Below are 217,688 nucleotides of genomic sequence, written 5' to 3'. Positions count from 1 at the left end.
ACATCGGTCGTTCATATTGAAAATTAACTTTGAAAATCCGAAAAAATGCTGCGTCGCAATATTTTGCACTTTTGCAGGCGACATGTCATGAATTGAACAAACGTAAGATTATTATGCCATAACCAAGAACGCATTATTTATTTAAAGGGCCTAAACACACCCCAAATGTACTTCGCTTAAATAGATAGAGTGTGTTTTTCTAATTCCAACGACACCTTACTTGTTTTAATCGGTTCTGTATAACCAAAGATATTCCAGCTCAAACACCGTGAAATTCAAAAAACTGATTTGAAAGTTGCGTGGCGAAAAAAATTGAGAAGTGTACTACACACGTCCGGCGCCGTGGTATAGTGGTTAGCGCGCTTGCTTGTAACCCAGAGGTAATGGGTTCAAGGCTCGATGCTGCTACCATTGTGGGCGTATGTGTCCTTGGGCAAGACACTTAACGGCAATTGCTCCAACCCAGTGGTTACTAATGGGTTGTCTAAATTATCAGAAATACATAAAAAAGAGAAAAAATCCAAAAAAAAATAATTACCCGCAAAGTAACATACATGGTAACTCGTAAGCTGGCACGAGGTGTTAAACCCGTGTGATAACGACTGTCGTTTTCCGGCCACGCGAGGGTAAAGTAAGTTACATTCATTCATTCATTCATTCATTCATTCATTCACACGTGACAAATACGTCACAAAATTGTTGAAGCGTGGCCGCTCTCATTCAGAAAGGCGAGAGGCAGTGTTTTCAGCGAAAAACGAGAGAACAAAAAAAAACGCAAAAAAGCACAAAAAAACGCAGGTTTCGCTTTTACGAATAAATCAGTCACGTGACTAGTACGTTCCTACGTCACAATCACGGAGCTCGTAGTAAAAAAAAGATAGCGCTAGAGATCACTGTTTGAGGACGAATATCTCCGCCTATACTGGACCAATTTTAATAAGCAAAGTATTTTTTGAATCAATAAAACGGTCGCTTTATGAATTTACCATAAAAAATAAAAGTGACGTGGGGGTGTGTTTAGGCTCTTTAAAAACAAAGTACGATGGTTACGTCATAGTTATTGAGCACAATAGTGGTCACATAGATCCTTTTGAGCACGTCAGTGGACATAAAGATCCTTTTTCGTCGAGCAGTTGTTCTTGTTGTTGTTTTTAGACGACTTTTTTCCGCACTTACCTCAATTTTTAATTCTAGCATTTATTGTTTAATCTCTTGATTGCAATAAAAACATAATATATATTTGAATGAATGAATGAATGAAATTTATTTCGTCTCTTCGGTCACGATAACGAAGAACAAGAGAGTTGACAAAAGCGAAAAGACGGGTAGTAACGGTAAAACAACAGTTGTTAAAACACGCTTATTGATAAAAAAGAAAGAAATATTGTTTTGAATAAAAGGCGTGACCGTTACACCCTACAGACCAAAGAGATTAAAACCAGATAGATTGGTTTTAATCTCTTTGCTACAGACGATACAATGTAAAAACTTTGTTAAGAACATTTAATTAAACATATTAAGGTTCTAATTGGAAGAAAAGTGTGCGTAAGGACACAACCCGTACAATGGGGGGAGTCAGCCTTAAAGGAAATTGATCCAAAGATTGGAGCATGATGGAAAAATAAAACCCCCGAAAATAAATTCCACAAAAGTTAACAGTAAACAGTTTCGAGTGCGCACTTATGTAAGATTTAGAACGAGTGCATTACACTAATACACATCACAGTTTAAAAGAACTTAGAATAAAAAAAAGGGAGAGAATAGTGGGCAGCAAGTTTAATGTCGGGTTAGTTGCGAGTTGTTGCTTGAATGATGACCATGACCATATTTATAATTTTTAGACTAAATTTTCAGAATCGAAACCGCATAATTAGCGATTAATTAACGATTACTTTACTGTTTGATCAAATGCGCCAAATTCATTTAAAGAGATGCAAATGCACCTTAAACTTTAGTTAAATGATTGTACCCCATAAAGTATTTTTTTACTAAGCATAGTTTTATAAACCATATTGCATATGATCGCCTAATTAGCGAGTAATTAACGATTACATTTCTGTTTGTTTAAGCGCTAATTCGTATTTAAAATGTAATTTTACATTGATTAATCGCGGCTGTATTCGATACAATACTTTTAACTAAGCCTATAGCCTTATAAACCATAGTGTATAAAATCGCCCAATTAATGAGTAATTAATGATTGTAACGCTTGCGAGTAAACTCCCATGCATCGGGAAGTCGCTGGTAACGCAGTAATCGGTAACTTTTGGCTTTGTTTACGTTAGTATGCAATAATAAATAAAAAGTATATATATAGTATCAGTCTCACATACTTCTTATTAAAAGAAAACAAATCCAAAATAATTGTTACGGCAGCCGAGGATCGAACCCGGGACATGACGTTAGTAAAGCGCGCGCTATAACCGTTAGGCCAATAATCTAGTAGTCAGCACTGTCGAGACAGCGGTTGTCTGGGAGTTTGGGAGGGCACGTGTTGGTGAGATGACGAATCCTTCGATTCACGCCTGAATCAAACTATTGTCATTTAAGTGGGGACGCATTAAAAGTTTTTGATCCAGCTTAGTCGACCGTTGTAGTAAAAGGGTTAATTAATTATATGCTAATTAGTTTAATTAACGTGCGCACGCATTAGATTTTTGATCTCTTGTATGTTATAGATATATGCATATTCCTTGCGTTGCGAATCTTTATTTCTTCTTTAATTCGTCTTCTTATTCAAGTTTAACATAAAAAAAAAATTAGGCCTATATACGTTACCGAGTCATACGTAAAAAAATATGGGTATTCGAAAGGCATATAACGAACATTTAGGACACATTTAACAATGCTTATTGTGCAACTTTTTTTATCCCGCTTCCCACGGCCAAACAAATCAATTAAGCATTGTTAATACATATATTAATGTTAAAATACATATACAATATCAATCTTATTCCATGTACTCCCTTTCCTTAGCACCATAACAGGTTACCACAATATTTCACGCTTGACCTAGCATTTAAATCACATGACAGGGCGGCTTCGGGTCTTGCTTTCTACGGCCATTGTGACGTCAGCAAGCTACGTATTTTACCGGCGAGGTTCTTGGGATTGGCGATAATTTGAGGAACTTAACTTCCTTAGTTTTCTCACCTTAAACGTGAGAATATTCGTTAGTTCAGGGTATTTATTTAAAGATTACCGGTTGATAATATTAATGGCCTAGGCTATATTTTAGTTTTCATGGTAAAACTCGCATGTTTTAGATGTTTACACTGTGTAACACATGATGGTATCTAGTATGTCTGTACCAAGGTTTAGTTTTATAAACCCCAGGATTGTCAACTTCACCATAAATTAATGTTATTGTTAGTTATAGTAGGTTTCTCCCGGTTTTAGTTTCATTTTTTTGGTTAAATTGTTTATGATACACACACTTTTCTTCCAATTAGAACTTTAATATGTTTAATTAAATGTTATTTATTTAATTTTGAAATTGTATCGTCTGTAGGGTGTAACGGTCACGCCTTTTATCCAAAACATTATTTCTTTTTTTTATCAACAAGCGTGTTTTAACAACTGTTGTTTTACCGTTACTACCCGTCTTTTCGCTTTTTATCAACTCTCTTGTTCTTCTTATCGTGACCAAAGAGACAAAATAAATTTCATTTATTCATTCATACTGTGCAAATTGTAATGCCATGAATAATCTGTCTGTAAATAATTTAATTGTTAATGATGATATTTGAAAATCGAACTCTATCTAGCCAGCAGTATAAGGAGACAATGATTTTGGATTGCGACAAACTGCTAGCATGATTTTTTAATAAACTGTATATATATACAATTTGTTCTGTATGTGCAAATTACATACGATTTTGAAACAGTAGATTTAGCTTGCTTGCTAATGCGCTACCTTAACATGTCGATTTGTTTCTATCATTTGAGAAATACCTGCCTTACACTTCAAAGTTAATATAAGAGTTTGTCTTCGATTTAAGTCACCAACTACATGTTATGATAACCTTGTTTTACCTATTGCTCTTCTTATTTATAGGCGTAAGAGCTAAACCAGCCCTTGCATAGATACATTAATAAGTTGTGTCACTGTTCTGACTTCTGTCACTCAGTGTGTGTGCGAGTAAACATATAAAGTTCCATCGATTTTGATCTAAACATCAATCATGGCTCAAAATCTCCCTATTAAATTTCAAGAACATCTTCAGGTAACAGCTTGTTACATCAATAACTCTCCAGATTGAATGTTAAATTTTTGCAACAAGGAATGGTATATTTTTCTTTTGTGTATATTTATTAGGGCTTTATAGGGAAATTAACTTAATACATGCTTTTTTGTCTTCTTATTTAACTTTGCACAGCTAAAAATGTTATGAGAAAATGGAAGGTTATGTACAATATATAGCCTATTATATTTATGCTAAAAAACTTTTGTTAAAGTAGACATATAATTTAGATTTTTTAAATTTTCAGCTTCAAAATGTTGGCATCAACGCAGCAAATATCGGGTTCTCCACTCTTACAATGGAATCAGATAAATTTATTTGTGTGCGAGAAAAAGTGGCTGATCAGGCTCAGGTTGTCATTATTGATCTTGCTGACTCAGCAAATCCGATTCGACGACCTATTTCTGCTGAGTCAGCAATCATGAACCCTGCAAGCAAAGTAATTGCCTTGAAGGGTATGTGTTGTGTTTGTTTATAGGTCCAATTTTATATTCTAGCAGTAAATATATATATATATAATAAATATATATTTAAAAAAAAATTATTTGCCCTACTGAAATATCCTAAAAATCTGGTCAGCTGAAATTCAAAAGAAAATATGTGCGAACTTGCTTAAAATCAATAAATAACAGAGATAGGTCAATATCATTGATTTGAATATCAATCTACATTTATATTTTAACTGAAAATGAACTGACTATCAACTGACCATATACAGAAAAAGCATGTACTCATCTACATTTATATTTTAACTGAAAATGAACTGACTATCAACTGACCATATACAGAAAAAGCATGTACTGTACAATGTCATCCACCCATTTAACATTTGAATTTTATAGCGGGTCGCACACTTCAGATTTTTAACATGGAAATGAAATCAAAACTTAAAGCTCACACCATGACAGAAGATGTGGTGTTTTGGAAGTGGATATCAACCAACATGGTTGGTTTGGTCACTGAAACCTCTGTATATCACTGGAGCATGGAAGGTAATCATATCAACATCTGTGTGCAGTTTTATGTATTGGTACAATATTTTAATCTTAAATATTATCTTTTATTTTATATAGGCCCAATAAGTTTCCTTAGATTTGTTTCATGATAAAGGTAATCTAAACTAAATATTAAAACTTAAGGACACAAATTATTTTTTATAAAAATATACAGTCAACCCCACTTAATCGGACCACATTTGGACCAAGCCAAACTTGTCCGAATATGCACGCACTCCACGCAGCACCCTGAAGACATTTCTTTTTAGACAGTAGACACTGATAAAGAATAAAAAATGTTCTCTTTTGCTCAATAAATAGTGCAAATGTCTGCGTCTGATTGATAAAAAAGCACATTAAAGAAACTCTTTTTTGTCAATATGTAGTCCGTTTAAGTGAGGTAGATTGCACGAAAAATGGGTTTAGATTCAGACCAGCAAAAAACGATTTGATTGAGCAGGGTGTGCTCTTCACTTTATGTATAATATATATATATACCAAATTAACTTTATTCAAGGAAACAATAAACATACTGTCAACATATTATTCATTAAAACTGTTTTATATTTTCTTAACAAAAAAGGTTGCTATTTCTTGCGAATAATATAACAAAAAATCTCAAATCACTTTTACTTTCCAGGAGATTCCCAACAACCGGTAAAAATGTTTGACAAACATCCAAGTCTTGCCAAATGCCAGATCATTAACTACAGGTGAATAAATATTATTTCAATCTTTTAAAATAAAGTATTAAAGTTTCAGTTAAAACAATAAAAAATGTGTTATTAACGAACCTAGAAAATCTGAGTTTGGTTAGACTGCAGTCTAAGTGTATTTATTTATATACTCAGATTCTTAGATTTATATGTTTATTATATGTATTATTTTTAGGACGGACGCTAAACAAAAGTGGTTGCTACTGATTGGGATTTCCGCACAAGCCAATCGAGTGGTGGGTGCAATGCAACTCTACTCGGTTGAACGCAGAGTCAGTCAGCCAATTGAAGGACATGCTGCATCTTTTGCTCAAATTAAACTTGAAGGAAATAAGGTAACACATTTCTTAAATCGCTTAAATCACCTGATAAATGGGATGTTTGTAATCTTGTCCCAATAGATTCTTTTTAATTATTTATTTTAAACTTCTTCACATAAAACATGTCACACAATACAGTAACATATTTGTAGGAGATTTATTTATGAACTTGATTTGACATTTCTAAACCCTAACCTCTGGTTTACACCATCTAAACCCAACCCTATTCACTGACCTTAAACCCTTAGCTTGTTTATTTTCTTGGTTTTGAAATGATGGCTGACACACACCAATAAACCACACCACTATCATTCATGTTACAGGAAGAATCGACCCTCTTCTGTTTTGCTGTAAGAGGACCACAAGGAGGCAAACTTCATATCATCGAGGTTGGATCCCCAGCTGCAGGCAACCAACCATTCACCAAGAAAGCTGTCGACGTTTTCTTTCCACCGGAGGCCGCTAATGATTTCCCTGTTGCAATGCAGGTAAGAAACAAAATTTTATAATAAATATATATTGATTTTGTGGATTTGTTTAAAGATTTTGTAATTTATTTTAAATAGCCTATATTGTGAAAACAACTTTTGGTGATTTTGTTATATTTCTGTGGTTTCTTATATTTCCGATATAAATGAGATTTTTGGTCTCCAGTAAGTAGCAAATACAAAAGTTGATCCAATAATGCTGGTACATACATTAACATACAGTTCTAGTAATTTCTTTCCAGCCACATAAGCGTATTTCCTGTTTGCTGGTACCACTGTACAGCACAGTGTGTTAGATTGATTGCCCATCATGCTTTACTCAAATTAGTTGAAACAATACGCACCATGGTAAGAGTGCCACATACTTTAATTAGTATTCACTTTTTTAGCAGCAGAAACAGTTTAATAAGCTAATGTATGATTGGTATAATGTGTTAATGAAAAAAACAAACAATTACATGTATAGGCTAATAGTAATACATATATTTTGTTAGTGTTGTTGTAACCTTAACCTTATATGTTGAATTAATTTGGTATAATGATGTAATGCTAATGTTTCCACTGGGAACTAGTTCCAAACGCCCAATCGGGTTTAGTCGTCCTTGAAGTAATTAGGAAAAACGTTTGATTAGTTCAACATTCATTGTAGTTGTGTTTGTGTTCCTTGGGGATGAAGGTTTAAAGGAAATCGTATTGATTTCTATTTACTTGAACAGGCATTTGAAATATAAAATGCATTGTAAAAATACATAACTCTAATTTGTTTGTGTAACATTGGCATAGTCCTTAGACCGTAGTGTTTTGCAATTGTGCTGTAGTGGGGATACCGATACACGTAAACATAATTTATTTTAGATGTTTCATAACGCAGAAGTTGAACTGTCTTGCTGAACGTCTGAAAAACTTGTATTATTGTGAAATATCTTATGAGTGTCGCAATATTGCTTGTGACTTCATTTATATCACTATGTTTTACATTTAAATAACACACAGTATTGGTCTTCACTGTTATTCTAGTTGTTATGTGAAGCATTGACAATTATTAACCAACTTGGCATTGCGCAATACTTTAATTTCTCTGTTACAATCTGTAATTCATGCAATAAAGCTGATTGTTACTTTTTATTTTATAAGGTTTCTCCAAACCAGAATGTGGTGTTTGTGGTGACTAAATACGGATACATTCATATGTATGATCTTGAAACTGCTGTATGCATCTTTATGAACCGAATCAGTGCCGATACCATCTTCGTCACTGCTCCTCATGAAGCTACTGGAGGACTTATTGGAGTCAACAGAAAGGGACAGGTGATTGACATTTTTATCTCTTTACTTATAGGTGTAAACATTTTTTGATATGGACCTAAAAATATCAATAAGCAGCAAAACAAGTAACTGCACAAAACCTTTTAATTCATCTTTAACCCACAATAGGTTATGCTGCACAGTTAGAATTGTCAATTCGTAAATTGTGTTATGTTAATACTCAAAATTCTGAGCTTCACTTTTATTGCACGCAGTAGTGTGGGCTTGTAGCAATCTTGGCCCACATACGGAAAAAACAACTAAAATATATACAGAAATGATATAGAGCAGTGTCTGCAGTGATTACAAACCCTTTCCGGTTGACCACCCTTTTATGTCATTATTCTTGTGCAATTTGCTCCTTGTTGTTATTAGTGCCCGGTACTCTGACCAAGCTTGACTATAAAGCAAGGGGGTTCGGCAAACGAGAGCTTTTTTTGGCACATCCCTAATGTTTCTATATATGTGCATTTTATATTGGTGTCACACCTGTTGTCTCCATGCAGGTTCTATCAGTTTCTGTAGATGAGGAAAATGTGGTGCCGTACATAACCAACACTTTACAAAACCCTGACTTAGCTCTTCGTTTTGCTGTTCGTAACAATCTTGGTGGTGCAGATGAACTCTTCTCTAGAAAATTCAACACATTATTTGCCCAAGGCAACTACACTGAGGCGGCCAAAGTTGCTGCAAATGCTCCAAAAGTAAGTTTAACGTCTGACTTGTGGTTGATACACAAGGCTGTTCAATTTTGCATTTCGAATGTTGCATGTACAAAACAAACACACACAGTTGAACAAAAATAGGACACAGAAATATGGGTTGGGTTAATGGGATGGTTATATTTAAATTTGGCAGGAGTGAAAAAACTTTAATAAGTTTTAAAAACTACCTATTGTTGTACGTACTTATGGAAATGTGTTACATAAGCACTAAGACATGCGGTAATACAACACAGACTAATTTTTATTCAATAAGACTTTAACGTTTGTAGTTGAGGCAGTTTGAAACGAAAGTTTGCATGTACCTAACATTACTTGTTGCTGGCCTCAGCATTACATCATAACTTGTTATGAACTTTGTAGTTTATCCTGCATACACCTGACACATTCGTTGCTCGAGTAGGCTATTGTGTTTTTATTAGCTCAGTTAATTATTCACTATATTTGTTGAGAGTTCTGTGCCACTCTTTTTGACTTGTATGTTAGCATACCATTTCATGATATGCCAACATTAATTTACCAATACATGCATTAGGGTTTACAAATCATATACAAATTATGTGGCCCACCTGGAAGGTCTTTACTCTTTACATCACATTTTAGAAATCTCTTTACTAGCAAAATATTTAAGTTTAAGTTGAAGGATTGTCCCTATTTCCTCTGCTTTATGGCCATAGCATTTCAAAGTGACCAATATAAGGAAAAAAGTATTCTTTAAAACTCGTACAATATTTAAATGACCATTTCTTCATCCAGGGTATCCTGAGGACTTCCCAAACCATCCAGAAGTTTCTCTCCGTGCCTGCCCAACCAGGCCAAAACTCTCCACCATTGTTGCAATACTTTGGCATTCTATTGGACCAGGTAAACTAGCCATACTTACTAACTTGTTTACTGATTTATTGTTCAAAGCACCAAATGCATAAAACCGTTATCACTTTTTAAATATTTAACCTACCTATCATTACTGCTACTTCTGGTATTACAATTCAAACATCCAATCTTCTGGTCAACTTGTAAAAAAATATAAATTGTTAGTTTGCAAAATAAATTTGTTAAAAGCTATGATAATTCTGGCTTTATAGGTTTGGTAAATCTCAATTGCTTAAAACATAAATTATTAAATCGTTTTCTACTTTAAAAACAAATGACATTTTGTTTAAAAAACAGGGCAAACTGAACAAATTTGAGTCACTGGAGTTATGTAGACCGGTGCTTCAACAAGGAAGGAAACATCTGATGGAGAAATGGTTGAAGGATGAGAAACTTGAATGTTCTGAAGAGCTTGGAGATCTCGTGAAACCTGTTGATTCAACTCTTGCCCTGTCTATCTACCTCAGGGCAACTATTCCTAATAAGGTAAATAGTTCAGATTACTGGATTACAAACACAAATAGCGACTTATTGAGTAATTAATTTTTGAAAAGCTTGGTATTGACTAATTCAAAATTAGATACAAATTTAATTCAGACTTCCAAGAGTTAACTCCAATAGTGCTTAAATATTTATTACTAACCCCAAAAAGTAATTTGGAACACCTTTTATTATCGTAAGAAGCATTTTATGTCCTGTTTAACACCAGTTTACTTTCCACAGGTGATCATGTGTTTTGCGGAGACGGGGCAATTCCAGAAGATTGTGATGTATGCAAAGAAGGTCGGTTACACTCCCGATTATGTCTTCCTCCTCCGTAATGTGATGCGGGTTAATCCGGAGACGGGAAAACAGTTTGCGATGATGTTGGTACAAGATGATGAACCACTCGCGGATGTTGCTCAGGTTTGTTTTAGGTTTAAAAAAAAAATTATTTTTATTATAAATTATATGTGTTGGTGCTATTGTTGGCCTGTTCAGCATTGGACAAGACATAAAGGGTAAATTTTGCAATTGAACGTTCAGAAATAGCTCATCCCAATTAAATGTTGTGCCAAAAAACACAAATGAAACAATTACTAACAAAGTTACTGCATATGTTTCATAACACACCACATGTTATTACTTAAGTTATCCTTTCATGGGAAAATATTCAAGTGATCATCATACTTTCATATTGATCTATTTTTTGGTACACAAGAATAAAATAATGTTGATGATGAAATATATTCACAGATTGTGGATGTTTTCATGGAACAAAACCTCATCCAACAATGCACTGCGTTCCTCCTTGATGCATTGAAAAATAATAGACCAGCAGAAGGAGCTCTGCAGACACGCCTGCTTGAGATGAACCTCATGCACGCCCCACAGGTTCGACAGTCGAAAACTCTGGATATGTTTTAGATAAAAGGATTCTATAAAAAAATGGAGAGATTGATTTAGAAACTTATATAAAAAAATTGAAGACCATACTTTTTAAGTTTCCCTGTCAAAATTTTGTCAATTTTATAAAATTATTTAACATGTTATATGTCTGGAACAATATTTTATTAAACGATCTGTCACGAAAATTGTTAAACTAGTTTTCTTACACTACACATACAGGTTGCGGATGCCATTCTTGGCAACCAGATGTTCACCCATTACGATCGTGCCCATGTTGCGCAACTATGTGAGAAAGCCGGTCTGTTGCAACGAGCACTTGAACATTTTGTGGACCTCTATGATATTAAACGTGCCATCATCCACACACATCTGCTTAACCCTGAATGGTTGGTCAACTACTTCGGCAGCTTGTCAGTTGAAGATTCCTTGGAATGCTTGAAGGTTGTTTTTGCTTATTTTAAAATTTGAAATGTTTAGTTAAATATTAACAATATGAAAAGTTAATAGATAAGAATAATTAATTACACAAGAGAAGCAGCATTGGTTTCCACACTCAATGTCAAAATAATGACCTTTTAAATCTGACAATTTAAGCCCAACATTTAAAGTAAAAACTCCACAACCCAAAGCTGAAAGATTCTAATTTTACAGTTTGAATATGAATACAGACAAAATACACAAACTTATGTTTAAGGATAATTAAGCCGAATGTTGCATCTTTAATTTGCATGTAACAGCATATGCAGCAACAAAATTATGATGGTACTTATATTTGATAAACCTAAAGGGTCACCACACAGAAAGTCTAGGCATACACTTACATCTGGGTCTATTTAACAATGTTATATCTTTCTTCACAGGCGATGTTGACAGCTAACATTCGACAGAATCTACAGATTTGTGTTCAAGTGGCAACAAAATACCATGAGCAACTTACAACTGAAAAGCTAATTGAGGTTTTTGAATCCTTTAAAAGCTTCGAAGGTGAGTTATGAAGACATAATGAAATGATAAGCTAAACTATTTTATATGGTCATCTATTAGTTTTTTTGTTTAAGTCTGTTCTGTTTTGTGGTTAAAAAGTTTAAAAACAACTTAATGTTATAATATATATGCTAATGTCCAGTTTTCCCCAAAAAGTTTTTGATATGCAGTTGTTAGGTTTTATATTAAAATATTCAGAATTTTCAAAAGCATTGTTATGTGTTAACATTTTATTACTGTTAACAAAGTTAATTGTACATGGCGATGGTTTTTCATTAGAACTCTGCATTTTTGTTAATATGCTGCTATTTTTTCCTAGGTTTATTTTACTTCCTTGGATCGATTGTGAACTTCAGTCAAGATCCTGATGTTCACTTCAAATACATACAAGCAGCTTGTAAGACAGGTCAGATCAAGGAAGTCGAGAGGATTTGTCGTGAAAGCAACTGCTATGATGCGGATAAGGTGTGTGTGATAGTGTGGCAATATTCTAGTTTAAATGCACAGTGCTTTTATGTGCAAAAATAAATCAGTTTTGAGTGCTTGCCTTGCATATTATTGTTCTAAAAAATAGGGTAACCAAGTGAATTTATTCAATCTGCCATATTTACTACCTGTCTTTAGTGTCTATATCTGTTTACCTTGTCATATTTTATTCTATCCTTGAATAATGACTGTGTTGTATTAAGATGACAAAATAACAATTATTTAAAATTTTTAATTCATTTTCTCCAGGTGAAAAACTTCTTAAAAGAAGCCAAGTTGACGGATCAACTTCCATTGATCATCGTGTGCGATCGATTTGACTTCGTTCACGATCTCGTCCTCTATTTGTATCGCAACAATATACCAAAGTATATTGAGATCTATGTGCAGAAGGTTAGATCTAGTTTAAGAATTTTGAAAAAAAAGTCTTTGTTGTTATAATAATAATAAAATGTTGCAATAAGGGTAGACCTATTATAGTAAGCTTGAAAAGTTGAAACAGTATTTTTCAGAACAAAAGACAGAACCCTTTATATGCTGTATTGTATAAATGTAGATTAAGTAGTTTTCCGTTATTTTGCTGAAATTTATAAAAAATCACTTTTTTTTAAACAACATTCTTGTATAAAACCCCAAAACATCTACAAAAAGTTATTCCAGAATTGTTGTAGGCTACCATTCAATAGAATGTGTTATGTGTATTTACAAAAGACTTCTATTAAAAATTGAATGTATTAAATACTTTTTGTATATGATTAATGCTAAATGTGATGGAAAAAAAACGTTGCATAGTGGTTGTTTCCCAGTAATACATTAACATGTAATTTGTTCAAGATTTTTCTTAAGATCATCTTTTCCTCTCAATCTTCAGGTGAATCCTTCTCGTCTCCCAGTTGTTGTCGGAGGATTGTTGGATGTTGATTGTCAGGAGGACACCATCAAGAACCTGATCATGGTCGTCAGAGGACAATTTTCTACAGATGAGCTTGTGGAAGAAGTTGAGAAGAGAAACAGGTGATGCCGGGATTTTGATGCAGGATGTTCATTTTGTTTTTCCATTATTTACTTTTGTAGGTTTCAAATCTGTTTTTTTATAGTTGCAAAGTAATGGACTCGTGTAATATTTTTAACGTTTTCCTAATTTAAATTTGATGTTTGCAATTTATTTTCAATTTTCCTTATTACTTACATCCAAACATTTTTTAATTTTTATTCCCAAATGTTACCGACAAAAATTCTAATTTCAGGCTGAAACTTCTTCTTCCATGGTTGGAGTCGCGTGTGCATGAAGGATCCGAGGAACCAGCTACCCACAATGCACTTGCTAAGATCTACATCGATTCAAACAATAACCCTGAACGATTCTTGCGTGAGAATCCATTCTATGATAGTCGAGTGGTTGGTAAATATTGCGAGAAGCGAGATCCACATATGGCTTGCGTTTGCTACGAACGTGGCCAGTGTGATGATGAACTTATCAGGGTAAGAATTCGATTTCTTTGCATATTCCAAAAACAAACTTATGTTATGTTACTACTTATTTATAATCTAACCTAACTCGTTTTATAGTTTTATGCCTTTCAATTAGGGAAAATGTTAAATTTTCCTATTGTTTGCACCATGCATGGTGTGCAATCAGACATCCATGTTCTAACTCTTGGAAGGTTTTAATATGGGAAAATGAACTCAATAATTTCTGACGGTTGTTTTTGTATTCCCAATGTGGCTGAATTGTTTATTTTCATTAAAAAAAATACACAGTATACCGCTAGCAAAGACATATTTGTGACCAGTGTTCTAATTGTGTTTCATCTAACCATTGTTTGTATTCCAGCTTTGCAATGAAAACTCCTTGTTCAAATCTGAAGCTCGATATTTGGTGAGAAGAAAGGACGTTGAGTTGTGGGGAAAAGTTTTGGAAGATACAAACCAATACAGGAGGCAACTTATTGATCAGGTAAATTGAGACTTCTTTATTATTTAATGCCTGTTTATATCTTAATCTAATTTAAATTAAATCTTAAATCTTAAATCTTAAGAGTTTTTTTAAAAGTTGCCAAACTGGCCTTAAGATTTAGAGAAACTTTATTTTTAAAATTATCCAGGTGGTGCAGACAGCACTTGGTGAAGCACAAGACCCAGATGAAATCTCGGTTGCCGTGAAAGCTTTCATGGCAGCGGATCTTCCAAATGAACTCATTGAGTTGTTGGAGAAGATCGTGCTGGATAATTCAATGTTTTCCGATCACAGGTATCAGTTTTGTATTATCAACATTACAGTCACCATTTATTTTTAGATGCAAAGCAATTAAAAGACATTATGCAACAAATGTATTGTTGCACACAATATATGTCAACTTAAGCACCTCCTGCTTACCATGTATGCAACTTTGTGACTGTTCCTTTATGAAAAGCATTGATTGTAAAATATATAAAATATTCATATGATATGCCGCATATACAACCTGTGCGGTTTTTGAAGTGTTACATTTATTGTTCAATTTAAAACAGGCAATAATAATGCTTCTTTGTTTAATAATATGTTGTTTCATCTTTGTATTTAGGAACCTCCAGAACCTCTTGATTCTCACTGCGATCAAAGCTGACAGCTCTCGTGTGATGGATTACATCACTCAACTTGATAATTATGATGCTCCAGATATCGCAAATATTTGCATTGAAAACGAACTCTTCGAGGAAGCATTCGCGATATTTAACAAGTTTGACGTCAACACTTCTGCAATCTCTGTGAGTTGATATTGTTAATTATGGAAGTAATTCTGGTTTATACAGTGTAGTTAAAATATGGTTTTCAAAAATCTGCATTACTGTCAAGCAGAAAACTTTTCCAAATATTTTAAAACAAGTCCATGATACCCCATATAAAACATGTTTATGAAGATTAGTAACTTAATTTTTTAAACAGTGACGCAAATATAAAACCTGAAGTAGCATTTACAATAAAACATTTTGTTTCTAAACTTTTTCCAGTTTTGTTACAAAAAAAAATTCTTATAAAACCAATTTACAATTATTCAATAAAACAGGTAATACTTTTAAAATAACCGTTAAAGTGTTTAGTGAACCACCACTACTAAGTAACCCAACAAACTGTATACAGACTCTGGTGACACCTTGTGTTACAGGGTTTAGAGACAAGTAAAATATTTATCATTGATTAATTTTCAGGTTTTGATCGAGCATGTGAAAAACCTCGACCGTGCGTATGAGTTTGCGGAACGTTGCAACGAGCCCACCGTGTGGTCACAACTGGCACGAGCTCAGTTGAACTCCGGAATGATAAAGGAAGCGATTGATTCTTACATCAAAGCTGATGATCCAAGCTCTTACATGGAGGTGGTGGAAGCTTCAAATAAATCCGGTAATTTTTGTAAAATATTAAAATGTTTTTATATCATTTTGTCAGCTTGTAATTTGCTTGTTGTTCAATTTCATTTTTTTATGGGGTATTTCATAGTTATACAGTACTTGATAATATGTATGTATTGATAATTTGTATGCTTAGACAATTTTAAAGACAGAGATAAAGGGCTCCTTTTAAAGAAGCCCTTTATCTCCTTTTAAAGAAGCCCTTTATCAACTGGACTACTTTAAAAGTATTACTATATTTTAATATTTTCTTGTCCAAACCATATAATCCAAGATAGGTAATGTTGTGTGAGAAACTTAGTTTTACATTTAGAAAATATATATATTTTTATTCTGTGTTTTTATATTTGCAGAGAATTGGGAGGATTTGGTTCGTTACTTGCAGATGGCTCGTAAGAAGGCACGAGAATCTTATGTTGAGACGGAACTTGTTTTCGCTTTCGCTAAAACCAACAGACTCGCAGATCTTGAAGAGTTTATTAGTGGCCCAAACAATGCCAACATACAACAGGTGACGTGTGTTTCTTCTGTTTAAATAAAACAAAAAACTATTTAAGCAATTTCAATGAATAGCTGTTGAATGTAAGCGACTCTTACTTAACATGCATTTCATAGTTTTAACCAAAATCATATGCCATTATATATGTAATTATTACAGATTTTTTGTTAAGTTTAAATTTATTTTTGAAAACACATTACCTTAAAAGTTTTGTTGAAGTCTGTAAAATTAATGTATCGCTTTCTTCAGGTTGGAGACAGATGTTATGATCAAAAGATGTACGAGGCAGCCAAGGTTCTCTTCAACAACATCTCCAACTTTGCTCGGCTCGCATCCACGGTCGTCCACCTCGGTGAATATCAAACTGCTGTTGATTCCGCACGTAAAGCCAACTCCACACGAACATGGAAGGAGGTAAATGTTTTAATATTTTTATTATATAAATTCAAAGCAACCATTTTTTATGGAAAATTTATTTTTTGTTGCTAAACCTCGGCACGAAAACTAAATTTTGTAGAATAGCTTTGTTAGAATATATTTTGCATGACAACAACTTAGTAAAAACACTTAGGGAGTAAAAATAATATAACTTTAAAATAGGTGTTTAGCTATGAAGCTATCATTCTATGCTTCTACATAAATTCAACATTTTTTTCCACAAGGCAAAGATGATATATATAAAGTGGTCAAGCATAAACATTTTCCTAAAATTTAATTCCAGGTTTGCTTTGCTTGTGTTGATGGTGAAGAGTTTCGTCTCGCACAAATATGTGGCCTTCACATTGTTGTTCATGCTGATGAATTGGAAGAACTTATTAATTACTACCAGGTATTAGGAGTATTTTGTTAGTTGTTACAACAACGGCAGTGTATTTATATGAATGGTTCCAAGTTTTTGTGAACCTTTTTACTATAGGAATTTTATAAAATGTTTGATATTTTTATCAGATCCATTTGTCCACCTCCTTTAATTTTTACTTCACTTCGTTTATTCTTTTGCAACTTATATTTAAATAACACTGTATATCTAGTATTGTGCCACTTAGTTTACTCTTATTTTGTTTGTTTTTAGCAAATCTAAATAAATTACTAATTTTGAAACAATAGGTTTGCGACTACTATTTCATATTTTCAACATTTCTTTTTTTTTAATTTTCTGTTAATGACCTCCATCTTGTCTTTCATTTCATTAAAATGATTGTCTTCAATAGGACCGCGGATACTTTGAAGAGTTGATCACGATGTTGGAGGCTGCTCTTGGACTTGAGCGTGCTCACATGGGGATGTTCACGGAGCTTGCCATCCTTTACTCCAAGTATAAACCAGGGAAGATGAGAGAACATCTTGAACTTTTCTGGTCAAGAGTCAACATCCCCAAGGTAAATGAGGACATTGATAGATATTAAATTGTATTCATATTAAAACCAACTATAGTGAAGTTTTACCACATAGCAGAAGAAATATTGGTTTCAATAAAGTCAGTGTCATTTCCTATGCTAAAACCATTGTTTTGTTATATTGAAAAATATAATTTGTCAAAATATAAAAAAAAAAGTACCAAAAAATTGAAAAATATAATTTGTCAAGAAACTATTTATTTCCACCATAATTTTAGGTCTAAATTATAAGATGTAATAACATCAGTGTTTGGCTGAAGTTTGAAAGTAGTTAAGTAACCAAACATGCGTGTTTCATTAAAAGCTGACAAATAAGTTGATATAAATACATTGGTTTAGAGTTCATGGAGATATTGTTGAGGTAAAGCATCTCTATCATTTAAAATTATGAGGTTTAATATATTTGCAATTTTTTGGTGCTTTTATGTTTCTGATTAATATATATAATATTTTTTTCAATTAAACCAGGTATGTTTCTGGAGTTTCTTGCGAATTAATTTCATAATTATGTCTTACCAAGTAAAAACAGTTGATATTAAACCCAGGTTCTTCGAGCTGCAGAACAAGCACACTTGTGGGCAGAGTTGGTGTTCCTGTATGACAAATATGAGGAATATGATAACGCCATTGTTACCATGATGGCTCATCCCACCGATGCATGGAAAGAAGGACAGTATAAAGATATTATAACCAAGGTAATAAACTTTATTAAACAATGTATCTTGGCACTCTGTTGAGTGATAAAACTGCTTCAAGTTTGTCTCGAAATTTTAACTTAATAAACAATAATGTTTTAGTAAAAAGTTGTAGAATGTAGTATGCAAAATATAACTTTTAAAAAGCTGAAAACATATCCAGGCGATTAATAATTCTTATTAAGTTTATTTATTATATATATAATCCAAATCATCTTTTTTTACTCAGGTTGCCAACATTGAGCTCTACTACAAATCCCTGCAGTTTTATCTGGACTACAAACCCATGCTTATAAACGACTTACTCAACGTATTGTCACCACGTATGGACCACACAAGAGCTGTTGCTTTCTTCAGGAAAGTTCAACATTTGCCACTTGTCAAACCATATCTGCGTACCGTGCAGACACACAACAACAAGGTGCTGTTAACATATTTAAATAAAATCCTTTTAAAGACAAGATAAAAAAAGTTTTGCAACTTCTGAACTGCTAATTCGAAAATTTATCATCATATTGTTTTAGGCAATGCTACGTGTTTTGTTGCATTTTTTCCTAACTTTTTGTGTCGATTTTGGTAGAACAGTCTTACCAAATACATGGGAAAATTGCTTATACCTTGGAAACCACACAGTGTAACTGCCATAGCAGTTTTTCTATTTAAAGTTTATTTGCAGAATATAATTTTATTATATTTATACAAAAGATTACCTATATAAAGCAGCTCTTCGGAAAAAAATTAAATCAGGTTTTTATTAAGTTACTATTTTGATAAATGTGATACAGAAAAAACAAAATGGCCAGGAGAGCTGTAATAATAGATTTATATTTTGCTGGCAGCATCAGCTTATGTTGAACAATACATAAATTTAGACAACATTGTTATAATAATAAACTTAACATTAACAGGCGATAAATGAGGCATTGAATGATCTTCTTATTGAAGAAGAGGATTACTCTGGTCTTCGTAACTCCATTGATGCGTATGATAACTTTGACACCATTGCTCTTGCACAAGTATGATAAATCTTATTTCAAAGTTTTATCATTGTCAATATTCTTTATTTCATTATGATTTTATAAAACAGATTTTTTTAAATTAAAATAAAACTTTGTTACAAAATATGTTTCTGTAGACTGAGCCAATTACAAAAATGCGAATAGAATTTTATTTTCCCGGATGGATCAGCAAACTTTAGCAGCCCAATGCAAATAAGTTTGCCAAAAGTGTTTTAAATCGTTTTAGTTCTGTTTTAAAATTTATTCTTAATTCCTTTGCAGCGTTTAGAGAAACACGAGTTGATTGAGTTCCGTCGTATTGCAGCATACTTATACAAAGGAAACAACAGATGGAAGCAATCTGTTGAGTTGTGCAAAAAAGATCTGCTCTACAAGGTAACACCTACATGGACGCTTGTAATGTTTTACCTTTTTAACAAATGGTTTTCAACCTACTGTATTAGCTTACGAACTAGTAAAATTTCAAAACAAATTTTCCGGACCAGTAGTAGACTTTTAAAAAATCGAAATCTCAAAATGAAAACTTCAATTTAATAAGAAACTTGGCTGCTGTCTTTTTGATATTTTTTTTCTATTTTAGAAAATATACGTTGTATAACAAAACAAGGACTTGTGTATTTTGTTAAGCATATTTTTGTTTCTATTAGAAAACTAACTTGATATAATTAAACTAAAATGGCTTGTTTGTCTGCTAGGTGTAGTGACCTTGCCTATTTTCTTCCAACTAAATGTAAATATGTTTTAACCAAAACATAAGCATGTTTTAACAACTGTTGTTTTGTCACTATACCCTGTCTTTTAGTTTAACTTTAAAACAATTATAAATTTTAATCTTCACTACTGTAATCAAAGAAACAGATAAAGTTATTATTATTATTTGACAAGTGCACACAATGCGCACTTACAGATTAAGAAAATTACTTAACCAAGAGACATTCATTTTTAATCAGACATTTACTTTTCCATTAGGATGCAATGACATATGCAGGGGAATCCCGGGACACAGAGTTGGCAGAGGAATTGTTGGAGTGGTTCCTTGAAAGACAGAGATACGAATGTTTCTCTGCTGGACTTTATTCCTGTTATGACTTGCTTCGACCTGATGTTGTATTGGAACAAGCATGGAGACATGGAATCAGTGATTATGCAATGCCATATCTTATTCAAGTCATGAGAGAGTACACAATAAGGGTATGTATATATTAATATACGGGTTTTAATTTAAACATTTTAGGTTTTTGATTAAAATTTATTAAAATTTTTGCATTTGCAGATTGACAAACTTGAAACATCGGAAAATGTGAGAAAACAAGAAGAAGAACAAACAGAAAATAAGCCGATCGTATACGGTGCGTGATAGTTGTTTATCGTTTGTAAAGAATCCGAGTTTATAAATTTTTTGCTCCAAGTTATGTTTTTAAATGACTGTAAAGTCTTGAGGTGTATAAAGTCACTATATGGTATAACTCTTGAAATACAACTTCCCCTGTGTGTAAGATTTAACAATTAATGTGCATATCAATTATCCTATCCATTAATGGGAATATATGTGAAATGAAGAAACTTAAAACTTAACTTTACAAAACATATGTTGAAAAACGTATTGGTTTTTATGCTATTTATTTTTGATTTTAGATAACCCCACCCTAATGATCACCGCTGGACCCTCCTATCCACAACCTGGCTATGCTGCTCCTCAGATGCCAGGGATGCCTGGAGGAATGCCTCCTGCTGGTATGCAGGGACCTCCTGGCATGATGGGTGGTGGCTATAACTTCGGGATGTAAGAAATCTATTCAAATATATTATATTATTTCCATATATTTTTGACATACAACGTCACCCTACCATGCAAGGTGAAAAAAAACGAAGAAAATTCACTTTTTGGAAAAATGCAAAACGTGGCCAAACAGTTATCCGCCATATTTAAATCATCATATCTTCTTTCCATTGTAATTATACCTTGTATCTGCGTGTCGTGATCACACTACTTATATTATATGCGTTTACCGTAGTAACTAATAGATATTCATGCTTATGTGTTATTGGTGGTCTCCCACAGAATCAACCAAAACGAATTTTTAATGTAATTCAGTAGTGATTGATTATGAACTAAACAGCACACGTGATGCTCCTGAATGCGCACAAAAGTGCTATATAGTTCGTGCTATTTCAAAATTAAAAAAAAACGTAAGCAAAATAGATGTTAAGATTGCGACAGAATTATTTTGTTTAACAACTGCTCGCTTGGTATCTGTTTAGTATTTAGTATCGGTGTCCCTATTAAAATTATCGGCTAACTAATGAATAGCTTCAATTTTCCTTATCCAGTAGTCGGTTGATTTCTTACACAGGTCGTAACTTAGATTACAACTGCTTAAGTAATTCATTCTGATCTCCTGTCGTAAAAAAGTAAATTATTACTGTATAATACACCATCACCCAAACAACAACTGTCTCGTATTTATGGATTGAGCAACTGTTATGTAAGAAGCTTGCCGATTCTCGCACTACAGTCAACTTGAGGAAATCGGTAGTCCGACATTTTATGGTCGGGTCTCGCATTTGGTCCGCGTGCCATTCGCCGTGCGTATTAAATAGGACAATATGTTATGAAAATCGCAACACATTTTATGCAATTTGTCGTTTTAAAGCCAGCAAGAATGCGAGCCGAATATCATAGTTGTCGATGTAAGCAGCAATCTTCAATAAGTTTTAAAATATAACAATTTTGTCTTTTAAGTGTAAGGGCGCAAGTGATTTAGCTGTTTATTTATTTATTTACTACTAATTCTTCACACACGACGACGTAATCCGCTAAAGCGTCGAAAACAGTGTTGATGTAAATTTGTTTTGTTTCGTTGAAAATAAAGACAATGGTCCTACGGGCAAGTAAGCTATTTGGTTCCGAGCAGGTACAACATGAGTGTAATCTTCCATTGCGCGACCGCTTTAGTTCCACTTGTTAAAGTATGGCCCAGTGTCACCCACCATACTATGGTCAAATACAAATCAACAATAAATACTATGGTCAAATACAAATCAACAATAAAGATATACTCAGATACGAGGGTTGCGTTTCACCTACTTCGTCAAGAGACCCGCGACGCACGCCGTAGTAAATCGAAAAAGAACTCCCGAGCAACACCTAGTGAGGACAACCAACATCAACCACTCAAGCTAAACGTATCAGCATAATTGCTTCAGTAACGCCTGAACATTGTTTAGTTTTATAGACCAGTGCTCTTCAACCGGTGCGCACGGTGCGCACCAAAATATGCCAGGGGTGCACCAGTGAAAAGGGGTATACAAAGGTGCATTACAAACAAAAAAAATTTTTTAGCCGCTTTTCTACAGTTTTTTCCTCAGTTTTTGGTGCTATCTTTGCGAAACTGGTCTTCTCTTTAACCGCAAACCACCTGTTTCTAATGATTTTGATAAGCGGTGCTTTTGGACTAAGCATGAACTTATTCTCGCACGCATTTCTCCTTGATGACGTCATTACTTTTACAATAAAGCAATCAGGGGTGCATAAGTTCTTCGCTACAACTTTAGGACTTCACCAACCCAAAAAAGGTTGAAGAGCACTGATATAGACTATATGTGTTTTTTATACCAATACAAATTGAGTGATGGTGGTTTCAAATGCTATGCAGCATTCAAACAATAAGAATAATGAATATTAACTAATGTGACTTTGCAAAACAACCCTTCGATCACAGACTGCAAACTCAATAGAGGAAACCAAAGCCAATATTTCCTGCCAAATTATCTGCGAAAACATTTCAGAGTTAAAACACGTTTAATATCACCACGTCTGTAATAACCAAGTAATAAGATGTGGCGAGTTAGTGTATGAAATTATCTTTTGATAGGTGGTCGGAGACACTGTTCGTATTTAAAACCAAACCGGGCAATATTTTAACCAGTGGAACCAAAGTGGTCGCGTAATGTAAGATTACTAGTCCGGCGCCGTGGTATAGTGGTTAGCGCGCCTACCTGTAACCCAGAGGTAATGGGTTCAAGGCTCGACGCTGCTACTATTATTGGCGTATGTGTCCTTGGGCAAGACACTTAACGGCAATTGCTCCAACCCAGTGGTCACTAATGGGTTGCCTAAATTATCAGCCATACATAAAATAAAAAAAAAATCCCCTCAAAAATTATCACCCACAAAGTAACATACATGGTAACTCGTAAGCTGGCACGAGGTGTTAAACACGAGGTGTTAAACTCGTGTGATAACGACTGTCGTTTTCCGGCTACTCGAGGATAAAGTAAGTTACATTCATTCATTCATTCACTCATGTTGTACCTGCTCGGAACCAAATAGCTTACTTGCTCGTAAGACCGTTGTCTACATTTTCTACGAAACAAAACAAATTTACATTAACACTGATTTCGACGCTTTAGCGGATTACGTCGTCGTGTGTGAAGAATTAGTAGTAAATAAATAAATAAACAGCTAAATCACTTGCGCCCTTACACCTAAAAGACAAAATTTAAATTTTAAAATGTATTGAAGATTGTTTCTTACATCGACAACTATGATATTCGGCTCGCATTCTTGCTGGCCTTAGACGAAAACTTGTATAAAATGTCTTTCGATTTTCATAACATATTGTCCTATCTAATACGCACGGCCAATGGCACACGGACCAAATGTGAGACCCGACTATTAAATGTCGGACTACCGATTTCCTCAAGTTGACTGTAGTGCGAGAATCGGCAAGCTTCTTACATAACAGTTGCTTAATCCATAAATACGAGACAGTTGTTGTTTGGGTGATGGTGTATTATACAGTGTACGAGCTGTCTTCTTGTTACCGCGTTTTTTGTGTCAACAATAAAATATCACGCAAGTATATATTAATGATGGTTTATTGCCGTGGTTCCCAACACGTGGGGCGCGACCCAAAGTTGGGTCGCCTGATAATTTTTTTGGGTCGTTTGGTTTTGTCAGTTTGTCATAGTTGCGTTTAAATTAAATGTAACTTGCCTATTAAACATTGCAACAGGCGGTGGTGAACAACCTAAAAATGTTACAGAAGTAGAACTGATTCATATTTACGATGTTTTCCTCAACCAAGCAGCATGTTTATTACGTAATAGGAGGGATTCACACGTGGATTCATTGCATCATAATAGCGATTGTTTGACCTGGCAATTAATTACGACATAATAACAATTCACACGTTGATTGTTTGCGTCATAATAGCGATTGTCCCCTTGATTATTTAGCCTGCAGGTGCTTGAAAACAGTTTGGATATTTGTTTTTTAAGTAAAGTATACAAATGTTTGCAAAAAATGCTTTGTACGCGCGTAAAGCAACGCCAAAACTCACCGATAGCCAGCGAGCACAGCTATAGCTCATTAGTGATTTGATAAACATATTATTTTCTGAAAAAGTTAATGCTTTTGCAGTGCTGCTTGTTAGGAGTTAGTGGTTGGGAGTTAGGGGTTAAGAGTTAGGGCTGGATTAAGCAGGGCTTTAACTAACATAAAACACTGCGAAAACAGGATTATAACGTACTGTAACGTACGTAATATATCACTATTGTGACGTAACATACCGCTAATGTGACGTAATAAAGCGTTAACCTTACGCAGGTCAGGCAAATTACGGTGACGAAGCATGTTTTCGTGCATTTTTAAAGTTAATTTTAGACACGACCACCCGAATTTTTTGCAAAAATAATTAAACAGTGGGTATCAGTAAGGTCTATAAGACATTTAGAAACCAAAATTGTCACTGACCACCAGCTAAAGGATTACCCGTTTGCAATGCAATCTTGTACGGCTTTTAAAATTTTACGACAATATGCTTGGGTCGCAAGATTTTACCGAACTGAATTTATTTTTAAAATGGGTCGGCTTAAAAACGAGTTGGGAACCACTGGTTTATTGAAACCAGCCAACTGTATTTATAACATCGGTTTGTTTATTGACGATCTTCAGCTAGCTCTAGACTTTCACTCAGGTCTTCAACTGAAACGGTAAGCACAATATAATAGGGTGCTGGGGTGAGATTTGCGTAAAACGGTACTATGATACACACTCAACGACAATTGCTCCAACATATAGTCGTACCCTGTCGTATCTTATGTTGTTTAAATTGTCAGCCATGTCCAATGAGATGAATAAACAATTATGTTTATGAAATGTAATAACCCCGACGTAATTTCTGTATTTAATTTTACCACCAAAACAGTTTTAATTTTAGCTCTTACTGTTTACTGATTTTATTTGGTTCCATTGCCATCGACGACGTGGTCCGGTGGGAGGGTAATGGCGGCGGCGTGGTCCGGAAATCGGCGGATTCGTTTCGGCGAGGACGAAGAGACCTATGAGAAGCAAAAGAAAAAGCGCTGACTTGTTCATCTGCAGAAACGAACATTAGTTACAGTGCACAAGTAATACAAAGCAACCACTCACTTTGTTGACTTCTGAATGAAAAGCTAATTTCGTACCATAGCTCGCCGCTTTTTATTACAGACGTGGTGATATTAAACGCGTAATTGTTTCCGAAACCCTTTGTCTTTAGTAGAAGAAGTTGCTTTGTTTCAAGAACTCTGAAATGTTTTCGCAGATAATTTGGCAGGAAATATTGGCTTTGGTTTCCTTATTTAGTTTGCAATCTGTGATCGAAGGGTTGTTTTGCAAAGTCACATTAGTTAATATTCATTATTCTTATTGTTTGAATGCTGCATGGCATTTGAAACCAGCACTATATCACTCAACTTGTATTGGTATAAACGGTTCTAGGCTATATCCCCCCCAGGCGTTTTCCCACCGGCGATTAGGGCTATCTCCCCGTAACTATCCCCCCCCCCTCCGTGACCATTCCCCTCCCTGACTATTTCCTCCCGGATATTTCCCCCCGTGACTATTTCCCCCCCGGCTACTTCCCCCTAACCCCTAACCCCTGCAACCCTCAGTCTCGAAGGGTTTAATTCAAATTTTGGAATATCTAGCCGGATTATGAGGACGAATTGGCCAATGTTAAGCCTGTGTTGAACATGACTCGTAACTACCTCAGTATATCTTTATTGTTGATTTGTATTTGACCATAGTATACTGAAGTGACTTCAGTATATATGATTTGACGGTATATATAGATTGCAGCAGGTGACATGACTATACTTATTCAATGTATTGTGCATACCTTATTCATATAAAATATAAACAACACGGGTAATTTGTACAAGTAAAAACGATTTCTCAAAAAGGATGGTGTGTTTATACCAATACAAATTGAGTGATGGTGGTTTCAAATGCCATGCAGCATTCAAACAATAAGAATAATGAATATTAACTAATGTGACTTTGCAAAACAACCCTTCGATCACAGATTGCAAACTAAATAAGGAAACCAAAGCCAATATTTCCTGCCAAATTATCTGCGAAAACATTTCAGAGTTCTTGAAACAAAGCAACTTCTTCTACTAAAGACAACGGGTTTCGGAAACAATTACGCGTTTAATATCACCACGTCTGTAATAAAAAGCGGCGAGCTATGGTACGAAATTAGCTTTTCATTCAGAAGTCAACAAAGTGAGTGGTTGCTTTGTATTACTTGTGCACTGTAACTAATGTTCGTTTCTGCAGATGAACAAGTCAGCGCTTTTTCTTTTGCTTCTCATCGGACTCCTCGTCCTCGCCGAAACAAAAGCGGATTCCGAACGACGTCGCCGCCATTACCCTCACAAAGGACCACGTCGTCGATGGCATTGGAACCAAGGGAAATCAGTAAACAGTAAGAGCTAAAATTAAAACTGTTTTGGTGGTAAAATTAAATACAGGGGGGAGGTTATTACATTTCATAAACATAATTGTTTATTCATCTCATTGGACATGGCTGACAATTTAAACAACATAAGATACGACAGGGTACGACTATATGTTGGAGCAATTGTCGTTGAGTGCTGTGTATCGTAGTACCGTTTAACGCGAATCCCACACAGCACCATATTACATTGCGTTTACCATTTCAGTTGAAGACCTGAGTGAAAGTCTTGAGCAAGCTGAAGATCTTCAATAAACCAACCGATGTTATAAATACAGTTCGCTGGTTTCAATAAACCATCGTCAATATATACTTGTGTGATATTTATCGTTGATGCCATCATAGAGAACTAGTTTAAAACTTATATATTAGTTGATATAAAAAGTATAAGCGTCAATATGTCTTAAATTAGGAAAGAAATCAGAAAATAATAATGTTTTTAAATATATATTTATAGTTTTCGTAGCAAAGAAACTATAGCTCCCTACTTCGTAATTGTTTAGGTTTTTATTGCCAAACTTCGAAGAGTTTGGATTTAATTTAACCTTTTTATTTTCCTTGGTGATTATCCAAATACGGTATACTGATATAAAAACAAATAAGATAGTTTATGAGAGGTGGCTTGTGCGAAACATATGATAGGAATACCCAGTTTGTGGCAAAAACATAAACTTTATTTGGAGTTATTAACAACTTTCTGTTGTTACGTTCATATTGCAGAGTAAATGGAGACGGGGACGATTGCAAATAATATCCAAATATTTGTTGTGTGTTTGTTATGTGTTTCTTTAAAGTGTTTTTAATTAATAAATCATGATTTTTGGCAATCTGTATTTTGCCAATGTCCCATCTTACCCCACCCTATTATTTATGATTTGGTTTAAATGATATACGCAAGATATTTAATGTATAAGAATTTTAAATTAATATATCAAGTTAAAAAGGATCTAAAAGGCCACTAATTTGCCAAGCAAAAGTAAACAAAGTTTAGAAACTTGTAGCAACTTCGCTTAAATAACCAGAAACGCGGTAACATGATGACAGCGTGCACTGTCTTTTCAATTAAAATCATTACGACACGAAAGTAAACACAACGAGCGTTGCAAATTATTAATAGAGATGTTAAGTGCGCAGACACCAAAGCTTTGCAAGGCAGCAAATTGAAGATATAAGTTATTTTGTTTGATCGCTTTTATTCAGGAATTAAGACAAGTATGAAAAACCCGAACGTTAAAGGTTTAATCGCAGCACCGTTTACCCCAATGAAAGAAAATGGGTAGGCAAATGTTTTAATTTAATACTATTTGATACTTGAAATTTTACAATTAAATTTCTTAAAAGTTGTTATTTAGTGATCTGAATCTTTCTGTTTTGAACGACTACGTGGATCTGTTGGTTAAACAAGGTGTATACAATGTGTACGGTAAGCTACGAACTCAACTTATTTCATTAAAGATTAAATTGCAGTAAACTTAAATTTTGAATTCAGTAAACGGTACAACCGGTGAAGGCTTGAGCATAAATAAAGAAGAAAGAAAACTTGCTGCAGAAAAATGGATTCAGGCTGGAAAGGGAAAGTAAGCTATCGATGTACATTTATAAATAGGGTTCATGTTGTATGTTTTTCTATATATTACCAATGTCAAAGTTAAGAAAGCAGTGCAATAAGGGATGTTTAAACACTGGTGCCTTAATTCTGCAGATTAAGATGCATTATTGTACAAGTTGGGACTTGCAATCTCTCTGATACAAAAGAATTGGTAAGTTTTTTTTACATACATGTTTACACCATTTTATTTTAAAACTACGTCACACATTTGGCTTTGTGCTAGTCACTTTCCGGTGTGTACAAATAAAATGATTGGTTGGCACAATAGTTAACACAAAGTTGCATAGAAACTTTCATTCCTTGTTGATTTACCTAGACACCTGTTGGATTTGGTTAAAAAAAGCGTTTGCAATATAACGTGCTGTTTTCATCTACAGTTAGGTAGAAAAGTAACTTGAATATGAACATGATACAGTCGTATTGACTTTGTTAGGACTTTTAATTGTTTCGTCTTTTTGATATATACTGAACTACGGCGTACTATAGAAATATCTCTAGTTGGCCGTAATCAAACCTATATATCATATCGTTTTTTTCACGATGCTTGAATTGTTGTACAGCGTTTAGTCCGTTCTCCGTAATATGTATGCGCCTTGGGCAGTTTTCTGTTTTACCAAGGCGCTTGCTTATTGCCGTATTGTTTGTGCGAGCCACTTCTCATAAACTATCTCCAATTAGCAGTACCTGTGTGATTAAATTCCGAATAGATCTTCCATACACTACATTAAATTTTCTTGTTTTTATGTCAATATATTATAAGCCTACATTACCCCTGAGGTACGAACTATTTAGTCATAAACAACAAGTTCGGCCAAAAACGAATGATTTATGTTATTAGCACTCTACAACTAATTGCAGTTAACCTACCGGCTGTGGCAGCATTGTCTTTACCACGTGAAATTAATCTACGATATTGGATTGGTGATTTAAACTCGAAAGCTACAACATTTTGGTAGTTTTAGTATAATTTAGCGAGCATTTCAAATTAGCATCTTATTATTATGATTCTATATAAAAAATTTTATTCGTTCAACACCGAATTTTATTACTTTTACCAACAATGACCGCCTTTGCCGAGCACTTTGTTAGACCGTGAGAATACTGAGACAATTGCATCGTCATTCTTACTTATAATAACTTTATTTTGTCTTCTACTGTGCAGGCAAAACATGCTGCATCAGCCGGAGCTGACGTCATAGCAACCTTGCCACCCTTTTTCTTTGTACCAAAAACCTTGGATGTGTTGGTGGATTATCTTGCAGAGGTGGCCAACCAAATTGCGGACGTGCCGCTGATGTATTATCATATACCTGAAATTACTGGTGTTAACTGTGAGTAACTTGAATATAATCACACACTGTTTGTGCTTTTTACTGGGACTAAAAAGGAAATCTTAACAAGACTTATATATTTACCCTGGCTGCAACAGGCGCGTAAACTTTTAAAGTTGTATCCTATCGCGATTGCGTATTTGCGATCACCTAAACTAAATGCAACCCAGCGATATACCCTTACACACATTGTGACACATATATATATCTAAACTACCTTTTATGTTTATCTGTGTTGTAGTGGATATGGAAAAGCTGATTCAATTGGCTGAAAAAAGGATTCCAAATTTCGGAGGAATAAAGTTTAGTTCTGGTAAGCTTCCTGAGTTTGGAAGATGTTGCGCAAAATATGGAGATCAACTTGCTCTATGCTATGGAAAGGATGAGGTTCGTTGGTTATGGTAGTGTATATGCTTGTATATATTATGACTGAGATACCCACACCGAATTTCGAAGATGTCGCGCTAATCAGACACAACATGAGAATTTCCAGCTTGATAAGTGGTATTCTTAAAACCCCAATATATTCGCCAACGGGAAATAATAAAAGTTGATTTAAATATCGTTGTGTGTATGAGTATACATGACGTAACGTAAGTTGGTACAAAACTACATATGAACGATAAAGTTGTTTACTTGCAAACTTAATTGCAAGCGGTCATGAGGATTGCAAATGTCAGTTACGTGACTCGCCAGCAAATGAGAATAATCAGAAGTGCTGGCGTAACACAATATACCATTTCAGCAAGTTGCGGCAGCTTACATGCTTGGTTGTAAAGCAGCGGTCGGCAGTACATACAATTACTGTGGAATACTGAACAACAAAATATATAATGCTTGCATGAATGGTGATTACAATGCTGCTGGAAAACTGCAGAACAAAGTCGCGCAGTTTATTGGTGTTCTGATTGATCATGGTAACTATTATATTATATTTATTTTATCAGATTATACGATATGTATTTTTAAACTCTATATTTTAAACCATTAAACAAGAAAGAAAAGCTGTGACAGATGCCAACGAAGAATAAAACTTGATTGGCAGAATAGCGATTCCAAACAAAATGCTTGTTTTTAAAACAAGTTTTATGCTTTTTGATTTTATGATTTAAGCAACATTTCGTGTCTCTTTTTCTACTTTTATTTTCTATACACACAAATATATAGCAAGGTGGGGTAAGTTGGGACAACCAGCAAGTTGGCACTCTTGTTTTAAATGTTCCTTTGATATTAAACAGACGAAACAGATGTTACAGTATTATTGGACAGCGGACGGGATGTTTAAAATCCTTGTTTATTCTGATTAATAAGTGAATTTATTATTAAGAAAATAATACGGAATAATATTAAACGCTTCAAAGTTCAATTTTTAAAATTCAGTATTTTGCCCCACTGCTACAGTTTTAACAGCTGTTGCCTAGGCTAAAGTATTTTATTCTAACAAGCATTGGTTTTGTTCGAACAATAATGGAAATGATCATCTTATTATTATGTAGACAAATACAAATTTTTGCCCGAGAATAACTTATTGAACCCACATCATGCAGGTAGACGTAATATTTATTTTGAAATGGCAGGTTTAGATGTCGCAGTTAACAAAGCTCTTATGACAAAATTGACTGGCCTTGAAATGGGACCCGCTCGATTACCACTCGGTGCGGTCTCCAAAGAGTCCATGGAAATAATAATTGAAGATTTGAAGAAAATCGACTTTTTCGAATGGGGGCAGTAATATTCCACATTGCGCAATGTTGTTAAATATGAAATATAAACACCGATGTTTAAACTGTTTTTCCCGAACTGTTGGCATTTTAACTTTTATGTTAACCATTGCCACTATTATACCATACCTAAACCAATTTAATTTGTTTATTTTCCCATGAAGAGCAACACAAACTGTTTTGGAACTCTTGTTGATACAAGCCCTTACTAATTAAACCATTTTTTTCTAATTATTGTAATTACATGACAATTTAAACAAGTATTGGATTTATTCATTCTTTATGTATTCGGAATTTCCACACAACATTTATAATCGTCTTAAAATTTAAAGAAAGAAACTAAATACAAGGACGGTTAAACAAACTTCACTGCTACTTTTTCACCAACACAAAATTCCAACATATGATACAAACAAATCAAATATGTTACGGCATGTAGGTGATTTGTACATAAATCGGAAATTTTAACTCCATTTACTTAACAACAGATCATAATTACTTTACAACCAGATTACATTGCCTCTTATCAAAATTATGATATATTTAAAGCCATTAGTGGAATAAGGTAAGGATCAAGCATCACCAGTGTAAGAATAAGGTCTTAAGACTGTTAGAATTACAGTGGGCCGTTTTTTAGATTGCAAGAACAGGATTTATAAGAAATACCTCAAAATATTTTACAAAATGCTGCACATTCTTCCTCTTTTATCAGTGGTCATCCATCTGATCTAAAAGGACATAAACAAGTAAAAATATTAGACTGGCACCATAGCACAGTTGGTTAGCGCGCCTGCCTCCAAACGGGTTCAAGGCTCGTCATTGCTACCAGAGTGCGTGTATGTGTCTTTTGGCAAACACTTAACAGCAATTGCTCCAATCCAGTGGTCACTAATGGGTTGTCTAAATTATCAGCCAAAAATAACAAAAAAGAAAAATCTCCCAAAAATGATTGAAATCATTTAAAACAAGGTGATACAATCTGCTAAAATGTTGTTTCTGAAATATTAATATTTGAAATATGTAACTTTATATTGGGCAGCAAATCTTGAAACTCACCAAAAAAATTACAAAATCTAGTTTTTTGGGATACTACGGCATGTTGCATGGCACCTACTTCCAATTCAAATCAAATTTACTTTAATATTAATTTAAATCTGTACCTAAAAAAGTTGGATTTTTTTAATTTTCAAAGGTATATAAAACATGTGAGTGATATGACTTACCATTGAAAGATTTTTCTCTGTATATGGAGGATACCTTGCAGCCACAAGCGACTCCAAGTTCTGACCACGATAGCTTATTGAGCGCTCATGTGTTAGAGCATCAAAGCTGTACTTTCCATGGTAAGCACCCATTCCACTGTTGCCTGCATGAAAGAACTTAACTCACTTAATTCTCAACAGCAGTTTCATTAGCTCAAAAGCTTGAAATCCTATTCAAAAATAAGCCTGACGTGTCCTCATAAAGTTTTGGTACTTACTATGATGAACAAAATGCTGTTTAATAAAAGCTTTTTTAATTTTAAGATTCTGTGTGAATATCAGCCAATTCAGTGTGTGGTGTAATTCTTTAAATACGATTTTGGTAGTTGCAAATATGAAAAAAAATATAATATGTCTTACCCACTCCACCAAAGGGTAGATTATACGCAGCTGCGTGCATTAATACATCATTTACTGTAGCACCACCACTTGAAGTGTTGGAGAGCAGTTTTTGAACAACCTGAAGAAAAATTGAATATACTTAACACATTTGAAATGATCGGTTTAACACTTAGGGAAAAAAAAGATTTAAAAAAAATCTGTTGACCGACTGCCACCTATTGGTCTCTAGCAACACAGGTTCTTGTGCTAGCGAAAAAAACAATCATTTAGACATTTGTTGTTTGGGAAAGTTGCTACAAAACTGTATTTCCACTAGAAAACTTTAATTTGTTTGCAATTAATGTTCTTACACAAAATATACCCAAAGGATTTAATAAAAAATGATTCCTGGGTAAATTACTACCTAACTAATTTTTTTTTTTAATTATTGACTTCAAAAAACAATTATGTCACATAAAACCAGATGGCGTCATATGTTGAAAGTTGTACAAGGCGATTTTACATTTGTGTGTGAACCCTTGTTGGACGATAATCACTTTCTGCCATTGGCAGTGTTTTATCGGCGGTGGTGTAAGTATTAAAATAAAGAGGTTTCAATTTGTTAACTTAGAAATTTAATAAATATTTCAGTCCTGACTTACACAAAGTAAAAACTCATTTTAAATCACCTTATCTGATTTTGCAAAGATGTAGAAGGCAAGTGGTTTATCGCTACCATTAATGATTTCTATTGCTTCGTCCTCTCCATTAACTGCAAGCACTGGTAGGATAGGACCAAAAATTTCTGAATCCATTATTGGGTCACCAATGTGTACATCTTTGTAAACTGTAGGTGCTGTAATAAATATGACATTAATGGGTTATAATAATAATTATAATTGTAAAACAAATCACAAAGCTGCAAATGAGGTAACTGGTTACTTACAACTTACACGAAATGCATGATGCTGCGAAAATGAATGTCGTGTAAGTTGGGGAAATAAGTCAATGACACGAGGGGTTGCTAATGGAGTTAGCGAGTGTGTGTTGCGGATCCAGGACAAACTCACACTGATCCCATGAACGACGTATAATGTAAAGTGTAACACCTTGTCTTGGAAATTTAATTGCTTGCGGATGTTTCAAGAGTGTATTATATTTTATTACACAATACAGTTTGCATTCTCTATTTTGCTGACACTAATGCTTTTAAAAACACACCCACAGCTTTCATGCTTCTGCGTTTTTTTCTCGAAGCCACTAGCGATAGTAATTGGTGGTGTGTCCTTTGGCAATACTTGAATACACTTACCAGACATTGCTCTAACTCAGTGGACACTGATAGGTTGTACAAATTGTTAGTCATACCAAGTAAAAATCACAGACAAAGACAGTTGCACATGGTATAACTCCTAAGCATGCAATGATAAAAAAGTAATAGAACTGAACACATTCTTATGCCCTCGCATGTTCTTTTCCTTAGCAACATCATTTTCTTAACAACATTAAAAATAAGCAGAAATGACACCCCAATGTTATGCCTATGCTGCGTTGTGAAGTGTCCTGGTGTTGTCACTCTGAATTGCTCAATGATCACAATATACATATACTGTATGTTTTTTTTTAATGTTACATTTTAAGATGATTAAACTTACCAATATAACGAGTTTTCTCATTCATGTCTCCCCCTACAACCAACTTTTCCTTAGACATCCCAAGAATAAGTTTTTCAATTCGTTGAAAGTTTCTTGCGTTTACAATTCGTGCCAAGTCGGGAGATTTCTGTGAATCCTCTCCATACATTTCTTTAATTGTGCTTCTGTAATTTTAAAAAATTTGAAATTATAAATGCTTTTCTCATTTTCTCTATTTTGTTTCCTAATTGTTTCAGACAACAAGTGCCTTTGAATATACAAAAGTTTTGCACTTACTTCAATTTATTAAGAAACTCTTCAAGCACATGTCCATGGCAGAGAACATAATCTGGTGCTGTACATGTTTGGCCCAAGTTCATGTACTTACCCCACGCCACTCTCTTTGCAACTGTATAAAAAGTGCTTTAGAAAGAAACATTTTTTAACAAAAATAACGGAATTTTCTTACTTAAAATCAGCTATAATTGTCTGCTCATATTTGTAATTTATTGTGTAACAATTGTTATCTATACTGCACGAATTGAAACACGAGCATTTAGTTGATTTGACCATGGCAAGCAACTTTCTGGTAATTCATGATCATTGAGATTAAGTTTCAAGGGTTGCAAGGAAACAAGAATTCATCCCAGACAGGACAATCTTTAGTAATTGCAAATGTGTTTTATGATATATATTTATAGAACTAATCCCCTAGACCCCACTTGCTTTCGGGGAGTTATGCTGCTCATTTAATGACCAAAATGGGAAAATAAAGTCCTTTTAGAATTATCGAACTCCAGTTAAATATAGGTATCCGGGTATGGCTAATTAAGAATGTAAGATATATATAATTAAAAAAGGATAAAAAAGGAAAGATAAAATAAGTTCATTTCATACGATACCCAGATCAAGGTTTGAATCTTTGTGAACATAAACAGGGGATTTTCCACCAAGTTCCAGTAAAACAGGCGTCAAATGTTCAGCAGCCGCCTTCATTATGATTTTACCAACCTGTTTGAGAACAGAGCTAAGAATTTAGCTTAAGTAGTAAAAAAATATCTTGAAGAGACTTGTTTGACCTTTACACACAGTGACAATAACATGCCACAAAGCTATCATTAAAGAAATACAAACAAACCACTCTATTTTTAATAGTTTTGGACTAACATAGTTTATTTTAAAATGAATACTAAAATCAATAAAAATTAAAGTATAATTATTGCCATTAGGAGTAGTGTTAGTGTAGGTCTGTAGGACTATAGAGAATGTGTTTTGTGCATATTAACTACTCTGCACTCACGTTAAAATGTTCTGTCAGTGTATGTTTCGTTGTAAATCCATTTTTTAATTAGGAAAAAACAACTGACGGGTAAGTTATATTGTAATTCCAGTAAACTATGTCTATTACTCTATTTTGATGTAAATTTTCCAAAAATGAAATTTTAAACAAATTACAGAAAAAATAAAACCATTTTATGAGTAACTCTGCTTCTTTGTTTCAAAACTTAGTTCTTACTCGCAAACGCTTTGCACCCTGATAAGTTCAGGGGTGAAAACGAAATTTAATCGTTGCGACATTGCTCCCTTGTTTGATGCAAAAACAGAGCTATGTTTGTATGTTGCGTAACATGATGTTGCACGTTTAGTCCGGGAATTTCGCGAAGCTTGAAACTAAAGCTACCAAAAGTAAAAGCCAGGTAGCAGGTACCTATTGGTTACAATTACAAGGCATGTTCATTACTGTAACTCAATCCTTATTATACATTATTCAGCGTGTAAATTGGTAGTATGTCGTAACAGACAATATGTTATTCAATTTGGCGAACAAACATAACTAAGATGCTAGCAGTAAACCTGTTGCGCAATCAGAGCTAAAATCCAAAATTTGTTCAAACACACATTCACGCCGATTTCCTAAATTTCTTGAGTATGCAGAGCGCACCTGCGTGCGTTGACTATGACGTCATTGGATATGTGCTGTGCCATAGGTATTTTTTTCTGCAAAATTCGCAACATAAACTTGACACTGCCTTTCTTACAGTGGCCTGTAAAATAAATGTAATTTGCCTGTCAACTTAAATATGTTCCAGAAGTAAAACTGTTTAATTTAACGATGTTTTCTTCAGCCAAGCAGAATGCTTGTTATGAAATAGCAGGGAGCCGCACATGGATTCATTGCATTGTAACAGCGAACGTTTGACATGTCATTTTTTTGACATAATAGTAATTTACATGTCCATTATTTATCCTACAAGTGCTTGAAAACAGATATTTGCCCTTTTACGTATACGATCAAGTAAAGTATGAATAGGTTTGCAATAAATAGTTTACTGTATGCGCGTGAAAGAAACATAATACTCTCCTGCTTTGGTGCTTGGTATGTGACCACTGGACAACTTAGGTGTTGGAAACTGGGTATGCTGCATACCATGTAAATACTTTAAAGTATGCGCTGAATTTGCGCATGCATGCACCACTGTTTACCACATAAGCGTTGTGTGTTTAAAGCAATGCTTCCTTGGTTTGGTAACATGTTGGTAGCCATTTTTAAAAATAAATGCTAATTAAAGTAACAATACACTACTTTAATTAGCATTTATTTACTACAATATTCACTGAATCCTTGTATAATATAAAATAGTTAAATGCACAGAAGACAAAAATACTCGTTTATAAAGTTATTATCAAACCACTCACCATGGACGAACCAGTGTATATTATCTTGTCAAACTTTTGTTGGAGCAAAAGCGTTGTTTCAGGAATTCCTCCAAGATATACTTTGAAGCATTCCTACAGAAAAGCAAAAATATCCAACAAAGGAAATTCTTAATTCTGTGGTTCTTGGGCAAGATATTCCTTTTCCTACTGACCATTAGCCTTACCAACTAGGCCAGTCTATTTTCAAGTTGTATAAATATTCTTTTTTAGAACAGCATTAATATATTGGAAACAGGAGTATAATTGCTGTACTTTTTATATTTTTAGAAGTTTTCACTTATAGGTATAAATGATTACTTTAAATATGTATGCCTCAATGCCCTTCATTATTTTGTGTGGCTTAAATTTTGTAGCTGATCAGAATGCGTTCCACCTACTCAGTCAATATTTTGTTGCACCTACTCATTCAATATTTACCCATTTTCAACATAAATTAAGTAAACATAATGTTCAAACAAAAACAAACAAGATGCAAGTGCTGGTTACAGGCACAGCAAAACAATAAACTTTCTCAACTTACAAGCAGTGGCACAGCAAGAAAAAAACAAGGGAGGGGGGTTGGAGGTTTTACTCAAAAACTTTTGTTTCAAAACCCAGGCGAACCTGGGTCCTAAACCCTAATACCCTGTCCAGTATTGATGTATTTGTATTGCTCAGACCTATGTAGTATTGTAGTTACCCGACAACAAGTAACATTTTGTACCTTATCTAAGTATTGTGGAATAAGTTTGGCAATCAAGTCAGCTGTAACAGGAGAAAGCTCCGATGGTTTGATGATTCCACAATTTCCTATTAAAATTAAATCACTTTTATAAATCTTATGAAAGGCTGTGTGCATCGGCCCAAAAATATTTTTATTTAAAACAAAAAAGCATGAAAAATAGAAAAAAACTACAATAATTATGGTAATGCAGCGAATTAATATTTGTACAGTCCGATAAAAAAATGATTTAAATTTAAAGGCATACTTGAGTTACGTAGGTACATAGTCCCCTACTGATTCACCTGAAACTATCACTGCAACCAGCTGATTGAAAAGAAGTTGAATAGGATAATTCCAAGCACCGATTAACAACACAACACCAAGTGGCTGTTTTTGTATATACACCGTGTCCATAAGTTGGGGGAATGTTTTAGATGGATAAGTTGGCTTGGACCAAGCATGAACATTGTTTATAGCATAAGTTGCTTCATTTTTTGCCACAATCACCTCCGTCATAAGTGTCTCAAACTTTGGCTGAGTTTTATAAATTTATTTTAAACCAACAATTTTTCCATGGCTAATTATTATTATGTATGAAAAAATGCGTTTATTACCAACGTTATGTCTGCCATGTAGCAAGACTTCAGCAGGGAATGTAAAGCAACAGTAAACACGGGAAAAAACATAAAGGGAAAGGAGAAAAAGCCAGTGTTTCTTTATCCAATAAGAGATGACTAAACCTCATAAAACAAAGAACTAGTCAAGATAATCGAGTAAAAAATAAATATTTAAAATAATAGAAAACAAATACGTATCCTATATATTAGCTGAATCAAACAAACATATTCCAGATAATTGAGTAAGCATACAGTATACTGTAAAAAAAATAATAAATTCATTTACACACCTTTCTAAGATCCTGTTGCAAGGCATCAACAATTGCATCTTCCTGTTCGTTTAATAAATCTATAAGCCGGTTCAGCTGCGCAATCCTCCATTCTATTGGCTGCGTTATACCAGTCTGGAATGCATGTCTGAAATAAAAAGTTGGTTTGACAAATAGGATACATTTGGTCTATTACTTTAGTTTCTGTACTATCCTGCTTGAAAGAGGCCCTGCTACCTCAAGGCAATATTCTATGGCCCAAAACGTGTTTGAGATTAAAAAAATGTATATATATATATAATATATATATACATTATATATATTAGTATCTGAAAAAAACACATTAATGTCAACCCCCTTTAGCATTTAGAGAACTATAAAATAATGCATTTTAAAAAATTATTTACACCTTAATACGTATATATATAAATGAATATATATATATATTTTTTTTTTGTTTAAAATATTATATATCATAAACCTAGGTTACAACAAAATACTAAACTCAAACATCACTATTGTGTTTCCTGACAAAACAAAAAGTATTTAGTATGATCATTGTTTCTAGGGGTTTATTACAAGGGAATGTATACTCATTGTACTCGTAATGTAAATAAAGACTGGGTTCGTTGGGTTGTACAACTAAGATTGCGATTACAATGTGCAAGAAGAAAAAACCTTGAAGAACACAGTATTTCAAGAAAAGTGGGAAAGCGTATTTTGTTTGTGAGTGTTATAAAATGGCCCAGTGTCTCATTTTTTGTGCAAATATTGCTGTCTGAAAGAAATACAACAACCATTGTAATAATCTATCCGTTTTCTATAAACAGTAGTTTTACACATTAAAACAACTCAATAAATAAACGGGAAATTATACCAAATGTGAAAAGGCATTTCTTACTGTGTGTAACTTTGTAGGTGATAAAATGCGAATTACTACGTTTGATTTCTACGTTACAGATTGTTGGGGGGTTAAAAGTAGGGGTTAGGGTTGGGGCTTGGGGTTTTCCCTAGCATAAAACAGAGCAAAAAACAAGATTATAAGGTGCTGTAACGTTCGTAATATGTCACTACTGTGACGTAACAAATGGCTATTGTGACGTAATATATTGTCAACCTTACGCAAGTCAGACGAATTACGGTGACGCAGCACATTTTTGCGCATTTTGAAAGTTAATTTTCGACACGAACCCCCGTTATTTTTTTGAAAAATTATACAGCGGGTATCAGGGAGACATAGGGAATATTTTAAGACCAAAATTTTCACTGGTCACCAGCGGCAGTATTACTGTAGACTTCAAATGTCGGTAATACACAACTATGACGTAATAATCTAGCTTTATTTCATGACGACTCACACGGAAAAATTAGGTGACGCAGCACGTTTTTGCAGATTTTTAATGCTAACTTTCTCTACGAACGCCCACAAATATACACTTGGTACTACAGAGCCCCAAGGAATCTTTTAAAACCTAAACATTCATTGGCCACCACATAAATTGGTAAAGAATCACCAAACATTTGGTAACATACGCAGATAGGCAAATGCATTTGTCTAATAATCTGATACATTTGTCAACACATGTTTACCTCGTGTTTGATACCAACGCTTTGGCAGGATCCATTCCTTTCTTTGTGTTATAAAATTACTCTACTAAAATAAACGATGCGGACTTGCTAAATATTTAGCTGCGATGACGGGATCGAAACGACTAACGTTGTGGAACTGGCTGCCTTTTTCTTACGCACTGTCATGCGATAATGACAATTATGACATGCAATTTTTAGATTTCTTTGAATTGCAGATTTAGATTTCTATAAATTGTAAATCAGTTTTCAAGCGCTGTTAAGCAAGTATGCGTTCAGAACCGAATTTTAATACAGTATTTAACAACAGTAACCGCCTTTGCCATACAGCAGTGTTTCTTTACCAAACATAAAAAAACAGACTCTTTGTTTATTATCATAAAAATTATCGATAGCAATAATAAACCTGGCTTTAAAGCACTTTCGCCCAGTTTTTATCATGAGAGGCAGTAGCACTATAAGACTAACAATAAAACAACTAATAGTTGAATACTGTAAATTGTTAATTTAAATTGAATAATTTTTTTATCACGTTGTTCCAATTCTCCAACGTTTTTCCTCCATCTCCACAAGTTGTCTTCGCTGTAAAATTGCCTTATTTTGTTGATTTATTCTTCGGATGCGAGCATCAACTTCTTGCTCATCGCGAAAAGAGCTTTTTCTCTTTTTATTTTCGAAAGTAGTCCGATTTTTGTGCGCTACATTACCAAGGCGTGATTTCATTGAAGTCGATTTCAGTAATGGGGGCGAACTTTCTTCTGAAGACTTCACTATAACTGAACTTCTTTGATTCTTTATTGAATCATCATCTGTTTTACCCTTTTCTCTATCCCAACCCACATGCGACATAATTATCATCTTTCCTTCACTGAAATGTTCTCGGTTGGCAGCATCCATGGTGTTGTGGTCTCCTTTCCTCTTTTTAGAATTGGATTTTTTTGTAAATGTGTTGTTTGCATCAGTTTTGACAGAATAAAGATCAGGCAATGTATTTGTTTCAAAAGATTGTTCTGGCATTGGTAACCCAAGACGGTCTTTAACAGGTCCTTTTGATCTCAAAACGTTTTTACTAATTTTTAGACCATTGTGTGTAGATTTGATGGTTGTAACAAAGCGGCGAGGTTCCGGTTGTGTTACCTCTGAAAAGAAATAAACTTTAAAAAACCCTGCATGTTAACAAAATATTTGTTAAGAATTCAAGATATTTACTACCTGGGTCCAATTTTTCATTTTCTTCTTTTATACTTTCCATATCACTGACTTCTTCAGCAATTTCAAAATCATTGAAATCTTGATCACTCATGTCTGAAAACGCTGTCTCTTCCATACAATCATCATTGGTGGTGGAAGATTTTTGAGACAAATTCTCGATAATCTGTCTTTTCTCTGTAATTGTTGAGTTTGGAGCAAATTGGACAACACTCCGGTTAGTTCGGCTTTTGTTTCTGTGAATGTTTTAATTTTAATTGGTAACTTATTTTTGTTGGGTTTATTTCAAAAAACAAATTGTAATTCTATGCTTGCAAATGGTTTTATGAGAAGTTGCTTTAGCAAATGATTTTCTAACTTAAACAATTTAAGCCTAATATCCAAATGTGGTCGACCAAATACAAATAGTAACCACTGTGTTAGACAAAACACAGTTAAATATATACTTACATTTTGTTATAAGGAATGCTTACTATTCACTACACTACATACCTCTTCGATGATACGCTGCTTCGTATCTTTCCTTGTGTGGCTGGTTTTTTAACAAACCCTTCACGTTCTTTTTTCTTTAGATGAACTGAAGATGAACAACCAAGAACATCTCTGCAATTAATAAGAGGAAGCTCAATAATAAGTTATTTAAATTTAATAATTTGAAATAATAAGCTGCAAAAGTAAACACTGATAATAAGTAAAACAGTGGAGCATAGCTCTTTTCATAGTTCTAATAAATAAGCACATTCTATTTAAAATGACTGACTAATCACCAATCATGCAGTGCAAATATATTAAAGCTTATGCTTAGTTTAAAACGCTTTGTCGGGACACATCTGAAATTATCTGAATTAATTAAACTAATCCGTAACTATATGGTTTTGAGTCAAAACATTTATTCTTAAAAAGTAGGCAAATATTATACATTGATTTGAGTCAAAATATAAAACAATAAAAAACATAGAATCTTTGATCCTTATGGCCACTAGGTGGATAACACTTTAATATAAAGTATCAGATTCATGGCAGTTATGGCACAAAAGTTCCAACCACAGCATACAATGTTCAAGCTCTGTGCTGCCACACATACTGAGGAGTCAGTTGTTGGGTTGTTTAGGCATGACACTTAAATGTTAATTGATCTAACCTATTGGTCACTAATCTGGCGTCCAGTCAGGGAGTCAGCTATACATACTAACTTACACATAGAAAAAATTCAGAATCACCAATGGTACGTGGCCTTTATTAATCTAATAAAAACCAAATGTTTACCTTGTAACAATAATCCTTCCAGGTGTATCCTTATTAAGTTGAACACCCAACGATGGTTGTGTGTTTGAAATGCTTGTAGATGATTCTTCTAATAAACTTGCTTTTACATAAATGTTTCCATTACCAACACGATCATTTGAATGTTTGTTACGACCTCGCCTTTTTAACTTTTCTCTCAGATCAGGAAACTTTTCAGGAGTGTTTCTCTTTTTATGCAAGTTCCTATGCTTCTGTGGTGAGCATGATCTGGGTCTTGTGAGGTGACATACTTTGTTTGTAGGACTGGTGAATAAAAAAAACAACTTTAGAATGTGTTAGACAATGGCCTACTTAATCTTAAGTAGGCCATGGTTAGACTATTTACATCAAATTACATGGAACTTTATGCTGTGAGATTATTGACATTAGTAAGCAAATAAAAGAAAATTATAAACTGCAAATTATAAACTTTTATTTCAGTTGAACCAACCTGGATGTGACTTCTGGTCGATTTGTCTCAAAATCTTTTCCAGAAGTTGATGTTGAAGTTCTTTCCTATTTAACAAAATCAAGTAACTTACTAAATATATTAGCTGTGGCTGTCTGCCTGTCGCAAATAACATATTGTAGAAAATGTTAAAAAAAACAGGTATTAATAAATGTTAACAATTTAAAACTACCTCATTATCGGAATCTGTAAGGAAACTGAGATCTGATGAATGAACACTGTCCTTGTCATCTTCAACATTAGCTAACAAAACAATGATTGGTGAAATTTTGTGCTTTATAAATATGGACTTACAGCATTTTTTTTATAATTATTTGCAACTGTTTGTATTATCATCAGAATTAAATTTGCCAAAAGGTAGTTTAGACCAAAAAATAAAAGAAAATAGTTTTTAAATGTTGATGTTACAGTTTTGTTGCAATCAGTATTCAACGGTCAACCCATCATTTTTATTTTTTTGCAAAATACTAAAATACTCAAGTTTGTATATCTTAACCAGGCTGATTATTAGAGGTAGAACTATATATGCAGCCCACGTAAAAAAGAATACATTTAATAAATAAATATTCTCAAAAATGTATTTTGAAAACCTTATCAATTAAAAAAAAACAGCATATTTCAGCACAGCAGTAAGCACAATTTATCAATAATTATTTAAAACATTGAAACATACCTGTCTGCTTATACTTTGAGCAGTTCTCTTTTCTCGGTTTTATATTATTGTTCTCGATTGTACTGAAAATATAAAATTTTATTAATTTTCGTAAAACCTGTTCGAAACAATTTGACATCAATCAAAAAAATTTTTTTCATGTTTTAAACCTAAACCTTGACTGTTTAATTTTACCCAGACTTTATAGTTTTCATTGCAATAACTCTTTAAAAAAACAGATCTATACAAGAATTAAAAATCAATTGGTAAAAGAATATTTGGACTGGAAAAAAACAAGTATATAAAAAGTATAATATATATAGGATAATATGTATGTACATGAATTTTATATTAATTTAATTGACAGTTAATGTATTACCAACAATACCAACATGATTGTTCACCCACTAACAATAAACAAGAATGCCAAAAAAATTACCTTTCCAATTTTTTTTCTCTTTGAAATGAATCTTTCTCTTCTATGTTACCATCGCATTTGGGATTTGTTGAGTCTAATTTCTATTAATGGTGATAGTAACATAATCATATAAAATTATGCTAAATGACTTGTACCATGATTTGATTTACAATTTTTTAGTGAAACTGAGTAGAGTTCAGGAAAGTCAAAAAACAGCAAAATAAAACATTTATATGCAGTGTTAGTGTATACTGTATTCTGTATAACATATAACAAGCATAAAGTAAACACAATTCACAAAAAATAATTCTCTGAAACAATTTTGTTTACATTAAAAAGGGTATTTATGTACCTTCTTGTTTTGCAACTCTTCTCTGACTTTAACTTTATCCTTTTTTTTCCTTTGTTTAATAGTTTTCTTTGTTTTATTCTTATTTTGTAGCTTTTTATTCGAAGTTTCATTACCACCATCCAGAAATTGATCAATGGCATTTAAAATATCATCTTCCTCAGTTTTAGAAACTTCTTCATAAGATCTTAAAAAATTTAAAAAAAAAGTTTAATATACACATTACACAATACTTAATTGCTTAACCTTACTGTTTAAAAACATATTACGTTAAAAGCAAGGATTCACAACATCAATTTCTTTCTGCACACGCTTTTTAAATTGGACAACATTTTGTGTCAAATTGTTTCGAGTAACATTGTTTTGATTGTAAATGCCCTTTATGTCGAAACAATGCTTCTCTTTACTTATACATATCGCGGATGGACATCATGCGTACATTTTAGAGAGAAAAGACAAGTGTTTCTTTATCAACGATCATGAGCAGACAAAAGTTTATTCCTACAAAATTGTATATGAATACATGGATTTTAACAAAGAATAAACAATAAAAATTTATGTGTGTGTGGTTTGACACTAATCAATTAAACAAACATGCAATTATTAAAAATACCTTCTGCTGTTACTACTGGAGCTGGAACAGTCACTCCCAGATTCTTCACTGTTTGAATCTTGGTCATCATTACTCTCATTCGAACATATTATATTTTGAATTTCTTCTTCAGCAGCTGAAATAAAAATGTTCAGAAAATAAACCATTTAAAATGTTACTACTTAAGTTTTGGTTGGTAATTAAATACACTTTGCTACTCACACATCCTAAGGTGGGCCACAGAAAATTGTGAAAATAATTTTTTTAGTCAACTTATTATCTAGATTTTGGCTCTTATGTTTTTGACCAATCAACTTCATAGCGCAAAATTTTTAAAAAGGCAATATGGTTTGGGGTAAATGATTATATAATTATATATTATTTTAAACTTTAAAATTATATTTTCTAAACTATAAGATCATATTTTTTTAATTAACTTGTTATAAAAAAGAAAACGTTGTGGGAGGAATGAGAGGAAATATCGAGACATGTTAAAAAAACTCTTGAGTGCCAGTTTTATTAACATATTATTTGATTGTTGAAAATGAAATAAAAATTAACAAAACAATTTATTGAAATGTTGTACCAGTATTAGGATCTGGAGTTAAATTAATAAGGTTGCTGCTTTTGGGTGGCTGTAGTTTGTTGAACAATTCATCACCTTCAACTTTCTGTACAAGAAACAAAAATAACATTAACTTCTACTTAATCCACGATAAACCATTCCTCATATATCAAATATTTTGAATAAAAAAACTTGAAAGCGTTTATAAAATGAGACAATAAGTAAATTTAAAAAAAACTTTTTTAATCCTTAATATTAAAAATTTAAATTGACTGATAATCTCCCTAGAAATACTTCTTACCGATTTTTTAATCCCAATAGTAGCAAGAGCAGCCTGACGCAGTGCTAACAACTCTGAATCCTGCAAGCATTGAACATGCAAGGGCAAAAATTATAAATTGATCATTAGAAATATGCTTGGTAATCCAGCCATAATACGCTTGGGTGCTATTAAATAAGGCATAAAAAATTACATTTATACAACATGAAAAATATATATTCATACAATTTCATCTTGTAATTTTTAAACATTGTATATATACCATGTGGTTTAAACATTATATTTAAAATCCCTAACTTTGATGAGTATATGTAAATAATATGTATGTGTTTTTTTTTATTTTAAGGCATTAAAAAGCAGCGAGCAATGTGTGCATACAGTGTTTTACACAATGTAAAAAAAATAACAAATATACAATGTGGTTGCAGGGTCCAGCCCCCCCTGTAATCCTCCAACAAACTGAATATAATTAAACAAGACTAGTTTAAGTAATATTATGTTCATAGAACTTTATGCATTCATATGGTTTGTGAGAGTTTTAAATATTTATAGGCGTATGTAATTCAAATCAAAGTTCAGGCTGAAAACCTGTTGTGTTTAATATTAACTTATGTGCGTTGTTCAGACTGCAGAGTATGGCAGGTGCACGCGCGATTTTTTTACAGACTTTCGGGTATGCACGCCACAATTTGTCCTACGCACGCCAATTAATTAAACAAAGAAAAAAATACGTATTAAATTAGGTAAGATTTCCTAACGTGGCTTGAAAATGTACATGCTGTGCACGCAGATTTTTAATGATAGCACGCGCGAACGCGAAAAATAACCGTCTTGCACGCGCGAGATCTCGTCAGGAACTGCCATACTTTGCAGACTGGTGCGTTGTTCAATCTGGGCAAGTATTGTAAACTTGGACTTTTACTTTAAAATACAAACGTAGAAACACAAGTTTACGTTTTAAACGTTATTTTTTAACCGACAAATACAAAATATATGCAGTATAATGAAACACAAGAATCATGTGTAATTTACCCCTATATCATCCATCGTTGCATCAGTTATAACCAATATGTGTTTGTGTATCAAAAATTCGGAAAGGATAAAGAAATGCTGCACTGCAGTACACCGACTATAGTTGTACTGTTTCTGAAGATCTTATTCTTTCCTATTTATCGCACAATTTACTTTTGGCTTCAACAATTTTTATTGAGTGACGCAGATTTCAGCACGAAGTTGTTATTCAAATTTAACAAGAGAGCTAAGGACTAGGTTGATTAATGCAGAGTCGTAAAAACACCGAGTAGTCCAACTGCCGTCTGTGTGTTTTCAAAATAGAGCAAAAGCGGTGACTTTCGCAATAAATTTAAACGAACTTGTTGAGTTTTATTTGCTATTTCTTTTTGTGGAAAGGCGTAAAACAGCTTCTATTTACATTACCAAACATTTTTTTGAAAAAACATATAAATTTACCCCCATTAAATGACTAAAATGTCACAAATCAACCGCTTCTAATTCCATTTTTTGACTTTTTTTGATACAGAAAACAAATAACACTTGTTTTTTACACTTTTTAACCTTTAAATTTGTTTTTGGACTCAAGTTTTTCTCTAATTTACCGAAAAACATGCATTTTCCCTATACCTACTGTGTTATTTTGGACCCAAATTGCCGTTCAATTCGTCTTTTACGTAACAATGGGTTGGACTACTCGGTATTTCCATGGCTCTGGATTAATGCAGAGCCACATGCCCCGCCGGGCGTGTTTTAGTAGGACCCAGAGCCATAGAAATACCGAGTAGTTAAAGGTTGAAAAATGTAAAAATCATGTGTTATTTGTTTTCTGTGTCAAAAAAAGTCAAAAAATAGAATTAGAAGCGGTTGATTTGCGACATTTTAGTCATTTAATGCGGCTAAATTTATATATTTTTTCCAAAAAATGTTTGGTAAGGTGAATAGAAGCTGTTTTACACCTTCCCACAGAAGGAAAACACAAACAAAACGTAACAAGTTTGCTTAAACCCATTGCCAAAGTCACTACTTTTGCTCTATTTTGGACACACAAAGACGGCAGTTGGACTACTCGGTGTTTATACGACTCTGGATTAATGGCCCGCCTGGCGCATTGTGCTTATAAACCTAGCTTTTTCGTCGAACGTTTGTTCTCGTTGTTGTATATTGCTACGCTTCTTTTGTACACATCTTATTTTAAATTCTCCCACTTACTTGTAGCGGTTGAGTGTGCTTCAAGCATAGATCACAGATATAGTACAGTGGGGGAAGATGGGACGCACACAGGCTATTGCTCAGTATTTCCCAAATGATGACATATTTGTGTGATATACTTTTTGGCGCCATTGCGCATGCGCAGTAGATAGGAACAAATACAATATGAGCTCTAATATATACCTACCAGCTGAAAAACGTTAAAAAATATTACTAAACAAATTTTGCAGCGTTTCAAGTTATATTATTTCTACCATCTGTACTGTTGGTCTTGCTATATGCTGTGCCGATAAAGGTAATGAAACAAACAAATCACTTTATTGTTACACTTGTCTCTTTTAGTATTGACCATTTTTTAGTGGGAAAGCGTAAAACAGCTTCTACTTACCTTACCAATCATTTTATGGAAAAAATATATGGATTTACCAGCCCTAAATGACTAAAATATCACAAATCAACCGCTTCAAATTGTTCTTTTAGACTTTTTTGATACAGAAAACAAATAACACATGTTTTTTTTACAATTTTTAACCTTTAAATTTGTTTTTACTTGTCTCTTTTAGTATTGACCATTTTTTAGTGGGAAAGCGTAAAACAGCTTCTACTTACCTTACCAATCATTTTATGGAAAAAATATATGGATCTACCAGCCCTAAATGACTAAAATATCACAAATCAACCGCTTCAAATTGTTCTTTTAGACTTTTTTGATACAGAAAACAAATAACACATGTTTTTTTTACAATTTTTAACCTTTAAATTTGTTTTTAGGTCAAAGTTTTCCTGTAATTTACTGAAAAACATGCATTTTTCATATACCCACTGCGTTATTTTGGACACAGATTGCCGTTCAATTTATCTTTTATATTGCAATGAGTTGGACTACTAGAGAAAATCGTGTGACGTAATAAGCATTATGACGTCAAACGTTTAGAGCAGCGCTTTGCATGCAACACGGTAAAATATTGTTCAATGCGAGAATAAGCAATCTGATATAATATAGTAGGATGGGGGAAGATAGCAGGGACTAGCCTTAATCCCATTCCTTCTGGGTTAAAGGCAGGCGCACTAACCTCTTTGCTACGGCATCGGTGTCGTAATCTATTTGTTCCCATTGATATATTTTTACCGGGCGCATGCGCAGCAGGTCAGAACAAACACATTGACCAGCACCCGGTCCAAATTTATTACGACTCTCTGCTAAAAACGTTCCAGACCTGACTTTTACACGTTAAAACTTCAGTTTTTGATTTGAAGTCATCAAAACTGTGACTTGGTATGTTATTTGTAGCCACTAGCATGTTATTTTTATTGTTATTTGTATTCACTAGCATGTTATTCTAATCGAAATCAAAAATATTTTTTGAGTGACGCAGATTTCGGCACGAAGTTGTTATTCAAATTTAGAGCTGAGGACTAACAAAAATAATTTCAAAAAAATATAAAGTAATATTTTTCCCGGAACTTTTTTCAGTCCGTACGTGTTCATTAGAGCTTTATTGTATTTGTTCCGACCGACTACGCATACGCAGAATCGTCTCAGCGCATGCGCAATAGCGCCCGGTACAAATATATCAATCGGAACAAATATATCACGACAACGGTCTAGTACCTACCAATATTTATATGTTTAAGTACGTAATAACATCACGGCAACATCTGTATTTACAACACTCTCTACAAACACTAACTTGAATACTTACTAATGTATTCACTATATTACCCCATGTTAACCTTTCCGGCCTAACACACACTTTTATTCTTTCTTTTTAACCCAAAACCCTCTAGCTATCTTTTCTATGTCTAACCACATAATATTGTGCTTTGAAGTTTTCCTTTATAAATAACTAGAATGTCACACAGCACTATTTTTCCATTGTTGCACTTTATACTTTGATTTATTTGAAATTGACCACTGTGAAACACCATAACTCCTAATTTTTTACTTTTGTATCATTTGCATGTTCCGACCTTTACTTTATTGCAGCATGTACATTCACTTTCACCATAATTTGTTGCACATTATTTCAGTGTTCAACACAGACATGAGTACTATTACTTGGCAAGCCGTTGGCACACTTGTGTGTTTTGTTTGTTTAATTTTCCAATTATCCTTGTGTCGGCCCTAATAGAACTCTGTCCATCAAGCTACTATTGTAGCTCACATCATTATTGTTATATAACACATATATGCATGTCACTCAGTTCTGTTCATATTTTATTTTTTTCGTTTATTCAATCCTGTTGATTGTCTCTTCTTTTTAATATTTGTTTATATATTTTTTCCTTACTTTTTCATCTTATTTTTCCTAACTTTTCAATTCCCAAACAAACCTTAAACAGATTTACTGCCCACACGTACTTTAAATTGCAGGTGTAAACCATACCCGAAGGAACCCTTCATGAACCCGAGCTCCAGGCATCACAAGTATTGATCTACAACAGGGGTTCTTAAACTTTTTGAAGCACGCCCCCCAATGAAGATCTCAACAAACTTAAAGGTTTGCTATTTTAATTTAACTTTTGCGTGCGTCGTATTTAAGCCTTTTGAACACCACTGTAATAAGACATATAACACTGTATTTTATAGTTTTTCGCGCCCCCCTTCCAAGTGTTACACGCCCCTCTAGGGGGGCGCGTCCCGCAGTTTAAGAACCACTGATCTACAACGACAAAGGACAAATTTCAAACAATTCGTAACAAACCCGAAATTATACTTGAATGAATGTAACTTACTTTATCCTCGCGTGAATGAATGAATGAATGAATGAATGAATGTAACTTACTTTATCCTCGCGTGGCCGGAAAACGACAGTCGTTATCACACGGGTTTAACACCTCGTGCCAGCTTCCATGTATGTTCCTTTGTGGGTAATTATTTTTTTGGGAATTTTTCTTTTTTTGTGTATGTCTGATAATTTTAGACAACCCATTAGTAACCACTGGGTTGGAGCAATTGCCGTTAAGTGTCTTGCCCAAGGACACATATACGCCCACAATGGTAGCAGCGTCGAGCTGTGTATACCCATCACCCCTGGGTTGTAGGCAGGCGCGCTAACCACTATATCACGGCGGTATTACCCTTTTTGCATGGTCACTTTTATGCGCGTAAGTACTCGCATATTCACTCGCAAACTCGCAAACGCTTATGACGTTATGCGTGTTAAATTTGTTTTTATATCGCATAAAAGTGACCATGCAAAAAGGGTATATGTTACTTTGTGGGTGATTTTTTCATTTTTTATGTATGGGTGATAATTTGGACAACCCATTAGTGACCACTGGGTTGGAGCAATTTTCGTTAAATGTCTTGCCTAAGGACACATACGCCCGCAATGGTAGCAGCGACAGGCCTTGAACCCATTACCTAATGGTTACAGGCAGGTGCGCTAACCACTACGCCACAGCGCCGGACTTGCTGTTCAATTTCCATTTTGTTTTTTATTTATATGTTATTATGATTGTTTTATGTTTTATTCCAATGTTTATTTATACTGTGATGTGTATTAATGTAATGCACTTGTTTCTAAATCCTACATAAGTGTGCACTCGAAACTGTTTATTGTAAACTTTGGTGGAATTTCTTTTTGGGGGTTTTGTTTTTTCATCATGCTCCGGGCGCCATGTCATGCTCCAATCTTTGGATAAATCTTCTTTAAGGTCGACTCCCCCCATTGTACGGGTTTACGCACACTTTTCTTCCAATTAGAACTTTAATATGTTTAATTAAATGTTACTTATTTAATTCACATTGTATCGTCTGTAGGGTGTAACGGTCACGCCTTTTATCCAAATCAATATTTCTTTCTTTTTTATCAATAAGCGTGTTTTAACAACTGTTGTTTTACCGTTACTACCTGTCTTTTCGCTTTTTGTCGACTCTTTTGTTCTTCCCTATCGTGACCGAAGAGACGAAATAAAAATTTATTGTGACCGAAGAGACGAAAAAAATAAATTTCATTCTTTCATTCAATTCGCACGTGATAAAACATGTGACATAGACCTGTATAGTTAAGTGTGACCGTTAGAAGGAGCTCCAGGTTAATAACAATATGAATGACGTCATAGACAACTATGTTTCCTCTATGCTACGCATAGGGTTGAGCGTAAAAGCATAGTTTTCATCTGACTGTGTGGTAACACAGAGATGCCGTTTAAGTTCTTTCCCCAGAAAGTGAAAATAATGTCCTAGACCTATAGAGAAAGCAAATATAGTGTATACCAAGATTCCTTTTTTAGGTCCGGACTGCAGATCGGTGCTGAAGCCTGTTGTGTAAAGAAAGAATCAAAGAATGGATTACACTGTGACAGCACGAATGAAATATTCTTTTGGAGTCGGACATGTTCTTAATGATTTGTGTGCTTCAATGTGGTTTAGCTATTTGCTGATCTTTTTCCACAAGGTTAGTAGGGTTTGTGTTTGCAAAAGTGATATAGTTTGAGGTGTCTCACTGTTTACATATACAGTAACGGGTGATGGTGTAATTGTGTGTATTGACTATTATTGCTAAATAAACAGGTCCAACACTGGCAAATGATCTGGTGCTGCGAAAACACAACGGCAAAATTTAATGAATTTAAACATTTCGTACGTTGATTAAACAATGAACCAAACTCTAATATGGCTTAGAAATACATGTCATGAGCCTGCTGATGTTAATGGTTACCTGCATGTTGGAGAGATGTTGTTAGTAATAACTTGTAATTAAGAATGTATAGTGACGAAACGCCCGTGTAATAATGACTGCTGTTGTCACTTGCCAGTACTACATGACATACAAAAAGTTGTATTCATTATTTCATTCATATGAACATTGTTTTCCCAAAAATGAGTCTTTTTTTCCTTTAGATTTTACAATTTAGCAACAGTATGGCTGGAAATATATTATTAGTCGGACAAATAGCTGATGGTATTGCCACTCCGTTTGTTGGCTATGAGTCAGATAAATCCTACTTCGCATGCAAGTATGGAAAAAGAAAATCCTGGCACTTAGTAGGTTCGTCCTTTTGCATATATAGTAACATAATTATTAAATGAATGCATGGATTGGCGTATGCATGGATGGGTAGATATATGGATAGATGAATGTATGAATGGTTTAATGCAACCACTTAAATCGATAGATTGGCATTAACCCTTTGAATGATCCCCTCATCAGATGGCGCGATCTTATCACAATTTACATAAAAAATGACAGTAGTGGCAGTGGGGCTATTTTCAACCCATGGTCCCAAATTTAATCTCATTTGAAAAAGAAGCAATTTTCTGTCGTTTTCAGTGATAACATATTAAATATAATATATATACATATATGTAGCACACTTTGTTGGCTGTATATGCTAATACCTATTCTGTTTGCAGCGAAAAAAAAAGATTTAACAGATTATCAAATCAGTATTAACAAATGAAACTTTGGCATAGGTTTTAAAGTTTTACACATTATCATTGTAGATACTAGATAATGTAGTGATTGTTTACGTCATAATAATTTTTATAAACCATCCTGATTGTTTTTTAACAATTGGTTTGTATGCGCTTCCATGTTCGATCCAATATATTAATTTTTCGCTATTTCATGTTTATAGGCTATAGATAGTATTTTTTACCAGGTTAGATATATAATTGCTAAAAATATACAAGCGAGGGGAGCAGCTATCATGTCCAAATCGGTAACACTGGATGCTTATTACTTTGACACGGCATTTAGTCAGTTTCCCCAAAAACAAAAGTTACAAAGATTGCTTCTCTTAATGAGCGTTTAATATATGCTGTTACACGTGTCTTCTTGTATTTCTTCGTGTGACATTGTAAAGGAAAGCTAATACAAGATATTTGATTCTGTTGTTGATTATGCATTGAACACATTTCTCCCCATAGTTACATAAGACCAGGCATTTTCAAAATCCCATAATCAATTTTTTTTAATTTAAATATTGCATAAAGATATCATATCATTAAAGTTGGAGTTTTTAACAGTGCTCAGATGGTTGATCTAATGTTTAATCATCATTCGAGTGCAAAACATTTAAATTATTAATAGTTGGTTTGCCTATCCTATAACTATAACATTCAATTTAATTTTTTTTTTATCACAGGGACAGTATGTGTGGCAATGACATTTCCTCTTTTGTTTTTGCACTGCATTGGATGTAATGAAAGTTCACCCGAATATGCACAGTTTATATATTATGCTCCATTGGTGGTGATTTTTCAGTTTGGTTGGGCTGCAACTCAGATAAACCACCTTGCACTAATACCTGACTTAACCAATAATGATGAAGACAGAGTCAGCTTAAATGCAATTAGGTAAGTGGTATTGCAATGATCGTATTAATGTTTTGAGTCAAAACTTTTGACACTACTTTACATTACATTCAATTGTACTAGAAGCCTGTTAGGCATAAACTAATTGTAAACAGAACTGCAGAGTAAGACAGGTCCTGTAGAGGTATCTAACATGGACAGACCAGGTTAGACCAAAGTTAGTATGGACCAAGTTAGGAAACGGATTGTAAAACAATGAGTTTTGTTTTCCATTATCGCGCGTCTGTGACGTCATAGTCGCAGCCATTACGGAGACTACGGCCAACACCCACGGCATAGCATTTTATCATTGCCGAGTGCTGTTTTTCATCCAAATGTTGCATATTTTTAAGAACTAAGCACTTCTGTGCGTGAAAATGTCTTTCTACTAACGTTATATCGTATTACAATAATAAACCTCACATAAATAATCAACTTTTATTAAACACTCAATCAATTAAAGAGAAAAAAAACAGAAAATATCAAGTATACCAACCAAAAACATAAAAGAACATGTTTAAAATATAAAAATACAAACAAAAACGCATAACATTAGTCATTAACATATACTGGTGTTGGTGTATCTAGCTGCAGTTTTGCATGTAATTGCCATGACTTTACTTTTTGGCCCACAAACTTAACACCTATTATACCCGGCAACGAAACTTAAGTTATCTTTGTAAAATTTTCCTAATATCGAAGTGACATTAAGGATAACAATACTGAGTTACTATTTTTGGTCTTCTCCTTAAATTGATAATAATAAACCACCCTTTCTAAGTTTATAAAATCGGTAACCGCGAACACCTTATCTGCTTGTACTTAAGCAGTTTGGAGCTGCATAGTCACTTTAGGGATGCACATTACAGAATAATTAGGTATTCTAGGATATCCTAGAATACTTAATTTCGAATCTAGAATTCCGAATCTAGAATTTCGAATCTTTTTATATAGGAAAAAATAATTTTACCCACAAAAGTCAGTTTATTGACTCTTTTATACCCGCCTTGTTGGAACATGAGCTGTAAAATGATCAAAAATTGTACTATTGTGTAGTTTTTGCGTCACGAAACGTATAGCAGGTTATAAAAAGACGTTAGAAACGTTTATTCTCGAAAGTCCCACAAACACAAAAAATTTTTTTTTAAATTAATAAGTTTCAAAAATTGTTAATATAGTATATGAGATGACGTGTGATTACGTCATTAAACAGAATACCGAATCCCAGAATTAGATTCGAATACAAAAGGATTCGAATCTCACGGATTCGAAATTCTGTAATGTGCATCTCTAAGTCACTTATGTTGGATTATAAATGTAGTATATAATGGTTCTGTGGATTCATAGGTATGATTATATACTATTATGTAAACTAAGCTGATTGCTGCTAGTATTAATCGCCAACGTAAAGTACCCTGTTAAACCACACTGTACACTGAAAGCCAGTCAAAGTTCTAATTTACTAGAAATTAATTCTTGGATTTAATTTTATATAACAAGATTTATATTAAAACTTATATTTTAAATGTTAAAACAACCACTATAAGTGTTATCTAGTTTTGTATCGCTTACAAGAACCAAATAAACACACGCCGACCATTTGTATTGGCGATTCACGCTCTGTGGGCTCCATAATGGCAGACACAAGCGGCGTTCTCTGACGTGACATTTGGTTAGACAAATGCGTACACTGAAATCCTCAAAAATTGACTATTATTTGTTCCATTATGTAATAAACAAAAACACATCATTGACCCATTTATGTGATTTTCCTGTCATTATACTTAATAAGTATGTCTATAGCTTAATTAAGAAACCTATTTATACCTTGTTGATTTTACATTATTAAAAATAGAAATTTTCAATTACATAGACTAAAACAGATAAAGTGAATCTCATCAATCTGTTTTTCAATATTTTTTATTTAAAGAGGCGCATTAACATAAAATAAAATTTGTATGGGATTTGCAATAAAAAAGTGTCACTCAACTTTGTTTGTTTACACTTTCTAAACTTTTTTAGCTTTAATGGCAAATACCATGGATGTTACATTAGCACAGCACACTTTCTCACATCTTCAAACTTTATTTCAGTAGAGACTGTTTTTAAAAAGAAAGTTAAACAGTGGTTATCAGGGACAGTTTAATACAAAAAGCATTTTAATATAAAAAGTCAACAGTCATCAAAGTTTAAAAATGGGTGAAAAAGTGTTCTGTCAGTGTAAGGATGTATTTCAACTTGAAATCCGGCTCCTTGTATGTCCTAAAGCAAGTCACTTAATAGCAATTGCTCCAACCAAGTGGTCACTAATGGGCTTTCCAAATTATCAGCCATACATAAAAAATGAACCCCCCACCCCAAAGTTAAATATAATAAAATATAATGAACTGTGTAATTTATATATATATATATTAGAATATGTATACTTTTTATGTGTTCATAAAAAGTAAGGAGTTATTTTAATTAATCCCCTCTCCTCTTCTAAATTTTTCTTCTGTAGTTTACAAATAAAAAAAAACTTCACATTTTCTGATTTTCATAGACAGTTTGTCATTCTTGCATGTTCCTGCAGAAACAAAAGTTGACAATCCTATTTCAAATCCAGGTATGCATTCACAGTGTTCAGTGGTATCATTGTATATGGTGTAGCATGGGGAATTCTTGGAATGCAAGACAGCAGTTCAGATATGCTTTCTCCAGCTGATGCGCCAGCTTTTCGGGTGAGCACCTGGTATAATTAAATGCAACAACTAACGAGCCTATCTTCTGACTAACACCCGTAAATTGGCATAATGCATAGTAATGTGATGAAGGCAATGATGGATTAAGGATTTGTTTATAGAGTACAACTATACTATTAATTCTATTAATTATTATCTGCTTGTGCATATCAGCATATGACATCACAATTGGACTGCAACCACCAACTGATAACATTATATCAACATAAACGCCACTTATTTCTTGGCTGGCAGGGCAACTCAGAGTAAGTGCAGTCATTTTGTTATGCACTGTAGGTGTACATTGCTCCAAACACCTAGTGCCCTCTTGGGGGTTTTGTTCATTGACCATTAAATTAGCAATAAAAACGTCTAACCAAATACAATTTTTAAAACCGTTTTAATCTGATTTCTTGTTTCAGAATTTGGTATTATCTGTTGTTGGAATTGGTATTTTGTTCTCCATCATATTTCATGTTGGGTTAAAAGAAAGGAAGAGACAATCAACATCTGTTGTTATCAATGAGTCAACTGGTATGTGAGATTTGTTTAAAGCATTCGCTTAAGTCACTTAAACACAAAAACAAACAATTCCTTCCTTTCGAAGTTTCAAACATATTACCAGCTAAATATTTGTCCTATAAAAAAACCATTTAATTAAAAATTTGAATACTTTGGGGAAGTGTGGCAGCTGAATTAATAGAAAGCAAAAAATATTAAAAATAAAAGTTAATAAAAGATATTAAGACAAGTTAGAATGCTTTCTCTTTAATTGTTTTTTCTTTTGTTTGGCTTTTTTCTATTTGAAAAGTACAATTTTTTTTTCTGATTTGTGTGTCCACCATTTGTCCCTATCAGGTTTAAATATTTTGTTACATGTGATTTCACGATAGCCTTTTTTCACACAGACGACGATGATGTATCGCAAGATCATATGATAACCTCAAAAAGAAAATCACTATCTGAAAATTCTCCGTTGTTGCATGGAACAAAAAGACAATCATCAGGCATTGGATGTTAAATTGTCATTAGTATTACTTACTAGCATCACATAGTGGTTATACTTATTAGAACGTTTGCCTCATAACAAGAAGTTCCATTAATTCCTTTATCACTATTTTACTGTACTCATGATCTTATTTAAGAATATGCCAACAAAGAGGAACCTAAATATAGAATTTCTGTTATTTAATTGGATTGGGTTTCATATCTATTTTGGCAGGAAAATTATAGTACTGTCTTAACTTGTGTTAATTTTATATATTGACTGATTGTTAATTTTATATATTGACTGATTGTTAATTTTATATATTGACTGAAGTTATTTTAATGGTAAAAAATCTTTTGTAAAACTATGCGGAAAGGATTCAGATATAAAATTTATTTTGAGAGCCTACTTTAGCTAGGAAAAGTCTAACTTTGAATTGTCATTATCTTTAGCTAGGAAAAGTCTAACTTTGAATTGCCTGTTTTTAGAATACCAAAGCACTGCAGTAGTATGTACAGAAACACCAGCTCTCTCCTGGTTTGACTGGTTCAAAAAAACAATATTTTATCAGGTGTGTTATGAAAATATAAAAACAATGCAAAGTTAATCATTTTTACTTTGCTTTTAAGCATCTGTGCTTGTACCTTGCTTTATAGAAATATAATTATTCACCATGCTTAGGTAACTCTGCGGTGTGAAATTACAAAAAAATAATAATCGGTCATTTAGACTTTCTAGTGTTTGTATATTCATTGCTTTACTCAAAGCCTTGGTTAATGTATCACTATTTGCAGTGGCTCAGCTGGGGGGTTTACAATTTTTTATTTATTAGTTTATTGTTGCTTACCAACAAAGTTAAATATGTGGTAACTTATAAGCGGGCACTATGTGTATGAACATATCGGTTTTTGTTGCACAACACAACACACAATGATAAATAAGTTATACAGTCAATCCCGCTTAATCGGACCACATTAGGACCAAGCCAAACTGGTCTGATTGAGCGGGTGGTCCGATTAAACGTGGGCCGATTAAACGGGGTTGACTGTAATTTATATATTCATACATTCAATTAGAATGGTTAAATTGAAAAGTCTGTATTTTCTTTACCTTTAATTCCTTTATCTTTTTAATTAAAAGTATTCTTTATTTCACAGATGGCGTTGTTGTACATGTGTACTAGGTTGGTTGTTAACTTATCTCAGGTAAACATTTTGGTTTGTTTGTTGTTTAAATATTTTTTGTTTAATTTTAATAACTTTTATCCCAGTCTCATTTTCTTGATTTATTTCAACATTGTGTTTCAAGGAGTCAGCCATTTTCTTGTATGATTCTAAATTTATGTTCAATATTTGGTTGACCCTACAACAGTTGAAAAACACTGTTTCAACCAAGTAAGCTTACAAGAGATTTGAGTTACTCCAACCCTATTTAAATAGACGTAGCCAGTTATACATGTACACACATTACCCAGTAATTATGTTGATGATTGATATACAATGATGATGTGTCAAGCTCAATATACATAACAATTACCTATTTATTCTCGAGAGTGTCAAGCAAGTTAGTGTCGTATAGCATGGTTTTCCTGATTCTATCTCACGTCTGTTTTGTGGGTGATTTTTTTTTTGTATAACTGCCTATTTTGAACAACTTACTGATGGCTGATTGATTGTAGCTTCAAGCCTTAAACTTATGGGGTAAATGCCCGAATTACTATGAACATTTTACATTATGTGAGTAATATATATGAAGACTAAATTTAAACTCTTTTTTTTAAAAAAAACAGGTTTACTTGACAATGTACTTGACTGACTCACTATTTCTTAACAAGACATTCATAGCCATTGTACCGCTTGTTGTCTATGTTTCCAGCTTTTTAGCAGCTGTGTGTGTTAGGCCTGTGGCACTGTTTCTTAAACAAGAGGTATGTAAAAGCTCAATTTTCTACATCATATTGAAACATAAGAACATAGTGTCTAATGGAACCTAAACCACCTTATGATGACACACCATTTTTGTTTAGTTGAAAAAAAATACTGTATATATAAATGTCTTTATTTTGAATATTTTCATACATATATAAAGCAGAAAAATTGTAACAAATGTGAAAACAGTTTTTGGCCTTTTCTTATCTCTTACTTTATGATAAACCCCATCCATTGTTGCGAGGCAGAACTTCTAATATTTTAGGCTGTTTTGTTCATTGAATTTTTGATGGAACCTTTAGATCACATTTAAGCATTTCTATCCTTTTACAAATTTTGATTTTTCTTTAGTCCACCTATTTAAGAATGTATATTGTTTCAATGATTGTAGCTGATTCTGATATCCCAATAATGCCTTTACACCTACCAAGAACCATAGATTTTTCTGCCATTGAACTTTAAATATATTACCATCGTTGCATAGCAAATCTACCTTTGTGGGAGCTTATGTGTGATTGGTGCGTGTACATGGGCTCATTTCTTACCTGAAAATTCAATGCAAATATTTGGTCTTGCTGTTGTTCTTGGGATTGGAACATCCACAATACTTGTTATGTCTCTATCAATGACCGCTCGTTTAATTGGAAAAGAAACGGTTTGTATATCATTGTAACTTGCTAACACGCTTGGTACCAACCAGAATTTTTACCTATGTGAACTGCCATACCGAAATTGAAATTTTGTTAAAAGCTGCCAAGCTTTATATAAGTCTTAGTTATTTTCCCTGAAAGTCACGGTCAACTTAATCACTGTGACATGGCATTGTTAAGGTGTGATAATTGTAAATGTTAAGCATGCAGCATTTTAAAAAACGTGATTGCAACCATGTTCATCATATAAAATATTAGATAATAATAGTGTTGTATATAATTAACTGTTGTTGCTAGGCAACCCATACAGTATCATAAAAATGTTCTTTTACGAAGGGTAGATTTACTGGAAAAAGCTATTTAGAAATGTAGTTATAGTTTTTCACAGTTTCGGTATATTATTTTAGAGAACTGGTGCATTTGTGTATGGTGCAATGAGCCTCACTGATAAACTATCTAATGGAGCTGCTGTCGTTATTATTCAAAACCTCAATCCGTGCAAGTAAGCTATTTAATTATAATCACTACTTAGAGTGGTGGAAAAAGTTGAATGTTTTGTTGGAAATTTAAACAACTGACTCATAACCACTGATTTTTCCTTCACCCGACATACCACTGTCACCAGCTATGATAACATTGTTAAGCTTCCAACCATGTTGTGAAACTAGGCGAGTGCCTTAACCACTGTGGTATGGCTAGAAGTATTTGGTATACCAACAGTAAATCTAAACTTTTATATAAAGAGTAGATTGAAATAGTTAAATGTAAACTAAAAGTACCAGCAAAGCTTAAAGTGCCATTTTAATATTTTAGATACGTTGTTTTAATTTTCCTGAATTATTATGAACTTGTAGTTTGTGGAATAAAAGAACTTCAGTATAAATATTTAATCAGATTACATACAGCAGTAGTGTTGTATAATATGTTTACACTAGTTCAGGCTTGTCATTAATTTATATTGAGTTCTAAATGTATGTAAAGGTGCAATTGTCCGTTGTGTGCTGAATACTTTCGTGCCATTATGTCTTATGTTATTGGAGGTATTACCATTATTGCCATGATGACAATAATAAGTATCATCACCACGAAAAGGTGTCATACATCATCAGGTAGAAGCTGAAAAAGAAGGTGACATTTTGTTAAAATTCATAACTAAGTTAGTAAATTAGAACCCTAAGGAAAAAACATGCGTCCAATTTATGTAGCTGTTGTTACCAGACATAATGTAACAAACATAACAATCCTTCCACAAAACCTACTTTGCATTGTAAACTTCTATCCAGGTTGCCTTTATAGGAGTAAATGAAAATAACATCTGTTATAATTGTGCAGTAACTGACGCAAACTGATAAGAGTTACTAACAGTTGCTTTAAATTGTTGGTTTTAAAATGAGGGGTCAATATTTTATGTTTTCTAATTAGGCTATGATAGATATATATCTGAAACATAAGTTCTCATAAAACCCTATCTTTCAGTGCAATCTTTCTGTGTTGAAACAGATCACATTCTCTGCCTTATATGTCAGTGGGAATATTGCGATGTTGTTTTTTTTCATACACATTCATTATATCTTCATAGCTTATTCAGTATTCTGTTAATAACCTAATATATTCTCATTCAGTGTTAAGTTGAAATGTATTAATCTCTTATTAATGTTTGTTCTACTTTAAAATTCATATCTGCGGTTTCATGGTCAACCCTATTATTTAGTTTAAAAAAAGTTGGATGGAATGTACTATTGTATTGGTGTTGCTAACAAACATAACGTAATACTTAAAATTTCTCTTCTGATTAAAAAAAACTTAAAATTTCTCATTTTGAAAAAAACAACTAAATTTTACTGTACAAACATTCTATCTTCATCTGTATATGGTGCAACAAATTAAACATAGAAGAACAGTAAAAATTCGTTTTTACCAGAAAAGTATTTCACAATTAATGTTTTTTTCTAACTTTTGGGTGACTGTGAAATGTTAAAACCAACTGCTTTAAATAATTAGTTTACCTATTTTTCATGATTTCTTATTGTATTACTTTGTAATCACCGCTGTCAACATTTGTATTTATTCAGTAACTTCAAAATCTTTATTACATCTTTTTCTGTATTTCTTGGTGCAAAACATCTTCCAATGATTATTAATCAATTCACTTGTTGATGTAACTCATTTTTTTACATTTTTGAATTTCATAAAATTTTGACACATGAATAACAATCCATTTTATTGTAACAGTAGCATAAAAGTTCAGACACATAAGTTTCCCGGGTAAATTCCTAATTTTAAATTAGAAAAATTGCAATTTTGCAAATTGATGTTAGGAGAGAATCATTCCTTGCTGTATCATTGTGATTTTTATACTTTAATAAAATACAACTTGTGCCTGATTTTCCAACGATTGTAACACGATGTTATTAAAAGAAAAAAGCTTCAATAATTGCACACGTATCCGTGTGTCCGGCGCCGTTGCAAAGTGGTTAGCGCGCCTGCCTGTAACCCAGAGATATGGGTTCAAGGCTAGCGTTGTGGGCGTATGTGGGCAAGACACTTAACGGTAACTGCTCAACCTAGTGGTCACAGTGGCTGGCACAAGGTGCATATAAGCCACGCATATAAAACCCATACATATTAAACCACGATGATCATATTTCTAAACTAAATGCATGGTATTGTGACTAAGGTGATCCTATAGAATGCAAAAATTAGCGGCCCGGCGGAATAGCGCCCGGTACAAATATGTCATTCGGAAACGCGTATATTACGACGCCAGGCGCTATTGAATATGCACAGTAAGTCGGAACAAATACAATACGAGCTCCAATAAATACGTACCGGTGGAAAATCGTTCCGGGGCAAAATATTACTTAACACCTTTAGCAGCGTTTCAAGATACATTTTTTTACCATCTGTACTGTTGGCGTTGCTATGTCTAATTACGTCAGACACCATGCTGTGCCAATAATCACCATTAATGAAATAAACACCCAAATCACTTCATTGTTACACTTAACTCTGTTAGTATTGTTGTATTTTGTAAAGCAAAGACAAAGAATGGAGTTTTTTAGCGTTCTTTATTATTGATAATCTTATGCAAATATTCAGTCTGTATTATACACAGAATATTTTCCGAGTGATTTTACAATGAATGAGAAAATTATTGGTATAGTGGGGCGGGGGAAGACGGGACACCTTTAGCACATAACATCTAAATATCCTGATCGTGGTTTAAACAATTAAAAGCGGTCTTTATTGGGGTCGTGAAGATATGATTTTATAAGTCTTTGGTGTTCTTTGTTTATGAGACGAGAAAATAGAATTAAAAAGTGTTCCATCTTCCCCCACCCTACTATATGTTAGCCATGGGGAAAAGTGTCAGTATATTAAAATATATATGCTTATTAAACTAATCTAAAATAAGTTTGTCGGTAATATATACTTGCTTATTCAAGGTAACAAATAACATACTCAACTCAGTTCTGCTTTTAAATCAAAAACTAAAGTTTTAACGTGTAAACGCCGTGTCTGGAACGTATTTAACAGATGGTTTTTAAAAATTTGGACCGGAGGTCATTATATTTGTTCCGACCTAGTGCGCATGCGCAGTAACGTCTTGGCAAATGCGCAATAACGCTCGGTACAAGTATATTCGTCGGAATAAATATATCACGACACCGAAAGATGTTTTAGCCGGTCCGTATTTAATAGTCCTCGTATTGTATTTGTTCCCACCTACTGCGCCTACGAACGCAGTAGCGTCGCGGCGCATTCTCAATAGGGCTCCGCATAAAACGTGTAAAAATATATCATGACAACGTTGGCAGCTAAATACGCCAAAATGGTTTAGAAGAATTTTTTATGAATCCTACTATATACTAAGAGTAACTAGGAGTCTAGGACAATCATTTATGCCCGAGTTGTTCCTGTTGCCTATGGGGTAAAGTCTTAATCCAGTTTTCGTCACTTCATAGAAATCCTATAAATATAAGGGCAATGTCGGTCAATAGTGGCCGAATTCGACGTTTGTAGTTTGTTTGGTTTGGGAGGTTGTTGGTACGGTTTTAATGATTTGACCAAAACCGAAACTTAGTAAGAAAGTGGATTCGATACAATTTAGGAGACATTCATACAATAGCAAGGTTTGCCATACTGCAGTAAACAAAATGGTTTTAAAAACAAGTTTCATTACTCTGTGCAGTTCGGAAAATTATATTATAAAAGAGACCTTTTAATTATATATATTTTTTTGTTTTTACATTTAAACATCGCTGTGTATGAATACTATTTTTTGATAATACTAAATAATAACGTTGCTGTACCAGTACAACGCCAATAAAAGAGAGGTGTAAGTTCTGGCTTGGTAAACAACATCCAGTTTTCTTTCCTGGCTTGGTAAACAACATCCAGTCTTACTAATTACCTATAAAGCCTACCTAGGATTTCATATTTAAATTTAAATATTTACTGTAAAACAGCTTTATACCAAGAAAAGGTTTTACAACTAGTTTTGTTTTTTCGCTATTAGGCGGGGAGTATTAAAATAGTAGTTTGTTAAAGTTTATTTTTATTTACATGTTTGTTTTGCTATGGATTTGCAGATCATTATATTCGTAACTGGTTAGTTCTAGAATAGCTTTTGCAAAAGCTGTTAACAATAATGGCTTCAGCAAATTTCAATTCAGCGGATGAAGATTCGTGGTATTTTGGGATGGTAAGCAGGAAAGATTCGCAAAACAAGCTACTCCACCAAAAGCATGGATCTTTTTTGGTGCGAGACAGTACTACATGTCCCGGTGACTATGTTCTCTCTGTTAGTGAAAATAGCAAAGTGAGCCACTACATTATCAACAAACAGGAAAATAGACTTAAAATTGGAGACCAGATGTTTGACTCAATGCCAGAGTTGCTCGACTTTTACAAAGTTCATTATTTGGACACAACTACTCTGATTGAGCCAATTCCTAAACCTATTAAACCACAGCAAACAGTCAATCCGATTGGATCCGGAATGGTTAACATGTCATCCATTACCTCGCCAATCAAAGAGCCAGAAGTTGCAAAAAAGAGAGAAGGACTTCCTATGATGGTGCGTGCGCTCTTCGATTTCAAGAGTGATGATGTAGATGACCTTCCTTTCTCAAAACACGAGATTCTGGAGGTAATAGAGAAGCCAGAAGAAAATTGGTGGAATGCGAGGAATGCACAAGGCCGTATAGGACAGATCCCTGTTCCATATGTTGAGCCCTATGTTATGAATCGTAATTCAACCCCTGGAACATATCAAATGCCTGGTGCACAGGTATTAAATAATGATAATTTGCTAAATATTACTCAATCAATAGCTTAGTCCACAAACAAAAAAAATGTGAAAAATAATATCATACATAGCTTCATACAAAGTATAAACTATTTAAATCGGATATAAATTACTTAAACAGTTATATTTTTCAGTTTTACGATATGTTGAATGAAAATCCATCTCATAATGCAATAAACAATTCGTAAAATTAACTTCTAAAGTTTGTCAATACAATAGATGTACAATGTGTCAATACAATAGATGTACAATGATTGTGAAATTTTATATTAGAAAGAAATAATGCACCAGCAGAAAAGTGGTTGGTGGGAATGCCTCCTGCTTCGATTTAATGATTCAGGGCCTAAACATGGTTATTTTCACCCAACAGTTGGTTCTTCAGCCACGACCAACTTCTATGCCTTCTAGAACAGGACCTGTGTTTGCTGAAGTAATCACAAGAAGAGTTCCTAATGCATACGATCCAACTGCATTGGCTTTGGAGGTTTGTTGATACATATTCCATCTCCACACCGTGATTCAATCATGTACCAATTTCAGGTTGGAGACAGAATTCAAGTGACACAGATGAATAAGAGTGGACAGTGGGAGGGCATATGCAACAACAAACAAGGCAAATTCCCATTCACCCACGTTAAACTTATTGACTTCAATGATAGTGGTAAATCTTGATGTACCCAATTCATGTTTTTTTTCTTTTTAAAGAGCAACTATTTGCAAATAAGAGGTCGTGTTTACCGGGCCAAATAATACTCATTGGTAATTACAATATTTTAAGCCATTGTGTTGCAAATTGAAATCATTGCAAATGAAGGTAACATCGTAACATCCTGGTCCTGATGTCGACTTTTACTGTAGCATATCAACACTTAATACCTGTATAAGGTATTGACTTAACCAAATCCTATTAACACTAATACTGCTTGCAGATATGTTTTATTTTAACCAATTCTTTGTTTTGGTTACAAAACGATTTTAGAAGAACTAGCATAAAAGATTCATGCATAGGCCTATAGTTAAAAATTTTACAGTATTAATACAATTCAAAACTAATGCGTATACAAATGTGTAAACATACAGTAATAATTATTTAAAGTTGTACCTACAACTGGGCAATAATGGTTTTATGACACATTTTTTGACCATTCACACATTAATTCAACGGCAGTTTCCCAATTTTCATAATTGCTGTCACTGAGCATTTTGTTGCATCGACTGTTTGCAAATATCCAATATTACTCGATTTTATATTTTTGTTGGACGTTTTAACAAACTCTTTAACAACTGTAGATATTCTAGTTATATTTATCTAATATATCGATCAGTTAAAACGCTTTTTGCTATGTTAAATTTACGGAACAGCTAATATATTGACCTACTGTATCAAGACAGCTGTCAATTGATGCAAAATGTTCAGTTTTTTTTAATTAATTTTCCTTTCTTGTCTAATATGTGTATATATACATTTCTACAAAACGTTTCTTGTAATTTAACAATCAACAGTTTCAACTTTAGGTTTTTATGTTTTCAAATCACCCTCAGCATGCACTCACTATGTGTGGTTTGTGCTTGTGTGTGTTCGTGTGGCACACTCGCCAGTTGAACTATGTGCCTTTCACGCATTGTTCAAACCCATTGAACGTTCTTGTACAATACCATCTCAATAGCATAAACTTTGGTTTTATCGCTTATAGTTTATTATCGCTAAATTAAGCCATCGTGGAAATTTCCTATCTGTTGTTAACTACAATAACAAGACATCGAACATTACCGTTTTAATCAAAAGGATTTTGTTATTAAATCAGATTTTGCTACTAATCGTTTTTTAGTGTTTAACGTAGTTGCGCGTTAACTTATTGACTCAAACCACGCGATCGGATTCAGAATCATGCTTTTGTGTACGTTATCAATACGTTTTTTTCGCGGATACTAAATTAGTAATTTATGCGCTATGTTGTTTGTGCTGCGTGAATGATAAACGGCAATTGATATGTAACGTTCACCAACTAAGAGTAACGTTTTATACTTGCTGGTTACAAGTAAAATCCGATGTAATTATTCTGTCTGGTTCCCGGTGCTTCTCATATTCACACGTCAGAGTTGACGCTCATAGTATTTGGTATTCGATTTCCAGTTAGTAAACGGACAGTGTTCTGTGTTAACGATTCCAAAAACTGAACTCATTTTGTTAAACCTTTTGCATGTTATTACGTCATGCCATTGTCGTATAGACTGGCGGGCAGCTCATTTTAACCATTGTGTATAATGTTTAGTGTTTTAGAAAACCACGTCGTATTTTTTAATTTCTTTGTATTGTCTCCGCAACCACTGGAACTTATTTTTAGCCTTTTAAAGTGTCCGCAGTTTCAGCGTGATCTGTTTTTGGAATCCGCGGCTTTTTGTTTCCTTAGTGAGTAAGTGTAAAGTATCGTTGTTATAACTGCAAAATATAATGATTTAAACAAAAACGAAGTCATTGAGAAGAATACAATTAAAAATATTAAAAAAGGTTTGCCTAATTCTACAATGAAGAAACTTTTTAGTTGAAAGCTTTAACCTATATTTGGTCCGACGTCTGGTGGAATTTATGTGCATGTAAACATCTTCACACACCAGTTTTATAATATAATGGAGTGGGGTAAGACCGCATCCTTGAGCACATATTGAAAAATATTTTTAAACTCAAAATATATAACGATTTTTGGTGAGATATCACGAAACAGTACTATCATAATTAATACTTTTATAATTGACAACACTCTAAAGAAATATATTAAAACACACAAGAAGTGATGTAACCCACCAGGTGTAATTTTATCATTTTTAAATCAGGCGAGGTAAGACGGGACAGATTGATATCCTTTTTAATTTAAACTAATAAATGAATGTAACTTGCTTTCCCTTCGCGTGGTCGGAAATCGACAGTCATTATAATAGATGTTGTCCAGCGCCGTGGCATGGTGGTTAGCGCGCCTGCATGTAACCCAGGGGTAATGGGTTCAAGGCTCGACGCTGCTACCATTGTGGGCGTATGTGTCCTTGGGCAAGACACTTAACAGAAATTGCTCCAACCCAGTGGTCACTAATGGGTTGTCTAAATTATCAGCCATACATAAAAAAATGAAAAAATCCAAAAAAAATAATCACCCACAAAGTAACATACATGGTAAATCGTAAGCTGACACGAGGTGTTAAACCCGTGTGATAACGACTGTCGTTTTCCGGCCACGCGAGGATAAAGTAAGTTACATTCATTCATTCATGTTCTGTTTCATACACCTCGTGCAGCTTACGAGCTACCACGTATGCTACTTTAAAGATTTTTTTATGTATGGCTGGCAATTTGGACAACCCATTAGTGACCGCTATAGGTTGGAGCATTTGCGCTAAGTATCTTGCCCAAGGACACATTCGGTAATAAGGGCCCAGAAAAAGTAAGTGCCACTAACAAACTTATTTTATGCTAGGGTTATAAGCACATTTTACTTATAATTTATACATGCTGATGGACCAAGGTGATTCTAAAATATATAAGTTATAGCGGCCACTTTCAATACCTTCTACTCGTGCTTTAACATTATGTTCGTCACATAAATAATTTGGGCACTGTATACATCCTAGCGGTACCGATTCTAAAATAAAAATTTAACAAATCTAAAAACATCAACTATAAATACTAACATTTGTCATGAAAAACATTTTCTACCGATCCAGCTTTGAATATGTCATAGCGCTGTAATGCCTAAACATTAAAACATTATTTCCTATAAAAAGTGCGGGGATGGGTATTAAATATAAACAAGTATGGCCATGGCTGGAATCATATATAGTAGAGTGGGGGAAGATGGGACACCTTTAACACCTAATATCTAATTAGCCTGATCGTGTTTTAAACAATTCTGTGGAACGGTCTGTGGAAGTCGTGAAGATGCGGTTTTATAATTCGTTGAATGTTCTTTGTTTACTACCAAATGAAAAGAGAAAACTGAACGAAAAGGTGTCCCATCTTCCCCCACCCTACTATAAATATTAACTTTTCAAATATTTTCCCGAAAATATTACTTATACGCAAACATTTATGTAAGAAGGTGACTTAAATAATATAACTTTAAAAAAAAGTAGTATTTTTCCCCGTAACTTTTTTTAGTTGGTACGTATTTATTAGAGTTCGTATTGTATTTGTTCCGACCGATTGCGCATGCGCAGTAGCGTCTCTGCGTATGCGCAATGGCGCCCGGTACAAATAAATCAATCGGAACGACTGTAGCACGGCACCAGACAAAAACTATACAAATTGGGCAAGATAAAGAATGTTTATCTTGATTTTCGAATGCTACAACAGTATTGCATGCTGTTTATGTGTATTTCTATAATAATAAATTGATTTAGTAATCAAAATGAACAAGAGTTTTAAAGTATTCCACTTTCCTCGCATGTTTGCAAATCTCTAAAGTTGCACCTTGTGTCCAAATCGGTAACTAACCATTTTTGTGTTTTAAACAAGTTTGTTTTGTTAATTGATGGCATGATACTGTTACACATGGTATATATAGTAGGGTGGGGGAAGATGGGACACCTTTTCATTTTGTTTTTCCTTTCCATTTGGTAGTAAACAAAGAACATTCAAAGAAATATAAAACCGTTTCCTTACGATTTCCACAGACTGTTGTTAATTCTTTAAAACACGATCAGGCAATTTTGTATTTAACTGTTTAAGGTTGGTTCTATATACAAAGAAAAGTATTACCAATTAATAGGCTATATTTATTTGTAGAATTAAAAGCTTCATTCTGTTACTTCTGCTACCAGGCATAGTACAAACAATATATCAGTGGCTCATCTGGTATAAAAACGTATAGTGTATTTCCAACGTTTCGTCTGCCATACGGCGAGACTTCATCAGGGAATGAAACGCAACAGTTACAACAAGCGAAAAGCAGGAAAAGGTGAGAAAAAGGCGATATTAACGTGATAAGGGCACTGTAAGGAAGAAACGGTGAGAGGGCAAAAACGCACAACGGCAGTCACGTGAAAAATCAAAAACTGAAAAAAAAATTATATTAGGTTGTTGTAAGTTGTGGGGAAATAGGTGCATTGTTCTTTGTTGTTGACACATTCTCGGTGTCAGAGTCTCTAAAAACAAACGTTTGGTCAAGTCGGTCTCCCGTTCGAGAATTCGAACGTTCTCAAACCCCACTCGGTGATTACATACAGCTGAGTGCTTGGACAGAGCCGTCTTGCTCGCGCCTTTGTCGCAGCAAAGGACGCGAGCAAGACGGCTCTGTCGAATTCTCGAACGGGAGAATTTTTTTTTTCAGTTTTCGATTTTTCACGTGACTGCCGTTGTGCGTTTTTGCCCTCTCACCGTTTCTTCCTTACAGTGCCCTTATCGCGTTAATATTGCCTTTTTCTCACCCTTTCCTGCTTTTCGCTTGTTGTAACTGTTGCGTTTCATTCCCTGATGAAGTCTCGCGTATGGCAGACGAAACGTTGGAAATACACTATACGTTTTTATACCAGATGAGCCACTGATATATTAAAAGGTTCACTTTAGAATTGATCGTTGTGGCAATAGTTTTCGTTCCAAAAATCAGAAAAAATGGTAGCTAGGTGACATCAGCCGATGGTTGAAATCAGACGCCAACGATACCTTTTTGAGCACGTTAGTGGTCATATAGATCCTTTTTCGTCGAACAGTTGTTCTTGTTGTTGTTGTTGTTTTTGGACTATTTTTTCCGCACTTACCTCAATTTTCAATTCTAGCATTTATTCTTTATTCTCTTGATTGAAATCAAATCATAATATATATTTATAATTTTTATACTGAATTTTCAGATTTAAAACCGCACAATGAGCGATTAATTAACGATTGCTTTCCTCATGCACTTTACATAGCGGAAACACTGTCTGGCAGTTTTGCGGGAAAGGACGGGAAGCATTAAATGCACTACTCTTATACCGTATTATCATTAATCGTAATTGAAACATTATTTTTAATTCAACATTATATGAATAATATTAACTTCTAACATACCTAATTACTGCGTGATTACAAAATTCAGGAATACAAACGTTTTTAAGCGACGACAACGTTAACTAGTGTAAGTTTACAATAAACACATGGTACAGGAGTTGTACAAAGCGTATTTACACATATTCTTTATCAATCACAAAATCCTCATACGTCATAAGTTTCATTAGTTATAATACATGTATAAATACATTCTAGAACCCGTTTTGTTGGTTACTTTAGATTTGTTTTTGATCAAGCCTAGTCGACCGTTATAGTAAAAATATTAATTAATATAGCACCTGTGGGGGTAGATGGGACACCTTTTCATTTTGTTTTCTCTTTTCATTTGGTAGTAAACAAAGAACATTTAATGAATTATAAAACCGTATCTTCACGACTTCCACAGACCGTTGTTAATTTTTAAAACACGATCAGGCTATTTGGATATTATGTGTTAAAGGTGTCTCATCTTCCTCGACTCTACTATCTTATGCTAATTAGTTTCAAACGTGCTCATTCATTAGATCTGTGATCTCTTGTTGAGCTTGTAGCTTGTAAACTTCTGGTGGCTATTTTGTTGTTGTTTATACTGTTCGTCTTGGTTTTTACAAGAAAATGGAATGAAAAGTTGTCCCATCTAATACATCTAGATTTTTTCACAAAAATAAAACTGATTTTATGAGACAACACAAAACATACGAAACAGTTCACCACATTTTATTCAACTACGATCATAGATAAATTATTCAAACTCGCAAACTACAAAATTTTGGGAGTTTTAATCTACCGTTTTTTCAGCGAGGATTAAAAATGAACATCTTATTGGTCTGCCTTATTTAGCCAATAAAAATATGTTGTATTCGTTTAACAGCGAAATTTTTATACTTAAGAACGGCAGTCGTCTTTGTCGCATACTGTGCTGGACCGTCAGAATACTGGCGCATAATAACTATAACATAAATTTTCATCTATTATTAAAAGGGTTCCTTACTTTGTTTTGTAACTTACTTCTCGCGTGGCCGGACAACGGAAGTCGTTATAACACGGGTGTTCATATACACCCAGTGCCAGATTACGAGTTACCATGTATGATACTTTGTAAGTTATTATTTTTTTACCTATGGATGATAATTTGAACAAGCCATTAGTGAGCATTAGGTCGGAGCAATTGCCGTTAAGTGTCTTGCCAAAGACATATCCGTCACAATGGTAGCATCAGCGACGGGCACTGAAATCATCACCTCAGGGTTACAGGCAGGCGCGCTAACCAACTTTTCCACGGCACCGGACAGTTATAACATAACATTGTTATTGTTATATTCAGATATCGAATGTTGAGTTGCAAAAACATTTTCTGCTGCAGTTTATTCTCAGGGAATAATTATTTTAAATTTACAAAGCATCATATCAAATATAAAAACACATGGGAAAAAGTAGCTTATATATAACGTACATGTGCGTGTGCATGAGTAAACAGCAAACTAAAAGAACAATTAATTTATTCTAAAGAAAAATTTCGTAAAACGTTCAAATAAAATAATTAAACCGAAGATGGTAAACGTGTGGCTAATATATTTGGCTTATATTATATATTATATATATATATATATCGTGTGCTTCTGCTAATCCAGAGAGTTATTAGCGGTTCATAAAAATGAGTAGACATTTATAAAAAAAATATTATTACTTTCAAAGTTGTACAACAGACCTCTGCATGTCATGCAGGGTCGACGTATAAATCCTTATTAACCCACGCGAGAATAAACAATAGGTGATAACGCCTGTTATTCCTTTTTTCATTTTAATATTATGAACTCTCTTCCTCACTCTCCTCGATAGGTTCTTCGATGACTTTAACATGACCTGCTGGGAACTTTCCCTGCTTTGTGTTAACGATTCCTTCCATGATATTGTTCGGATAAATTTTAATGATGGTCACAATGTCTCCAACCTGAGAAATAAAATCAAATCTATCAAATGCTGAAAAAATTAGGCTTTTAACTTAAAGATTTTAAACAGTATATCTATCTTGCTTCGTTTCATCTTTTACCATGCTCTACTGTACGTTTTATTTCATATATTGACTGTATTTATCGATAGATTTTTACACGTAAACTTTAATTACACAAATTTACCTTTAGTTGTAGACTAATTCTATCGTTCGGTTTAGGCTTCAACTTCTTCACCACTTTAGCATAGATCGGTTGTCGAATACTTGGATTTCCATACTTATTGTGCGGTTGCATTGTTTCGTTCGCCGTATTTAATGACTATTTAACGAAAAAAGATAGATTATTTGATATAGTAGGGTGGGGGAAGATGGGACACCTTTAGCACGTAATATCCAAATATCCTAATCGTGTTTAAATTTATTAACAACAGTCTTTGGAAGTCGTTGCGATATAGTTTTATAATTCTTTGAATGTTTTTTGTTTACTACTAAATGGGACGAGAAAATGAAGTTAAAATGTGTCCCATCTTCCCCCACCCTACTATATGTCTTGAACTTTTTGTCTTTATTTGAGCTCGATCAAGAACGTACCGTGAATGAGTATTTATACAAACATCAGATAGTGGACTTGCATATGATAGCGTGAATCACGTAAATATATATAGGCAAAGACAAGGAGTGTTGAAATATTAATTTATCCTGATACGATGAGTCATTATATATATAGTTGACTCATGCTGTGTATACGTAGTTGTGTTACGTCATATGCGATATATGGTTCTTCGGGTCAGTCCCGGAAAGGTTATTTTGTTAAGAATCGTTCAAACTGTCTGTTTTATTGCTCTTGATATAAAATTGTAAACATATATGAAAACTTATAATCGAAGTTATGATGTAAGAGACCTACTTTAAACTTCTTTGATATAAAATTTGATATTTTCCGCTTTTTGCCTTTCTCTTCGTGTTCCATCACAACTTTTGACGTTAAAAACTCCACGCATTTTGAAGGCACTCTTCCCATCTTTCCCAAACCATTTCTCGCTCGCCACCAATGTTTGTCAATAATTTCAAACACCTCTAGTTCCTCGTTGCAAACACAAGAGAGTTGATTGCCACCTTTTGCGACGAAATCTGCGGAGACACGAACCAGGAACGGTAGACGCATCGTCGCCATGTCCCGCCGTGGTAACGGAGGAGGCAACGATGGTTTTGTTGGATCTGCAAACAAACTCCAATCTGTCGAACTGCCCTCAGTATTCTGCGTTTCAATCCATAATTGGCAATTGAATTTGTTCACTGGTTTTATTAAACGTCCTTCGCCTACGAAGTGGGTCTTGTAATGTTCAAGTAATGTCACCATTGATAAAAATACGTGGTTTTTAAGCACTAGTTTGCTGTGCTCTCGTCGTATTATGTAATGAATAACTTCCTCTTTCTGTTTTACTGAAAGCACGAAATCTCCAAGAATACTTTTACTGTTTCGGACTAAAAACGTTCCTTCAGACGTTGGTTGCAGAATTTGTTCAGCCACTATTCGCTCAAGGCTTCCGAAATACCATATTTGTTGCTGCATTGAAGAGCTTCTCAAAACTGACATGATTTGCTACATGTGTAGATTGTTTAAATCAATTATAAACTTAACAGAATGTTAACTGCTAAGTAATGCACCACTTTTTAATACTGCATTACAACCAAGTATACGTTAGTTACAAACACACATACATCACTGTTAGGTTTGTAGATATAACCGAGTATAAGGCGTGGGTCGTTATTGTGGTTGCAACGTTAGGTATTTACGTCATCTGGATTAGTTACTGAATCATTGCGTCACGTGCTATGTGTGGTTTAAAGTTTCACGGAGGCGAAAGATAATCTAATTCAAGCTCTAACAAAAAGACCAATGACCAAGCGAAATACGTTAGTGACTTAAAATGTATGCCATATAGTAGGGTGGGGAAGAATGGGACACCTTTTTATTCTATTTTCTCGGCCCATTTGGTAGTAAACAACAAACTTTCCAAAAATTATAAAACCGTATCTTCACGGCTTTCATATGCCGTTGTTGATTGTTTAAAACACAATCAGGATATTTGAATAAACCGTGAGTACAACTGCTTTATCTGTGCTTCTAAAATACAAGCATCAGCAACGAGTTTCGATAATAATTTGTATTTGAGCAAACTAGAGTGACCAACAGCAATTGATTTAAATAGTTTTTGTTTGTAACTTACTATGAAATATGCTCTGCTTGTACGCACGTCATATACTTACGCTTCAGGTATTTCCGCAAATGTTTCGAAAACATGCCCGACATACGTACCGCGCCATTCTCTACTACGCAATGCTAAATCTTAATTAAGAACATTTTTACGAATTTATAAGGAAGATGTTTCATCTCGTTGTGAAAAAATGAACAGCGTTAAATTAACTGACTCCGAAGATACCCAGACCGTGTAAGAATCTCAATAGCCGAGAAGCAGTAGACCAAAAGGTAATGTTGGCTTCTGAAATGTTGAAAACCCAAGATGATTATAAAAGAAGTTCGTGGTTCTTTGGAAAGTTGAATTTGGAAGTCAGCCACGACATTCTTATTAACAAGAAGTTGGGTTCTTTTCTAGTGAGGGAAAGTTCAATTTGTCCTGGAAATTTCGTCCTCAGCGTAAGCTTGGAAGAGAAGGTCAACCATTATAATATTAACTTCACTTCGGGATGCTTTTGGCTTGAGCAGAACTTTGTGTTTCAAGAGCTGGACAGTCTTGTCGAGTTTTATAAAACACGATCATTACCATACGAGGAAGCAACTTTGTCGGTTTCTTTAAAACATAGAAAAAAAACTATAAACAGCGGAAGTAAGCAAGTTTGATGATGAATTTATGTTTGGTTCTTGATATCGTATCACCAATTAAGCTAATATTTTACTCTTTTTTCGTATACGATTCCACCACCAATAAAGTTACTTTGATTACATAAGTTCTATAAAGTTTATAATAATAAATGTTTTATCCCCTTACTTTGGCTACAGTAAATGGTTCCTAATATTTTCCCTACATTTTTTAATAACTTGTTCTTTTTTCCAGAAATGTCCTTATTTAAATTTATGTATTAAAACTTTTATTGCGCTTTTGATTATGGCGTAAATAATAAACATTCATGGATTTGTTTTATTTTTATTTTAAAAATAGTTAAGCAACAACAAAAATGTGGGATATGTGCTTTCTGTGAAACAAGTGTGCAGAGTACGCAAACCTACTGACGGGGTATCGTGGTCAAATTTATGTCAAGAGTAGCTTAATTCCAAATGTTAGACACACTATAGCCTGCTGTCCCCTTGCACAGATATAGTAGGGTGGGGGAAGATGGGTTTTCTTTTACGGACCCCCATTGAATGATAATCAGGAAAATAAGGTTAAAGAATTATTTGACAGTATTATCATAACTTTATAAAACGCCCGTCAAAGCTGATTACTGTTTTTAAAAAATATATTATTGTGGAAATAGTGGACATTATAGCGGACATAGTGGACATGGCGGACATAGTGGACATAGCGGACATATAGTGGACATACCGGACATAGCGGACATAGTGGACATAGCGGACATGCAATAATTAAAGGAACCCGTATTCTTTGAGTTATATGACGTAGAAATCGCTAATCACGCGTTAAATCTGAAAAATTAGTTCAAAAATTATAAATATATATTACGATGTGTTTCAATTAAGAGAAAAAAGAAGTGCGAAAAAACGTCTTGCGATAAACAACAACAGCAAGAGACCAAAAACCTAATGCGTGAGCACGTCATACGCTGATTAGGATAGTATTAATTAACCCTTTTACCACAGCGGCCGATCAAGCTCGATCAAAAGCTTTTATTGCGTCTCCTCTTAAATAGAAATAGTTTGATTCAGGCGTGAACCGATGTGAGGATTCCTTATCTCACCAACACGTACACTCCCAAATTTCCAGACTATATAAGCGCTGCCTCGACAAATCTGAATACTGGCTCTATTGGCCTAATTCCTAATGGTTATGGCGCCCGCTTTAGTAACATACACTCCCGGGTTCGATTTCGCCTCGATCGGTAACCAATATTTTGGATATTTTTCTTTTAATAAGAGATACATATTAATATCATATACATTTTTTTTATATTTGCACACTAACGTAGACAGAGCCAAAAGTTACCGATTACTGTGTTACCAAGGAGTTCCCGATGCATGGCAGTTTACTTGACTCGCAAGCGTTTTAATCATTAATTACTCATTAATTGGACGATTTTATACAGTATGGTTATAAAACGAAGCTTAGTTAAAGTTAATGTATCGAATACACTCGATTAATCGATGTTAAAGTACGTTTTAAGTCCGAATTAGCGCCTTAAACAAATAGAAATGTAATCGTTAATTACTAGCTAGTTAGGCGATCATATGCAGTAGCGTTTATAAAACTCTATGCTTAGTTCAAAATATTTTTTAGAGTACAAACATATAATTAAAGTCTAAGGTGCATTTTGTATTTGGCGCATTTAATCAAACAGTAAAGTAATCGTTAATTAATCACTAATTATATATTATGATTCGATTTTAATCAAGAGATTAAAGAATAAATGCTAGAATTAGGAAATGAGATAAGTGCGAAAAAAGTCACTCAAAAAACAAGAACAACAACAAGAACAACTGTTCGACGAAAAAGGATCTATATGACCATTAACGTGCTCAACAAGAACAACTGTTCGATGAAAAAGGATCTATATAGTCACTACGTGCCCAATAAAACGCGAGCACAAGCAAAACAAACGGGATGCGGGGTCCGGTGGGGCCCGGTGAGGACCCGGTGGAACCGGTCATAATAAAACACGTCCGTTGAATGGGGGGGGGGGGGGGGGAATAAAATGTGTGAAATAAAACTTGTAAAAAATGGAAGATATTGTCTGTCTTTAAAGCATAAAGTGGGCAATATTCGTTGATAGAAACTACAATTTTGCTCCGCACGTCATCGCAGTAACAAAATGTGCATAGGAAAAAAACATGATGATAAAATGGACACGAAATTCCCAAGTTCTGTAATTATCGCTCTGCTAAAACGGAAACAAACGTGGGATCGCGCGACTGAGGACTTATATAATTCTACTCAAAGCTCGACAACGTGTCCGAATATGGAAAAAATATTTACATTTTTCGTTTTAAAAGTTACATTGTTCGTTTTTAAAAGTTCTTATTATAACTTCGATTTTAATATTAAAACTTTGATCAAGTATAAGTGTATGTATAGTAATGTGGCTTAAGGTAGGACACTTTTAGCACATATAGTGGGGTGGGGGAAGATGGGACAACTTTTCATTCTGTTTTCTCGTCCGATTTGGTAGTAAATATGAACAGAAAATTTGGATATTATATGGTAAAGGTGTCCCGTCCTACTATAATACTTAAATATCCTGATCGTGTTTTAAACAATTAACAACAGTCTTTGGAAGTCGTGAGGACATGGTTTTATTCTTTAAATGTTCGTTGTTTACTACCAAATGGGACGAGAAATAAAAACTTCGTACATCAATAATTAAAGTTCATTTTCAAAAACTTCAACTCGGGGTCTCATTAGGCTATAATTTCTGTATACACGCATGACATTTTGGTGGGCCTTGCACAGGGAAAGCTCCCTTTGCACGAATTACTCACCGGGCCCCAACGAGCGTGTTTTAGTATGACTCGTACCACCGGGTCCTGCAGATGGAGTCCTATATATACGGGTCAAGAATCGGGATAGAAAACGGAACTTGGTCGTAACACTGAGTCGGAACATGATAAAAGAACTTTACTACCGCGAGCACGTCACTTCCAGACGTACAAGGGTGTTGGGGTAATGGGCCAAGTCTGGCCTAAATCCCAGGTTCTCACGGACCTCGCCCATACAGACTAAAAATAGTACAATGGGGAAAGATAGGACACTTAAGCACATGTTGCCAAATATTTCCAAAATCAAAATAGATGACGGTTTTTGGGTAATACCACGAATTAGTACTATCATTTTTTATTAATTGACAGCAATTTAATAAAATATAATAAAACACACGAGGAGTTATTTAGCGATCCGCACAACAAGTGAAAAATTTACAAATTCGAAAACACATAGGATAAGATGGGACAGTTTAAAATCATTGGTATTTTTATTATTAAGTGTATTTATAAATAGGAATATACGTAAATAACACGAAATAATATTGTACACTTTGAAAATTAAGTCTAAACGTTCTTTTTCTTGCCCTACTGCTATAGTTTTTAACATGTTACCTATACATTATATTATTGCATAACAATTGGTATTGTATGAACGACAATGGGTAATGTTCGAACATCAATGGATAAATATTGTATCCTACAAATGTATATAAAGTCGTGATAACACTGTCGAATAATTCTGTAACCTTATTTTCCTGATTATCATTAAATAGGAGTCCGTAAAAAGAAAATTAAAAAATGTCTCGTTTGACAGAGTGTCACATCTCCCCCCAACCTACTATATATATTTTTTTTCATCGGGCCCCACCATGCCCCGCCGGGCGTGTTTTAGTAGGACCGAGCCGGACCAAGCGCGTGAGGCGCACGTGGTTGGTTCGTAAAGTCTGTTCGATTGTTATAGCTGTGGTTGTTGGTAAAGGGTATTGTGTAGGAAAAAATGCAGCTACCAGGTATCTGTAAGCTAGTAAACTTGGAACTTAGTGATATACCCTATCGGTAAAATGTAGAATTATAAAATGCAAGAAAATAAAAGTGATTTAGGACTTTCTGTGGCTAAAAAGCTGTCATATTTAAAGGGAATCAAATTAGCAAGTGCAGTTGCACTTATTCGGTCGAAGCCGTCTCATCTCTCCGGTCAGCAATATGCGGAATATGTTGTCCACCAAACTAGCAAGCAGTTCAGTGCTACCGATAATACAACGACAGGAACGAACAAACTGCAATCTCCAAATTTCCTAACGTTCTTTAATAATGAACTACAGAGATTGACTCCGCCAGTCACTTCTAGTCGTGAATTAAAAGATCATTGTAAGTTTTTGAATTCGTTGTTAATCTCCAAAGGTTTATCGAAGCAGAACCTGGGTAGTGAATTGTTGCAAAGAGGTAAGCACACTGAAGAAATTTCCAGGATAAAAATTTTAACTAGCATAAGATTTGTGGTGAGTTTCATCCAAGATGCTGTGACAAAGAATTCAGTGTTTCTAAGCCCTTTGCTCATAGTGGAAGCAGCAGATAGTTTAAAGTCATGTCTACAATACCTTGACAAACATACACTAGGCAAAAGGTCCTCAATTAATGACCTGGATAACGTGCTAGAGTCAGCTGTTGAAGAATGCTCTCATTTTTCTAAATTTATTCAAAATCAGCTTTTACATTCATGTCATTATCAAGAAAAACAGTTTCGAGTGCTTAGCTTGTGTGTTCTGAGGAGGTTGAGTAGTTGTTCATTATTATTTGTTATCATCGTGCAACAGCTGATCAACTGCATATTCAGTGTAAGTTCACAGTTAAGGAAGACAGTGGAAGATTCAAGCAATGTTTCTTTAGACACGCAGATTATTTATAACGCTGGTTATATATTTCAAATTCTTGAAGCAATATTAGAGGATTTGTTTGAAATGGATGAAATGTCATCACAAACCAATACTAGTTTTATGAACAATGAAAGTGTTTGTTTTGCTTCATCACCTTCATTTTGTGAAGTTTCTGCTACAGATACATCAACAAACAATACAATAAATACAAGTTCAATACATTTAAAGTACAACTTTGTTACAAGCAAAAAAAACCTTTCCGTTATCAAGCAACAAATGGAGGAATGTTTTGTGCATATTTCACAAGATTTTCCTCTGTTTTGTGCATATGTATGGAAAATAAATCACGTTTTTCTGAAGTTAGCTAATCGAATAAATAACTCCAGTGATAAATGTTTGTGACAAGTATTTTATAACAGCTCGTTGTGTCTGAAAATGTGACAATGTTATGTTATAGTCTAATCAACTACTTTCTTATGAAAAAAACAATATGAAAACATTTATTTTATTGTTCTACAAGATATATGTTTAGTGTTGGCGCAAGTTTGTAATGCAATGAACAGAAAAATGCTAAACCTTATTTAAGGCATGAATTATTGTAATATATATCAATATATAGTTGCTCAATATATAATTCAATGTATTGGTAAAACAAAATGAAACTTTAATGTGTAGATTTGTTAAATAATGTAGACTTGTTAAATTATTTTTACAGAATATCCCAAATTAAAAAAATGAAATATATTCTTGTATCCGGTGGTGTGATTAGTGGGATTGGGAAAGGTAAGTTAAGTTTATCTTTTTTGAACCTATTGTAATTTTAAAGAAACTTAGTTCAATTATCTAACTTAAAATTTGAAAAACTTAGTTAATTTGTCTTAAACCTTTTTCTAAATTTTAAAACATAGTTTTCGAGTCACCAAAGAAAGTTTAGATGTTTTTGTTGTATATATGTTTAAATGTGTTTATGTAAAAGAATAGCTGTTCTGCATTGGTCATTATTTGTTATATGGTGCAATATAGACACCCGAGTTTTGAAATTTAATGCAAGAGGCGAATTATAATATGACCTAATACTATTGTGACGTCTTTTGCGTGCGCATACACTAGGTCAAAACACAGATACACATAATGGTGTGGTAACGTCACTGCAAAAGTTGAAATTATTTCATCACATTTCATGGTAATACAACAAGACAGCAGCTTATACTTAGTATTTAAACAGTAATTTTCCAACAAATTATGTCAGACATTACAACTACACTTATTTCATAATGATTTTGCGTAACGGCCAGTTACAATCAAGCAAAAAACACAGAAATGTTGCTGTAATAAATAAATTTCTCCGCACAATAATGACACAATTCTTTTTTGTTTCCGCTCTTGTACACAAAATCTAATTTAATTTCTCAAGAATGTTTTTCTTTATGAAGGGGTGATATCAAGTAGTATTGGCACCATACTGAAATCTTATGGACACCGCGTTACAGCAATTAAAATTGATCCTTATCTAAACATTGATGCTGGTACATTTTCCCCCTATGAGCATGGTGAGTATGCCGTTGTTTGTATTGAAACTCAATGTTTGTTTATTTTACTACACATGGCTTACTATATAGTTTTTTTATATTTTTAATTTACCAATATTTAAATAATATTCATGTTCCAGCTCTAAATTTTTTTTATTAATATTGCCCATCACTGGCGTAGAGTACGGGCGTGCGGGAGTGCGACGCACTCCTGCCAATTTAGGAATTCACTATTCTTGTTTAATGCACGACTACTGCACGCTCGTATAATGTTTCGACGATAACATTAATTCCTAAAGAAATGTGTTAAAATTTGACTTATATTTGCGCAAACACGATTATTACAACATAACATCGTATTGTTTGTAAAGATGCCGCAAATCACGCCCATTTTACACCTCCCTGATTGACCAATCAGAAACAAAGGAATCGTGGATTAACTAGCATTATTACGTGTGCTAGACCAGACAATCGCATAACATGTATGGCATATGGGAGTATTTAGAATAGCAATGTTTAGTTTACTTGATTGAGAGTTGCGCATGTGCGTCAGGCATGTAAAAAAACAAAAGTACGACCGATACTGATTCGTATTTAAATTTATGTGGCAGTTTCCTAAATCGTAGACGCATGCGTTCTGCTTACGCCAATGTTTTTTACGAATGCTAAAATCGTGTTAAAAATACTTAATTCGCACAGTGGTATTTTAGTTTTTTACTTATATTTTAACGAATTTTCTTCTGCTGCACCACTGACGGTGTTTTTTAGCTATAAGCCAACGATTCCTCGTGCGGTCTTGATAATTAAAAAAGTTCAATTTAGTTTTGTTTTTTCCGATTTAAGCCAGATTACCGCGACGATTTCAACTTGCAACACACACAAAACGTTTTTTTGCTCATAAAAAAAACAGCTTTCCTGATGCAAATACGGCGCAGTTTCATGTACCATACTTCTCAAACTGTATTCGGTCAGCATACAAATTTTTAACGAAAGCTAGTTTAAAATACTATAAAACTTATCGGCGATCACCGAGACACCGACCGCAGTTTATGGCAACCGAGGCAACCAACTTCCTCTTTTGAAATTACTGGGAATTTAGTGGCGGTTTAAGAATGCCTGTGTTTGCAAGTAATTCCCGAACATACACGTGTCAAAATACTGGTTTATATTTCTCACGTTATACGCATTCGTCACAATTCCTATTATTGAGAAATAGCTAGTTATGTTACGTCACAATTGCGAATGTCTCTTGGCTGTATAAATGCGGGATTTATGATAAAATAAAGCTGTTTGTTACGTCAGAACTGCACGAATAGGTAACTTACTTTAACATTATACGATTTGTTACGCAGCCGACCAAGTAAATAAAGTCCAGGCTACTAAAATATCGAGCGGTATTACACTTGCAAATTAAACCACGTTACGTTGCGATAAGTGTTCCTGTCGCGTAGAAGGTCTAACTATTGCGTTAAGATACATCCGAATTAAATTGTGTTTGCGTGTTTGCCGCACTCCCACGCAATTGCAAAACTCTACGCCCATTTAAAGATTAAGATCCAATTCATGCTCTTTTAATAAATCAAGTACTGGGTATTGAGTTTAAATAAAATTTCGCAAGTTTGTTTTAACAACTGTGTAGGACTTCATATGGGGGCCAAACTTGGTGAAAATACAACACGAATAAACTGCATTTAACATTATAAGTTGTATTATTTTATAATTATATCACAAATTACATTATTTGTATGTTAGAATCTAAATTAATTTTACATCACAATTTGAATTTATTTGATGTCACATTTACCAAGTGAACTAATTTTCTATCATAACTCTATATTGCACAAGATTAAAGCAAATGGATTTAACTGTGTGTTAGTACAGTTGTTTAACCCATGTTGTGCAACAACAATTTCAGGTGAAGTGTTTGTCCTTGATGATGGAGGGGAGGTTGATTTAGATCTTGGCAACTACGAACGATTCCTTAACGTCAAGTTACATAAAGATAATAACATTACAACAGGTTGGTGTTGGTAATAAAAGTGTTCAAATTAATTTGTTTTTATGGAGCATTTATGTGCTCCTATCGGTCCCTTTTTCATCCAACAGGTTTTGTAAGTTTCTCCATCAAAACACAAATCATTTCCCTCTTTGTGTGGAATTCAATTTTCAATATTTTTAATTTTTCAATTTTAAATTTCCCACTTGATCTAATAGATCCGTATTTTAACAGGAAAAATATATCAACATGTTATTAGCAAGGAAAGACGAGGAGATTATCTTGGCAAAACTGTGCAAGGTTTGTATGACTAAAATACTGTTGGACGCACATTTGATACAATCTATTATATTCTATAGCAGTAGCAGGGGTTCTTAAACTTTGTGAGACAAACCTGCATGGACGGTACCAACATGAAATTGTATTGATTTTTTATCACACAGTTTTAAGAACCCCATTATCTTTATCTATAGTTGGTAGCTTTGTTTTATTTTTATTTGTTGGGTAATATGCTGGTTAGCTAAAGCAAATTTATCTGTTAAAAAGATAATGCAACCCCGTTTTATGATATCTTGTTTGTAATCAATACCCTTTTTATCACATGGATCATTAAGTTTTTCCTTACATACAAAGTTGTTCCCCATGTGACCGATGCAATAATGGAATGGGTGGAACGAGTTGCAAAAATCCCAGTTAATGGAGATTCTGCTGAACCTGAAGTCTGTATTATTGAGGTAATGGGTTTGTACGATGTAAAAGATTTTAAAAGTTTGTTAAAGTGTAAATGTGAGCATCAGTTTGAAATCAAACCCGTTATTGGTATATATGTACACAAGTAAGTCAACACAACAAGTGTGGATGTAACTTGTTTTTGGTAACATTCTTATCTTGCCCAATATTGTTGAATGAGAATATGAGATAGTTGGTTAAGTATTTGCTAGTGGTCGGGCTAGCACTTTGTCGAGCAAAGAAAATAAATAATAGAAAGAGTTATGAAGTTTCAGATTGTGAAGCCTTGTTCTTCTTAACTGTTGATCAGTGTTTATAGGTTGTAGATAAATACTCGTTTTTTCTGTAATTCGGATCAATTGTATATTTGACTATTTTCTATTCTTTTTTTGCATTTATGATTGTACATTTTAATATTTGACCCAGTTTATCTATTGCATGATCAGCTTGGTGGAACCATCGGTGATATCGAAGGAATGCCGTTTGTTGAAGCTTTTCGTCAGTTTCAATTTCGTGTAAAACCAGAAAATTTCTGCAACATTCATGTCAGCCTTTTACCTCAGGTATTTGCTAACTTCTGTTTAAAAGTGCCCCACCATGAATATGTATAGTTGTGTATGTTGTATATATTCTACACATCTACATAAAAGGTGCAGCCTCTTTATATTACATCCCATTTAGCCAAGCACGACTGGTGAACAGAAGACAAAACCGACTCAACACAGTGTACGAGCTTTGCGTGGACTTGGATTGTCTCCCGATCTCATCTGTTGTCGCAGTCAAAGTCCAATTGAAATGTCGGTGAAAGAAAAAATTTCAAATTTTTGCCACGTGGCGCCAGAACAGGTAGGTCTGGTTTATACACAGGCTCAAAGATTCAGGAAGACTTGAACGTAAATCTTCTTTGCATTAAATGACTTCTGTACTTAGAGCCTCATGTAGATATTACTAATTGTGTGATGTCTGGTCAAATCCAAAGCTAATGGCTGCCTTTACAGCACAACTTTTATGAGCTTCTTCAGCATTCCCTGTTTCAAAGTACATTGTACTTTACACTTTTCATAGCAAACACAGAGTCTAAAAGGTCAAGGTCCAGTGTTATATAATACGTTTACAGGTTATTACCGTACATGATGTGTCATCACTTTACCACGTGCCGATGCTGCTTGAAAAGCAAAACTTATCCGCTTACTTTAACAAACGACTTGGTTTGACAAAACGGCCCAAAAAGTCCATGCTCTCCCAGTGGCAAAATCTAGCTGAAAAGTAAGTTGTTCATAAACTTAGTAAGTTGTAAAAACTGCTTGTATATTTTGCCAAACCACCTATTTTGACTTTCATAAAGACCATTTATGGCTTTTGCAATGCTTTCGGTTTAGCTTAGCATTTTCTCTCTTTGTATAACAATTATATGTTTATTTACAGGTTTTAGAATAAGTTGTATAGTTCAGTATACTTGGACTTCACCTGGTATAGAAAGTTAATCAAGTTTGTTTGATATATACATACATCGTTTTTTTTTCTTGCAGGTATGATAGAATACAGAGCACTTGCAATATAGCTTTAGTTGGTAAATACACAAGATTAGAAGATTCCTATGCATCTGTAATTAAAGCTTTACGCCATGCAGCACTGGCTATTAACAGGAAACTCGTGTTAACTGTGAGTTGGTTCAATGATTTTGTTGCATGTTATGCTTATGCTACAACATATGATGATGTTTTATTGTTTTTGTTTATATTGTGATTCATGATAGCTGTCTCATTGTTGCTGTATACTTGTTTATGAACAGATACTGAGATACCTAACATTAATAAAGCACTTATGATGTCGTTAAATAAAAAAGACATACGGATATACGTTTCTGTTTCGTCGTAAAGTGACACTGATCAAAATATTACAAAATTGTTTGCGGTTAAAGAGAGCGCTTGTTATCCTCAGTGTTGTGCAAGACGTACAACTCTTATAAAAACATTTGATCAAAAACTATTTATAAATGTTGCAGCTGTTTTTATTATTTCTATGTCAGAATTTTTTGAAATTTAATAAAAATCAAATACAAAAACACTGGGCACTTCTGCAGTTTGAGCTGAGTTGTAATTTGCTTCAAAACTTTACAGAGAAAGCTATGCTGAATAGTCTTGTTATGTTTTTTTCATTTTTTTTTTACTCTTAAGTGCAACATTATAGTAATAGTATGTGGGCTCTACGGTCACCCCAATCGTTAGCCAACATCAAAAAAAGGAGGCGCTGTTCCACGAGCGTTGCGTTTCTATCATGTTGAAGCGAACCTTGCTTCAAGATTATGTTTCTGTTATACAAAAGTATTGATGTACCAATCACAATACACCAAGAATGTTTCACGATTATTTTATTGAGAAATATATTTACAGATAATTGATTCAACAGAGTTGGAGGAAGAAACATTAAAAGAGAAACCTGTGGTTTATCATGATGCGTGGAAACAGCTTTGTTTAGCTGAGTATGTCTCAAAACTTAAAAGTTCAGTTTAAAACAAAATGTCTTTATATTTTTGTGCAAAACTCTAAAACATCTTTTAGCACTTTTTTAGTGATATGTTGATTTTCATTTCATTTATTAACTTCCTTGATCAGAAGGAACAATAAGTGTGTAGGAAACATGAATGACGTTAAACACCATTTAATGTTTTTTGGATGAAAATTTTCATAAATATTAAAACAAATTACTTGAAGTCCAATGTTTGTAGCATAAAATAAACAATCAAACTATTGTTCCAATAAATTTAAAGCATTTTTTTTATATGTTTTTTTTGTTCCATTCACATTGCCTTGATCAGGGTTTTACATTTTTATCATCAATTACCCGAAAAAGGCAACCTGCACACCCCAATGTCAAGAAGGAAATATGAAAAGACTTGTTTTAGATTTGTTTTGAGGCTGACAGCAACAATTTTTATAATATAAAAAGTTCTTCATTTCTCTGTAAATATTTATTAATTATTGATAATATGTAGTGGAGTGTTGGTGCCCGGTGGTTTCGGACCTCGTGGAGTTGAAGGAAAGGTAGCTGCGGTGAAATGGGCTCGACTTAATAAGAAACCTTACCTTGGTGTTTGTCTTGGTCTACAAGTTGCTGCGATTGAGTTTGCGCGTACTGTGCTCAATATGGAAGGTCAGTTGATTTGTTAATTTGTATAATAGTCTATGAGACTATATGTTATTGCAACATTTTCAAAAAGTTGCTGCATTTAAACAAAAATACTATTTAGTCCCAATTTCCCTTTATCAGATACAAAAATTATTTTAAACCAAATATCTGACTTGTGCTTACAAGCCAATCCATACATACAAATTGTCTTTTTGTGTACCAGGGACAATTGGTATATCTTATATAATCCAGAATCGTGAGTAATCCCGTGACTTAGCACAGTAATTAGCATGTCAGCCTCTCAATCAAGAGGTTACAACTTACAAGGCTCAATGATGCTACCATTGTGGCCTGTAAGCGTATGTGTTGTTAGGCAAGACACTTTATAGCAGGCGTGCCCAACCTTTTTTGACCCAAGATCTACTTTTCAACTAACCAACTGCACGCGGTCTACCAGCTAGCGTCACTGTATGCCGAAATATCTCTTGTATGCGTTTATCCCCTGTATAAGCAACTGCAGCGGTTCAATGAACCATGCTCATGGTTTTAACTTATCAGCAACAAAACTACTTTAATTACTACACAAATTTCAATGACTTCGTTACCAAAACTAACTGAAATGTAACAAACGTACAATTGTTGCGTCACACCTCACACGTCTTCTTTAGCGGAGCTTAGTTGTGTTTTTGCAGGAAAATTCCTCTCATAGCCCCGTGTACCGTTCTAAAGTGCTGCTCCTGATTTGCTTTTTTTGCCCTACGGTACCGTTGCGTTGCATATTAAATAAACAGGCTTTGAATACGAATAAACAGGAAAAAATAATCGTCCTCCTATTTAGCGTTAAAATGATAGGTCTTGGCTCGTTATCTCTCTGCCATGCTACTAACGTTTGTTGCGATCGCTTGTCAAAAGTCGGAAAGGATCAAAATTTTGGGGAATATAGTCAAAAATACTTAGTTTGAAGCACAGAGAGTTACTAGTGTACAAATCATGCAGACCAGGTTAAGGAAATTATTGTAAAATAATCGCCATTGTTCCGATTGTTACGTCATAGTAGTCGTCATCTTGGACTTTTTGCCTGCTGCCGTACAGGTACGCCCTCTTAACACGGTCCGTATTTTTTAGAAGTATTGATAAAATTAATGATTTAGCAATTATAACGCCACAGCAGATTTTTTTTTTTTTTTTATTACACCTGTCGCGGTCGACCTGAGATAGGTCCGCGGACTACCGGTAGACCGTGGTCGACGGGTTGGGCACGCCTGCTTATTACTTTATAAACGCAATTGCTTCAATCCAGTGGTTACTAATAAGATGTCTATATACTAAGTAACACAAAAAAACAGTATCCGACACGACATGTATGAAACAGAACAATCGTGTTATAATGACTGTTTTTTTTTTAAAGCAAGTTAAATTCTTTCAAATGTGGTGGCAACCTACTAGAACTTTGTTTCATTGTAATAGATGCAAACTCATCGGAACTTAACCCAAACACAAGTCATCCAGTTGTTATTGACATGCCTGAACATAATAAAGGAGATATGGGAGGGACCATGAGGTTGGGGCAGAGGAGAACCGTGTTTCAAACTGAGGATTCCATCTTAAGTATGTATCTCAAAAATTCTGAAATGTAAATTTAAATCCTTTTTACTAAAGTGAAAGCAATTTCTGTTTGTGTTAAATGTTTTGTCTGTTTTTGGTATTCCCAACAACACGTAACTTAGGCAGCACTTGTATATCCATATACTTTACTCTAGTACCTCATGTTTACTGTGGACAACACAGTTATGGGCTTATATTACAATCATACCGAACAAAGAAAATGAGCATGGTTACTGAGTTACTGCAGTGTCTAGAGACATATCAGTGAGAATTTTCATTGTTCAAGACCTTGCAGTTACGTTTCCTGACTTACGTGTAATTATCATTCTAGATAAACCGGTAGAATGATCCAGACATTCACGCCCACAATATGTATATACAATAATATAACACCAACATTGAATGCATAGGTCTAAAACTTTGTGACAAGAACACAATTTTTATAACTTTTACTTAATCTGAAGATCAGATAAGTTATCATATTCATTAAATTTTAACAAAATATTTCTATTATTAATCAGGGAAGTTGTATAACCAACCGCATAATTTTGTTGATGAGCGTCATCGACATCGTTATGAGATAAACCCAACTTATATTCATCTTTATGAGGAAAAGGGATTTATGTTTGTTGGCCATGATGTAGAAGGTCTTCGAATGGAAATCATGGAGTTGAAAGGTGATTGGATGTTTTATTATTATTAAAATTGCCTTGATTATTTAACCTGGATGGTTAAACAATTTTGAATATTTGGGCAATTAATTTTGACAAATTAAAAAGAAATTGGAAACATTAAAAAGATGGATGCTCCAAAATTATGGTTGAAGTATTGATAAGGTCACGATCAAATAGAAAAAACAGTAAAATGTTAATAATAATAACTGGTGTTCAATGTGCTGCTCTTGTTTGGTAAGCTTAGCTCCGTATGCTGGCTCTGGTATTTGACTTTTGGTTGTGTGAAGTTAAATACTAATACAGATTTTTCGGACTCATTCTAGCTGATTAGTCAAATAGAAGATGTCGGTCCTTTTAACTTTATTGTAACAACTAGGGATTGTTACTCGTACATCAGTAAACATGGAGAATAACTCTCACAGTATCGTGAAGAAAACAAACCTAATAGGGAAAGAATCACGAATTGAGGTTTTGCAAGTAGCTCTGACCCCAGCATACAGTGGATAGTTTAGCCCGCAAACTTAAAACATTAGTGAGCCACTAATAAAAATGTTATATGATGATTGATGACTGTTGTCTGTTATGCTACCACGGGGAATTTGTGCAGATCAACCCGATAACACTAAGCATTGCAAACATGTTTGTCGGCTAAATTATTCAAGTTTGGTAAAGTTAAGAAGTTCCTACAAAAAAACAAAAGTTAGATTTATAAATTTAACAAAACTTGTTTTTAAAATTTGTAACAGTATTGCAGCGATCTCTATAACTAATATGTATATATTTAGTTTTATAAAAATTATATGTTTGGAACAGTTAAACTTGTATGTACAAAAAGTAAAAGCCTTTACACTTCTACAATCTAGATCACCCATATTTTGTTGGCGTTCAATTTCACCCGGAATTTTTGTCACGGCCGATCCAACCTTCCCCACCATATTTAGGTTTACTTCTTGCTTCTTGCAACAAATTGGAGTCGTATATTCAGCGTGGCAACCGTTTATCACCGAGGTAAATATTAATGTTAGTCTGCGTAATAAGTGGAAAGTTACACCATGACAACGACTTAGTTAACCCGCTACAGTGGATTGTTCTGAACTTCTGAACACGCTTTAAGTGTTAAATGACATAACCAATTCATTCCCTTTTGTGTTGGGTTGAAGAAATAGAGGGATTACAAATTTTGTTTTTCAGAGAAAGAATTTATATTACTGATGAAGAATCTTCAGAAAATGAGTTGGAAGTCTTCAGTCAGTTGACAGGAGACTCAAATTCTCTTTCATCAATTGAATCAAAATAAATATCTTTTTGTTTTAAATTTACCTCCTTGAGATATACCTTTGTGGGTTTGTTGAATTCTGAATAGTTTTTTTTATCTTCATGGGTAACATTGTACATGTGCACATATGTAATAACTTGCTGCAAACATACATAACTGCCAGATTCGTAACTAACTGCAGTGTTGTAAGTTTGTTGAATTTGGAATTGTTTTTTTTTATCGTCATGGGTAACATTGTAAATGTGCACATACGTTATAACTTGCTGCAAAAAAATGTGCACATACATTATAACTTGTTGTGAACATACATAACTGCCAAATTCGTAACTACTGCAGTGTTAGCTGCTGCAGATTCAGTAAAGAACTTTTGCTTTTATCTTGGTATACATCAGAACTTCTTACAACATTCTAAAGTTTGCCACTGACTTAATCATGTGGAAGGTACAAAAAAGTGATGAATAAGCAACTGTTGTTTAAAACTTTATTAATGCTCTCCACTTGATTGTGTACAGGTTTATTGACGATATAGTAAGGTGGGAAAGATGGGACACATTTAGCACATAATACCCTGATTGTGTTTTAAACAGTTAACGGCGGTCTACGGAAGAGGATATGGTTTTGTAACTCTTTGTATGTTCCTAGCCACGATCTACTAGAGATATCTCTAATAGGCCGTGTCCTAGCCTACTACCAAATGGGACGATAAAGTAGAATTAAAAAGTGTCCCATCCCATCTTTCCCCACCCTACCATATATAAGGATACCGTAAATCAGAAACAGTTGCCAGAGAGGTAACAAATAGACACTGATTAAACATTATAACTAAATCCTGAACGGTTACACTGAAAGCATCCAAGTACAGGTCTCGGGCAAGACGATACCGATAACGGAGACAAGATAAAACGTAGTCAGTAAAATATTAGTGTTGGAGTTGTGTGTGGTCTGTTTCCAAGCTATTATATGTGCGTAGGTAGGATTTTGGCCAGGTTTGGTGCATTACCCCCAAACCCAGGTCGCTTATGAACGTCTTCCACGAGAACGACGTTCTGGTTTTTGGAGTCCGGAGCGTTGGTGTCTTGCCACCGAACGTACTTGCACAGCACTTCGAAGTATTGACTGAATGAATGTTGTTTTTACCCAACAACAGTCACGCTTTTTAACTGACACTTCTCTATTCATACCATGTTTTAACAATTGTTGCTATGCCGTTGATTCTCTTCGTTCTTTTAATAACATAATCTTCGCTATCGTTTTCGATGAGATAAATAAAAATTATATTAGGTACGAAAATTTGTGCGTGTTTTTTTAGAATTTATTATTATTTGTATATGCTTATAGTTTTTAGACAATCCAGAAAAAAACATACGGTTGAAACAAGTTATCGCGAAACGGAAGCGTACGCTAGAGAGCTAATACCTCTGCAACTTACGATGATTATTCTCTGTACAAAACTATTGGGCCGATGCAATATAGTAAGTGCATTGCTGAACAGGACGTCAAATCATTTATACATGTACCAACGTCGATCATCGAACTGTTCGGTTACGAGGTATTCGACTAAAAAACTTCACCAATCAAGCAGGAAGGACAGCGAACTGAAAGATTCCGGAACACTTTCGCGTAAAACAGTGTTGCACATTGGAAGAAATAATATAAATATCTTTCCACCTTTGTACAGTACTAACCTCTTAACTACTAAAGCACAAACATATTTATGATAATTTAATGTATCACGGTCTTAATTCAACCTGCAATACGAGATTTATATATATATTAGAATTTTTAGTTTGAAAAATATAAGAGAAAGGTAAACGAAAATGGTGCAAACAGAATATTTAGACAGATGGCTGGTGGTGTAGCTGGTTGTAAATGTTGCAGGATCGGATAGAAAGGGGGGTGTCAGTGACATAAATGTCGCAAGCAATTTGATCAAAATCCGGCTCAGTTGAGGCAAGAGCTTTTGCAGTTTCGTTTTCAACATGTTGTTTCACTTCAGCATCAATTGTCTAAAAATAAAATCATTGCTTAAAATTTTGACTTGGCTGCCTACTAATTCATATAATGTATTAAAAGTTTAGGTTATTTTTTAAACATTCTGCTTGCATCCGAATACAATCGATATCCTGACCAATTAAGCTCACAACATTAGTCTGAAAATTCAAAACTATGAGTTTTTATTTTAACTTGACCTCCCAAAACAGTGGGTCCAATTTAATGAATAAATGTAGCTTACTTTATTCTCTCATAGCCGGAGACAAAGACTAGAAAAGCTTAGGGGTTGGTTGTCTTTTGAATTAGCATGAAACAGGTGATACATTAACACACATATGGTTTAACAATCAACATTACCGCAACGTCTTGTTTGGTAACGAAACCTGCAGAAATTATCTTTTCACGGAAATTCATTATCGGATCCAAATTCTGTCGAATTTCTTTGACTTCATCTCGCGTACGATAACTGTGGGTTAAAAGCAACATTATTGGAGGTCGATATTTCATCTTGCGATTTATACAAATTTGTTTGAGGTCATTGGGGTGCGTGGTCTTAATCTCAAGACAGGTCCTTTAATGTCTTCAACTATTGGTTACCAATTGCAAGTGGTTGTCTCAATTAACAGTCATTGCCCCCTAATATGTTTAGTCAGCCCATCCCTTGTTACCTTGTACCAGGGTCACTCATGCTGTGTCCATGATATCTGTATGTAACAAGTTCCATCAATATTGGGCCCTGAAAAAACATAGGGTTTTTAAAAAGATATACCTAGTTTAATTCACCTGGTATTTATTCATGGACCCAAAATAGATTAAAACAATTTTGTAGGTTCCATTATCATTTTAAAAGTTTTATAGATTGTTGTATCAATGTATAATGCAAATACAGTTGTTGGAATTACTAATGTAAATATACACATGATTAAAAAACTATATTGTTAAAGAAGAACATATTGTTTCACCTTAATGGTAAAACATAAGGTAATCTATTTAATAACAAATTAGAGTCATCACCTCTTTAACTGCATGTTCTTTTGCAAATCTCGTTGCTTCACGTACAGCAAGAACATCCATTCCATCAACTCTTAAACCAGGAATGTAATCGCCTCGAGTAAAATAATCTGTACTTGCTGATGCCCTTTCCACTGATGTGCCCATACCATAGCTACAATATTCAACATATTCATAATTACATCTCCCACCCATTTGGGGTAAATTGACAACCCAAATATTAGGCCCAAATCAGTAACCGAAGTAAGCAACTTTCAAAACCACACTTCACACAATAAGGATCAAGTGCAATAAAAACGTAATGAACAAAATCAAATTCAGTCAAACCCTTGGTCACTTTGGTTGGAGTCTTCATTTTCGTCTGTTTGGTTTTTATAACATCCGATTCTTATTGGTTTTTCTTTACCAAGAAATATCATTCAACTCTTATGAGCAACACCAGTACACCACGTAAGGGTCCCATTACCGGAATTTATAAACAACATGTACACTTCACAGTCACACAACTTTTAAATTATACAGTAAAGCATGCATTGACACAACTTATAATAACTATATAAGGCAACCCAACCAAAACCCAACATTAACATACAAAACACACCATATTATATAGGCTGCTCACCGGTTGTTCTCGCATACAAATATAGCAGGCAGCTTCCACAGTTGTGACATGTTGAATGATTCAAATATTTGACCCTAAAATTTGAAAAACGGTAATTGGAGTTAATTACATTATATGGTCAACCAATTTATCAATTGTTGTTATTAATAAAAAAATATATAATATATATATACGTTATAATATCTTATGTCGTATTTTTTTTATAGTAGTGAAGTGCACAGTGCATTTGTGATATAAAAATTTAAACAGCACAGAAGTGTACGATTATTAAAGGCATCTTATAAAGCTTTAATAAAAAAAGTTGTTCATCTTTAGTAAAAAGGGTTCTGGTGCTTGCACAATATTAATTATTTGCGTTAATATTAAGCTGATGGCAATTTATTGTGGTGGGGGTCTGAGACTGAGTCACAATTTATTAAGAGACAAACTTTTTTCCTCCAATTATCAGAAAAGAAAATTACTTAATAATAAATTATTTCTAAAAAATTCCAACCTCAATTGGCTATTTAATCTTCTTGCATTTTAATGAATTATTAGTTTGTTTGATAAAACCACTATTTTTTTAAACATAGACATTTATTTAATTGGGCTTTGTATAAAATTTGCCTAATTTAAAAAATTGTTACCAACATACATTAATACAGACTTTATTGTGCACATGACATATAAAAATATGCACAATGTGCTAATATTGACGATGAATCTTGTCAGTTGTCAGTATCTATTACCTGGTTAGCTGCTCCATCTCCATAACATGCAACGGTTACTGTGTCACTGTTTCTGTATTTGTGGGCGAATGCAATTCCTGCACCAAGTGGTACTTGTGCACCAACAATACCATTGCCGCCATAGAAATTCTTGCTGTACATATGCATGGAACCTCCCTTGCCTTTAGCACAGCCAAGCTTTCGACCTTTTAGAAAAATATGATAGTAAAAAAGGGTTCTTAAAAATATATGCTTTCATGGGGTTAAAACTGACACCTCTGGTTTTGCACAAAAAAGCATGTTAAGATAAACATAACCAGCGTATAAAACATGTTATACTAATTGGTAAATAGTGCGGTGCATACAGTTCTATTGCTACGAAAAACAGTTTTTGCTAACAGCCAATGTGTACTCTTTTATTCCCGATACAAAGTACATGCTTTGTTTGCAAAACCAGAGGTGTCAGTTTTTATCGCACGTATGGTTTTCGTGTAAACAAGCTTCTAAGCGACGACAAACATATCAAAAAAGGTTAAAAATCTTGTACAAGTAAAATGGAAAACGCGCATGTCTAGTTACCAAATAGTTCAGCTAGAATGTTGCAAACAGGTACACCCCTGATGTAAGCCCAGCCATGAGCACGATATGCAGTGATCACATCGTCCTTTGGAGTCAGTGATGCCTCAATACCAGCACAACAAGCTTCCTGGGGGTTAAAAAGAACAATGACAAATAGCACTCTGCAAATAACGGCTTACAACTTAGGATTTAAAAATATAATAAAACTTAATTAATATCATCCATCTTAAACTCTGCAGTAACAGTTTTGCCCAATTAAAATATAAAAAACATCCATGGTGGTAGATATTTTGATTATTTCGACCAGAACGCCATGTCCAATGGATGTCAAATGACAATGTGAGTTCAACAAACCAACTTTTGATTTAATGTGTGTAGCATCGCAGCTTAAAATAACCCAAATATGCAACCATGAAATGATTTTTCAGTGTGTAGCCAATATACAATATACTAATATAGTACAATTGATAGGCCAAATTTGACTTATATGCATGAAATAATAACCAATAAGTTTTTAAAGTTACCTGCCCATCATACAAATGACAGAATCCTCGAATTATTTTTTGTTTGTACAGTTGATCAGCTTTCAGCTCCATTCGACGAATTATTTGCATTTTCCTGGAGGTTAATTATGCAGTGTGGAGAGAATATTTAACAAATATGGTAAACATTGATTACATTAAAACCCTAAGTAAAATCTTAAAAAATGCGAATTAAAGCTGCTGCAGTTTTTTTCTAAATTATAGGATGAGACATATTTGTCTGTCTTTTTTTGTAGATATTAAAAATTTAATAAAGGCAATTGAGAAAGAAATCTCATTGTATAGTCTGGTTAGTTTCAGTTTCACATTAAGCTAAGTAAAACTTACGTGTAGTAAGATATTGCATCATCTTTGTTGATCTGTACTTCAGTTGCAGGTGTGTTTTCAAGTTTGTGTGTGTCAATTGGTTTGATGGGAAATGTTGCTTCAGCAGAATAAGTTCGAACACCCAAGGGCTGAAAAAACATTGAGAACTGAGTAATTATGGTTATTATAATAATGGACAGCATTCAGGTTTTGTCTTTTTATTTAAATAACCTGTAGTGTTACGATTACTGCTGTGAATTTATATTCAATAGAATTATAATTAAACATTTCCAAATAATTACAACAATCAGTATTTACCTGCTTACATAACACCCTTTGCAAAAACTTTGCAGTTGCGTTATAAGACATATTTTAATCTGTGTATATAGCCGTGAAAATGTTAAATCATTTTATTTCCTATAGCACTCAAGCACTTTGATACGTCTGAAACACAAAAAGCAAAATGCAGATTTTAAACTTTTCAAATGTAAGATTAATATTGTTTGGCGCAACACAATAAACTGCAAGTAACATTAGTATACCAAAGTATGCAAATCAACTTACTAAACATGCTATAGCAGTGTTATTGAACAAAAGCAACACAGTTAAATAAAACCCAACAAATGTCTAGTTGTATATATCTGCATGTTGCACAATTGTGAAAATTGAGTTCAGAAATTTACTTCTTCTTTGACACACCAACAGTGCGACCACGCCGTCCTGTGGTTTTGGTGTGTTGGCCTCGAACACGGAGGCCCCAGTAGTGTCGCAAACCCCTGTGAGCACGAATCTTCTTCAAACGTTCGATGTCTTCACGAAGTTTGTTGTCAAGCTGGTTGGAAAGAATTTGACCAAACTTGCCATCACGAACATCCTTTTGTCTATTCAAAAACCAGTCGGGAATCTTGTACTGGCGAGGGTTTTGCATGATCGTGACGATGCGATCAATCTCATCATCGGAAAGCTCCCCGGCGCGTTTCGTAAGATCAACGTCGGCTTTTTTGCACACCAGAGTGCTAAACCTGCGGCCGATTCCCTTGATGGCGGTCAAGGCGAATGCGATATGACGGCGACCATCAATATTCGTATTCAAAATACGAAGAATGTGCTGAAACTTCTCCGGGATTACTAAGGACATCTTGCTAACGTGCTTACGAGCTCACCCTTGATCAAAAAGAACCCACAATGCATTGCGATACTAGACGACACATTGCCATAAAAATTAATAAATGAAACACGCGAGGTCGCCACTGCCAGTACAACTACAAACTGGACAGCGTGTCCGTGTTCATCAATAACAGATATATTGTAAACACAATTTCAGTTTATACATGGCCAGTTACTCTTAGGAGGTGGAAAAAGAGTAGTAAATGAAGTAATATTACTAACAAGGGAGCTAAGCTTTAACGAGTAAGCACTTAATATAAATGACCTATTATGGCCACTTACGTGCTCAACAACTGTCTACGACCAACTTAAATCCTTTTTATTTGTATATATCAGTGCTTTTAACTTTTTGAGGGGTTGGTGAACCACTAAAGTTGTTGTGACGAACTCATGCACCCCTGATTGCTTTAACGTAAAACTAGTGACGTCATCAAGGAGAAATGTGTACAAGAAAAGTTTCTCTTTAGTCAAAAAGCACCGCTGGTTCAAAAGATCAATCATTAGGAACAGGTGGTTTGCGGCTAAAGATAGGACTAGTTTCGCAAAGATACCACCAAAAACTGGGGACAAAACTGTAGGAAAATGGCTAAATTCGTTCAGAATATTCATAACTTTGACAAACAATACTTAACATTTTTAAAGACGTTAATATATTTTAAATGAATGTAACTTACTTTATCCTCGCGTGGCTGGAAAACGACAGTCGTTATAACACGGGTATTGATACACCTCGTGTCAGCTTACGAATCATCATATATGTCTCTTTGTAGGTGATTTTTTTTTAATTTTTTTATATATGGGCTGATAATTTGGACAACTCATTAGTGACCACTGAATTGAAGCAATTGCCGTTAAGTGTCTTGCCAAAGGACACACACGCTCATAATGGTAGACGAGCCTTGAACCCATTACTTATTGATTACAGGCAGGCGCGCTAAACACTTTGCCGGACGAATTATTTATTGCTGATAATGTTTGTAGTCTCTGATGCACTCCTGTAAACCCTTTTGTACCACTGCACCCCAGGCCTATTTTGGTACACCCTATAAAGAGCACTGATCTATATAAAAACTAACGTGCTTAATTGGCAACGACAACAACCATACGTCGCTCGTTAAATTTCGATATGATTAAAATTACTGAAGTCATTCAGCCCAGAGTTATAAAAACCACATGTAGGTATCTACGGCTTAGATTCAGCCCCCAGCAGTCCTATTTCTTCAATGAGGTTGATAATTAAAGTAAGGAATATGATGCGTATTTACATACGGTACGGTGAATAAAGTATGAATGTAACTTGCTTTCTCCTCTTATGGCCAAAGACGCCAGTCATTACAACACGGGTGTTCAAATACCTTGTGCCAGCTTGCGAGTTACCATGTATGTTTCTTCGTAGGTAATTATTTTTGGAGAATTTTTATATGTATAGGGCTGATAATTTTGACAATCCATTAGTAACCACTGGGCTGGAGCAATTGCTTTGCCTTGCGACATATACGCCCACAATGGTAGCAGCGCCGACAGTAACCATGTACCACAAGTATTAAGCCCTAAAATTAGGCTCATTATCCGCGACACTATCTTTTTGAACACGTTAGTGGTCATATAGATCCTTTTTCGTCGAACAGTTGCTCTTGTTGTTGTTGTTGTTTTTTGCGAGACTATTTTCCGCACTTATCTCAATTCCTAATTCTAGCATTTTCTTTAATCTCTTGATTGAAATCAAATCATAATATATGTTTAAAACTTTTGGACTGAATTTTCAGATTTAAAACCGCACGATGAGCGATTAATTAACGATTACTTTCCTCATGCACTTTACATAGCGGAAACACTGTCTGGAGTTTGGCGCGGAACGACGGCACGTGTTATATAAGATAAGAAATCCACACAACGATTCACGACTGAATCAAACTATTAGCATTTAAGTGGGGACGCATTAAATTCACTACCCTTATATCTTATTATCATTAATCGTAATTAAAACATTTTTTTTGGTTTAACATCATATGATAATATTAACTTCTAACATTACCTAATTACTGCGTGATTACGGTTTGTCAAAATTCATGAAAATAAACGTTTTTAAGCAACGACAACGTTAACTAGTGTAAGTTTACAAAAAACACATGGTACAGGAGTTGTACAAAGCGTATTTACACATATTCTTTACCAATCACTCAATCCTCATACGTCATAAGTTCCATTAGTTATAATACGTGTATAAATACATTCTGCCTATACTGCTCCACAGTCACCAGTGGCGACTAGAACCCGTTTTGTTGGTTACTTCAGATTTGTTTTTAATCGAGCCCAGTCGACCGTTGTAGTAAAAGGATTAATTAATATAGCAGGGTGGGGGTAGATGGGACACCTTTTCATTTTGTTTTCTCTTTCATTTGGTAGTAAACAAAGAACATTTAATGAATTATAAAACCTTATCTTCACGACTTCCACAGACCGTTGTTAATTGTTTAAAACACGATCAGGTTATTTGGATATTATGTGTTAAAGATGTCCCATCTTCCCCGACTCTACTATCTTATGCTAATTAGTTTAAAACGTGTTCATTCATTAGATCTGTGATCTCTTGTTGGTTAAAATCTACTCAAATGTTTGCTCATTTATTAAAGAGCAGCAGTGAAATCACTACCATTCATAAAAGAGTCTCAATAATTTTTTTTGAATACATGAACGAATAAATGTGGGTTTGCCCTTGTGCGGCAGGGAAATGACAGTCATTTGATATAACGCAGGTACGTGTAATTTGGGCAGGATATAACAGTGATGATTCTTTAAACCCAAAAGTCAGTATTCGGTTGTTCATATTGTCAGCTTTTCTAAAAACTAAGACTGCCTTCATAAATAAGCACACGCAAAATTACTGTGCCAACAGTTTTACATATTCATTGTTGCGTGAATAGGTTAAAAACAAACAACGTTTAATTGCGAAAAGATGATCAGTTCCCTGCTTGTTTCTATGTTTTTTTTCTCGATGGTAAACGACACAGCATCCAATGGTAATTTTGCATGTCATTGGACTATTTTTAATTGCTGGTCATTGGACTATTTTTGTGGGGAGATTTTATGAAAACCCTGTCAAATGTATTCTTTAATCGCCTAACTGAAATCAAGTCGTAATACATATTCGCAAACCAAAGAGATTAAAACCATCTCTTTGGTTTGGTTTTAATCTCTTTGCACAAACTTGAGAATATTTTTTCCGAGTTAGAACCACATAATTAGCAACTAGTTCAATACATTACGTTGGATGTTCAACTTACGCGAGTAATATTAATTTAAAATGTGACTCTAAAACACAAACATAAGAACAAAAGTTTTCGCTTTACCGTTTGTTTTATTACGCAATACATACAGAAAAGGTGCAAAATATATGTTTTTGTTGAAATATTTTAACCCCCCTAAAAAAAATATAAAAAAACCAGCGCCGACCTGCGGAAAAGTTAGCGTGTCCAATGTCCATACTAATATATATTGGCAAGTCTTAATACTGTACCGAACTGATAGATAGGCCTGTTTAGGTAATATGCCGAGATTCAAGAAAACAAATAAATCTTTGCTAAAGACAATTCCAATGGACGAAGTTGCCTTAGACCTCAGTTCACCTGACTCTCTCTTTCAATCACTTATCCAGCATTCATGTTCAATTGAACGCTTCTACGAATATTACTGGGAACAACGTCATCTCTACATTCCGTGCTTAAAATCAGGGGTAACTATTCCATGTACTTTATTGTAAATCTTACTTCAATTAGGTTATCTTAAGGGAAGGTAATGCTTTAGCTAGTGACTACTAACTTTTCAAACCGTTCCTTAAGTCTCTCTAATACCCATTGTCCAACCTACAGAGCATGGCAGGTGCATGACCGATTTTCTCACAGACTTTTGGTTATGCTCGCCATAATTCGTCTCAAGCACGCCAATAAATTAAAGAATGAAAAAGTTGTATTAAATTTGGAAGGATTTTAATATGGCTTGAAAATATTAAATTGAGCAGGATTTTCTAATGTGGCTTGAAAATATACATGCTTTGTACTCCGATTTTAATGAAAGCATGCGCGCATGCAACAAATATCCGTCTTGCATAAGATGTTGTCAGAAACTGCAGTACTCGGCAGACTGGCCTATTCCCTATTATATATTTTTCTAGAAACTTAACAAAGCTAAGATTATTACACCATAGGTTCATATCCGGGATATGGGATAATCCCACATAAAGTATAATACTACATTGTAATCAACGAGGGACACCGAGGTATGCGAGAGGGTGCGCCGTGCGCAAGCACTACCAATAAAATGAACAATAGAAGTGGTAACTTGTGCGCTTAAAATCTCTCCTGTGCGGGTTTGTCTGGAGGACGTGCGCACTTAAAATATCGTAGTTACGATCAGTAATTTAAATGAAACAGCTAATGGTAATTAAAAATAATCTGTCATGCGCAGCAGGGCTTTGGTCGTGTTAACCGAGCGTAACCAATTTCCTTTAGAAAACGAATAATAATATTGTTGTTATCTGTTAAATATAAACGTTCATTCTCCACAAGTGCAAAATGCAAACTTGTGTAAAATAACATCTCTTCACAAGGGATTTTAGTGAGGTCTATCATTTTTTGTTAAACAATGTGTAAACAAAAATCTTTTTTTACAATCATTTGCCTAACTGGTCTCTAGTAACCTTCGAACTTATACAGAAATAGTGGCATCTGCACTCCTTAACATACTCTTTTTTGTCATTATTTACGTCAAATAACTATCATTTCTTTTTAAAGAGTGGGGACAATTCTCAAAATGATAAGCGACTTCCAGGGACAAGATCTTCTTACTTTAACAAACTGTTTAATCATGAAATATTAAAAGAAGTCGTACTGAGCAAGAAACTTAAGTACGACAAAGATATTTGTGCATGTCGATTTGATGATGAGAAGAAGTGTCGGGTAAATGCTGAAGTACATGGACCTGTCACGTGAGCAAAACAATTTTAGTTTTCTATGTTTAATAAATGGCAATGCCAGGAAGCAACAATATAAACACTTCTTCGTTTGTAAAGCTAAAAGCATACCCTGTTGCAAAAGTTGTATTACATCTTTTTTAAAGGGTGACATACTGACATTTAAATGTTACTTAACTTTTCTAATTTTATTACCCCATTTGGTACAATTATGCAATTAATATTTAAATATATATACATATATATATATATATATATTTTTTTTTTGCAACATTACTATTAATTAAGACATCACAGGTGCGATATACATGTTGTATTGTCGCTTTCAGTCTATTCATACCGTGAAACAACACGATGTAACATTTTGTGATCATCCAATGCTACAAGTGGCACAAAACAACATGACATACTTTGTATCAATTTATATTACATAGTTGCATAAATTGAGCAGGTTTCATAATTATTTAAATGATGTTACAGAGCTGAAAAAGTTCACAGTTTATTCCATGATGATAAAATGACGTTACAATTTCACCAACCCCAGAGATTTCATGATGAGTTATGGAAAATACAAGAAAAACTTGAAAGTTTTTTTGGCTCTCAAGTCGGCTCCAACGTTTATATGACACCGGATGGTTCTCAAGGTTTGGCTCCCCACCATGATAATGTAGAGGTATGTAGCATAGCTCAAAATATTTTTTACTTTGTGCTCTGATTTAATTTTTAATAAAATCTAAACATTTTCAGGTATTTATCCTTCAGCTGGAAGGAGAGAAGGAATGGAAATTATATTCACCTGTTGTAAATTTACCGAGAAACTCAAGTTCTGATTTTGACGATAGCACAGTTAAGGGACTTACCCTCCTTGACACCATTTTAATGAAACCAGGAGATGTTTTGTATTTTCCTAGAGGAACCGTTCACCAAGCTAAATCTATCAAAGGTAATTGTTATAAACGTCGGTTGATATAAAACCTCGCACTAGCAGTGAGGTCATCAAGGAGCAAGTTGCATAAGAATACATTCCTGTTCAGTTTTAAAAAGCAACCAAATCAAAATAATACAGAACACATGGTGTGCAGAGAGACTACTTGTTTCCTAATTCCCAGTGTTGCAGGAAGTGGACTTTTTGTTGTTAATTGTTACACAAGTTTTTTATTATTAAAAAAAGTTTTCACTTTTCTACCTTTAATTAAAAAAATGGACACAGAAACACTGAATACCTGTAATTGAGTGATGTTGCGATTCATTGCTTTCCAGACAGCAAATTAACAAGGAGCGAAAAATGGTTAAAAAAAATTCATGCGGACTATTCTCTTTATTTTTTAGTTGCTTCACTTTTTTATTTTTAATACTTTTTTCCAACGCCTGCAACACTTTAGCATTAGCATGCATGCTCGGCACTCCGCAATTTTCAACCGGAGGTGCCAAGCATAAAAAAAACTGTTTGGTCACAAGCTTCCGGGGTCGCACTCGGCCGGGCACATTTCTAATATTAACATATATATAAATTTAACACATAATTGGTACGCAATTTATCATTTCACACTGTTTGCCAAATTCTTTGGATTTTTCCTAACTTTCAGGCAAATGCTGTGCTCATAATGTTGTTAGATGTTTATATTTATTTTACACAAATCAACTTCAGGTACAGGTCACTCCACACATTTAACAATAAGCACATATGAAACTCAATGTTGGGGAGACTACATATTGGACTTTATTCCATATCTGACAGATGCTGCTGCAGATAAAGTAGTTTCATTAAGACGAGGCTTACCTCGGAAGTATTACAACCAGGTGATGTTGTGTTTTTTGTTTATTTAAAACCGTGTCTTGCAACTTATTAGGTTGGGTCGCCCACCACAGTGATGTGCATGGCCATGTAGCTCTTGATAGCAGTTTATATCGAATTGCCAGCTTTGCAATTAGTTTTTACATAATATTGAAGTTTTCTCCAACTAATGTGGCAAATTGCTATTTAACAGACAGTATTCATACTGATTACTGACCAGTGACCCATATGAGAATTACTTTAACGTACTTGGATACCCTGGCCTGTTGTCAGAGATAGTCTTGTAGTTTGTACATGAGATTGATATTAAATAACTTTAACTTATCTCATTTATTTGCTGATTGTTGCTTTTCCTGGATGACAGCGTCAGCACCTTATATTTGAAAACCCCGTTTCAATTTTACAAAACATATGCATTATTCAACGCTTTTTTTTAGGGCTGTGGAAAAGTTAACAGTTAACCGGTTAACCAAACCTATTCGGTCCCTATTCGGTTAACCGCTATAACCGAATCTATTCGGTCCCTATTCGGTTAACCGCTAACGAAAAGACCGAACCTATTCGGTTAACCGCTAACGAAAAGTTCAAGTCGTTAACCGAACTATGACGTCATAGGGCATAAACGTATATCAATATCTGTCTTATTTACACGAAAGGTTCGTGTTCGTTGATTGTTGTTTTGCAATAAGACAGAGTGCGCAGGGACGCTGTTGCTTTGATCATGCCCTACAACGGCGATTACGCCATCAATCTTGATTGTTAATACCGCAGGCTAACTAGTTTTGCAATACTATATTAGTGTAATACACAACTTAAATGTTTTCCTCAGCCAAGCAGCGTGTTTGTTACGAAAAAGGAGGCATTCACACGTGGATTCATTGCATCATAATAGCGATTGTTTGACCTGGCAATTGATTACGACATAATAGCAATTCAAACGTTAATAACTGCGTCGTAATTGCAATTCACACGTTGATTATTTAGACAGCAGGTGTTTTAAAACAGGTTTGAATATGAATAAGAAAACATTACTTTGACCTTAAGGACGTTTGCGCGTGTATTGCAAGCATAGTCCATACGTACGTCGTAAAGTTGCCTTTAAATTCGCGAAAGAAAAGCGATAAACAAGACGCTTTTATTAGGATTACACTTGTATCGGTTAACCGGTTAAAACTGAACGGTTACCGGTTAAACAAAATAAGGAAAATCCACAGCCCTACTTTTTTTTATTATGTATTTTTAATGTAAAATATTAAAATTTCTGGATCCATCTAGACTCGCTTCACAGCATAATGTGGTGTAACAAAACAACAGTTTAAAAAAGACTTTGTAATAGTTACTAATATCATACAGACTTCTACTGATGGTTTTAAACAAAATTTGAAAAAAGCCCTAATTAGTTTGGCCGAATCTTTAACTGAAAGTACTGATGTTGAAATGAGCGATTCAATTGTTTGTAACTTTTTTGCAAATAGACTTCCTCCATTTGGATCTGTGCAAGAACAACTAGGTAAGATTTGCTTGGTTATGATTAATTTTTAAGAATTATAACTAAATATATATAGTTTGTATACTTCGTAGATATATACCTCGGGTCTACCTTTTTTCCATTTTTAGCTTGACACTATCCATGCAACATACATATAAAGGACATAGTTAATTGCAAACAAAAAGTCAAGTAATTTACTGCAATACGACTGTTGTGACACATTAATGATAAAATGGAAAACTTTTTCTGCTAAACTAATTAATGTGTGCTAACAATTAAACAAATATTCTTTTTATTTCTACTAGAGCTGCTGTTGGAAAAGCTATACATTATTCACGTAATTTAAGTCCTACCATGTTTATTTTTAATCTTGCTCAGGCAAAAATCCAACACTCAGTTCAATGGTTCGCCTTTCGTACCCTGACCATGTCTTAATATCAAGAGGAAAAGGTCAATATCATGCGGAGGATACTTTGGAAGAAGATGATAATGATCTTGAATCAGATGAAGAGGGAGATAAAGAAGACTCTGAGAAGATGGAGGTTTATGTTTATTACTCCACCAGGAACAGGAGGATCACTCATATGATGGAGGAAGAGGAAAAGGTGTGGAAGTTTTTCAAAATCATTTTTTTGTGGCAGGCAACTCAAGGTTTTACTAACATGACTAAATGAGTGTATTATTACTAGGTATATGTGGTAGATTCTTACACCTCATGCTTACTTTGTCTGTAATATTTGAAGAACCTATTAACATAAACTGTTGTTTTCCAGAACAGCTATTAACAATGGTAGCAGCAATAATATATGGTTATTGGTTAAGTGATTTATAAAATGCCTGCTGCCATATGATTTTTACAATTTAACTAAAGCTATATCACAGTGGTTAGAAAGAGTGTCTCTTAACAAGAGAATACCATGTTTAAAGTACTATGCAGATTATTCTTTCTTGCTATGCAAGAATAAGTTAATGATCATAATTGCTATAATTATAGTTTTCCTTTTGCATTTCACAGCCCAAAGGATTGCGATTTGCTGCGGAGTGTTGGGGTGGTCTCACCACTCTTAAAAAGTCTGAATCTGATTTCGTTAAAGTTTCCGACCTCAATCTTCCCATGCATGTTGGCTTGGACATGCTTGTTGCTCTGTGGGCAGAGGGGTTGCTTGAATGCAAAAATGACAATTAACATAAAAACATATTGTTTTGGTTGCTCAAAATTTTTAATTAAGCTCATTTTACTGCAAGTAACTGAAAACTCTTTTTACCAAAGTCATTTTGCTCGATGCCAACTTTCTATTAATACCATTACTGTTTTAATACCCTTTTTCATTTTAAACATTTTCGGTTCCTATTTTTCTTAAATTTGTCAATGCTGCTATCATTTTTTATGATGTTGTTTTTGTTTCTTCCAGGTGGTGTACGGTGTAGGATATAAAAAGTTTAAAAATTAAAATGGCAGCAACTGTGGCCAGTAGCTCTGAACGATTTCTTTGCATTTATCCAGCTTATCTGAACAGTAAAAAAACTCTGGCTGAAGGTCGACGAATTCCAAAGAAAAGTGCATGTGAAAATCCAACTTTCGGAGAAATTAAAGACGTTTGCATCGCTGCAGGCCTCAAACCTTTGGTTGAAAACAAATTTTATCCTCGTGAGCTTTATAAAAGTGATGCTGCCTCAAGAGGAAGAGTGAGAGTGCAGTTAAAGAACGAAGACGGTTCTCTGGTTGATCCTCGTTTTCCCAACAAGAAAACATTGCTTCTACATGTTGGAGAAATGATTCCGAAGTTAAAAGCTCGCACTAGCAAAGGAGGGTCGGGAGATGGGTCTCAAACATCCAGTCAGGCCGGACCAAAGTCGAAAAAACAGAAAAAGCGAAGATGATCGATGTTACTTCACTTACGTGTCCTGAAAAAACTTTTATATTTAAAAAGAGAATAGTTTGCATTTGATCAGATTTTACTTTATTTTGGTGTGAAATGTGGGGTGGACAAGGCTATCGTTGCTATACTGCATATCCTCAACTTGGTGTTGTTAATGCCTTGCAAGTTTTGGACAAAGGAGAATGGAAGAAAGACTAGTTTTTACTTCAGAATCCGAGCGTAATACAACACAAGCTAAACATGGTGGATGTTGTCTTTTTGATGTATTAAAGTTGAAAAGGATTTTTGACCTTTTTCCCAAAATAGAATAATGAATATAATAGAAAAATACAAATGTTTTATACATTCTGTTTATAAAATATGAATTTAAAATAAGCGTGGTCGCTACACCTAGCGAGTAAACAAGCCATTTATTCTAATTAAGTGTGTACTTAAAGGCATGACCCGTACAATGGGGGAGTTGGCTTAAAACAGGATTGACCCAAAGGTTTGGCACTGACGGAAAAACAAACCCCCCCAAAAAGAAATTCCACCAATAGTTCACAGTGAACAGTTTCATGGGCACACTTGTAAATTGTAGAAGTGCATTACTGTAATACACAAGAAATTAAATATAAAAATAAGTATGAAAAAATAAATATGTAGAAAGAAAGGTATATACAAAATACGCAGCAATGTTAGCTGATAATTTATGGATGAAATGTTGTTTGATGAAGGTTTAGGCCTATGTAGGTCAAGATATCTCAGCTGAAGATGTCCGATCTTTTCTAACCCCATTTTCTGCCATTCAAAGGAAACATGGTTGGTGAACCCGCGTGTAAGAACCATAAAAGACATGCCCCTGAAAAAAACTGATACGAAAATTGGTCCAGAACCCTTCTGTGGATCAACCTTCACCGAAATCTTTGAGTCACGATGGAGAAAATTACGGGGTAAAGTGTAGCCTATAATATTTGTCACCGAGTAAGTTTTGTTCATAAATCAAACGATCTGCTGTTGCTTTCATTGCAGAATTGAGTTTTCGGTGACAATACCTTGCTGACCAACGACTGCTTCCTTGTCTCAAAAAATGCAAAATACACAAACTGTCTATACTGTAAATAAAAACCAATCAGAACTCCCTACTGCCGCGAATACCCGCGCCTGGTCAGTCATATGTTCATAACGTAATTTAAATGTAATCACTCCAAAAGCGACAAGCATAACCTGCAGCAACACAAACTTCCCAAATAATTTTTTACACTGCGACGGCCGACGGTGATAAAATTGTTTCAAGCAAAAAATAAGAGAATTTTTCTTGCGTATTAATGCTTCTATAAAATCATTCTACCTGCTAAAAATGGCAATCAAAACCGCCTCGTGGTTACTTATTCTGATTTGTTCTTGATTGGGCCTACTCCGTTAAAGTAAAAGGGTAAACCAATATAATGCAACTTATTATAATACGTGCTTATTCAATAGAGCTTTGCTGTCTTGTTTTTCATTTTGCTTTTCTGTTGTTCCTGTTGCTGTTTTATCAGAACCATAGTTTAGTTTGTACGAATCTGCGCTGTAAAGTGTTCGTCACTTGTATTGTTATTACACTTAGCCTACTCCTGTAAGTTGTTTTTCACTGTTAAATTTACAGACTATACGTTGGGAAATTAGTTTGTATTTAGTGTTTAAAGGTTATGGAGTTTTTGGTGTTTAAAACAAATATGTATTTAATAGTTATACAGATACATTAGGTGTACATAAAAGTAATACAACAGATATTGTAAAGCTGGTCAATCTAAACCATGCCACAAGAAGTTGGATGTTGCACTAAGTATTTTTTGTTCAGTTTTAACATCTTGTTCTGGGTAAGATTTTGTTTTTGCTTTATATTCATGAATGTTTACAAAAAAAATTTTAAACCTAAGTAATAAAATAAACGCTACATTGCAGCAGTTTACAAACGGTAGCCATTCAACTAGTCTACGTCAAATCCCTAGAAAACCAAATTAAACAACTCATTGTTACGTAAACCCCCAATTTGTCACCATTTTGTGTTTAAAATACCATGTGTGGGTAGGAAAAAATGAATGTTTTTGGGTAAATTAAATAAAATTAAAACCAATTTTAATATATGTTATACATATATATATATATATATATTCAAATTGGTTTTAATTTTATTGGCCCATTACCCCAACTCCCGGGGTGCTACTGCATGGACCTTCCTAGTTAGAGAAGCCTGACGTTTCCTGGAGGTAGGCGACAGCTTGGCCAAGGTTAGATGCTCCCGTTATGCGTTCGCATAAGCTGGGCATGTGTCTCATCTTACTCGTCGACAGGGCAGATAGGACTCTCACTTTTTTAAGTTGCCTAAGTAACAAATATTTTAGAAATTCTTGCTTCATGATGTATGTTGAAGCGGGTAGGCGTATAAGTTATGTTTAACATCCGTATTAACTATTTGTTTACGTCACAGTAGTGCTTGACTGCTCGTGACGTATTGAAAGATCATTTAACTTGCAGTAGTGGCAAATTTACTACAAGAAAAATTTGTACATAGCCCATTAGCCTTTCTGCTGTTTTTCCAACAAGCTTATTTACTACAATCTGATATTACAGATAATTGGACTATGTCTACTTGGAGCAGGAATCTGGGCATGGAGTGAAAAGGTAACTTAATAATACATTTGAAAATGGTAACTTTGCCCAGTTTTATTATATTAACCTGTTTTATTCTGTTATTTTAAATATATAGCTATCTTTGCTCTGATTCTATTTGAATAAGAGACTGACGATGCCCTTTAGGCGAAATATATTTCTCTATTACTACTAGTGGTTGGACTTGATTTTTGTTGGTTACGTTTTCGTAGCACCAGATCATCTTTGCTCTGTGTATCTTTAATGAGTAATGCAAACCTTATTAAAGAACAAAAGCTATGTATATGCCTATTTTTTTAAGGGTTTCTTCGACAACTTAACAGCCATCAGCAGCTTGCCTATTGACCCTGTGTTGGTTGTGATCATCATCGCACTGGTTATGTTCTTGCTTAGTTTCTCTGGTTGTCTAGGTTCCTTAAGAGAGAATATTTTTCTGCTTAAATGTGTAAGTAAATTGTTATTTAGGTATTAAAACCTGCAATACCGTTTTGGTAATAACTTTGGAAAATGTGTAGGTCAAAAGTAAACCGCAATTGATGTGGCGAAATTTGTCACAAACGTTGTTACCATACTAAAGGACGGAATAACCAAAGTAACCAGCTGGTGTTTTAAAATTGTAGCTACATCATCTAATGCAATAGGATGTGCAATAAAAATTGGTTGTTTAAAAATGTTGGCAGAATGTTATTAATCTTGTGCCCTGATTTAAGTCATCATGGAAAAGCGAACAAAAGAATGTTATAAGAACATCATGTTTGCACAATATTGGCTGCTGTCATTTATGGTAAAAAAACTAAAAAGTCATTTTTTTGTTCTCTACACCAGAAAATTTACTTGGTAATGTCACTGTGTCTTGAGTCTTTGCTTGCACTTAAAGATGGCTTTTTTAGCGCTGTGCCCCAATGTTATGACTAATGGCACAAGAACAAAACTACTTTTTAGAGTTTTAAACCATTTACTTACCAGATACTAGTACATAAAAACATCCTCTTTTAAATTCCAGTTTTATACCATTAAAATTAATAATGAATAATATATATACATTATCAGGTTTATTTGTGGTTAAATTAGTAGTTTCACAAAATGTATATTGTTTTATAATTTATATATACTTAGTAAAGTTGAATCATATCAGTTTATCACCCATATTGTTACTGATATAATATGTCTCAATAATTGAATGTATGTACTGTACATCTGAATTAATTGTGGGATGAATTCTTTTAAATGCCTTTAAAAATAAGTATTACGTATTACTAACGTAGAGCCATGTGACTCATAATCATACAATAATATAAATCATGTGAGGTCCTCCAGATCTATGTAGTCATGTTGGAATAGCTGGATTATCACTTACCGTTACCAATATGACATAATATTGTGTTGAAGCCACAAATACCCAATGATACATTCTACTGTTATTCCTACTTGGTGAAAATGTGAATTTGAGCCTTTCATCTCATTTGTAAATGTTATTTTTTTGTTCTTACATTAATACATAAGGTGTCAGCACGCCATCACACATTCAAAATCCCTGTAACCCTAAACTCCCATATTTTCAATATTTTTTGTTAAATATTTTTGTATCTTCTTAATTGTCAGGATAACCTGTTTTCTCTACAACAGTACATAGTTTAGCTGTGTTTATTCTGTAAATCTATATGCTATCCTATGCACTTTAAAATAGACAGCTTGGGAAAATGAGCAATTTCCTGCCATAGATTTAAGCATTACATAGATAGACGAAGACCAACACCAAATAGCTTAACAGACGACAAGTACTATTTTATTTAAAGTGTAAATGTAATATTAACCAATAACTATTGTTTTGACCAATATATCTTGCATGTTGCAAAAAATGTAAATATATCTATATATGTAATATTTATATCTAAATATATTTATTAAATTATATTATTCCGATTGATTTCAAATAACAACTTTAGCAATCATTCAATTATTTTAGTTCTACATAACATCACCTTGTAAAAGATAGATGTCTCACTGTAGGTTATAATATTAACAAGCTGTACTAAGAGTAATCCAAATATTTGGATTAACAAGTTGCTTGCCAGTGTTGCCATATTTTATTTTATTATGAAATAATTGGCAACAGCTTGTCTTCAAGCTTGTGTGAATTAAGACCTAAATTAAATCTTCTCAATATCTTTGGATGTAATTCATTTCTTGCCATTTGTTGTTTTATATTTACTGTTCTCAAAGTAATTCTGTCTTTACGTATATTTTAATTTATATTTTAGTATAAAGTACTCAAACAAAATTGATTGATTTTCCCAAACCCTCTGGTTTATGCACAAGGTCACTGATGGTTTTAAAATTGATTATACTCTTATTGATTTAATTTCATCTATCAGTTCTCCATTTGTCTCGGTGTAATTTTCTTTGCTGAGCTGATTGCTGGAATCCTTGGCTTCGTATATAAGGATTGGTTTCATCAACAGTTTGCCATCTTCGTCAATAAAACCATTAAAGGTTACAGGGATGACCCCGACCTACAAAACATCATCGATTTTTCTCAAGAATATGTGAGTTTTAATTTGAAAATGATAGTGTTCAGTTTAAATTTTAAAATTACTTAATTGTTTTTAGTAAAGGTATATTTCAAAAGCCCTTTTTGTACTGTTTTAAATCAATCCCCTATGAAACAAGAAACATTCAAAACTTTTATTTACTGAAACATTTTAAAATTAATCTCAAACATTTACTACAGATGACGACCTTTTTGGTTTCAGCTCACAGATTATTAACATAATTTAATTAAACTGGTTACATTACAAATCAGTGTAAGATTCTTATTGTTCACGAAACACATTCAGTAACAATCCCTATTACGACACAATCAAATAGGGAAAGTGGTGTTACAACATAGGTACATTGTAGATGTCACAATTGCCAATGTTTTTTTGTCATTATGTAAACATTATGTAAACAGTAGTCATAAATTTAAACTTGGATTACAGTTTAGTTCTTTCTTCAGAAAAATAAACCAACAAGCAATATATTGATGTCTTGAACCACTCAAAGTATTAACAGCAGTAGAAAGCATAAATAATTGATGTTTCTCTCATTATAATTTCGTTCCTTTGTAACCAGCACCAAATTAAATATAAATTAAACATAAGTGCTTGTAAATTAAACATACACTGCCAGTAGCAAACTAAGTTTAAGATACCTATATTAATATTAATGAAGGTTATTTGTTTTGTTGTATTTGTACTGTTTGCGAATAGCACTATTGGGACGTTTTATGTATTTACTAAATAAAAGAGCAGAGCTCCAATTAATGGACAGTCTTCGATTAGAAACTGATCAAAAAATCAAAATGTGAATACTTTTTGTTCATTTTATGTATAGTGTAGACAATTGGACATGCAATCATTTTTTATTTAAAAATTTTCCGTATAATACTTTAATACCATGTTCTAAGCATGATGCTGTTATCGTTGAGGATGTGTTTCTGTTAACTGTTTTGTGTGTCTCATTTTTTAAGTTGTCAACAAAGTTACATATCAAGTCATCAGGCTTTGGTCACCAGGTGTATGAACCCATGCCATATGATTTACACAAAGACAACTGTTGCCATGGAACGATAAATAAATGATGATGATTATTTTCAGTTAAAATGCTGCGGTGGTGACACTGGCGTTGCTGACTGGGACAACAACATTTACTTTGATTGTGCCAGCAACATCTCGTTTAACGACGTGTTTCTCAAACCTGCTGAATCTTGTGGTGTACCATTCTCATGTTGTATCAAACTAGGCACAAGTAATGTAGTGAATACACAGTGTGGATACGGCCTGAGAGACCCTGGAGTAACGGTGAGTAGTTTTACTAAAAGGGAATATTTAATTCTAGACTTAAAATTCTAAAAAATTAAAGCTCAAAATATCTGCCCCAACTGCAAAGAAAAAGTACCTTGGATTTCTTTTAAAGGTACGTTGGGTTTAACCAACACAACACAGTATGGCTAAATATGTGACCTCCTTCGGCAGATCAAAAAAAATATGTTTTCAATATTGACCCATTGGCCACTGCATCCTACTTTTTTTAAAATATTTTGTTTTTCGCTGGCTGTAAAATATTCTTTCTGAGTGGGAGGCTTGTGTCGGCTTCTTCACTTTATTAAATTATAGTATTTGCTACAGTTGCCATATAGTAAAAGATGTTTTTTTTAAACTTTTTGCGTATGCATTATTAGGATTTTCACTTACCTTGATAAAATCATGGTATTTATAATCTAGCTAGATACAACAAGCTATTTATTTAAACTGCAGTGGGAAAATCTTACTAAATATTCTCCAGTTTATGCAAGTTCAAATAAACAACTTTATTTTTTTGGTTAGAATTCCCTTTTTGGGTTTGATCTATTCTCATTTATTTAAAGTGACAACAAACCTGGTAATACCTATGAAAAGATTATAACTAATGCCTCAGCAAAGTTTTCTTGAAGTATCACTCTCCATTCCTTTTTGAGCCAGCTTAACTTAATGCATGTTGCATTTTATAACCACTGCCTTAAAATGTGAGAAAGCATTAATTTTCACATTCCTTTAAAATGCTATTTTATAATCATCTTGACAACAGCAGTTCTGTGTTCTTTGTGTTCTTGTAATAAACATATTACCTGTTAAGGCATCGGAGCAAGTCACCAAAATTTACACTTCGGGATGCATTACACAGTTTGGTGATTGGTTAAAAACAAATCTATACACCGTTGCTGGAGTATTTATTGGTGTTGCATTAATACAAGTGAGTTGCATTGTTATATATATTCTAAACAAGTTCCTGTAAAGCCTTGGGAACAAACACATATTTAAAACACTTGAATAAAAGTAACGTATTTCCCCTTGTGTGGCTTCGTTTGTTAATTCTAAAATTAAAATGATTCACAGCTATAACCTGGGTTTAATAACACACCATATACTGTGGTTTGATACTCTTAATGTCCACCAGTTAGCAGGTATTAAGCTATTCTGGCAAATGTTTTTGTGTGACAGTGTGTGTTTGCTTTTCAACCAAGTATTATTTTTTGCAACATTTATTATAACATATTGTTTAGAATATCTAAAGTTTGTTCCAAACGGAATGCATTGTTTTCTCAATTATATAAACCTTGTTCAATTTAAATTTAATAATCTGATTGAAACTAGCTGTGTGAAGCAAAATGGAAAAAGAATTCAACGGACTTATAATAATAATAATTTAATAATAGCCTTATTTGTCTGTTTGATTACGTTTGTAAAGTTTTAGAAATATTTTAAACGAAAAGACAGGAAGTAGCTGCAAAACAACAGTTGTTAAAACATGCTTACAGTTAAAAGTATTTACATTTAAATTGAAGAAAATAGGGTTGGTCGCTACACTACACCTATCAGACAAACGAGCTATTTATGTTTAAACTTCAAATATCTAATAAACAACTTTGTTCTTTAGATAGTTCCAATCTGTTTTGCTCAGAATCTCATTAGCGACATTCAAGCAGTGAAAGCAGGATGGTAATGAATTTTAGTTAAAGTATTATTGAATTAATGTTATTATCAGATGCCATATACACAATATAAGCACATTCATTTTTTGACCGAGACATAAACTATTTAATCAAGGAATTAAAATTGTTGGACAAAAGTAATTTCACAATTCTCAGTCGTAACCACATTGCATGAATTTTTTATCCTTTCTTTGTAATGTTTCTCCCTCTAAAAATCGTGCCTACGCCTCTATGTTATGCTGTCCTTTATTTTTGCATATGATGTTGCCGTTTTTAATTTGTCAATATCAACATTTCCTATTTTAACTACTAAAACTTGTATTTGGATCAAATCTTGTGTTGTCTGTTTTTAACAAATGAGCTACTGCCACTTTTTTTTCGTAAGATGACAGGAGATTGTCAAATTTCGACACCGTGTATTGAAGCGGTGAGTATTATCAATGAACTTCTATATTAAATATCCAGAAAGTATGAAAGTAATGAACACACACCAACCACAAACTATTAAAAGTGCAATTTCCTCAATATGTATTTTCTTTGAAAGATTTTTACGATGGCCTTTTGGTTTGTTGTAGTTTTTATTTTACAAAAGTGAACTGATTCAGCTGTAACGTTTGCTGATTTAATTCCCATAAATTAAACTAGTCTTATCAGCCGATTCTTTTGTAATTCTCCATGTAATATATAAATTAACTTTAGGTACCTCAAATTTACCTGTTTCATAATTTCCATCTCTTCGTTAATGTGTTTTTCAAATCCTGATATTTCTTATTTACGGACAAAGGAAAGGATTGTTTTATATCAGCATCACAAACACTGTTGTTTGTATACTTTGGTCAGTTTTTAAGTTACTTATTAATGTGTAAACAAGTATAAAACATTGTTGCATCATTATTATAGCGTTGTAAATATTTCATAGTGTTTATCAACTTAAATTTGTTTTCGTGCATATTTAGTCTCATTTTACATTTATGTACTGTTGTATTTATGCTATATCAATACCATTTAGTTATATCATCAGTTTGTTTTTACCTGGTTGCCTAAATAAATGGCATCCCATAAAATAAATATTGCTGAGGTTTATTTATTCAAGTAGTGACATTACTGTAACCAGTTTTTTTGGTTTGGTGCTTTTAATGATTTAAGGTTTTGAAACAGCATTGCTTATTATGAAGCTTTATTTAAATTACTTTAGCAGTATGCTTCTATTTTTAGGCTTGAGCAGAAGTGGTCTGAAATTGAAGCAGTGATTAGAGAGAACAGACACAGTGGGAGAGAAAGATATTCTAAATCAGACCATCATATTAGAACAGAAAGTGTGAAAGCAGCATCATCATCAGTTGCACCGTGGTATCCAACAAAAATCCAAGAGCAGATTACACCAGTATATTGTAATGTGCCGCATCATAGAATGTATATGTCTGTGCCCAACGTTCGAGTTTCTGAAAGAGGACCAGGATGCGTTTCAGTGCCCTACATTCAAAAATCGTGGACTTCACCAAGTTGTGTGAATGTTGCTTTACAATGTGATGATGATGGTACTATTCTTGTCGATTACGATTGATTTTGCTTATGCGTAAATATGTTCCAAGCTCGAACGTGTGATGTAGTATATTTCTTTGCGTTGCAATTCACATTTATGGCAAAACTATATTTTATCCAATGGTTGTCATAACTCGTCTGTGTTGTTTTCGTAACGCTTTCATCGTTAGTGTTAATATAGTGAGATGGGCATCATTTCATTCTCGTACCGTTCGGTAGTAACCAAAGAATATTTACAGAATTCTGTAACAGTAGACTGTTAGAGGGCGTTGTTATTTGTTGGAAGCACGACCAGAAAATATGGGAATTCAATTAGGTGTCCACGATATTCCATCTTGCCCCACAGTACTACACGTCAAAATTAAATTAACTAATTGCATATAAAACACGGTGGTTCTTAGCTATCGAGGGGTTGCTGTGATAAATCACGGTACCGTTGCTACCAGCATCAAGCACCGAACACGTTATCGCTCGGATGCATTGCAAGCGCAGAAACCGCATGTACCTTAGGTAAGTATGCACGGAAATCATAGGTGATTATAGTATTTCTTACATAGTGTTATACTGAACGTTGCCCCGATCCACACCATGCGGAGGTAAAGCGGTTGACCCTGCTTTCAGCACAGATTTACTATTGTAGTTTACTCAAATTTAACTTAATGCATATAAAAAAGAATATTAAACAGCCATGTGGCTTAACTATTACATCTATCGCAACTGTGTTTGTGATTGAGCGACACGCATTGCGATTTTTCAGAAAACAAGCAGGAGACTGTGTGCCCATTCGACAAACTGACTTTTGATTGTAAAACATTCTTTCCTGTAACTCACTTTTTCTGTATCGTGATATCGTTATTCGTTGTTTGTGCAATAGACTGAGTTGTCGACTCTCTTGTAATATATAGTTTAATCGTTCACTCTCGCAAAACCACATAATTTCATTGGCTTACTATTTTTTAAAAGCACGTGAGCATTCAAAATAAGAACCTTACTATTTTGCTCTTTTGCACTGTTTTAAAAAAACTGTTTGCATTTACCAAAAGTAGTCGGCATTGACGCGTGCTTCATAAAGTCGTCGTGACAATACTGTCAAATTATTCTGTAACATTATTTTTTGTTTAGCATTAAACGGAGGTACGTAAATAAAAAAAAATAAAAACAGTCTTGTCTGACAGAGTGACCCATCTTCCCCATCCTACTATACATTTTTTTCCAATATACATCATGCTTTACTTCACATGCAAATGTGCAGTAGCGACACCGGTGTCGTAAATATTCGTTTCGATTGATTTAGTTGTACCAGGCGCTATTGCGCATGCACCAAGACGCTACTGCACATGCACAGTAGACCATTTGAAGTTATGCTTAATCCTAATACATAAAAATGATTAAGACAGAAATTGAAGAATTTTATACATTTAATCCCCGGAACAGTTTAAACCGACGCTGAAGTGGATGCGTTAAAATGCTATCTGAGAGGTGTAACAATCAAATTTTGCACAGAAATAGAACGAGCTCTTAAAGCTGAACAAAAAGAGGTTAAAAATAAAGTTAAAAAAAACAGAATTAGAAATATCGGGAATAAAGATCCCGTCGACGGAACTCTTACAACAAAGAGAAACTCAGAAGAACAAGCTTAATACCTTAGTAGAAAAGCGAATCATGGGTGCAATCGTGAGGGGTAGGGCGCTCTGGACCAAAAAGGGAGAAAAAGGCACTAAATACTTCCTAAACCCTGAAAGAATACGCAGAGAAAAAAATACTGTCTATAGACTTTACCAGAAAACAACAATCCAACCGGCAATAATAGCGGAACTAGCAAACTTTTTATTAGGTTGTAAATTATACACCGTATTTTCCATTTGCTGCTGTGTATTTACAACGAAATATGCTTGTTGTGCTTTTTTATGATAAAAAAAATGCACAGTGGACCGAAACAAATACAAAAGGCATCCTGTCCAAATTCATTACGACCCTCCGGCCATTAAAAACGTTCCAGACACGACGTTTACACGATAAAAATAGTAAGTACCGCCAACAAACTTATTTTATGCTAAAAGCACATTTTACTTATAATTCATACAGGTGCTGGTGGACCAAGGTGATCTTAGAATACAAAAATTATAGCGACCACTTTCAATACCTTCTGCTCGTGTTATAACATAAAACGTGGGCACTATACTAACTAAACCCTAGCGGTACCTATTCTAAAAGAAAATTTTAATATTTAAAACAAATTTTCCCTTTAATATTAATATTTGTCATAAAATATATTTACAGATTTTTCTACTTTCGAGTTTTAAATATGTTATAGCGCTACGTAATACCTGAAAATTAAAACAATATTTTCTTTAAAAAAGTGCAGGTATGGGTGTTAAATATAAAAAGTATGGTCATAACTTGAATTGTATTTATATTAAATTTTTAAATATTTTCGCGAAAATATAACTTACGCCAGAGTCCGTATATAAACATATAAACATGTTTATATATGGACTTTGACTTACGCATATATGTAGGACACTAGCATGGTATTCTCATCGAATAATAAAAAAATAAAGTAATGTTTGTATCCCGGAACTTTTTTCATTCGTTACGTATTTATTAGAGCCCGCATTATATATGTTCCGATCTACTGCGCATGCGCAATAGCATCTCGGCGCAAGCGCAATTGCGCGCGGTACAAATATATCAATCGGAACGAATATATCACGACACTGGCAGTATAATTTTTGCACACAATTTTGTTCTATGTGTATTGTTTGCGACGTAATCACAGAAAGGTAGAATATTCCTTGGATAATGGAATATTTGGATTCAGTGACTTAACTAAACACAATTTCTATGGCTCTGGTCACAGCCTTTTAAACCGACGGCGTCTCTGATTGGTTAATTCGATATTCGCTTTCTGTGATTGGCTAATAATTTACTGGCGCTTTGTACGAAACGTGATTTTTATTGTTTGCAACGAAATGTTGCTAAAACTTTTTTAAATTAGATTAAAATATTGATGAATGAATTTGTAACAGGAAAGCAGAAGTTATAATACGGGCAATAAAATATATTCTTAACTGGTCGGTGTTCATTTTTATAGTATACCTATATTACCGGCATATGTGCTGACCAGTGCTGTTATATTGTCTTATTTTTTAGTTTTTTTTGTGACTCTATTAGTGGTACACTCATGTTTAGGTGAAAGGATTTGTAGATTCTTATTAAAAACATTTATTTTAGATTTCACCTGTAAAAGTACTTAGTTTATAGAAGCTGCTGGGAAAAGGAAATGGCACTACATGATGATTATGTAAAAATTGAAAAAATTGGGGAAGGTAATTATTATAGACTTATTATTTATTTTCTTATATATATGTTTGCTAAATCGGTTCTATATAAGCTCTGTGGTTTGAGTGCATTTGTTGTTATTAAAATATATATATATATGCATAATGCAATAGAGATAGGTATTCCTTTAGCTGGTGGCCACCTAAAATTTTTGTTTTAAAGTGTTCTATTGGCCTCATTGATACCTGCTGTCTATTTTTTTTTATGAAAAAGTTGGGCGTTTTTGTTGAAAATTACATTTGAAAATGTGAAGAAATACGCTTCGTCACTGTAATTCGCCTGACTTGAGTAACTTTAACGATTTATAACGTCACAATCGCGGTATGTAACGTCCCAATAGTGATATATTACGTACCTTATGTGGCGTGAAATATTGTTTTCCCCTATGCCTTCATTTTGTTATCTTTCCTACATTTAGTAACAGTAAATATGTTTATTTTTAGGCACCTATGGTGTTGTATACAAAGGCAGAAATAAAAAAACCAATCAAATTGTTGCTCTTAAAAAAATTCGTCTTGAAAGTGAGGAGGAGGGTGTACCAAGCACGGCAATCCGGGAAATATCAATCCTCAAAGAGCTTCAGCATCCCAACATTGTTTCGTAAGTTAAGATTAAAACAATTTCAAAGGATGTTCGTTTAGCTGGTCACCAGTGAAAATTTTGGTCTCAATTCCTGTATTTACGCGTATATATAATACTTCAAACTTCAAAGGTTTATTTTTAACACAACTTTATTGGAAAAATTATACGGTAGGTATCTATGAGCCCAAATTTTTAAACCAAAGTGTTTACCGGTTACCAGCTAAAGGAATACCTATTAAACATAGTTTGTGATCAAGCGTCACAAAAGCATATTGATATCCAAAACAGCTGCATTAAAAGTAAGCCAGTTTGAATTTAATCATACGCATACATCACAGCATTAGAAGAAAAATACTTTGTTATGTTAATCGATTTGAATGTTTGCAATTTGGTCATCTCGGGTATTATATTTCGAAATTGGAATATCCCAGTATTTGTGGGTACAAGGACATTTATTTGGCTTATTTTTTATCCTGTCATTCTTGGTGGTAATTTTTTTCTCGGTAAAACACAATTACTAAATCAAACAAAAAAATGACAAATAATACTTTTTATGAAGTTCGCTGAACTTTTTTTTGTGGGAAGGCCATTCGTGAAAAATTAATTATGAATGCTGGTATTTGCTACATATTTAAGTACCTTGCTGCTGGTATGTTTCATTTTGAAATTAACTTTTCATATACTTTTCTCTTGCTTTTTTAACCTAAAAATTGCCTTAAGGGAAGAGAAAAATAAACAACCATTTTTTTCCCTTTTTGTTTTTTCAACACCAACCATTATTAACTTTGTGGTAAAATTAATTTCAAAGTTATGTATGTAAATTATTTTCATTTAATTAATAATTTAATTGATTTTAAAGGTAATCAAGTATCAAAAACAGATGTTTTACAGCTTTGCCTACATTTTCTGATGATGTAATTTATGTTTTAGGTTAAGAGTGTTTAGTTGCATGTCATTTTAATGATTATGGGTCTAAATTTAGTTTAGATAAATTCCAGATGTCATTTAGATTTTCAAAAGCCTTTTTAATTGTGCTCTGATTACTTCTTGTGCTTTCTATTGATTATACAGCTTACTTCTTGTGCTTTCTATTGATTATATCTAATAAATGTTGTTTGTGGGTAAGCTTATGTTTAAAAGGAAGTATTAAGTAAAAATGAAAAATTATAAAAGAAAAAAATGCATTAGAATAAGGTTGTTAAAAGTATGTAGTAGATATTTTGCTTTTGTGGAAAAAAGAGGACAAGTTGAGGTTTCTGAGAAAATATAGACTGTGTAATACCTAAGTTGTATGACTAATATTTATTTATATATTATTATCCTTTACTTCCATTATTAATTTTTGTTTTCGTTAAGGTAACTTGCCTTTAAAACCATTGTTTTTGATGCCCCGCAAATGTTTTTTTTACCCCAAAGCCTGGGGAATAAAAAACAGCACAAAAATTTTCAATAACAATTGAAGTAATCATAGAAATTAGAAACCCTACAATCTTTTTTGGACATTAAGGTATGATGATTACTGTTTCTCCAGACTCAAAATATTTTTTTTAGTTTATTACTTTGGGAGAAAATCGAAAGTTTATGTTTTCTGTTTTTTATTGTCCCACTTGACTATATTTGCTCTTTAGTCTTTTTCTCTCTCAACCATATTATTTATCAGGTTACAGGATGTTGTTCTGCAAGAGTCGAATCTGTTTCTTGTTTTTGAATTCCTACAGATGGACTTAAAAAAGTATATGGACACAATAGGATCTGGAAAGTACATGGACAAAGACTTGGTTAAGGTAAAAACGTGATTAAACTAAAATCTAAGGTAGAAATTAATTCTTAAAACCAACCAAAAAAAACAAAACAAAAATTGTATATGGGTAGTTAGTGTTGCAGGGATTAGTTAGTGTTGCAGGGATAAATAAAGATTGGGGAGCAATGCATGCGGTTTTTCAAAAAAAAAATATGTCATCCAACTTCGACAGTTTCTAAACTTATAAAGAAGACAAATTGGGTAGATTTGTTACAATGAATGCTTCTGCTTTAATTATGAATAGCGTCTTTTATAATGAATAGCATATATAAATATAACTAATTAGCTATATAGGCCTATATGAAGTATCTATATATTTATAGCAGTGATGTTCATACGGCTTATCCGGATCTCCAACTGTTTGTGTGGATCATTTAATGTGATCTAATGTGGTGAAAAAGGCTAAAATACGACGCATACGCCTGTTTAATATTCAAGCTTGTTTTAAAACTCCCACATGCTTATTGAAAAGGTGTCAATCCCTATTAAGACGCAAATAATCAACGTGTGAATTGCGAATATGTCGCAATTAATTGCCACAGCTCAGGTCAAACAATTGCTATTATGATGCAATAAATCCATGTGTAAACCCATACTATTTTGTAGCAAACTGTCTACCTGGCTAAGAAAAACATGCTAAATATAAGGCAGGGCGTATCCAGGAATTTAAAAAGGGAGGGGTCCGCAAGTTTTTGCTTAGAAAATAGACGCGTAAAAGACGCCTCCCCCCCCCTATGTATACGGCCCTGATATAAGGCCAAACTATGACGCAAATGTAAAACGAACGATTGTTTGTTTTTATGCAATAATACAGATACCGTTAACCAGACGGGCCTGTTTGTACTATGTTTAAAATGTTTATTCGTAGTTAGTGGATCATCATGTTGTTAGGTTTGGCTGTGGTGGATCGCTGCAGAACTCATTTGAAAACCCCTGTTATATAGTATTGTTTTTTATCCATAGTTATAGAACAGGTGTGCCCAACCCAACCTTTTTGGACACAAGATCTGCTTTTCAACTAACCAACTGCACGCGGTCTACCAGCCAGCAATTTATGCCGAAATACTTCTTGTATACGCTTATTCTCTGTCTGAGCAACTGCCGCGCTTCAATAAGCTATATGCTCATGGTTTTAATTTATCAGCAACAAAAGAATGTACATATTATATATATATATATATACTTTTTTTACACAAATTTCTTAACTTCATTACCAAAACTAATTAAAATGTTTTTAAACGAAAACGTTACACATGCAATTGTTGCGTCACAGGCACAGCTCTGATTTTGCAATTAGGCGAATAATTGAAGGCCACATCAAATTTTTGATTTTTTGTTACACCTGTTGCGGTCCACCTCACCACCTTTGGTCGGTAGACCGCGGTCGACGGGTTGGGCACGCCTGTTATAGAAAAGATCATGATATTTTCAGAGACTGTTTTTTTTCTTGGCGGTATTTTTTGATCACATTTCAACATCGCCTATCTATAGACAAATTTTGATCTTTCATTGCATAGAACCTTTAATTCAAGATTTTAATATATATACATGTTTTGACTCTTGTAATATGTTATAAACTTCATATCTAATTGCCGAATTTCATTCCTTGTTTACTAAATGTCAGTAAGCACATTAATAAAGTTTGTATGTTTTTTTAGAGTTACACATATCAGATTTTGCAAGGCATTACTTATTGCCATTCCCGTCGTGTTCTACATCGAGATATGAAACCACAAAATCTTTTAATTGATCGAAATGGTATAATCAAACTTGCTGACTTTGGTCTTGCACGAGCATTTGGCATTCCAGTCAGAGTCTACACACACGAGGTACCTGTATAATCATAAAAGCACAGTTACCTTTTTCAAACTAATTCTTTAAAATTTGCATTAAGAGAACAATTCAAGATTTATAACAGGTGAGCTATTTTGCCTAGTGCAGTTATATACTGTGCAGTTATATATCAACAATCAGGTGCTCCAATTACTACAGCAATGGTGTACTGTTGTTAATAGAAGCAGCTTCATTGTAACACCTTCTTTTCGCACAGTTCTGCCTACAGCTTAAGTATTGATGAATTAACCCAATTACCAACCCATTATAACTTTGTCCATCATATTGTAAACAAGTTAGTATCGTTTATACTATAGGTTGTCACCTTGTGGTACCGAGCCCCCGAAGTTTTACTTGGTTCCTCAAGATATTCAACCCCGGTTGATGTGTGGAGCATTGGAACTATTTTTGCAGAGATGGCAACAAAGCGTCCTCTTTTTCACGGCGACTCAGAAATTGATCAACTGTTTAGGATTTTCCGGTGATTATCTTTTTAACTTTTTGCATCGTTAGTAAACCTGGATTATTGTTAAAAACTTGGCACACAAAATTGAACAAATAGTTCACTTAGAAAATGAGTAAAAAATGAAAACAACCCGTCTAGTTTTTGGTTTAAGAGGGTATTTTAAAGGTAAACTTCACTTACTAATACTACACAGTTTTATGATGGCAGTAAGATTAGTTTAGGCAGAATGTTATGCCCAAGAAATTATTTACATATAAGGGCCAGTGGAATAATTTTTTTGGATAAACTTGACGTCAATTTGAACCACAATTTTCAGTGTGCTTGGAACGCCCACCGATGATATTTGGCCTGGTGTGACACAACTTAAAGATTACAAACAAACATTTCCGAAGTGGAAGAAGGGATGTTTGAATGACTCTGTCAAAAATCTTGATGAAGATGGAATTGATTTACTCACGGTTTGAAAAACAAATATTTTTGTTTAATCATGTTGTTAAATGTGAAGTAATAAAAAAAAAATTGCTACTGGGCTTGAATTAAACCAAAAACATTTGTTTTGATGTTAAGTTATCATGCTTTAGATTTGTGTTATAGATTAAGCTTAAAATTTATTGTTACAGAAATGTCTCGTCTATAATCCTGCTAAACGCATATCTGCTAAAGTAGCATTGTGCCATCCATATTTTGATGACATCGACAAAAAAGCGCTTCCAGGTACACATGTACCATTGGTGCCAAGAATTGCTGGTTGATCACTTTTCTGTTTCCAAACTCAATGAACTATACCGGTCGCTCTAGTTTATATAAAATCAACTTCAACTGTGCAACCTTGGACAGTTAAGTTGGCTTTTCCCAGCTGTTCTCAAACTATCGCTTTTGTAAATATTATCTTCTTTATTCAAAACCAGCGTCTAATGGCTCCAACTGCCACAGGTTTTCATAAACTTTTCCACCTTTATTGTAGACATTTCTATATCCCAATAAACCGACACCCTCCTATGAATGCATCCTCCTTTGAACACATAAGCTCACAATAGTAGCAGAGACGAGCCTTGGAACCTGTGGAATATCAGAAATTTTAGCGCCAACAAACGTGCCATGGTCTCGAACGTTATGATCTGGTTATAAAATATGAAGTTGCGAACATCGGTTAAGTTGTTATCTGGTTCATTCTGCCTGTAGTGATATACTTGTATCAAAGATTAAGTCATACAAGTCTGCAAATGTCTAATTAAATCGAGATAGACCATGCAAGTCTAAGTACATGGCCTACTGCCTACTCAATACATATGTGTTGAAGTAGGGCGCGTGGTACAAGCTATTGAACAGCGTAACTACAAATGGCTCATTAAGAACATAACATTTTAGCCTTACCTTTCATCATCGGGACACCGCATACCAGGTGCTTACCTGGGCTGTCATAACTCCGGCGTGAGATTGTTTTGTTTTTTTACGCCCCCATTTAATGATAAAGTAGGGTGGGGAGCATTGGACACTTTGTCAGACGAGACTTTTTTTTAATTTTATTTTTACGGTCCCCCATTTCATGATAATCAGGAATGAGGCTACATAATTATTCGACTGTATTATCACGACTTTATAAAACGCCCATCAAAGCTGAATACTGTTTTTAAATATTAAAAAATGTAAAATAGAAGCAGTATATTTTGAACAGGTAAAAAAAATAGTAAGGTACTAATTTTTAATACTCGCTAAATCATAGTAGAGCCAATGATTTTTTTAGTTTGTGTGTGCGAACGATTAAACTAGTTTCATAGCTTCATACAACAACCTTGAATATTGCGTACAGTTTGATTTTGTCTCGTAAGACTAGTTTTAGTTATGTAAAAAAAAAACACTGAGATATAAGCATGAAGAAAATAGGAAAGGAATAATATGACATTAATTTGAGATAAAAACAACAAAAAAATCGGTTTAACGTTATATATATAAAGTTTACATGGCAGAGAAACTAGCACAGCCTGTTAAACTCGGTAGGTTAACTACAAGTTGCAGAATACTGCTAATGCAAATATATTTCAATTTAGAGTCCCATCTTCCCCCACATTGTAGTTTTGTATGTTTTCATTGCTAAACTGTAAGAGTTTTCCTTTAAATTTAGTAATTTATACCTCAGAGGGTTTTCAACTTTAAGATACTAGTATAACAAAAAGATAATATTTTGAAAATGTATATATTCGAAATTTGGTCATTTGCACTTGGTGATAATTTAAAAGAAGTGGCTTGTGCCAAAAACAGAGTAGTAATATCCAATTTATAGCAAAAATAAAAACTTTATCAATAGTTATTATGTAGTTTTGAATGCTCGCTAAATCATAGTAAAGCCGATAAAATTTTGTAGTTTGCGAGTGTGGGCGGATAAACTAGTTTCATAAATACATAAAGTGTACATGGCAAAGAAACTAGCACAGCCGATTATAGTTTCTGTAAACTACAAAGTGCAGAATACTGTTAATGTAAATATATTTCAATTTGATGTTCCATATTTTCCCACATTGTAGTTTTTTTTATATTTTCATTGCCGAACTTTAAAAAGTTTGCTTTGAATTTAATCATTTATACTTCAGTGGTTATTTAAATATAATATAGGTACTAATATAATAGCAGGATAATATGTTGAAAATATATTCAAAATTCATTCACATTGCACTTGATAATTTATGAGCAGCGACTTTGGCAAAAAAAGTGTAAACAGTGCACCTAATTGGTATATAGTACAATGGGGGAAAATGGGACACTTAAGCACGTATTGCCAAACATTTCCAAAATCAAAATAGATTGCGGCTTTTCGGTAACACCACGAATTAGTACTATCGTTTCTTTAATAATTGACAACAATTTAATAAAATATAATAAAACACACGTGGAAGTATTTAGCGATCCGCATAACAAGTGAAAAACTACAAATTCGAAAATTAAAATATATTTACATTAGCAGTATTCTGCAACTTGTAGTTAACCTACCGCGTTTAACCGGATCTGCTAGATTTTTTGCCATGTAAACTTTATACATAAAACTTTAAACCGATAATTTTTTCATATTGACCCCTGCCTATTTTCCCTATGCACATATCTCAGTTTTTTACAAAACTAAAACTAGTTTTATGAGACAAAATCAAACTGTACGAAATATTCAAAGATGTTGTAGGAAGCTATGAAACTAGTTTAATCGTTCGCACTTGCAAACTACAAAACTTCATCGGATTTAGTAAGAGACTGATGATGCCATTTAGGCGAAATCTATTTCTCTATTAATTACTAGTGGTTGGACTTAATTTTTGTTGGTTACGTTTTCGTAGCACCAGATCATTGCTGTATTTCACTATACAAGAACTATATGAACGTCCAACTATATGAACATCAGATCAGGGTCAGATTCGCGGAATTTATTCTAAGTAGGCCTATATGTTTATATACGGGCTCTGGTAGGGTATAGATGGACGACTCATCTTTAGCACATATAGCATAATGTCCAAATATCCTGATCGTGTGTTACATAATTAACAACGGTCTATAGGAATTTTCAGGATATGGTTTTATTATTTTTAAATGTACTTTGTGTACTACCAAAAGGGAAAAGAAAATAGAAATATTTTAAAAAGTAAATCGATAATTTATCCTCCTGGTGGCGCTGTTGTACAACAATTTGTGTAGACTGGTAATAGTGGGCGTCTGGTACATATATCGTAAAATGTAGATTTGCGAACTACGATTTTCCAATGGCCCAAACCTACAACATTTTGTTAAGGTACCTTATCTGAAGTTGTAGTTACACAATAACGTCAACAAATAATTCACAATTCATGTTGCCGGTAAATAAAAGCACCTACTTTTCATTTTCTTTGTATTGTGTCGATAGACACCTAGATTAGTTCGATAGAAATGTCCTTTTTAAAGGTTAATTTTAAATGGGGCTACTCCGTCCCAAAGTGGCAAATATCATACAGTACAACATTTATTATGGGTGTATAAATATCACTGTCGTATTCGTTATCCTTCTCCCTACAGGTACGAACGCTGTCTCCCTTGTTGTATATCGCAGTTAGCATTGTGGGGCCACAATAGAGCGTGATATTATTCTAATGTTGAAAGACGACGAGCTAACGAAAATAGCAGGAACAAGCCATTTGCTGAGCGACACGATGCAGATGGATAGTCAGCGGGAACCATACTATATGCTGTTCCATCTCAGACATACGAACAAACTGCCGCCTAAGAGATGGTATGACTTTAACGCAGTAGAGTCAGCTATACGTCATAGGCATTTTCCCAAGTTTGTATGGAATTTAGTATGCCTATTCCTGTATCGGATTGGTCGCTATACGAAACTTTAACGAATGTGATTAGTGCGCTTTGACTCCCATTTGATACTGAACATCAGCTGTCCCGTTATGTAAACCAAATCCAGACAGACATTTTTTAATATCATTGATACGAAAAAGGCGCTCCACGCCGTGCTTATTTGCAATTGGTATTTTTGAATCGTTTGAGTTCCACGGCAGAACAGTTTGAAACGCGCATTCAGAATATTAGTTAAATTATGACGTAGGGGGAAGTCCCATCCTCGAGTGTAAGTTTGAGAAAATGTTTGTAAAACATTATTGACTGTGAAGTAACTTAGCAAGCGCTCTTATATCTGTCCTATTTAGTAAGTTCAAGTACAAGTGTTTGATAAAAAATAGTAATTCGTCATATAATGTATCGCTTTTGTCATAAAGTTTAAATACAATTATTTTAACAGGTGTTACTAGTTTTGCAAATGTTACGAACACCTTTTATTTAAACCGCAGCACGTCTTTTGTCAAAGGTCTCTTTTGCAGTTTTACGTATCTCTTCGCTTCGTACCCAGAGCGGACCTTAGTACCTGACAAACCGTCTAAGCAAGCATCGGCATGAGTGGATAGGCGCTTGTTCTTCGTTTTGTTAGAAAGCCGATCTATGTTTGTCAGGCGAACGCAGTTTTTTTCACAACCGAAGCAAAATAACCGTCTATCGCCACAATGGAAACCGAAGCTTGTGGCTCTCTGCATCTCACTGCACAAGAATTAGACGAAGAACGGAATCGTGATCGAGAGGACAATTTGCTTGTCGGGGTTTCTTCATTCGAATTCGGGCGAAAACTGAAAAAATCTCTCGATGTTTCGAAGACTTTCAGCAGGATTGTTCAAAGCGGTGAGCAATTTAAAAATTGTGTTCCTAAATAGTTAAAGTGTATAAATATCCGCCAAATTATGTATTTTAGGTATAGCATAAACTCTACAAAACATTAAGTTTAACTCTTTTATATAAAGTTTAAAATTCATTACTTGTTGCTAATTTTCTTTTTAGCGGCTATTTAATATGTATTTTGCTAAGTTTAAAACTTTCAATTTGTCGTTGTAACTTAATCGCAATCGTTCTGTAAAAATGTCGCCGCTGGCGTTCATGGTTTGCTTCGATCTGTTTAGACATAACGCCATGCAATATTATTGCACAACACACTATTTTATTGATGTTTATATTTATGAATAACCTAACTATTTTTAAAGAATGTTAATATAAAACGGCAGATAAATATTTGATGCAGTTGTCATCACGCTTCTTATCTATTTGGGTTAATCTGCAAGTTGTTATGTATAGGATTGTAGATATTTCAAGTGGTTGTAAAGCAAACTCGCCAAATTGTAAACGAATAAATGTGTATACAGGTTGTTATATCCAAATGATATGTTATGGCTGAAATAGAAAATACATTAACGGGTTTTGTTCAACGTGAAGATAAATGGGAAATAGTTTTAACATAAAATATCTCACAGTAGTAAACCAACGTTCCCATTCCTCACCCTAATGGTTTGTTAGCGAAGAGCTTTAGGATAACTGACAATGTTTACAGACCGACTTTAACTCCCCCCTTGCCGTTACGTCATCGTATCTGCTTTACCCAACCTTTATTATAGAACACAGTGGTTCGCATTCACTTGTAATCTTTAGATTACAAAATTCTGAGCAATAGATACGAAACTAGCTCTCCTGTTTCGTAAAAATACCATTTTCATAAAAAAGGTGGAGCGCCAATATTTGTTGAAATTTTACAACAAGGCCGCTGGAATCCAGTCGCTGCGGCTACCGAAACAGAAACAGTTGCACCTAACAGGCCTGCTGGCTGATCGCTCAATTTTAAACCTCATCAACCTAAAAAAACATAAATTTTCCAATTTAAAATGTCTGGAATATACCACCCGCACAGTGCAACGTGAACAATCAGACGGAATGGTTTTGTTTATAGGAGACACCGAATTGCTTTCAACTTTATTAAGTAATTAATGGTTGCATCCCTTTGTTGTATATAGTCGGGGGGGGGAAAGATTGCTTACCTTTTAAATCTTATAAATAAGAAAAAATATATTATTCCCTAATATACAGTGGGGTGGGGAAAGATGGGACACCTTTTACTTCTATTTTCTCGTCTCATTTAGTGGTAAACAAAGAACATTTGAAGAATTATAAAACCATATTCTCACGACTCCCATAGACCGTTGGTTATTGTTTAAAACGTGATCAGGATATTTAGATATTATATGCTAAAGGTGTCCCATCTTTCCCCACCCTACTATATAATATAGATATATACGATTACAGATGTTATGTTTTAAAAATCGCCGTTAAACAGGCACAAAATGTTTTTAATAGCTGATAAATTGCCTAATGGTAAAATGTGTTAAACCTAAATGCTCGCTGAATCTTACGTTGGGATAAGTTGGGACACCCTTTTAAACCTTTTACGAATCTTGATTTGATGATGGGCGAATACAAATGTTCCAGTATGATTAGCATATAGTAGGGTATGGGAAGATGGGACACTTTGTCAGACGAGACTTATTTTAATTTTCTTTTCACGGACCCCTATTTAATGATAACCAGAAAAATAATGTTACAGAATTATTGGACAGTATTCTCACTTCATAATTTTATAAAACGCGCGTCAAAGCCGATTACTGGTTTTAAATAATGAAAAAAACTATGTAAAATAGGAACAATATTTATTAAACAAGTAAACAAGTAAAAAATGCGAAATATTAAGATGCTAATTTTGAACATTTGATAATAGAGCCGTAGAAAATACCAAGTAATCCAACCCAGCATTGTTATGTAGGTAAAAGACAAATTGAACGCCAGTTTGTGCCTAAAATAACATAGGAGGTATAGGAAAAGTGCATGTATTTTAGAAAGTTGAACGGAAACTTGGACTTAAATAAAATTTAAAGAATGTATAGTCTAAGTATTAAGCCTAATTTGTTTTCTGCATTAAAAAGTCAACAGTCGAAAACGAGATTTAGAAGCGGTGAATTTGTGCCATTTTGGTCATTTAATAAGGGTATTTTTATATATTTTTAGCAAAGAATGTTGGATACGGTAAATACAAGCTATTTTACGCCTTCCTACAAAAGAAAATCGCACACAAAACCCTAAAAAGTTCGTTTGAGTTCATTGCAAAAGTCACCGATTTTACTCGATTTGGAAAAAATACAAGTTGCAGAATACTGCTAATGTAAATATATTTTAATTTGGTGTCCAATCTTCCCCACATTGTAGCTTTTTTACCTTTTTATTGCCAAACTTTAAAAGGTTTGCTTTTAATTCAATAATTTATACCTAAGGGGTTATTCAAATACAATATAATGATAAAATAACAAAACAAAATATATAGAAAATATATTCGAAATTCAGTCATTTGCGCTTGGAGATAATTTATAAGAAGTGGCTGGAACGTTTGTGGCAAAAATGTTAACTTTATTATTAGTTGTTTTAATATTTTTCTGTAACTACAATTTGATCTGCATTTGTAGGATACAATATTTATATTGATGTTCGAACAATACCAATTTTCATAAAATAATACATATAGTAGGGTGGGGGAAGATGGGACACCTTTAGCACATAATATCTAAATATCCTGATCGTGTTTTAAACAATAACTAACGGTCAATGGAAGCCATGTGCATTTAGTTTAATAGTTACTTGAATGTTCTTTGTTCACTACTAAACGGGGCGAGAAAATAGAGGTAAAAGTTGTCCCGTCTATATGTATATATAATATCTTTAGCAGAAGGGCAATGTAAAAATGTTTAAATCTGATTTTCAATGCGTAACAGTATTATTTCGGGTTATTCATATGTATTACTAATAATAAATACACCTATTAATTATTTTTATGAAAATTTTAAAAGTGATTTTGAAAGTGTACAATAGTTTTTCTCGAGTACTCGTAATAACTTTTATTTATTAATTAATACAAAGGCATTTTGGATAGGCCATCTTTCCTCGTCATATATTTATTATTTTCCAACTTTGTCTTTCATTCTTCTTTTGTAAATTAAATGAGAAAATTTCTATAGCGAATAATTAAGAATGTATAGGTTTATAAGTGATCGCCTGGCCACTCTATTCACATAACCTTGGTGCACTTTAGCATATTAGATTATTACTATGTCGGCATGGTGACTGTGCTCCCTTTCGCTCCATTTACTAGAATAAGAAAACTCTATATAATACAACTGCTTAGAACAGAATAAAAAACATAACAGAACTAAACGCTACATGTTTAATGTTCAATTTGTTTCATGCATCAGCAGCATATTTTGGCATAATTAGATTCATAGAATAATAAATACTACGCGTTGCATGTAAAGTTTTGCATAAGAAATTAAGTCATTTAATATTATTCAGGTATAACTCCAATATCTGTAAGCGAATTCATTCCTTCGTCCCCACCGCTTACTCCACCAAGCTACCACAAAGATGATCAACGCATGAACAACACAGCTTCTTTCACAATGATTGCATCATCAACACCACACGTTTCGTCACCAGCAATGATGTCATCGTTTTCAGTCGGTAGCTCCATTGTCACGGTTTCTCCGGCATCATCAGCTCACACGGAGCATTCACTTTCTCCGCGTAATGGGAATGAGCAAGCTCCGGAATACAGGGATCGCTCATCTCCAGAAGCCATGGATATGACTTGCCACGTGACCCACGCCAATAATGAGCAGGCGATTCGCTCCAATGTGGTAAGAACCTCGCGAACTAAAAACAATAATGACTTATTCTCGCACGACAGGAAACTATTTATAGATTTATAACACTGCTGTTCCATTCATAGCTGTATTTACTTCTACATGCTAGATATTGTAACCAAGCAAATATCTTTATTTAGGAATCCAATCCGCAAGCATCGACTTCGGGTTTTCCGTTGATTCAAAGTCAAGATATTCTACCAGCACCTCTGCTCTTCAGTTCCACAAGCGACCATTATTCATCGGCTCACCAGCAACATCTAACTCCGCAATTTTCTGATGATCTTAATAACAATCTAATGCGTCAGCAAGAGCAGCAGAATGGCAGAATGCAAATCACAGATCATCAGCCAATTTCATACGAACCCTTACAGGCTGTGACGTCAGAGCACCTTGTAGATCGCCATGTCAATGACCACGAACGTCTGTTACTTCTTTCGCAAATGAGCACAGTTACACAAAATTTGACCAACGGTACTATGTCGTATCTCACAGAAATGTCTACATCGCAGCAGATGCCTACCATTGGAACTTCAGAGTTGGTGATTCATCCACCTGGTGTAATTCATGCAACACCGTCAAGCGAAGATAACGTGCAGACCATGACCCCAATTTATATCCCAATGCAAAATGGTTCTCTGCAGGTATAGCTTATATTCTACAGTTCTACACTTATTCAGAGTAATATAAAATCAAGATATTGTGGATTCAAAGCTCTATGTTCGTGTATGCCTTGAAGAAACTGACAAAACCCTTGAGTTGTTTATTTAAAAACTTTAAGTCACTTGCTCTAAGCACCGAACATGCGTGGAGCATTAAGCTTGTAAAATAAATAGATAAAATATTTATTTTACTTTTCAAACTCTGTCCTATAAGTTGATTTTATTTACGAATGACTGAAATACAAAATATAAACGTCGTAAAACAATTAAGGACAACGGCAGAAAGATTTAGCAAAAAGCAAACATTTTTAGGCGTTTCATATATATATTTAGTCACTGCCTTTCGATACCCAACATGCAAATGCTGCAATGGCTGCCGCTCAGATTGCAAACATCACAGGAATGGCACAACAGCATCAACAGGTGAATGTGGTTGGAATATATATTTATTGAACCAGTGGAAACGTTCATGTTATAAAGCAAACTGTGTGCATTTTGTTGGCGGCCTTTACACCAAAAACAAGTAGTCAAAAAAATATATAGAAAAATGGTAACTATTGTTCCACAAACGTGGTAACTCAAAAGCTAACACGTGGTGCAATATATTCGTGTTAAAGCTTCTTACTACAAAAGGTAAAAATAAGTTTTATTATTTAAGCTTATTTTGTGTACCAATACAAATATCAGGGTGGGGGAAGATGGGATTGGGGTAAGACGGAACTTTAAAAAAGAAACCTGTGTAAAGTATTCAAATTCGGTATAGTGAACGAATAGGCACTTGGAGATAATTTATAAAAACTGGCCTATGCGAAATATAGTGTAGCAATACCCAACCTATAGCAAAACTATAAACTTTAATAAGAGTTATTATAATTTTGTTATTACATATATGTTTAACATTGATTTTCATAGCGTACAAATTATATGTTGTGTTATTTGCATGTATTTCTAAAATAAAACTCATTTACATTCCCGTCTTACCCCGCATGTTTTCGAATTGGTAAATACCTCTCGTGTGTTTTAATAAATATTTTTTGGATTGTTGTCAATTAATAAAAGTGTGATAGTACAATCCTGGTATCACCCCAAACGTTCACATGTTTGAGTTTGAAAATATTTGGCAATATGTACTTGAAGGTCGCGTCTTAAACTCATTATACTATATTTATGAATAATTATTTATTTTTATGAGTTAAGTGTTTTATTTATTCTGTTAAAACTAGCCGTAAACCATATCCGTGCTTCGTTAACAGGTATAACATGTTACACAAAAGTATAAAGTTTTATATTTTCAGCACCCCAATAATGAATATCAAACAACTGAACTGGACCAGCAGGTCGCTATGCAGGAAAGCAAAAAACAGCTGAGTCAGCAAGGAGGCAACGGGAAGAAACAGTTAAAGTCAAGAAGTAACGGAAGCTATAGATCGAGTGAGTTAAACATTTATTATCAATATAATGTCATGGCGTTGTTATGATTTGTACTTGTGTTTACAAATTGTCCCATGAGAAAGTTACAGATAAACAAACTAAACAACTATACCTATATGATATGACGAACTGAGACACCTAGAGTTTCTTTAGGGATTAACAACGAAAGGTTTCATATTTTTATATTACGTAAATTTTTACCAAATTTGTGAAACCGGTTGCTTTAGTGACAAGTAGGTCCGTGGGACCGCAAATGTATTTTGTATTACATTTAACGAATGCAATGAGCCGACAAGTAAGCGGGCACTCACGCGAAGAAATCGGATCCATTCTACGACACAGTGCAAATAGAGATGTGTAGAAAAATGCGGGTTGTTCAGTACTTTATTTAGTTCAGATTTAAAACTTGGCGGATGTTTTACCCAATTCATTGCAGTACAAAAATTACACGTGTGTTGGCACCAGGGTTATCATTTGGTCGAGAATCACGTTTTAGATTGTGGGATAAGTCGCACCACAGCGCATGGAATAACATGGGTTTAAACCCCACCCGTTATTCTGCGCATTTCATCGGCAGCGAACCGTGGACCATAATCCTAGGTTTCTTACGTCATAAACCCACCATATGCGACTTTTCTTGTCTTAAAATCGGGCAGAGGCGTTCTAAAACAACAACATCATTGCGAAGAGTGGGCGGATTTTATAATGTCGCTTTGGTTATATCTCAACCAGCACCCTTCTGAATGTATATGTGACTCCTTTCAGAGCAACTTTATTATCCTGGCAAGATACTATCGGATGCCGTACATTTAGGTTTCAGGACCTAGTAAAACACATTGCATTATGTCATGTGATAAGAGGTAAAGATCTCGACACCCTGAAGAACTCGTATTTATGTGTTTGCTGGGAACGATGTATCAATTTTAATAGTATAGCTCTTTCTTTTGACATAGGTATTGAAGCTTTTGGCGCCAAAGTATTCCACCGTAACTTAATAGCAAGATCACATTATAAGTAACATGTACTCTGTACATGGTTTCACACGCCAGTGTTTCTTATATATATCTGCAAGAATGGATTTGACTTTGTCTTCGCAGATTTGTATTTTAGGATATTGCAAAAATACTATTCAGTGTATACACCTAAGCAAATTGATATTCAACCTGTGAATACCTACTATTTTTATAACAAACGTAGGGCTTGTGTAAGTAAAGCTTATACTAAAAGAATGACTTTATTAGGTCATGCATAGATTATCGCTGATACCGCTGACAAGTGAAAGTCATGAATTAGCAGACTGAATGTCACAGTAGTGTTCTCAGTATTGGATACTTTTCACACGTGTTGTGTCAGTCAACGACGGCTATTCAATACCTGTAATTATAGTCGTAACTCTCCTGGTTTCAATTTTTCGGTATACGCTCTGGAAGTCATAAGGAACCGATCGCTCGTCAATGGCGGGGACGGTAGATTGCCCTTCCGTAGCGAGGCCTCGTCACAAGACTCATAATAAACCTTACAAGATTGCTAGAGCGCATCTGAGGGAAATTACCCGACTTTCACACGTGGTATATTGATAATATCGCATCAAACCCTAGTAATTAAATGTTAAAGCAAAACGTTTATCCAATACTTTTATTTAAGTTTGTTGCATTTACTTTAATTAATTGAAATTAAATTTGATAAGACCATTGCGTTGCCTCTGCTTAAGTAAAGGACTTTGCATGGAGATTGTAGCACTCTAGCATTTAGAAAATCTCATTTACCCCGATTGGTATTTTTTTGTGTTCAAGCTTTAAAATTTCCGATGATTCACGAATTTTTCCCACATTCTTGGTTACTCAAACTGTAAACAGCCCCAGCTCAAATTACGTCATGCTTGGTTGCCAAGCGACGCCACACAACTGCACGCACTTCGTTCCGTCTGATCGCGCGCGTTGAGAAATGGAACGAATTGGGGTCGGGGTCGAATTTATTTTGACTTTTCCTATGGTTGTTAACAAATATTTTATATTTTGCAACAATTTTATAATCTTTCTATTATATTCTTTTATAAAAGTTATACGTTACAGCTATAGTGTTTGTTCTCTGATTGTGTAATATAGTTAGTGCAAATTCACAGTAGGGTTCGACCGATCTTTAATATTTAAGTCCGTCTGACAGGTCTTTACCCCATCTCAACTGCAGCGTAAACTTACGCTCAACCCTGTTTGACGTCGTTGGTTACGGTGGTTGGGGTCATGTCGAACCCGTCACGTTTCGTTAAACAATTCCGAGCTCCCCCATCACTATATACACCTACCTCACCCACCTCATTCTCATAATCCTGGTGGAAGCACGCAATGCCGCGAAGCTTGCAAATTGGTTTTCTCCACTCTGTGTCGTTGGCATTTTCATGCATTTAATTTTTTTCAGACGGACTTAAATCAGATGTTTTTAAACGTTCGATTATATACAAAGCGAGTTTTTTTTTAAAAAAACACAGTATACATAATAAACACACTTTATTAAATCCTCTATTAAATTTGAAAAAAAACGTCACTGTTATCATGCTCTAAGGTAAAGAATACGATATATTTATGTTAATTTCGGTTTGAGAATGCTTGATTTTCTTTATACTGAATACTATTGTGCGGATTATTACAAACAGCACAGCATCGCTAATTTTCACGGAATCACATATTTTCACACACTTGTGAAGCTCATCTGCACCACGGCAACCTAAGCCCCAGTGACGTCATCGCATACCCCGCTAACCCACCCGTGTCGTTTCACCCCACCACGGTTTCCTGAGTTTCTGTTTACGGTTACCTGAATTTCGCAATGACGAGAGCTCGTTACTTAATGATGCGGCACGGTTTCGAAGTAAATACGGCAAACATGAATCTGTTGTGCACAAAGCGTATTACTGTACCGATTCATAAACTTTGTTTTTAGTTTTGTTACGACTGTGACGCCAAGATATTATGTAGTCTTAATTTTAAACATATCTCTAAAATTTCCATCACTTAAACATTTAATGGTACAGTATTCTGAGGGGCAACCGGTGAATTTACAAAATCAACTCTTTAACACCGCAAGTGTAAGAATCAGTGGCGCAGTTCGCCCACAATCTACGCCAGAGAGCAAACTGGAATTTGATAAATAAAAACATTTATTCTGCTTTAGGCTAATCATGATTTGGAACAACGTTTATCTAAAAGTGTTAAAACTAAACATAAACACACATATTGAATAAAACCATGATCAGTATTTTTTAAGACAAGCACTTGGTCTAAAGATTACGATTGGTTTATAAGTCGATATTTATTCTTTAGTTTTTTATCCATTGTGGCTCTTGGTTGTTTAAGGGGGTGCTGAACTTGATCGGTTTACTTGTAACTGGCGATGTTGATTAACCAAGCGGCAAAGAGGTTGGTGTAAGATGATGGAGACAAACTTCCAAAAAATAGTTTGTTAGATGCTGTGTGGTCCCGTATCAGAAATGGAATTGTGATTATGAAACGTTATGTCCGTATTCGGCAAAACCAAAATTGTTTTTTTGTAACCCCCAGCACGGTTGGTTACTATTGTATGAATCTTGTCAGGCGTAAAGGCGGGATTCCATAGCTTAAAGCCTTTCATCAGTCCGTATCCCACATACACTCAATCCCCGTGTGTTTGTGTTTTATTGTCCGCAGTACTTGTTTCTTTCAATGCTGTTTGCTTGAATGAATTTTCCTTACCCCTGGTTGTCTGGCTTTATTTAGCCATCTTCAGGTACGTCATAATGGCTGTTTCTTCGCTTTCTCTCATTCTTTTCTGCTTGGTTGGTTTCCGGGTATGGTGCGTGATTCGTCTCGGTCGTTTGAACTGCTCGCTTCGTTGCGCGCGGTGCGTTTGCTTTCTATCTTTATTGCGTGTGCGGCACAAACAATAACTGCTCCGTGAGACGCAGCACGCCTCACTGATTTAACTATTGTGTCAAGTGGAACGAAACTACAGGGCACTTTTAATGCTTGTAAAAATGTAAGTCAGTTTCGCCAAAGAAAATACTCGGAATATACTAAGCAAAATAATTTTGTTAAAAGACATAGCTGGCGATTTCAGTCACGAACGACGTGCCACCATCGCAAATTCTAAATAGAGGTTGTTGAATTTTCGCGCTAAAACGCGACTGGCCTGGGGTTCAATGATGCGATACGTTGCGTGATAGAAGAGATGCCAGATATATTGTACAGGTTGGCGAAAGAACTGATGTAGCAGGTTAATATTATGAAATTATATGAATATCCTAATAAATTAATGAACAGAAGAAATCAGTCAAATATTCATATACAAATAAATAACTCAGCCTTGTATGAAAGGTATTTTGTCACTTAATACCAGTCAGAAAACATGAGAGTTGCTTAATGTGGTAATACCCTACATTGCTCTGTGGTGATAACCTATATTGTTCTTAATGTTCCTACAGGCAGTTTTGGTCAGGTTTTAGATTTTTAGTATAGCGATATATACTGCTAGTGCCATGCATATTATTCTATGTAAAAGCAGGAACAACGCCTCAGTTTCATAAAAACTTCAACTTACTGACTGTAACAACTTATTGACTGTAAAAAAAATTAAAAAAAAATTTAATAACGAAAAATTAGATATCTATTTCCCACTGGCACGATTTTTTTCCGAAACTGTACGAACAGAAGTAGTCTAGAAGCAGCCTCGGGGCGTTCGAGTTTCAATATTTAGTCAGATTCCCTCAAAAAGGCAAAAGATTGAAATTTTGGCTTGGTTATTGTATAATTTTATCACAGGTAATCGGAAATACAGAATGCCAGTCAAGTTTCATATTTTTTCAGTGCAATTGCTGTAGACATGTTCCATCTGTAGCGCAATTATGCGATGGTGCGCTTGATTAAACTTTCTTGGTTGACTGCACAATAATCAACGAAGCGAATTGTTTCGCTTTGCTGCACGCGTGACCATGAACAGGAAAGATTTAAATCGACAGTGAGCTATTCCTGTTGCCATTAGTGTTATTAAACGTTAGTACCATTCCATACGTATCATATCAACGAAAATAATAGGCTATTTATAAATATAAATTACACAAAACCGTCCATGGTCCATGCATTATAGTCATATTCTGTTCTCAAAACAAATTCTTTATGTGCACATTTATACTATACATTGCAAAGCATTTCTTGATTTGGTTTTGACTATTTACAAACTGTCACGCAAAATCCTACAGTTTTTACTTCTTGATATAGAATCTCAAAGCTTCAGGATAAGTTTACTGTTTTTAAAGAAAATATGTTTGGTGTATGTTTGCTACGGAATGTTTAATGGTCTTTCAAAATCAAGGGACCTTTATGTTAATCTACTAAATCAAGCACAAGCAGATTCAATATTTCCATTTCAAGTCTTCTTTAAACCCTTAACTTACATTCCTACAAAAGTCCTTTCAGAAACAGAAACCGGGTGTGAGGAAGCCTTTGATTTCACCTCTGAATCTATTATTTCACTTGACGCTGTGCAAGCACTTACAGGAGTTATAAAACGCCGTGAAATTCGTTTTAGTAATTGGAAAGTCTCTGAAGATGAGAGCAATGTTACTATGGTTTTGAATTGGCAAAAAAATAAGGAAAATAACGCTGATTCAAAAGTAGATCAACAAAAGAAAAAGTTAGATTCGTACACTAAAAAAAACGATATTGTGTTTATTGATGGTTGTAAAGGTTTGAAAATGTCTGAAAAACAAACTTTAAACATAGATGCCGATTCACAGATTGTTATTGAAAATGATAAAGAAATTACTCCAGAAATGGCAGAGATAGCAAAGGCCACTGTTAAACGGAGTGCTGCAGAAAGTGATAACTCGCATTTGCCAAAAGTTCTTAAGCAGGAAGATATTTTGGAAAACACTCAACCCAAAACGAATGAGCTTTTGCTTACTGTTGATCAAGCAGGGAATGCTAATGACCATGATCATGAAAAACAAATGTTGGAACTTGTTGATGCGGCAGCTCATGCAACATCCTATACAGAGGAAGTAGTGGTACAAGAAGATGCTAAAACTAACACTGACATTGATAATAGCTCCACTGGCATTTTAGGAGATTTATCTAACCTTGGTAGTGATACCACAAATGGTCCGGTGCAAATTGTGGTGGAGCAAGGTGATATTAAAGGAGATTACTTGGACCAGGAGGACTACCAGATTGATACCAGCAGTGTAGAGCCAGAACCACAACAGACCAATACTGCAACGGTGGCTGCTCCACAAGGAGTAAACCCTTCTATGATGAGTAATCTTCTCCACACAGCTGCTGCTGTTGCTGCTTCACAAAATGCAGCAGCAGCTACTGTTCAAGTGATCCCGGGGCAAGCTGCTGGTACAATACAACTTGTTCCAGCAGCAGATGTTCAAAAAACTCGGGAAATGATGGCTGCTGGCTTGTCGCCACAAAGTGTTAATCAGTCCGGTGAGGAAAGTGGGAAGCCATCTAATCAACCTGTGTTTACCTACTTGGTTACTAGCCAAGGCACACTTATTGCAGCACATGCCAGTGATGGTAGTGAGTTGATATCTGGTTCAAATGGAACAAAACCTAAAAGAAAAAACACTGGCAGGGGTCGGAGATTAAGTAAAAATTCCAAGTCCATTGTAGCAAAAGAAGAAGTTGGCAGTGAAGATGGTACTTTAAAATAGATTTAAAAAATCTTGGTTTACATTTTAAATTAAATTACACTTTCATGAGCCTAAACGCAATGAATAATAAATCGGTTGTCTTAGGGTTATAAGAGGAGCAGTGTAATTGATTTTTTGGCGTGTGTATATAAGCTTTATTTAATATTTTATCGAATTTGACCTCACAATCCATATTTTCCAGTTATTAATCTATTTGTGGAACCCTAGTATAATGAAGTGTTTACTGTTTACAGGCCATGGTGGAGGAGTTAATCAACTTGGTGGAATGTATGTCAACGGAAGGCCTTTACCGGAACCAATAAGGCAACGCATTGTCAATCTATCTCACCAAGGAGTTCGTCCGTGTGACATTTCTCGTCAGCTACGTGTATCGCATGGCTGTGTCAGCAAGATTTTAGCAAGGTAAACTCTTTGTAAATTTTTTAACATATTATATATATATATAATATAATTACAAGCATGTTAAAAACAAATTCCACTGAAATTTCCCGATAACATTATAAATTGTAGAGATGAAGGCGCGTGCGTTCTGACATTAAATTTTGGGGCTATAACTACCCTGCATTTGTGTGCCATTTTCAACAGACTAATCATAGGCGCCAAACTTTTGGAAATCCCTTACTGAAAATAAATATTCCTTACTAACTATGACTTTCTTTCGAAAATCGCTGCATATTTACGCAAGGTATAATAACTCTTATTTAGGTTTTAGGGTTAATATAATCGGATTAAATTTGTTATTTAGCAATAATCTCGATTGGGCAAACTTTGCGAAACGTTTTTATATTTACTGTGCATAAAAGCTAAAAACAAGTCGTTCGTGTGACGTCTGAAATGCGTGGCGGCAATACTGTTTGATCGGGGGAGAAGATAAAAATTGTTAGACCTTGAAAGTACTACCAGTGATTAACGCATTTTCAGTGTGTTGCAACTGAGAGATATATTACGACGCAACTGTTTTGTGTTGTTTCATTTTTGCATATTGTTCAAGGTGCTTCTGGGTACCCTGAATTTTTTCAGGGTATGCATGTATACCCTGTATACCCATGTTAGTCGCCTATGAAGCTAATATGTTGGTTACTATTCAAACAATAGGAACTAACTACCAATCAGAAACAAAGGAATTGAAATTTATGATTGCGCAACTCGATTCCCCAATATACAAATCGTTGAGTGAAGCCACGAGCGTCCTACTTGCTTGTTACGTTCGTCGTAGTTTAGCCTCTATCTGTGTCCTACCTTTTTGATATTTTATTTTGTTCAAATTACTGATTTTCATTTGCGGGGTTAAAAACCTTCTGGCTCCTGAAAGCCCAATGACAAATAAAGAAATTAGCCTGTAAAAAATCACCAATTGTGTTTGTCAAAAACTGCCAAGTTGTAGGGAAAACCCTAAATTCCTGACCAGTATATTATGAAATGTTAGGTTTCTGAATCAATGATATTCATATCTTTACTATCTGTGTCAGGTATTATGAGACCGGAAGCATTCGTCCTGGGGTTATTGGAGGTAGTAAGCCGAAAGTGGCAACACATGATGTGGTGATGCGGATAACGGAGTACAAACGTGAAAATCCTACCATGTTTGCTTGGGAAATACGTGACAGACTTTTGGCTGATGAAGTATGTTCACAAGAAACTGTACCAAGTGTTTCATCAATAAACAGGTAATAAAAGTCCTATCATTGTCAATCAAAAATTTTTTGATAACTGTTTAGTCAATCAAGGGGACTAATAAAAACAATGAGGTACTTGAGGTAAGAAAGGACAACCTTCCCTAGCACGCTAACAATAACAGCCCTGGAGACTCACGATTTTGCCGACGCATTTGGACAAACCGTCGGCAGTTTAGTGCCGACGATGTAGAAAAAAAAACGAAGACGCGAAATTGCAAAAATTACGGGCGATAACAGCTAAAGTGAGGTATATAATACATATAGTAGTCGTATATAGCAAATGAAGTCAGACGCACGGATTTCCTAAAAAAAATTTAGGATGTTTTGCTCAGCCAAACGGCATGTTTGTTACGAAATAGTAAAGATTCACACATGGATTCATTGCATCATAATAGCGATTGTTTGAATTGATTACGACATAATAGCAATTCACACGCTGATTATTTGCGTCATAATAACGATTGTCCCCTTGATTATTTAGCCAGCAGGAGCTTAAAAACAGGTTGGATATTTGCCTTTTTACTTATGCGATCAAGTAAAGGATTGATACGTTTGCAATAAATAATTCGTCCTGGGCTATGCAGCAGACGATGTTGGTAATGTTTCGTGAATTTGATGTTAACAATAGGAATGTGTTGAAGTTGTAAAAGCTCAGGTTCACCGAGCGCAGAGATTCAACCAAAAGCTCGGCACGAGCTTATGACGTCATTAAGGAGAAAGGCGTACGAGAATACGTTCCTTTTGGACGAAAAGCGTCGCTAATTAAAATCATTTAGAACACGTGGTTTGCGGTGAAAGAGAAGACATAATGCAGCAGAAGACGTAATGCAGCTAAAAAAGTTAAGGAATTTATGTTTTTTTATTAAAAATCCGTCTAATCAGATACGAAACATTGGGCGCTCATGTTATACGATACCGACTGTAATTCGAGACGGGAAAATTCGCGCTGACGTTGCGATTCGTGACGTCACGCCCGGCCACGCGTCTTCCAAAACCTTGGCATATTGCCGACGTATTTTGAAAACCAGTTGCCGACGTACTTTTATACGAGTCTCCAGGGCTGCAATAAGTTTATCGCAAACAGCTTTTGTGGGTGGCAATGACACTTATTTTTTATTCTAACTTTCACTCTAGGTAGTATGTATATATATATATATATATAATTATTTTTTCGGTGAAACACAAATTACTAAATAAATTTTAAACGAGCGTACGTATATTTATGTGGTTTAACATTGACTTTTATTGCCCCGCAAGTGTTTTTTTTACGCCAAAGTCAGGGAAAAAAGGCAAAAAATTTTAAATAAAACATTAAATATTCATAGAAATCATACAATCTTTTCTGTACATCAAGGTATGAAGAATATTGTTTCTTCGGACTAAAACATTTTTTATTATTTATTACTTTGGGTTTTCTGTTATTTTATTGCCCCATTTGACTATATTATAAAGTCGGGGAAATCAAAAAACAATAGGGTATAAAAAACAATGAGGATTAGGAAAGGACAAACCCTCCTGACACCTTATGGGAAGGGTAAAAAACAACTGTTATAATTTTTTTGTAGCCTATTTCTTTTTTACCCAAACCAAAAGAGAATCTGGGAATATTCTGACAAGAGTGTTCGCAAGAAAAGGTTTAACTAAAATTTACTAGTTCTACTCGTCCACGGTAGCAACATTATGTAATCAGAAAACTACACCAATACTTACGATTTTTCAAATGAGCAATGCTTCATAGGGATGTAAGCACTTAGTGAGTTCGTGCTTTACGCTATATTTTTCGCTATTGTGTGCAACATTATTGTAATACTATGTGCCATGCTGGCTATGTCCAATTTTCAACCAAGTTGCGGGTGTAAAAAAGAGTTGCTCGGCCACGAGCTTTTAAGCTCGGAGTTTGTTCGGCACATCCCTAATGCTTTAGTTATTTTTTTTGTGTTTTATATATTTTATGGATATTTATAAAACTTATAGCCTTGGTTTAAACCTAATTAATATAATTTATGGTTGAACTTATGTTTAAAAAGGGAAGATAATTAAAAATAGTGCATTATAAGAGTAAAGGAAAGTATTACACTGAATCTGTTAAAATGTGTTACGAGATGTTTTGATTCTGTGAAAAAAGTGAGGAAAAGAGTATGTTCATGACTCATGAGCAAATATTGATTGCGTAGTGCTTAAGTTGTATGCATAGGATTTGTTTCATTAAACTGTTCTTCCTTTATTAATTTGTTTTTCTTTTCATTAAGATAAGCTAAAACACCCCTGTCTAGATCCGCCTCTGACTATATGTATTATGTATAAGCATTTTTATTTGTTCACATTTTCGAAATTTGTTACTACAATCTTGTACTCATTAATAAGATTGTGCTACAGTTACCTTATTTAATAAATTATAGATAGGCTTTAATATCTCTCAAAAGCAAACACTTGATATTCTGTGTAAAAATTTTCAGAATTGTAAGAAGCAAAACTTCTGAATTTATGAAAGACAATCAGAAGCTTTCAGAACAAGCGAGTCTGCCTTCTCCATTGTTAAACATGCAGATGATAAAAGGTAACTATTATGGGATTTTTTGTGGTGATTTTGAGCAGGATTGTAGAAGTTGTAAATTCGGTTATTTTTATTGAAAATCCGGACATAAGTCTGTCACCCAAGCTATCAAATCTTGATATAAAGTGTAAAACTGACTATCACTACCGTCTACTGTGGGTGCCTTTGCGATAGAAAGGGTTGTTAAAGTCAAATCCGGCGCTGTGCCAAAGTGGTAAGTGTGCCTGCCTGTAACCCAGAGTTAATGGGTTCAAGGTTCGTCGCTGCTACCGCTGTTGGTGTATGTGTCCTTAGTCAAGACACTTGCTACAACCCAGTGGTCACTAATAGGTTTTTCAAATTATCAGCAGTATACATAAAAAAAATTAATAAAAAACGAAAATAATCACTCCTAAAGTAACCTACGTGGTAACTCGTAAGCTGGCACGCTGGCCACGCAAGGATAAAGTAAGTTACATTCATTTATTTAAAGCTGCGATCTAATGTTTTATGTTTGGGCCTAATTAACAAATTTTGCCGTGCTGCAATTTAAACATTTTAGGCTCAATCGTTATCTTACGTGTCTTATTCAGCCGTGTGCCGTTTTTTTGAAACTTTGCCGGCTGCGTGACATTTCGTTTCATGTTAATGTATACGTAAGTTACCTATTCGTGCAGTTCTGACTTAACAAAAATCTTTATATTAGCATAAATCTGGCATTTATGCGGCGACAATGGCTATTGTGACCTAACATTACTAGCTGCGTCGTAATACACCTGTATTTAATTGCGCAATAATTGGGATTGTGACTGAATAGGTAACAATACAAACCAATATTTCAACTCGTGTATGTTTGGAGATTGTAGATAACTGTATTATGGAATATAAAATATCGACAGTCTTAAAGCACTATTGAATTTCTGAATCTGAATCTTACAAAGACAATTCATCGCAGATAGAAACGTGTGAGTTTTTTTAATAAATTGTAGTTCGTAATTGCCGATTAGTGTTATTAAACCAAAGAAAGCAATTCATTAGAGTATTCCTTGCTTAAACTAGAGTCTGTTAAGAATTTCATTGTTGACCGGACAAAGTTTGTCGCGCGTAGTATAAATGACACTAAGCCATATTTATTGTAAGAACTCCGTAACAAAACTTTATTTTTACCGCGAAATGCTTAGCCCTGTTACAAATGTGTTACACATGGAAATCGTGGCGGCAATTAGACTTTAATCTGAAAAAGACGAAATATGAATTGTAATATCTTTTTAATAAACGTAATATCAATTTAAATTCACCGCATAAAGGTTCCATGTGACACGATTTGTGTCCAATGTAATAAAGCGGGACAGCGGGTGTTAGGAAAATGCATTTTTATAATGTATAATGTTTGCCTGAACCGTTCCATCATTTTAGTTATTCGCCATGTTTTCGCAAACTAACGCGGTTAAAATAGAGCGCATGTTTATGTCGTCAATATTTACGGAAATAAGAAACCAAAGAGTATATTATCGTCCGGATATAAGAAAGTTGATTTTAATATAAATAAGATTTGTTTCTATTAAGACGATCCGGACAGTGACATTATTACTGATAAAGAGCTCTTTCTGCAATCCTGATTTTGAGATTTAATGTGCTCATATAACAAGAATAAAAAGTGCTGTAAATATTTTATCGTACATTCCCTAATGGAAATAATCCGAAGGTTTTGTAACCAATAATGGTAACTTAAATAACTTGATAATTTTTCTGTCTACCTCAACAGCTTTCTTTGTCTAGCCTTTTCACGATTTATATATTTTTCCATTCCTGCATATTATTCATTCAAATATGGTGGCATTCCACTTGATTCTTTTAATAGCAAACATAAATAAAGAACAAATGCTACCTTGCTGAATATTTTTTGCGCTTATATCAATCTGATTGTTTTATTGTTTAGGCCTCAATGTAAAACCAACCTAATTCATATCAGGTGATAGAAAACGTACAAATACTGCACCAAGCACCTCCCTTAATCTTGTAAACCAACAAGCAAACGGCAACTCGTTGCAAAATGTGGACCTTGGTGGAATGCAGATTATTGCTTCTGGCAATGATGGCAACTCAGGGCTGGCACAATATGTCTCATTTGCAGGGTCAGGTGAGAAAATCGAAGTTATGTTTTTACTTGCTCTGTACTGATAGAGGTTTGGGACACCTATTGTTTATGTGGCCAAGAAATAACGAAAGTCTAAATTTCACTGAAAGTATACCACTTGTAAAAGTTGGCAACTTTAACTTTCTAAAATTTTGGGACAATTATTAAATCTTTTTCTAACAGAAGGACAAAGCAACAAACCTGTTGAACAACCTACTTTGCAAGGATCCAACTCAAACGATCAGAATCGCATTTACAGTCTCAGCAACCTTCTTGGAATTACACCAAGCCAAGCTGCTCTTCTAGCAAGCAACCCTGCAGGTTTGAAAGTTGCTAGTCATTCACCATGATTGTATTAAGTGTGTGGCGCTGAGCGATAAATTGTAGGGATGAGCATTCAAAGTCTTTTAACCTAATTCACTGTGGTGAAACAAATCAAATTGTATACCCGCTGCATATCCAGTGTCGTTTCTATTGGTAACATTCTATTGTAGCGTTATCTGCGTGCCAAAAAAATTAACTAAATGCCATCAATCAACACCCACCTAGTATAGATAAAAGGCCCGCACCGTGAGCCATCCAAGGTTTACGCGTTTTTTACACCATTATAGGATCCAGAATTACTAAGTTGACAGGAGGGATGCACATTACAGAATAATTAGGTATTCTAGGATATCCTAGAATACTTTATTTTTTCGAATCTAGAATTTGGAATCTAGAATTTCGAATCTTTTTATATTGATAGGAAAAAATAATTTTCTCCACATAAGCACATTACAGAATTCCGAATCCATGAGATTCGAATCCTTTTGTATTTAAATCTAATTACGGAATTCGGGATTCTGTTTATGACGTCATCACAAGTCATCTCATAAACCATAACAACAATTTTTAAAACTTAATAATTTTGAAAAAAAAAACTTTTTGTGTTTGTGGGACTTTCAAAAGTAAACGTTTCGCCACGTCTTTTTATAGCCTTCTATTTTTTTGTGATGCAAAAACTACCTAATAGTACAGTTTTTGATCATTTTACAGCTCATGATCCAAAAGGCTGGTATGAAAGAGTCTATAAACTGTGATTTCCAATCTAGAATTCGAATCTTTTTATATTTATAGGAAAAAATAATTTTACCCATAAATATAAAAAGATTCGAATTCTAGATTCGGAATTCTAGATTCCAAATAAAGTATTCGAGGATATCCTAGAATACCTAATTATTCTGTAATGTGCATCCCTACCCAGCACGTAAAATGTATAAATCGTGATGGTTTTGTTAACTTGTAAATTTCTGGAAGTTTGGAATCGGACATTGTTAAAGCTAACCTCCTGCAAGTGTTGCCATGAGAAGTCATTCGTGGTATCACCTAAAAACTGACAAAAAATTGAGTTTGGAAATCACCGGCATAGAGTTACGGGTTTGCAGGGTTGCATGGCAACCCAAATGCGTAAGGAATTACGTTCGACCAAACAAAGACGTCATTATTACTGCGCACAAACTTCGTTTACGTTCGTTAAAGTACAGCAATACCGATGCGTCATTCCTACACAAGTGTGTTCAACTGGTATTCAAACTCGTGTCTGCTAAATAATCCATATGTGAATCGCTATTATGGCATTATCAACAGGTGAATTGCCATTATGCCGTAATCAATTGCCAGGTTCTAACAACCGCTATTATGATGCAATGAATCCATGTGTAAATCCCTACTATTTCATAATAACATGATGCTTGGCAGAAGAAAACATCGTATATAAACAGAAAGCAGTGTTAAAAACTATTTAGGCCGTTTATTTCTGTGATATTTCTTTCTGGAAACCTACTTATACCGACGGACCAGCCTTCATTTGTACAATAACCGCAGACTCAAGGGGGCTCGAAGATAGTCGCGTACGACATAGCCATTGTGACGTCACTCACTGGGCAATCAGATTCGACCGTTTCGCATTACACGCACTCGCCGAACCTGTGTAATTTTAATTTCGTCTCATCCTTAGGCAATTCTAAATATGTTTGTATGAGCGCATACAAAGCACATATTTAAAGGGTTGCAAACCGATTTTTTTTGTTATTTTTTTGTTTTTTTTGCAACCCTATTGTTTAGTAAAACTTTACGCCTATGTTGGAAATATATATTATTATACAACATGTACTTAAGGGTCGTATTACCCAACTCTACTGTATATTATGTTATTAATGCTGTTTGGCTTCTTTACAAAATCTGAAGAAATACAACATTCATGCAAAAAAGTTGTCTAGGGCCCATACAAAAAAACCACAATTAAAAAATATTTGACTTTCGTATTGTCGATAACTTGATTATCTAAAATAAGTTCAATTATGTTTTAAAGTTAAATATCATAAGCATAGTGCAGTCCCAAGTGGTTTTCGGTGTTTTTTTCAGTGTAATAAACCATAAAATTGTCAAATTCTTAGCTTTCACACAAGCTGCTGCTGTGATTGGTGCAACCCCAACTTCATCATCCAATTCGAATATTGTTGAACCCCCCAAACCATCACCTTCTCTACCAGCTGTACTCGCCAGCTTACCCTTGGGTCAGCAATATGAGTTGCTCAAAACTGTGGGTGGTGACCTTGTTACCGTGCAACAGGTGGAAGAGAAAAGTCAGGAGGTGAGTGGAAATGCACAGGGCAACACGTTCGGTTTTTTGATAAAAAGTGCAGCTAATTTAAGTCTCCTGAGCACGTGGTGTCAGATCAAATGAACACCCGGTTTACGATTAAACAGTGCGCACAAGACTCCAGTTTTGCGAGTCTTAATGTAGCAAGATGTGAAATTGTGGTCAAATAAATTTAAGCAAAATTTATTTAAATAATGATTAAGAATATTTTAGATCTAAAAATGAAAAAGTTAACATCAATAAGGAAATAAATAAATTCTGCATTGTAGCTTGATATGGTTTTATAATCCGAAGATCAGAATCACAGCGTAACAACCGTAATTATGCAACGGGTAAACTTATTGCGAAATCAAAACTAAAATAACTGCACACACACACACACACACTTCTTGTATTTGTTGTTATGTTTCCTTTGTTTAGAATTTTTAAAACGAATTTTGTGTAAACTAAGTTTTTGTCTGCCTTACACTTTCATCTCCTTACACAAAGTTTGGTAAGCTTCTTATATGCTTGTTATCTGTTTGTCCATCACTAAAGATATTTTATCTATCTTAAAATGCCAAATGAATACAACCTATACAAGCATGTTGTGTGTGTAACTGTTGTAGATGGTGTTCAATATTACACATTTGTTTTACCACTGAGTTAAGCGTTACGGAAAAATGCAAGTCTGAAGCGAGTTTCATTCTTTTCATTTTTTTGCAGCAGAGTAATTCCCGTCTTATATCAGTCCAGCCAAACAAAGCAACCAACATACAACCTTCTAATCAGCAGATATTAGTCAACGCTCAAGGACAAATTGTCACACAAACCAGTATGCTGGCCCCCCATGGTAGCCAGGTATTGTGAAGTCATTCTGACTTTTATTGCCTAGTACCAATTTCATAATTTTGCTTTTGTCGATTACAAATTACTGAGAGGATCATCTTCAAAAGTGTATTTATTCCACTTGTCTTTTAAAAGATTGTTGTGGATTCTAATTTAAAAAAGCCGCTTTTACTTTCCAATTTACTGCCTCAATCTCAATCCCATAAGTGTTATGTTATGCATGTCATATATGTAACATAAGTATTCTCATACATTAGACACGTGTTATATCGCCATCCAATGTTCAACAAGGTGGGCTTTATGTGACAGCCAATGGTCAGGTGATTTCAACTGCTGCAGCTCAAAACTTAATTGTTGCAAACCTTGACCAACCAGTGCAGGTTGATTTAGCATATAAATGATTGCCTTTATTTTTTGCTACTGTTTGTATCTTATTATCAAAACCACCGTCATGTCACAGTAGTGGAAAATTTGTGTGATTATCTGAGTATACTAAAGTGGTATCTTGAGGCTGCTTGCAGGACATTTCAAACTGCAAAGACAAACAGAGTTTTAATCGGAGCTTTTAAGTTTTCATAGAAGTGTATGAAGGTGAAGCCAGAGTGTGAAAAAAAAACTTCTTGGTTTTTCATAATTGAATAATATTATTAAACTAATTACTTTAAAACAACTTTCAGTCCTCAACAAATTCCATAAATCTAAACCAACTGAGTGGTGTTGATGTTATGACATCATCAGTGATAACATCATCAGTTCGTTCGACACCCACCTTAACATCACCCAGCAACAAAACTTCCAAATCTTCCTCCATAACTATAGGTGCAAGTAAGTTACAAATGTTCTGAATTAATTTTGTTTATCACAATTTTTTTAATATATAACACATTGGTCCCAAGTCAAAATACAAGAATATTTTTTGCAAAAATATTAATATACAAGATATGAGGTCACTAGACAGAGTACTGAATCCTCTAATAAGATATGAATCCTTATCTTACGGATTCAAAATTTTGAATTGTGCATACCCAAACACATTAGCAATTCAATAATAGGTCTATTGTTTTCAACATAGTTGACATGATTGGCATGTTTATTGTTGGTATCATAATAGCATTCTTGTGATTCACTCTCTGCCAGATTTTTTTTAACCATTTTTTTCTACCATGGAAAATAAGCGAGGAAATTGTGTAGTTTATATAAAATGAAATATCTTATAAAAATGACAACAGACTCTAGTAACAAGTTGTATCATTCAACAGACCAGCAAGGGTTAGTAACGCTCACCCAACAGCAAATACAACAGTTGGCAGCACAAGGTGTTGTAATTCAACCTGCTCCGAACCATGTTTCATACCAACCAGTTGAACAACAGAACGAGGTTTGAATCTTTGGCATGTTCTTCCTATTGCATGGCAGAAAACGTTTGCTAATATTGCATGTTGTTACACTTGAAATATAGAAACAATCAGACAGATTTAACAGTTTGTCTCAGGTTTTCCTAATTCTTTCTTACGCCTGTAAGACTATCTTGCAGCAACCTATGCATGACCTTTAACCTTTCTCTAACCAATCACAGAAGCCAGACAGTGAGGTGGTAATCTCAGAGAGTGATTGTGTTACAAGAACATCTGAAGAATCTGTCGTTGTGGAAACTGTATCTAATGAAAAAGCTTCAGAGGTCATTTGCTTGGTCCTTTCTTAGTATGAAGCATGCGAATTGTGCATTTTTTAAGTAGCAGTTAAACTAACCACACAAACTAAGAACGATGTTAAATTTGTTATCCGCTAATGGCTGTTATTAACTAAAGGCTGCTTCAAAACCTCGCTCAAAATTACTGTATTAATAAAGGTAATTTATCTTTGTGCGGTGGGACAACTCAAAGTTCTAACACAGTTGTAGTTGGTACCATATAATGTTTTGTGAAATTATACACTTCCGGTCTGCTTTAACTATATGGGTGATTGTTTGCATCTAATTAACATTTGAATTGGATTGGTTGCCACAATATTTTTATTGCAGATTTTTTTCTTATTTTTAAACAGTTTAGTTCTTTTTACAGAAAGTTTCACTTGAGCAAATATCTCACACAAATGAAGTAAATATGACACAAGAACAACAACAGTTACTTAAAATGCTACAGAGTGGTAAGTACTATTTTATTTGAGTATAGTTTATTGATAAATTATTGTAGTTTGAATGTAAGGTTATAGTTTTAACTTCCAAGTGTGGTTATAGTCAATTTGTAATGGAATCCTGTCAATTCAAGCAACATTTTTCACCTTGATGTTATGTCTTTAAATTGTCATCTTAGAATTGAAGCAAAACCAAAAGTTTGATTTATTATTATTAACAGCAATCCTTGTCAAGCAAGAACCAAGTGAGGAGTCGTCAAACATAAACCAGCTACTCATGGCAACCCAACAACCTGGAACTGCCCAGTTATTATCGGCAGCTGCTGCACTAGGTGCAATGCAACCCTCACAAACTATTGCAGCTTCATCTGGTGAGTGTTCTTTGGTCTTCTGGGGAAAGTTTTTCCTTACCGAAATACAAATCTTTCATTTATTCTTTTTAGGTTAAACTTTTTCCAGATTTTTTAGTTATTTTGTCAAAATGTCCGTGTTTATTCTTTAATTGTTAGCACAACAAACAGCCACCATTCCAAATACTCTGTATTTAATGTAATAACTGATAATAGTTTTTTTTTATGAGGAAGTAGTTCAGATAATCAATGAACAACTATTGTATTTGATAAATATAGTTTAAAGAATATAAATGTACTTGTACAACAGACACAAACACCAACTCGAACAACAACAACCAACATCTTGTATCTTCCAACCCTCAAGTTCTTACTGCAGCTCAATTACAACAACTTACTTCTAACTTGCAACAACAACAACAACATCAACAGCAACAACAAGGAATTGTCCAGGTACAAAAACACTAATCAATAGATTTCTATTTACTACAATAAAAGTAATCTGTATTTATAAGTTTTTTGTTAAATTATTGTGCTTGGTAAAGTAAAGTATTATTTATATGATTGTTCAAATAATAATGGCAGATTTAACAAAACTGCAATTGCAAATACTTTTTTATAAATTTATTTATATTTAGATTCTGTCAGCTGCTGCCCAACTACAACATCAACAAATAACCAACAACCAGAACAGCAACAATAACAACAGTCAACTACAACAGCAAATAGCGGTGCAAATGCTTCCAGCAACTAGCGGCAGTAACAACAACAATAATAACAATGGTGGCAATTCAAATCTTGGAAGGTAATATTAAAGTCTTTTGGCCAATTTATTTTGTACCTATACTTCAACGTCCTATCAAGCTCTAAGGTTCAATTTTAGTGCACATGTAAGAAAAATAAGTTTACCACAAGATGTTTTGTAGATTAATTTTATGTTTGGTTGATATGTATGTAACTCGGTAATTAAGTTTTACAAAATAATTTTAAGTTTTACAAAATAAAATAATTTTATTTACTGAAGCTGTAAAACTTTTTACTTTTCTGTTCTGTAACTTTTTTTAAATGGGTATTTTTAAATTACCAAACCACCATATTCACAGGTCTGGTACACAACTCCAACTTGCATCGGGAACATTAACTGAGCTTCAACCTGTCAGTTCTCTTCTTAACCAACTCCGCACACAACCCCAACAAGCTGTTACCTTTTCTGTTGCGAATACTGGTAAATGTAATCCACTATCTATTTAAATTTATTTTCCCCATCGATGTTGCATTGTTGTCCTTGTCAGGGTATTGAGCTTAACATGATGTCATAACAGATATTTTCTAACTTTTAGTTCTGTAATTATAACTTGATACTTTCCACTACAGTTGCTGCACTTCAACCACCACCAGCTACAGCACTTCCATCACTTGTTCTGCCACCTGCCAGTGTAACTATAGCCACCACCCCATCTAGTGGTATACCCAACACTCTTACACAACCGTTCACAACAATATACAATGAAGCATGGAAGATGGCTACCAATGTGCAAGTTACAAGAGGTAGGTTCTGTTGTTTTGTGAGTTCTTCCCAACAGCTCTTTGCGATTTGATTATGGATGCTGGGGAAGTTTGGATTCACAGACCTCTAGCTTTAAAGTCAAGAATCACAGTGTTGTAACATGTAGAATAATTTTTTTTCAACTACATTGTTTCTCTTTTGAGAATTAAGTTGAATTAATTATTTAATTATATGTTTACAACAGTCTGAGATATAATTTGTAAAATTTAGCGGTGTCTCTTATAATTAATTTTCAAAAATTGAACCACACCGCAAAAACATAGAGCTGTGCTGGTCTAAATGTTATTATAGGACTGTTTTACCACATATGTTTAATGTTAAGCAGCTGCCACTGTTTTATGTAGGTTTTATGACTTTGAAAATGATTTGAAATATTTTTGTTTCTATAATTTTTAATTTCCAATAGTCAGGTTATTTGTTTTATTATTAGCTCAATCATCACATGAGAGTGCTTCCTCTCCTTCAAGTGGTGAAAAAAAGAGCTAAGAAACTAAGCTGTTCAACATCTAAGTGCCTTTTACCTGATGTAAATACCAGTGGCACATCTATAATACAGGTGTATTTATGGAACCAGTTAGGGCAGTCTTCAAAATAACAAAATTTGTTTTGTTTTCTGACATTTGAAATTTGTTAACTCTGGAGTTTACCACTCCTAATGCCAAAGAAGTCCATCTTGTGGTACGAGCCCGTCTTATTTTTAGTTTATAAATCATCATTTCTCCATAAAGAACGTTAGTAAACAGTTATTTTTTTAAAGAAAACCATCATGCTGCTTGTACAGTTTAGTAAAGATAGTTGATTTTAAATTTTATTTTAAATCAACAAAGAAAAACATCCCTAACTATCTGCCGTCTTGTTAAAGTTCTTTAACCTTTCTGTTAAAAATATATAAATTTTTTATTTAAGACCCGCTGCCATGGGGGTTTTGAGTTTTGCACTACCCATACATGGGGGTCTATTCTTCACCCGCTGCAACTACTATGGCCTGTCATTTAGCTTTTGTTTGTTTTTGTAAATCCTGCCATTTTATTTTCCTTGTTCTGATTCTTGTTTTTTTTTGTATTTAGAAATTGTAAAGTACAAACAAAACACTGACATAAGTCTTGAAGTTTCATTCCTTTATATTTAATTATGACAGGAAATTTGATGCGTTATATTAGGATTCACATTACTTTGAGTGTTATCATTGTCAGTTTTTTACCCAACAGCTTTTTTTAAATCTGAAAAAGTTTAGCATCTTATTCATAATTATAATGTTGCTTGGTATAATTGAAACACAAATTACCTTGCCAATCTCTATATACTTTGTTCACTACTGTTTTTTTCTAATGCCTAAGCTAACAGAGAAAGTTTGCTTTGCAAACACTCCTATCAAATATTAATGATATTTCAATATCGTTACTTGTTTGACTAACCGGGTGTGAGATGGTTGCAATTAGAACTCACTGGTGCTGGATATTAGTGGCAGTTCTTTCAGTCTGGATGACGATGTAAATGTTTACTATATTGAACAAAGTTTAAAGTTTTTTTATCGTTTCAAAATGTTTTGTTTTTTAAACCTTAATTGTAATCGATGATAATTTATCGAAGCTACCTCAAAGCGGTTGAGTATTTCTGTCATCCCATTCAGCTTTGTTCAAAAATTTCAAGTACTTTTGAGTGAGTTACTCACAGATATTTCTTTTTGTATGTGCTGTCTTTTCGAGGTTTTAGTATACCATCAGTTCGTTAGACAGAAAGTTTAGAACTTCTGATGCTGAGAGAATTGCAGTGCTTATATTTTACTAGAAACAAATGTTCTGATACAAAATGAAGCATATTCTTATGTTGCCAATGTTTTTTGTGGTTGCATATGGTAAGTTAAAAGAATTATGTTTGTTTTCATGATTCTCTTCTACATGTTATGTGACTGAAAGTTTCTTAGTTTTTTAGAGGCCTTTATTTTGATTATATTATTTAATTTAGTCTTCTAAATAAATGTCACTTCATGCTAAAATTTTTGATAATACCCTATGTGGAAAAGTTGTGGTAAACAGTTATAGCTAATCAACACAAAAAAAACTTATTTAGATTGGGAAATAAAAAAACACAAATTTAATATATTTTGCCACAATATCATAATAAATGTCATATTATATGTTTGTTTTCGCATTTTCCAACAGGTATTACTTGGCAGCCACATAACTCAACCACAAACACTGGAGATTTGAATTCGGCTAAATTCTGTGAAGACATGGAGGTCACAAACACTCCATTTTATACACTAGTTGCCACTGGATCAAGCAATATAAAATACGAGATAACTGGAGCTGAATTCCTAGTTTATGTTGATTTAAATGAAAATACTGGGGAGCTTACATTATTAGAACAAATTGATAGAGAGGTTTGTACATTTTTCTATCCTAATGTCTACAATTAAACATTTAATTCTGCTTTTTATTTTAGACAACACCTTCATTTACAATTAATGTCAAAGCAACTGCTGGAACAGAATCTGATATTGAGGTGAGTTTTGTCATCAAGGCCACTATACCTTTCATATTTATTAAACAAATTTTCAGACTTCAACGATCGACATAAGTGATGCAAACGACAATGATCCATTTTTTCTAGGCCTTCCTTATAGTAAGAGTGTTTTAGAAGTAAGTGAACAACCTTCTTACAATTTAATATATTTATAATTAAAAATTTATCCTTACAAAGAAAATAAGATTTCTTACATATTAATTTTGTTTCATTTTGAATGTAAAAAGCTTAATTATACTAGGGTGGGGGAGATAGAACATCATTTTATTCTGTTTTCTTGCCCCATTTGATAGTAAACAAAGAACATTCAAAGTATAATAAAACTGTATCCTCATGAGTCCACCAGACCATTGTTGATTGTTACCACTCAATCAAGATATTTAGGTATTATGTACTGAAGTCTTTCTATTTTAGGTATTATGTGCTAAAGTCTTCCACTACCTCTACTATATGCTTATTGGTGTGGTGTTAAAACTTTACTATTACACTTAACAAAACTTTACTGTTTTACTTTAATAAAAACTTTACTATTACAATTGGTGCACAAGCCTTTTTTGGTGTTTCTTTACGTACTCCATGTTACAGTATCCATGGACAAATAAAACTGTGCTTGTTGCCGAAGCAACTGATATAGATGATGGATATGCTGGAAGTGTTCGTACTTATACCTTCGAGGTATGGCTTAATTAATTGATTCTTATACTATTTTAAATCAGCTGTATGCATAACACTGTACATAATCCACAGTTAAAGTAATCCAACTATTTTTAAATCCTAGGAGGCAACAAACCAGCTGAACTTTACTGGCTATCCTCATTACATTGTATTGGTAAATGAAAATGCAAAAATAGATTATGAAAGCTCTCCGGTTATAAGTGCAACAATTACAGCTGAGGTAATTAAAATTAATACATTTTATTGGTACTGTATATTGCCTTTGGTTGTGGGTGGTGAGATTCAAAAATTGTATGCTGTTCTTAAAAGTTGTAAAGATGTTCTTCAACAAAGGTTGTTTAAAATAAAAATGGTTTACCAACCGTTCCTGACCCATATGCAGTTGTTTTATACTTCACAACTGCATCTTTACAGTAATGATTACAGTTTAAAGAACAGTTTTATTTCAAACTCAACACAAAAGCTGTTGGTTTATAGGATGGGGGATCTGCAGCATGTGGTGGATCGGAAACACGAAAGGCTTCTGCACCTGTACTTGTTACTGTATTGGATGGACCTGATAGACCACCAATTTTTACCAGTGCTCCTTACTATGTGACTATAGAGGAAAACCGTCAGGTTTGTAAAAAATAGCCAACAAATGATATAGAGATCTTATATAGAATTCAGCAATTACTTTAATCTTTTATACTTTGTTCACATGCACAAAGCAATAATATATAATTTGTATCTCTATTATACGTGGAGACACATCTGTAGAAACAATATTTCTCTTTTGAAAGTTTTTGATGTTTACAGTCAGCATGAATTCTAACAACAGATTGAATTTTTTTTAAGGAGGATCTTGTGCAAGTAGAAGCACGAGATCAGGATTACAGTCTTAATTGGGAAATTGAGTATTCCTTGGTCGAACAAGAAGCAAAAAACATTCTTACCATAGATTCAACAACTGGCCAAATATCAGTCACTGGTGATATTGATGCTGATAGCAATCAAAACAATGGAGTTTTTCAATTTTCAGTTATGGTAAGCAGATTCACTTATAAGAAATGACTAATAGGCTGGCGCTGAGCACAGTTGGTTGGCGCGCCTGTCTCTAACCCAGAGGTAATGGATTCAAGGCTCTTTGCTGCTACCATTGTAGGCCTATATGTCCTTGGGCAAGACATTTACTGACAATTGCTCCAACCCAGTGGTCAATAATCGGTTGGGCAAATTATCAGCCATATATAAAAAAAATGATTAATTCCCCCAAAAAATAATCACCCACAAAGTAACATACATGGTAACTTGTAAGCTGGCATGAGGTTCATAAACACCGTGTTATAACGACTGTTGTTTTCCGGCCATGCAAGGGTAAAGTAAGTTACATTCATGCAATAACGTGGCAGAAACACAAATTATGTTATACAAATTATTCTACATTATGATTTTAAAATTCCATAAACAATTGAACACAATAGTTAAAAAAAATAAAGGATAAAAGGAAAGTTATAATGACTTTTTAAGTATTGGTTTTAAATACATTGTTAATTTTGTTGCAGGCCAAAGAAAAGGTTCCAGCAGATAATACATTTCCAGATATGGGAATTGGTTTTCCACTTAATGCTACAACAACTATTAGTGTCACTGTGGAAGATATTAATGACAATAAACCAATTTTCTACCGGTAAGATTTAAAGTTTTAAAACAGTTTTATTTATGTTGTTTAGTATTCATAGTAACAAAAGTATAAATAACTAAAAATTAAAGTAACAGTTTTTATGAAATAGCCTACTAAGAGTGGTATGTAGAAAGTATAGTTCACATTGATCAGAGATCAAGTTTCCTTGTCGCATTTTAACAGTATGCAGAACGTATAATCAAAGTTGATTATCGATTATTGCCAAAAACTTAAACAGCGAAATTGAGTTGGTAACACAACATAAGATTGGTTTCTGCAAATCCAGGTCAAATAAATTGTTTTGGATCGTTTTTATAGATTTTAACAGAGTCTGGGCCCTTTTAGAAACACGCAATTCGGGTCGCAGAAGTTCGGTAAACGCTTACCCAGACTCACTGCTACAATTTCCATATTATTTATACTGTTTATATGGATTACTTTTCTGTTAAAGGTATAAAAACAATAACAAATTCAACATTTTACTGAGAATTGCCTTCTTCGTAAAGTAATTTTCGGGAGAAATTCTCGCTTCCATTGTTACATCACAAACACGGAAAAGATAAATATAGATTGGCTGAGAATCAATGATTATGCTTGTTTAGCCAATCTAAGTATTAGTGACCACTAATGTAACTGCTGAATGTGTCTTCTCTAATAAATGAATAATACACATACATAAACCGTCGCCTATTTAATAAGTTAGGAAAATGTCATTACTTTATATTTACTAACAGAATGATTGCTGTTTAAAGGTATATATTTAATCCAATAAAACTGCCGATATGTTTTTTTGTTTTTATATAAATTATAATGAGCACCAATTTCCTAAAATAATTAATATCTTTAAGAGTGACTGACTCTAGCACCAACAACATAATAAAGGAAAACAACTTTAATGCAACAATTGAAGAAAACACATCTAATTTTATCACCATTCCTGGGATCAATATGTTTGTTAAAGATCTTGACCAGGTAAAGCAAATTGCTAAGTTTTTTAATTTTTTAATATTTTTTAAATTGAGTTAGTAATTACTGCAGTAATTCCTCTTGTGTGTTTAACTGTATTCTATGATGATGAATGCATTTCAATATCTCAAATTTCTGTTTAAGTAAACATTAAAACATTTTGTGCCATAGTGAATCCTTTGCAAGTGTAAAAGCATAATGAAAATTTTATTTTGACCATCGCTGCTCGATAACACATTTAATTCTGCGGGCTGTAAAATTTATTTGAAATATTTATTACCAATCTTACTAGAAATCTAGATAACAGTCTGAGGTTAAAATATTGTTCAGGCTGATAATGCAGTTTTTTCTCTTTCAACAACATCCAATGCCTTTGAGGTTGTACCTTCGGAGGTAAATGGGGAAGCTAATATCAATCTTAGGGTAAAAGATTCAACTTTACTTGATTTTGAAACGACAAAGGAGTTTCAAGTTGAAGTGAGTTTTTATAAACTCTTTTTCTAATATTGCTGAGTTTAACAGTTGCATTTATATTATTGATGCTTTTCCCATTTTTTTTCTTGTGTTTATGTTCCCTTTTTAACAGATCGTTGCCAGAGAAATGCGTACCACTGAAAAATTTTCAGCTTCAGCGACTGTTGTCATAGAGTTAACAGATGAAAATGACAATTCACCAGAATTTGGGCAAGATACATTTTCTGCAAAAGTTAAGGAAGATGCAAAAGTTGGAACACCAGTTGCTTTTATTAATGTGAGTGTTTCTGATATTGTTTTAATATTAGGATTTATTTTTGTTCCCTTTTTTATATATTTTTTTTATTCCATAACTCATAAGCAAATAATATCATAGTTATTAAATTGAAATTGAGATTGTGATTAGTGTAACAAACTCCTTAGCACCTAGTGTGCCAAGAGATTTGCTATTTTATAAAGCCTGATTATACCTTTTTTATATATGACCATAATTCATTGACCTATGTTATAATAATTTTATGTATGTTTGGCTGCAGATTGCCCATTAAGGCGTTACTTAAAGGGGCATACCAACGAAAAATGAAAATTTGTATATGGATAGATATGCTAAAGAAAATTCAAATTTTATTTCTGATTTGGTAAAATTAATGCTTCTTCTTCAAGAATATATAACAAAAATTGTACAACAGAGACTTTATTATGTTTTAATTTTTTCGATTGAACGTAGCTACATACCAGATTATGCTGACTTAGCATATTTTTATACCTAATGTTAAACACAAAAAATTGACTTTTTTATAAAAAAAATGGTAAAGTAGGTACTAGTGAGACATAATGAACATATTAATATAAAGAAAGTGCTAAAACCTAACTAATAAAAAAAAGGTGCTAAGTCAGCATATTATGTAGCTACGTTCAATCGAAAATTAAAACATAATAAAGTCTATGTTTTACAAATTTTTTTTTATGGTTTTGAAGAAGAAGCATTCATTATACCAAATCAGAAATTAAATTTAAATTTTCTTTAGTATTTTAGAAACTAGAAACGATCAAAGTTGAGTGATTTTTTTTCTAATGGGAAATCCGATGCATTGCGCCACGGCCAATTTTTTTACTCCAGCGGTCGAATTTGCGATTTTAAAACTTATATTTTTCAAAAGCTGTTTTGTATTTTAAAACTTTATTGGTACCTTTAGATCACATTTGAGCATATCTATTAATACACAAATTTTGATTTTTCGTTGGTATGCCCTTTTTATAATATTTGCTGAAAATCTTCAATTAAAAAGACAATAAAAACATGGTGTTATAGTTGTCTGCTAATTTAAAAGCTGGCTAGGGAATAACAGAAGTTTTAAAATCTAACTACTTATATTTTTTACAGTAATATTTTTAAAATACATATATAACCTTTAAAAAACCTGGTTACCTATTTTCCCACCATAATTGTTTGCCAACTGATTGTCTGATAAGCTTCCAACATGTCTGTATGAATAACAAAAAAGACTAAGGTTTAGTTCAGTATTCAATCTTTATTCAGTGCTATTTAGAATCACTGAACCAAAAAATTATAAAATACCTAGTTTCATTCAAGTCATAAAAGTGTTCAAAAATGGTGTAAAATTGTTTTGATTTTTGATGTATTTTCCTAATTAGATAATTTATTGTAATATGGTATTTTAATATTTTTTTTAATGATTTCTAATGAGAATTTCTCTAGCATAATTTATTTATCATAGCTTTAATCATTGAGGTGTGTGGTATTTTTTCATGTGCATCATATAACAAATTCTAAACTTGCAAGTTTGTGGAAAGCCCTAGACTAGATTACAAAAGATCTCTTTTGACCACAGGCAACAGATAAAGACACAGGAATAAACAAAGAAATAACTTACAGCATTCTCCCTCCTGACATGTAAGTAGAATTTCTGACAGAGTTTCTTAAATTTTTAGGGATTTTTTTTTAATTTGACTGTATTGCATATGATATTTTTGTAGTTTTGCCATCAACCCAAATACCAGCGAGGTCAGAGTAAATGCAAACCTTGACCGAGAAAAAATATCAAAGTATTATTTAAGCGTTCGTGCTACTGATGGTGGAAATCGTTTTACCACCACAACGTTAGATATTACTATCTTGGATGTGAATGATGAAATTCCTCGGTGAGTTTATGTTTATTTGATTTTTTTTATTTAATTTTACTGTTACTACAGTGCTAAAAATGTCTTCAATATTTAGATTTCCATAATCTATTTTTCTACTTCTTAGTCAACTATTTATGATTATTTAAAAATCAGACCAAACCTTTAAAAAAATTGTATTCATTTATAAATTTTGAACATGATCAACTAGATTTCAAAGAAGTTCATACTCAGCAGTTATCAAAGAAGGGGACGCGGAGTTTAACCCAAATGTTGCAGTTTATGTAAGTTAATAATTACTTACTTCTATACAATATTTTAATACAGAACGTTGCAACAGCTGGTTTCTAAACATTTTAAAAACTTCCACTTTTTACTATTCACTGTCATCTAAACTTTACTATGTATTATCATCTAAATTTAATTAATTGTCATTTATACTATACAAAACTAATCAATATTATCAGTATGTTCAGATTCAAGGTGTAAAACTAGAGACTGAAAATTCAAAAAATTGAAAGGAAGACTGCTGTTATAGATTAGGGTCTTGAGCTATTGTTGGTGGTGGGGTTAAGATTTAGAGGCGAATATTGACTGTGTATTGACATGAAATCATGTTATCATATGCAGGCAGTTGATGATGATGAATCAAACACAACAAACAGCATGGTTAAATACTATGTTGCTAATGGAGAGCTCTCAGATAACTTTACGATGGATCCTTCTGATGCTCAGTATCAGAAAGAAGGTTGGTGGATAATTTGTTTAAAATGTTGGAACATTATCAAAAGGAATAATTTTTGTTTTTATAAAATATTATTTATAACCTTTTTATTTATAATTTATATTTTTTTAGGCAATCTGCTCCTTAATTCTCCATTAGACTTTGAATCTCTTCCTGAATCACTTGTGAAATGTGAGAATGGGGCTGTCGGGGTTATTCTGCTAACTATAGTTGCAGAGGACCAGGGATCCCCCAAGCAAAGTAGTTCTGTAAATATTACAATAACAGTCGAGGTGGGTCTGTCAAAAATGTTGCTTTTTCCAAGTATTGAATCTTTACGTTGTTTGCAAGCAAGAAAATCCGGACAAAAGTAGAACATGAGCTTACTCGAATCGTACAGCAAAAATCTGATCCGAAATCGCTGAGTGCCAAATTTGGATACTGCGTACATTATGTTTTGTTTGCGCTCTATCCAAATTTTACATGCGGCACCGAAATCCGGACATAACAGACTAAACGGACGAATTCCAGATACTGTGTACATCCATCTATAATGATTATTTGAAAAGCACTGTAATTGTATAGACATTTGACCTTTACTTAACGGCATTAATACACAATTTGTTTATCAAAAATGCACCTTATATCAGCAATTTTTATCAGGATGTAAATGACCATAAGCCATTTTTTGAAAATGGCACATATCAAATTGAGGTAGCTGAAAGAACATCTGCACTCACTGAAGTATTAAAGGTAAACAAGTACAATTATTTAAACTAAAGTGCACTTTAATGAATCTGTAACTTTTTTAAGTTAAAAAAAACTCAAAACAATGTTTTCGAAAGGTTGCAAAGTCAACTTTTCACCGAGGTGGTTTATAATGAACTGTCTGGTTAATGTTTTGCTATCTTCTCTAAGTACCTTTGAGTGTGCTGTAATATTTACTTTGCTTCTTCATTCTGTATATAAATATTTTGCCTGGTACTTGAATACCTTCTTCGGAAAATAATGAAATGTGATATGGCCAATATATTATACAAAGAATATATTATAATAGAAATATTAATCTTAAAGCACAGCAAACTGTTTTTATGCAATGTGGTCCATTGTGTTGGACATTTCAATCCCATTTTTTTTTAATCTTGTAGTAAATAAATTAAAGTATTTACTGTATGAATCATTTTCACAATTAACATGAATTATCTTTGGCAGTTAAAAGCTTTTGACATGGATACATGCTCTCCAAACAACCTCCTTGATTATTCGATAAGCTCCGATGACACTTCTGATTCTTTTATCATTGAAACCATAGTAGAAGATGACCACCGCATTGGTGTCTTAAAGGTACTATTTTATAAATTTTAAAAGCAAACTTTTTTGTTAAAACAGTTAAGACATCATTTTGTGCACCTGTATCACTATGCATATTTACAAACATGTAGACAGTCTAAACTATAATGACATTGTTAGACAAGCAACAAATGTAGTTATTTTTTTCATAAAGCAGATACTTTTCTTCCCAATGAGTTATTTTGTTACTTTAAGGTACATACCAGAATATTTGTAATATTAGAAATGCACAAATGTAATTGAAACAACAACCAAAACTTTAGAAAAACGAAACAACTTCTTAAAAAAATGCAGTTCTAAACCACAAATTCAGAGCTGTTTAGTTACTTGGAACTTTGGTGGTACCTTTGAATAAATTTTAGCCTAGTCGTTGACTGAATGTAAGCTTGTATGCGCTCTTGACCATTTAACCAGTATATATTAGGTTTTATTTACAATTTCAGGGAGAGGGCAAAAATATACAAAATATTTTAATACGAAAACATACCAGCATTGCTTAGATATAAGTATTTAAAATGTAGCTCTCTTGTTAGTGTAATAGAGGGTTATTAACGGTTTGTAGAATGAGAATTGTGTATAATTTCATTTTTATATAGGCATATCATGTATGTTTGTTCTGCTATAATTGTTTTGGGTTCTAAAGAAATGGGCTCAAGGTTTCCAGTATAATCAAACACTCTTGAAGATTTTAATGTCGTTTGTCTTGCTCTCTGTGACGTACAACGTACCCTCGGCATCCACTGACATATCATAGGGATTTCTTAAATTGCTAAAATCGCCGGCTGTTGGATTTTTTATCAACTGATATTGAAAATGACCAGTATCAGCATCAAACGCTGAAAGTCTGTGATTTCCCCAATCCGCTACCACAATCGACCCGCCAGGTGAGGAAGCGATTGTAAGTTTGCCCCCAGGAAAAAATGCCAATCCGCATGGGCTTAAAAACTGACCGTCTTGTACTCCTATAACGAAAACATGAATAAATTTGACTTACTTAATAGGCCTACTCGCATGGCGGGAAACCTCGACAGTCGTTATGACACGAATGTTCTGTTTTACATACACCTCCTAGCCGCTTACGAGTTACCATGGTATGTAATTTTGGCGTTGTTTATTTTGTCTTTATGGCTGACGACTTGGACAACTTCCCAATGGGTTGGAGCCATTGCCGTTAAGTGTCTTGTCTAACGACATAGGTCCACAACCACTAGCGTAGCATCGGCAAGTCTTGAACGAAGCTGACCACTCTACCTCGGTGGTGGACACGCACAATGGTTGCATTAATTTAAAAGTATTACCATGCCTACATATTGGCTCGGGCAATTAATGCCGGAGACAGTTTGTAGCACAAACCTTAAAGCTCTACTTCAGTAAGATGTGCGTAATGCTTCTTATTACATTCGGGTTGTTTTGCTATAATTTATTATAATTCGATATTTTCTCAAAATGTATGATTTGGATTGGTTCTCGAGAGCATGAGATAAATTATGTAAATTCTAAACTAACACGGTTGATTTAGACTATCTTGGCGCAAAGTATTTTAAAGCGGTGACTGTTTAGTTAATTATTACATAGGGTATTGTTAAACACACTTCTCCGATATCGTTCCTCCTATAAACATTTATGACGTGTTATGTAATTGAACACATGAGCCCAACGAATTCCAGTTACGCTGTCAAATATTAACCTACATTTGTTGATTTCTAGTTAAACGAGTTTCCACTATTTCAATATGCGTTTAAAAATTTTGTCTCTTATTTAAAATTTTCTATTTGCGTATTTTCATTTGTTTGAAAAACTTTATCGGACTTAAAGGGACGTAGCAACAAAAAATCATATTTTCATATGGGTGGAAAAGCTCAATCGTGATCTAATGTTACCATCAAAGTTTCAAAAAAACGACACAGCTTCTGAAACAATCGCGAAACAAAAATTGTTTTCACTAGTAGTTTAAAAACTATAAACTGCCGATTGAGCCCGATCAGAGGCTGTTTGTTTTTTTGAAACTTTTGGAAGTAAGTCACATTTAAGTACCGCTACCTTCATGCGAATTTGGATATTATGTCGGTATGCCCCTTTAACGCCACCAAGCGATTAGAATAAATATTTAATCTACAAAGAGCGCTTACCCTCTTGGCCGATCTGAAACACTGGTTCTTTGCTGATTCTTGCGTCAAACATGTAAACAGCATGACTTTCTGAATCACTTACGTAGAAAGCATGGCTGCTGTTGTTCCTTGGGATATTTTAAAACAAGATTAACAGTCTGAGCGTTCAAGAGGAAAATTTAATTATTTTATAAAAATCGATAAGTACTTTATTCCACTGAACTAAACAAAACTGATGTAAAACTAGTTAATCATAACTTTTGATAAGATTCATCATACCTGTATGTCAAAAACTCCGGCCAACCGATTTTGATTTTGCTTTTTCCCGTGCATTCAATGGAACTCGCAACTTCGCCTATATAAAACAAGAGACATAGCTTATTAAAGTGCACAAAAACTACGATGTAATTTACAAAGTTGCGACGCCATAAACAGCTGAGAGACAATATGTTTCCATCTGGTACAAAGTTTCGCCAAGATTTGCATTTCCGCAAGAAACGCCTATTGTGTAATTCAACCAGTTCGGTGTGTGGTTAACGCATAGCTGCTATTTTAGTATAATTTCTTTTTAGAATTTAGCGATTCGAAAACAAGCAGGGTTAGACAGGACTGTTTAGAATCCATTTTAAAATTATTTTTTTATTATTAGGAATACACGCAAAGAGCACAAAAAAATATCGTACGCTTTAAAAATCAGGTTTAAACATCCTTTTTCTTTAAACGGTAATGGGTACTGTTGGAACATCAATTGATAAATACTCTATCGCTATCCTACAAATGTACATGAAGTGAGTGAATTACGAATATATTTTTCATATATTGTCTTGTTATTATATCAGTCTGTTATATTCGAATTACCACTGCTGTGGTATAAATTATAAAATTCATGGTTTGGCAATTAAAATCTACAAAATTACGATGTGGGGAAGACGGGACAAAAAATAAAATATATTTATATTACTAATATATTTTGCAGCTTGTAGTTAACTTACCAAAATTAACCGGCTGTATTAGTTTCTTTGCCATGTAAACTTATAACTTTAAAACGATATTTTTTTGTTTTTCTTTTTCCCTAATTAAAGCCTTACTGCCCCCCATTTTGGCCCGTTTTATTTAACTGCGATACTGGATTGAGGATCCAAATAAAAACTAAAAAAAATTAGGAATTTTAATATGGTTTAGCGAGCATTCAAAATGAACATCTTACTATTATGCTTTTTTGAGTCTTTAAAAAATGTTGAAGCCGTATTTTATTACTTAACAACAGCTATCATATTTGCCGTGCACTTTGTTACCATTAAAATACCGTCGAAAAATACCGAAACATTTTTCCGCCTAGCATTGAATGGGTAAAAGGCACGTCTTACGCCGAGTGCTGTCTTCCCCCCACCCTATTGAATGCGATGTTTTTTTTAACCAAGCAGAAGGCCGTAATCGGAATTGAAAAGTAGATTAATTGAATCATCTTGACGTGCAAGCCACGACTTTTAATCCTAACAGACGCAATTCTTCCTTTACTTAATCGTAAATGTAAAAATGCAAAGGTTTAATCTTGTTTTTAAAGCTTTTTTAGGCTAAATTTTAAACGTGTCAGTCATGTTAAATAATCGCTATTATAATGCTGTACTATCCTTAGTTTAAGGAACATTCTGCTTGGTTAAGAAATGATCTTAAATATGAAGCTACTTCTGTAACATATTTGGGTTGTTTATTACCAAATTAAATTTATTTACGCGCAACTGTGAGGAATGCAGCGCCAAGTTTATGTTACGAATTCCAACGTAGAAGGAGCTACGTATGGGCCTGACGTATCCAATAACTTTTATGTCGTCATAGTCGACTTGGCTTTACTTCACAGCAAACCGATAAAGGAGCACTATACCCCGGAAAAAATCTCTTTCGTTTTTAATCTTATAAATTACTCGCTAACCCCGTGGTAATAGGTGCACATATTTAAATGATCTTGTTTGGTCTAAATACTGCACTAATTGCTATCAATAGTTTTATATTAAAATACAAGATTTGGGATAACCGGATTTTATCAAAGAAATCGTTCATTACTCGCTAATTATATGCTTGTTGTTAAATGATTTTTCTGTAAAAGTTGTTTAGTTGCACAGTTAAAATAAATGTGCTATAGATTGTGAGTGCAAACATAATTTTGCACTAGAAAATATAAGGGACGGTTGAAATAGGAATCTATTTACTCTGTTACTTATTTCGTCAAATTTGTGTAATGTATTTTTTATTAAGTGATTGTACCTGTTCTGATGTCGAACAGCTTGAGCGCCCAATTTCTTATGGACTTTATGTCTGAAGTCATAAACGCCTGATTATCAGGATGCATAGTGACGCAACGTGGATTGCGAAGTTCGGACTTGCCACCGATTCGCCGCAACACTCTGCCATTTGTCATGTCCACTACCAATATTTCGCCACTTGCGCTTGACGCACATAACACGTGACGTGAGGTGTATGACGTCAGACCTCGCGGGCAACCAGGGATAAAAAGAGAGTTCCTGTGACGTAATAAAAACAAAACTTAAACGACTTGCATTGTCGCAAATGTCAAGAAGCACAGTGAACTTGGGTCGGCGTTAATGGTTATCAGACTTTTTAGACCAAAGCAGTTTGTCTTCATAATTTATAAAAACAACCATATGTCTCGGTTTTATTACTTCGCAAAAAGAACATGTTTGTAACGTTTTGCCCAAACTGAAAACACTAATTAGTTATTCTTGCTTATCATGGTAAACTTACTTGTGTTTGCCCTCGCTAGAATAAATATCAATCCCGTCACCATGACAGTCGGATACGTATATATCACCATTTTGCACGTAATTAAATGACGCTGCGACAAACAAAATTGTTGTTAGACATAAACGTTTTTTTTAAATACGTTGCAACATCGTGACGTACCGTTTTCATAGGGTCGGGTGTAATTAAAGGTTGTGCTAGGTTTGGTAAAAAGTCGCCTTGGTTACCAATAATGAGGTAAGCGCACCCACAACATTTGGAGGGAAACTTAACTCTAATCTTATAATTGGTGTTCTGTTAGTCTTTTATCTGTACCGGTGACGTCACGCGTGCAAACATAAGTGACGATAACTCAAAACAGTGCCGTTTCAAACGGAAAGTTGGAAATGTATATTAAAGTGAAAAATTACTATTTATACACCATTGTAAGATTTGACTTCATTTCCTCTAAGACTCTCATTTTATAACTCCATGAGTTGTCGCGGTACCACCGTATGTATGAACTTACATGGTGTTTTGTTAACTGTAATGTACGGCGTAGAAACTGCGCATTGGCCATGTTTGATTTCGTGGACTTTTTCAAAGTTGGCGCAATCTTCTTCTATAAGGTTCGAATGCAATGGCGACCTCTTAAGCTTGTCGTAATCTTCCAAAGCAGACGTTGACCTACAAAGTTTACTGTGTTGATATTATTTCAATAAAACTTTGGATTTACAGTTTCACGCTTATCCATAAAACTGATCTCCCAGCAAATTTAAATTTCGTAACGATGTTTCGTCGTCACATTTTGAACGATTATCGAAGTAAAATGGTAAACATATGTTTATCTGTAAAACTATTTGCTACAAAATGTTTAGATTTTTTTGCCATAAAGAAAAAGAGTTAACAAATAAATAAATACTACTTTTGTTGTACCTATTTTCAAGTTGTAAATGAGGAATGTTGCTGCTTGGTAATTGGTGTATATCAATATAGTCATCATCGTCCTGTGGCTCGTTAATTATTTCACAATAGTCTTCGAATTGTTCGTTTGGAACTGATGTATAATCGTCACTTTCCAACATTGCTGGGTCATCGTATACAACCTCTGGTTGCTGTTGTGGATATTTTGCTGACGAAGTCAAAACTTTTATCATCTGGGTTTTTGTGCTTTGCGATTTCAGGGCGCAGTTTTCGAAAACTTTATTTCTAAATATGCTTTTGTCCTTATGGCTTAACGTTATTGGTTGTGGTGTATTGGTCATTACACCTTCTTTTGTGTTGGCTGTACTTTTGTTTGCAGAAACTAACTGTTTTACCTCCGGAAAAACTTCTTTTGGTGGTTCACTGTACAACTCCTTACCAGCTGTTGCAAATACGTCTTCATCAGATATGGTTGCATTACAGGCTTTAAATCTGCATGTTTCTATGTTTTTGGTCGTAGCCAAAAAATCATGTCCGACTGAAGTCGGTTGTTGGTTGTTGTAATCTGCGGGTTGATTATTATCAAGTAGTGGTCCAAGATCTATCATTGGTGACCCGACCTCGCCTTGTTCGACTGGTGGTTCGTCGTACACAGCTTCACTCAAAGTGTTCATATCAGCTATAGGAAATGCGTAATTTTCGCCATTATTTAATTTTACAGGAGTAGAACAAGGCACCTTGTAGTATGGCTCAACTGCTTCCGTTAAATCCTCGGTCATAGCTGAGTTCGGGACATCGTAAATCACAATTTCATTTTTTACTTGTAGTTGGCTTTCAACAGTAAGACCATTCTCAATATCTGATAATTCGTACTTTTGATCAAACAATTTTCCCAGCTCTTGAAGAAAACCGGTATCTCGTTTTGGAGTTTGCATGGTTTCAACAACGTCCGAGTTACCAAAATTGCTGTTGTTGAATGCTGTGATGTCATCGGCTGTAACTTTAGCAGATTTACCTTTTAATTCTTCTTCTTTTTTTTCAAGTCTACTTACTCCAATTGCCTGGTCGTCAAAAATAATAATTTCCGGAGTTAGTGAAATAGTATCCGTTAGAGATTCTTCAAAAGAAACAATGGATTGGGTCGAGTCTTCCGACATTCGATTACTAAGCGAAGAAATTTGCAGGTTTTTTATTTTATCTTTGTTTTTTTCGGAAACTGGCTTTGATTTTGGCTTTGTACTTTTTCCACCTAATTTTCCAAAAAAAGTGTTATTGGGACTCGGAAGGGGGGATTTTGTTTTCGAAACAGTTTTTTCAGAGCCCTTTCTCTCTCTTTTACCACCAGTACCCGAAAATCCAAGCTTTGACCAGATACTGGAAAAGCCAGTCCATTTTTTCACCTCTCCTTGTGTCTTACCACTTGAACCAGCAACTTGGTTTTGCATCAGTTCTGATTGTTCCGCCTTAAACGTATCTTGCACACTTTGTTCAGTGCTACTGTCAATAACCATGTTTGCTGTCGATTCTTTGCAATTGATCTGACTCCCCATTTCCACGTATTCATCTTTCAAAGAATATGTTATGGCGTTATCCGAGATTCGCTTTTTTAACGTCTTCTTTAAAACATCTTGACTTTGCTTCCATTGTTCTGACTTCATGGTGCGAACAACTGTTGAACTAATGTAGTCTGTCTTGGTCGTATCTTGTACGGTTTCTGCTTCCACTTTAAGGTTTGAGCAAACAGGATCGTAGATATTATCAATCTCTTTATCTTCTCCGGATTCTGTTATCCGCAGTGTTTCTTCACATACCGCGTCATATAGATCAGAGTCGGATTTTTCTGTTGATTTTTGTTCTTGAGTAGTTAGTGTTACATATTCTTGCTCGTTCTTATCTTCGCACACGGAATCGTACGTATCTTCAATGCAGATACCTCTTCCTTGTGAAGCGACACGACAGATTTTAAATTCGTTTGAGATGTCATTGGCAACCGTCGTGGAACTGTTTGCAAACATTTCATCTTCAGTTTTATTTAAAATAATACCATTGTCTAAAACCTTAACGCTGTCTGTTAACTCACAAACTGACGAATAGACATCGTGCAAAGATTCTACATTATTTACTTCCATTTTACTTCCAGGGTCGACACGTTTACCGGCAACTGAATTTTCACACTTAATTTTTTTTATACCGTTTAACGCACTCAGTTCACCTTTCTCAGTTAAATTAATAGGCTCTTCTGATGTCTTGTGATGTACGGACCAAGTCACAAAAGCCGCTTCCTCTTTTTGTTGTGTGGTTATATTTTGTTTGTGCGAGATGACCTGCTCCTTTAAATTCTCTTTGTGAAGCAGTGTAGAATATTCTATCTTATCTAATTTCTCGTCATTCGTTTCTTCCACACCACGAATGTTTTCTTTTGTCTCTACTTTCAATTCGTTATTCTCTGAAGGTGAACTCATTGTGTCTTCGTTGTCTCTCACTTTTAAAATGAAACTTTTATTTTTACTAATCGTATTATTGTCTCCTTCATCTAAAAGTTGGTATTCCATGTCGTCAGTGATATCCGCGAACACACTGTCAATGAACTGGTTGGCGCTAAGGACATTCTCTAAAGTTGGTGGTTCCTTAGATACGCAAGCAGAGTCATAGGTCAAGTTGTCGATCTCCTCGTATCTACGAGAAAAGTAACATTACAAGCTACAATTCAAGCGTGGTTGCTCGCGCGCCCATAAAACGTCTGTACTATAGCTTACATGTGATTGTCAAGTTCGTCACCGTAAAGAAAGGCTGGGGTCGATGCTGTTCGCCTTTTCGTATCTTGTTCGCCTCCAAAAGCAGTTATTTTATCACAGTCAGCATCGAAAAAGCCAGGTTTGGGCAGTTCTCTAAAAATAATTATTTTTCAGGAAAATTATAATTTACAATTGTGTTAATAATAATTTTCTTACACTTCTGTATATAGTAGGGTGCGGGTCGACGGGACTTGGCGTAGAAGGTGATTTTATTAAAAAAATATCCGATTACTCGTTTCCATTCAATGATAGACAAAAATAATGTTAGAGTGTTATTCGACAGTATTCTGACGGTCCAACAAAGAGCACGACAAAGACGATTACTGTTGTTAAGTATTAAAATTCGGTGTTAAATGGCTACAACTGCTTGCTGAATTATAATAAAACTTGTTTGTTTGTAGTTTGCGAGTTTAAATCATCAATCCAGAATCGTAGTTTAATAAAAATATGCTTACAAACTTCGTATGTTCTTATAACATTTGTTTTTAGAGTTATTTATGTAAAGTTTACATGAATGAATGAATGAATGAATGAATGAATGTAACTTACTTTATCTTCGCGTGGCCGGAAAACGACAGTCGTTAAACACGGCTGTTTTGTTTTATACACGTTACTTTGTGGGTGTTTTTTCGTTTTTATGTGTGGCTGATAGTATGGACCATCCGATTTTACTGGCCACTGGGTTGGAGCAATAAGTGTCTTGCCCAAGTAAACACATGCGCCCACAATGGGAGCACCGAAAAGTCTTGCAACCATTATACCTCTAGGCTGGGCGCGATTTTATGAATGAATGAATGAATGTAACTTACTTTATCCTTCTATGGCCGTAAAACGACAGTCGTTAAAACACGATGTTCATACACTTCGCCCGACTTGCGCTTTTTGTGGATTTTCTCATTTTTATGTGTGGCTAATAATTTGGACAACCCATTAGTAACCACTGAGTTGGAGCAATTGCCGTTAAGTGTCTTGCTCAAGCCTTTAGCACATGATATTTGAATATCCTGATCGTGTTTTAAACAATTAACATCAGTCTATGGAAGTGGCGAGGATATACGGTTTTATAATTCTTTAAAAGTTTTTTGTTTACTAACAAATGGGACGAGGAAATAGAATGAAAATGTGTCCCATCTTTCTCACCCTACTATATATATTGATTTTGGAAAGATTAGGCAATATGTATAATTTCGCGTATTTGCCCACTCTACTATATACCAAAACATACCGGTTTCGTTCGTTGTAAGGTTCACTCAATGGGGTCCCGCTATTTGGTCTCCAAGAAACTCCAAACCCGCTTAACCAACTGGCGCCCATCGTCGGTCTTACCTCGCCTGACATTTTAATGCTTTTTGACTGAAGTATTTGACTTAAATCGGACAGTGGGCGGAGATTGGTGGTCGGTCCAACAGTGTATAATGCATTTTTCTTCACTGTATTTTCTTCTCTTGTTTCAGAAGAAGACCGCCCACGCTGGGAAGACTTTGCTAACTTTGCGTGCTGTTCTCTAAGTTTAACCTTGGAAGATTTTACTTTTCGTACCTTTATACTAGTCTTATCCGTGCTGTCGTTCGACTTGGTTGATGTTTCAAGCGCATCGTTGCTTGACGCGATCCGATGCCGCTGAGTATGCAAGTTGAGTATGACGTCATCATTCAGATGCCAACCTTGCTCTTCGTGTGCTCCGTAATTGACAACATCCAAGAATGTCGCCTGGGATGAATCGCCCGTCTTTCCCGTAAATGTATTCGTGATGCGCTGGGAGATGGCTCTGCGAACTTTAGCTGTTGGTCGCACAGTCAATGTGCCGGACATTGGAACTTCTCTTTCTTTATGTTGATCGCGTTTCTCTTGTCTCTCTTTCGCCCACACAATATCGGAGTCCGCTGGTAACGACCTTCTTTTCAAAACACTACCCCGTACTGACAACCGCCTCTTTATATCCCTCAGTGTTTTCCTCGGAGACTTAAGTATCGAAGTCATTTTCTCCGATTCTTCTGACTTCACGAAGGCTCCCTCGACTAGCAGCTCTATTTTTTCTTCTGGTGGATAATTCGCAACCACTTTCTCGGCTTCAAAGATAAGCCGTGCTTGCTCCGCATCTTGCTTTTGCTTCTTTAAAGTCTCTTTTCTCCGCACGGTTTGACATTTTCTATTTTCTTTTAATCTTTTCTCCGAAAAATTAGTTGCAAATTTTTCATACAACTCTGGGTTTCTTTCTTCTTTGTTCTTTAAAACCCCAAGCAAGCTTTGTTCGTCAAAGATTGAATGTGACTTTTGATGCTTCCCTGATTTATTTAAGCTTTTTTGTCTTGGTGCCGTATGTGACTTCTTTGGTGATTTCGCAGATTTTTTATTTCGGTCACACAACGTTTGAAATTGTGGTGACGATCCATCATCCGCTATCTTTTCCTCAGCTTCTATAAAATTGGAGTCACCATATGTGGATCTGTTTGGATCTGAGTTTGAGGTTTCCAACAAAGATAGAAAGTTTTCACGTTTTGTATCTTCATTTTCTGCTTGTTCTATTTTACTGACCGTGGTCTTTGTTTGGAGGTCGTTTATTCGCCTTCTTGGTGTAGGCTTGGGAGATCCCCCACGACTTAACATCACACGTGGGGCCGGTTTAGGACTAACATGCTTATCGGTGGTCATACCTAACTGAATACGATCTTGTTCGCCCGCGTCTTCTTTTTTTAAAGAAACTGTAATTTTCGTTTTACTATCCGTATTAACAATATCTTTTGCCGTTACTGGTGTATTTGTGGTATCTTTCATACCTTCCGATGTAATTTCCCTACAAATATCAAATAGTATGTCGTAATCGTCACCTAGAAGATTAAAATTAACATACGGCTTTTAACATTTTTTTGTATTTTTATATGTTTAAATCCTCCCAATAAAGAGGTGTTGAATATTTTACACGAGGTGACAATAATAACTTCAAGCATGTGCATACATAACCGGAAAACAGTTTTGTTTGTCTAATAAACATACAATGTGAATAGTGTATCGCTTTAGATTCATACACTTCGTCGATTCAGTTTTAGGTATAGTAGGGTGGGGGAAGATGGGACACCTTTTTATTTTGTTTTCTCTTTCCATTTGGTAGTAAACAAAGAACATTCAAAGAATTATGAAACCGTATCATTACGACTTCCATAGACCGTTGGTAATTCTTTAAAACACGATCGGGCTATTTGGAAATTATGTGTTAAAAGTGTCCCATCTTCGCCCACCCTACTAAATATACAGTTTTATATTTTTTGACCATTTTTAGATCTTAACTTTTACTAACTTGTTTTCCTTCGGTGTTTTTTTTGTATCACTACCATTTTCTTTTTTAACTCCTTGACCCAATATAATCGCAATAGCTTTTATTTTTTCTGGCGAAACAGGCCGTTCAACAACGTCACTTAGCAGTTTGCTCAATTCTTCTTGATTCATGATATATAGAACCGCTTGTTTCCGGGTTGTCCTGAAACTAAAAATTGCCTTTTTTTAGCTTCTGAACAACGTGTTTAGATAGGAACAATTTTAAGCCAACTGTAATCACCTAATATATACAGTTGGGCAAAATGGCGGGCGGGGCAAGATAACTCACTCTTTAATTTTATTTTTTACGGCCCAACAATTCACCGGCCATTGTTGCAAATAGATCTAATGTTGCTAAGTATTGTAAATTGGTATTAAACGAACACAAATTTGGGGTACTAGTTTTGAATGCTTAGTCTGAATCATATCAAAACCTCCGAAAATTTATAGTTTGCGGGTTTGAGTTATTAGATTAACCAGACTAGTAGTTCATTTACAAATTTATCAATTTGTATTCTAAATGTTTCTAACAATATCAGCTATGAAAACATGTTACTATGTTTTACTGTTAGTCGGGCATGCAGTGGGCAGCAACCACTTTATCTATTAAAGTGGTTCATGATGCATGCAATATTATATGTCGTGTATTTACGCACTTATACATTGTACATAGTGGGGTGGGGGAAGATTGAACCAATTTTTATTCTAATTTCTGGTCCCACTAAGTAAACAAAGAATGTTCAAAGAGTTACAAAACCATTTCCGTACGACTCACATCGACCGTTGTTAAAAAACATGATCAGGATGTTTGGATAGAATGTGCTAATTATATTTGCATATAATGTGCCGTGTCCCGTCTTCCCCTTCAGAACTATATATTAAATCCATATACCTGTTCCTTGACTGCTAATTCAGTTGAAGTTCCAGGTTCAAAGTAAAATCTCGCCTTGGTGTTTTAAATTAGTTCTTAAATTGTTGTCTTCTGTTTGTCTAGTTTGCTCTACGCATATCAGTTCGATTATGTATACGCTTAAAACGTCGTTTATTTAAACATTACAAATTTTAGCACTGTCGGCTTTTTGCTGTTAGTCTGTTTTAACTGTAATTCGCTTTGATAAGCTTTATAATTTATGTGTAAACAGGAAACAAATTGCCGGAAAATACACTGTTTCGTGAATAAAACGTCGCAAAGCGTCGTCCTAATACAAAACACAACAACCTGGTGTGCGCGCAAACAATTTGTTGTTTCTCGAATTCTATGCAAACACGCTGAGCTAACTCAAGACGTGTAGCCTATATATGTTTACCGTTTTTTCTTCTTCAAAATACCAATGTGCACTATAATTCAGTAGAGATGTTTTTCTCCCACTTCTATATTTTCATTTTGGCGGAAATAAAGTTCGGCGTGTTAGATACATACTCGATTTTTACAACCTATGGAATATACTGTAAGATATATAATGCTAAGATTGGTTAATATGATTTCGAAGCCTTCAATAGAAAGTATATGGCTTCTAACCACTTACTAATAACCCTCGGACTCTAAATCCAACCTATGTTGGTCAGTTGTTTAACCCCATCGTCATTCTGTTTCACATTTTCCTGTTTAACATATCCTTGTTTATGACATTACTATAAATACGTTCATTGTAGCGTGTCGTTTCCCGTTTCCTGAATACGTGTTTCGCAAAAGTCTACATTTATTTCCTCACTGTACCTTTCTACTACGCCTTGAGGTTAAGTTTAGTTAAAACATTAAACCTCGTCTGAATTCGTAAACGAAACAATTAACATATCGGTAGTGTCTTCGATATTTGTCCATCAATGCTAATCGACACCCACACATGGCATTCTATTTGTTTTTATAAATAATTATAAATGTAATGTACCTTCCTATCTATTTAACTCTGTTGGTCAGCATTCCAACCGCGATTAAGAAGCGAAACGCTTAGCGGCATTTTATCCCCAAAACAATTACTTTAACACATTGAAGAAGTCTTTGGTGTGATAGAAATCTGTCAGACTCCTAAAATGTTTTGGCGGAATTTCTAATAGCAGTAGAGCCTTAGTTTATTATGGGCAGTAGAATGTTTTTGAAAATATAGTACTGTTAATATGTCACACCGATGAAGCGGTGTGCTTTGACTATTGAGAAAATAACCAGATCGTTGGCAGGATATTGCGTCGCAAATTTGTAATATACGTCTGCATTTTCTGCGTTCCTTACACATTTAAATAATACTTCCGTTTCCGACAGACGTTAATTTACGTCACATAAAAGATGCGTTTGGTTCGAATGAGTGTACCATTACGTCGCTGGCGGTGTTCGGTGTCTGTTTGTCTTGATCACATGTAGAAGTCTACCGCAACAATCCTAACTTGAGTGTTCGTTGAATGGAAATAGGATGCTGCCAATGACGCCGGTTTTTAAACACCAACACACATCATAAACTAGACAAGTTCTATTGCGTTTGTAACGTTTGCAGAGGCTGTGATTTAAGTAGAGAGCGGAAAATGGTATACAATAAAACTATTTAGAATGGTGTGTCTGAATATGCAGGCTAGTATAATACAAGTTAAAGCTTAAAGCGCATGCATGTGTTTTGGAATCGGTGAGGGTCAGTTGCTTTCTTCAATAACCTCATGTTTGCTGTTATCAGAACGAAATACTTTTACATAGTTAGTGGAAGATTCACTAACATACAATGTTCCAGATTCTCCGACCTGTTTAATTGAACTTTATTTAAATTTATTCTGTAAATATGACTTTTTAGTTTTTTATTGTGACTTTTTGTTTTACTTGGTTATATTTATTTTAACATCTGTAGACATAGGAAAACGAGTTATTAAACACTGCTCTATATTTTACCTTCAAATCATATGGACTTAGAACAGGAGAAGGACCCATATCTTGATCCACCATAAGGTAGCGTAAAAATTCTCCAGTCTTTGCATCATGACACGAAATGCGATCGTTATACCAATCTGCTATAACAATGGATGGTACATCACATACTCCTCCCGTTGGTAAATAACCAATTCCAGTTGGGTTGCTAAATTCTCCTTTCTCGGAACCTGTACTTTTACAATTTTAAAATTGATACTTAGTTTAATCTGCATATGGAGAGGCAATTCTTCACAATTTTCGAAATTAAAAATATATTTGGCACCGTTATTGCATAAAATTTTAAACTTTTGTATGCTTTGCTTGAAAAGTAATTAAATATTTTGAATTAAAATATGCACAACATCCTCCTATAGGCATGCGGAAGCATGTGTTCACACATTATGTGAGAAACAAGATGGCGCCTATTTACAAACCAAGGATGCCCTTGTATATTTCTTTGCTACAACCACTATGCCACTGTGCAAATACTTTAGTGTGTCTACTATGTACAGGTCTATCAAGATTATGAATGGAGCTCAAACGTCTAACATTTATAACTTCCTCACCCTTTTCACCAAACTCCAGTACAGTAGTGTCTGGATACCTCACATCATACACCATGACTTTTTGCTTCCAAGAGTCAACCGTATACAAATAGTTGTTGTCATCAGTTCCATACGTGATGAACTCGCACCATCCAGCATTATCAACCTCACTATGTGTTTTGAAAGCAATGGTTTGAGCTAATTTACCTGTAACAAATTTGTTTGGCATGACAATGATGATCACTTATACACACATATGGCTGCATATAACTTGTGCCTCAACCAACTATGGAATGTATAAGTTTTTGTTGTTTAATGTTATTTTTCAGTATGATTATCAAAATGAAAAACTTATTGTTATTATAGTAGTGTGGGGAATGGGACACTTAAAGCACATGTTGCCCAATACTTCCATAATCATAATATATAATCGTTTTTTTTTTTGGGGGGGGGGGGGGGTTAATACTATAATTCCTTCATTATTTGACAACAATTCCAACACACAGGGAGTTACTTAGTGATTCGCCTAACAGGTGTAATTTTACAAATACAAATAACACACAGGGAAAACACACAGGGTAAGAAGAGACAATTTGAAATCACCATTGATTTTGATTGATAAGTGAGTTTGTGAGTTTATTATTAGAAATACATACAAATAACATGAATAATACTGTGTGCTTTAAAAATCAAGTTTAAACATTAAATCAGTATTGTTTGAACATATCATTTTGTAATAACAGAAAATTGATAATAACTGTTGATAAAGTTTACATTTTTGCTAAAACGGGTATTGTTACACTGTTTTTGGCACAAGCCACTTCTCATAAATTATCTCCAAGTGCAAATGACTGAATTTCAAATATATATTTCATATATTATCTCGTTATTATATTACTATATTATATCTGAATAACCCCTGAGGTATAAATTATTGCATTAAAAGCAAACCTTTTAAAGTTTGGTAATAAAAACTTACACTACAAAATGGGACTTCAAATTGAAATATATTTACATTAACAGTATTCTGCAACTTGTAGTTAACATGCCGAAACTAACCGGCTATGCTAGTTTCTTTGTCAAGTAAACTTTATATATATAACTTAAAAACAATATGTTTTTGTTGTTTTTATTTTTAACCCAAATTAGAGTCATGTTGACCTCTGCCTATTTTCCTCATGTTTATACCTCATTAACTTTTACAAATCTAAAACTAGGAGACAAAATCAAGCTGTACGGAATATTCAAGTTTTTGTTATGAATCTATGAAACTAGTTAAATCATTCACACTCGTAAACTTCAACACTTATTCAGCTTTACAATAATTTAGCAAGCATTCAAAGTCACTCCATTACTATTTTTCATTTTTTATGTGTTCAAAAAATACTCTTTTAATTTAACATAATATTTTAACATTTACAAACATTAATCGGCTTTGACATGCACTTTATAAAGTCGTGATAATACTGTTGAATAATTCTGTAACATTATTTTTCTGATTATCATTAAATTGTGGTCTGTAAAAAGAAAATTAAAAAGCTCATCTGACAAAGTGTCCCATCTCCCCCACCCTACTATACTACATTCAAGCTAGTATGCACATGCTAAAAGAAGGTTGCAGGTTAGCAGCACTGGCCTTTCAAACTCATACTTTTCAGCTACCATGAGAACAGACTAACCATTGTTCTACAACTTTGTAGGTGTTTGAAAGGAAAACTAATGTCAATTTTATAACTGGTGTAAATATATTTTTCGAGCTAACTGTACAGTTTTCCACTTAAAACGGTATGATTTTTAAGTTGTCTTATTTGTATTTAAACTATTTAAAAAACTACAACAGAAAAACTGAAATTATGCAATCGATACAGAAAAGCATATATGAACACCAATTATAAAAGTTTAACTTCTTACCACTTTTAATGTCAAAGATTTTAATTGAGCATTTATTTAGCTTTTCAACATCAGTCACTGCAACTGCTTCACCCCGCAGTGAGTTAATGGCAATCCCTCTTGGCTTCTTAAGGCTTCTGTTGCTTATGGATTGCACTTGCTTTGAGACTAAAATTATTGGGTTATTTGACAATATTCTATTACCTTTTTAACTGTTTTAACTGTTATGTTAGCTATGATTCACCCACCTATCATGTCAATCAAATCAAAGCAATGGTTTTCAGGGTGAGCACACACCAGTTTGTCATTTTGATACGTTTCAATACTTAACGGTTCTTTTTTGCAGCTCAACATGTGTCTAAAATTGAAATGAATGAATAAATATAACTTACTTTATCCTCACGGGGCCGGAAAATGACAGTCGTTATAACACGGGTGTTTATACACCTCGTGCCAGCTTACGAGTTACCATGTATGTTACTTTGTAGGTAATTAACCCATTAGTCACCACTGGGTTGGAGCAATTGCCGTTAAGTGTCTTGCCCAAGGACACATACGCCCACAATGGTAGAAGCGACGAGCATTGAACCTATTACCTATTGGTTCAAGGCAGGCGCCCTTACCACATTGCCACGGCGTCGGTGAAATAATACATATTTTCTATATTTACATTAAAAAGTACATTGAAAATTAGGTACTTACAAGTAAGTCCCATCGCTGGTATAAATACGAATGCATTTTCCACTCTTATCCGAAGTGTAAATCTTTCCTCCATCTTTTTTACTTTGTGCAGCAATATAGGGAACAGAGGCTCTATCTCTTTTTTCTCTAATTTCTATTACCTTTGAAAATTCAAAAGCATAAAAGTTAAGAGTTTTTTTGATGTCATTAGCTTTTTTATCTTTTTATTTAAATAAAAAATCGGAATCTGTAAATCGGTAGATATGCTGAAAAGTGATCTAAAGGTGTCAAACAGTTTAATTTGGTAAGTGAAATAAATCTACTGAAAAAAAGAAATAGCTTTGCGACAATGCAGACATTTTTCCTAAAAAAGTAGCCCTTACTTTTTTCCCTGTAAATATTTTAAAAAATAATAAAATATAGACTTTATTTGGTTTTAATTTTTTGATTTAATCTAGCTATATACTAGAAATAAAAAGATAAACAATCTGTCGCGATGGCAAAGTGGTAGCGCCCAGAGGTAATGGGTTCATGGCTCATTGTTGCTATTATTGTGGGCGAATGCGTCCTTTAGCAAGACACTAGAAAGCAAATTGCTTCAACCCAATGGTGATGAATGGTTAGTTATCAGCCAGACATAAAAAATCACTCACAAAGTAACATACATGGTGATTTGTAAACTGGTACTAGGTGTATGAACACTCATTAAAAAAAGGTTAAAATTACCCAATGGTAGAAAAAGTGGGTCAGCATAGTATCTATGAGCAATCAAAATATTAAAACACATTAAAGTCTATGTTTTACAATTTTTATATATTTAGTAAAACCTTCATTATACCAAACTTTAAATTTGTTTTAAATTTTCCTCGGTAGTTTAAAAACTAGAAATGGTTAAAATTGATTGACACATCTTTTCATGAAAAACCCTTAATTGCCGCATGGCTTATTTTTTTACTCCAGCGGTTGAATTTGCGTTTTTAATCCTTTTCCTTCAGAGACTGGGTACTCATCAGCTCATTTAGATTTGTTTGAAAAAGTTGTTTAAATAACTTACTTTTTCATAACCTCCATACGACCAATTGTACACATTATCATCAGTGTAGTAGGCAGTATGCATTCTTTTTGAAACAAATTCACCCACTTGGCTTAGATCTTGCCTTTGAACCTGTTCGATAAGGTTAATTTTGTCTCTTTGAGAAAGAATTATTTCAAGTTTAACTTTACCTTCTCCTCAACCTCTTTTGCATCGGATACAGAACTTTTTAATGAGCTGATTGCATTCATAAACTTTTTTGTTGGTGACATATGTACCTGAGCAACAAAATATTTTAATAAATGTGATGATCACTTATTTATATTTGTGGAAGGGAAACTTGGGTAAAAATTTGGAAAACTCATAACTGACCACTGGATTAAAGCAATTGACGACAGAAACGCCCACAGTTTATTCTATTTTCCCTTTAGGGGGGCACAGGTATAAAATTTGTACCTCGGATGCAGTGGCTTCAACTTGGCTGGGAGATTTTTTTAAATTCTTTTTTAACCTGTTCCAGATTCCCTGTTCGGGTTCTTGTTCCTCTTGAGCTACTTTAAACAGTAATCATTTCTACACTTAATGGTATTTTTATGATGTAATTTTTGTTAGTAGTAAACTAAACGTTAAAAACAGGTATTGTGTAAATTAGACATGCCTTTTATTTTGAAATTGGCATAAACCTTTTAATATGATTTTTTAATTGATTTTCTCATATTTACAACTATTACCAAAGGAACAAAATAAAGTGTTATTCTAGTTCCTTATATGCAACTAACTAGGTGATTTTTTCTTCGGGGAAAATGTGTTCTTAATATGCCACAGTGCTCCATGCCTTTTTTCAGTGTTCTCATCTGTTGTTTGATCAAATGACAATTCCTCTGTCTCACAACTCTGCACAATTGTGTACATCTTTAATGAAGCCGAAAACTAAAGCATGAAGAAAAGCCGTAGTTTTTTGTCTTACGTTGTCTAATGCTAACAGTGCAATTCTTGCATTTTCTTCTGAATTTTTCTCCATTTGTTTTACAGTGTCTAATGCGATGATCTGTATCAAAGGGATGTAAATATTCGTAAAATTTATTTTAACATAAAAGAAAGGTTGTGCTAACAAATAAACCTTTTTGCAGGTTTCTTTTTTGTATGTCTTCCCTACTAGTTTGAAGCAATTACTGTTAGATATCCTGCCCAAAGACATACATTTATACTAGCAATTCTAACCTGAGCCTCTTTATCTTCAATCTCTCCATCCTCTGTTGTAACATTAATCATCACTGTTGATTCATTTCCAAATTCATCACACCGTATAATCTTGTATGTTCTGTTCATTTTTGGTTCTATGGAACAAAGTAAAATCAGATTTTGCATTTAAGGAAAACATTAATTATTTTGCATAAACTTTATTCCTTATTAGAATATTTAGCTTTTGGATAATTTTGCTAAGGAAGCATTAAAATCTCTCACTTAAAGTGGATGCCTCGGTCTGATTGTTCTTTTGTAACTTTTCGTGTGCTGCCTCACGTTGCATTCTCCCATTTTCTTCTTCAACTGTTCGTTCTTTCATTGCTATGAGCTGATGCAAATTATCATCTCCCTTTTCAATTTGTAACAACATTTGTATTTTGAGATACTTTGCAAATTGATGAATACTGAACCAAAAAAATAACAAACAGCAAACTTACAATAACTCTTTCTTCGTTTTCAGTTTCAGGAATAACTGAAATAAAAATCCATTTCATTTGATTAAAACAAGTAAAACTTATACATGAAAACTAAACTCTTAGTGCTCAAACTTGGGGTTAACATGCATTAAGTTATTAGTAATTTGTTGGATTTATTCATACTGTTAGGATATTTTGTTCCAGCTTGGTCTTCTTCCTGTTGTACTAGTGCACTATGTTCTGCACTTTGCATAATACTAGCTTCACCTTGAACATTGTTTTGTGTTTGAAGAACTGTGTACAACGATTCTGCTACGCCCACTTTATTCTCTTGATTTTCTTTAGTGCCAACAGTTTTTTTCTCCTCTGTAATAACGGAGATTAAAATACAAATATGTATGTAACTGTACAATGAATATAACCAGTAGCTGATTCTCCTTTGTTTGAATCTGGTTCTTCCTTTTCTTGACTTATCAGTTTTCCCAGTGCAGAGACTTTTAGCAAATGTTGGTTTAATAATATTTCCATATTACGTTCAAAACTTTCATCATTCTATGCAAATTAAGATATAAAGGATTACATAATATTTTAAACAAAAAGAATCTGCTTTTTAACACAGAAATTCAAATTTTAATTAAGATTTGACATTAAAATATACATAAACAACTTAAAGACAATATATCAAATATAATTGTTAATACCTGAGCACTTGTACTCATGTTAGTTGATGCTGAATGAACGGGGCTTATGGAACCCTGGGTTCTGTACATCTTCTGAGACATCTCAACAGTACCTATGTTGTATTATTGACTGTAAAATACCAAATAAAAGAATGCATAACGTTCAGCATGTATTTAGGCATGTTTTATTAGTGACATTATCTGCAGTGCTGTTAGCAGGAAAAAGCGTTTCCTGTTTACAATTATTATTATTAATATTTGCTGCTTGTATAATTACATCAATTATTCGATCACAACAATTTATCACCATAAACATAAAAAAGTATTTTGAAAAAGCTCAGGTATACTATATTGTTACTTTATGGTAACAAAAAATCTAATTATATCAGAAGCATTAAACAACCATGCAAAAAAAAACATTAAAAATTTCACTCTTTTTTAATGCTCCACAGCTATTTTAACCTTATATTGCCATTAAATACAAACTGTCATAATAAAAATAGTTGCCTGTAAAGAGATAGCTGCTGGTATTACTATTGACCTACATATAATACATACTTATATACTTTGAATTTAGACAAAGGATAGCAACCTAGACCATGAAGATGTTTCATCTTACACCATAAAGATATTGGCCACTGATGGTGGAAGCACACGTAAAACTGGAACAGCAACAGTTGAAATTACAGTTACAGACATTAATGATGTAGCTCCTCAATTTGGAAACATTCCTTCATCATTCGATGTAGAAGAGAATAATCCACTTGCAGGTAATCTATAATTGTCGATCTAGAAAGTACAAAATTTGCACAACTTACCTAACATTACAATCTCTTTATCTGTTCATTACCACAACGATCCTTAAAACATGCCATTAATAAATGTATGGAAAAACATTCAAGTAGTATAGAAAAACAAACAACTAATATTCAAATGCAACCAAAGTTAATATGTTAAAAGAAGAGTGTGTATAATTCAAACCTTTTTTATAAATTATTCAATCTGTAAGGGCTGCCTTTAAAGAATGATGAAATGTTAAACTGGAAAAATTAATTAACAAAAATACATTCGCTATAGTAGGGTGGAGAAAGATTGGATACTTTATTGATAATCAGAAAAATTATGTTACAGAAATATAATATTAAAAAATATGTTAAATAGGAACAGTAGTTTTTGAACAAATAAAATGCCAAATAGTAAAGTGCTAATTTTGAATGCTCGGTAAATCATGGTAAAGCCGATGAGGTAGTTAGCGAGTGTGAAAAATCAAGTATCATAGATTTATCAAAAAACTTTATAGATCCATCAAAATTAATATTTCGTACAGTTTGATTTTATCTCATAAAACTAGTTTTGGTTTTGTGAAAATAAATGAGATATAAACATGAGGGAAAAAGCAGGAATCAATGTAACTTAATTTTGAGATAAAAACAAGAAAAAAAGTATTGCTTTAAAGTTATATATACAAGGTTTACATGACAAAGAAACTACGACAGCCGGTTAAATTCGGTAGGCTAACTACTAGTTGCAGAATAGTGTAAGTATAAAAATATGTTAATTTAGTGTCCCATCTTTTCCCACATTGTGATTTTGTAGGTTTTTATTGCCAAACTGTAAAAGTTTGGCTTTTAATTCAATAATTTATACCTCATTGGGTATCTAAATATAATATACTAATATAATAACAAAAGAATATATTAAAACTATTTTTGGAATTTAGTCATTTGTACTTGGAGATAATATATGTTCAATGGCCTGTGCGAAAAACAGCGTAGCAATACTCAATTCGCAGCAAAAAAGGAAACTTTAATAATAATTATCATCAATTTTCTGTTATTAGAAGTTGATATGCATTTGTAGGATACAAAGTTTATCAATTGATGTTCGAACAATACCCATTATCGTTCAAACAATACCAGTTTTCAGACAACAATATAATGTAGGTAACATGTTAAAAACTATAGCAGTAGGACAAGATAAAGAATGTTTAAACTTGATTTTCAAAGCTTACTGTATTATTTTGTGTTATTTGCACGTATTCCTAATAATAAACTCATTTACTAATCAAAATTAACAATGATTTTGATCTCTCAAGTCTGATCCTGTGTGTTTTTGAATTTGTAAAATTTTACCGGTTGTGTAAGTCGTTAAATAACTTCTCATGTGTTTTAATATATTTTTTAATTGTTTTCAATTATTAAAGGAATGATAGTACTAATTCATGGTATCACCCAATGGTCGTTATATATTTTTGAATTAGTAAATATTGGGTAATATGTGCTCAATGGGGCATATCAACGAAAAATCGAATTTGTGTATTGATAGATATGCTTAAATGTGATCTAAATGTACCATCAAAGTTTAAAAATAGAAAACAGCTTTTAAAAAATATAAGTTTCAAAACTGCTAATTTGACCACTTTTTTTTCAGGCATTTTTTTTAGAAGCTGTATCGTTTTGGGAAATTTTGATGTTACCTTTAGGTCACATTTGAGCATCTCTATCCATACACAAATTTTTGTTGGTATGCCCCTTTAATTGTCTTATCTCCCCTTACTCTACTATATATCCATGGTCAGATTAATAGTTTGTCTGTGTCTACTGATAATATATTCCAACTATATTTTTGCAGAGATTTTACATCTAAATGCAACAGATGTTGATGAAGACCATAATTTGAATTTTTCATTGAACGCTGTTGAATGTGAAGATGAGTCTGGAATCAACCTATTACCTTCTTATTGTAATGGATATTTCAACATAGATACTATACATGAGGTATGATTGTTTGTTTTTCTGACTCTCATTTGGTAGGGTGTGTATCCTGAAGTTGATATAATATTGTAAACATGTTTTGTAAATAGTATTTTAAAATCAGAAATATGCACACAAACCGAAAAAACATAAATACACATAAGCTACTAACAGACAAGATCATTTGTCTTGCCTGTTCTTATAGTGTCAATGTATATATTATATTATACTTGTCACAGGTGTAGATTAATTGCAGTTGTTCTAAGTATGTTTTAATTTTTATATTTTGATACTTAATGAATTACAAATTCCTAAATGTAATATGTCCATATTTTTTATTTTTTTTTATTTTAATACCAACTAAATTTAGGTTGGGGTACTCAGTCTAATAAAAGAACTGGATCGAGAAACAATTGAAAGATTCACTTTGACAATTGAAGTTATTGATATGAATGCTGTAAATGTTTTTGGCTCTCAAAATGCGCTAAGTAAGCGATTAATGACTAAGAGATTAAACTTATCACTGATTTCATTAAAGATTAAAGCATACTAGTAAGAAGTAAGATAAACACCTTTTCCCCATATGTGATAACAATAAGTTTTGGTTTGTAACAAATTAAAAACTGTTTGCCCAGTTCTAAAATTTACTACATTTTGCAGAAACGATATCGATTCTAGTTCTCGATATTAATGACAATTCTCCTGTATTTATATCGACTCCACAAAGTTTTTCAGTGAATGAAGGTGTAGAAGCTTCTGCATTTGTTGGTCAGGTGTGTAAAATGTCGACTTCGGTCTAAAAATTTTGATCACAAAGTGTGATTAATGTCCGCCGTGATGCAATCATATTTGTTCGGCACTGTGTCTCAGTGGTTGCCTCTAGACAACAGCCGGTGAAAGTTAGGTTTGACATTAACACTACTGTACCCGTAAGTGTTCTTGGGCAGACATTTAGAGAAATTGGCCCAGCTGAGTGGTTTCCAAAATTGTAAGCCATAAAAATAAAAGAAAATTAAACCAACTACATAAAATGTAACTAAGATGCAGACAGTTTACATAATAGGAGACATGTGTTTTGACAACTGTTGTTTCCCCACTGTATGGGAATAAAAAAGGTAAACTTATCCATTGATTTATTTATGTTTCTTTCATACTTTATGGTTGTATGCAGGTTACAGCAACAGATCCTGATAAAGGTGATAATGGGACTGTGACTTACACTGTGACTGGAAATTACTCAGACTATTTTACCCTCAGCAACACCAACCCAACCAAAGGTATAAAAGCATAAACTTTTGTATATGGAGTATGTAGGCATTGTTGTGTTTTATCTGGTGTTTTTAAATTCTAGGTCAGCTATCCACATTAAAAGTGATTGATCGGGAAACAGTTGGTGATGTTTTAAACATCACTATTGTAGCTTCTGACGAGGGGATACCATCACCAAGGTTTACAAGCATTGTGGTGGCAGTTAAAATTAACGACATAAATGACAATTCTCCAATCTATACACAGGTAGTATTTAAAAGTATAAAAATTTTTGAATTGATTCTGTTTTTCATTTTGCACTTGTCTAAATTATTTTAAACATTTTTGGGACCTGTAGCACAGTGACTGAACGGTTAACCTCTTAATTAGAGCATACCTGGTTTGGAGCTTTTGTAGGTGTGTGTTCATGAAAAAAAATTAATTGTTAAAACCACGGTCATAGAAACACAGGTTAGTCCAACTGCCTTTATTGTGTGTCCAAAAGCGTTGAATTTTGCAATGAGTTTAAACTACTTTCCAACCTTTAAAGATGTTTTTAAGTTCAAGTTTTCCTTTTAATTATTGAAAACCATGCATTTACCCCATACCTACCATATCATTTTGGACACAAATTGATGTTCAATTTGCGTTTTATGTAACAATGGGTTGGACTACCCAGTATTTCTATGGCTCTGGTAAAAATTGGATATGATATCCAACAAAGTTGCATGTTTAACTCATAAGTGTTTTGAGCTGTATAAAATCCTTTATGTTATAACACTAAATTGCCCTGCCACTAAAGAATATTCAAATGCTTATAAAATAAAAATGTGATTGCTTTTCAGACAAATTACTCTACAGCAATAGCAGAGACTGTGCAATTCCCTGATCACGTGATTACAGTTCATGCAGATGATTTAGACTCTTTGGAAAAAGGATTTGGTGAAATCATGTATACCATTATCAGAGGAGATGACTACAGTCAGTTTGCCATGAACCATACCACTGTAGGTCTTTTTGTGTGATGGTTTTTTTTTATATTAATATTGATCCCATTGTTTTAACAAAACATTGTGTATCTTTTACAAACAAACTGCTACAGGACATAACACAAATCTAATAATGCGTTTATGGAAAATATATTTTGTTAACCAAGTATTAACATCATATTCACAGTAAATGATCCAAACATTTCTTTTTTTGCAGTAACGGTAAGTATATACAAAACAATTAGGGAATTTTATAATTATAATGACAGGCAAAGAAATATATATTGAATCTGCAAACAAATGTTAATTCACGACCACTTTATATCAGGGAGTTTTCAGCTTTTTTTGGGTCATTGCCCATGTGGTTTCTGGATGTGTTTATGACACACAAAAATATTTTTGTATTATACTTTACTGTTTTTTGTTGTGTTTAATATATCATGTAAACTTGAATTATTGATAATTGTTTAAAATGTTTTACATTTCATGGTTTTTAAGGCACATGTAGCCTAGCTTGAATTTAGTTCCTTACGGGGAAAAAACACAATTATATAATGGGAAAACAACAATTATAAGTTATAACACATTACACTGATGTTTGATACACCTCATGCCCCAGAGTTACAACATTTGCATCTTTGTGGGTGATTGGTTTTTTTAGACATGTCATTAGTAAACACTGGATTTGAACAATTTCTGTGTCTTGTCCAAGGAAATATGCTCTCTCGAGGATAGCAGCGGCGAGCTGAACCTCTAACCTCTGGTTTAGGGGCGGGTTAGAAAGGTTAAAAACAACATTTAAAGATAGGGTTCAAAATGTATGGGATAAATCTTTCAATTAGCAAATTTGTTGTTAAGGTAAAATAGGTGTGATTTAACACACCAACACAGTCACAGATTTTAAGCATTGTATTAAAATACATGGGATGCAGTAAAGCCTAAATGGGCATTTGTATTTAATGGCCTTGCTATTTTATACTTACCAACAATCTCTACAACAATTTATTCTAGAATATTTAACGTATCTTCTGGAACGTTTGGTAGATTTTGGTAACAATCTAATACTACAATTTAAAAACAGGGAGAAATTACAGTTGCACAAGGTAAAAACTTTGACCGTGAAGCTAAAGCTGAATATGTGCTAACTGTGGAAGCCAGTGATGACCGTGGCCAAACTGGATCGCATAAAACAACTGTAGAAGTAAAAATAAAGATTGATGACTTTAATGACTGTCCACCACAGTTCACTCAGGATATTTATCGTGTGTCCTTCCGTGAAGATGGGGAGGTTGGAGATTCAGTTGGTACAGTCAGTGCAGAAGACTTGGATGTTGGGGAAAACAGCAAGATTAAATATTCCATTGTGGGCGGAAATGATGATGGTAGCTTTTTTTTTATTTTTTGTGGGTGAGGTCATTGTAAAGAACCTGGGACTTAGGCTAGATTTGGCCCATTACCCTAACACCTGGAAAGCCCATTTAAGTCTTGCAAACGGTGCCGCAACACTGCATTGCAGTCAGACTCAGATTTTTTTTATCCTTGTGTGCTTATGAGTTACCACACTTTTTAACTAGGTGTATAGTTTTTATTTTTGGCATGGCGTATCATTTGGACAACCCATTAGTGACCGCTAGGTTGGAGCAATGTCTGTTAAATGTCTTGCCCAAGGACACTTACACCGATCAGTGTTAGTATCACCGTTGAGCATTGAACCGGGGTCACTTTGGTTTCGATGCAGGCATACTAAGAATATATGCTTTTATTTTCGATAAAAACCTCTGTCCCTAGAAAGCAATACTTTACAGTGGCATATTAAGAATATATGCTAAAACCTAATTTCTGGGTTAAACAACTTGGTTTGATGTTTTTTTGGGAAAGCCTTTTTAGCGCTGCGCAACAGCTTGAAATCAGAAGATAAACATTAACAGGAGACACATGAGAGATAACAAACTGTTACATAACTTTAAGAGAACTAACTAAAGCTTCTATTGTAAATTTCGGCAATGGTGGCCATTCTTTTAACAGTATAAGTTACAAATTTTAATTGAATTTTAAATTGATTTTTTTTTATTGTTTTTAGGACATTTTAGAATATCTGAAAGTAGTGGTGAAGTTGCACTACTCAAAAGCATAAGAAATAAGGAAAGCAAATATCTTCTTACTATCAATGCTACTGATAATGGTACTGTACCATTGTCCTCTATGTGTCAAATGCAAATTGATGTAATTGATGCAAACATTAACTTTCCCGAGTTTCAGAACATTGAATTTGGTCAAGAAATCTTTTTGGCGGAGGTAACTACTTTATTAGTTAAAGGGATTTTGTTGATTTTCCAGTTTTTCCCTCATTTGACAGTCAACAGCCGCAAACTAAAAACCAATAATTTAAATACAGCAATTTAAAGTTGACATTCTTTAAGCTACAGATCATAAAATAAGAATATTGGGTTTAGTTACAGAGAGTTACAAGCAATGTGATTGGGATTTCCACAAGGAAATTATGCTTTGAATTTAAAGATTTAATTTGATCATACCTTACTATCATAATATAATAAATCTTCAACATTTTAAGAACTCACCAACCCAAGAACTAGTATTCCAAGTCATAGCATCAGACAAGGACCGCGGAGAAAACGGTCATGTTCACTTCATTCTCCTTAACAACTTGGACAATTTTCAAATTGGTTATGAAAGTGGGAATATTACTCTACTAAGCAACATGGACAGAGAGACAACTGAGAGATATGCGGTACATTGTAATTAAATGATTTATAAAGAAAAGTATAAAAAGACTGGGGATAACAACATATGGACAGTACTAAAATATGCCATAAATAAACTTATTTGGAAAACCATGAATTAAACAAAGCATGGCCGAAAATAAAATGTATTAATTGAGACACATGTGTTTATGTATATAATTTATTACACTTTTTATTAAAAAGTTTTCTATAGTACAGTGGGGAAAGATGGGACACTTAAACACATATTGACCAATAATTCCAAAATAAAAGAATAGTTTTCTGGGTCATACCACGAATTAGTACTATCATTCCTTTATTAATAGACAACAATCCAAAAAAATATATTAAAACACACAAGGAGTTATTTAACGATTCGCACGACAGGTGTAATTTTACAAGTTTAAAAACAGACAGGGTAAGACAGGAAAGTTTAAAATCCTTGTTAATTTTGATTAGTAAATGAATTTATTATTAGGTATACATGTAAATAACACGAAACTATACTGTACGCTTTGAAAATCAAGTTTAAACATTCTTTTCCTTGCTCTACCGGCTACCGCTATAATTTATGACATGTTACCTACATTATATCATTGCATGAAAATTGGTATTGTTTAAACAATAATGGGTAATGTTTGAACATCAATTAATAAATATTGTATCCTACAAAGTACAAAGAATTGATAAAAATCCATTGATATAGATTGTATCCTGAAACGCATATTACCGTTTAATAACAGAAGTTAATAATAACTAATACAGTTTACAATTTTGATACAAATTCAGCAATACTACACATTGTTTTTTGCCTAGACCACTTTTCATAAAATCAAACGGAAATGTCTAAATTTAAAATATATATTTTATATATTATCTTTAGATTATCCATAGGGTATAAGCAAACCTAAAGCAGGTCTGATAAAAACCTACAAAACTCATTTTCCCCATGTTTATATCTCAGTTTTTTTCACACAACTGAAACTAGTTGCACGAGACAAAATCAGGAAATATTCAAGTATGTTCCAAATATTCAAGTTTTTATGAATCTATGAAACTAGTTTAATCGTTTACACTCGCAAACTACGAAATTTCTTCGGCTTTACTATGATTTAGTGAGCATTTAAATTTAGTAAAAGGTAAAAAATGCTGTTTCTATTTAACATATTTTTTTAATAATAAAAACTGTAATCGGCTTTGACAAGTGTTTTTATAAAGTCGTGATAATACTGTAGAATAATTCTGTAACGTTATTTTTTCTGATTATCATTAAATGGTGGTCCGTAAAAGGACAATAAAAAAGTCTTGCCTGACAAAGTGTCCCATCTTCGCCCACTCGATTGTATTAAGTAAATAAAAATTTAAACTTTTTTATCTTTATGTCCTGAAATTAGAACAGTGTTAAGAATAATATCTTTATAACTTCTACTTTTCTTTTTCTTTGAGCTTAGCTAAAATGTACAAGTTAAAACAAAGTAGGGTGTAGACTTTATTAAGCTGTCACTTATGTTTTATTTGTTTATTCAAAAGCTTAACATTATGGCGGAGGATGGAGGAAACCCCCCTCGCTCCGAAGAAACTCAACTTATCATTGTAGTTACAGATGTCGATGATAATCCACCCTTCTACCTTCCTGTAATTATAAATTTGTGTGTTTTATTATTTTCTGTCATTGTGGGCATAAGTGTCGTTGGGCAAGACACTTTATTTTTCTACCAGGAGATCACTTAGGATGCCTAAATTGGCACTCATTTTGTAAAACAATCGCCCACCAAGTTTCATTCTTGTAAATGGCAAAACGTCATAGGTTGTATGTGAACCTACCACATAAGCTGTGCATATAAATAATAAATTTAATTGCTTTAAATACATGTAATGATATCATACAGGACAGCAACACTCAATTCATATCTGTTGAAGAGGAGAAAAGTCCGTTCACAATTGAAATCCCTGTACTTGGGGCACAAGATAAGGATTTGCCAGAAAATACACAAAACTATTATTTTATAGTTGGTAAGCCTATGTTTGATGAATTTATCTTCTATATAAATTACTGAGTAGAGTGAGGGCGAAACTAACTACCAACAATGAATCAAATGTTTAGATGAGTACAAAACTGGATGCTATCATTATCTTGGTGTATGTCAACTTTAAATTATTAATATGTACGAAAAACATATGATTTTTGCAAATTGAACCAGTTTTTGTAGATTGAATAAATAAATGATACTTGCTTTATCCTCTCATAGCTGGCAAATGCAATTTGTTATAACACAGGTGTTTTGTTTAATACACCCTGTGCCCACTTACCACAACTTTGTGGGTGATTATTATTATTTTTTTAATTGTATGGCTGACAATTCAGACAACCCATAAGAGGGAACACATTAGAGCAGGCGTGCCCAACTCTCTGTGCTTCAAACTAAGTATTTTTGGCTATATTCCCCAAAATTTTTATCCTTTCCGACTTTTGACAAGCCATCGCAACAAACGTTAGTAGCATGGCAGAGAGATAACGAGCCAAGACCTATCATTTTATCGCTAAATAGGAGGACGATTATTTTTTCCTGTTTATTCGTATTCAAAGCCTGTTTGTTTAATATGCAACGGTAGCGTAGGGCAAAAAAGCAAATCAGGAGCAGCACTTTAGAACGGTACACGGGACTATGAGAGGGATTTTCCTGCAAAAACACAACTAAGCTCCGCTAAAGATGACGTGTGAGGTGTGACGCAACAATTGTATGTGTGACGTATTTCGTTTGTTACAGTTTAGTTAGTTTTGGTAACGAAATTTGTGTAGTAATTAAAGTAGTTTTGTTGCTGATAAGTTAAAACCATGAGCATGGTTCATTGAACCGCTGCAGTTGCTTATACAGGGGATAAACGCATACAAGAGATATTTCGGCATACGTTGACGCTAGCTGGTAGACCGCGTGCAGTTGGTTAGTTGAAAAGTAGATCTTGGGTCAAAAAAGGTTGGGCACGCCTGCATTAGAGCAATTGCCCTTAATTTTGGAGCAATTGCTGTTAAGTGTCCTCGCCCGAGGACACATTTGCCCACAATAGTAGCAGGAAATGTTTTGCAACATATTCTATCTGCAGGTGGCACAGGAGTCGGTAACTTTAGTCTTGATAAGGAAACCAGATTCCTGACTACATTGATCAAGTTCGATCATGAACAAAATGATTCATATGATTTAATAGTTAAGGTAAAATATCAGATTTTTTTTTCGACAAAATTTTAATTAAAATATTTATACTAATTTACTAATTGTCACCAGAACACAATAAAATAAACTAAACCTAAATTAATATCAAAACCCCAAAATAGTATTTAGACAGGATTATAATTGAACTGAAAAATCTTTTTTGCCAGGCATCTAATGATCCTGAATACTTAGCAAACAACAGACAGAGAAAAAATATTGCATGGAATCCAGATGATAATTCATTACTACATGTAATATGTACCATCACAGATATCAATGATAATCTTCCAGTGTTTACCAAGGAAATTTATGAAACTGGTATTTTTATTTTGCAATTTTTATTATCATCTCTTCTTTTTATCGTAGAGCTACAAAAGTCACAGTTAAAATACATATTGTGATTGTTTTTTTTTCTGCATGCGGTAGCTACATGACTCTCAACTTATATATTAAAAGCTCAAACGTATTGCTTTGTTTTTATAATGTAATTTGGCAGTTTAGGCAAAAACATGTAAGAAAATCTGTTTTGCTACAAATTTGTTTCAGATGTTCCGTTTGACACACAACCTGATCCTGATATTACAATTATTCAAGTTTGGGCAACTGACATTGATACTGGACTAGCAGAAGTTCCCACTTACTCAATAAAGAGCAGTATGTGGGTTTTACATGGAAATTCATTTAACAGATCGGTAAAATATTCCTGTTCCCTAAATAACTTGATCTGTTATTTGTTTTCAATTTTTAATATATCATTTTTTTTACTAAACTTCATACATTACAGTCAAAGTGTTAATGAATAGTTATGTAACATATGCGGTTTAGTTGTACAACAAGAGGTCTTATTAAACTGGGGTTGTGGCTTCATTGCTAGAGCACTTACTTTGGCAAGCCACTTAATGAACATTGCTACGACCCAGTAGTCATTAGTGGGTTTTATAAATTGTAAGCCAGGACACTGTGGCGATACTTGGTCCAGGTCGGAGTCAAGGACTTTGTCAGGGATGAGGTCTAAGACAAAGTCACACTGGCCTGGGTAAAAAAGGTTTGGGGTAAAAAGCAGGATCTAGCCTAAATCCCAGGTCTTTACCAAGACCCACATAGAATAAAAGCATATTAAAAACGTATTAAAAACGTTTGTCTATTTTTACAAAGAACAAATAGACCACATTTTTTCCACTAACAAAATATTGTATTGTGACATCACAGTGCCCACTGGTGACGTATTTGACAGTTTTGAAATCTAATTTTTTAAACAGTCATAACTTATAAATTAAAAACTAAATTTCAAAAACTAGTTGTTATTTTAGTATTAGTATTAGTAAGCATTATACTTTGTTTTCTGGAAAAAAATGCACAACCAGGAAAAAACATTGTGCCAGGCTCCTTAATGACAATTTGCCCTAAGCTAGTAGTCATTAAAAGGTTGTTTAAATTGGCTTCAATAAAGAAAGGTATAGGAAAAATAAAATACAACCACCCACAAAGTTTCATATTTGGTAACTGGAAGTGGGTACAAGTTGAATGAATGTACTGCATAGGATGTAAAATAAAACATATGTGTGCTATATATATTAAGTTTCCCTGCAATACAAACATAAACAAGTGATGATGATTATACTATTAGGTTTCTACTATCATATATTCGTCATTAAAATATTTATAGGGTACATTTGGAATTCAACCTTCCAGGGACAATACAAAGGGTGATATTTACCTTGCATCAGCCATTGATGGTGATCAAGATGGTAAATATGAGTTGATCATCAGGGCAACTGATAGGTGAGCTTTAAAACAGCAAAATCCATCAACCATCCATTATCTCAATATTGTTTTAGTTAATGTAGTAAATACGTAAACAACATACATGGTTTGCAACTGAATTACACTCTGTTCAGCTTACCCCCATTTTTTTGCTTCAACAGTAATTTAAAACATGTGGCAGAGACAACGGTGAGTATTGGAATCGTAAAAGCAGATGAAACGGTGATTTTGTATTCGAGATATACACCTTCCGAATTTGAATCCATGGAAGATGAATTTGTTGCGTGAGTAATAACACGTTTTTTTAATGTAATTATCAGGGCCTTTTATTTGGCTAAAAAATCCTTTAAGCCAACTTTATTTTTGTAAAAGCTTTACACAACTTTTGTTTAAGTTGAAGCGAAAAATCAAGTTTGTCTTATATTATTGTTCACCACTTACTAAACATGTTTCTTAAAATTATTAGTATGTAATAATCATTGGGTTTCTTCTAATTTAGAGACATGGAAGCACTGTTGCATGCAAAGGTATACTTAGATAAAGTCATTCAACACAACAAACAAAACTCACTTTACCAAGAGGCAGAGTAAGTTATTTTTACAGAAGTAAATCCTTTTGACTTTGTTTTTATGGTTTTATTTGGTAAATGCTTTTAGATACAATTTAGTTGTGACTTAACTGAAAAAGTAGCCGGCACAGTCGGTATAGAATAAGGATCCATGTTATTTAAGTATTTAACATAATTTTACCTTTTTTATTTATTACCGCTCGTCGAATTCACATTTATTTTAATTAAGATCCGACATATACTTCCATGCGAAGAACGGAACTTATCTCATTCCAAAGCAGGAAATAATTGCGTAAGTTACTTGTCTAGAGTAATATCAACCTTCTACCTCTTTGAATCCATGAACATTCATTCATTTTGTATTCTATAAATGTGTGGTTCCACTTGACTGCACACCAGAGTTGTGCTAAAATTTTTACCCAACTTGAGCAGAATTTTACAGACTTTACCTAGTTCATTTGTATTAGTGATCATCTAACACGACATATTCAAACTACATTTTTAAACTACTCGAGAAGATTCAAGCTCGCACCCATCTCAACATAACACTTGTTGGAGGTCCTTGTCAGACCTATTTCAACAGCAATAGCTTCGTGGTGAGCATCAACTCACGGCGGTTAGGGCGATGTTCCATCGTATAAGGAAAATCTGCAGCAGGCTACGACAGTCGTGAAGACAGTAAGAGTTTAGGAGAGCTCCTACTGTCGTTCCAACACAGAAAATAGGAGGGCTTTTATAGAATAAAACATGTGTGCCAAAGCAAAGAGAAAAGAACGTTTTACACTGAAAAGTGGCCTTAGTTCGCAAACAGGCCGGCAGATAGTTCCCTGTACTCGCTGAAAAACGCTAGATGTGTTGATCAACTATAAACACAGCTACGCAGATGTTATGGTTACGGAACGCGGCTGTTTAATATTCAATCTTTAAGTAAACTTGGGTAAACTATAATATATATCTGCACTCGAGGCACGGTCAACCGCTACACTACTATATCCGTTTATGTTTGCAAGCTTAGGCCACACACTTGCGAATAATAGGTTGTGTTCAAGTCATATAAATACAAGTTATCACTAAAAGTCATCCGTGGTATAAACTTTTTTTCCACCTGAGAACTAATGATTATTGCCAGAGCGATGATTGAAAATCACAAACACAAAAATGTTCAATATTCTGTGATTGAGTTAAATTAACTCAGTGAGTTCTTAGTGATATTACGAAAATCCAATCAAAATCAGAAATTCTGGTTCATTATTCAAAATCTTAACCCTAGTTTTACTTCTAGAATTCTCGGACAAAAAGAGAGCTATCCTGTTTTGGGTGAATATGGAATAGTGGGAAACGGTGAAGTTGCCACTGAGGAAGTTGATCGGACTGAAGATTATTTGAAAGCGACTGCAATTATACTTGGAGCTGTTCTTGGTGTTGCAATTGTAATTTTTACCATTGCCATCTGCTGCATGAGACAAAGGTATCAGTATTTTATGAATCTAAAGTAGTTCTACTAGCAAATTTCCAACCAGCACTGGTCACTTTTATTTTTAAAGTTGCAAACTTTTAGTTTTTATTAATTTTAATTGTCAATCACCTAATTCATTTGACTGGTGTTTGATTACTTACATAAATTTATTTTTGTCTACTAATATTGATGTTGTAAAAATAAAACAAAACAAACATCTCTTTCTAATTTTTGTACAGTAGTGTACTATAATATATTTTTAATAATAATAAATAAATACTCATGTTTCACAGTTTTCTTAACATTTTGCAGCTACAAACGGAAACTAAAAGTAAAGGAAGCTGCAGAACAAACAAGTCATGACATGGAAGATATACAAGAAGGTCGTGGTTCAAGTCATGTTCCAAACACAAATGTCTTTAACAGCAAGTACGTTTTATACCTTAATTTTAATTCAATACTATAATTGTTTATAATAATTTTGTTTTCAATCTTTATGTCACTATGTCAAGATAAACCTAAATAACATGGAAATTGTCTTTAATATAAAAATATCCTTTATTATTTTCAGTCCGTTGCACGAAATAAAAGAATCACAGCAAGGCATACAACTTGACTGGCAGTTAACACGAGAAAGCAGAGACGATGATGATGATGATAGTATTGATGATAATGCAGTTGAAAGTAATGACAGCGCCATTGGGGTATGGTACTAAAATTACACAAATATTTAGCATTTCCCTTTAATTTTGATCACAATAATTTATTACTTTATTTAAAAACGTTCTATGTGTTCATTATTTTTGAAATGTTGTGACTAGTATTGTTTTTTTTAGTTTAACAGTCACAATTTCCATATCTTATAACTTTTAAGCTGGCACATGGTATCAAATAATGAAGCTATCAAATATGATGCACAAAAGGCCACCTGTATTGTAACTTACCATTGGTCTGTCGGGTAAAGATAAAAATGATATTTGTCGACAACATTTTACTAGGAAAATCTGGACCAAGAGGAAGATGAACCAGTCGACAACCAATTCGACATCGATTTTGACCCAAAGGGAGGGGCCAACAACGCTCAACTAGCAGCTGCTTTAAATGCAGCTAACCGTCGTATGGGGGGTGAGAACTTAACCTTCATTTTTGATGATGAAGTGGCCAATGGTAATACTGCACTGTAATTTCAAATAATCCTATCTTTCTTAAAGTGTAATATTTAAAAAGATGTCAAAACTGATTTTTTTCATTTTAACTCTTGTAGCCTTAAGTCATTAATTATATTATTTCTAGTTTGCAATGCTTTCATTAATAATTTTTATAAACTTTGCTAGTTGATTTGCGGTTGTAATTTGAGGCCCGTGTATTTTAAACTTAATTACTCGTTACATTGCCCTCTTTGTGATTTTTTTTCTTATTACGCTTGGTTTTCTGTTTAAATGTAATTAAATATATCATTTTCAATTATTGTAAGCGAATAAAGTCCCTTAGTTTTCTTCTAATTTGTTTTATTAAGTTTTTCAAAAGAGTAACTGTAAAGGAGATGTGATGTTCGTGTTGCAACTTGGTTACCAATAAACTTGTCTTCGCTGTTTTCCTCTTGGCTTTATTTCCATCTTTAATCGAAAGCGATGGATGGCGTCAATTTCCGCAAGAAATACATTTCAGCGTCGTTGGTAATATGTGAAAGTCAAATTTAGGTGTGTTTAGACATTTAATGGCGTCTTTGCAACTTAGCACAGTAAAAAAGGGATGTTTATTCTTCTTTATGCGGCAGAACAAATTCTGAAGTCATAACAGTTGGTTCTATTTTAGAAAGTTGTGCCTCGTTTAAAAGGACATACCAACAAAGAATTAAAATTTGTGTATTGATAAAAATGCTTATAAATATGATCTAATAAAAGTACCATCAAGATTTCATAATACGAAACATCTTTTAAGAAAATGAGTTTTAAAACCGCTGAAGTAAAAAAAATGGTTTACACTTCGAAAAAAAAATGTTGTAAAAACTTATGTAAAAAATATTTTTTAATAAAATTTTAATTTTTTATTGCTTTAAACAAGTAACTCTACAATTTTAATTAAAACATATTTTAAAATTCGTTTGGAAACCATGAAAAATTTTGAAGTTAAATTTTTCTAGAATTCGGTTTGAAAAAAAAAATTGTTGTAAAAACTTTAATAAAAAATTTTTTTTGATAAAATTTTAATTTTTTATTTCTTCAAACAAAGAACTGTACAATTTTAATAAAAATAGTTTTTTTTGAATTCGTTTGGGAAACATGAAAAAAAAAGATTTTTTTGCTTTTTTGGATAAAAAAGTAATTGTACTCTTTTCAAGATAAATTTTATTCGAATCCGATTTGCAAAAAAATGTTGTAAATACTAATGTAAAAAAACATTTTAATAGAATTTTAATTTTTTATTGCTTCAAACGAGTAACTTTATAGAGTAACTTTATAGAAACGAGTAACTTTACAGAAACATTTTTTTTAAAGTTTGGAAAATATAAAAAAAAATTTTTTTTGTTTTTTTTTGCATTAAAAAGGTGATTAATTATACTGTTTTGAAAGTAAAAATTTTTGGAAGACAGTTTGCAAAAAACATTGTTGTAAAATCTAATGTAAAAAAAAATTTGTTTAATAAAATTTTATTTTTTTATGACATCAAACAAGTAACTGTACAGTTTTAATTAAAACATTTTTTGAAATCCCTTGGAAAATATAAAAAATTAGATTTATTTTTGTTTTTTTGCATAAAAATGGTAATTCTACTGTTTTGAATTTAAACTTTTTTCGAATTCGGTTTGAAATTAAAATAAATGTAAAAAGTAAAGTAAAAATTAAAACTATTCTGCAATTTTAATAAAAAAATTCATGTTATACTGCTTAAAATAGAGTAGCTGTACAATTTTAATTAAAACATTTTTTTTGAATTCGTTGGAAAGCATAAAAGAAAGTGTTTTTTTGTTTTATTTTACATAAAAAAGTAAATGTACTGTTTTGAAGTTAATTTTTTTTCGCATTCGATTTTCAACTTCTTTCGATTTGCAAAATCATTGTAAACACTTACTAAAAAACTTTTTCTTTAAATAACATTTTATTTTATTATTGCTAAAATTATGCAACTGTACAGTTTTATTTAAAACAACTATTTGAATTTTTTCGAATTCGGTTTGGAAATTAAAAAAATTGTAACAACTAATCTATAAAATGTTTTTTCTTTAATTTTTAAATTTTTTATTGCTTTAAACAAGTAATTGTACAATTTTAACCTTTTTTTTGAATTCCTTTGGGAAATATAAAAAATGATTTTTTTTGCTTTTTTTTTTGCATAAAAAAAGTAATTGCACTGCTTTGAAGTTAAAATTTTTTCAAATTCTGTTTGCAAAAAAAATTGCTGTAAAAACTAATCTAAAAAATATTTTTAATAAAATATTAATTTTTTATTGCTTCAAACAAGTAACTGTACAGTTTTATTAAAACCTTGTTTTTTGAATTCGTTTGGGAAACATGAAAAAAAAAGATTTTTTTGTTTTTTTTGGATAATAAAGTAATTGTACTCTTTTCAAGATAAAATTTATTCGAATCCGATTCGCAAAAAAAAATGTTTTAGAAAAAAATTTTTTTTTAAACTTTTTTTAATGAAACTTCAATTTTTTATTGGTGCAAACAAGTAGCTCTATAGTTTTAAATAAAATATTTTATTGAATTCCTTTGGAAAATATGAAAAGATGATTTTTTTGTTTTTTTTTGCATAAAAAAGGGTAATTGTACTGGTTTGAAGTTTAATTTTTTTCGAATTTAGTTTGTAAAAATAATTGTTGTAATAACTAATGTTAAAAACTTTTTTTAATGAAATTTTAATTTTTCATTGCTCTAAACAAGTAACTGTACAATTTTAATTAACACATTTTTTTGAATACGTTTGAGAATTATAAAAAAATTGTTTTTTTGTTTTTTTTGTAAAAAAAAAGTAATTGATTATACTGTTTTGAAAATAAAACTTTTTCGAATACAGTTTGCCAAAACAATTGTTGTAAAAACTAATGTTAAAAAATATTTTTTAATAAAATTTGATTTTTTTATAATTTTAAACACGTAACTGTACAATTTTAATTAACACATTATTTTTAAATTCTTTAGAAAATATGAACAATAAATTTATTTTTGTTTTATTTTGAATAAAAATAGTAATTCTACTGTTTTGAAGTTAAACTTTTTTCGATTTCGGTTTGCAGTAAAATAAATGCAAAAAGGAATATAAAAATTATAACTATTTTGCAATTTTAATAAAAAATTATAATATATTGCTTAAAACAGGTAACTCTACAGTTTTAATTAAAATATATTTTTAATTCGTTTGGAAAGCATGAAAAAAATGTTTGTTTTTTTTGTTTTATGCAACATAAAAAAAGTAATTGGAGTGAAATATTTTTTTCGAATTCGATTTTCAAGTTTAAAAAAAGATCTTTGTTAAAACTGATTAAAAATCTTATTTTAAAAATGAAAATTTATTTTTTTATTGCTAAAAATATGCAACTGTACAGTTTTATTTAAAACACCTTTTTTTTCAAATTCGGTTTGGAATTAAAAAAAAAATAAACAAAACTACTGTAAATTTTTTTTTAAATTTTATTTTTTCATTGCTTAAAACTTCTAACTGTACAGTTTTAATTGAAACATTTGTTTGGATGGCTTGGGAAAATATAAAAAAAATGAATTTTCTTGTTTTTTTGGCATAAAAAAGGTAATTGTACTGCTTTAACTCCTTAGGGACGAGTAGTGCAAATATGCATTTTGAAACAGGTGTTCACATAAAAGTTCATAATTTTGTTTATGGTAGGTAAAATTTCTTACAGTTGGTTTTATTTGAAAGAGGAAGGAATTATCCACCAATATAACGTTTGAAAAAGGCATCATAGCATTTAAAAGTTTTTACCAAACTTGATTTGAAAACCGTAATGTATTTTTTAAGAAGATGGTCTATATTCTGCCCAAAAATCAAGGTTTTAACGTCATTCTGTCCAATAAAAGCGATTTTATTTGATCTCTATGTTGCTCTGGGGCTTCCCCGTCTAAGTTACCGGTTAAAAATGTGGTTTTGCGTAAAAACGGCTATGTCAGCTGTTTTTGCAAGTTTTTTTAGGTATTCTGAAGCAATTTTTACATAAATTATGTTTTTGTGTGTATAATCTAACTTCATTTTGCTTCTGCATGTTGTTTCTACCTTTACATTCATAATAAATCGGTTTTGGCAAGTTTTGTTACGATTTTAGCGAAAATGAACTTTCAAAAAATGACGTCATCAGGTTATAAGTGACGTAATTGACCCCTTTGACGTCACCAATTCAAACAATCATTTTAGTTAGGTAGTAAACAAACCAGGAATCAACTTTGCACTAGATTCCTTATGTATTTTTTACCTAAAAACCCAAATTACACATAAATACAAGATTTCTGATGACGTCATTCAAAATTTGATGACGTCATCAAAAAAATCAAAATACAATCTTGTAGCAATTTTTCCAAAGAACAAAAGTCTAATTGATCTTATTTCGCCAGCACAAACACCTGTGTCGCTAGAGAGCAATATGTGACAGTCGGTCAAAAATGAAAATTTGTTAAAATATATCTCGTCCCCAAAGGGTTAAAGTTAAAAATTTTTCGTTTGCAAAAAAAAAAATTGTTGTAAAAACTAATCTAAAATTTTTTTAAAATCAAATTTAAATTTTTTATTGCTTTAAACAAGTAACTGTACAATTTTAATTAAAACATTTTTTGAATTCCTTTGGAAAATATGAAAAAAAGGATTGTTTTGTTTTATTGCATCAAGTAAGTAATTGTGATGTTTTGAAGTTAACATTTTTTCGAATTTGATTTGCAAGTATAAAAACAAAAATTTGTAAAACTTTAAAAAAAATTTTTCGAAATAATTTTAAGTTTATAACAGTACAACTACAGCTTTTATGCAAAAAATAACACAAAAAATCAATTTTTTCATGTTCTCCAAACGAATTCAAAAAACTGTTTTTTTTAAAACTGTAGAGTTACTTGTTTTAAACAATAAAAAAATTAAAATTTTTTTAAAAAAAAATGTTAACATTAGTTTTTGCAACATTTTTTTTTGTTTTGCAAAATTTTTTCGAAAAAATTTTAAGTTCATAATAGTACAACTACAATTTTTATGCAAAAAACAAAATAAATCATTTTTTTCATGTTTCCCAAAGGAATTCGAAAAAATGTTTTAATTAAAACTGTACAGTTACTTGTTTTAAACAATAAAAAAAAAATATTTTTTTTAAAAAAAAGTTTTTAACATTAGTTTTTACCAATGTTAGTATAGACCAAGTTGGAAACGCCGCTCGTGTCCGCCATTACGGAGCACACAGAGCGTGAATCGCCTATACAAATGCATAGTCGGCATGTGTTCATTTATTTCTTGTAAGCGATACAAAGCTAGAAAACACGTATAGCGGTTGTTTCAACATTTAAAATATAATTTCTAATAAAAATCTTGTTAAATAATATTAAATCTAGGAATTAGTGTGAAGTAAATTAATGTTTTGACGGGTTTTCGGCGTACAGTGGGGTTTAACAGGGTACTTTACGTTGGCGATTAAGACTAGCAGCAATCAGCTAAGTTTACATAATAGTATATAATCATACCTACGAATCTACAGAGCCATTCTTTACTACATTTATAATCCAACATGAGTAGACATGCAGCTCCAAACTGCTTAAGTAATAGCAGATAAGGTGTTCGCGTTTTCCGATTTCATAAAGACCCACAACGCAAAAAGGTAGCTTACTAAGTCAAGCAGAGGACCAAAAATAGTGACTCAGTATTGTCACTCAATGTCACTTCGATATTAGGCAAATTTTACAAAGATACCAAAAAATAAAAAAATTAAATTTTATTAAAAAAAAATTTTTAACATTGGTTTTTACAACATTTTTTTTTTTTGCAAAATTTTATTAACAAAATTTTAAGTTCATAACGATACAACTACAATTTTTATTCAAAAAAACAAAAAAAATCAATTTTTTCATGTTTTCCAAAGGAATTCAAAAAAATGTTTAAATTAAAACTGTACAGTTACTTGTTTTAAACAATAAAAAAATTAAATTTTATTAAAAAAAAATTGTTAACATTAGTTTTTAGAACATTGTTTTTTTTTTGCAAATTTTTTTAAATTTTTTTTTAAGTTTATAACGGTATAACTACAATTTTTATGCTAAAAAACAAAAAAAATCAATTTTTCATGTTTTCCAAAGGATTTCAAAAATATTTTTTAATTAAAACTGAACAGTTACTTGTTTTAAACAATAAAAAAATTAAATTTTATTAAAAAAAAATTATTAACATTAGTTTTTACAACAATTTTTTCTCTTTTGCAAAATTAAAAAATTTTTTTTTTAAGTTTATAACGGTATAACTACAATTTTATGCAAACAAAAACAAAAAAAAAAAACAATTTTTCCATGTTTTTCAAAGGAATTCAAAAAAATGTTTTAATTGAAACCGTACAGTTACTTGTTTTAAACAATAAAAAAAATTTTTTTAAAAAAAAAAATTTTAACATTAGTTTTTACAACAATTTTTTTTTTTTGGAAATTTTTTTTTTTAATTTTAAGTTTATAACGGTACAACTACAATTTTTATGCAAAAAAACAAAAAAATCAATTTTTTCATGTTTCCCAAAAGAATTCAAAGAAATGTTTTAATTAAAACTGTACAGTTACTTGTTTTAAACAATAAAAAAAATAAATTTTATTAAAAAAAAAATTTTAACATTAGTTTTTACAACAATTTTTTTTTTTTTGCAAAATTTTTTTAAAAAAATTTTAAGTTTATAACGGTACAACTACAATTTTTATGCAAAAAAATAAAAAAAAATCAATTTTTTCATGTTTCCCAAAGGAATTCAAAAAAATGTTTTAATTAAAACTGTACAGTTACTTGTTTTAAACAATAAAAAAATTAAATTTTATTAAAAAAAAAATTTTACCATTAGTTTTTACAACAATTTTTTTTTTTTTTGCAAAATTTTTTTAAAAAAATTTTAAGTTTATAACGGTACAACTACAATATTTATGCAAAAAAACAAAAAAAAAATCAATTTTTTCATGTTTCCCAAAGGAATTCAATAAAATGTTTTAATTAAAACTGTACAGTTACTTGTTTTAAACAATAAAAAAATTAAATTTTATTAAAAAAAAAATTTTAACATTAGTTTTTACAACAATTTTTTTTTTTTTGCAAAATTTTTTTAAAAACATTTTATGTTCATAACGGTACAACTACAATTTTTATGCAAAAAAACAAAAAAAAATCAATTTTTTCATGTTTCCCAAAGGAATTCAAAAAAATGTTTTAATTAAAACTGTACAGTTACTTGTTTTAAATAATAAAAAAATTAAATTTTATTAAAAAAAAAAATTTAACATTAGTTTTTACAACAATTTTTTTTTTTTGCAAAATTTTTTAAAAAAAATTTTAAGTTTATAACGGTACAACTACAATTTTTATGCAAAAAAACAAAAAAAATCAATTTTTTCATGTTTCCCAAAGGAATTCAAAAAAATGTTTTAATTAAAACTGTACAGTTACTTGTTTTAAACAATAAAAAAATTAAATTTTATTAAAAAAAAATTTGAACATTAGTTTTTACAACAATTTTTTTTTTTTTTAATTTTTTTAAAAAAATTTTAAGTTTATTACGGTACAACTACAATTTTTATGCAAAAAAACAAAAAAAATCAATTTTTTCATGTTTCCCAAAGGAATTCAAAAAAATGTTTTAATTAAAACTGTACAGTTACTTGTTTTAAACAATAAAAAAAATAAATTTTATTAAAAAAAAAATTTTAACATTAGTTTTTACAACAATTTTTTTTTTTTTGCAAAATTTTTTTAAAAAAATTTTAAGTTTATAACGGTACAACTACAATTTTTATGCAAAAAAACAAAAAAAATCATTTTTTTCATGTTTCCCAAAGGAATTCAAAAAAATGTTTTAATTTAAACTGTACAGTTACTTGTTTTAAACAATAAAAAAATTAAATTTTATTAAAAAAAAAATTTAAACTTAGTTTTTACAACAATTTTTTTTTTTTTGCAAAATTTTTTTAAAAAAATTTTAAGTTCATAACGGTACAACTACAATTTTTATGCAAAAAAACAAAAAAAAATCAATTTTTTCATGTTTCCCAAAGGAATTCAAAAAAATGTTTTAATTAAAACTATACAGTTACTTGTTTTAAACAATAAAAAAATTAAATTTTATTAAAAAAAAATTTTAACATTAGTTTTTACAACAATTTTTTTTTATTGCAAAATTTTTTAAAAAAAATTTTAAGTTCATAACGGTACAACTACAATTTTTATGCAAAAAAACAAAAAAAAAATCAATTTTTCCATGTTTCCCAAAGGAATTCAAAAAAATGTTTTAATTAAAACTGTACAGTTACTTGTTTTAAACAATAAAAAAATTAAATTTTATTAAAAAAAAAATTTTAACATTAGTTTTTACAACAATTTTTTTTTTTTTTTGCAAAATTTTTTTAAAAAAAATTTAAGTTTATAACGGTACAACTACAATTTTTATGCAAAAAAACACAAAAAAAATCAATTTTTTCATGTTTTCCAAAGGAATTCAAAAAAATGTTTTAATTAAAACTGTACAGTTACTTGTTTTAAACAATAAAAAAATTAAATTTTATTAAAAAAAAATTTTAACATTAGTTTTTACAACAATTTTTTTTTTTTTGCAAAATTTTTTTAAAAAAATTTTAAGTTCATAACGGTACAACTACAATTCTTATGCAAAAAAACAAAAAAAATCAATTTTTTCATGTTTCCCAAAGGAATTCAAAAAAATGTTTTAATTAAAACTGTACAGTTACTTGTTTAAACAATAAAAAAATTAAATTTTATTAAAAAAAAAATTTTAACATTAGTTTTTACAACAATTTTTTTTTTTTTGCAAAATTTTTTTAAAAAAATTTTAAGTTTATAACGGTACAACTACAATATTTATGCAAAAAAACAAAAAAAAATCAATTTTTTCATGTTTCCCAAAGGAATTCAAACAAATGTTTTAATTAAAACTGTACAGTTACTTGTTTTAAACAATAAAAAAATTAAATTTTATTAAAAAAAAAATTTTAACATTAGTTTTTACAACAATTTATTTTTTTTTGCAAAATTTTTTTAAAAACATTTTAAGTTCATAACGGTACAACTACAATCTGTATGCAAAAAAACAAAAAAAAATCAATTTTTTCATGTTTCCCAAAGGAATTCAAAAAAATGTTTTAATTAAAACTGTACAGTTACTTGTTTTAAACAATAAAAAAATTAAATTTTATTAAAAAAAAAATTTTAACATTAGTTTTTACAACAATTTTTTTTTTTTTTGCAAAATTTTTTAAAAAAAATTTTAAGTTTATAACGGTACAACTACAATTTTTATGCAAAAAAACAAAAAAAAATCAATTTTTTCATGTTTCCCAAAGGAATTCAAAAAAATGTTTTAATTAAAACTGTACAGTTACTTGTTTTAAACAATAAAAAAATTAAATTTTATTAAAAAAAAATTTGAACATTAGTTTTTACAACAATTTTTTTTTTTTTTAATTTTTTTAAAAAAATTTTAAGTTTATTACGGTACAACTACAATTTTTATGCAAAAAAACAAAAAAAAATCAATTTTTTCATGTTTTCCAAAGGAATTCAAAAAAATGTTTTAATTAAATCTGTACAGTTACTTGTTTTAAACAATAAAAAAATTAAATTTTATTAAAAAAAAAATTTTAACATTAGTTTTTACAACAATTTTTTTTTTTTTGCAAAATTTTTTACAAAAAATTTTAAGTTTATAACGGTACAACTACAATTTTTATGCAAAAAAAAACAAAAAAAATCAATTTTTTCATGTTTCCCAAAGGAATTCAAAAAAATGTTTTAATTAAAACTGTACAGTTACTTGTTTTAAACAATAAAAAACCTAAATTTTATTAAAAAAAAAATTTGAACATTAGTTTTTACAACAATTTTTTTTTTTTTTTAAATTTTTTTAAAAATTTTTTAAGTTTATTACGGTACAACTACAATTTTTATGCAAAAAAACAAGAAAAATCAATTTTTTCATGTTTTCCAAAGGAATTCAAAAAAATGTTCTCCCAAAGGAATTCAAAAAAATGTTTTAATTAAAACT

General features: G+C 33.3%; 19 protein-coding genes and 3 long non-coding RNA genes across 35 annotated transcripts; 12 read left to right on the top strand and 10 right to left on the bottom strand.

Annotated features, from left to right (window-relative positions):
• The first annotated feature begins 3,071 nt into the window (after positions 1-3,071).
• LOC149726859 (clathrin heavy chain 1-like) lies at positions 3,072-21,975 on the top strand. Its single transcript, XM_089890250.1, has 33 exons — positions 3,072-4,226; positions 4,492-4,699; positions 5,087-5,236; positions 5,880-5,952; positions 6,131-6,290; positions 6,599-6,763; positions 7,898-8,071; positions 8,575-8,772; positions 9,547-9,654; positions 9,961-10,149; positions 10,387-10,569; positions 10,900-11,037; positions 11,272-11,493; positions 11,913-12,036; positions 12,356-12,501; positions 12,772-12,915; positions 13,394-13,536; positions 13,770-14,004; positions 14,357-14,479; positions 14,628-14,773; positions 15,087-15,270; positions 15,712-15,904; positions 16,266-16,423; positions 16,661-16,825; positions 17,133-17,240; positions 17,623-17,790; positions 18,354-18,503; positions 18,733-18,924; positions 19,412-19,519; positions 19,784-19,897; positions 20,492-20,713; positions 20,796-20,871; positions 21,158-21,975. The coding sequence occupies exons 1-33, from the start codon at positions 4,185-4,187 to the stop codon at positions 21,307-21,309; spliced, it is 5,061 nt and encodes a 1,686-aa protein (XP_089746376.1). The 5' UTR covers positions 3,072-4,184; the 3' UTR covers positions 21,310-21,975.
• Positions 21,976-24,385: 2,410 nt separating this feature from the next.
• LOC149726858 (uncharacterized) lies at positions 24,386-26,121 on the bottom strand. Its single transcript, XR_016386228.1, has 3 exons — positions 25,959-26,121; positions 25,754-25,904; positions 24,386-25,511 (listed from the first exon to the last, which is right to left on the bottom strand). It is a non-coding gene; the product is annotated as an uncharacterized LOC149726858 (long non-coding RNA).
• Positions 26,122-26,932: 811 nt separating this feature from the next.
• LOC149726857 (uncharacterized) lies at positions 26,933-27,619 on the top strand. The gene is made up of 3 exons (XR_016386227.1): positions 26,933-27,077; positions 27,132-27,279; positions 27,518-27,619. It is a non-coding gene; the product is annotated as an uncharacterized LOC149726857 (long non-coding RNA).
• A 720-nt stretch (positions 27,620-28,339) lies between these two features.
• Positions 28,340-32,231, top strand: LOC149726856 (N-acetylneuraminate lyase-like). Its single transcript, XM_089890256.1, has 8 exons — positions 28,340-28,585; positions 28,662-28,732; positions 28,799-28,886; positions 29,012-29,069; positions 30,081-30,249; positions 30,491-30,636; positions 30,995-31,166; positions 31,827-32,231. Exons 1-8 carry the CDS (start codon positions 28,524-28,526, stop codon positions 31,979-31,981), a joined length of 921 nt encoding a protein of 306 aa, XP_089746382.1. The 5' UTR covers positions 28,340-28,523; the 3' UTR covers positions 31,982-32,231.
• Positions 32,228-41,298, bottom strand: LOC149726855 (aldehyde dehydrogenase, dimeric NADP-preferring-like). The gene is made up of 12 exons (XM_089890254.1): positions 41,085-41,298; positions 39,516-39,642; positions 38,911-39,142; positions 38,609-38,694; positions 37,885-37,977; positions 36,090-36,198; positions 35,485-35,596; positions 35,209-35,372; positions 34,243-34,409; positions 33,593-33,692; positions 33,194-33,336; positions 32,228-32,698 (listed from the first exon to the last, which is right to left on the bottom strand). Exons 1-12 carry the CDS (start codon positions 41,117-41,119, stop codon positions 32,648-32,650), a joined length of 1,419 nt encoding a protein of 472 aa, XP_089746380.1. The 5' UTR covers positions 41,120-41,298; the 3' UTR covers positions 32,228-32,647.
• A 137-nt stretch (positions 41,299-41,435) lies between these two features.
• Positions 41,436-48,176, bottom strand: LOC149726854 (uncharacterized). Its single transcript, XM_089890252.1, has 13 exons — positions 47,932-48,176; positions 46,921-46,980; positions 46,641-46,725; positions 46,076-46,190; positions 45,466-45,649; positions 45,135-45,214; positions 44,717-44,778; positions 44,216-44,286; positions 44,026-44,090; positions 43,557-43,838; positions 42,783-42,893; positions 42,294-42,526; positions 41,436-42,220 (listed from the first exon to the last, which is right to left on the bottom strand). Exons 1-13 carry the CDS (start codon positions 47,944-47,946, stop codon positions 41,610-41,612), a joined length of 1,974 nt encoding a protein of 657 aa, XP_089746378.1. The 5' UTR covers positions 47,947-48,176; the 3' UTR covers positions 41,436-41,609.
• Positions 48,177-53,151: 4,975 nt separating this feature from the next.
• Positions 53,152-64,096, top strand: LOC149726853 (major facilitator superfamily domain-containing protein 12-like). 2 transcript variants are annotated; one of them, XM_089890247.1, is made up of 13 exons: positions 53,159-53,525; positions 53,972-54,119; positions 55,219-55,429; positions 58,032-58,146; positions 58,569-58,680; positions 59,055-59,153; positions 59,623-59,705; positions 60,292-60,339; positions 60,924-61,061; positions 61,547-61,717; positions 62,120-62,214; positions 62,694-62,840; positions 63,189-64,096. In XM_089890247.1, exons 1-12 carry the CDS (start codon positions 53,415-53,417, stop codon positions 62,830-62,832), a joined length of 1,470 nt encoding a protein of 489 aa, XP_089746373.1. In that variant the 5' UTR covers positions 53,159-53,414; the 3' UTR covers positions 62,833-62,840; positions 63,189-64,096. The 2 variants fall into 2 exon arrangements, with proteins under 2 accessions (XP_089746374.1, XP_089746373.1); XM_089890248.1 differs by lacking the exon at positions 53,972-54,119 and having other exon boundaries at positions 53,152-53,525.
• Positions 64,097-66,278: 2,182 nt separating this feature from the next.
• On the top strand, positions 66,279-69,491 carry LOC149726852 (crk-like protein). Its single transcript, XM_089890249.1, has 3 exons — positions 66,279-67,005; positions 67,394-67,507; positions 67,564-69,491. The coding sequence occupies exons 1-3, from the start codon at positions 66,364-66,366 to the stop codon at positions 67,693-67,695; spliced, it is 888 nt and encodes a 295-aa protein (XP_089746375.1). The 5' UTR covers positions 66,279-66,363; the 3' UTR covers positions 67,696-69,491.
• Positions 69,492-74,370: 4,879 nt separating this feature from the next.
• Positions 74,371-76,717, bottom strand: LOC149726851 (crk-like protein). The gene is made up of 3 exons (XM_089890246.1): positions 75,895-76,717; positions 75,172-75,306; positions 74,371-74,987 (listed from the first exon to the last, which is right to left on the bottom strand). Exons 1-3 carry the CDS (start codon positions 76,582-76,584, stop codon positions 74,844-74,846), a joined length of 969 nt encoding a protein of 322 aa, XP_089746372.1. The 5' UTR covers positions 76,585-76,717; the 3' UTR covers positions 74,371-74,843.
• Positions 76,718-81,977: 5,260 nt separating this feature from the next.
• LOC149726850 (CTP synthase 2-like) lies at positions 81,978-93,849 on the top strand. 2 transcript variants are annotated; one of them, XM_089890379.1, is made up of 16 exons: positions 81,978-82,104; positions 83,251-83,318; positions 83,969-84,085; positions 85,980-86,084; positions 86,295-86,360; positions 86,694-86,794; positions 87,236-87,352; positions 87,471-87,635; positions 87,907-88,055; positions 88,319-88,451; positions 89,183-89,271; positions 89,785-89,942; positions 91,386-91,526; positions 92,045-92,200; positions 93,061-93,205; positions 93,389-93,849. In XM_089890379.1, the coding sequence occupies exons 2-16, from the start codon at positions 83,270-83,272 to the stop codon at positions 93,492-93,494; spliced, it is 1,797 nt and encodes a 598-aa protein (XP_089746505.1). In that variant the 5' UTR covers positions 81,978-82,104; positions 83,251-83,269; the 3' UTR covers positions 93,495-93,849. The 2 variants fall into 2 exon arrangements, with proteins under 2 accessions (XP_089746505.1, XP_089746506.1); XM_089890380.1 differs by lacking the exons at positions 81,978-82,104; positions 83,251-83,318 and having other exon boundaries at positions 83,983-84,085; positions 86,675-86,794.
• Positions 93,850-95,180: 1,331 nt separating this feature from the next.
• Positions 95,181-99,690, bottom strand: LOC149726849 (pyruvate dehydrogenase E1 component subunit alpha, mitochondrial-like). 2 transcript variants are annotated; one of them, XM_089890385.1, is made up of 10 exons: positions 99,551-99,690; positions 99,254-99,381; positions 98,909-99,002; positions 98,385-98,511; positions 97,827-98,011; positions 97,099-97,172; positions 96,480-96,630; positions 96,134-96,201; positions 95,823-95,931; positions 95,181-95,479 (listed from the first exon to the last, which is right to left on the bottom strand). In XM_089890385.1, exons 1-10 carry the CDS (start codon positions 99,599-99,601, stop codon positions 95,309-95,311), a joined length of 1,158 nt encoding a protein of 385 aa, XP_089746511.1. In that variant the 5' UTR covers positions 99,602-99,690; the 3' UTR covers positions 95,181-95,308. The 2 variants fall into 2 exon arrangements, with proteins under 2 accessions (XP_089746511.1, XP_089746512.1); XM_089890386.1 differs by having other exon boundaries at positions 95,337-95,479; positions 95,849-95,931.
• LOC149726848 (small ribosomal subunit protein uS13) lies at positions 99,676-100,436 on the bottom strand. The gene has a single exon (XM_089890388.1). The coding sequence runs from the start codon at positions 100,368-100,370 to the stop codon at positions 99,912-99,914; it is 459 nt and encodes a 152-aa protein (XP_089746514.1). The 5' UTR covers positions 100,371-100,436; the 3' UTR covers positions 99,676-99,911.
• A 3,413-nt stretch (positions 100,437-103,849) lies between these two features.
• On the top strand, positions 103,850-110,064 carry LOC149726847 (ribosomal oxygenase 2-like). The gene is made up of 8 exons (XM_089890381.1): positions 103,850-104,132; positions 105,190-105,383; positions 105,849-106,041; positions 106,116-106,311; positions 107,017-107,168; positions 108,517-108,673; positions 109,031-109,257; positions 109,668-110,064. Exons 1-8 carry the CDS (start codon positions 103,947-103,949, stop codon positions 109,836-109,838), a joined length of 1,476 nt encoding a protein of 491 aa, XP_089746507.1. The 5' UTR covers positions 103,850-103,946; the 3' UTR covers positions 109,839-110,064.
• An 18-nt stretch (positions 110,065-110,082) lies between these two features.
• Positions 110,083-110,775, top strand: LOC149726846 (signal recognition particle 19 kDa protein-like). The gene has a single exon (XM_089890389.1). It carries the CDS (start codon positions 110,105-110,107, stop codon positions 110,531-110,533), a length of 429 nt encoding a protein of 142 aa, XP_089746515.1. The 5' UTR covers positions 110,083-110,104; the 3' UTR covers positions 110,534-110,775.
• A 1,445-nt stretch (positions 110,776-112,220) lies between these two features.
• On the top strand, positions 112,221-120,412 carry LOC149726845 (tetraspanin-5-like). Of its 3 annotated transcripts, none has more exons than XM_089890382.1 (8): positions 112,221-112,373; positions 113,128-113,178; positions 113,468-113,611; positions 115,542-115,712; positions 116,805-117,008; positions 117,823-117,939; positions 118,624-118,685; positions 119,894-120,412. In XM_089890382.1, the coding sequence occupies exons 1-8, from the start codon at positions 112,311-112,313 to the stop codon at positions 120,240-120,242; spliced, it is 1,161 nt and encodes a 386-aa protein (XP_089746508.1). In that variant the 5' UTR covers positions 112,221-112,310; the 3' UTR covers positions 120,243-120,412. The 3 variants fall into 3 exon arrangements, with proteins under 3 accessions (XP_089746508.1, XP_089746510.1, XP_089746509.1); XM_089890384.1 differs by lacking the exon at positions 119,894-120,412 and adding an exon at positions 119,378-119,746; XM_089890383.1 differs by lacking the exon at positions 119,894-120,412 and having other exon boundaries at positions 118,624-119,761.
• A 2,978-nt stretch (positions 120,413-123,390) lies between these two features.
• Positions 123,391-129,243, top strand: LOC149726844 (cyclin-dependent kinase 1-like). The gene is made up of 7 exons (XM_089889393.1): positions 123,391-123,549; positions 124,006-124,162; positions 125,805-125,928; positions 127,604-127,774; positions 128,096-128,259; positions 128,561-128,702; positions 128,865-129,243. Exons 1-7 carry the CDS (start codon positions 123,504-123,506, stop codon positions 128,994-128,996), a joined length of 936 nt encoding a protein of 311 aa, XP_089745519.1. The 5' UTR covers positions 123,391-123,503; the 3' UTR covers positions 128,997-129,243.
• LOC149726843 (uncharacterized) lies at positions 127,582-129,877 on the bottom strand. Its single transcript, XR_016386148.1, has 2 exons — positions 129,619-129,877; positions 127,582-129,362 (listed from the first exon to the last, which is right to left on the bottom strand). It is a non-coding gene; the product is annotated as an uncharacterized LOC149726843 (long non-coding RNA).
• Positions 129,878-133,056: 3,179 nt separating this feature from the next.
• Positions 133,057-161,067, top strand: LOC149726842 (uncharacterized). Of its 7 annotated transcripts, XM_089890474.1 has the most exons (23): positions 133,057-133,437; positions 136,972-137,315; positions 137,462-137,965; positions 138,317-138,406; positions 139,279-139,414; positions 146,336-146,504; positions 147,572-147,769; positions 150,235-150,335; positions 152,284-152,451; positions 152,632-152,769; positions 154,884-155,080; positions 155,795-155,929; positions 156,175-156,297; positions 156,595-156,742; positions 157,177-157,295; positions 157,494-157,595; positions 157,978-158,062; positions 158,272-158,421; positions 158,711-158,853; positions 159,039-159,205; positions 159,504-159,625; positions 159,775-159,948; positions 160,398-161,067. In XM_089890474.1, the coding sequence occupies exons 1-23, from the start codon at positions 133,266-133,268 to the stop codon at positions 160,451-160,453; spliced, it is 3,741 nt and encodes a 1,246-aa protein (XP_089746600.1). In that variant the 5' UTR covers positions 133,057-133,265; the 3' UTR covers positions 160,454-161,067. The 7 variants fall into 7 exon arrangements, with proteins under 7 accessions (XP_089746600.1, XP_089746601.1, XP_089746597.1 ...); XM_089890475.1 differs by lacking the exon at positions 157,494-157,595; XM_089890471.1 differs by lacking the exons at positions 133,057-133,437; positions 136,972-137,315; positions 137,462-137,965; positions 138,317-138,406; positions 139,279-139,414 and adding an exon at positions 144,087-146,088 and having other exon boundaries at positions 152,635-152,769.
• A 145-nt stretch (positions 161,068-161,212) lies between these two features.
• On the top strand, positions 161,213-208,061 carry LOC149726838 (cadherin-23-like). 2 transcript variants are annotated; one of them, XM_089890467.1, is made up of 42 exons: positions 161,213-161,822; positions 162,130-162,350; positions 162,413-162,472; positions 162,529-162,609; positions 163,079-163,168; positions 163,272-163,388; positions 163,646-163,786; positions 164,006-164,194; positions 164,713-164,837; positions 165,680-165,803; positions 166,128-166,274; positions 166,384-166,548; positions 168,125-168,186; positions 168,270-168,434; positions 168,625-168,697; positions 169,044-169,161; positions 169,270-169,430; positions 169,801-169,890; positions 170,350-170,481; positions 192,317-192,509; positions 194,371-194,516; positions 194,863-194,980; positions 195,153-195,265; positions 195,664-195,769; positions 195,844-196,007; positions 196,586-196,747; positions 197,811-198,111; positions 198,810-199,024; positions 199,302-199,478; positions 201,001-201,105; positions 201,360-201,483; positions 202,573-202,679; positions 202,847-202,997; positions 203,226-203,371; positions 204,346-204,461; positions 204,605-204,727; positions 204,943-205,029; positions 205,241-205,303; positions 206,294-206,479; positions 206,780-206,896; positions 207,039-207,171; positions 207,466-208,061. In XM_089890467.1, exons 1-42 carry the CDS (start codon positions 161,777-161,779, stop codon positions 207,649-207,651), a joined length of 5,646 nt encoding a protein of 1,881 aa, XP_089746593.1. In that variant the 5' UTR covers positions 161,213-161,776; the 3' UTR covers positions 207,652-208,061. The 2 variants fall into 2 exon arrangements, with proteins under 2 accessions (XP_089746593.1, XP_089746594.1); XM_089890468.1 differs by lacking the exon at positions 161,213-161,822 and having other exon boundaries at positions 161,879-162,350.
• On the bottom strand, positions 170,943-179,245 carry LOC149726841 (uncharacterized). Its single transcript, XM_089890476.1, has 7 exons — positions 176,268-179,245; positions 175,861-176,018; positions 175,356-175,446; positions 174,858-175,114; positions 172,875-172,950; positions 172,617-172,723; positions 170,943-171,449 (listed from the first exon to the last, which is right to left on the bottom strand). Exons 1-7 carry the CDS (start codon positions 178,805-178,807, stop codon positions 171,157-171,159), a joined length of 3,522 nt encoding a protein of 1,173 aa, XP_089746602.1. The 5' UTR covers positions 178,808-179,245; the 3' UTR covers positions 170,943-171,156.
• On the bottom strand, positions 179,008-183,322 carry LOC149726840 (uncharacterized). The gene is made up of 4 exons (XM_089890337.1): positions 183,255-183,322; positions 182,346-182,525; positions 180,276-181,844; positions 179,008-179,143 (listed from the first exon to the last, which is right to left on the bottom strand). The coding sequence occupies exons 2-4, from the start codon at positions 182,492-182,494 to the stop codon at positions 179,008-179,010; spliced, it is 1,854 nt and encodes a 617-aa protein (XP_089746463.1). The 5' UTR covers positions 182,495-182,525; positions 183,255-183,322.
• On the bottom strand, positions 184,531-191,904 carry LOC149726839 (uncharacterized). 2 transcript variants are annotated; one of them, XM_089890477.1, is made up of 17 exons: positions 191,761-191,904; positions 191,482-191,611; positions 191,243-191,425; positions 191,081-191,115; positions 190,863-190,992; positions 190,620-190,735; positions 190,366-190,446; positions 190,178-190,292; positions 189,855-189,952; positions 189,590-189,676; positions 189,420-189,530; positions 188,387-188,526; positions 187,933-188,042; positions 187,706-187,852; positions 185,816-186,001; positions 185,232-185,437; positions 184,531-185,086 (listed from the first exon to the last, which is right to left on the bottom strand). In XM_089890477.1, exons 1-17 carry the CDS (start codon positions 191,839-191,841, stop codon positions 184,982-184,984), a joined length of 2,061 nt encoding a protein of 686 aa, XP_089746603.1. In that variant the 5' UTR covers positions 191,842-191,904; the 3' UTR covers positions 184,531-184,981. The 2 variants fall into 2 exon arrangements, with proteins under 2 accessions (XP_089746603.1, XP_089746604.1); XM_089890478.1 differs by having other exon boundaries at positions 189,855-189,949.
• Positions 208,062-217,688: the final 9,627 nt, after the last annotated feature.

The sequence above is a fragment of the Ciona robusta genome, chromosome 12, assembly GCF_009617815.1.
Source record: "Ciona robusta chromosome 12, ASM961781v2".
Classification (NCBI taxonomy): domain Eukaryota; kingdom Metazoa; phylum Chordata; class Ascidiacea; order Phlebobranchia; family Cionidae; genus Ciona; species Ciona robusta.
Note: the sequence above shows the minus strand (reverse complement) of the source record. Positions and strands in the feature narration are given on the sequence as shown.

Coding starts and splice junctions, on each gene's coding strand:
- LOC149726852 (XM_089890249.1), top strand. CDS start 66,364: ATGGCTTCAGCAAATTTCAATTCAGCGGATGAAGATTCGTGGTATTTT. Junction 67,006..67,393: donor ATCAAATGCCTGGTGCACAG/GTATTAAATAAT, acceptor TTCACCCAACAG/TTGGTTCTTCAGCCACGACC. Junction 67,508..67,563: donor CAACTGCATTGGCTTTGGAG/GTTTGTTGATAC, acceptor TACCAATTTCAG/GTTGGAGACAGAATTCAAGT.
- LOC149726847 (XM_089890381.1), top strand. CDS start 103,947: ATGCCGAGATTCAAGAAAACAAATAAATCTTTGCTAAAGACAATTCCA. Junction 106,042..106,115: donor CCCACCATGATAATGTAGAG/GTATGTAGCATA, acceptor AAACATTTTCAG/GTATTTATCCTTCAGCTGGA. Junction 107,169..108,516: donor CTCGGAAGTATTACAACCAG/GTGATGTTGTGT, acceptor AATATCATACAG/ACTTCTACTGATGGTTTTAA.
- LOC149726848 (XM_089890388.1), bottom strand. CDS start 100,370: ATGTCCTTAGTAATCCCGGAGAAGTTTCAGCACATTCTTCGTATTTTG.
- LOC149726841 (XM_089890476.1), bottom strand. CDS start 178,807: ATGGAATACCAACTTTTAGATGAAGGAGACAATAATACGATTAGTAAA. Junction 175,115..175,355: donor TCTAGCGAGGGCAAACACAA/GTAAGTTTACCA, acceptor ATTACGTCACAG/GAACTCTCTTTTTATCCCTG. Junction 172,951..174,857: donor GCTGTTCGACATCAGAACAG/GTACAATCACTT, acceptor TGTTTTATATAG/GCGAAGTTGCGAGTTCCATT.
- LOC149726838 (XM_089890467.1), top strand. CDS start 161,777: ATGAAGCATATTCTTATGTTGCCAATGTTTTTTGTGGTTGCATATG. Junction 192,510..194,370: donor AGAGAATAATCCACTTGCAG/GTAATCTATAAT, acceptor ATATTTTTGCAG/AGATTTTACATCTAAATGCA. Junction 205,030..205,240: donor TCACTTTACCAAGAGGCAGA/GTAAGTTATTTT, acceptor ATTTTAATTAAG/ATCCGACATATACTTCCATG.
- LOC149726850 (XM_089890379.1), top strand. CDS start 83,270: ATGAAATATATTCTTGTATCCGGTGGTGTGATTAGTGGGATTGGGAAA. Junction 87,353..87,470: donor ATGTCAGCCTTTTACCTCAG/GTATTTGCTAAC, acceptor CATCCCATTTAG/CCAAGCACGACTGGTGAACA. Junction 92,201..93,060: donor GGAAATCATGGAGTTGAAAG/GTGATTGGATGT, acceptor TCTACAATCTAG/ATCACCCATATTTTGTTGGC.
- LOC149726853 (XM_089890247.1), top strand. CDS start 53,415: ATGGATTACACTGTGACAGCACGAATGAAATATTCTTTTGGAGTCGGA. Junction 55,430..58,031: donor GTCAGCTTAAATGCAATTAG/GTAAGTGGTATT, acceptor TTTCAAATCCAG/GTATGCATTCACAGTGTTCA. Junction 58,147..58,568: donor CTGATGCGCCAGCTTTTCGG/GTGAGCACCTGG, acceptor TTCTTGTTTCAG/AATTTGGTATTATCTGTTGT.
- LOC149726849 (XM_089890385.1), bottom strand. CDS start 99,601: ATGTCTTATAACGCAACTGCAAAGTTTTTGCAAAGGGTGTTATGTAAG. Junction 98,012..98,384: donor CATTCTAGCTGAACTATTTG/GTAACTAGACAT, acceptor TTTTTCTAAAAG/GTCGAAAGCTTGGCTGTGCT. Junction 96,202..96,479: donor AAGAACATGCAGTTAAAGAG/GTGATGACTCTA, acceptor ATGTTTTTTCAG/GGCCCAATATTGATGGAACT.
- LOC149726855 (XM_089890254.1), bottom strand. CDS start 41,119: ATGGATCCTGCCAAAGCGTTGGTATCAAACACGAG. Junction 35,373..35,484: donor GAGTTTCTTAATAAATTGAA/GTAAGTGCAAAA, acceptor TTAAAATTACAG/AAGCACAATTAAAGAAATGT. Junction 33,337..33,592: donor TCTACCCTTTGGTGGAGTGG/GTAAGACATATT, acceptor TCTTTCATGCAG/GCAACAGTGGAATGGGTGCT.
- LOC149726856 (XM_089890256.1), top strand. CDS start 28,524: ATGAAAAACCCGAACGTTAAAGGTTTAATCGCAGCACCGTTTACCCCA. Junction 29,070..30,080: donor TCTCTGATACAAAAGAATTG/GTAAGTTTTTTT, acceptor TCTACTGTGCAG/GCAAAACATGCTGCATCAGC. Junction 30,637..30,994: donor TATGCTATGGAAAGGATGAG/GTTCGTTGGTTA, acceptor ATACCATTTCAG/CAAGTTGCGGCAGCTTACAT.
- LOC149726851 (XM_089890246.1), bottom strand. CDS start 76,584: ATGTCAGTTTTGAGAAGCTCTTCAATGCAGCAACAAATATGGTATTTC. Junction 75,307..75,894: donor TTATATCAAAGAAGTTTAAA/GTAGGTCTCTTA, acceptor TTCGTTAAATAG/TCATTAAATACGGCGAACGA. Junction 74,988..75,171: donor GAATTAGTCTACAACTAAAG/GTAAATTTGTGT, acceptor TTTATTTCTCAG/GTTGGAGACATTGTGACCAT.
- LOC149726846 (XM_089890389.1), top strand. CDS start 110,105: ATGGCAGCAACTGTGGCCAGTAGCTCTGAACGATTTCTTTGCATTTAT.
- LOC149726842 (XM_089890469.1), top strand. CDS start 144,519: ATGCATTATAGTCATATTCTGTTCTCAAAACAAATTCTTTATGTGCAC. Junction 146,505..147,571: donor GTCAGCAAGATTTTAGCAAG/GTAAACTCTTTG, acceptor TATCTGTGTCAG/GTATTATGAGACCGGAAGCA. Junction 147,770..150,234: donor AGTGTTTCATCAATAAACAG/GTAATAAAAGTC, acceptor AAAAATTTTCAG/AATTGTAAGAAGCAAAACTT.
- LOC149726839 (XM_089890477.1), bottom strand. CDS start 191,841: ATGTCTCAGAAGATGTACAGAACCCAGGGTTCCATAAGCCCCGTTCAT. Junction 191,426..191,481: donor CAAAGGAGAATCAGCTACTG/GTTATATTCATT, acceptor CCGTTATTACAG/AGGAGAAAAAAACTGTTGGC. Junction 187,853..187,932: donor TGATTTGATTGACATGATAG/GTGGGTGAATCA, acceptor CAATAATTTTAG/TCTCAAAGCAAGTGCAATCC.
- LOC149726859 (XM_089890250.1), top strand. CDS start 4,185: ATGGCTCAAAATCTCCCTATTAAATTTCAAGAACATCTTCAG. Junction 12,502..12,771: donor ACTGCTATGATGCGGATAAG/GTGTGTGTGATA, acceptor CATTTTCTCCAG/GTGAAAAACTTCTTAAAAGA. Junction 12,916..13,393: donor TTGAGATCTATGTGCAGAAG/GTTAGATCTAGT, acceptor CTCAATCTTCAG/GTGAATCCTTCTCGTCTCCC.
- LOC149726845 (XM_089890382.1), top strand. CDS start 112,311: ATGCCACAAGAAGTTGGATGTTGCACTAAGTATTTTTTGTTCAGTTTT. Junction 117,009..117,822: donor TGAGAGACCCTGGAGTAACG/GTGAGTAGTTTT, acceptor TTACCTGTTAAG/GCATCGGAGCAAGTCACCAA. Junction 118,686..119,893: donor CAAGCAGTGAAAGCAGGATG/GTAATGAATTTT, acceptor TTCTATTTTTAG/GCTTGAGCAGAAGTGGTCTG.
- LOC149726840 (XM_089890337.1), bottom strand. CDS start 182,494: ATGAATCAAGAAGAATTGAGCAAACTGCTAAGTGACGTTGTTGAACGG. Junction 181,845..182,345: donor AAAACACCGAAGGAAAACAA/GTTAGTAAAAGT, acceptor TGATATTTGTAG/GGAAATTACATCGGAAGGTA. Junction 179,144..180,275: donor CCTTACAACGAACGAAACCG/GTATGTTTTGGT, acceptor AATTATTTTTAG/AGAACTGCCCAAACCTGGCT.
- LOC149726844 (XM_089889393.1), top strand. CDS start 123,504: ATGGCACTACATGATGATTATGTAAAAATTGAAAAAATTGGGGAAG. Junction 123,550..124,005: donor AATTGAAAAAATTGGGGAAG/GTAATTATTATA, acceptor GTTTATTTTTAG/GCACCTATGGTGTTGTATAC. Junction 127,775..128,095: donor TCAGAGTCTACACACACGAG/GTACCTGTATAA, acceptor TTTATACTATAG/GTTGTCACCTTGTGGTACCG.
- LOC149726854 (XM_089890252.1), bottom strand. Junction 45,215..45,465: donor AAGAGTTGCAAAACAAGAAG/GTACATAAATAC, acceptor CACCATTAATAG/AAATTAGACTCAACAAATCC. Junction 42,894..43,556: donor GGAAGGATTATTGTTACAAG/GTAAACATTTGG, acceptor TATTAATTGCAG/AGATGTTCTTGGTTGTTCAT.